Source organism: Thermobia domestica, chromosome 2, assembly GCF_964235325.1.
Source record: "Thermobia domestica chromosome 2, izTheDome1.hap1.1, whole genome shotgun sequence".
NCBI lineage: Eukaryota > Metazoa > Arthropoda > Insecta > Zygentoma > Lepismatidae > Thermobia > Thermobia domestica.
This window is the reverse complement of record NC_137455.1, coordinates 121,577,619-121,864,131: the sequence shown is the minus strand read 5'-3', so window position 1 is coordinate 121,864,131 and position 286,513 is coordinate 121,577,619. Positions and strand designations below refer to the sequence as shown.

The 286,513-nt window shown below is 36.1% G+C and overlaps 3 protein-coding genes across 8 annotated transcripts; 2 read left to right on the top strand and 1 right to left on the bottom strand.

Moving 5' to 3' along the window:
• The first annotated feature begins 35,555 nt into the window (after window positions 1-35,555).
• Window positions 35,556-36,619, top strand: LOC145679159 (52 kDa repressor of the inhibitor of the protein kinase-like). Its single transcript, XM_081749750.1, has 2 exons — window positions 35,556-36,099; window positions 36,456-36,619. The coding sequence occupies exons 1-2, from the start codon at window positions 35,556-35,558 to the stop codon at window positions 36,617-36,619; spliced, it is 708 nt and encodes a 235-aa protein (XP_081605876.1).
• Window positions 36,620-54,258: 17,639 nt separating this feature from the next.
• On the bottom strand, window positions 54,259-229,464 carry LOC145675198 (retinoic acid receptor RXR-alpha-B-like). 3 transcript variants are annotated; one of them, XM_081745577.1, is made up of 8 exons: window positions 229,307-229,464; window positions 165,196-165,331; window positions 137,312-137,482; window positions 89,212-89,377; window positions 76,051-76,206; window positions 70,378-70,498; window positions 63,366-63,590; window positions 54,259-55,763 (listed from the first exon to the last, which is right to left on the bottom strand). In XM_081745577.1, the coding sequence occupies exons 1-8, from the start codon at window positions 229,323-229,325 to the stop codon at window positions 55,492-55,494; spliced, it is 1,266 nt and encodes a 421-aa protein (XP_081601703.1). In that variant the 5' UTR covers window positions 229,326-229,464; the 3' UTR covers window positions 54,259-55,491. The 3 variants fall into 3 exon arrangements, with proteins under 3 accessions (XP_081601703.1, XP_081601699.1, XP_081601702.1); XM_081745573.1 differs by lacking the exon at window positions 229,307-229,464 and adding an exon at window positions 202,503-203,120; XM_081745576.1 differs by lacking the exon at window positions 229,307-229,464 and adding an exon at window positions 202,503-203,118 and having other exon boundaries at window positions 76,051-76,191.
• Window positions 229,465-262,259: 32,795 nt separating this feature from the next.
• brn (beta-1,3-galactosyltransferase brn) lies at window positions 262,260-278,046 on the top strand. 4 transcript variants are annotated; one of them, XM_081745562.1, is made up of 2 exons: window positions 262,260-262,385; window positions 275,263-278,046. In XM_081745562.1, exon 2 carries the CDS (start codon window positions 275,265-275,267, stop codon window positions 276,513-276,515), a length of 1,251 nt encoding a protein of 416 aa, XP_081601688.1. In that variant the 5' UTR covers window positions 262,260-262,385; window positions 275,263-275,264; the 3' UTR covers window positions 276,516-278,046. The 4 variants fall into 4 exon arrangements, with proteins under 4 accessions (XP_081601688.1, XP_081601686.1, XP_081601694.1 ...); XM_081745560.1 differs by lacking the exon at window positions 262,260-262,385 and adding an exon at window positions 262,471-262,593; XM_081745568.1 differs by lacking the exon at window positions 262,260-262,385 and adding an exon at window positions 263,189-263,336.
• Window positions 278,047-286,513: the final 8,467 nt, after the last annotated feature.

The window sequence follows — 286,513 nt, the reverse complement described above, 5'->3', positions numbered from 1 at the left end:
TAATAACTTATATACAACAGGTTGAATCTGTGAAATAATTGGGGTTGGAGTGATCGTAAATGTTTTCATAGTTAGGAGCCTGGATATGCAAACCCGCTTAACGTGGGGATTTACTTCTATGAAATTTGGTACGCCTAATATTTAAACAACTACATGCAGGGTAGTCAAAACAAAACTAACAATTTACTCACTATGATGTGCTCATTCCGTAAAAAATACGAAAACTTAATTGGGAGGTTGTACAAAAATTTTGTGGCCCATGATCCAAAAATTTCAATATATTTCATTAGATCAAACATTTTCTTCTACGCCTTATATGTGGAGAACTACATATAGTGTAGCCAAACCAACACTAGCAATTTACTTAGGATGATGTGCTTATTCCGTAAATAAGAATTTTGGGAATGATCTTAAACATGGATCAATAGATTATGATCTTGGCCAAAAATTTTACGTATGAACAAAAAAGTACATCAAGGGATTGCGATCTTGGCCAAGAATTAGTTTTTGGATCAGGGATCACAAAAATTTGGAAAGGATCACAATTCAAGTTTTCGTTTTTTTTTTTTACGGAATACACACATTATACTGAGTTCACTGCTTTTTGGGTTTGGCTACATTGTAGTTCTCCATATATAAGGCGTACAATAAAATGTTTGATTCAATGAAATATATTGATTTTTTGGATGAGGGGCCATAAAATTTTTGAAAGGCCTCTAAATCAAGTTTTAGTATTTTTATCGAATAAGCACATCATACTGAGTAAATTATTGGTTTTGGTTTGGCTAGATTATACGTAGATCTCCACATATAAGGCGTACAAGAAAATGATTTATTCAATGAAATATAGATTCTTTTGGATGAGGGGCCATAAAATTTTTGAGTGGCCTCTAACTTAGTTTTCGTATATTTCACGGAATAAATACAATATACTGAGTAAATTGTAGGTTTTGGTTTGGCTACACTATACGTAGTTCTCCACATATAAAGCGTACAAGAAAATGTTTGATTCAATGAAATATTTTCAATTTTTTGGATCATGGCCACAACAGTTATGAATGGCCTCTAAATTAAGTTTCCGCATTTTTTACTGAATAACCATATCATACTGACAATGAGTAAGTTGTTAGTTTTGGTTTGGCTACACTATATGCAGTTCTCTACATATAAGGCGTACAAGAAAACGTTTAATTCTATGAAATATATTAAATTTTTTGGATGAGGTGTCAAAATTTTTGAGCGACCTCTAAGTCAAGTTTTCGCATTTTTCACGGAATAAGCATTTCATACTGAGTAAATTGTAAGTTTTGGTTTGGCTACACTATATGTAGTTCTCCACATATATGGCGTACAAAAAAATGTTCGATTCAATGAAATATAATAAATTTTTTTGGATCAGGGATCACAAGATTTTTGAACATCCCCTTAATCGAGTTTCTTGTACGCCTCATATGTGTACCCAAACCAAAACTAAGAATTTACTCAGCATGATGTGCTTATTCCGTAAGAAATACGAAAACTTGATTTAGAGGACGTTCATAAATTTTGTGGCCCCTGATCCAAAAAATTCAATATATTTAATCGAATCAAACATTTTCTTGTACGCCTCATATGTGCAGAACTACATATAGTGTATCCAAACCAAAAACAAACAATTTACTCAGTATGATGTGCTTATTCCGTATAAAATATGAGAACTTGCTTTGGGGCCGTTTAAAAATTTTGTGGCCCCTGATCCGAAAGAATTCAATATATTTCATTGAATCAAACATTTTCTTGCACGCCTTATATGTGGAGAGTAGACTGGGGCCTTCTTTTCGATACTCATGAATATTCATTAGTGTCGATATTTTTGATATATTAAGAGTTCTTAATTTGATGATATGTTGTAGTTACATTCATGGGCTATCGACAGTTTAAATAATTGATACACCTTCCTCCACATATTAATTAATCACTTAGTAAATGTAAATGACACAGAAGAAATATGATAATATATGCAGCCATGAATTACGAAGAGTACTTACGTTTTATGGGGAAAGAGATTGTCACGTATAATGAATGTTTTCCGCTTTTTCTCTCTTGTGAAATTCTAATTTGAGAAACAGAATATAACTTGCCTTTAGAAATAAAATATTTTTGTACAAGAAATTAATATATTTTTATTTCATTTATATGCATTACATCTCCCATTGTTTTCCCAGCATGGCTGCGGTCCTTGAAAGGGGGAAAGAAGAGTTTGGAATTTTTTAGATTGCTCTCAAGGTTATTAGAGTTATATAAATACCAACTCATTTGCTGGTAGGCACTAACTTTGCAGTATTTCCATTTTTGTATTTATACTTGTTCATTTTTCTTTTTATATGGGAAATAACATTGTAAACGAAATACTTGTAATTGTCGGGAGTATAAGGGAAAGTAAGTGTTTGTTTTACCAAATATTGATTGCAGATCTTCCGACATTGAAAACCATGTTATCCGGTGTTCTTATATAGAATTATAAATTAACTAAGGTAGAGAGTAATGTAATATGTAGGCTACAGGCAATCTAGGTTGTTTATTGCACCGGAAATCGAACGAGGATTCTCCCACTTGGAAAGCCGTACGCTAAACTTTTTGCTTGCAGTAAGACTTGTTACTTATATGTAATTATAAATGGTATAAACGTTACTGTGTAAGAATAATCTTATATTGAACAGGAAGTCAGCCAGGAATCGAACGGGAGACTTGCGTGGAATTTTGTGCATTAAACATTTTGCTCAGCAAAGTTTGTAACTTATATGTAGCTATAAATTGTGTAACACGTATAAAAGGTATTTATAAAGTATGTGTTAAAAAGGAAGTTATATTGAACAGGAAGCCATGACACTACTCGGAATCGAAGCAAGGGTGTTTCCCGTTGAAAACTGTACGCTAATTCTTTTAATACTCGCAGTGTGGACTTTGCAGTTATATGTAATTATAAATGGTATAAACTTCACTGTGTAAGAACAAACTTATATTGGACAGGGAATCAGCAGACTCACCGGGAATCGAACCAGGGCTCTGCCACGTGGAGAATTGTACGCTAAACCTTTTGCTTACACTGCGGAATTTCACTTATAAATGTTATAAACTTTACTGTGTAGGAACAAACTTATATTAAACAGGAAGTTAACATGTTTACCGGGAATCGAAGCAGGGCTCTCCCATATGGAAAACAATACGATAAACCTTTATTGCTTTCAGTGCGCACTTTTTACTTATATGTAATGGTATAAACTTTATTGTGTACGAACAAGCTTATATTGGACAGCAAATTAGCAGACTCACCGGGAAACGAACCAATGGATTTTCACGTGGAGAACCATACGCTAATTCTTTTTTATGCTTCCACTGTGGACTTTTCAGTTATATGTAATTATAAATGGTATAAACTTTACTGTGGAAGAACAAACTTATATTAAACAGGGAGTTAGCAGAATCCATGTCTAAAAGCGAATTTGTGTCTTTCACATGCAAAGTTAATGCGTTACATATATGGTTGGGAACGTTAGTGTTACTTTGAGTATTATTGTAATTTGAAAAGTCGGAATACGGTAAGTAACTATTAGCGTGTACTGTGTACAGTAGATTTTTCAATATATATTTTTCGATCCATGTAGTATATTCATTTGCTTCTTATTCAAACCAAAATTAATGTAGAAGCTTTGAATAACCCAGTAGAGATTATATTTCGGGGAATAATATCTTTATTTATACATTATTTTATTGTAAATCCTGTATATGGTAATTTCAAATGGCTGGATATTGAAATTATACACTTTAATGCTATACGAAAATATAGGCCCGCAATTGGATATAACTTCTTGAAATTATTTACCAATCTGATATTTGGCAAAATAATCTAGCCCCCTTCGTCCCTCTGAGATACCCATTCCTCCCACAAATCCGGTTTCATCGAGTTTTTAGTATTTTCTATTCGCTTTATATTTTCCCCGCTAAAACTGTTCTCATTGGTACTATTTTCCGACGCTCTCATATTAAGGCGCGCTTCTTATCACTTTGCTACCTGAAAAGCGTTAAGCAACAACACGTCAGTCGTTCCGGAAATATTTAAGATTTTGGGATAGAAAAGCAGCAAAATCCAGGTAAAATTACTTTCAATTAAGGAATAAATAATGAGAAAGCTCGTGAGAGTCTCAATTCAGTGAAATTTAATCTCAAACAGTGAAAAAACAATGATATGGATTTCAACCCAAATGACGCCATGTTCGTGAATATTAATAGTGATGGACAAGATACATCGTAGTGTGATCTTTTCCAAATTAGTTTAAAGATTAGTGTTCCCTTGATAGCTCCCGTTATCCTCAAAATTTTCCTGTTAGGTTGCGATAGGCCTATGCTAACATATCTTTTGTTTGTGCTTGTAGTAAATGTGATTTTTTATGATTATTTACATGGCGATAGGTGTAGGTTTATTTATAGTTAAACTATATTTCACAATGTCAATGCAAGTTACACCTGAGACTCTCACTTATCCTGAGTTGATCACGGCTTCCAACACATTATGGTCTAAATAAAGTATCAAAAAAGGGGTTTTCCCTTCGGGAAAGGGATCCTTAAAACTAGTAATCTCAATATGTCCCTACTGGGGCATTGAAATAGTATTTGGAAAACATGATTGAATTAGTAGTAGGGCCATTGGGCTGTTTATTTCGTTTCTTTTCCCTACTGCATAGAACCGGTTTAGGATGGTAAAGTTCAGTAACTTGTTTGATTTATGTATAGCTGAACTGTGAGATAATATGATTTAATATGTGTAGTGATATGTATTGATAATTGTGTTCTTGGTTTATGTGGGATGTAATATGTATGTGTGTGTATATATATTTTAGTATTTTCACCGTACTGATCATGGGCGCCGAAAGGGGGACCCCTTCGACCCCCTTGGAAATCTAATTAATATTACCTTGATCTTGAAGTAGTCAAGTATATATATCGAACTATATAGTCAAGTATATACGGAAACAGGATCGTATGTTCCCTCGGTAGCACTTCACGATCATTCCTGTTTTCAAAATCTCAAACGTTGAAAGAATCAAGCAAGTTATTCTCAATCGTTCCATAGAAAATGAAGAGCCACATCTTTTAATACTTCTGCAGTGGTTTCCTTTGTAAAGCAGAATAAAAGTGTTTCTCTGACTCATTTGTCTGACCTTTGCAACAATCGGAAAAATATGAGCATTTAACACATATTGATGTTAAAAATAACCCAAGAATTCTATTTGTGAAGGCAATAATGTTACCGACTCCTCTGCACCTGTTTGCCCTTTGGCTGTAGCAAACTGATCCTGAATGACCCTGCCTCCTTTTAAACCAAGAATCTTGATGGATTACAGAGAGGGGAAGGAATCGAGAAGACAAAACTGCAAATGGAAAGCAGGGACAATGATTCTAATGCTGTCAAACATTGTCTTTCTTGTTCTTAGTAGCGTTCTGAGCAGAAAAAAATTGAGCTTTTTTCCTATGAGACCCCGGGGTTTAAAAGTACAATGTTATTTTTAGCGGGGAGGATGGAGATTGATCCTTTTTAAGAAGAGAAAGGTTTAGTTTTGCATAGTTGGTTGTGCGTAGGGGTGGACAGTTCCTGAAAACGTAAACCGCGGTTTCGGTTTGCCACTTAAACCGGTTTGGAACGGTTAACCGAAACAGAACCGAACCGTTTCCAAACCGAACCGAACCGTTTCCAAACCGAACAGAACCGTTTCCAAACCGAACCAAACCGATCCCAAACCGAATCCAACCGAACCGATCCCAAACCGAACCGAACCGAACCAATCCCGAACCGAACCGAACCGAACTGATCCCAAACGGAACCGAATCCAAACCGAACCGAACCGTTCTCAAACCGAAGCGAATCGTACCGTTCAGAACTGTCCGTAGAACTTTGACAAACTAAACTGTCCAAAGGGTTTAAAATGTGGTTTCGTTTACTATTGGCTAACCAAAACTTAAGCGAACTCCGTCAAAGCAAATTCAGCTGTGTCCACATGGAGCTGAATTTAATCTTTAACTCACTCGTAACATACGACCAGTTAGCAGATTTGTGCATAATAAAAGAATAAAATAGCAAAGAGCCTGAAAGTACTCATTGCAGTACATATATATATCACGGACGGATCCAGGACCGACTTCTGGGTGGGCGATGGGTTGTCAAATTGCTACTTTTAAGGGCTCCAAAACTTGGGATGGGTTTTATTTATATATATAAAATAACAGTTTCCTCTTCTGGGGGGACGATCTCCCCCCTTCGATCCGCCCTTGATATATATATATATATATCAATAAATATGTTTGTATATCTTTTGTATGTATGTAGATAGATAAAAATATCACACAACTAGATACCAGGTATGCACAAAAAAATCCTGGCAATACAAGTATTTGATGGAGAAATGATCCCAATAAATTCCTTCAAATTAGAAGCATTTCATGTCAACGGAATAAAAAAAATCACTGGTAGTGATCAGTCTTTGAAAAAGATGAAATTCGTTGAGTTAAGTTATGACCTGTTAAGCCCCCATTCTACAACTGCTTCAAATTCGAAAATGTTATTATTCTTGTTTACCTTCACTTTTAATATTCCTGCTCAAATAACAGCTTGCATCTGTGTCTTCATTTCTCTCATTTTTCATGCTTTTATTTTCACCGTCGTGATTAATATTATAAGAAAAGCGTGATTAACTAACCAGACTCATCATCATCAAAACGCCGAACACGTATTTCAGATTTTGACCGTTTCTGATTTTGAAAACTCTCCTTCGTACAATGTAAGTCAATACTCGTCACCTTGTATATCACATCGTTAATAAATCATTACATAATTACTGTCTGTAATTAAAAACTTCTTGTGAGTTTTATTTCCTTGCAAACCGACAACAATATTGATTTAATAGGGCGTCAATACTTTTACAGGGTACCACATCGTTTACTCATTTTCAACGCTTCTTTTTTCTTATTGCTTGTTCGGCACCCTCTTGCTACCAGCTCCCCCCCTTCCCGTAGCTACGGCTCTGGGTGTGGTATCTTCTCCATCGCGATGTAGCTTTTGTATCCTCGTCGCCAAAAGTGCCTTTACATCGCCGTGACGGGTATGTGACCGCGCAGTACTCCAAGGAAGGGATGGTTGCATAAGAAATTGTGAATAATTTTGAAGAGTTTTTATTTTGACTAGGAAAATAACGTATGTATAAGGAGTAAACGAACAGATTTAAAGCATCAGTACACTGTCATCTCTGAAAAGATTCGTATTTTCAGTTTTTCAGTTTATTATCTTCTATGTTCAGTTAATAACTGCTAACAATTGCTACTAGCGCATGTCATTCTTCAGGAATTTACTACGACATGTTCGCAGGACACTTTTCTAAGTCCTAAATGTATGCGTCAATAATTTCTTTCGTCTCACTGTCCTTATTTCAGAATGGAAACTGATTACGCTGAACGTGAATATGTTTCGCTGTCGTAAAGCAAGGTCCGTAAAAATGTAAATAAGGTTCTTCTTATTAAAAAAACACAGATGTATTTATTGTTTGTATAGCACAATATAATACAGTAACTAAGCAACATGATGATCCTTAACACCAGCAAGATTTTTCCAACAGGAGGGGGCAGCAAAAGGCCGATATAGAGTTTTTCGATTTATTGCGCTATATATATTAAGTAGGTTCTTAGTCCAAAGGGCTCGAAAAAACGGCCCTGTGTCAAAAGAGTACGGGTCAAAATGACCCCGCCTCAAAAGGGCCCAGGTCAAAACAGTCCGGCGTGAAAAAGGCCCGAGACAAAATTATCCCGCGTCAAGAGAGCCAGGAATAAAGCGACCCATCGTGAAAAAGGTCTGCGTCAAACGGGTCCAAGAAAAAGCAGCCCCACGTGAAGAGAGCCCAGGTCATAATGTCTCAGTGTCAAAAGGGCCAGGGTAAATGACCACTGCGACAAAAGGCCCCAAGTTAAAACGGCCCCGAGTCATGAGATCTCAGCGACAAAAGGGAACTGAGCCAAAAGGGCCCGAGTCATTACGGGCCCTGGTCAAAAGGGCCCGCAACAAATTGGCCCTGCGTCAGAAAAGGCCGGGTCATAGGAGCAGCCTCTAAAGGGCACAAGTCAAAAGGACCCCGCAACAAAAGGGCCCGAGTCAAAAGGACCGGTTTCTAAAGAGCAATGGTCAAAAGAGCGACGCAACGAAAAGGCCTGAGTCAAAACGGCCCAGCGTCAAAATTGTACGGGTCAAAATGGATAAAGTTAAAAGGTCCTGTGTCAAAAGAGCCTGGGTCGAAAGAAACCCTCCTCAAAAGGACCCGAATCAAAACGGCTCAGCGTGAAAAAGGTCTGGGTATAAGGGTATCCGCGACAAAAGGGAACGACTCAAAACGACCCCGCGTCAAAAGGGCTCGAGTTAAAAGGGGCCTGCGTAAAAAGAGCCCCGGTCAAAAGTATCCCGCCTCAAAAGGGCCCGGGTCAAATCGGAACAGCGTGAAAAAGTTCAGGTCAAAATCGCCCTGCGACAAAGAGACCGGAGTAAAAAAGAACCCTGTGTTAAGAGAGCTCGAGTCAAAAGGGCTCTATGCCAAACGGACTGTGCCAAAAGAGGCCCGCTACAAAAATGCCCGAGTCGAAAAGGCCCGCGTCTAAAGCTCTTTGCAACAAACGTTCCCGGATCAAAACGGCCCAGCGTCAAAAGAGCTCGTGTCAAAAGTGTTCTGCGACAAAAAGACCCGAGTCAAAATGGACCTCTGTCAAACAGGCCCAAGTAAAAAGGGCTCCGCGTGAAAAGAGCCCAGGTCAATAGGGCTCGGATAAAAGAACCCCCGACAAAAGGCCCGGGTTCAAAATATCTCTGCAACAAAAGGGCCCGAGTCAAAAGGACCTGTGTGAAAGGGTCTCCGCGACAGAAGGCCCGTGTCAAAATGGCCCCACGTCTAAAGGGCCCAGGTTAAATGGGCTTGAGTTAAAAGGGGCCTGCGTCAAAAGAGCCCGGCTCAAAAGGATCCCGCGAGAAAAAACCCGAGTCAAAATGGTACTACGTCAAACGGACCCGAGAAGAAACGGCCCCGCGTTAAAAGAGCGCAAGTCAAAAAGTCTGCAGGTCAAAAGGGCCTAGCGACAAAAGGCCCCGAGTAGAAACGGGCCGAGGAAAGGAGCCGAGTCAAAAGACCCCGCGACAAATGGTCTCTACTTCGAAAGAGGCCGGGTCAAAAGGATGCAACTCAAAAGGGCACGGTTCAAACCAGCCCCGCTAGAAAAGAGCCCGCGTCAAAAAGGCCTGCGTCAAAAGGACTCCGCGACAAAAGTGCCCTAGTCAAAACGATCCCGCGTCAAAAGGGCCCGGGTCAAAACAGCCAAGAGTGAAATGTCCAGGTCAAATGTCTCCGCGAAAAAAGAGTCCAAGTCAAAATGGCCCGGGTCGAAAAGACTTGAGTTAAAAGTTTCGGGGATAAAACGACCGAGCGTAAAAAAGACCTGGGTCAAAATGGTCCCACGACAAAAAGAACCGAGTCAAAAGGGCCCTACGTCAAACAGCCCCGCGTCAAGAGAGCCTAGAAAAAATAAAGAAACATTCGCAATAATGTTACCTCGCCGGTTTTGAATGCTTAAGGCATCGGCTGAGAGTTACGCGGCTGAGCGAATGTAAAAAAGAGCACAGGTCGAAAGGCCCCGCGAGAAAAGTCTCCGAGTCAAAAGATCTCCGCAACAAAAGGGCCAGAGTAACAACGGCCCCGCTACAAATGGATACGAATCAAAAGCCCGCGCCAAAAGAGCTTGGTGAAAGGGCCCCGCGACAAACTGGCCCTACATTAAAAGAGCCCGGGTCAAAAGGACCCGCCTCTAAAGGACACGGGTGAAAATAGCCCCGATACTAAAAGGCCAGATCCAAAACGGCCCCGCGTCAAAATTGCCCGGGTCAAAAGAAATCGAGTTAAAAGAGTCCTGCGTCAAAGTAGACTGGGTCGAAAGAACCCTGAGTCAAAACAGCCCGAGTCTTACGGCCCAGCATGAAAAAGGTCTGGGCGTAAGTGCTCCGCGACAAAAATGCACGAGTCAAAATGGCCCCGCGTCAAAATTGCCCGGGTCAAAAGGAGTCGAGATAAAAGAGTCCTGCGTCAAAGCAGACTGGGTCGAAAGAGCCCTGCCTCAAAATTTCCCGAGTCTTACGGCCCAGCATGGAAAAGGTCTGGGCGTAAGTGCTCCGCGACAAAAATGCACGAGTCAAAATGGCCCCGCGTCAAAGTTACCCGGTAAATACGGTTTCACGTGCAAAAAGCCTGAGATCAAAGCAAGAGTGAAAATCAGGTATGCACGAGGGGATAATATCCCCTTCGTAAATTGAAGTGATTGTGCAAAGGAAGGAGAAACATCTGTAGTTATTATTAACAAATAGTAAATTTGAATGGTGATATTAATTTTGTTTTTTTGTTAATTGTTCTGCAACAATCTCTATCGCTTCTCCATCAAAGTTTGCTTGCTCTTCCGACTTTCTGAATCAATCCTTATCTATTATTGACTTTCCCCTTAGGTCTAAAATTCCATTTCAACCCCTCGATCAAAGTATAGAATGAAAAATATTCTGTGGAAAAGATTAGTTTAATGTTGCTCTGAGAAGACATATATGGATCTCTATACAGGGCATTGGGACAGAACAATAATATAGAGCTTTTCGATTTATTGCCCTATATATATTAAAAGTCATAGTTTATCATTGATAGCGTATATCCTCTTACTTTTTAAAATTGCCACAGTAGCCTATTAGTCAGAACATACATCTCCAGATATAATGTAAAGAGAAGAGAAGGAAAGAGATATGCCCAGTGGCCTAACTAGTTTTACTGTGCCCTGGATCGATTCATTCCACGGAATTACATATTACGAGGAGGAAGCCCTTTAATGCAGTTCACTTTTGCCCAATATGCATTTACGCAATATTTGGGAATCCATGTGTCATGTGGAGAATACCTTGTACACTCGTTCATCACATATGATCTTTGCATTTTTGGATACTACGTATTATGTTTCTTTACATGCAGCCTGACTGTCCTATGCACAGTCTATATAAAAGTATTTCAATTCGCACATACTCTTAACTTTGACAGGAACTGTTCATTTATCACCTGTCACCATTAGCCTAGAAAATATATATATATATATATATATATATATATATATATATATATATATATATATATATATATATATATATATAAGGTTAGTTAGGAAAGTAATAGGAGGGCGTTTCAGGCGAGGAATCAAAAAGAAGTCCGGGGGCCACATCTGGGCTGTAGGGTGGCTGCGGAAGCGTTGGTTGCCGGCCTTGGTCAGGTAGCTATTCACAAGAAAGGCGGTGTGAGCCGGAGCGTTGTCGTGGTGCAGCTTCCAGTCAGCTCCGATGTCTGGTCGGACCCGATTGACCCTTTGTTTGAGTCTCTTGAGCACGTCCACGTAAAACTTGGCGTTGACGGTTTGTCCAGGAGGAACAAATTCATATGGTACGAAGCCTTTGATGTCAAAAAAGACAATGAGCATCGTTTTCACTTTGGATTTGCTCATTCTTCTCTTTTTGGGCTAGGAGACGCCGGCGTGTGCCACTCGGAAGATTGCCTCTTTGTCTCGGGATCATACTCAAAGATCCATGATTCGTCACCTGTGATTACTTTTTACAAAAATTGGGGGTCACTTTCACATATGTTCAAATTTTTTGGCAAAATTCCACTCGCCGCAATTTCTGGTCGTCAGTGAGCACTTTTGGGACAATCTTCGCGCACACCTTGCGCATGTTCAAATGCTCCGTCACAATTTCATGAACCACAGTTTTTAGTAAATTTAACGTCTGGGCAATTAAACGAATACTTAGTCGACGGTCTGAGTTCAAAACTTCGCGCACACGAGTCACATCGTCGGTGTTTGTCGAAGTCGATGGTTTTCCAGCACGGTCTTCATCGGCGACCTCTTCCCGGCCCTCCGAAAAGGCCTTGTGCCACCGAAACACACCACTTCTTGCTAAAGCATCATCTGGGTAAGCCTGCTTGATCATATCAAACGTCTCTGTCGCAGATTTACCGAGTTTAACACAGAATTTAATCGCGTACCTCTGCTCTAACGAACGCTGCATTTTCGGCTTGCACCACTCACAGAAACACGTCGCGCGAAAAAGCCTGTCCTGACTCTCCGTGTGCTCGGAGACAACTGAACAGCCGATCGTTCGTTAGCTAGGAACGCCCTCTACTGGATTCAGTCGGTGCGCGCACGCTCCGAAGTACAGTCATGGCGGAATAAAATCAGGCCTATTACTTCCCGGACAAACCCTATATATATATATATATATATATATATATATATATATATACAAGGGCGGATCTAAGGGGGGGGGCTACGGGGCTATAGCCCCCCCCTTTGACCTCAGATTTACACTGGATAAAATGGGCTTCAATTCAACTTTACACTGGATAAAACGGCAAATTATGGTTTAGCCCCTCCCTTGATCATATCCTGGATCCGCCACTGTATATATATATATATATATATATATATATATATATATATATATATATATATATATATATATATATATACTAACAGTATACAAAGTTATTTTTATTAAGAAATCTAAGTTTTTACATATCTTTTTCCTAAGTTATCACTACATACTTAACTCGTAACTACTATCTTGGGGGACCAAATTTCACCTCTGCACATTTCTAGCTGTGGACAATATATATATATATATATTTTGTTTCACTGAGGCTTCAGTCGTCTATTCTCAGTTGACCTTGCTAGGGTGCCGGGGTGGCTCAGTGATAGAGTATTCACCTCTGGTGCATGGGGTCCTGGGTTTGATCCCAGCCCGCGCAAAGTGAACCTTGTGCTGGATAAACACTGTGTGCGTGGGTTTTCTGGGGGTTCTCCAGTTTCGTCCCACTTTCTTCATTCCACCATTTCATTCATTTCTCATTACCGCCGCCTCCTTTACCCTAGCCGGCATAATCGTGGGTCGTAAAACTTAACGGTTGCATTTTTCAGTTGATCTTGAGATTTCGTAGCGACTTGTTGTTCGTGTCCATGCACTTTGTTGTTTCGATAGTTTCGGACCTCTGGGGTCGAAATTTTCCCCAGGATAGTACTTGCGCTATACGTTTCCTGCATTACATTTTTTCTGTGGTTTTCTTGGGGAGTGTTACGGAGATGTGTGCAGAACTCGGAACTGGCAGATTTTGCAGAAGGTGGTTTCTTGCAATTTTCTATAGAATACTGGACGTTGCATGCTTAAATAGCCTTGTTTTTTTTACCATCTTTCCAACGAACCAAGAAGACTTCAGAGACGAGACTTCATGAGGAGTATTACGATGACTCTCGCTCAAGATCACCTAAAATTAAGGGGCGAATGCGGGACACTTTCTCGTAGGCTTCGGCAGTCATTGTTACGACTAACTGATAGGAACATCAATGAAGACTGTCCGCAAACAGATTCTCCAGCTAAAAGGAGGAGATGTGCTATTTGTCCTCGAATTGATGACATAAAACGTTCTTGGATTTGTTATATGTGCAACCGAAATATGCATAAGGGTCAATCAAGAAAAATCACTATATGTACTGACTGTCAGTAGAAGAACTAAAGTGTCTATATTTGTTCTGTTTCTAATGGATATGTGATTAAGACACATTTAGGGGTCGTCCAGATATTACGTAACGCGGCAAGGAGGGAAGGGGGTTCGGTTATGAAGAGTGATAAGGGGGAGGAGGGGCTTTAGGTCTTCGCTACGTAACAGTTTTTTCTGCTGTATTTTTTATTTTTATTCTCAGATTTATATGCAATCTTTTAAACAAATAATTTTATTATTTTTTTTCTTTTTTATAAATTAGCTAGAATACCCGTTTTTCATACGGGGAGAATACGTTTCATTTTGGATATATAGGGCACCAAAACTGTCACCATCAACTTAGGGACTCCAAAAACTATGGATTCGACACAAATATCGGTCATATTCGATCACTTTTATATATGTCCCCTTCCCCAAGTTGCATGGCCAAATTTTAATTTAAACGGCATCGAAAGTGTTACTGTTCATCTCAGCTACCCCTAACACCATGGTCTCGACTCTAATTTCAGTCATTTTCGAACATTTTGTATATGTCATCCTCCACTTTACCCAAGTTGCAGGGTGAATTTGGATTTAAACTGCATCGAAAGAGTCACTGTTTATCTCAGCGACCCCGAAATCTATGCATTTGACACTAACATCGTTCATTTTCAATCATTTTTTATATATTCCCCCTCCCCCAAGTTGCACCTTCAAAGTAAAATGATAAAAAACATCCCAGGTCAGAACTTCATCTATGTTGAAAATTTGAACGAGATCGGTCGGATGGTTAAGAGTTATTAAGTTACAAACATAGTCACTTTCATTTATATATATATATATATATATATATATATATATATATATATATATATATATATATACGAGGGTTGGAACTTAAATAGTGGCAACACTGCTGTGGAGACACTATGCAATGAAATGCACTAGTGGCGCTGATAGCGCACGTTGTTAACATATTTACCTAACCTCCGAGCAAATAGACTCGCCCGTCCCACGTCACTGGCAGGCGCACAAGCGAGGGAAGCACAAATCACTTGTGAGCAAGCGGTCTAACGTAAAGGTGTCAAATTCGCTAGTGGACAGTGGACAGTGATCCACGCCTGACGATTAGTGAGCTCGCCCACGAAACCGGATTAGCGCGTAAGACTGTGCTTCGCATTCTGAAGGAAGCCTGAGCATGCGCAAAACTGCATTACAATGGGTTCCGCATGAGTTGATGGAAATGCAAAAATGGATTCGTTACGACGCTGCTCAGACGCACTTGGAGCGGTATGAGCGCGAAGGCGAGGCTTTCTTACGCCGTATCGTAGCACTGGATGAGACATGGGCCAGATCTTACGAGCCAACACTGAAACGCCAATCCAACGAATGGCGTCATTATGGGTCGCCGCGAAAGTCGAAAGTGCGTCAGAGCCCCAGTATGGTGAAAGTTATGGTGTGTTATCCTAACGCATTACTTTCCTCCAGGGTTGACCGTCAATGCCCTAATCCGGTTTCGTGGGCGAGTTCACGAATCGTCAGGCGTCGATCACTGTCCACTAACGCGGCAACAGCTTGCACTTCTTCTTCAGAGACGCTAGGACGATCTGCCCGATGCATGTCCGCCACAGTTTGCCGACCTTCGTTAAAGGTTTTTACCCACCGTGCCACTGTTCTGTACGGCAATGCCGATTCCCTACACGCCTCTTGAAGCCCTTGATGACACTGTCGTGCTGTACGACCTCTTGCACATTCAATCTTGATCCAACTCCGTTGTTCCTGTTTCGAAAACATAGTGACACCTTTACGTTAGACCGCTCGCTCACAAGTGATTTGTGCTTCTCTCGCTTGTGAGCCTGCCGGTGACGTGGGACGGGCGAGTCTACTTGCTCAGAGGTTAGGTAGGTATGTTAACAACGTGCGATATCAGCGCCACTAGTACATTTCATTGCATAGTGTCTCCACAGCAGTGTTGCCACTATTTAAGTTCCAACCCTCGTATATATATATATATATATATATATATATATATATATCGATATAGATAAATAATTATTCCTATTGTTTTGGAAAATTGCGAACTATAGCCTATATAAATTGAATCATACAGAAGAGATTCGAAGACGCACTAGACACCAGCGTAAATGGTGGCGAATCCTGCATGTATTACAATACAATAAAACTCCGTTTTGTGGCTATCGCAGAATTGGATTTAGGGAACACGCTTTTCCGGAGTTAGTTGTTAGTGATCGTAACCACCGCCTGAAAATACCCTCATGTTCCCACTAGTATTGCTATTTCTGAGAATGTTATATGAAACCTTTGATTTGAATCATTACTCACTCTATTCTTCTAAGGGGTTTTGCATGGGAAACAGAAGAAATTGTTTTTCGTGAAATTATATTTTCCGCGATGGAACGATCCAGGATTTGTAGATCAAAATAAGATATTAAAAAACCTAATTCGTCGGATATTATCTCGTACTAAATTTTTGATTTTTGAATTTGAACATTTCTGAAGAAATTGAGTTTATTCGCATTCTCGCACTGATTTAGGACAAGAAGAATATGAAAAGAGGTAAACTGAAGTCCGAAGTCCAAAAAAGATGCTCGAGAGCTTCTTCACAAACGAGATGTCCCTGCTTCTTCACATGCGCAGCCACTTTGAATCTGTGGTCGACGAGGAAGGCAACTTTGCATCGTCGAAACTGGCGAATTTCAAATGCATGAAGCATTCTGGATTCCTGAAAAAGAGATCGATGTTAGTTCTTCAGATCCTGTTCCACCTTCATCTTCCTTGTCAGTACGAGGGTCACTACGAAAGTTTTCAGATGTGAAATAACTTACTTAAAATCAATTTAACACTTACATTTTCTCAAAGTATTCACCATTACACTGTACACACTTTTGCATCCTCGAAAGCCACTTTTGGAAGCAGTGTTGCCAGCCTTTTTCTTCAAGTGTTGAAAGTTAGTTCTCGTAAGCCACTACAGCTTCTTCAGGGGTGCAAAATCTCTTCCCACGCATGCGATCTTTGATCCCGGGGAACAGAAAAAATCACACGGGGCCAGGTCAGGGCTATACGGCGAATGAGACATAAGTTTGACCTCCCTAGATTCTAAAAACTGAATTGTGATATTGACCATGTGTGCGGACGCGTTGTCATGATGAAGCAGGATCCCACGCAATACAGTTCTTGGACGCCGTTCCCGAAGCTTCTGGAACACTTTTGTTAGGCAAACAGTAGTGTACCGTTGAGCAGTAAGAGTCTTTTGTTCTTCAAGTGGAACAGTAGCAACATGGCCAGATTTGGAAAAGAAAGTTGCGACCATATTCTTCCTCACACTTCGCGGTCGCTTCACTTTCGTGGGTGGATTTTCGTCTGGAAAGATCCAAACTGTAGACTGGCGTTTATTTTCAGAGTCAAATTGATAGATCCAAGTCTCATCACCAGTAACAATGTCAGAGACGCGTCGAGAATTGCCTCCATCAAATCTTGCAAGCATTTCTTCACACCATTACACACGCATGCGCTTCTGCTGTTCAGTCAAAGTGTGAGGCACCCAATGAGATGAAACCTTCATGAACCGAAGATGATCATGAAGAATTTTTGTTACTGCTGGCGATCCAATGTTCACTGTAGATTCAATGTCCTTGAAAGTTGTTCGAGGATTTTCTCGAATCATTTGTTCCACAGCGGCAATGTTTTCATCTGACACAGCTTTTGCAGGACGTCCAGCTCTCTCTCCATCTTTAAGCGATGTCCGGCCTCTTCTGAATTTACCAAACCACCGAAAAATTGTAGCACGGGAATTAGCAAGGTCCCCAAATGCCCCCTGCAAACGGTCAAGGCTTTGTGTCTCGTTCAAACCACTTTTGAAATCGTAAAGGATCATTCCCCGAAAAGGTTCCCTTTCGAGCTCCATTCTAGACAGCCGAATACTGCTCACATCAACAAACAAGTGAAGGCGATACGCCGTTGAAACCTGCTTCGCTTCTTTGCTCTGGATACCACTACCGAACGCAATTGTTGGAATTCAAATACTGTGCCACAACAATGCGTGTCTCAAAACTTTCGTAGTGACCCTCGTTGTCATCATCTGACCGAAAAGGATAGGTGTGATCTCCTTGGGAAACGACAGTATGCAGTTTTGAAGAATTAGGACTGTTAATTAAGCAATCTTATGGGATTAAAATATTATCCTACCATTTTCTAATACGTACCACAGTGGCGTATTTACGATTTTGTTTCAGGAGGGGCTTTGCTAACTTTCGGGGGAGGCTTTGCCTGAAAATATGAAAATTCTGCAAGATATTTCATATACTTTACTACAGTAAGTAAGATTTCGAAGGGGGGGTCTTAAGCCCGGAAGCCCTCCCCCTAAATACGCCACTGACGTACCGGTACTTTGATTTATTAGTGAAAAATACTACAAATTTATTCAGAAAAAGAGCATTTTGTAATAAAATTTCTGCTATTAAAAATAGTTTTTATTATAATAACTCCCAAAATAAGGAAAATTGGTGAGAAAACAAAAATCCAAAAGTGTTACGTAACGAACGAGGAAGGGTTCAGCCTTGCATTACGAAGTGTGACAAGGGGGAGGGAGAGGATAAAAATTGGTCAAAAGTAGCGTTACGTAATATGTGGACGGCCCCTTAAGACTAATCATTGTGTGTATTGGTAGGTAGCCAAGCAGGTAGCTGTAGCCAGCCCAAAAATATGAGGGGGCGGTAGAAGTTAGGGGGCCGATCCAACCATATTATAGTTCATCATTATAGTATAGCAGTTCATTTGCAAGCCTACCGTGAATATTTTAGGGGGCATACGCAGGGTGGGTCCTGGGGGTCCGCCCCCCGAAATCCCGACTTTAAAAAAATGTAATCTACTTTTAGGGGCAATTTTAGAAATTTTCATATAATTTAGCCTCAAATTATATTTGGACCCCTCCAAAACGCTTTACGCACCTCCCGAAATAAATTTCTGGGTACGTACCTGTTAGGGGGAACAGTAAAACTTTAAGGGGGCCCGGCACCCTAGTTCCCCTGTGGATACGGGCCTGCAGCCAAGCAACTAATCAAACACAAAAGCATCAATTGTAAGCTTTTTGAATGACAAGTTACATTTTCTCAGCACTAATTGAATGCTTTTTTTTTTACATAAAAATAAGTTTATTTTCATACTTTATTTTCGGATAACAAAAAACTTTATTTCATTTAAGTATGTTCTTTCGCTTCGTAATAATCTATTACCAAAAGACCATTAGTCAAAAAATATTTTGAAAATATCTTTTGTCCCCAAAACTAGTTAAGTCCATTAAAGTATAGCACTAGTAAACAGTCCACAATCAACTGCCAATGGTAACACGTATTAACATATTTTAATTTCAAAACAAATAATGGTGTTAAATCTGACCCCACGATAGTACTTATGCAGTATAAAAATAAGGATATTAGTAAAGAGTTAATATGAATTATGTTAATAGGAAATTAAATTAAAAATAGTTTACTCTACATAATCTAATTTAAGAAAAATAATGATAATAATAAAATAAAATAATGCAATAATAAAAAGATGGTAATAAAAAGTTTTTTATTGTAATCCTGGATTCTCTCGTGTTGAACAACATGGCTTTCCTCAATGCAGCCTCCAGAAGGGCGATAAATACGTATTATGAAGCACTCTAGTTCACATTTTTGGTTAGCCAACCACATATCAAGAAATGTCTCAAATTTATTTTTCAGACCTGCCCCTTCCCCCCCTCAAAACTTCCTGGATCTGTCCGGTTGCTGCCAATTAACTGATAATAGTCATAGCGTACCTTTTGAAATGTTTTCAAACGCTCTTTGCATAAGGAACAGTTTTCCATATTCTTTATTTTTTCCTTTCTTTTTTCTCGCCCTTTTACTGTGCTGGAAAGGGACTCCATGAGCAGTGTTTGGCACACGACCCACTCGGGAGAGTAATGCTCCCAGAAGTACGTTTTTTTCGCGCGCTACTCTAGTCAGCTGTTCTAAACGCTATCCTAGCCAGTTGTTTTAAGTTGGTCACAAAATTTATATCATGGAGTACAAGGGGAACAAAACGAGCCCTGCGTGGCTTCTAACCCGTTCCTACTACTACTACTACTTATCTGCACAAAAGTAAGTAAATCACTTTTGTGAATATTATTTTCATATTATTTTAATTTAAAAAGTGTTATAAAAGTATTTTAAAAATGTAAAAAAAATCCTCTAGCCGGGTTTGAACTCACGCCAAAAGGGACTTTCATTAATAGCATATAGCGCTAGCCCACTCGGCCACGAAGACCGACAACAACAAATATTTGACTTCTGCTATTTAAATGCAACGTGGCAAGAAATTGATAACACCAACCAATCAGAACTGTGTTTCTCGTTCCTACTTCCGAGAGCATTACTCTCCTGAGCTAGTCCTTTTGGCACAAGCTATGTGCGAGCAGCTCTGAAGTTGAATGTTTTCAAGGCCAAGGCCACCAACACATTTTGATAAGTACACTGTCGCGTGATTCACCCTTAGGGAGTGAGTATGCCACAGCAGTTGCATTGTGTGTTTCCGTATGATACTGAGATATTTCTTTGGCAGGAAAATAGTTTTGTATGGAACCAAAGACGACTAAATATAAAAACATTTAAAAGGTATACTCGGCCTGCAAGACTTACATGGCGGGCTTTACTTTGATGAATAAGGACAACCACTACCACAGTGCATGTTGTGGCACGAAAGTTGTAGTCTACGTGTCTGCCATGAGTTGGTCAGCTGTGTTTGCACACATCAGGCTTGACTTTCGTTTGTTGAGTACAGCACCTGAAATCCATTTATAATTCGATATGAAGGTTTCAACAAGTGACAGTTCTTGTGGATTGTTAATATGTTTTAGCTACTAAATGAGTGTCTTCATTATTCGATTTAAAAAGAACAAATAAAGCTTTTTACTTTGGGTTTTCTGTTTTCCAAGCCTAGAGGCATTGTAGAACACGTTATGTATGGTTTCACGCCTTTCTGCGTCGAGACATAGGAGGTGATGACGTCAAAACTTTAAAAAATATTTTGTTATTACGCCGATATTTATTTTTTTTATTTTTTTGGCGGATTTACTTTTGCAACTAGAAGATTGAAATTTTGCACAAACATGCAGTCCACCGGACAAAATTTATCAGATTTTTCAGGTGATCTCTGCGTTAACACTGGGGGTCCATAGGGGCAAAAAGGTAAAAATATTTTTAACCAAAAAAATATCTTTTTTTCGCGATTTTCACGCCTTAGATACACGATGGAGACATGTGAATGGTATCGTTTGAAAGCCAGTTCTGAAGAGAATTATGTACGACCCACGATTCTAGGATAAATAGGGATGTCTCAAGGAAACTTCTACACAAGATCCTGTTTTATACGGGAATCTGGGGTAAACACGTTACCACTACACCACCGATTGCTTTAGCCAAACTTTGTTTAGCAAATGGTGTAGTGTTTCTTTCTGAGAACGACAACACGAAAAGTTCATACTGCAGATCAATGATGTCTTTGGAATGTCCTGGTAATTCCCCTGTCCTTTCCCAACCAACATTCGTAAATCGTCTCTATCATGATACAGGTGTTTGCTTTCATATTCTTACGTAATGCTTGTCCAGTATGATAAGTCGATTCTTCACAATCACATTGTAAAAATATTAACTTTGACGTGAATAAGATTTGAACCTATGTTAGATAGCTGTATTATGCATAAAGCCACTGCGTTACCCAAACACTTTCATGCCAGCTGAAATTAGAAGCCAAATATTACTTACTTTAGGTGTGATCTTTGGAACGAATCAAAGTGCACAACGAAATTAATTTATTCGACGGCCTAGAGAGAAATTAGTGCCCACTAATAAATGAAGGAAATGCATACAATCCAGGAAAAATTACAGAAATAAAACATATTTTCAGTAATTTCGTCGTGCAAGTTCAAAAGTACGGGAATAATAATAATAATAATAATAATAATAATAATAATAATAATAATAATAATAATAATAATAATAATAATAAATGTGTACATTCACACTATAGTAGTCTATTATTATTATTATTATTAGAGACCGGATGTTAGGCAAAATGCCTATTCTTTAATATTAAAGATATGATCAAAAACAACATTTTAAAGTTTATATGGGGGGTTATAGTTTCGATTTAAGCCAATTTTATTTTACCTATTTTGCCTATTTCGACCTTTACTGCCTAAATAATTGCTTTAGTGCCTAATGTTGCCTATTCTATGTATTTTCTTCAAATTAAGCCTTCATTGGAAAAATGTAATTTATATAACATAAATAATAAACACATATATGTGTATATTAGGTGTTTGTAAACACAAGCACGTGGTACGTTGCAATATATATACAGAGTGAACTTCAAAGATGTGCACATACTTCGGGAAGTGATTAGTGATATCAAAAGAAGACAAACAGTCCTCGTGTATTTTGTCTAATTCCGTGTCATGTACAAGTGACAGAGTGCCAACTTGGAATCGAAAATCGAATCCTGACAATTGGAACGAAACCGAAAGATATGCGCATACTTCGAGAGGTGATTCGTGACATGAAAAGAAGACAAAACGTCCTCTTGAATGTCACCAATCACCTCCCGAAGTATGTGCACACTTTTATGTCTCGTTCCAATTGTCAGGATTTGATTTTGGATTCCAAGTTCGCCCCCTTGTCACTCCTACACGACGTGGAATTCGACAACATGCAAAAGGACATTTTGTCTTCTTCTGATGTCATGAATCACCTCTTGACGTATGTGGACATCTTTCAGGTTCTCCCATAACAAGCTTCGTTTTTATATATACAATAAAAGAAGATATTAATAAAGCAGTATGTTTCTATATTCTTTGAACATTATCTATGATCTGAATCTATTTTTTAATTATATTGAGTATTTATCTTCATTATTTCGAGTTACATTTTAGTGCCTATTTTACTGCCTATTTTTTAAATTTTTAGTGCCTATTTGCCTGCCTATTTTCCAGGTTTTTAGTGCCTAAACACCCGGTCTCTAATTATTATTATTATTATTATTATTATTATTATTATTATTATTATTATTATTATTAGCATCAATTACCCGCTTCATTGGGTTAAATTGAGAAAAAATATTAATATTGTCCGTTACTCAGTCACTGTTTCGTGTTACTAAAGCCCGCTTTGATATCGGTCATTTTCGTTGTGTTTTTTATATCCTCTCCCATCCCTATGTTGTGGGGCACGGCATCTGCAGTGTCATTGTTGATCTCAGCGAGCCGTAAAACTGGAATTCGACACTGATATTGGTTATTTCGATCATTTTTATATGTCTCCCCTCCTCCCACTAGAGGGACTGAATTTGGATTTAAACAGCATCAGATGTGTCACTATTAATCTTAACGAATCCAAAAATTACAGATACACCACTTATACCAGTAATTTTTCGTTCTTTGTTAAATGTCGCTCCTCCTCTTTATCTCTTTAGTTCCAACGTCCAAGTGATATGACAGAAACCATCTCAGGTTCGAACTTCATCTACGTTGAAAATTTGATCGTGATGGATCATTTGTTTCGCAAGTTATCAACTTTTATTTACACTTTTAACTTCTCCCTCTCCTCAACCCTAAGCTATATCGTCAAAGTAAATAGATAAATGCTATCTAAGGCCCGAACCTGATCTGTGTTGAAAATTTAATTGAGATCGGTCGGGTGGTTCAAGAGTGATGAAGTCACAAAGACAGCCACTTTCATTTTCAGTTTTTTTTACATGTACCTCCCTCTCACCGGCCCCTACGTTGCACCGTCAAACTGAAATGACAAAAGTAGTCCCAGATCCGAACCTTATCTATGTTGAAAGCTTTATAGAGATCAGTTGGGTGGTTCAAGAGATTAGGAGCCACACACATAGTTACTTTCTATTTTATAATATAGGTTATTATTATTATTATTATTATTATTATTATTATTATTATTATTATTATTATTATTATTATTTGCTTACTTTTGAACTTGCACGGATAAATTACTGCAAAATATGTTTTAATTTCACATTCTTTCCTCGATTGTAAGTTTTTTTTTTTAATCGGTGGGCACTTATTTCTCTCTAGGCCGTCGAACAAATCAATTTTGTTGTGCACTTTGTTGCAAATAACGTTACAGGAAGAAGCCGATTCGTTCCAAAGACCAGGGCTAAAGAAAGTAATATTCGGCTTGAAATTTTAGATGACATAATAGTGTAGGGGTAACGCAATGGCCTTATGAATAATATTGCTATCTACGAGAGCCATCCAGAAAGTGATACCCGTTTGCGCCGCTTGAGGCGCTGACGACTCGGAAAGCCGCTGGGCAAGGTCATAACGCGTCAGTGGCTTGTCTGCCTGCTCTGTGCGAGGTTGCGTGATGCTAGCAGTGCCTGTGTTGTGTCTGTGCTCATTTATAATGATTAAACGAATTGAGAATCCCGCCAGTTGTGAAGTGAGGGCCGTGATTAAATTTCTTAATGAACGAAACGTTCGACCTTGTGAAATTCATCCCCAATTAAAGGAGGTGTATGGAGACAATGCGATGGACGAGTTGTCTGTTCGGCGCTGGTGTCGCAACTTCAACCTGGGGAGGGGGAGTACACACGACGAGGAGCGTTCAGGGAGACCATCTGTCATTACAGACGAACTACTGAGGTCAGTAGACGAATGAGTGAGGAACGATCGGCGCGTCACAATTGATGAACTCTGTGAACATTTTCCTAATGTGTCTCGACTTTCTGGCGGGAAAAAGATTTGACAGTGATGACGAACTTAAACGAGGCGTGACTACGTATCTCAATACACTGGTGGCGGAGGACTATGACCCTGGAATACAAAAACTCGTCACACGGTATGACAAATGACTAAATTTGCTTGGTGATTATGTGGAGAAGTAGTGTAAAGTATGCTCTTTCCAATGCAAATGTGTATATTTGTTAATATGTACTGCTGTGTCTTTATTGCACAAACGGGTACCAATTTCCGGATGACCCTCGTAGCATAGTGATTGTGAAGAATCGACTTATCATACTGGACAAGCAATACATAACAATGTGAAAGCAAACACCTGTATAATGATAGAGACGATTTACGAATGTTGGATGGGAAAGAGGACAGGAATTACCAGGACATTCCAAAGACATAATTGATCTGCAGTATGCAATTTTCGTGTTATCGTTCTCAGAAAGAAACACTACACCATTTGCTAAACAAAGTTTGGCTAAAGCAATCGGTGACGTGTCAGACTTCCAAATGAAAAATCTTGGTTCGATACTCCATCAGGTAGTATGATTTTTTCTCATAAAATAATGGCTGCAAAAAGAGACTCATCTTCTGATGGAGAACTTACAAGGCATCACTAGCGATAGTTCGAGTAAATAGTGTGTGCGTTCTATATCATACACTGCAATAGTAAGTATGCTTCATATTTATATTCGTCCCGTCCCTCTCTCTTTCTTTCTTGACGTTTCCCTATCTTTCTTTGCATCTTTCACTTCTCTAGCTCTCTCCCTCTCACACATACATGCAGTTCATATTCCAAAGTTAAAACGGAGCAGAAGCCTGGTCCGGGGAATCTAATTAGCTGTTATCTTCGGCGACGTGTTTTTCGTGCTCTGGGGATAACATCAACGGCCCTAGTCATCTCTGACAGAAATACTGTTTAAACGCAAGGAAATAAGTAAAATCTCTTTTTTATTCTCTGGGTTACCGAATCTCAGTCGAATTACCGGTTCACTACGGATTTAAATTCCTCGATCTAGTGGTGGTCTATAACCTAACCAACATTATGCGACTGACACGATGATGCGTATGAGCTCTTAGCGTGTTCTTTCTCTCTGTGCAAATTACGTTATATTCGGAAGAGATGAAATCAATGCTGGATGTTCGGAACAGATAACTCTTCGGAAAAGACTAGAAAATGGTACCTCTCTGGTTATTTGAAAATAAAATTTCATTTTACTAGTTCGACACAATATTTGTTCCCGTCCTATAATTCAATGTGTTTTATTCACGTTGAAATTTGAAAGATGCTACATCTATGAGAAACATGAACTTTTCTTTTCCAACATTTGTAGCTTTCCATTACGATACAGTTTGGACTTTTAATATAGGTTATATCTGATAGATATTTAGCAATAAAATAGCAATCTTCAATTTTCTCTTTTTTCTTTCTTTCTCTTTTCTTTTCGTTTCGTTTTCTTCGTTCAGTTCGCATTAGTAGTCTGAAATGGAAGATATGACCAACGCTGTCTACTGGGTATATTAGAATGTATTTTGGATCATTACGTCCATTATGAAAGTAACATAATAAATATTTAAAGGATCGTCTGTATATTCGAATAGTTCTGAAAAACTATGTAAAAACAAACATTATTTCTATATTACTGTTGGATTTCTGGAAACGGAACTTTATAATGTTAGGTTATTTTCTTACTACGTTTGAATTCCACAGTTTTATCTGTTCTCCCGTTACTTTTTCTTCTTCTCCTCTCCTTTCCTCTTCTCTCTCTCTCTCTCTCTGCTCATTTCTAAATCTCTGTGTAATAGACATTCATTGGTTTCAATTTTTCATTGTGGGTGTTTCAGTTTCTCCCTACATCAACCTATGAATCTTGTTTCGTCTCTTTTATTATTTCTTTTTATCTATAATAATTTGAAATAAAAATTGCGCTCATGTTGTTAGCTAATTTTAGTATGGAAGAGAAGAAAGGAGGTGAGAGAGGGGTCTCTTTACCTGACACGACTATGTGATAAGAAGATGTATATTTGGTGGCCTAACTGCACGGCGTTAGCTGTCGCAATTTTTTGATGCGGAGTTTACCATTTAAAAGGCTGCTGTATTGTGATAAAACGAGACCTGAAGTATGATGATACGATAAATAGGGATGATGCTGATGTCGCTTTAATGAATGTCTGTAATTTACTTTTAAACATCGGACACCCTGTAAAACAGAGCATACTCTGTCCCAAACAGATGATGTGTCACAAACGAGTTCACATTCTCATTTGTAGGAATATTAAGGTATAAGTTAGTCTAAAAACATAACCTTTTATATTTAATAATATTGTGTGATATGCAATATGGCGGAATTCAAGATCGGTTCGAAGGTGACCCCACTCAATGCAATAATGCCAATTGTAACATTTTTTGCATCCATCCACGCACGTCGTTATTATTGTTCTGTCCCAATACTTTTCACTAACCCTGTATACAGCTCCACATATGTCTTCTGACTGCAAAATTAAACTAATCGCTTTCACAGAATATTTTTCATACTATACTTTGATCCAGGGCTAGAAATAGAATTTTAGAACTAAGGGGAAAATGAATAATATATAAAGTAACGAGAATACGAACGCCGAAAGACGGGAGTGCAACCTTACTTTAATGGAGAATGACTTAAGTAATAGCATTTGTTGCAGAACAATCAACAACCAAACAAAACTTACATCACGATTCAAATTTCCTATTTGCTACTAATAACTACAGATATTTTTCCTTCTTTTGCACAAAGCCATCAACTTACCAAAGGGACAATATACACTTGTGCATGCTCGATTTCCTCTCGTGCTTTGATCTCAGTCTTTTTAGCCGTGGAACCGGGCCCTTTTGACGCGGGGCCTTTTTCAGTCGGGACTATTTTACGCGTGGCACTTTCGACTCGAACGGTATTGGTGCGGGGCCGTTTTGACTCCGGACCTTTTCACCAGGGCACTTTTGAAACAGCACCCTTTTGACGCGGGCTCATTTGTCGCCGACTCCTTACTCGGGCTCTTTCTACCCGGGGCCGTTTTGACTTGGACCCTTTTCACTGGGCTCCTTTGGTCGCCGAGCCCTTTAGACGCGGGACCGTTTTTAACTAGGGCAGTTTTGTCATGGGGCCCTTTCGCCCGGGGCTCTTTTGACTCGGGCATTTCGGTCCTCGCCCTTCTGGCATAGAATATATATTCACCAGCTGAAATACGTTGGGCAGGGGGAAGTTATGAGTAAATAGATGATCAACGATCCAGGGCTCAGTAAAAATACTTACGTACGTGGTCATATATCTTTCTTTCTCTTGATTTCCACTTTGATCTCAGGCTCTTTAGCCGTGGATTTGTATTTACCGGGCCTTTTATCAAGGGGCCTTTTTGACGCGGGGCCTCTTTTGACTCGGGGCATTTTGTAGCGTGGCCCTTTCGACTCGGGAACTTTTGACACGGGACAGCCTTCACCCGTGCCCTTTTGATGCGTTGTCCTTTTTCACCGGGCATTTTTAGATAGGACCCTTTTGTCGCGACGACCTTTTGACTTGGGCACTTTTGACAGCGGGGCCCTTTTGATTTGGACCCTTTTGTCGCCGGTCCCTTTTGACCGGGGTCCAGTTTACTTGGGCATTTCTGTCTTCGCCTTTTTGTCCGTGTCCTTCTGACAGAACTATATACAGATGGTGATCAGAAAAATGGAAACAGCTGTAGTTGGCAACACGTCAGATGTGTGGGTTGGCAGTTGTGTCGTGGCGCCCGCAGCGCCGGACCGCTGGTGGTAGTGTGTTAGGTCGGTCTCTATACTACGTCAGGCGCAGTGGAACAGCAGTGTTCAGTGGCTGCAGCAGAAGGAGGTAGTGTAAAATGGGAGACCTCTCAGATTTTCAAAGAGGGCAAATTGTTGGTGCGCGGTTATGTGGAGTGAGTGTGACGGCAGTGGCTACTGTGTTAGGTGTGTCGCATTGGACAGTGTCGAAGGTGATGACGGCCTACACAACACACGGGAAAACCACATCGGGGAAGCGGAACAGTGGGCGGAAGAAAATCATGAGTGACAGGTCACGCCGGGTATTAAAGCGCATTGTCATGCAGAACCGTCGTGCCACTTCGGAGCAAGTGACGGAGGAACTCAATCAGCACCTCTCCCACCCTGTTTCGACAATCACAGTGCACCGCGAATTACATGACATGAACTTACGGGGTGGTGTTGCACGGGCCAAACAGCTCATCAGGAACCATAACGCTTTCGCACGCCGCAAATGATGCCGCGACCATGCAACTTGGATCGTTAAGGTCTGGAAACGTATGTTATGGTCGGATGAGTCATCCTTCACCCTATTCCCAACCATGGGCCATGTTTATGTGTGGAGAACGCCCAAAGAAACTTATGATCTGCAGTGTCTCCGCAGAACTGTGAAACATGGCGGCGACTCGGTTAATGTGTAGGCCGCCATATCATCGTTTTCATTGGGTCCTGTGGTCATACTTAGTGGATAAATCACTGCCAACGATTATGTCGCAATTTTAGGAGACCACTTGCATCCTATGGTCCGGATGTTGTTCCCAGACAATGACGCCATCTTCCAGGATGATAATGCACCATTCACACAGCTGGCGTTGTTGCAGCGTGGTTTGAGGAACATCGGGATGAAGTTCAACACCTCCCCTGGCCCGTCCAATCCCCAGATCTCAACATAATTGAACATTTGTGGTCCGCCTTGGAAACACGACTCCGGCAACGATTTCCACCTCCTTCCTCTCTCACAGAACTGGCCGATGCCCTGCACGAGGAATGGTGTAAAATCCATTTGCTACCATTCACAACCTCTGTGCCTCCATCCCACGTCGCATCAAGGCTGTTCTGAAGTTGAAAGGTGGCCCGACACCATATTAATCTGGTAAGTTGCAATTTCGTTCAGGTGTTTGAATTTTTCTGATCACCATCTGGATATATATATATATATATATATATATATATATATATATATATATATATATATATATATATATATATATATATATATATATATATATATATATATACACATCAACTCTGTGTGGGGCAGGGCAGGGGCAGGTATGATTAAATACATGATCAATGACCAGGGCGCAGTAAAATTTGTTACACCACTGATCATATCTCTTTCTTTCTCCTGATTTCCAGTCGTGATCTCAGGCTTTTTCGCCGTGAAATTATATTTGCCGGGCCCTTTTGACGCGGAGCCTTTTGAGTCGGTCCTTTTTGACACAGGGGTCTTTTGACTCGTCCCGTTTTAACGGAGGCCTTTCTGACTCGGGCTTCCTTTCGCGATGCCCTTTCACCTGTAACGCTTTTGACCCGGGACCGTTTTGATCCGTGTCCTTTTTGAGGTGAGGTCCCTTTTGACTCGGACATTTTTGATAGGGGCTTTTTGTCGCGACGTCCTTTTGACAGCGGGGCTGTTTTGATTCGGATCCTTTTGTCGCAGGGCCCTTTCGACCCTTTTTATTCGGGCATTTCTATTCTTGTCCTTTGTCCGTGCCCTTCTGACATAGAAATATATATATATATATATATATATATATATATATATATATATATATATATTAGCTGAAATGCGGGCGGCAGGGGGAAGGTATGAGTTGGATGAACGATCAGGGCACAATAAAATTAGTTATGTCACTGGTCATATGTATCTTTCTCCTGATTTTCACTCCTGATATCAGGTTTTTTAGCCGTGGAATTGTATTTGCCGACCCCTTTGACGCGGGGCTCTTTTGACTTGGCTCCTTTTGACGCGGGGCCTTTTGCCGCGGGGTCATTTTGCCGCGGGACTGTCTAGACCTGTGCCCTTTTGAAACGGAGTCCTTTTTGACCCAGCTTTTTTGACATAAGGCCCTTTTGACTCTGCCTCTTTACTCGCAAGAATCTTTTGACCCGTGTCCTTTTGAGGCGGTGTCCACTTTGTCCGTTTTTTTCACATAGGGCTCTTTTGTCTCGGACTCTCTTCTCGCGATGATCTTTGACCCGGGCCCCTTTGACGAGGGGAACATTTTCACGCTGTGCATTTCCGACTCGGGCATTTTTGTCGCGGGGCCACTTTTGAACTTGCCCTTTTGACGCGGGGCCTTTTAAAACCGAGCCCCGTTTTGACTCGAGCCTTTCTATCCTAGCCCTTTTTCGGGCCCTTCTGACGTGGAACCATACAGTGAGACGAATGAAATAATTCACGCATACATTTAGGACTTAGAAAAGTGTTCTGCGAACATGTCGTGTTAAATTCCTGAAGAGTGAAAAGCGCTAGTGGCAGTTGTCAGCAGTTATTAACTTAACATATAAGAGAATAAAATGAAAAACTGAGAATACGAATCTTTTCAGAGATGATAGTGTACTGATGCTTCAAATCTTTTCCTTTGCTCCCTATATCTATGTTATTTCCCTAGTCAAAATAAAAACTGTTCAAAATTAATCACAATTTCTTATGCAACCACCCCTTCCTTGGAGTACTGCGCGGTCACATACCCGTCACGGCGATGTAAAGGCACTTTTGGCGACGAGGATACATTTGCTAATCGTACGCATAAATATCATTCTCTGACAGAAGAGTTGCACTAAGTTGCAATCTCGCTATCTTCGATTCTGGACAGTGAACACAATGGCGAGGAAACATCTACCATTTCCCACTTTAATCTCTCTTTATTTCACCACCATTCGGCCAACGAGTGTGATTACAGAGGTAATGTAGGAGTACACACGTGAGAAATTGTAAAAGATCTAGACTTAATAATAGACCAAGGGCTTAGCTGGAATAAACACATTTCTGAACAGTGTATTAAAGCTAAGCGCATTTTACGACAGCTTTATAAATTAAAAAGCTGTTTGTCGCAAGAAACAAGACTATAGCTGGTTAACACTCTCATTTTGCCTCTGTTCGATTACTGCGATTCAATATATGGTAGCTCTCTCTCCACTCAAAATACTAGAGCAATTCAGAAGATACAGAATCACTCCTTACGCTTCTCTCTCAATTACAAGAAGTCTTAGCATATTCTGCCGGTACTTAATGAAAACAACATCCTAACCATGTCCCGAAGACGATATCTCCGATACTGTTGTTTACTATACAAAATAAATTAACATAAAACACCACCTTACTTGCATCATAAATTAACATGTAGATCAGAAATTCACCGTTACAATACTCGAGGAAGTAATAAACTGAATATGCCCCGGCATTCTTGGAAAAATAACAGAGAAGGCATTTTCAATTTCGGCAGTAAGAATCTGGAACTCCCTACCAAAGTCAATCACTGACAAACCAGACAATTCATTTAAATCATCACTCCAAACATTTTTATTTAGAGATCAGAGACAAAGCATTGGCACACATGAAAGGTTTACTACAGTATGATATTGGACTGAAAGTGGTATGAAATTGGACTAACGGTATGAGTATAGTGTTTTTTCTTACATTTACTGAGTGTTTTGTTTATCCTCAGTATTATTGAATGTACCATGTTATGTTGTTATTTGTATCTTGTATCTTATTTGTGTCTTTGTTTTTTCTTTCTTTTCTTTGTAATGATGACAAGAGTTAGGTGCCAGAGCAGCCTTCGGCTGAATCTCGCCCGCTGAATTAAGAGAAATTCAATTCAATTCAATTCAGATTTTCAGACATTGATCTGGCATACGGGAAAGCGGACGGTAATGGCCGTGTGGCACAACGGTGTACAGACAACAGTTTCCTAATCTTAGAATTCCACACCACGCAACGTTTTTAGGTGTAGATCGAAGATTACAAGAAACAGGATTGCTGGAAGCACACAGGCCCAATGCTGGACGAAACAGAACCATATCGACTGTGGCTTTTGAGGAGGAAATTTTGCTTGAGATCAGAGAAAACCGTCCATCAGCACACGGGTAGTAACTGCTGAAATTAAGACCCATCATCGGCAGGTTTGGAACATGCTTCACGAAAGTCAGATGTACTCTTTCCATGTCCAAAGGGTGCATGCATTACACGCCATCCACATAGGCGGGAGTTTGTCCAGTGGCTACGCGAACCATGCTAATATATCCCGCTTCATGTCTCGTATTCTCTTCAAAGATAAAGCTGTTTTCCCATGGAGTGATGAACACTCACACTCAATATTTGTGGTCTGAGGCAAACCCATATGGAATGTCAATTCGTGCCCATCAGGAACGGTGTTCTGTGAATGTGTGGGCATGAATCGTTGATAATTCTCATCAGATCGTACCTACTACCACAATACCTAACCGGGTGGGAGTATTGGATATTTTTGAAAGAGATTCTGCCTGAACTACTAGAGACTGTGCCACTGGCTGTTCATCGAAACATATGGTTTATGTACAACGGTGCTCCAGCACATTAGCTGTGGAGGTGCAAAATTGTCGCAACGCATCCTTTCCGAACAAATGGACGGCAGAGAAGGACCGGTATCTTGGCCACCTCGCTCATCCGACCTTAACCACTTAGAATTCTTTTTTTCATTTCATTTAATTTCTGGACCATATGAAACAACTAATCTGCGCGACGTCTGTGCAATCAGAGGATTTGGTTGCTCGAATTGTTGCTGCAGCGTAGAGCATTCAGGAAACGGCAGGAGTGTTTCAACGCGTTCTCAGCGTCTTTCCCTTCGACGCCGCTGTAACCTTTGCATTGAAGTGGTGGGTTGAAACTTTGAACACCTTTTGCAGAGTCCGTTCTGACAACCATCCTCTTTCCATGTAAACAAAGACTCTCCTCTGTACCTTGCTCCCTACAACTACCTTCTGAATGCAGTCCCGTTATACGATTTGGATCCAGAAATATCGGCCCCTGTTACAGTACGTACAAATATCTGAATGGAAGGAATATTTTGTTTCACACCCGTCAGTTTAGAACATTGAAAAAAACGTACTGTAGTCGCATTTGTGTGATATACTGATCGAAATGAATGTGCTAAAACTGTTATGTGTATTATTATTATTATTATTATTATTATTATTATTACGCGTTCTTTATTTGTCTGTAATGCTTGTTCAATTACTGTAGTTGTAAAGGTAGATATGTTCTCAAAAGCGTTGCGATATCATTAATATGAGCAAATCAGCAATCAGAATTTCTTTATTTTCTGTTACTTATCGGCTTGTGCCGTACGTATTTTTACATTCTAGAAACGTAAAGTTTCCAGTGAGTTCTTGTACGACGACTTTACTAGTACTTTTTGATGAAGTATGCAACCACACACAGTAATTTTTACTTCATCTGCCATCTTTTATCTTCGTGTATGAGCACTGACCTGCCACGTAGTATTATTTCCAGGCAGTGAAATGTCCTTTATATGTTATTGTCCACTCAATTTATATCATAAAATATCAGGGAAATCCCTGTGCCACCATTGCACAAATCTGAAAACTGCAAATTTGGATAGAGCAGGTTAGGATATTTTCTCGACATCATGCCGCATCACGTCTACAATAAGTAGTTTGTGCAATATTTAACTCTAAAGTTTGTTTTCCCACGCTTTCGGCAGCCTATAACACGTAAACGACACGCTTTTCGTCCTATGTGTACTGGAAATTTTTGTTTGTTTGTTTTGCTCTCTGGAATCACCCCTCTGTTTTTGTACAACGAATTTAGCGCCATACTGTGTAGCGTCGTTAGAATCAATTTGACTACATTAACTTGACAAAAGTAACTGTTCTCAAAAACAGCATAAATTTTCTTGGTTACCTGATAATATTACACCACGATATATTCCACATACAAGTGTATATCATGCCCTCCCCCACTAGTCATTTCAAGACGAATTTAATGTTCCATTCTAAACGTAGCTTCTCCTGGAATAGCATCCACCCTTCAAGTAACTGCCATCCCTACGACGGTATCTCCTAAATCCGCCCATGCCGTAAAGTTGTCTTCAAACTGATATTAAGAGTTTTATTCCAAAATCCAAAGCATCAGTAAAAGTACCCACACAAGTACGACCCCTAAATTGTTTCAGTAATATCGAAACAATTTTAATCTGAATAAAGTTATACCGAAAAACGTAACACTCACCCTCATTATAATGTCTGGGTGGACGGTTGCTAATAACGCAAACTGCATTTCTGTCGATCTCAAATATTGAACGAAACTAAACAAAACAGTCCTCAAAAAGGGCCCAACAGTTCTTAAACCGAACCGAACCATTCTACATACCGCGCCGCTTCAAAACCGAAACGAACTGTTTCCAAACCGAACCGAACCGTTCCCAAACCGAACCGAACCGGACTGGTTTGAAGTCCAAACCGATTGATTCGGTTTAGACTACAAACCGAACCGAAACCGGTTGTTTGAATACCCCTAGTTGTGCGCAGTTATTGGAGGTGTGTCATATAGGCGGTTTTCGTTTTCAAAACTTTAAAGTTGCTCGGGAGTGTCGGAAAGTGATAAACGCGTGTAGTTTTATCTTCTCTTTCAGAGTTTAGTGGGTGTTTTCCCCTTACTTTATAATTTATTTAATATCTCATGTGTAGGTGAGTGAATTAGAAGAATTGTTTTTTTTTTTTAAATTAATCATGCATAAGCATAAGCAAATGAAACTTGATGTTTTTCTAAAACAGCAAGTGTCCTCAAAATTGGAAAACACCAAACATGATATTCTTTGTGTTGAAAATCCGAGCGAAGAAAAAGTTATCGGAGGGCAATATCGTTAGCGTACCTTCTCCCCACATGTGCCCTTGTGCAAGTTTATTAGGTGAGGAGACGTCGTGTGACCCAAAATACATTGGCAATTATGTAGACTTAAATTTGCAGTGAAGTTTGTCGGACACTGGTCGATATGAGATATTGATGAGGCTGTGGCACCCGACCGAAACATATGATTTTAAAGATGATGTTATGCCAGGAAAACGCTCCTTTTTGTATAAGTGGTTTGTTGAATTTCCGTGGCTAGCATATTCTAGAAAGTTGCGAGTGGGATTGTGCAAGCAGTGTGTTCTTTTTCGATCTCCGGTAAAAAGAGGATTGCAAGAGTCTTTTATACTAACGCCGTTTAGAAAATACAATGATTTTTTTGCATCCGCTCGACAACACGAACAATCTGAATGGCATCGGGCGTCCGGAGAACGTGCTGAGTTATTTTCGAATGTTATGCTACGAAAAGTTTGCCCGTTGATTTGAAAATTGATGAAGCGGCTCGGAAGCAAGTTGAGGAAAACCGAAAAAAACTGCCATCAGTCATTGAGACAATTGTCTTGTGCGACACATGATTTGTCTTTACGAGGAAAGAATGCTAAATCTGGCAATTTCTACGATCTTCTCCAATTTAAAGTAGATTCAGGAGGTATAACATTAAAGCAACGCTTTGAAACTGCTGCTCAAAATGCAAAATACTTATCTGTGCAGACTCAAAATGAATTGATATCAGTTGCAGGCAACACTTTATATGAACAGTATATAAAGCCTAAAATTGTTTATTCCCACTATTATAGTGTGCTTGCAGATGAGACAGCTGATATTGGGCGTGTAGAACAATTGTCTTTAGGTATTCGGTTTTACGACACTGTTGAAAATCAGATGCGAGAAGATTTCGTAGGTTGCATTCCATTAGGAGAGTTAAACGCCGCATATATTGCTAGAATAATTCTAAAAGCATTGAAAGAACGTGGATTATCTCAGTGTGAACTTGTAGGGCAGGGTTTCGATGGTTGTTTCACCATGGTTGGATGTAGTAACGGTGTACAAAGCATTATCAGACGACAATTCCCAAAAATGTTTTTTTTTTTACTATTGTGCATCACACAAGCTTAATCTTGTCGTTAATAAGCTATGTTCCGTTTCTTACATACGAAACACAGTGGATAACTTACTATCAAAGAAATCACAATTTTCTTTCGGAGAGCCCATTAAGACGAAAAAATATCATAAATATCCCACTACTTTCTGAAACCCGCTTAACTTCCAAATACAGCAGCATCAGAAAATTTTCTGAACATTTCATAGAAATAGTGTCTGCGTTAGAAGAACTGTCAATAAATTCTACAGTTTCTGAAACTAGAAGCAATTTTTATCGTCTTTTTTGTGCAGGAACAACAGGAGCCTTTATTGTTTCTTTGTCAGTTATCAGTCAATATTCCTTGTACCTTGAGCCAGTAGCACAAATTTTGCAAGGAGTTCAGTTGAACTTAATGGCGGCAAAATCACACATTTCGGAGTTGATTTGTATGTTCAAAGGACACAGATACAGCTGAAGTTACATTTCATTCGATCTTCGAAAAGTGTATTCGTGTTGCTGATGAACTGAATATTCAGCTGTCAGTTCCCAGACTTGTATCTCGACAAGTTCATCGTGCTAATCCTCCATACACAAATGCGGGAGAATATTATCGGCGAACCATATTTATACCGTACATAGATTCTTTGTTACAGTCGCAAAATAATAGATTTCGAAAGAACATAATCCAGGCTTTTCACTCTTCACACTGCATCCCCGTGAAATAAAAAAACACCTCTAAACTACAATTCATGAAGATGATGGATGAAATAAATGAAACTTATGAATTTGACAATTTCCTTCCTCAAGCTCAATGCTGGTATGATTTATGGAAACGCAGAAATCTAGATGCAGACAGTTTAGAGAAACTCTCTCTTTTTGATTTGATGGATCACGCCACATTTTATCCGGCAATAAAGCAAGGAATACAAGTAATGATCACCCTCCCCGTTACAACATGTAGTGTTGAGAGAAGTTTTAGCACCCTAAGGCGGGTGAAAACGTGGTTAAGGTCAACTATCTCTGAAGAAAGGTTGACAGGATTGTTTATGATGTCTCAATCGGGAACTTATAAATAAAAATAAAACACAAATCATATCAGACGTGTTGGATGCTTTTGGGAAAGAACCAAGGCGTATGTAATTCTTCTTCAAGAAGTAGACCTATATGACACGTAATAATGCTTTCTATATATAGAGATTTTTTATGTGCACTTTCCTTTATATTGTGTGTTCGCTTTTTTATAAATAAATTTGATTGTTCTGCGTTTTGTAAAGTGGTTACGGAAGAAAAAGATTTTGTGCATTTTGTGTGAACTTTGTGAAACAAGACAAGGAATCATTTTTACCTGGTGGCTTAGTTATTTACAAACACGAAGATGACGACGATTTTATCTTATAAAGTCTGCTCTTTTCTTGTTTGGTAAGTAAAACCGTAATATTTTCGTAAATACATTTTTGCATGTGTTACTTTTTAAAATTTCTATTTATGTGAAATGATTAGGTTCTGATTTTCATGCACAAAAATATTTTCTTGTATTTATCGAGATCCCGAGAGCAGTCTCGTTGTTGCATGACTTCGCAAAGGACTGATAAATAAACATCAAGAAATACAGTACTGTTATAAAGTTTTCTCTTTTTGGGTTGGTTTATTCTGAGTTTAGTGCCCCTTACAGTCCCGAGGGTGAGATGTGGACCTAAAGGTTTATATGGAATGCAAACTTCATGAGCTCAACTTCTACCAAGAATCTAACTCGAATCTCCCACACCAAAGACACGTACGGTAGCAACATAGTGAAGAACATGCATTCTTTCTCTCTCTCTCCTTGATTCTTTCAACCTTTGAGATGTTGGAAACAGGAATTATTATGAAGTATTAAAGAGGGAACATACGATTCTGTCTTCGGAAAGTTCTAAAGTCAACATAGTATATGTACTTGCAGGACTTCCTTATTTTATATATATATATATATATATATATATATATATATATATATATATATATATATATATATGTGTGTGTGTGTGTGTGTGTGTGTATTATTAGCCATTGTTCTTGACCCCCAGTGCGAAAGTTCTTGACGACACCCATGATACTGATGTGTGAGTGAAAATGTTATTTATTTCTTTATGCACAGTGCATTCCTTAATTAGTCATTTCTCGTAGTCAATCCAAATGGATAAACCAATTCGCATCTCAAATTTATTTTAACACTAGACCGTAATTACTCGCTAGATTACTCATAGTTATCGATGACAAAGTACAAATTTCATTTACTAATGCAAAGTTAGTTTGCGTACTATTAATGCCATCTCGTGCGGAGTTGTATATTATTCAACGCTAGGTTTTTGTTTCTCTGATACTTAGTAAACTGGTCAACACGAAAATGACCCTTCTTTTGCGATTAATGATGAGTAAATATTATTTCTTGCCCATATGAATAAGTATTTAGATAATTTACAATGTAAATTAACTTTCCTGAAAAGCATAGTCATTTATATAGTCCAGTAATAATATTATTAATAATAGTAAACTTTGCTTTTCCCCTTAACTTGAAGCTTGTCTATATGTCTTTATTTTATTGTCAGGCTGCAGTTTCAAATTCTCTCTTTCCGTTGCTTTCTGTGAACAATTGCATTGTTGATATTTTCTGAAATATAACTGCATATAGTTAAGGATATTGAGTTTTCGCTGCATACAAAATAATTCGAAACCGTAAATTGAAATATACTATGATTTGTTTTGAAAGAATCTGATATCAGTTCATACAAGCTCACGCGTGTTGGTTAACGTGCTAGAGTGATGTGTTGATTTTAATATATATAATAAAACTACTTTGAAGTCTTGGGGCGCAGTGCTTAAAGTGAGCCGGTATGAGCCGGTTATGCATCCGAAAGTTAGAAAATCAGCCGGTATGGCATACCGGTAAAAATAACTGATTTAACTTGTAATTTGCTTGTAGAAAAAAAAAACGGATTGTACACATAGAAATAAGTACGATGTAGCATTGTGTCATCAAATATGTTTGTACTATCAAAGATTTCGTTGCTAATGTTTCGAAAGTAAATAACAGTTCCTTATCACCCCATTGAATGGCAGAATTTGTGCTTTTGATTTTTTCAACATTTGTGCGAGCAATTTCCCCTCAAAAAATTCTGCCGTACCGCCCATCTAAAGTGTTTTGCCTGAATCTCCCCCTGTCATTGACAAGCCTCTTTTCTAAATTCAAAATTATTCTTTTCACATTGTCTGGACATCTGTGTTTTCAGTTATAAGAAAATTAGTGTTGACCATGAGAAGAGACAAGACCAGAAGCTTTTGAAAATGAAAATGAGATTGGAAACAATCAATAAATACTACATACTAGAAACTAGACGAGAGTGCCTACAGAGCCTTGAAAACGAGATGAAAAGAAAACAACACTCAGTAAATATATATATATATATTTAAATATTTATTTCTGTTAGGCTGATGATGATGAAGAATAAAATATTTACATATTTGTTTCACTCTCTCTCTCTCTCTCTCTCTCTGTGTGTGTGTGTGTGTGTGTGTGTGTGTGTGGGTGTGTCTATAGATTTTTAACATCAAAAATGATGCAAAAATGTCAGGAGTAGAGATGCTCTTTAGGGTTGTGTCAAAATTACTGCTCTAGGTCATATTTGTTCCATACCGTCACCTCATCTGATGTCACTTGAAGCACTGTTGGGGCGTAATGATAGAGTATAGGTTGTCTGAAAAATAAATCGACGTTATAGAAATGAAGAAATATATAGCTAAGTGAGTAATGATAAATACATTAGTACATTAATTATTACGCCAGGATATTTGTGTGAGGATATAGTGTTCTGTAAAAGTGATGGGTGGTATTCTCACTGTGGCTTGACATTTGATAGTAAACATACAGGCCAACAAATCAACAGGCCTAACAATACGAATAATGGTCTTATAGCAAACGATTCCAGACATTTTCCAGTTAATCACAGAACAGAATATCCGTTTCCAGAATAGATACATTTAAAAAATACGCGTTCAGTTTTCATTTGCTATGCTCCTCTGCCACTTTGAATTTTCCACGTCACCTGATTAAGCTAAGTTCACTACTATTCGCAGAGATGACGAGGTGGATAAGATCGATTAATATAGAAAATTTATTACAGTGGAATTTCGTTATACGTACCAGTGCGTCCAACATCTCCAATGTTCATGAATTTTCATTTCTTCTACTTCTAGTAGATATAGTGTCTTGAAATTAGTTGATTCCTCAAGGTTGGCACGCTTGCGGATTTGGAAGCTACTAGTAAGATTTGACAGACAACTTATTACTACAAAGTAACATATTTCGACCCTCTCCAATAGCGAGCGATGGTTCAGTACTTGACAAATTTTTTTTTTCCTGGTTCTTCGTTAGTAATTCTCCTTCGGATTATCAGTCATTTCTACTTTTGTTTCTATTGGTAACCATAAAAGTAAATGTTGTTATAGTAGTTTGAGCCAAAAAGTATTGTTAACCTTTTAGAACCATATATTTATACATATTCTGTTTACGTGCCTGCCATGCGAATTAAATGTCTACCAGTTTAAATAAAATGCTTGAAAATATTAATGTTATATCATGTGCGGTCAGTTAGGTAAATCTGCGATATATTCGGATTCTCTCTTAGGTGAAGTGTTGCAACCTAGAAAATTTAATTTGTCGGGGTTATTGAGTTGAAAGTTTAAATGATTATTGAGTCCATATATATATTGAGATATAAGTTGTGTGTGGAATAAGTATGATATTGAAATAAAATATATAATGGAGAATTGAATAAATACGTGTAAAGGGTCTTAGTACCTACCCCGAACGGTCCTTGGTTGCTATAGTTCCGAAATATCCAACAAATATAAAATGTGAATGTTAGAAGATACCACCGCATGTTATAGATATTCTCTTCAAACTTTGTAATATTATTAAATAACATATGTAATGACTAACATCATCTGTATTAAACTAACTGCATATAGCATGGGATTTAGGCAGGTAATCGTAACCCTGTTGTATCCTTAAATTTACCCTCAATTTAGTAAACTAAAATCCTTCTATAAAACTACATTTCGATTCCATCCCTCCCATACCAATCCTCAAACTTGACCAGTGTTTCCACCTCAGTAGTCGTGTTCTCAATACAAACAAAATTCCTTCTGAACTTGGAAAATTCTCGTTCCTACATATACATTGTGTGAATCTAACGTTAAATGTGTGCACCTGGTAGTATAAGGTGATATTAACTGAAAGATCGTCAATGAATGGGATAGTAAGTGAATAACAGAGTAAGTACCATTAGTTACCGTGATATCAGAGACAAAACTTTGATCTCTTAATCCCAGAAATGAGAGAAATGTCTTCGCTAGATACTTCGACGAACAGAATGTGTCAGTTACAATGAGTAAACATAATCCTATGTGTGTATAAGTAATGTAATAAAGTGAAATGCATGGATACCAGAAAGGGTGCTTCGATAATACGTATGATATTATAGTTCGTCTGAAAGTACAAGAGAGGATTCGTGTAATTACTTTCAAAATGTTCATAAATGAGATAAAGACTCATTTCTAACCCTTATTTTCAAGTTTTTTTCTTTCACTCATCGCACTGTATGCTGTACTTACTCACGGACATATATCATATTTACCAAAAGTTAAAGAAAATATTTTTTTGTCTTTCTTTTTATCTGACTGTTAATATATATATATATATATATATATATATATATATATATATATATATATAATCAGTACATTGCTATTGTTTAATCTCGTGTATGGATTGATATGTTTATATGTATGTTTATTGCATGTTTATACAATTCTGTGTTTAATTTCCTAATAGATGTAATGAATGTTCGCCAGTAGTTAGATGGTTTCTTTAAACTATTTTCACCCACGGAGGTCATGAAAGATAACTAATTCTAAAGTAGTCTAAATCGGCTCTGGGAGACAAGCCAAAAGAACAGGATGAGCCTGAATAACGACAGTCTTTTCAGAAATCCCAAAACTTCTATTTGTGGAAAATATGCACTTTGATTTTTTTTCTTTCTTGGCTAATTCGAATGTGTGTTCGATCTCCATTTTAAAAATTCAAATACTGAATACAGGTTATTTAACACTCCGAAATAATAGACAAACAATTAGATTAAAACTTCTCGTCATCTGGGCTGGGTTAGGGTAAATCTCACTTGTGCAGTTGCCTGGATCCAGGTCGGAATAGTATGAGGGAACATGTGTCTCTTCGGGATCACTTCAGAATTGATTCTCAAGTAATAACCGTCGAATATGAATCACCTTTTAATAACTATTCAAGTTCCTTTACCATATTTCCATCATTAGCCAGCATTCCTCTATCTCTAGTTCCTTCTTCCTTTCTCCTTTTCCTCTTCCCGTTTTTCTCCTATCTTCTTCTCTTCTTTCTCACTTTCTTTTCCTCTTTCCAATAAAACTGAAGAGGGGTCGCGACTGGGAGATGTCGCTATAGACATGGTCATTAAATTGGATTGATGTTTCTCTTCGGAAGTCCAATATGAATTAGTTAATCTTACAAAATATATATGAAGCAAAAATTCGAAAATTCATTTAGTTTTATTTCACATTTAGCTAAATAATCATAATTACATGATAATCAGTTTAAAAATAAGTCGGTGACTAACTTTCCCAATCACGACAACAGTCTTCAATATAGCGGAGGTTTTTAGCGTAAAGGAGTTATACATTGGTTTTAAAATATGGATTTACTGAAAGCTTTGAATCTTAGTTGTATGAAATATCGAAATATTGGATAATGTCCGGATATTGTTATTGAGTATTGAAATATCGATATAAAAGTTATTATAAGTTTTACGTCCAACGAACATACTGGCTAAGCTACGCGTAAAGGAGTCTGTTAAATAAGGTAGGCATTTATAAATTAATGAAATGAAGAAAGAACTCCGAAGAAATCCAAGTACACGGTGACTGTTTACCACAAAGCTCACTTGGCGCGAGCTGGGATCGAACCAAGAATCTCATGCAACAGAGCTGAATGGTGTATCGCGTACCCACCACAGCCCTTCTTTGTATTATATTTTTGGATAAAGAGAGGGATGAATAAAGTACGCATTTATAATTAGGTGGAACGAGATTGTAGGAGGAAACGGGAGAATTGCAGACACAATGTTTTAAACTAGAAATACACTCTGAATAAGCGAAAGCGTTTCGTTTCAGAAGTGACTTATTTTTATGATCGGCGCTGTTTAATGTTTGTGAACGAGGAAAGAAACTTACTGTAGCAGTCAATGGAGAATTATCCTCTTTGAAACTCTTCATACAAAACTAGAGTTTTATTTAACTTCATACATACTAGCAAAGGAGATATATGTAATAACAGGTAATGTACTTTAGGAACAATTTTGACATTATTTAAAGTGTAGATAGCGACACTAAGGCAATACAAGAGACGGACAATTATCCGACAGCGCAGATAGTTACATTAATGGTGTGCTTGATTTATTAGGATGTCTTATATGCAGATGGAAACAATTGTTTTAAGAGATACCACTTTGAACGTATAGTTCGGTTACATTACTTTACTCTAGACTTCTCTCAACATTAAGTACAAGGTAACCAACACCATTGGCGATAACTATCAGCATGAATGTGAACCATGGGAATTAGCATGTTGGAGAGACCGAGACATTTTGTGTATATAATAATTAGTATGAATATTTGAGTTAGGTACCTAGATTATGCAACCGATAATTTAAAAATGTTTTGAGAGTTGCATATGATATTCACGGACAGCCTGACACAATTTTGTATTTTACTTGAAGTATAATGAATATTTGTTTGAACTAAAAGGGCTATCATTTCGTCCCGTAAATTTTATAGAAGTCTCGTCTCATCTCAATTCTCGAAAACGTCTTTATCGTCTTGATTCTCGAGGACTCATTTCTTGTCTTGTTTTGTAAATTTACGTACAAAATGTATTCCCTTATCCACAAGTTCTCAGAATCCTTCTGCGTGACGAGAACATTTAAGCCATATTTATTATTGGAATATATTGTGGTTTGAGCATCTTCAAACATTCATAAATGCTCTTCATTGTGATCACTTTTATCAATTTATGGTTTTTATAAACGGATCATTTAGCGCTAAAATAGTGTTTGAGATAGACTTGGGTGAACTAGTGTTGCTCACAAGACTCGAAAAAATTCTCGTCTTGTCTCGTAGTGCAAATTATGAGTGATAACGGTGATGAGGATTAAAAATGTTGTTTTCAACTTATAGTTTCTTATAATTATTAACATATAAGGAGATATATAAGATTCACGTAAAAGACTAACTTAGTTATTTGCACGAAATTAGTTTGGTGAATTTTGTTTACAATTCCAGCAATAACACCCTTTGTAATATGTGGTATATATTCCTTATGCCCAAATGTCATTGACCCATTTCTTAATGTTACCTTCGTGTGTAGAAGTTAGTTTCTATTTTTACTAAGGTGATGAGGAAGACAACTCTACTAAATTCAAAGAAATATCTGCGTTAGCACAGGACGAGTGTCGTTTGCCTCTCCCCCTAGCGGCACCATATTGCGGCAGCTTCAGGTCATCGCAGAAATCTTTCACTGCCCACCAAGGAGCCCATCGTGAATCCATCCCTGGATTCCAGTCCTAGATTACCTGTAGGCGTTATAACTGCAGATAAAAACTTTTAGGTAATATTGTCTAATAATAATAATGTGTCCGACCGAACTTTATTACTATTGTGTAAGAACTAATTAAGAAATTATCATATTTAGAGGCTGTTCCTGAGGGAAGTCATATAGTTTAAAATTTAAAGCTTTCTTACTTCAAAGTAAGGGGAGGAAAGGTACTCTAATGGACTTAGGTGCAGGGCCCGATTGGGAACACTATTGCGGGACCCCAGATTCCAAAACAACTTGCATATATACTGCATGTACTACTATATTGCCCCAAGACGCACACACACATTACAGGGGGTAGACAAAAAAAAAAAAAAATCCAAAAACACTTCATACAGGACACACAAGTTTGGCCCTACACTGTACAACACGTGTTGCGGTTGGCGATCGTTTTTTTGTTTTCAGTGTGTCATGTGGATCTTCCTCTTCCGTCAGCAGTAACCAGTTCACCTGTGAGTGTCGTGATGTAAAAGTGGTGCGGTAAAATAGGCGACCTGATAGACTTCCAAAGACACATGATCTTTGGTGCCCGTCTGGTTGGAGCTTCAGTGGCAACAGTGGCGAATATTGTGAGGGTATCGAAAGGCACGAGGGCATACACAATTCATGGGCAAACGACGTCTGTAAAGCACAACAGTGGTCGAAAGACAATCCTGTCAGATAGGGTCCGGAGGGCATTAAAACGGATTGTAGCAGCTAAAAAGAAGACCACTGCAATGAAAATTACGTCTGAACTCAATTCCGGCCTACAACCCGGTTTCATCGAAAGCAGAGATACGGGAACTTCATAAAATGAAAATTCATGGCAGGGCCGAACCTCTGGTCACAGCAGTAAATGCGAAGAGGCGTATCCAGTGGTGCAAGGACTACAAGGCGTGGACTCATGAGCAGTGGAAACACGTAATGTGGTCCGATGAATCGACCTTCACCTTGTTTCCAACAACCGGTCGTGTTTACGTATGGAGAACACCGTTGCAGGCTTATGGTACAGACTGTCTGCTCCCAACTGTAAAGCATGGGGGTGGTTCTGTTACAGTATGGGCAGTGATATCGTGGTTTTCTGCAGGTCCCATTATAGCCCTGCATGGAATGATGAATGCTAAGGCGTATGAGGCCATTTTGGGGGACCAGGTTCTACCCATGGCCCAAATATTGTTCCCTGATGGTGATGGCATCTACAAGATGATTTGGCACTCTGTCACACTGCAAAAACGGCGAAATCATGGTTTGAGGAACATGAACAGGAGCTATCACACCTCCCCTAGGTCCCACAATCACCAGATCTGAACATCATTGAGCCATTGTGGTCTGAGTTAGAAAGGCGTGTTCGGTCTCATTACCTTTCGCCAGCATCCCTTAAGGAACTGGAGCATGTTTTGGAGGAACAATGGTACAAAATTCCACACACCACGATTCAGGAGCTGTACACGTCTATTCCACGTCGGATCCAAGCTGTTTTGGACGCAAAAGGAGGCCCCACACCATACTAGGTATGATTTTCACACTTTTGGAAACGTTTTAGGTATTTTGTCCACACACATATATATATACACACAGTAAAGGTTTTCGTTTAACACGAACTTTCAATCCTTTGTTGTTGTTGTTGTTGTTTTTAGATCATTTTTCTTATTTCAGATTTCACTCCAGATCAGTTTTTGTCATACAGTATTTATTCAGACGAAAATTACCTTGTAAATAAGAGAAAAACCAGAAACGGGTATCCCGTTAAGCGCTGAACATGCAGGTGGTTGGCAGACGAGCTGGCGACAGCTCGAGACAAAACATCTTCTCTACCCTGTAACTCCAAACTGGTGACAGCAGTCATAAATACCTTTCCGTTACTAGCGGTACCCAACCTGCTAGCGGAGTTATCAATTTTATAACTTGACCTGGATTTCCTGCGTGCAAACTTTTTTTTTTTTTTTCAATCTTCGAAGATAGGATAATAAACTTACTGTAGTGTTTTGACTTTTCAGAGGATGGTACCGAGACCGAAACTAGTCTCGATCTTAATCTTAACTCGAATTTGAGACCGAGCCGTGCTTTTCGAAATCGAGACGAGACCGAAACTCAATCTCGTCTCGATACAATTCTGTGGATGGTATCAAGACGGAGAATAATCTTGGTCTCGTCTCGATACCATCTCTAGTGTTTTCTATGACATACATAATATACTGTAGTATATGTATAGTCTGTATACTGTAGTGCGTAGAGAAAATGTATTCGAATAAAAAAATTTGGGTCCCCGGTTAACACGATCTTTTTTTTTTAACACGAACTCCTGATTTTTCAGTCCCTTGGAATTCGTGTTAACGAGGGTTTACTGTATAATGTGTGTGTGTAGTCTTTAAGCATATAAAACTTGGTTTTGGGTGGGAGAAGAGAAAAACACACAAAGAAATCGCACTGAGGCTATACCATTCGGGTGTTCATGGACGTATCAAAGCACTTAATATCTATTTTTACAACAGAAGTTGGAAACGTAAAGAAATAAACTACTGCTCAATCAACTTCAGAACATTGCTTGTTTCCAGAAACTTAATAAACTATTCATTTAATAATTAAGCGCGAGCCTCAAAGAAATAAATGAACCCGAGCGGAACTGAGCCCAGTTGAAAGAAATGAGCCCGAGCCCAAGTGATCGCGAGCCCAGTTGAGAGAAGTGAGCCTAAGCGAGCCCAGTGCAAAATGGCCATCTATGAACAAAAGCCATTCCGTCAAGTTATCGGTCAGTTTCTCCATCTGATCTGCATTCTGTTGGTTTTCTCACTGATTATCTTTGTTCAGATATCAGCGCTCTTAAGATTATGCCATTTAGTGCTGAATGACGTGAGTGACTGTCTGTCTACCAGTACTCTTTAAACATGACAGTGTAGATACTTTTTATCTACAAAGTCTCTAGCAGAGACAAGGCAACAATGAGGCACACTCGCTTCTAAACGTAGCGCTATTTTCTATACAGAAACTTTCATGAGAAACATGCAAATATTATATTCATTTGCATTATTATTTTTAATAATTATGTAGAAGTACACAAGAGAAATTGTCTACTGCAATTAAATGAAAGGAAGAATATGACCAATCTATAATCTTGCTATGACATCAAATTTTCATCTAGGGGACATGGCAGATGCTATTTTAAATATTATATTCCTCCAAAAATGGTCAAACAGCAAATTAAAAATAGTTGTTAAGAAAGCTTGTCCTTTTCCCTCGCGAAGGAAATTATTCCTCGCCCTCGTGCATCCTCACCATCGCAGTGGAAGTTGGGCCTCGCCCTCGCGAAGGGAGTTGTCCATCGCCCTCGTGCTGAAGCCTTGTCCTCGCCCTCGCGAAGGGAATTGTACATCGCCCTCGCCCTCGTGTTGGGAATTTCTCCTCGCCCTCGCGCACCCTCGCCATTGTTGTCGAAACTTGCCCTCACCCTCGACCTCGCGAAGGGAGTTCAACACCGCCCTTGCTCGCACTCGTGCTGGGAATTTTTCCTCGCCCTCGCGTCATTGCGGGCGAGGGAGCCCTCGAGAGGGCCACCCTCTCGAGGATGAACATCTCTGCTAGTATCGAAAACTACGTAAGTAACCTGTTCTATTTTCTCCTTTCGTACTTCTATATTTGACACCGACCCCTTCGTTCCGATAACCATGGCTTTTGTCTTTCTAACATCTTATTAATTTTCTCTTCAGTTTCTGCAAAAAGCGCCATATCATCTGCAACCCGTATACAACTAATCAGTCTACCTCCTACTGAAATGCCATGTTTATTTTGTAGGCCATTTTTCACTATCTCTTCTAGAAATATTAAATAATGTAGGCAAGAGGCAACATTACTGTCGAACTCTCTTCAATCATTTCCTCTCCTATTCTAATATATATTTACAGTAAAGCAGAAGATAAAAATACCTAGTCACTGAAAATGAAATTTCTGTCCTCGATTTAATATAAAAGGATGTTAATAATTAACTGCTAAGTAACTTCCACATACAAAGACACTGCATTAACCTACATTCTTGCCTGCTGCTTATGTCATAACTAATTATTACTCATTTAGTTCCTGTAAGTTTTTATTATACTTTTAGGAGGCCCGAAATATATTTTCGCAGAGGACCTACATACAAGATGGTATCAAAAAGTTTGTGCTACCACCTAGAAAGCGACGAACTACGAACCTCCTCGGACATCCATTTCATAAGTTTAGTCCTTGTATGTTAAACCATGCAAATTCTGGACTCGTTACGAGATGATTTTTTTTTCCTGCACGTAAATCACTGAAGGTGCGATGATTGACGAGCCTGGGGCACAAAGCGTCAATAAGTACTTCCATCTTCAGGGGAAATTAGCAAAGCAGATCCACGAAGAGTAGAAAGAAGTCTATTGGGGATGAAAGCCCATCCTATAAGATGGTATCCAAATGGAAACGGCAATTCCAAACTGAACACATGACCACCGAGGACGCCTCTAGGTGAAAGACAGGATAATCATTGAAAGTGTTATGTGTACAATAGGTATGAGTTATGAATCTGCCTGAAATATCATTCACAACCAGCTGTATCTGCAGTGTCACCAAATGGGTGCCACGACTGCTTACACCTTTCCAGAAGAGAAATTGCGGGGACACTGTAAGAGAAAAGTTGCATTGGGGACACTATGAGATGGATAAAAAGGACTTTTTCGGCAGGCTAGTGATAATGGATGAAAGTTGGGTTGATGACTCAGAAACAAAGGAAACGAGCAAATAATGGAAACCTCTCCTTCCCCCTCTTTAATACAGCACGAGTGCAGAAGTTTGCCGCCAGGGAGATGTTTTCCGTTTTCTGGGACTGTGAAGGAGTAATCAAGACAGATTACCTACCACAGGAGCCAACTATTACTATATTCCCATCTTCTGACTAACAAGGAGAAGGCAGACTTTGGTAAATGAACTTCGGGGCCATCTTTCGCGAGGTAGTAGTGCACATTAAGTGTTAATATTACGAACTGAGAGAGTACAATAGCCAGAAATAGCCTAGAAAAAGTGTCTTGATACGACGCGCAAAGTTATCAAGTGACGGCATGGCAAAGTGAGGAATATCTATGACTTACGTGCAAAGCGTCTCGGGTTTGATTCCCGCTCGATTTTTTTTTTTTGCTTTACCAATCAAGTAGCCATTTGTAACTACAAGTTAAAATAGTAATTCACCATATGTTTATAAAGCATAAAACAATAGAAATGTTCAAATCAACCTTTCATTGTTCCATGGAACTAGCAATAAAATGTGATCTATTCCGTAAATATCTTGATATCACGGATTATATTACGGTTACCACAGTCGTTATGTAAAAAATGTTCTTGACGCTTCGTGTCTATATCTGTTGACACTGTGCAAATTACAAGGGGGATGCGGGGGAAATCCTCTTTGGGAATACTGAATATATGCCATAACCAAAGGGGATTTCTCCCTCATCCCCCTTGCAATTTGCACACTGTTCACAGATAGACACGACGCGTCAAGAACATTTTTTACATAACGACTGTGGTAACCATAATATAACTCGTGATTTCTGTAATCTTCTTTAAGTGTAATAATAATAATAATAATAAATAAAGCTTTTATAACTGAAATAATACAAATTATCAGGTGTAGTATTACATACAGGGTGGCTCAAAAGTAGGTATACAGTACCGTCTGGTTGGCTCATTGCATTTTATATCATTTCTTATTGTTATCTATCAGATAGACTTAGTTTCTGTATTATTTGTTCTTAATGTGTTTCTACTTATATCGTAAGCTCGGAAGAGCTGAAGCAAATAAACCATAAACTAGAATGGTTATACTTGATCAATACAGAGGTGTATACCTACTTTTGGGCCATTCTGAATATCACTGCCTATATTAGTTATTACTTTACATTTGTTCAAGTTTAAGTAAAAATTCCATTTAATTCATTACTATGACACGAAGTATTCCGTAATGAATTTCGAAGTTCAGACTTACTGGCGGGTTGAAAAGTTTCGCGTTGTCACGTCAGTAGTAGGGAGATTCCAGCTCGCTGTCCTGCAACACCCAGTACCCTTTCCTACTCTCGCATGTGCATATTAACTTGATTACTCAGCACTTGACTAATTTGACGTATTTTCAGTGGTTCAGCCACTTTGAGTAAAAGCAATGTTAGCGATCTGATTCTTGCACCGAATTGTTCCCTTCTTCGAGATCTTCTCAATTATATTATCACTAGATTTACTTGCTTGATATAAGTGTTGGGATACCCATTCTACCATCTCTGCTGATAACCCTTTACGAAATTACAACTTAATAGAATTTCGGTATCTTATAAATTAGTCTCCCAAAAGAACCATCTCAGTGTTTTTGGATAGAAGTAAGACGGCAATCTGGGTACTGCAAAAAATATTTCGTCAAGCCTTCTTGATGTTTTAACTCGGCCTTCTTTAAATTTTGGTGCTACTCTCCTGGCTACTTCCTCAGACGCTTCTGAGAGAAGTTTAGATCCCTGATAAGATTATGTTACCACATACAGTTAACCTATCAAAATACTGGAATACGTGTCTCGGAGTTTTTTGGAATTTTCAATCATGTTGGTGACCTAGGGATATATCAAAACGTTTGGACACTATGTAGTGGTGTAAGTTAGCGGTTGCGGACATCGGTTGCTGCTAAAGAAGTTGTTAACTATAGGCTCCTGCAGTATCAGGGTGGAAAAAAATCATTATCAGGGTGGAAAAAAAAGCCGCGAACTGAAGAAAAAGCATTACGAATTAATATTAAATGCCAATATGCCATTTAAGTGAAAGTATTGGGGTTGAATTTTGAATTAATCAATCCCCAATCGTTAACCTATATCAACCCCAAACAATGTTACTTAACAATTTTAAATTATGGCTTTTTTTTTTTTTTTTTTTTTGTTAAATTATAGACTTTCAGCCAAGCATCATCCCTATTTATCCTAGGATCATGGTTCATACCTCATTCTCTTCAGAACAGAACACCCTTTAAAACGGTAACATTCACATTTTTCTTATCATGTCCCTAAAGCGGAAAATTTTGATCCCCTCTGGACTCCCCTGTGTTAACGCACAGATCTCAAAATCAACTGGGAAATACTAAGGGCGTACTAAATTTTAAGCTTTTATCTTGAATAGTAAGGGCGGGAAAAATTTAACAATGAGCTAAGAACATCCCCACAATACCCCAGATGACCAGGATGTAATATAAAAATTTCCTCAGACATCCCTATTTGTCTTAGAATCATGATTTGTACATTATTCTCTTCAGAATAAAACAGAATTTCAAACGGTACCATTCAAATGTCTCCATCGTATAGGCTATCTGGGGCTGGAAAATCACGAAAAAAGGTATTTTCTGTTAAGAAATATTCCCTTTTTTTTTTTTTTACTTTTTACCCCACTGTACCGCCTCTGTTTAAAGGCAAAGATCTGAAACAAATCTGAAAAATACTAAGGGGTGCAGTGAATGAGTGTCCAAAGTTTCAAACTTCTAGATGCAAAAGTAAGCCCGCGAAAAATAATATCCCCAAATACCGCAGATTCCCGTATAAAACAGGATCTCAGGTAACAGTTTTCTGAGACATTCCTATTTATCCTAAGATCATGGTTCGTACATCATTCTCTTCAGGATAGAACAGCCTTTCAGATAGATGGTATCATTTGTGTCTCCATCTTAGGCGGGAAAATCGAAGAAAGCTATTTTTTGTTAAAAATATCTATTTATATATATATTTATTAAAAAGTGTATATATATATATATATATATATATATTTACATTTTTGCCCCTCTGGACCCCCCTGTTTTCTCGCAGAGATCTGAAATCATCAGAAAAATACTAAGATACTAAGAGTGCACTGAATGAGTGCAGAATTTCAGTCTTCTGAATGCAAAATGTAGGCCAGCCAAAAAATAATAAAAATACGCACAACAACAAAAAAAATCTTTTACATTTATGACGTCATCACATCCTATGTCTTGACACAGAGAGGCGTGAAAGCATATGTAATGTGCTGTACAATGCCTTCAGTTCTGAAAAAAAAAACGAAGTAAAAAACTTTATTGGTACTGTTTTTAATCGAATAATGAAGATTTTATCCTATCACCTAAAATTGGTGATATAATTTAAAAGGTTAAGCGTTAAGGAAAAAGTACAGCAACGTTTATCAAAGTGACACCTTTTTCCACAAAAGTTACTGATACTTGGCAGGGGTATATTTTAAAGGAAATTGTAACTAGCTTGCGGCACAAAATACATAAATTTTGCCTAAAGTTATAAAATCTAAAAAATTTTGGAGGGGGGATAGGACACTTTCTAAATACGCCCTATTATCTGGGAACAAATATATAGACGCGCACACAAAAGAATCTTCGTCTTAATGTCGATGGTGATTTCCCCGTTGGAATAGTTAACGATTTACAATATAAACCCTATGTTACGAAGAGAAGAAAACAGGATTACCCTGTTACCCGTTCAAAACGGGATTTTCCTTAATCATCCTTTGCATGACACTTGTTTTCATACTATGCTGTACATACTGTACATTTGAGTCTCATTGTATTATGATTATCATCTTCCATAATCGAAATAACAGAACAGAAACGGGACTTTACTTATTTTCACTTTAAATTACTTCGGAATTTCATTTAAATCAACGATTTTTATTTAAAAAATCAAGTGATTTAAATCAGACTGATTTAAATCAATCCACCCTATGCAGTATGGATCAAACTTTTTCGGACACACTATTTTACACATCCCACAAAGCTTCTGAACAGACTGTTCACATGTAGCATTATAACTAGCAAAATGTAGCGCTACGAATGCAGTTCACAAACCAAACGAAAAGTAGCAAGTGGATAATTTGTATACCATTATTATATAGTAAGTTCTCAAATAATCACCAAACACAAGAATTTCGTTGAACTAAGTTCGTGCTTAAGAGGGGCTTCCAAACACTGCTACATGCAAATAGTTATATTAGGTATAAATAATTAGCAATCTGGGTGTTCAAATCAGGAAGAACATGGAAATTCATCAGGTTTTAACTATTTAGATATATCTGATCGGAGACTAAATTGAAACAACTGATGCTACAATTAATCGCACCATAGTTAGGATGCCTCAATGGACGATGAAAACAGAAGTTTCATTATCAGCAAGTTAATTACTATAGAAATGTCCTACAGGAACTTCAAACTCTATTATATTAAGTAAAATAGCATTTCACTGTAAGTAACGGCATTTTCGTATCTAGGCAGAAAACCTATCAAAAACCCTTCGTAAGTGATTATACATTCAATTTAGATAACTGTTTATTCCAATTTAATACCCCTTTCACATTGATACAGTTACTAAATGAACACAGCTGAAGATTAAGGAATTAAAGAAAAATGCAAATTACTTACGATAATGGTATTTTAATAATAATAATAATATATATATTTATGTACATATATATATATATACTTTAGCACCAGCTTGGAATGCACGTTCCCATAAAACACGACTGACAGGAGGTCAACCTTTATAAATTTTATCATCAGTCAAAATATATTCACAACAGCTGGTAGACCTCATAGAACAAGCTTCTACAGTATAAATGGACTTTAACTGCAAAATAGACAATCAAAAGGAAAATCTTGATAATTTATGTACAACTAGTCTTGTACAGGTTTTCTGTTGTCTCCGGAAACACACACACGCATATACACGTACACATGCTCACGCACTCAAACTGATACATACATGTATGTACGTAATTGCATCATCCACACAGCCACAAATAAACCGCAGTGCATCTCTGCAAAATTTCATTCCCGTTAAAATCATTAATCTAATGCTGACTGGAGAATTTCTACATCATTATAAGAAATTCTTCGGCCAACAGTTGCTATAAATAACCTGTTAACTTTTCACAGCAAGTATAACGTTCATCTTTTCAAGTACTTGAATAAAACACTGTTACAACAGAAATATATTTTCGTAAAATGCTGACACTAGAAGATTATTCGATGCTTCGTGCTGAAAGGACATTTCTCGTGGATCTCTGGCGCATTTTAAACTGTGATCTAACAAGAAGATACTTATTTTCAGCAGCCAGAGTTAATTATTGATTTAATCTAAAACTTTTCAGACCACGTGACTTGCAAATAAATGATAAGATGTTATTTGTACTTTAATACCAAGTTATTGAAACACATTCAGGAACACATACCCAAGTGGTCCTGCTCGAAAACGTAAAAGTACTAATTAAAAAAGTTCTACGAAGGACTAACAATAACCAGTATCAAGTTATCACACTATCATCAACAAACTCAAAATTATATGTATACGTCTCTTTAAAACACGCACCGTTTTCTTTTAAATCTCTACAACAATTACACGAAACATTCATAAAATTTTAAAGTTCCACAACAAGTAACCCTTTGGTTACAAATATAGAAATAAAAATGTAAATATAGGTCTCTATCGTGTTAACTGTGCCGTAATGCCCTTTCTTGTAATGGAAATTGAGCTGAAGACAAACCAGGCACTTCACTTCACTTCTGGGTTTCAGTGAAACCCAAGTTATATATGCCATAATTTACAATTGTATAGTGAACACGAAGTCTGAAATAACTAACTGGATATTCAGTTGCCATAGCTATTTTTCCATGGATCTGAAGGGTTTTCTAGCATCTCCATAAGAAATGTATCAATGGGAACATCTCCGATGAGTTTGAAGAAAAATAAATGTTCAAGACATTTCAGGCCAATAGAGCGTAACGCAGGAAGTCGAAGCAATAACTTAGCAAATCTTCCCGAGTCTTCTGGATGTGTAGTTCGTGTATAATCCTCTAAGGCTGCATAAACTTTCTCTCTCAAATGCTCCACTTGTTGGGCAGACTTCAAACCTTTTACATCTGAAAGAGATTAACATTTTATGAATATATAGATGAATTATCCAATATGGCAGTGAACACATTAACTGTACACTTTTAATATATTTATTTTTAAACAAGCTGTCAAATATGGAAGCTGGTAAAAAATCCGAAGCGGATTGCTTTACTAGTTAAGCGGATATTCACTTTACTAACATGAGTTTAAAAATACTGCATATATATATATATATATATATATATATATATATATATATATATATATATATCTTATCCTTCTGATGAACGTAGAAATAATAACTTCACAAACAAAAGAGTAACGCATTGATTCAGGACATTATTTGAACTTTGGATATACCGTAAGGTTCTGATGAATGTAGAAATACTAAATTCACACCCACGAGAATAACGCAGATTTACGTTTAAATAAACTACATTATTTAAACTCTGAATACACCGTAGGGTTATCTCAAGTAGAACTCTTTTAAGTCCATATGAGCGCAAAGATCACTGAAGGCGGGAAAAATGGAAGATTATTACGTAAGTCTCAAACAAGAGTACATGAACATGTAAAAATAATACACAAGGACGTTTCAGGTATATGTAGTAGCACGCGTAAATACGCCAGAGCGGGTAGTTCAAAACTGATGTCTGTTGACTTGCAGGGAGTACGACTGTTGAGTGTATGAGTGCTCATGTAACTCCGAAAATGATGGCCTTTCGGAAGTACTACACTAGTGTCCTGATATTGGTTATAGTTATAGTCAAATACGCAAACTGTGTATGATACAGATTTCCGTGTGTCAATGAAAGGGATCAACACTGTGTTGAACTGCAACAAACGGGCATCTCTGTTGTTACTGGGATCTCTAATATTGAGCATCGTAGATATCAGGAGCCCAGGCGTGCCTCCCGAAGTGGTAAAATGAAAAACGTTCCTTGGTGCGACGTGAGAACCTACCGTCTTAATGGACAATAGCGAGGGCAGTACAACATTTTGTAAATCGCATAATTTCGCAAGATTTACATCTGGTAAAGAAACACAAGAATTGAACTCAAATTTTCCGTTTCTTACATATCATGGAGAGAAAGATGAACATTGAAGTTGTACGAACGCCATCTTGCAGAGGACACGCAGAAGTTTGTAGCCACAGGGACAAGACATGGGTATTGATCGGAATGAGAGAAAAAGAGGATAATCTTCTCCTTCTGATAAACGTAGAAATAATAACTTCGCAAACAAAATTACAGGGGACGCTCTGACTGGATATATGAATGTGCAAGAAGTGTTCCACGCGCCTTTGTGATTATTGGTGATAATTGCTATAGTGGCAAGTTACGCTACTATACATGGTGCGGAAAAAAGTCATTGCTATATGACAGCGACACATCTCACGTTGTCATTCACCACGACAAGGTATCAAGTTCTACACCTAAATCAATAGCGATATACACACGTTAAACGGGATTTCATGCAATCCTTTTACAGACAGCTTCCAGATAAACACCACTTTTACATGTGTCAGGTAGGGAGAATCGCGTGCTACAGTGAAATTCAGAGCTACGTCGGCGGTAGTTCACTACCAAAAGGCCACTCCTACCGAGTTTGGCCTAAATGAAGTAGCCAAACGAAGCTTGTTCTAGGAGAAGGCAGCTGTTCTCCAGTAGTTAGGTTGGTGGAAATCATAGGGATTGGTAAGGCAACTTCGATATGAGTTTCGGGCGTAGTCAGAGTAATTTAACAGCTGGGATACTGCGGGATGGAAAGCAACGAAAAACCATCACTTTATTTTTCCTTAATTTGCTGATAGCAGAAAGGGAACATATGTAGAATGGTCTTTCGTAGGTCAAGATATAGTTTCAGAGGTAAAATATCCCCCCATTCAGATCTCCGAGAGGAGGATGTCTTGGGAAGGACTATTAGTCACTAAAGTAACAATGTGGAGAAGACTGATCGAGAAAAAGATAAACAGGAGCAAAAGGTTTACGATAAGGACATGGAACGTTTACAAAGAGAGAAGTTAGAAAATCTTAAAGCAAAAAGGAAACAAACTAATCTACATTTGATAGGAGTTTGTGAAATGAGATGGGAAGATAACTGGGTGTTGAACAGCGAAGGATATAGAATGTTTTACTCACGTAAAAGGGCGGTCTTGGTAAGAGCTTAAAAAAGTAGAATTTGTTGATAATAGAGTTATGATGTAAAATCTTAAAGAAAGAAAGAAAGAAAAAAAGGATCTAGTGGTGATACAGACATACGCACTGACGACTTCGTATACAACTGAGGAAAATTATGAGAAAATGGAAGAAATTATACACAGGGAGAAGAGGGGTGCATGCGTAATTGTAATGGCTGATCGCAATACAGCTGTGGGAGAGAAAAAAGTAAGTAGTGTCGTCGGCAAGGAACTGGTCAATCTCTGTAGACAGAATTTACTAGCGACTGGGAACACTTGGTTCAATCAGCGCAAGAGAATAAGGCATAAATGGAAATCCTCAATAGACGGCCGAAGACATCAGATAGACAATGTCATGATTCAGGACAGGTACAGGAATAGCTAAGCGAAGACCTTTCCCGGGGTTGACATTTTCTCTTATAACCTTCTGCTAGCCGAAGTGGATATTCAACTGATAAATGTAGGCAGAAGAAAAATTGGCAACATGATGTTAAATACTGAAAATCTGAAAAACGAGGAAGTGAGAAACCTTTTCGTTGAGAAATTCGAAGAAAAATACTTAAACGAGGGAAGCATAGGTGCAGGTAGTAACACATGGGAACATATAAACTTTGCATACAGCAGGCTGCAGAAGTAGTAGATTACCGCGAGCACAAAACTGCTAAGAAACCCTGGGTTACAGAACAGATGTTGCAGAAAATGAGGGAAAGGAACAGGTTGATACAAAAGAGCGCAGAAAAATATACAGGAAGTTAAACAACGAGTATCGAAGGGAAACAGACAGAACAAGATAAGAGTTTAGTAAAAAAAATAAAATAAAAAATAAAAAAAATGCGGGGACATAGGAAGAATTAGACAGAGTTGGAAAGATGAAATCTATGTAACTTCGGAGGAAATAAGGGAATATTACGATGTCAGTAGAAAATATGAATGGGAAGATTGTCAGCAAAAGAAGTAAAAGTTTTAGGAAGTTGGAAATATGTTGAGGACTTATAATAAGAGTAGGAACAGATCGAGTGACCTAGATATTGAAGTAGAAAAGGAAGTACGTAAGAATGATAAAGAATTTAGTGTTCCTTGGGATGAATATGAAAAAGTTATATCTGAGATTATGAACTGAAAAGCAACTGGGATAGATAATACGAGTATATCAATCGAATTCATTGAGAATATGGGAAACAAGGCAAGAAAGAATTGTTTCGACTCTTCAATGAAATATATGAAATAGGGGTGTGACCAAAAGACTTCCTGAAGACGATCATGATATCGATGACTAAGAAATCAAACCCAGAGTGATGTGAGGATTATAGAACTATTAGTCTCATATTTCATGTGACAGTCTCATATCGAATACTGAACAAAAAAGATTGTATGGAATAACAAATGAAAAAGTGAGAAACAACAGTTCGGGTTCAGGAGAGGTAAGGAAACGCAGAGATGCAACCGGATTATTAAGGGTGATCGAGAAAGGTTTATAGAAAAAGGGAAAGAGGTGTATGTGGTATTTATTGATCTAGAAAAGACTTTCAACTACGTGAATTGGGAATTGTTGGAAATTCTAAAGAAGGCTGGGTTGGAATGTAAAGACAGAAAACTCGTAAGACAGTTACATATGAACCAATAAGTAAGTGTTAGAATAGAGGAGGAAATAACAGAGGGGAGTACAACTGCAAGGAGAGTTCGACAGGGATGCTGTGTTTCGCCAACATTACTTTCTATCTATCTAGAAGAGACTGAAAAAGAGCGTACATAACGAAGACGGCACTTCGGTAGGAGGTAGAATGGTTAGGTGTACACGGTATGCAGATGATATGGCGCTTGTTATGGAATGCGGAAAAAATAAGTAAGACGTTGGAAAACTTGAGGACTGGCTGTGAAGAATACGGAATGAAGACATATGTTAGAAAAACAAAAGCAATGGTGATTGGAACGAAACGGTCGGTATCAAATATAGAAGTAGGAGGGGAGAAAAATAGAACAAGTGACTAGTTTTCGATAGCTAGGTAGTAGTATTAGTGATATGAAGTGCGAATATGAAATAAAAGCAAGGACAGGAATGGCGAAAGAAGCCTTTACGAGAAAAAAAGTCTATTTTGTGGGACCTTGAATAAAAAATAGAGAAAGCGACTCACAAAAAGCATTATGTGAAGTATTGTACTGTATGGGACAGAAACATGGATATTACGCAAAAATCAGAACTAGATTCATTAGGCGAATGGAGAGAATTAGCTGGGTCGAGCGGAAAACGAATGACAGTGTGTTAGAAATGGTACGGGAGAAGAGAAGAATTTTAGATATTATTGAGAAGAGGACGAGAAATTGGTTGAATAGTGGCTAAGAAGGAATTGTATCATGAGGGACGTGCTATGGAGTGGCAGGAAAGAGGGAAGAGGCGAAAGAGGTTACACTTGATGGATATCAAAACAGAAAAACTGTACGTGAACAGGAACAGATTAGCTGAAGATCGTGGAGCATGGAAGTTTCTCAGTTGCGGCAAGTGATCGCGCGCTCGACGGTCTTTGGAAAGTTGGTCAAAAGGAATGGAAAAGATATGCTACAACGCATTTAAGCTGGTAAGGGTGACAAATTCTTTACCATAAATCTAAAACGATTTTCTGTAAAAGATGATTTGAGGTACAGAACAAAATCTCTTTAATTTCTGCACAAAAATGTAAACGTTTACTTCTCACAATTCACAAGAATATTGCAGTAATTTTGAATGAGATCATACAGTTTGAATGTTCAGTATCCAGTATAACAACATATCTTTTTTTTTCTTTTAAATGATGTTAGAACGAACTTTGGTTTTATTTATTAACTTTTTGAGTTTTATATCCAACTGCTCTGCCCTCTGCGCTAAAGGAGACGATAAGAAATCCATGACGAGAAGACAATACACAACAATGTCTTGAGTGGGACTCGAAATCTTTCAGTTTATTGTCCACGATTATGCCCTTGACGCTAAGGGAGACGGATAATTAAGGCAAGCAAATTATTATGAAAGAATCGGTGGAATGATCATCTAGGAGGAAACGAGAAAACCTACGGACACTATTGCTCACTACAAACTTACTTGGCCGGGGATCGAACCTGAGATCCCACGTACCAGAGGTAAGTGCTCTGCCACTGAGCCAAAATGTCCCCGAGCGGGACTCGAACTTATGAAAGACAGGCCTGAAACCTTAGACCGCTGGACCAGCTAGCGGTTTATTTGGTGCAGAGGTATCGTAGTTCTCTGTAGTTATCGACAATTACTCAAATTGGTTCATGCATTCCGAAGCTGTTATTTTTTTCTTCACACATTCGCAAAGATTGATTGGAATTCTATATTGGATTTTTGTTCTACAAAACAAACACAGCAGATGGATCTTTGATTCGGCTGTTAAAAGTTTTATAATGGTTTTGTACTATCGATATACCACAAATACTAACACATTTGTATAAAATTAATTCAAGTGTACTTTAACTTAACATGCTTGGTAAACTGAAATATGGTGGGCCGTGGGGGAGTCCCTGGTTCGATTCCACGTCATATGAGTCTTTGGTGGACAACATCGTGTTCGTGGGTTTTTCCATTTTTTCCCCACATTCGCTTTCCACCAATTTCTTCCATAATCATTCAATTTCATAAATAATTTGTCTCATTTAGCCTAATGAAATACCTAGCGTTGCTCGAATACAAGATAAAAATAATTCTTCATTGTTAACCTCGTTTTAAAAACAAGCAGAAAATAAATAAATACAGATTATATTAAGAATGATTGGTAATACAGATTATCTTGAAAATTGTTCTGTCTCTGTCAGCTGCAGAAGAAAAATATTGGAACCGAAACCAGAGAGAAAAATTATTTTTCTAGCGTTAAGAGTTAACATGCTGTAAAGGATGAATTTCGTCAATAATTAATATTTTCACAGTACATATAAACAAGTTCCTGTTAGTTACAGTTTTATTTTTCAAAGATAATTTGCAGCTTTGAAAGACTAACTTACTTCAGAATCATATTTTGTATTTTCAAAACCAAACACACGAATAATTGCATATTTGCACTTACAACTGATAAAAGCACAAGTTATGGAAGAAACAGAGAAAAGTATATCACTTATAATTAGGGCTCGAACTTCTCTGACCTAGTAACTTTGAAAATAAGCATGCATTTATGCCTTAGAACTGGCAAAATGTGACAGAATGACTCACAAAAGTAAACAAATATTTAACAACAATTCCGAAGAATAGTAATTTATTCAGCTTAAGTTTATAAAGTTATTTTGTTCCGAATAAATATCTTTAGCTCTGAAACATTGATCATAACACATTGCTAACTCAATAAAGAGAAAATGGAATTTATTAAAAAAAAAAAAAAAATGTTATTTTTCTTCTCAATAAATGTTCTTAAGCCGTGAAGCATACATCACGCACAACAGTACCTTTATATGGGGAAAACATGAATGTAAGTAGTGTTTATTTTGACCTAAAAAATAGTGTGCTAATAAATGAAATGAAAAATTTAGATGTAACCTAAAACATTATACGGCACCGTACCATAATTAATATCGTACGGTACAATGTAAAATAAGAAACCGGACTTCAGGTATCACTGCAGGGGAGAAGAAGGGGGAGAGAGACGCTGAGGCTGTGATTTCTCTTTTCAATGTGGCTAATGCTACGCCAGATCAAGAACCATTACCACTCACATTGTACAGTATTCCTTCAAATCCCACCACACAAGACAAATATTTCTATGAAAGGAAGTTGCAAATCTGCTTTATACCATGGCCCATATATTACCGAAGCTAATATAAGGTTCAAATACACATTTATATGATCAATAAAACTGCGTGTTCGTCTTCAAAAGAGTCAGAAATGTGTTTATGTTTACGTTCGCAGTGCCCGGCCGTTGTTAGTGGTTTTAAGTAACCGTAAAATATCGCAGCATAAAAATACCACGTCACAGAATTCGAGCCTTACTTATAATTAATAAAATATAAAATACAGATCTTCAACTTACTTAAGCATTCGTGTTTTTAACGTGTCCGTATATGTTTCAACGATTGCTTGTTATCCTCAGTATGTATCTATTAAGATATTTTTAAGTTGCTTTGTGAATCCACATTACTAGTAACTTTCCTGTATCGTAGAAAAATTATTACTCTACTTCGCTGTCGCCAAACACAATAATGTATTTACCTTCGCAAAATAATAATAATAATAAGTTAATGTATTTTACTTTACTACAATGTTATGCCTTTCGTTCAAACTCGGGGACAAAGCACCAATAATGGGATAATTTCTTAAGGAACACATACTGAGGATAACAAGCAGTCACTGAAACGTATACGGACAAGTTAAAATCAAAGGTGCTTCAGTGAGTTTAAAATCAATTATTTTATATCTTCTTATTCTATATGGATCATATTATCATTAATTAATTTCTTACAACTATTTGCATACCTGGATTAAAGAGAATAACAGCTCGCAAGCAGCCCAATTCTGTTTTATCCATGTTCATTTCTCTCATTTTCGCAACTAATTCAGTAAGGACACGATCAAATATTGTGCCTACGCCTGCCTGATGAGCTGAGTTTCGGTGCACAATAAGTCCTGTGGCCAAAACAATTCCATCTTTCACTTCCACTGATCGATGGGAAAATGCAGCAATCAGCAACTCATTCCAACCTGCAATAATAATAAAATACGTTTGTGTCGTTATATTCTTATTATTTCGTACTAACGCTTAAATTTACTGGTTTATGTTTTTAGATGATTAAATGGTTAATGTTCACCTTTTGGGATAGAGACATGGGTTCCATCTTCGGTGGAGGTACACATGGTTTGAGTCCCAAGTTACTTATATATCTATATCTATATAAAACTTCAAAAATAGAAAACAACGAACATCTGTAAATGTAAGCTTAATATTTTTAATTAAGTGTGTATATGATTTGCACACATTCACGCAGTTAATAAAATTACACAGGTTTCGAGCCCTGTGCTGTTCATCGCTGAAAAGTAAAGAACAATGAAGAAACCGAATACTAGAAAGAACTACTGATTGTCTGGTTATGGGTTACTCGTGTGTCACAATAACTTCAATATATAGCCAAACTGCATGATCGAACGATATAAAGAGTAGGACTGGTGATTCCAAGACCTGTCTATCGCGATTTTGAATCACGTTCAAAGCATGAGCATTATGCACTGTCCTTTCATCATTCATTTCTCAGCGTTTCCTTCAGGAGAAAGAGTCTATCTGTGAGACGAAAACTCAAAACTACAATATATAGACTCACATCATAAAATCTGTTCCCTTCAATTTGCGGTATAGATTCCGGAGCGTCATTTACAAATTTATCATGCTGGGGTGCCATTATTTTCTGGTAACTATGCTTGTTTTAATGGCGTTGTAGCCCGTAATCAGTTGTTGGTTCTTGCTTGCAGAATTTCTGCTCATTTGTTCTTATTTTATCATTTATTCGTTGTTGCATAGCCATTTTTCATTCAAAATAAGGGAATGCTCAACTCCAGAAGTTGCCGGATTTTTGAATGTCAACCTGTACTGTATCAGGACTGTGAACTTTACTCAAAGCGAATATAAGAGTGTGTCTACATTCGACTCAACTGACATTTGTTTGTTTGTACATCTGTCTCATACGTTAACTGAATTGATATGGGAACAAACTTTCCATGTGTACTTTCATTATGTAAGCACTCGTCGTTAGAACAACATACAAAATGAAATGAAATCTGAGTTTTACGTCCCACGGTTATGCCAGCTAGGCTAAAGGAGATGGAACAATATACAATACTCTGTAAGTTGTTTCTTAATACCTATAAATCTGACACGCGAACCTACAAAAAACATCGTTGTCTGACACGGGCCACATTGTGTGTCACATTTTCAACTTAAGATTCTCCACTTATCAAAATGAAAATAAGGTCCTAATTAAATATCTTTCCATTAACTGACACTTTCGAAACAATGGATCAATATATTGTTAATATTACCGGTATATAGAAATGAACACATCTGTAGTTTCCAGCACGTAACAGAAATGAAAACATGTGTAGTTTCCAGCACGTAACAGAAATGAAAACATGTGTAGTTTCCAGCACGTAACATGTCCTGAGATGGCAAAACACTAAGGTTACGTTCGCAGTGCGCGGCCGTTGTTAATCGTTTTAGGTGAACCGTGAACTTATATAAGGACAGAGTGAACATGTGATCTCTACAGAGCGTCATAAGGGTGTGTATGCTGTACGAGTTCAAACTGAGGTCAAACGCCGCTGCAGCAGGGCGGAAGATATGACAGGCCTTTGGTGAGGGTGCCGTGACTACGGGGGACAGTGCAGTGGTGGTTTCACAAGTTTAAAGGACGGTGACGAAATACTTGAAGACGCACCACGTGCTGGAAGACCAACACATGTACAAAATGAAGACTTTCAGGTAGCAATTGAGGTGAACAGTGGCCAGACACGTGAGGAATTGGGACTACAATTCAGTGTGAGTGGAGAAACCATTCGGCAGCACCTACAACTTGGGAAGCACTACAAGTTGGGTCAATGGATCTCAGATGATTTGACTCCGGGCCAGAAGGCAACGCGAGTAGATACCTGAGTTTCTTTCCTTTCTCGTCTGAGGAAGGAGCCATTTATGAACAGGGTGTTGACATGTGATGAGAAATAGGTCCTGTACGAAGCTTCACGGCGTCATCATCATTGATATGCATCCCATGAATCGGTTCCAAAACAACCGAAACCAGCAGTGCACCAGAAGGTCCTCTTGTGGGTTTGGTGGACTGCTTGCGACATCGTGCATCGGAACTGATACCAGCTGGTCAGAGCATCAATATAACTGTGTACTGTCAGCAGTTGAGCCGTGTTCAAGAAAAACTCAAAACTCTGGAGCCAGCACTTCTGAATCGCAAAGGGAACCTCCTGTTACAGGACAACGTTAAGCCTCATGTGGCTAAGATAACCCGGGACGCCATTCTATACCTTGGGTAGGAAACACTATAGCATCCCCCACACTCCTCGGACATTGCACAAGTCAATTATCGCCTGTTCCATTCCCTGAACAATCACCTTAGAGGACGCCAGTTCAAATCACTAGTAGGGGTGCAAGATGTACTTGATACTTTCTTCGCGTCACGACCCACCAAGTTCTACCGTGATGGAATCCATGGCCTTCCAGAATGTTGGCCGACAGTCATCGATGCTGATGGGGACTATTTTTGATCTTCTAGATACGTCTTAGGTGACATATCGATATTCAAAGGTGGTGAATGAAAAAGCGACAGAACTTTCTTGGTTACCTTTATATGATCAAAATATTTTTGGCTAAATATGCAATTTTATAATATGACAAACAATGCGCCATTTTACATTGTGGGGCTGTTGAGGTGTCGCTTCATGAATACTGAAATGAACTAAAACACCTTTCTTGATCCACTCAATCCCAGACCTCAACATTTGTTGAATGTCTGTAGGCAGTTTTGTAGCTGACTTCGGAGTACATATTCTCCGCAGTTCTCACTAATGGAACTGAATGTTGCATTGCATGAGGAACGATAATGATTTATATGCCTCCATTCCATTACGACTCAACGTTGTTCTGCAGCTTTAACGTGATCTCATGCCATATTAACCAGCTAAGATGAATTTCTTTACAAATGAGTTGAGTTGATTTTGAGTTTAACGTCCCGTTCAACAGCGAGGCTATATGAAATATGGACCTACTGATTAACGTGGAATCCGAACTACATGAGCTCCCACCGGGAATCGAATCTGGGTCTCCTACGGCAAAGGCGCGTACGCCAATCGCTTAGCCACGAAGGAACTCGAATTTCTTTAAGAAGTTTCCGCGATTTTGATAACCATCTGTTTACATAATCAATTAGATAAACCAAATTTACGGCAGTACAATGAATTTTATTTACATTATCATATTACAAGCACACTTATTTTAGATTAAAAATGGCCAACAGTTAATACTGATTTTAAGATCAAAATAAAACTATAAACTCTTAACGAACTTGAACAATATTGACGCAAAGCAGTGTAAAACGATTTACACATCAATGTACGGAAGTAGCTTTGAACTTATTTTCTGTTTTAGTTAAAAATTTATTAACTGTAATCTCAAGAAATCGTTCTCTTTCCACTTTCTACAAGATAACCCACTATCAGAATTTAGTAGAGAGGCGAATAATTAAACTCGGAAATTCCAAAGATATATTTTGAATTTAAAATTAAAAATACCTATACGCCTTTTTATTTATTTATTTATTTTTGGCTTGGAAAGTCTACTTTGTACACTAGCTTTCTTAAGATGATAAAAATGACAATTATGAAAGAATATTACAATGGCTGAGTGCAGAGTAAAAATTCGAAATCTACATGAAGCGTTTATTTTTACCTTGGAATTACTCAAACGTAACTTTTGTGCAATGATAAATCAAGGTATCAGATGAAACTTTTCTTTCTTTTTCTGTTTCATTGTACCGGAGATAAGTTTTCTTTACAACTAATATTTCAAAATGGTGGCAGTTCTAATCTGCAAACAGTTTCGAAATTTGATAAAGAAAAGTATTTCGATACTCTTAGAGTATCCTTTTTTAAAAATAACTTGCAGGCATACTTTTTTTTTCTTTTTTTTCCTTGTTTCAACTCGTGAACTAGTGTTAGTTACGTTTCAAAGGTTTTTAAGTATTCAATATTTTAAATTCGAAGTAAGTCAGTTTTCTAAGTGACTTACTTCTTTATTTCCTATTTGTTCTTTCTAATATAAAAATACTGAAACTCATTGAGTAGTTTGCCATATATTAAACCTATGTCAATTACAGTTTAAAATACGCCTAATTACTTGATTCATATACATAAAATACAGTGTAAGAAAAGCTATTTCGATAATTTCATCAGGGGACCCGTTTACTGCCAGCACTCTTGGAACTCCGCTTAATGCAGAAAGTCAATGCTCGTTTGTGTATTTAATAAAGTTTAGCATTTGTTTTCAGCACCGAGGCTATGTGAGACGTGGACTTACACTCTAAGGTGGATGCGTTCGATGCTCTCCCACTGGGATTCAAACCCAGGACTTCGTGCACCAAAGGTACACGAGCTAACCTCTAGACCAGCAGGGAGGGAGGGCTATGAAATTCAACTATTGCGATTAAAGTTTCCCCCCTTTAAGTTATTTTGTGTTATCTTCCAATTCATCCAGAAAGATTTCTACATGGAAGTTTGAATGTATAATTAATACAGGAAGTTACATTTAGTAAAACAAGTTAATGCTCGTTATAATATAAGGAAACAACCAATATGTAATATCAATATGAAAATATTTAATTAGTTCTAATGAGCGTAGTATTTTCAGCTATCGAGCTAAAGATATCTTCAGTAGCATATTATTTAAGATATCTTTCGAGAAATCTAAATATTATCAACACTACTAGTCAATATAATATAAACAATCAACTAAACACACTAAATATAATTTTCAACATTAGTAACAAATAAAGTGAAATGCACTATTTACATATTAACTAATCAAACGTCACTTGTTAAGTATAAATACAATAATTTTTTTTTTTTTTAAATTCCAAATTTGGATGGACTTCTTCTGTATTCCGAATTGCTAATGGTCTACACAAAGTATGTAAGAAACGTGGCATTAAAGCAAATTTAATACTTCCAAAAGAAAGTGATGATTTCAAGAAATCTGGAAGTTCTTTGTTCTTTTCTTTCTCAATCCGTTAAATACGAAACCAAGCCACGTACACCTCACAGTTCGTCTACTAAGTTTCAAGATTAGCGGCATAAAAAGGAAATAAAAGAATAACTGTAACCACATGTTATTATTCCGCATATTCCTCCTCTCTTCTCTGGAAGTCTTGTCGTGTGATCCTGTTCAGTCCACTGGTAAGATCGTGCTTGATATAAAAAATAAAGAGATCGGTCACTGATGCAGACAATAACTAGCCAAAAACTGCTCAAAAAGCATAGTCTTGTGACAAGGCGCGTTGTCATGGAGGAGCAATTCGTCAGAATCAGAAACTTCGTGTCTTACAAGTCGAAGTCTCTTCAACAACCGATCCACAATGTATTGGTAAATCTGCTGTGATGGTGTGATCCTCGGGTATGAATTCTTTACAAAATCCCACCTCTCCAATCGAAGAAAGCCACCATCATTGTCTTCACACGTGACATTTAAAGGCGCGTTTTCTCCAGTTGAGGAGAACCTTTTCAGACCTAACTTGTTGACTGGCGCTTTGTGAAGGCATGTACGTGTGAAAGAGAATCCCGTTACCAGTTATATTCTTTTTGAATCGGAGTCCCTGTCTCTTATTTACACCAACTCACGACTCGCAGAAACTCGTCAAACCTTTTGGTCATCAGTCAGTGTGTATGTTTGGCACAAAATTTCCTTTCCTGAAGATCCTGTTTCACAAATTTCTTAATAGTTGTCGACCGCGTACTCCTAAGGTCATCCGTGAGACTTCTAGTGACTGCAGCGGAACAGAACATGTTCCTTGAAAACATTGGCTCGGGAAGTAGCTTCATCCCTGTACGCATTCTTTAATCATTTTCATAGTTTCTACCACATTTTACCAAATTTAACGCAAAATTTAATTAGTATCCTCTCTTCTGTTTCGTACACAACACATCGTGCAGCATCTCATTTGAAGCATTATCACACCTTCTGTAGCAAATAACGAACTCTTCACTGCACGTTTGTCAGATGTTACAGTAACTAATTTGCATTTATACCGCCAAATTCCACCATCGATGAAGTATCACTGTTGCCAGTCTCGAAACTTAGTAGACGGACTGTATATACTGGCATGGCAAAAAGGAAATAATAATAATTAAAGAACATGAAAATGCATATATAAAATTCTTGTTTCTGGACATATTTGATACCAAGAACCAGAACACACATATCTTGAACTTCATTAGAAGCCAGAAAAATCAGATTTAAATACAAGTTAGTACTCTGGATTAGAAGAATTGGACGCAAGTCATCGACGTACAATCGAAAAGTTTTGAATAAAAAATATTCACTAATTAAATGCTAATTCTTCTGAATAGCAAGAAAAGTATTTGAAACAAATGAAAGATGCTATAAAATTTGACGAAAATGTGGATAAAAACATTTCGAAGAAACGAAATCGTTTCGTTGGTTATTTGTTACTTATTAACTGAATTGTTGCAATATTTAACTTCTTCACAATTTATTTTTATATAACGTACTACTGAAGACGTCTGTAACTTCACAGACGAAAATATATGATGATTTAAGTAAGAGGTTTTCATGTGAGTGTTCATTATGTTATTTCCGCATATTATTATTTACTTTACATCCCACGACCGTCATGTAAACTCATGCAGGTCGAACTCTACAAGAATTAACTTGTTCAGATGAACTAACATCTTTCAAAATGTATTCTGAGGAAAATTAACTTACCTGCTCTAAGAAGAGCTACTTGATCCTCAATTGGTAATGCTGTAAAATGCGGAATGTGTTTTGCCCACTCCACCAACTGAAACAACTGCCTACTCGTTGCTTGACAGATGTTACTAACGCTCTAGATAACAGAATAAAATCAGTTAATATATATTCAGATAAAACATGTAAACACACAAAATTTACATTCATTACTTACCACTCTATTTGATATTTTCATTTAAAATTAATTTGCTATTCTATTACTGGTACTCCATCCGGGATGAATTAATGCATTTATGTTAACAAGAAACAGTGTTCGATTTCCAGCAATTTAAAATAACCTACTTTGAATTAATATGCTCAGAACAAGGAATTCCAATGCAGGCATGGAAAAATCATACCAGAATAAGATTAAACACTATCACACACAATTATACACTCGCCAGCCAAATCATTATGACCCCGCTACTTTTTGAACGAAGTCGCTGGGCTAACGTATGAGTCACGAGACAAAGCACAGCCACTCCCCAGACGGTGACAGGTATTTCACTCAATCAGTCAGTGTGGTGCTTCTGCGTAGGGTGGGGAAGGCTAACGATATATCAAAATTTGTTAGGGGCTAGAATGTGATGGCCAGACGCCTAAAAACGAACATCTCGAAAACAGCGCGACTTGTCAGGTGTTCCCGTGGTTAGTGTCTTTCAAAAGTGAGGGAAAAAGACGGCGAAACCAATGTCAGATTGTCGAGTTTGGTAAAATAGGCTAGGGGCAAACTGTGGCACGATTAACTGCCAACTTTAATCATGGACAAAGCACATATTTCACCGTATACTGTTAGATATGGGCTTCCGCAGCCGACGTCTTACACAGATACCAATGTTAACAGGACACACCATCGTCTGCGACTCGGAATAGTTATGTGCGCATCGACAATGGACAGCCGTACAACGTAATATGATCCGATGAATCACAATACTGCTTTCATCAAATCGATGACCGGGTCAGAATTTGTCTTCTTTCGGAAGAATAGGTACTCGAGACATTTACATTAGGACGACGACAGGCCGACGGTGGCTCCATTATGATTCAGGAACCTTCACATGGTCATTCATGGGGCCCACTATTCCGTGTGGAGGACACCAAGACAGCTCTTAGCTATCAGCCAGTCATTGCTTATCACGTACACTTACTCATGTCGGCCATGTTTCCAGCTGAAAATGACATTTTTCAGGTCAATGCTCCTTTTCACAAAGCCGTCATACTACAGTGTTTCCAGGACTGGTAAATTTCAATTCCTGCAATGACCCACAAACTCACTCAATTTTCACCCAATTGAGCAACTTTGGAATGTCACTGAACTCAACCTCCCATCTCCGCGAAATATACAGATATGAAAGACTTGTGTGTGGGGTAGTGTTGCGCCATGCCTCTGCCTCTACCAAGACCTTATTACTTCCATGCCAAACCCACTGCGACTGTCCTGCGAGCCAAAAGTGGAAATGCAAGATATTAGGTAGGTGATCATAATGTTTTGACAGCTGAGAGACTAACAAAAAACATAACAACACTCAAAAAGTTAATAACAAACACAAAATAAAATAGTAAAAACGTAATCACAATATAAAAATGAATACTCTTTCGCAAAACTTCACCGGCTAGTGGAATTAGCGTAAAGATACTTCACTTTCGGACACCAGCATGATATTTTGCACAGTGCTTATGTACACTCATGTCCAAAATTATTGTCGCATGTCTATAAATATGTTGTTCTAGGAATATAATTTGATAACGAATTAGCCCGGTATTTCTTATAATGTTAGTATGTGTATAATCGGCAAAGACATGTATGTTGCAAATTTCATGTCAAAAGACCAGTAAATAAGAACAATAAAACGAAAATAAAACTTTCTTTTCAATTTAGCAATTTTTTTTTACTGATTCAAATTTTCGTCCTATGAAATTTACCCCAAATATACATTTCCCGATTATACACATAGTATCAGTATTAGAAGTGCCCTGGAACATCATTATCAAATTATATTCTTACAAAAAGACAGTTATAGATATGACAATCATTTTGGACATGAGTGTACATATCAAAGAATAAAAACTGCTCCAAGACACTTGATCAGAGATCATGAACCTGTCTCTCGACACGGCGGCCATGTTAATGACGTCACCAAAGGTTTATGACCTCTGATCAAGTGTCCCCGGCAGTCTTTTATTAATTTATATATACACACAAGCACTGTGCAAACTGGCACTCTGGTGTCCGGAAGTAAAATATTTTGGTGTTATTTGGATTAACTCCACCGTCTAAGACTTAGAAGCAGAAAAAAAAATGTTCTAGAAAAAGTAGGCTAAGAGTACCGTACCAACCTCATCATAGCATCTCCAGTCACGTGAGTATGTGTGTCAAGTTAAGAAGGGATAAAAACGTCCATTTTAAGCACCGAAAGAACATTAGACGGGGCCTACTGCTTAACGTGGGATCCGAATTATTACTCGGGCTATTCTACTCGAGGCAGAAACTGGGGCCACGAGCATTAGTGACGCCACGAACGGAGGTAAGATTGATGAAGAGGACTTAATGAAAGAGTTAAGATTGATAGATATAATAATAATAATAGCAAAATGAGAACAGTAAGTATACACGAAATAGAAAATAAAGATAGATACAACACCCTACACAACGGTAACACACATTCCACCAAACCCCACAACATACTCACTGTTTCCCAGATACCAGTTTTTATTATTACTATCATTTTTATTAGCTACTTTGATTTCATAATTGCTATTTGTATTATTATTATAATTATAGGATTAATTAAAGTTTACCTCCCTTTTTAGCACCAAAGCTATACAAGGCGGAATCCGATGTTTACCACAGAAATTGAACAACTGTTCTGTTTCCTACGTGAAGTTTAGTAACTGACAGGACATTTATTCGATCAACAAGCAAACCAATTCTACAATTAGTGAATCTTCAGTAACATACTGAACATAGCAGGAAACAAAATACGTGATACAGGGAATAAGTTAAAAAAAAAAAAAAATGTTCTTCTATTGAAATACAGTGTAATGCACTATGTTAAGCTTTTTATCTAATCTAAGGTAGGAAATTATTTACAATAACGGAAGTAAAAATTTATATCTATTTGGCCGTTGCATTTATTTGGACTAATTCCAGAAAGTATCCAGCATAACTGTAACGGAATACAACCAATCTGACATCACTTCATAGTGTGGATCATTGATGTGTTCCTTATTAGACAGATCAGATACCTGGACACTTCTGCGACACGTTTCCTTAAAAGTATTTATTATTACTATTATTATTATTATTTTTAATGTAATCTATTCATGAAACTTGCCTGTCTCAACTCCTTACAAAACCTCTTATCTTCATGCAGTTGTATTCATTCTCTCAGTAAACAAATAAACAATCTGTAGAATTTATGTGAAGCTGTTGGTCCTTAACGTTAATATCTAATGATGAAATTTCCTGATACTAAAGTCAACAGTGAAATGAAATACAATTTTAAGTTTCAGGTTAGAGGTTAGAAACTCACATACTATTATTTATTTTGTTTCACTCAGTTTCTTTCTTTCTCCATTAACTATTGCTTTTTCTCCCTGCACCCTCATCAGTCAACCTATCTGGTGAGTTTTACCTTGCTCCACTGAACTTTTTACTTTTAACCTGACAATGCTATCCCATGATTCTGGGTGACATCATGGTGTAGCTTCGCGCGATTCCCACTTATTTATCTTCGCTGTACGATATCATCATCTTGTTCCTTCCTTTCCTATTGGTAAAGAATTTCAGCCAAAGCTTACAAAATTTTAAAATATACGTATACTTCATTTATGTATTTTGGTGATAAAATTTGATCTTATTTCTGGTACATAATGTTTACTTAGAATCAAGACACACACTTTCCTCATATCTTATATTGTCAAATTATCAAGTGAAATTACCTTGATCAAAGTAACAATCTAAGAAAGAATATATATATATCTGTGTTCTTAAATTATACTATAAATATATTACGAACAGGTATCATTTAATTAAATTAGCCCTTTTTAAATAATGTACACTGAAACCTCTGAATAACAGACACAGATTGGACATAACTATTTGTTCGTAAATGAGAGGTGTCCATTTCAAAGAGATTACAATAGTTTAGATTACTCAAATGTTTGTAGTATATTATACAGTTAATACGTCAGTCAGAAATGTAAATACATGTTAATATCGGAATATTCTATTCAGTGTTCGCATTACTGGGCGATGAATGAGAAATCATAACAGTTCATGAATTTCCTGGAAAAAGTTGTGCTATAGTTGCCGGTTTTCAAATACTAGTTTCTGTTCGAAAATTGCTTGCAACTTCTGGATCAGTGAAGGGATCAGCTAAGGATTTATTTTCTGGTTGCATGAAGAATTGTTTGTGTTAAATAGGTATGAACTGAAAATAATTCCTCTCCGTTATTAAGAGGATACTAAACTAGTGGGAGAAAAAAACTGTCCGTATCTGTAAACTAGAGTGTTCTATCCCATAATAATACATTTCTGATGGAAGGAAAAAATCTGTCTGCTATTATGAAAGTGTCTGCTATGGGACCTGTTACTGTATTACCTTTCCTACCAATAGTGTCATATAAATTCAGTTCGTTAGTACAGCAAAATCTTCCTCGTTATCTCTGCTACTCTGGTTTTTGTATGGAAAAAAAATTATCTTTCAAGCTACAAGCTCATATGTATCTTGTATTTACAGCAACTGCCCTAAAACTACACAGAGGGATTGGTTGTTATAGTAATTATCAAGTGAAGACGTTACAGTAGGATTCGGTGTCGTTAAAGCAGTTTGTTTGGCCGGTAAAATGACGTTACAAGAACAGCAAGTGTATGTCAAATTTTGTGCTTACATAGGTAAGACATTTACTGAGCCATGTACTCTTCTACGCCATAAGTACGGGAGGAAGCAATATTACGGATTCAATTTCACGGGTAACACACAAGTGATCCTATTTTCACTGATGAAGACAAGCCACATCCACTATCCAGATGGGCGAGAACTGAAATGCCAGAATTTATTAAACTACTCGAAACCTCCTTACTGGTTCTTTTCGAAAACAAAACATTTGCTCAAAGCAGAATTTCGCTTCAGCCGAAGACGTCACAACAATGTAACGAGTGCTCTGAAGGAGATTACCAAATACGAACTTCAAGATCTTTTAGAAAAGCAGTATGAATGAAGCCTGTTATTGCTCAAAATAATTATTTTGACGGTGGTGATGTATAAAAGTTGTATTTAATTTGTAATAAAAGTTTATCGGTTTGTAAATACTGGTATGCATGTGACGGATCTAAAAATTAAAAAGGGGTTATGCCCCCTTTGAACTCCAGTATATTTTTTTTTAAACTGAACTTTATAGAAGTTGATCATTGTTTAAAATGAAACACAGACGCGTCTCGCCTCCTTGAGCAAATCCAGGATCTGCGCTTGTGTATAATGAACACCAAACTTTAAGACAAAATTAAACATGTTTATATCCAAGTTCGATTATTTACTTCAGAAGTGTAGATAGGTTTTGTACATTTTAATTTTAAGCGCGCAGTTTACTGTCATTTCGGCAATACTTCAGAAAATGAAGACTGCACTAAATGATAATATTACGTACCTCAATTTCCACGTTGTGTTCCATTTTACATTCGACCCTCTTTTCTGCCTCAAGTATCCGCTCCACAGGCATGTCTCCATGCAAACTACTTGTTGACTCAACTTCATTTTCACCTTTCTCTTTAGTTCGCTGCCGTTCTTCCTGCAAAAATAAATACTGATCTGATTGGATTTCAATCATTAAATTGATTGTACTTAACAATAGGTAACCACTTTTCACAAATATTAGAAAGTATTAAAAATAGTATAATTTCTTTAAAACATTGTTATATGAAATCGTAAATTTAAAGTCTTCCTGTAATACAATGATGGAACTCGGTATGAAGGCAAAGAATGTAATAAACTATTTATAATATTTATCGATGAGAAGAAATTCGATCTGGATGTGCCAGACGAATTTCAGTATTATTGGCAAAATCTCAGGTCAGAGCAGTAGCTGAAAACAAAAAGAAAACTATGGGGAGAAATTATGATGACCTGGACAGCGTTTTGCATCAAAGGTAAGTCAAGCAATGTGAGGATGCACACTAGGATGAATTTTGTTATATAAACATATGAAGATGTAAAACCAGAGTGGTTTTCTGAGGAAGATTACGATATTCTGCTTCTACCAGCACGCAGTTTTAATTTAAACACAATTGAAATTCCTTTGGGAATACTTCCAAAGCATGTTAATCGTAACGGTCAACAATCTGAGACTGTAGCAAATCTGTAATGAGCAATACGGGATTTTACAAACACACATTTCAATGCTTTAGAGGCTTCTTGTGGTAATTACGAACAACACAGTGAGCGTATGAACACACTGCAATAGTAATCGTATACTGGTTTACCTGTAGTGTTCCTTTAATAGTATTTTTTAGCCTATATTTCAATTGAACTATCGGTTAATTTTCCTCAGGGCAAAAGGTTTTAATTATTTTCTTATGCAAATCTTCACATAGTTGCTACAAGTAACAGTGGTATTAGTAAATGTTTTTATATTATTATGTGTCCTTGTATGAGGTAGTCAACGAACAATTCTTACACATGTTACCATTTAAGAGCTCTTAACCCTTTAATATTTGAATAAACTCAACTACTTTTATATTCTTTAGAATCATTAATGTTTCAAATTCTAGAAGTTCAGAATGTCAGATCAAAATAATTAATGCCCTGAGAAAAAATGATCGCTAGTTTAATTGAAATATAAGCTAAAACATTTATTTTAGAAACATTACAGGTTAGTCAATAGTTTTTATACCAATCTACCCCATATATTGCAGCTATTGTATTTGTTATTATAATTTACTACTTTGGTGATCGAAACTAAGTAAATTGCAATCTTTTTTTTCCCCTCTTACCTATTACTTCCATAATCTACTACACACACACACACACACACACAGATACCACGATACAATTGTATTTTGTACACGGAAAACTTAAAGAGTCTTTATACCAATTTTTACCACAGTACCTATAGACTAAGTGAGACAATGACTAAATGACTATAAAGCAAGAGAAAATGTGAATGTCTCGAGAAACCACATGGTAAAACGTCAACTATCTACGCTACGTAAATTTCGTTAACTACATTTCTTTCACAATTATCTTAGCAATTATTCACCTAGAACGATTTTACATCAGTAACATCAATGCGTAATTAAACGTAAATTAAATTAAACGTAAAACAAGTTAATATGGTAATAACATTTGCAGTAGGAAGTGTACAATCAGTACCGGTGTTAGTATTGTGAAATAGCGCGTCAGGGGGAAACACGGTATTGAATTGAGTTTTACTAGTTATTTTCAATCCTGTTAACATCCCAAGGAAATAATGAATATAGCTCGTGCCCATCCGTCTGTATTTATACAAACTCAAAAATAGTTAAAGATATATATAATTTTCAGAATCACGCGGCTCTATGCCTAGAGGGATGAAGCGATTAGTTATTGTTTTAAGAGCGTGCTCCTTAGGATCAATACAAATTAACAAACTTTTGCATTTAAAAGTGAAGTTCAGGTCTTACACTCTGTTTCACCTCAAAATTTACTTTTGCTAGAATTGAACTTCTAGTACTTGATCGTACTTGATAACTGACAAAAGGACACGTAGACGAACTGAACTTCTTGCTCCACTGATCAAATCCCGAACCCGCCACTGTATACATATATGGTACACAGATCACGTTATCTTGTAGCTGTTACCCATGATTTAATCATCATCTATCGTACCACAAAATTTTTAGTGGGTTCCACAGTAAGTATTTTATTGACCGGAAAAAAAAAAAAACTATCCACATGCGTTTTTAACTACATACAATTAAACACACTACTATAACACGCTTAGCCCACGGTATAATTCTCAGTACTTCTGACAACTGGGTATTACTTTTGCAGGTAATCCCTATTTTTTCTTTCATTCTCTGTGACATCAACTTCAGAAGATCCCTGAATTTGAGCACATAAATAAATGGTCTCTCTGCTTTCCCAGCACCAAAATTAAAGGCTTTTCATTCTCGTGTGGAGCTTACAAGATACGTTCCATCTTTGAGCAAAATCTAGATCCTTTACTAGATTGGGATTCACAGTTAACAGAATACGTAACAGTAGTACAGTCAGAGAGAAAAATAGAATTTTTATGAAAGTAATTCAAGAAGGAATCTCTCATTAAACGGTACTCAGACTACTCTTTCAGAAGTTTACAGGAATATGAGTTACTGTATAATAATAATTATACAGTATTTTATTATTATTAATTAAAAAAGTTTTAGTCAATGTTCAACAATTTGAATTCCGTGACACTTTACAAGAATTTTCCAATAACTTGCAATTTCCTTTATATTAGTTAAATGCAGCACCACAGATTTGAATGAAATGCTGCTGAACAACAAGGAACTACTTATCAATGTTTGTACTACTTTCATTACTACTGTTCATTTCTTCAGTATTTAGACAAGTATGATTTTTTAAAGTTATAATAATTTTTTTTAACAGAACCCGCACACCTAACCACGATCGAATCACTGAAAGGACTTTAAAAAGCTAAAAATAACAAATTCCAGTGCGCTAAATGAATAAATATTTGAAAAATATATATGAAAAGGAAAGCACACGGTGACGTTGCGTCTGATGGGAAATCAAAAGAAACGAAAATATCGTTAAGCATGAGGAAAATTAGGAAGATGATCATAATTTTTACAAACAGCTTAAGTGTCAAATATCTTCATCATATTATACTGATATATTGCACACTGTTGTTTACTGGCTTTGACAATCAGTTACTAAGAGAGCGACGATGCTACATAATGTTATTTTGTCTGATTTTCATTTTATCGAAGTCACCTATTCCGTTCACTCAGTTGGCAATTTCCACCATTTTCAGATTAAACTCCCTGCAATGAAGCCAGCAATATTAAGTTAGGACATCACTGGTCAGCATATTGTGGATCCTACCGGCGCTGCTCGTGGTTTCCTGCATCGAAGTCAGATACTTCTTTAAGTAGTAGGCAGGGTTGGCAAAAACCATGGTTTTTATTGAAAAAGCCAAAAATCCGTTTTTTTGGGTTTAAACCACGTTTTTTTTTGGGGGGGGGGGTTAAATAATTTGCTCTATGTATTCATATCATATATGGACAGAAATAAGTTTGTTTCGCCTTGGTGTTGTTATGCAACAACCGGGTTATGCTGGAAGGGTCACATAAGTTTAAAGCGGAATTCAAACGGCTTCTCAACTTACATCCGAGAAAAATTGTCCTCCATTTGAACTCAGAACCAAGACTAATTGGCTACAAATGCGATACATCCATAGACTCACTCACGAAGGACTCTTGATAAAAATACGTTGTACTGATCTTTACATACTTGTTAATATAATTGTCAAGAGTAATTTCAGAAGGACAAAAAGATGAACAGTTGCACAAGTGAAACCATTATACAGAATTACATATGGACAACTTCAAAGTACTACAGAGTACAGAAGAAATAATTTAGTCCAAGTTAGTTAACAACGACTGTTATTAGTCCAAGTTAAAGAAATACAACGGCTTAATTTGCATATCAGTAAGAAAAGTGAATAAAGATACGAATTATTTGAGTTCACTTTGGCTCAGACTCATTTATACATAAATAGATACCAAAGATACTTCTCATTTCACTAAATGCCTCTCGTAGGGTTTTATGACCCCCCCCCCCCACATACACACAAAAAAGTACGGTATTTCGATGTATTTTATCAATAGTAAATATTATTGAAACGAAACAATATTTAGAATTTTTCTTTGATTGCAATTACATAACAATAATAACGAACTATAAAAAAAATCACAAAACAAACATTCATGAACTTTTATATATATATATATATATATATATATATATATATATATATATATATAAGTTGCTTTTGTAGTATAATCTTTTTGAGTAATGAATGAGAAATTTAGGTCTGAATATAATACGAATAATGTACGGGAGTGAAACGTGACAACCCACAAATGTGTGTTCATCAAGATTTTACAACACTTGCACTTTTACGAACATTTTTCGTTTTTTGGTTTAAAGCAGCCAACCCTGGTAGTAGGTTACAATAGGTCCAGGACATTAAGTAAACTTTTTTTTTTTTTTTCGGTTATTCATCAAAGTACACATTAGAACTGGCGTTACTCAACTTCACTGATCTCACGTGAATGGGTAGGCAAGAGTGATTAGGGCCATAGCTAACATTTCTGTAAGTCGCTCCATTATCGTATGATATCAGGAAAAAATGAAAATGAAATGAAATTTTTGGAGATATTAAGAGGGAGCAGAAGCAAAATAGGAGCTTCGATATAAACGAACACTTCTCATATCTATCTATATATCTATAACTTCATACGGAAAACTCTCATTAGTATAACAAATTACAACTTGAATACGCCCAAGAAGCTTCCACGGGTACTGCAACAACATTAACGAATTTATCATTTGAATGGAACTATTGTGCCATTTCTTTAAAAAAATAAATAAATAAAAAGTAAAATAAAATAATTAAATAAATGAAAAATTTTTATGGCTCTTGTTAAATCAAAGATGATCTTATTACTAACTGTGTCCACTGCTCCATCCTACGAACTGAATACCAGGTAGTGATTAGTGATAAGATAAGCTTGTCGTTACAATACTGAAAATAAAACATTAGAAGCGAGTAGTTCTACAGGGTGGCTCAAAATTAGGTATAAACCTCTGCAGTGATCAAGTATAACATTCTAATTTATTGGTTTATTTGCTTCGGCTCTTCCGAGCTTAGGATGTAAGTAAAAACACATTAAGAACAAATAATAAAGAAACTAAATCTACCTGATGAATAACAATAAGAAATGATATAAAGTGCAATGAGCTGATCAATACGGTTCTGTATACCTACTTTTAAGCCACCCTGTATATATCTATAAACAGCAAAAAGAGGAACAGAATACTGAACGTACAATATATATATATATATATATATATATATATATATATATATATATATATATATATATATATATATATATATATCCATGTACAATAAGTACCTCTTTACACTGCCAGTTAAAACTGCAATGAGTTTACTTTTCCATTTTTATGGCGAAAGGAGAAATCTTGCCAAACTCAAATACCAGTTAAGCGGTTTATGCCATCATCAAATGATTCCCATAAGGTAACATGTAAAATTTAATTCATAAGTATCTTACAACATAATGCAGCAACTTCCATACAAATACCGAAGAAGAATACAATTTACTAATCGTTTCAATTTCATGCGCATTGACGTAGATTAACTGTAAAGGTTACCTACTAGTGCTGTTAAAATTCGATTAAGGAATTCTTCGAATATTGAAAACGAATATTTGGATACGAATGACACAAAAGTTTTTCGAATAATTTTAGCAGCACAATAATCACTACTGCAGGTAAAGAGTCCAAAGCCACTTCCAGATCTCATACATAGCTAAAGGTGACATTCTTTGAAGAACATGCTGATAAAGGAGAAATGCCTCTTGACAGGTTGAGAAGTAAGACTCTCGCGTCTTTCACCTCTATTTTCTTCGTTATCATACGCCTTGAGCAATCTCTCCCCCACCTCCAATCTCATAGCAAGACTCTACTATCCCTCGCTACTAAATTTACAAATTTACAATGGCAGCTACTTAATTTAGAATTTTCGGAATTTGATGTGATTGACGTATCACAAAATACTTCACGGGGTAAACACAAAGAAAATGATCTCTAAACAGTTCGAACATACGCTTCGCACTTCTTTTCCATTTTTGCTTTTATGTCTCAAGAACCCCTGTAATGGAAAACTATGAACAGTTGATCATTTACATTTTGAGAGTACGGTGTGGATTTCTACAGCGGTCATAAATTTTCAATCTCCTATCACTTTGAGAAACGCTTTTTAATGAAAATGATATGACGGACACTCGACTCACGCAAGTGCTAACTGTATTCCGAACTTCATTTGAAACGCTTCAGCCGTTTCTTCGTGATGGTGAAACAACATCGATTTTTTTGAATGTGAAGAAACAACTTTTGGAAACTACTCCCTTCCCATTCCGCTTAGAATCGGAATTTTCGGATAACTTCCGAACATGAATCTACTTATTTTTAATATGGAGTGTGAATTTTCTTCTTCATAAATCTAGTTTCTCGTTTGCCAGATTTGACAGAAAGAACTTAGAACTTGGAAATGACAGTATGAGATTTGACTTTAAACTTTCAATAGACAGACTCAGTCCGTCCATTGGTCTATCGATAAGTATTAAGAGGACAATAGACAAGGGACAGAGAGAAATGTATTTTGATAGGGATTCAGTGACACAAGAGTAGACTCCATCTCCGTCCTTACATCACTGTAGCTTTTGGATCAGATTAATATGAAAGTTTATCGTAGTTTAAGAGTATGGAACTCCATTTATTTTAGTGTAATACTCTTTTGTAACTTGTGATGCTTGCACCTTAATGTGCTGAAACAATATACTCACTCAAAAATAATACTCAACGAATATCAAGAAACGTATATTTATCACTACAAAGAAATTCTTATTTTTCAAGAAGTGATTCTTCCACAAAGCTACTTAGATAACTTAAAAAAATTACTTAAATATGCCTAACGCAACACAACCCTGTGCTTTTGTATACTTGCTATGGGACTAATGACCACGCAAATGTTATTTAAAGGACAAATAGTTTCACACGTGAATTCTTTGTCGCTATATGGTTAGCATATTTGAGTTCGGTTCCTAGTGGGAAGTCATGTGGTTTGGATTTCACATTAAATTATAGGTTGATGTCTCACTTAGCTTCGGTATTGAAAATAGGTGTTGAACTTTAAATTAATTAATCAATCATGTTATACTCTTCAAAGAAAAGAAAAACGAATAAAAGCATTTCATTCTGTATGCAACACTAAATAAATATACTCAAATAACAAATTATTGTTCTTCTAAATATATAACTTGGTTTCCCATAGTTGGGTAGTTACAACAAGCAGGACGTACGCATTCGCATTCGTACTCCACTAACCACATGGGAAGAACAATTGACTTAGAAACATCAGTGGATGAGTGATTCGTTATATCACAACGTGCTCCATACACTAGACAAGCATTTATAATGTATACCGTCTAACATTGTTAGGGTTATTAAGGAGGCTTGCGTGGCGAGTCATGTAGCCAGAATGGAAGAAAGCAAGATCATTTTAAAAATTTTAATTGGCAACCCAATCGCAAAACGGTCATTAGGAAAATCTACGTGTAGTTGGGAGGGCAATATTAAGACGAATCTGGAGAAACAGCCAATTGGATCTAGTTTTTTATTTTGTACTCCTAGGGACAGAAGTCAATGGACAGCTTTTGTGAATGTGGCATTGAACCTTCGGGTTCTATGAATCATAATGTGAGTTGGTATCTGATGAATGCAATAATATAGCCGAAATTGAAACACAGACTAAAATCTGTTAACCGTAATAAATAAAGTAGTCAGGTGTAATTGAAAGTGATTCGCTGGTGGTCTACCGACGTTTGTGCTACTTTGCAAAATTGTTCAACACTTTTGCTTATTACTTTTACTATGAAACAACATACAAAACTACGGCATTATTATAAGTGACAAAAATGTTATAGATTATCTAACAATACTGTAATCGAGTAAGCTTAACGAAATAACACAAATATTACATTTAAGCATATTATCGCTGCGCCTCGAATAACCGCTATGTGTTAAAACCACAACTTTTCAGGAGAAGTAAAAAACATTCCAAACTCTTAAAGTTTGGCCAAATACAAGGAAGCACTTAAAAAATATAATAAAATTGGTTTTGCGTATATTATGCATTTCACATTGTTGTAGCTTGCTTCAACAATATTATATTACTATTTTTGTGTTTAAATAGCATATGTCGGTTTATCTTTTGCGCCTTTAAAAGCACAATAGGATCAATACGTACGTGATGAGAACGTATTTAATTTCAATCTATTATTTTTTCGTAGTTGTGGCGAAACAATTGAATATTTATTCACTTATCGCATTATAAGGGACGCTGCCTGACAGCTTTCAGGTGTATTTGCAGAGCGACGATATGCAGTGAATAAGGAGCCAATTCAACTGAATGTGTATTCTGCTTCATTGCATGAGTCCTAATTACCCAGGTGCTATGGTAAAACACCAATAAGTTAAGCCTTTTCGTAGTGGCGAAGCACAGTGTATTATTTGATCAATTCAGGGGGATTTAATTGGAAAAATTGAAGTCCGTGGAAAAATGTGATATTTAGTAGATTGAAAGATAAGGGTCCTATGAAGAAGAATATCAATAAGAAATGCAATTATCTGTGACAGGGAAGTAGCAAAAAGGCCCCAAAATCGACCAAAGTACTCATGATGTGTAGCGTTGAAAATGACAAACTAAATGTATTATCTCCAAACACACTGCAATGTTTGGAGATAATACATTTAGTTTGCAGTGTGTTTGGAGTGACATTGCTGTGTATTTTTGAATAGTTTCATATGTACGTCTAGCAGTGTCTTGCGTCTGTGAACCCTCAGTAACACCTGACCTGTAACAATGTCATCGTGTCTTATTTAACATTATCATTAAGGCAGTGTAGGTTGGAAGTCTCTTATACAGTCGTATACAGATATCAGACTGATTTTAGTGCATGCACTAGGATGTGTACTAAAATAATATAAAGAAAAATTCTGCGCATATTTGCGCTTCTAATAATTATATATTTTTTTTCAGGATGGCGTCCTCAATCTCCCGGCAAGTAATATTTGATATTTGGTCACGTCATTGGGAAACTAAGCGTTTTGAGAAGATGTATGAACTGGTTTCACAAATAGCGTGGAACACCTTTCTGCCGATGTTGAAAAGAGTTGAAAGATATTTGTAAGAAGCCTATGTCAGAAAGTGGAGTGCAGGTCGGACAAATCTCATCGTCAGCGTGAACGATTCCTTACATCAAATGCTGATCGGTTATGTGGAAACAAATTTACCAGACACTGTTCGAAAGCTACTACCTTCTCCATCCACTGCCAAACCACCTGTTACGTCTGGAAGGCCATCCAAGACATTCAGTGAGTGTTGCGAGAAAACCAAGAAAAGGAAGCTCAGAGACTTCGTCGCATCAAATAGCTTGGAGCAAATAGCTACTGCTGCGGAAATGAAGCTTCGCGAAGAGGGCAAAAAGAATTCTGCGACCATAGTGAAAGAACTATCAGATGCGTCACCTCGTGGAGGGACCAGTATATAAAAGATTCGCAGTTCAGTGTCTAATAAGGAAAATAAAAAGAACAGTATATCTGCAGATTAAGCTCTGGCACTCATTGTTCATGCAAGTCTTTCAACTGAACAATACATTATGTTACGAGGTTTATGGAATGCAGACTGCACATTGCATATAGATTAGATGTAAAAGTGTGGCGAGTAATAGGTCCCAAAATGAAAAATAAATTAGCCAGTAGGAAAAAGTGTATTTAAGAAAGATTTCGAAATGAGATGGGTCTTTTTGTTGATATGCCTACACAACAAGGAGGAAATACCAATGATGGTAATATAGCACGAAGGTTTTTCAGAAATGCTGGACTGTCTGCTGACATTACAGGTGTTAATGTTGAACTCATTGAACATTTTCATGTAATTTTGGAATGCATCAATTGTGGTTTTCCCATCAACGCAGATGCTTTTAAGCAGTATGCAGCAGCAACTAGACATTTGTACTTACGAGATGATGAATAGTATTACTTACCAAGTACGTGCCTAAGATTTTGGAGCATAGGAAAATTGTTATTGCCTCTTGTATGTTTCCGATTTGCCAACTTTCGGAAGAAGCACAAGGAACAAAGACACTAGAAAGTACCGAGAGAACTTCACACGAAAAAAGACTCACATGTAGATGGATAGCAACACAGATTTCATTCATAGACTCTTGATATTCTCTGATCCGTTAGTAGCCAGTTTAAGACGCAAGCCTCGAAAGAAGGCATATACCACGTTAAGTTCTTTCGTTACTTTTCATTGCCTGCTTTGAATACAGATAACGCTTCCTTAGATGATTATGAATGTGATTCTGAGGGCCTATAAGCATACTTTGTTTCTCATTATTTGCTAACAGTCATGTTAGTGCTTTTCTTTATATTTCTTGCTGTGAATACATTATATGTTGTTTTGTACATCGTAGAACAAAACTGCTACAATAATTGAGATGTCAATGTTACAGTTATCTTTATTTATGTTAATTCATTGTGTATAGAATTTTGTTTCATATTCTAATAAATGTCGAAAAGGAGTGTCAGTTTACATTTCGTCAGGGGGACGATAACTAAGGGACAGTGTAATGCAAACATTATTATATACTTAAATGTATATCATTCTTTCATTCTTAATTCCTTTGAATATATTTTACTAACGTGTGCTGCAGAACAGAGAGAGAGGGTGCAAAAGTCACACGACATAGGCTAAGGTAATCTTCTAATTCTGTGTCCTCTTAATTCCTTTGGTGATGATAACCCTTTATAACATCAGCTTCAATTCTTCCAAATATTTACATGTACTCTTACATGTGTTTGGTATTTTTTTAAAGTTTTACATTCTAATTGTGTATGCTAATATATTGGTATTCACAAATGTAGTTAATATATTTTTATTACCAAAACCCGTTCATTCAAATATGTTTCTGTTTCGGGTTGACAATTCCCCCCCCCCCCTTACTACCACGTCACATGACGCCCCTAATGTCAATGACTTACTGGTTTATACTTCGATCAAGAAATGGTCCACCAGTCACATTTCACGCCTATTGGTTCCGAAACTTGCTTCTCAACAATTTCGTCCCAATAGAATCGTCATTTGTCACACTGTGCGAAGGCAGCTTGTGCTAAAAGTATTCAGTAAGTTCAGCTAAACTACACTTGAATCAGCTGTGAAACATTCATACGACCTTACGTCAGAATTTACGGGATTATCTTGGTGGAGTGCTCGCAAAGAAAAACTTTGTGACACCGGAAAAGCAAAGGAAATGTGCTAGGACTGTGTTCCAGAAAGGTAATGATTCTGAACAGAAAAAAAAAAAAAGACCTACTTGTGCTAAAATACATTAGTTTTTCTTCGGTAATGAACCCCAACCATCACTGAAATTCTTGAAGTGATAAACGGTGACCCAGATCTGCTTAACTTGAAACGAACAAGTTTGTATCGAATTTAATAGGTATCGGGTTTGAATTTATGTGAAGGGAAGTAACAAAAAAACATTATCACTGAAAGAGACGATATTACATTGTGGTAAAGGAATTATCTTCACCAAGTGCGTCGCTACATGGAAGAGGGACACAAGTTTATTATTTAGACGAAAGTAGGTAACTTAAGGCTCGCTATTGTAAAAGTGTGCGAAGACTCAATGGTTAAGTCAGGAAAGGTTTTCTTATCAGAACCACGTGTAGGGCTTCGAAATCCCACAGGTAAGGACACACGATTGATACTCTTACAATCAAAAGTGATGGTGCTGTTTTGCTAGTCGAGTCTTAAAAGACAGGTTATCACGAAGAGATGCAAGGTAACGTCTTATTAAAAAGTGGGAATATTGCGTCACAAGCCAATCATACTTCTGAATAGCAGAAGGATACGAATATTTTTGTTTATCTCGTTTAGAGGTAAGCCAGAACAGATAACATTATGTATTTGATTTGGTCAAATTGTATTTTTATTTAAGTTATACTTGCTCCAAAACTAGGGTAAGTAGCATTCAGTAAGCTCTACTATTTAAAAAAAAAAATGTTTACTGTATGTAACTTGTGTAATGAAATAATACTGAATTTTCTTTATGAGTCCTTATTGGATTTTTTTATTTGTAAAACTAAATAACAAATAACTGTCAATAAATAAAGCATGGCTATGATATTCGTAATTTAATAAGCTTACATAAAATTACATTATACAAGGATGAGTCTCGCATTTTTTAACATTAAATAAATAATAATAAAAGAAAGTCTTGACAGCGAAGTCTTGGGTAAGAAACTAAGGAACAGCAAGACCTATGAAATGATATATAATCCATATAACGGGGTGAAAATAATGGTTGATAATCGGAAGCTATGGCTGCAGTAACAAAGAATGAATGAATGAAATAATACTACGAAATATTTGGATTTTCTTCCCTGGTTAAAGCAGAAATTTATCGGAACAGTATTCAAATTTAACGATACGGAACATAGAAACAGGAAATATTCATATGTATAAAACATCTAACGTATAATAAAGGTATATTTCTAGAAAATTAAGTATAGCGCACTTTGACAAGGGCTGTGAACTTGGAGTAATTTTATCACGTGATATTTCTATCACATTTATATTTACATTTCAAAATCTAAGGAAAAAACTCTCAATTATACTAAAGAAGTCTCGATATAATTAAATACACTAAACATTTGGTGTTTCATCCGTGTTACTAATTTTGGGAATTGCTGTACAAATATTATGATGTAATTATTACATTGTTACAATTTAGTTCAATAAATAATATCAATGTATTTTTTCGATTTTATAAGAATAATGAAAATTACACATCCGTATATACATGGATCTTTCATTTTCATTCATTTATCGATAAAATGTTCCCTAAACAAAGAATAAAAGGCCAGAATGAGCCAAACTTTATATTTATACCTGGACAGCTTCTCTTTTCATTCCCATTGCCAGGCACTTCTGGTAACGGCAGTATTGACATCGATTACGTTGTCTTTTGTCAATTATGCAGTTTCTATCTTCTCGGCAGGCATACGACAGATCCTTGCGCACTGTTCGTTTGAAGAAACCTTTGCATCCTTCACAACTGAAAAAAAGCAAAATTTTAAATACAAATTATTAATAGATCAGCACCATATTAATAATCTGTACTGAAAAAATGCAACTCCAACAAAAGGATACCTATATTTATAATTATCAAAGGGAATTGTTTTTTCTCAGTTAAATTCTCAGCACTCGCAAAGTATGTAGTGAAATTCACAATACTTCGAGACTTTTCTATGTGGATTTATGACTTACAAAGAAACTATTTTCTGAGGAAACAATATAATTCTCTTAACGAAATGAACTTTTATTGAATACATTCCTGCCTGTATTTTATTATACGCAGATGAAATCCAGAGAACAGCAATAATAATACGGACATTTTTCCATATGATACTACCAAATAAATCGGGTAACTTGTTCTTTTAATAATACTAAGTGCGAATACATTAGTAATAATGACAATTCAATACAAACAAAGAAGAATATATGAATTTAGTGTATATATATCTGCGGTGAATTCTCCATGAAACAGATGGAACAGCCTTTCTCTTTCTTTCTTTTTGTGCTTCTCATATTAATATTAATAATTTAAGTGAGATTTAAGTTATTATAAAACCTACATTTTTAAGGAAAAACGTCAATTAGCTGCCTTGCTGCAGGCAAGCTCCACGTTGTCTGCTTTGCTGCTGTCGGTGGTGAGAGAGATGTTTTCTTCCGAATGAAATTGAGCAGACACGAACACAGCGACGAAACAGAAGAAACTGTGCGTTTGTCCTGTTCCTATGAGTGTATTGGGCATAATGAAATTTAGGGCATCACACAGTTCAGTTTGTTTATGTAATTTTAATTTGCTAAGGAATAAAGGAATTTGTTTATTCTTTATTTTAACGTTATATGTGATATTGTACCATTCTTTTTTATAAAAATCGGAAAGGCTTCGGTTTCCATAATGCTAGTTAAACTTGTGCAATTAAGATGACAACGGAACGGGTGAGTGGTACCTGTTCTAGGTTAACGAATTCGGAAATTTCGTTTTGCATAGAAATGAACCAGCCATATATGACAGATTAAGTGAATATGAGTCTGTTAGGTTCACTGGATTTTATAATAATACACTGTTATTTTAAAGTCAGGCTTACAGAATTTAAAAGAAAAATAAAATCTTACACTAGACATTTTCCAAGTAGTCAGCCAAATTGTATGAAACGTTTAACTGAATGTTTATCAACTGATAAACTGTCATGTTAGTCACGTTTATTTTGTTATTGTAAAGGCGTTTGGAACGTCTCAGAATTCAGTAGTGGTCAGTCTCAGACAATCGATTGCACAAGAATTGACGGTAACCAGATTACCAACATCACTATGCGATAGTTAAAACAACCGAACATGTGAAAACAAATAGAAAAAGAGAATGTCTAATTAGTGATAGAGGTTTTCTTGTGCAAAGAAGGGATTGGAACAACTACACTGAACTGCTGAATTTGATTGTAAGATATGATCAGAAAGCTGAAAAACATTTGTTGAACGCGAATTGAAAATGAAATGAAATCTTGGAGTTTTACGTCCCATGGTTATGCCGGTTAGGCTAAAGGAGACAGTGATGATGAGTAATGAATGAATTGATGGAATGAAAGGAAACAGGAGAACCCCGGGGAAACCCACGCACACGGTGTTTGTCCACCACAAAGTTCACTTGGCGGGGGCTGGGATCGAAACCGGGACCCCAAGCACCAGAGGTGAACGCTCTACCACTGAGTCACCGCGGCCCTGAACGCGAATTGAATTCAAAATGACCTAAGCAGCTCTGCAGCAGAGAAAATGTTTAACGAATTAAGGCGAAATAGTTTTCAGCTTTTGTATCTCTTTGTGGCAATATTACTTCACAAAATAACAGGCGTGGCAACTTTGAACACTGTCACAGGTGGAAAAATGGTTTCTATGATTCACACATATTACTGGAAATCGATCAGCCACAATATTGCATAAGCATGTGTAAAAATGAAATGATCTTTAACGTCCCACAGGCTAAAGAAGACGGATGATTATGAAAGAATTCGTGGAACGATAATGTGAGAGGAAACCCATAAACATGTTTCCCATGTTAAACGCACGCTAGTATTACGTTGTTAAATGAAATGAAATCTAAGTTTTACGTCCCACGGTTATGACGGTTAGGCTAAAGGAAACGGTGATGATGAGAAATGAATGCAATGGTGGAATGAAGAAAGTGGGAGGAAACGGGAGAACCTCGAGAAAACCCACGCACACGGTGTTTGGCGCGAACTGAGATCGAACCACCAGATGTGAAAGCTCAACCACTGAGCCACTGCGGCCCTCTACTAATATTGTCAAAGAATGCATTATTTATTCATGACTTATTTCACGATTGGCAACCACCACACACCACAACGACGTCCGAAACTTTTTTCTCACCCCCTCTAAACAGTTTCATATACCAAAATAACCGGTGAGAAACATGGGCTCAATTGAATAATATTAAATAGTGCCTCAATCGACCTAAAGTTTTCAACGTATTTGTAATATACAATGTGAGGCAAAGGTACACTCATGTCCAAAAGTAATGCCGCATGTCTATAAAAATGTCGTTTTAGGAATATAATTTGATAACGAATTCGCCCGGTATTTCTTATAATGTTAGTATGTGCATAATCAGCAAAGACATGTATGTGGCAAATTTCATGTCAAAAGACCAGTAAATAAGACAAAGAAAACTAAAACAAAACTATCTTGTCTATTTAGCAACATTTTGTTTTACTCATTGTAATTTTCGTATTTATAGTTCCTTTCCTATGAAATCGCCACAAATATACATTTCCCGATTATACACACAGTATCAGTAGTAAAAGTACCCTCCAAAATCATTATCAAATTATATTCTTACAAGAAAACACTTATAGATATGCGACAATCATTTTGGACATGAGTGTACCTTATAATTTTAAAGAAGCTAGAGGAAGTGACACCATATTTTGAATAGGGCTAATTAAGGTAGAACCGCATCAACTACTAAATAGTAGGCTATCATCATAGCGGTCATTTTGAAGTCAGTCATCTTAAATTTAGTTCCAAAATTTGTAACAAGAAGGAATCATATGACTCGTTTTGAGATACTTTTCACCACAAACACGTCTGACGTTAATTGTAACTTTTCTTTGACTATTTAATAGTTATTACCTTTATGGTATCTGCTTATTAACTTATTAGTCGTTTTTCCGAACTTACACTAGACCTTTCCTCATATTGTACGTTGTAAACTATAGAAAACTCATGTGTGTGTGTGTGTGTGTGTTGTATGTGTATGTTGGTAATTGCTATTATGGAGAAATATAACAAGAAAAATATATTTGGAATTATGTTGTCAGTCGGTTTACTCTAATTCACGTGGATTTTTTCATATATACATTTCTATATCAAACTGCAATTCATTCTATTTGTTTCTTCTTTCTCTTAATTTTTTATAGGTCACATCGAAATTCATTTCTCTTTCTCTTGAATTTTCGGTAATTCGCATCTCAAATCTACTTTCTACAGTAAACTAATGCGTAGGGCGGAAGCAGGTGCACGATGTTGTTCCAAAAATTTTGCCCACCCGTCTCTCTTTAAAAAACCTTGCACTCGTACCTACAGTTGGAATTAGATCAAACAAATATGGATTTTCTTTGACCAAATGATGATTTCATTTTTTAAATTTAGAGCCAAAGTAAGATAATTTCTTATACGGTTCTACATGCGGTTGCCAGAATATAGTCTTCTAGGAATTACGAATGATATTTCTACGCATTCGGCATCAATAGCTATTAAAACCCGGCACGTATGACGGATAACGTCCCCCGGCGATCACACTATCCAAGGAAGTGGAGAAGGAAGAAAGTGGTCTGGGATCTTTTATGTTAGGTATCATTCTGGTATTTGCCTGATGTGAAAGAGCAACACCCAGGACGGCTAGTCTGAAAAGGCTTATACAGTTTTCTGACCGAGCATCCCCGCCAGGAATCGAATCAGTAGCGACTACATTACTGAGGTTATAGTCATCTAAAGCAAAGTGGGTGGCCTTTTTTCGACAAGACTACATACTGAGATGTATCCGTCCGTCTTCGTACTTACTATGGGATGAAAGAAAGCATTTAACCAGGATTCAACTGAATGAAATAATGCTGTACATTTACAACTGAAACTTCATCTTCCATTACATCTCTTAAATTAATATCTAATTAACATAAGTATACCACTTCATGCCTGAAATTAGATTTGATCTCATTTACAGTTAGATTGCAAACAAACTGTGCTATTTACTTAAGAATAACTGAGAAAGGAAATGTTATTTGAGAAAACTGATCTTCGAACATTATTATATCATACAACCTATTTCTGCTTATTTTCTGTTTTAAAAATATAATTAATTGGTGGTGTTCATAATTAGCACATTTGTTTACGAGGAGTTGTTTGCTAAATTAGTTGCAATAATTATCAGCAATTCACGTTAATTGTATATGACCTTCAGAACGGGTGTGGCAAATTAAATTGCATGAACAGTTCATCAAAACAAGTTATCGAATGGAATCAATATGGAGTTCGTATTAACTTTTTTTTTTTTTTTAATGGAGAAGATAAGTATATAAAAAATGAAAACTAATTTACTCTGCTTCTATTAACGCTTGCAACGATAAGCTTCTTTCTCAATTTATGATTTAATCTAAACCACTGCTATAAATATCGTGTTTCTGCTTTTGACGGGTTTTCATTTACATAAACTAAACTTGTAATATCAAAATAACACACCTCTATATTTGCTACCGACGTCCTTCACAGGAGTTGAGGTGAATCGTTGCTATGGATACATGATATCGCCTGCTAATCTTATTAAGGAAAAATCGTAAGCTCCTACCAAATCCACTTCTTTCACACAGCGCTTCGTCCACCATATTGGTTGTGTGTTCTTTCAACATCAACACACCTATCCATTCCACATTAGTTTTTCAGGCTAATATTCTTATAAATTCTGTAACTCATATATTAAAAATTTCTGTATTTTGCTTACACTTTTACGTACTGAATGTACAATTTTAACTGAATTTTACATAGACTTATTTTTGTTTATGTTGATTTAGATTATTATCAGGAATTTTAGGACCTAACAAATTAAGTTTTAGGTTCTTGTTATTCTTTCTTTTTAAATTTAACGTCTCTAGGTTACGCTATTTATGTTAGAGGACAAATCTGTATTATAAAAATGAAAGTCACTGTGTTTGACTTACTAACTCTTGAACCACCCGACCGATCTCGATCAAATTTTCAACATAAACGAGGTTCGGGCTTGGGATCGTTTCTATCATTTCACTTTGACGGTGCAACATAGTGGAGGGGAAGGGTGTATATATATATATATATATATATATATATATATATATATATATATATATATATATATATAAAATTACCGAAAATGACCAATATTAGTGTTGAATTCATAGTTTTCGGGGTTTCTGAGATGAACAGTGACACTTGTGATGCCGTTTAAATCCAAATTCAGTCCGAAATGTTGACACTAACATCCAAATAATACATATGTGTATGTGTGTACCTCCTTTTTCTACCAGGAATGCAGACATATGTACGCCCTTGAAAACTTTTAGAGGGGAGCAGGAGAGGAAGAAGAAAGTTATGAGGTTGGTACGAATGTCTTGGCAATTTATGACTCTCGTAAGAGAGCCGAATTTCATGATAATCCGATGTAGGAAATCTTTTGAGTTAATCCAACACTCAGAAAATTGCGCACCTCCAGGCGATTCTTGACATAAGCGTAACTTGGTCCATATGGTAAGGGGGGGGGGGGCAAAACACACACAAACATTATATATAAAATTCTCAACCTTTGTCGAACCACTGATGGATGAAGATCTCTCCATAAATGAAATGAAATCTTTGAATTTTACGTCCCACAGTTATGCCGGTTAGGCTAAAGAAGACGGTGATTATGAGAAATGAATGAAATGGTGGAATGAAGAAAGTGGGAGGAAACGGGAGAACCAAGAGAAAACCCACGAGCACGGTGTTTGTCCACACGACGCGAGCTGGGATCGAGAGAGAGTTGAATTGAGTTGATTTTGATTTTAACGTCCCTTTCAGCAGCGAAGCTATGAGACGGGACCTACTGATTAACGTGGAATCAGATCCACATGAGCTCCCGCCGGGAATCGAAGGTAGGTCTCCCATGCCAAAGGTGCGTATGCTAACGCTTAGCAACGAAGGAGCTCGCAGAGAGAGAGAGAGAAACACTATGTAAATTTTTACTTCCCAACTTGAAATATAAAAAAAAAATTCCGGTTCCCGAAAGCTAATTGGAAAATTATAATTTGTTGCTGACTAACTTTCCTCTACAGAAATTCAATTTTGTTCAATGTGCAGTTAAATATAGTGGAAAAATTTCCACCTAACATCACAATACATAATATCCAAAATTGTCCGGCTTTTGAAAAGCTTTTTCCACTTGTTTCTACAGAGGAATAAAACTTTTCAATTCACAAAAAGTTGTTTTACTTTTTCCTGCAAAATAATGAAAATTTTTCGACTCATAAAAAGTTTTTCAATTTTTCCAGGACAGACAATTTTTTAATTCATGAAAAATTGTTTAACTTGTTCCTACATAGTACTGAAAATTGTCTGAGCCATGATATCACATCAATAACATCAATCGCAACGATGGCAATCTATAGCTATATACAGTGCTGGAAATTAGTATAAAGGCAGAGGGACATTTGAAAATAGCAGGAGGCAAGAATGCCGAGGATGGATGTAAGTGATATATTTACAAAGTAATATTGTATACTGTACAAAATCAAAGGCATATCGTTTGCTAATACGTCACTGGCACACGTAATTTACACAAAAAGAAAAATGAGAATTGTCGGGTGGAAATTGGTATAAAGGCACCCATGGTTACTTGTCGATTGGCACCCTCTACACGTTCAGCACTACCCCTGATACGCCTTTGAGAATCAGCTGACACAGTGCGATAAGAGAAGCGCGGGTTTGAACGTCTGTGAGCTGTTGTGTGGGCCATGCCTCGTGGAAAATTGTTGTCGAGTAAGGAACAAGCATGTGGCTGTGCATACAAGGAAATGGGCCTGTCAAATCGGCAAATTGCAAAACGGTTAAATCGTTCAGGTTGTGTAGTTGATAATTACGTTCGGTTGGGTGCACAATATGGAAAAAACGGGAAGTATGGTAGAACGAGAAAACTCTTGGAGTCCACGAAACGATTAATTGTGCGCAAGGCAAGGGCCGGAAATATGTCATCTTCCCAAATTGTTGCTGCTTGCAAGTTATCTGTCACATCCAGAAGGGTGCGTCAAATTTTGAATCAAGATCCACATTTTACATTCAAGAAACGGAAGTGTAAACCACCCTTAAGTGCGACGCACAAGCAGGCGCGACTCCAGTTTGCGCAAACACATATGTCGTGGACATCCGAATGGAATCACGTTGTGTTTAGTGATGAGAAGAAGTTCAATTTAGATGGTCCGGATGGTTTTCAATACTATTGGCATGACCTTAGGGAAAAAGAGCAAGTGCAAATGAGCAGAAATTTTGGTGGAGGAAGTGTTATGATTTGGGCAGCGTTTTGTGTTAAAGGTACAACCAACATTGCATGGCTCAACACCAAGATGAATTCATCGACGTACACAGAGATGTTAGAAATAGAATTGCTGCGGATGTATGAGGAGTTGGACGATCAAAACCCGATTTTCCAGCAGGATAACGCTGCTATCCACAGGGAAGCAGCAACTCTACAGTGGTTTCAAAACAAAGGCATTAAGGTCATGGAGTGGCCAGCGAGAAGCCCTGATCTTAACCCGATAGAAAACCTATGGGGCATCCTTGCGCGCAATGTTTATCGCAATGGACGGCAATTTGGGTCCATTGCTGGGTTGAAAAACGCGATACGAGAAGAGTGGTCAGCGATTCCTCAACAGCAACTAACAAATCTCATAAAAACAATGCCGAAGCGCATTATTCCAATTCATTCAGAAGAAGGGAGGGGCAATCAAGTACTGAACACTCATTTTCCATTGTGCACTTTAAATTATACTTTCATTTTTGTCAAAGACACTGGGTGCCTTTATACTAATTTCCACCCGAAAATCGTCTAATTTATAATTTTGTGTATACTACACGTGCCAATGACGTATTAGCAAACGATATGCCTTTGATTTTGTACAGTATATAATGTTACTTTGTAAATAGATCACCTTTATCCATCCTCGGCATTCTTGCCTTCTTCTATTTTCAAATGTCTCTCTGCCTTTATACCAATTTCCAGCATTGTACATGTAAGGGATTTTTTTTTTTTTTTTTTTTTGGCAATATTAGCTAAATCCGATTATCTCGGCTGAATTCATTGATGAAGTCAACTCGTTAACATTTTAACTGGTAACGGCGACGACCTCTACACAGAAAAATCCGTTATGCAGATAGAGATATGTATATTGTACAAATATACGAAACCTATGTGTTTACTACGGAAATTTGTACAGAGCATATATTATCCATATGCTACATACGTACTGCCTTTTTCCCCACTTAGATGTTACATCATGCCGCTGCACGATGTCTGACATCTAACAGTCTTCCGTATATTACATACGTATACATATGTTACATCGTTAGCTGTAAGTTATATACGTCTATCTGTATGTGAGATCCCTACCACCTATATACAGTTCTTTCTTTCATAAGGAAAGTCGGAACATTAATACGAAAAGATTATTTGCTGTAGGATGTTACATATAGTCGTACTTTAAAAACCACAGGATTTACCATTTAACCTACGTTTTACGTGCGCCACATATGTTAGGAATTTTTTAATTATGTTTTGCAATATATAGTTAGAGTAATTAAATCGGCTGAGTTTGTAAATGGAGTCAGTTCGTCTACGTCTTAACGGATAATGGAGACTTTCAGGATGACTATATCTCATGTATGCTAACAAAATTTTGAGTTTCTTTTTCAATTCTAGCTAGAGTGATCGTTCTGACCGAGTTAGTTAATTGAGAGTCCGTCCGTTAAGGTCTAAACGGTGGGTATCTATACTACAGACAAATAAGTTTCGTGTGATCTCTTTTACTGCCTTTACCAGAGTACATTATTATTATTATTATTATTATTATTATTATTATTATTATTATTATTATTATGTGTGTGTGTGTGCATAATCAAGCTCTTAAATACAACATCTACAACTTTTCTTTTGCCTGTAACTCTGGACTGAAAGATCGATTTCTGTAAAATACTACCCGTAACATTCTTTGTACAATGCGCGGCAAAAAACCTGCAACATGAGGATGTAAGTTTATTGTGAAACTACGCCTAATAGCACAGGGAATGAACATAACGTCCAAGTGGAACGAATCACGCCAGGATAAACCTCGGCCTCCTCCCGTGCACACTTATTTTGGAGCAAAAGACTTCGTCATTTCACAATAAACTTATATGCTCATGTTGCAGGTTTTTTGCCGCGGATTGTACATTAAAAGAAGAAACGATTCGATTACGTCAATTAAGGAACGAAATTAAGGTAAAAGAAAACGCAAAATATGACAATGCACTTATGGTATACACTGTGCAATCAGCAAAGTTTCCTGAAGACACCTATACGAATTCAACGTTAGATCTTGAAGACCACTGAGTACACATTAAAATTGAAATTTTATGGGTCTCAGTCGCTCTACTCTCAAAACCTATTTTTCGTTACTCTGGGAAATGGTGTGAAAGCTGTTGGCTCAGAAAACATCTATTTATTCATTCAATAACAAAAGAATATGTAAACAGGCATAAGTAAGGTATACTACAATCCTTGAGTTTATTATGAGATTTCTTAACTCCTCCTTATTTTTAACTTGGCATTTATACAAGAGTGGAATTAGGCAGAAGATTCTTTTATTTATGAGGTGGGTCCTTCAATGTTTCGTGAAAGGGGAAATAAAATAAACTTGTACAACTTCAACCAATCTATTATTCGATTTATGCTACCAAATATACCGCAGAGACCTATTCGAATCCATTTATCTTCCCATCGACATTGAGCGACTACTACTCCTACTACTACAAAAAAACAGAGTATTTCACAATCACATGTCTTGATTCTTTGTGACAAACCACAAAACATGAAAGGCTATTTCATTATACTGTACACTGTATAACAAATGTCTGCTTATCGTGCCTTTAGGATCTACTCGAAATATAGCATGAAGTTACTACATTCCAATTTATATATTAGATTCACAGCAAGTTATGCACGAAATGACGCCCCTGCTGAAAAGGGAAGAAACATAAATCCATCTTTGGGACAGTTGTAATGTTTCCAGTTGTAATGTTTCTCCTCCCTATTTACCACTTACAATAATATAGCAATACATTTTAAAGAAACTTTGTTATGATGCTAAAGGATATTTATTTATTTCAATTATGCTGGTATAATGCGAATATCCAAGAAAACTTTTTTTTTTTTTTAATTTATAGTTTAAAAATTCTAGTATTTAAAGCAATAGCACTCCTATGGGGTTCGCGATTTGATCTTCGAGGGTATACAGAGATTGTTCAGAACTAACTTTAAATTGCTGGAGAGTCTGCACCTTGCAGTGTCTAATATCATTAAATTCAGTGCATTTACTTATTTTTTTCTTTCTTGGCACGGCTACCAAAGTATAGCTTCACTAATTGTTGGTTGTATTTTTAACTTGAATTTAAGTTTAGCGATCTATTTAGCACTGAGATTACATGTGAGGCGGATCTACGGCTTAATGTGGGGTCCGAGCTACATTAGCTCCCAGTTGGAATCGAATCCCGGTCTGCCACCCCAAAGACACGTACGCTAACCATATACCCACAAGGAGCACACTAATTGTTGTTTGTTGAAATTTAACGTTTTTTTTCGGCACCTAAGTTATATAAGACGCGGACCTACAGTTTAAGGTGGAACCCGAACCACCAGAAATCATTGGCACTACAAGCATCAAAACGCGCAGTAGCTGCTACTACTACTACTACTACTAATAATAATAATAATAATAAAAAAAGTAGACCAACAGAGAGGCCTTTGGTAACTATTGAAATCTTTCTTCTCAAGAACTGCTAATATTGACATGCCTCAAGATATGTCACAAGTATGTGACGAAATTTAGCAATCAAAACGTTTAAAATTACGTATGAAGAAATTATGAGATTTTACGTCTTCTTTTCTTTAGCTTAACTCTAGAAATATGACCTCCAATTAACTGTTAGGTAATGTTGTTCTGCTACTGTAAAGGACTATTCTTACCTGCATACACCGAGAAATATAAGATAGCTTAAAACTAATGTCCGACTAGTTCATTTTAAGGATCCCAATTAAATAACGTCATCTTATCATTTTATAAGTTTTGAGTCACACTGTCGGCAGCGAAGGAAAATATTAGGCTTATTATTTGTTGTTGTACAGTAATACAAATAATCTATTTTTTATATAACATAATTAAGTATAATACAAAAAACTAGAGAAAAAGTACTGACAATTTTACTCTTAAAAAATAATAATTCTGTCATTCTACAGATTGTCTAAGATGGTAGCTAAGTTTAAATGTGTCCATACGGAGCTGTAATGAATGGCTCAATCAGTAGTGACGTCATGAAACGGATAACTGGAATTTACGCAGCCTATGAAGAGAACCTTCATGTTTAAGACAAAAACAAAATAACCTAATTCCACATAAATATTAATTTTCTAATTCATATCGAAGTCAAATGGTACTCTGATCCAGTTCGATTTTTCAACAAAACGAACATATAGCGTGTTCCATTTAAATCTCCCTAATTTCAATTAATTCCTGTGAACGAAGTATGAAGAATTGTGAAATAACTGTAACACCAAACAAAAGGCCAGATCTTCATGACTTGAAGTTGTCCGTTTGCTCACTACGCAGCGCCAATGACACAAATAAAAATGGAAACTGCTCAAAAATGTGCGCAGGTATAAATATACCACATTGACTTGATCCCTAGTCTTTCGTTGCAAGCGCTGCTATCGGCTGAAAGAATTCCACTCGCTTTCTCTCCCTTAGCAACAGCTGAACCCTTATTGGCTCAACGCGTGGGTGTGTGAGGGTGTGAGCTTTAGTTCGCATTTTTGCCGCGACTCAAGACATTTTGGCAGCACAATAGTGATGTAGTAGCGTACGGAAGACTCTAGTGAATAACATCCCACAGTTACGAATCCGAATCCGTGCAACAATGACAAAGTAGGCTTACATGTTGGAGAAAACATGGTAAGAAGCTGAATACAGACTATATTATATTTTTCGTGCTATCAATGGAACACATGTCAAGATGTATTAATGTGTAGAAAATAAAATCAATAAGTTTTTCTTGAAATTCTTGAGATATCACTGCCTTATCATTCATGCTCTCTTTTCTACGATTAATTGAAATTACAGATATTTGAACGGAACACCCAGTATATTTCTGGGCCGACACTATGAAACAACTCTGAAAATATAAATAGTCAGAAGAGAGTATTGCACATGTCTCATATTTTTGTTAGTGATCTAGCTTTTGATAAGAAAGCTCACCAAGATGTTTTATTCACAGATGCAAGGAAATGTCGAAGTAGACCTACGTATGATTTCACAGTCGTTAACCGTCAGCCTCAAGGAATATGGTTTGTAGTCTGCAGTATATTGTGTTCATCAGAACCTAACAGACACCTAGAGGTTGGTTGAATTGAGTTTAACGTCCCTTTCAGCAGTGGGCTTACACAAGATGTGAACTTATAGCTTAACACGGGATCCGAACCACATGAGCTCTTACCTGGAATCAAACCCGTGTCTTCCGCGCCGAAGACGCATACCGGAACTTTAGATATATGTGAGATAGAAGGAGAATCGCTATGACATTAAGAAAATACAGTAATATACTATTCTCTGTTGCAAAAATAGGTCTTTTTCTTCTTGTTCTCCTCAACCATCGGTTGGTGGGCAACATGGAAATTTTAAAACTTTTCTCTCGCATGGGAGAGTTGTTTTATACTTTGATAAGGCCTCTTCTTCGTAACTGCGTCTAGATATAGGTAACTTCAATAATAAACTATGATCATACTGCGTCGGATGTTAGGAAAAAACTTTTCATCTGTATCGTATTTTATGTAACAAACAATGATGTGATATCGCTTAAATAAAAACGCATATATATATATATATATATATATATATATATATATATATATAATGTTCGTGTTTACACTGATGAAGAGCTACAAATACAAGGACGTACAACTAACATTTTGCAAATCAAACAATATTTCAAAGGTCTTTCAAAAAGAAAACATACAAAACGTTATAATGACTTGAATTCAAAACATCTTTTGTACATATATCAGGCAGGTAGACTGTAACAAAAGCAAACTACTGGAAGATATATTTGAACGGCTTCCTATTGAAATTCAATTGAAGAACCTTTAGTACAGCTATTTTCCAATTCTATTTTTCTGTGTTACAAACATCACAATAGAGAAGGTTGATTTAAAAAAAATGAAAAAAATACAAATAGAAGTCTTTGTATGTAATTGTGATAAGACATTTTCTTTTTAGTATGTTTCTCTCAACATCTGCGACATACTTTGAACAGAGTTGAAATGATTATAGCGATTTCATAAATTCACTGTAGCTCTAGTAATTTAGATATTGTAACAAAACAGTAACGTAGAAAAACTTAAAATGTTTTGTTTGTTGCAGATGTAATTCAGATTTCTCCCATGAGAGGGTGCGCGGTGGCTTAGTGGTAGAGCGTTCACCTCTGGTGCTTGGGGTCCCTGGTTCGATCCCAGCTCGCGCCGTGTGGACTTCCTGGTGGATAAAGACTGTATGCATGGGTTTCCTGCTATTATACAGGTGTGAAATCGCTCCAATCATTTATAATAACCCTGTAATTCTTACGTCTAAATGCAAGTTATCTTGTTTTGGTAACAGAAATGCTACAAATATAGAATTTTCTCATGTTTACACACACACACATCTTCTTGCCCCTACCGTTGAAATTTGGTCAATTTAAGCGAATAACTGCACTGCGAAGAACTAAGTGAGCTTTGGGAAGGTGATTAGGTATAGTTCAAGGTGCCCTTAAGGCTGAATCTAAAAAAAGAGAATATATGAGTTTTACACAGCCAAAACATGAAATATTGTATCGTGTAATGCGGGTTGCATACATTTTTCATAAAACCTCGATGCGGCACATGAAGGCGTTGACTAAAAATTCTGAAACATCTGGCACACTTTGCCCACTAAAAGACACCCTTTAATCGCTTTGCCGAATCGATTTTCGAAAAAAGTTGAAATTCGGCCCACCCTATTGAACACCAGTCTTTACTTAACAAAAGCAAGTACAGACTGTTACAATTAGATGATTATAGGCTACCGAAAAATTCAAATTTAGGTTCTAATCCTTGATTTCATTACTTTTCTGTTTACAATAATACATTTAATTATAAGCTTCGTTTCTTAGATATTGATATGATCCTTCTGGGATATATTAGTGGTGTACCAAAATTAAAGATGGTTTGAATCTGTCTAGTAGTAGTGTTTCCAGCGACAGAAAATTTTAATTCCCGATATTAGATGAAAAATTTGGAAAAAAATTCCATTTTCCCCTCTATAATTTCCCTCTTGTTGACTACATTGGAACAAACGTACCAGCAGCAGAAAGCATATTTTCTTTAAAAATGATGTATGAGTGATAAAAATGTGATACATAGTTTCTGAAATGATATTTTTAAATTAAAATTCAAGAAATGAACATGCCGAATAGGAAGTGCTTGTATAATGAGATATATATTTTTATTACACGCTTAGTTTGTTATATATCGACATGATACTTGTAGAATATATTAGTGGTGTACAAAAGTTTATTTTATGATTGTCTGCATCTGTCAAGTATTAGCAGTGTTTCCAGCCAAAAAGTAATTCACGATTTTTGGTGAAAAAAACAAACGGAAAAATCCTATTTTCTCTCTATAATTTCCCTCTTTTTGGCTACTTTGGAACAAATCTACCAGCATCTGAAAGTCTCATCTTTGGCCTACGCAACGCACCATAGGACGTTTCAATTGGATAATAGAAGAAGTACAGTTTGAAGTTTACAGTAGACCTTATTCTCTAAAAGGAAAGAAAGGAATCACTATTGTGATTTTTGTTTAGGTGGATTTTTTTAAAATAATGTTTGGTTTATCGACAATATCAACATGATACTTTTAAGATACATTAGTGGTGCAGCAAAGTTTATTTTAAGATGGTTTGGGTCTATTTAGTGGCAGTGTTTCCAGTCATGAAAATTCGGAAAAATCCCATTTATTCCTCTATCGTACCAACATCTCAAAGCCTCGTCTTTGACCGATACAATGTACCACTAGAAGTTTCAATGGGATAATTAGGAAAGTTGCCGCACCTACATAACTTTTGGTTTCTAAGCGAAAAAAAAAAAATCTAAATATTTCGCGTGTCCGATGTAAGAGAATTTCTCTTTCAATCTTTGTATGGCAACCACCGCCTTCACGCTTTCACTGTGCGTTGTGGACAAGACCAAAGATTTTTTGAGATTACTTGGACCCATGTAACACAGGGAATCTTCACCGAAGTTTTAAAATTATCACAGTTGTGCCTGTCTTTTAAAAGGGGCCCGAAAATTGTGCATCTAGTTATCGACCAATTTCTCTGGTACCAGTCTTCTCAAAAATTCTGAAAATCTCATACATATGCAATCTTGATAAGCATAACGTAATTAGTGATTCACAGTTTGGTTTTGTAAAGGGTAGATCTACTGTTGGAGCGATCGATTCGTTAGTAAAGAAGGTTATTAGAGGCTTTGAAAACAAGGATTTTGTTCAGGCAACATTTTGTGATTTAAACAAAGCCTTTGATTGTGCTGAACACACTATCTATTAAAATGCTACAATAGCAATTAAAAGCGCCTGAGCTCCAACTTATAACTTAAGCTTTCAAATCTTTCATTTACGGTTGTGTGTGATTTCACGTTTAACAGAGACAAACATTTTAAGTATTTGTACTTTAAATAGTCTAAATTAGTTAACTGTATCTTTTTCACAAAATTTATGATATAAAATTATTGTTCAAAGCCTTTGTATTTTTCTAAGCCTTCTCCAAAATCAATGCAAATTAACTGTGCTGCCATCTTTGGAGTTCTTTTAAACTATATGTTTCTGGAAATTTATATGTTTGTGGCAAATCCTATCGACAATGAGATCTCGGAAACTACAGGCTCTAGAAAGATGCAGTTTTCACTGATCGATTGCAAATTTTGCGTAGATTGTGCAGTTCTAACTGAATATTTAAAAAGCATGACCATTATTTCTTTATTACATTTTTAAGGGTACACTGGAAGCGTTGAAATTAAAAAAAAAACAAAAAAAAACTAAAGCATCATATCCTATGCGTCATACATTCCAACACCACATTGTTGTATATTGGGGTTGTATATGTATCAGGCGTTTGTTGCATGGCCAAATAATAGTAAAAAAAGGAAGGATAACCATTTCTCGAGTCTAAGATAAATCTTTATTTTTTGAGTGTTTTGCCCAATGAACACCATAACTGACATTATAATTAATTGTATATGTAATGTATTTGCTTACTACATACTGCATGCAAGAAGAAAGAAAACACTGGTTATACATGAATTAGAAACTCCAACCGGAAGTAGGCTCGAATCTTGCAAACGGTGCGAGATATTGAGAAAAAATAATCGAAAAAATCTCCCCTTTATGTTACCCCTTGCCGAATTTTTATCAAGTCTTCTTTCACTTGTGTCAGTAAAGGGACATGTACATATGTTGTGAGGAATGAGAAGGAGATTTATGTTCATATGCGAATGATGCGCTGTGTAGAGAGCGCAGGTTCAGCTAGTTCTCCTTAAATAATTAGCGGACTACGGTATCAAGGGTTTAAGTTTTAGGTTATTCAAATCTTACTTTGAAAACCGTAAACAAATTATTTTTGTAAATAACAATAAATCTGGTATTACATCAGTTACGTACAGAGTACCCCAAGGTTCAGTACTTAGGCCACTTTTATTTCTAATAATGATAAATAATCTACCTTACTTTTTATCTGCTTACTCTATATTATATGCTGACGATACGACCTTCCTAAATACTAGTCCTGATCTTAGTACACTTAATGCTATAACTGAAAATACATGGGATCAGATTGTGATTTGGTTTAAGGCTAATGGTTTTTTACTTAACGAGAATAAAACTCATCATATGACTTTTAGTCTAAAAGAAGTTTCCGTTGCGAATAATTCAACATGTGTGAAGTTTCTAGGTATTTATATTGATAACAAGTTATCGTGGGAACAGCATATTAATTACATTTCTGGGAGACTCTCAAGAGTAATATATCTGCTAAAACAACTAAAAAATCATGTTCCTGATAACTATGTCAGATCAGCTTACTTTGCTTTTTTTTTTTTTCAGAGTATAATTTTGTATGGTATATTATTTTGGGGTAACATTATTATGTAAATAGCATTTTTTTAATACAGAAAAAGGCCATCAGAATTATTTCAAACGCAGACAAATTAGCTCATTGCAGACCTTTCTTTATCAATCTTAAAATTATGACAATAATCAATCTATACATTTACACAGTACTCCTCTATATAAAAAGTAATCACCAAAATTTACAACTCAGGCAAGACATCAATTCGTATAATACTAGAAGCAGTAAATTCATAAATCTCCCATATCAACGACTGTCCAAATCGTTAAATAGTTATGAGAAACTTGGAATAAAACTGTATAACAAGTTGCCTGCAACACTAAAAGATGAACATATACAGATGGTGATCAGAAAAATGGAAACACCTGTAGTTGGCAACACGTCAGATGTATGGGTTGGCAGTGGTGTCGTGGCGCCCGCAGCGATGGACCGCTGGTAGTGGTGTGTTAGGTCGGTCTCCATACTACGTCAGGCGCAGTGGAACGGCAGTGTCCAGTGGCTGCAGCAGACGGAGGTAGTGTAAAATGGGAGACCTCTCAGATTTTCAAAGAGGGCAAATTGTTGGTGACCGGATATGTGGAGTGAGTGTGACGGCAGTGGCTACTGTGTTCGCTGTGTCGCGTGGGACAGTGTCGAAGGTGATGACGGCCTAACAAAACACGGGAAAACCACATCGGGGAAGCGGAACAGTAAGCGGAAGAAAATCATGAGTGACAGGTCACGCCGAGTATTAAAGCGCATTGTCACGGAGAACTGTCATGCGACTGCGGAGCAAGTGACGCAGGAACTCAATCAGCACTTCCCCCACCCTGTTTCGACAATCACAATCCGCGGCGAATTACATGACATGAACTTACGGGGTCGTGTTGGACGGGCCAAACCGCTCATCAGGGACCATAACGCTTTCGCACGCGGCAAATGGTGCCGCGACCATGCAACTTGGACCGTTGAGGACTGGAAACGTGTGATATGGTCAGACGAGCCATCCTTCACCCTATTCCCAACCATGGGTCGTGTTTATGTGTGGAGAACGCCCACAGAAGCTTGTGATCTGCAGTGTCTCCGCCCAACTGTGAAACATGGCGGCGGCTCGGTGATGCTGTGGGCCGCAATATCATGGTTTTCATTGGGTCCTGTGGTCACTTAGCGGACGAATCACTGCCAACGATTATGTCGCAATTTTGGGAGACTACTTGCATCCTATGGTCCGGATGTTGTTCCCGGACAATGACGCCATCTTCCAGGATGATAATGCACCCATTCACACATGGCGTTGTTGAAGCGTGGTTTGAGGAACATCGGGATGAAGTTCAACACCTCCCATGGCCCGCCCAATCCCCAGATCTCAACACAATTGAACATCTGTGGTCCGTCTTGGAAACACGACTCCGGCGACGACTTCCGCCTCCATCCTCTCTCACAGAACTGGCCGATGCCCTGCACGAGGAATAGTGTAAAATTCCACTTGCTACCATTCACAACCTCTATGCCTCCATCCCATGTCGCATCAAGGCTGTTCTGAAGGCGAAAGGTGGCCCGACACCATATTAATCTGGTAAGTAGCAATTTCGTTCAGGTGTTTCCATTTTTCTGATCACCATCTGTAGATAGATTTAAAACTAAGTTATACAATTGGTTAGTTGCAATGCCCTTTTATTCTTTACAGGAGCATTTTAATTCTTCATTAGAAGTGTAACGTATTTTCTAATCTCGTGTTGAGCTAGTATTTAAAATACTTATTGTTATTGTCATTTATTTTGTAATGTCATTTCATTATTAATTTAATTATAGATCATTATTTATTTATAGTTACGTATCGATATTGTATCATATTTTAACGTTGTCTATTGCTATGTATGGCTTAACAATAAAATTCTTTATTATTTCTATTATTATTATTATTATTATTATTATTATTATTAATAATAATAATATTATTATTATCATGTGGGCAACAGTAATGTCAGCTATAAAAGAATCTTAAAATTTTGTTAGGGATTTTTTTTTTTTTGTGAATTTTCACCGCTAAATTTCCCTCCCTTGGCAATCTTTGGCAACACTACACTCGAACTTATGCCATAGAATTCGCACGTTCTCCTTCTAAAAAACAAGGTCTTAACCTTACCAATCAGGCAAATAGTCTTTGAGCTACAATTAGGGTTAGGTACGAGCAAGTTCGAGCGAGTTTTCTTTGAAACTCGATCCGACTCGAAACAGACATCTTTGAGCCGACTCGAGAACTCGACTCAAAAAATTTCCTCCAATTCGACTCGAAACAACTTGAATTCGGGTCGAGCCAAGTCCTCTGTGTAGTTTCAAGTACTTTCTTCAAGTATCCTGTATAAAGTATAGACAATATAATTATTATCAATGGTACTATTACTACTACTACTACTAATTATTATTATTATTATTATTAACATCGTGTATAAACATGAAAGTAGGCGGTTTGTATCTGAATACTAAAAACTAATTGCCTGCCTACCTCGGTAGTCGTGGTCTAGGAAGCAAGGGCATCGTTCACGAGGTTCTGGAGGAGGAAGTACTCGGGCTCGAGCCAAAAATCGTTAAAAAATTATAGATCGCCGGTCAAACATGTTCAAATCTGTTCTTCCCGGGTTTAGGGTTGTTAACAGTTTGAGCAGCTCGGCTCAGAGCTCATTCACTAACGAGCCGAACCGAGCAGATGGCTCAGCCCAACCAAGCCGGCTCAGTTGAGCGAAGCCGAACTAAGCTCTTTATAAAAATCTCTTGTCTCGTTATTGAGAGGGGATGAGATGCGAACAGTATTTCAACTTGTGAGCAACACTAAAAGTATTAAACATTACTGCTTACCTTTCTTATGACTTTTGCATTCCAATGTAATCAGGCCATAATTTCAAAACGAGCTAAAACGAGCTGAACGAGCGAGCCATTCATCAAACTCGACTCGAGAAAATTACCTTTGATTTGACTAGTGTCCATCCCTAGCTATAATTCATTAGCTGAAAGTCGACGAAAACGAACAAAACGCGTCATTTTAAAATTGTTACGTGGCCAGTTTATAATGTTTGTTCTTAATAAAACAATACTTAGTTGACAGTATTTTCACGAAAAACTATCATTTTCTACAACTTATTTACCCAATCAGATTGACCCTGCTCTTTGGTCAGCTAATCGCCCGATGAATAAAGTTGCTGGATGATAAATTCAAGTGAATTATGGAAGATCTATTGTAGTTAGGTAATGGTGGGAAGCTGGAGAGCTCCCACAAAACAAACCTACACATCATTACGTCCTTGGGTTTACTCAAGAGCTTTGTTGTTTCTCCTAGCATCTCATTTTTCAGACTTGAAATTTTAATGGAATAAAAGCAATTCTATTTATATATATATATATATATATATATATATATATATATATATATATATATATATATATATATATATATATATATATATATATGTGTGTGTGTGTGTGTGTGTGTGTATATATGTATGTTTGTAGGTTCAGCTTGACATGATTTGTTTCAAATAAATCATTCTAGATTTTATTGGATTGTTCATTATATAACTCCTTACAAATCTTTGTTCCTTTATTTTTAACCGCTTTATATTTGTTACAATTACCGTTTCTCATCATTACACACGTGCCTATTTAACTAGTAATTATGGGGAATATGGGAAATTGTTCTCCAACGAACAAGAGCCAGCGTCATCAGTGGTATGTTTAATATGGTTTCGCATGTCTCTACTAATATCTTTGAAGACATCCACGATCTCAATATTTTTCATACTGAAGGTTCTCCGAGAAAATTAACACAATTTATCGAAATTGAGCAAACAAACAGGCACCTTAGTGGCAAAATTGTCAGTGAGAGTTAGATTTCCAGACAGTCTCAATTAGTTTAAGATTTTGTATTTGGTGTCTTGACGGACGACGGGACCTACCACTAACATGAGTTGATTTTGAGTGTAACGTCCCTTTGATTTTGAGTGCAAGGCTATCTATATGAGACGGGACCTACTGATTAACGTGGATTCCGAACCACATGAGCTCCTGGTGGGAATGGAACCCGGATCTTCCATACTAGTAACATGAATTATTTTTTTTTTTTGGCTGGAAACACTGCTACTAGACAGATGCAAACCATCATAAAAAAAATTTTTGTACACCATTAATATACAACCGGGGTTTGTATCCGGTGAAGTTGGTGAGTACATACTATAAGACAAGACCGTCATACTACAGGCTGTAAGCCACAATATTTCGCCTCCAGGAGAACTGGATTACACGAGCAAATATATATTAAATAACTGAAATTGATAGGATTAAAAAAAAAAAAGCACCTGGATATTTAAGACTTTTCCCCCAGCTAATTTATAGACTTCTGTAATACAAAACTGGAACTAGTAACACGTTTCTGCTTCTACAATAATGAACTTCTGGCGTCTTGAGGTGATAACTGCTAGCTAATAGTCCTCTTTCTCTCTCTCTCTCTCTCTCTCTCTCACACACACACACACACACACGCACCGAGCGAAGTAGCTCAAGTGGTAGAGCGTTGGCTTCGCATTCGGGAGGTCGTGGGTTCGAATCCCGCTGCCGACCATCCTGACTGTGGTTTTCCAGGGTTTCCCTGTCCTACCAGGCAAATGCCGGGGTGGTACCTACTAAAACAGGCCCTGGCCGATACCTTCCCAAATCTTTTCCTTTGTTGTTGTTGTTGTTGGATATCCAGTGTAAAATGGCCTCTGAGCTGTATCTGGTGATTGTTAAATAAATTATATATATATATATATATATATAATATATATATATATATATATATATATATATATATATATATATATATATATATATATATATATATATATATAAAAGCTTACAAAAAAATATACTTCTTGAGGCCTGAATGACACCTCTGTAAGTAGCCCCTAAGACTAGTACGTGCACCCTAATGTTTTTATTTCAATTAAGTAGCTGTGACAACTAGTCCATGTCCCCTTTTACTTACAGCATAAATCATATATGTATTTATGACTTTACTCTCATAAGACTGAGTAAAGACAGCCGGACAATCAAATAACTAATCAATAAAATGCTTTACTTCACTTATGAACTGCCTGACCTTGATCATATATAATTTCAACAAGCTCCTTGGCTCAAAGTGACATCTGCAGGCAGTCAACTTTGAATATGGAAATTGAGCGCGTACTGTATAAGTCCTCAAATTTACAAGTCAACTGAACAAGCCCGTTGACTTACTGACCTGATCATCTTTTGAGGGCAAATAAATGTCATGTAAAATTCCCAACGACGTCTTGCTTCCAAGCAAATCGATTCATAGTGAACTTGTTTCACAGTAAGTATGCTGAGTCTCGGGAACAAACAGGAAACTGCTTTAGCCTTGGAAACAACCTTGGAACTTGACAACATGTTTTATAAGAAATACGAACGCCAATGCTTATCCACTTTTACATTCCGACATTCTACCAATCACTGTCTTGTGTTCTACAAAACAAAGTTTTCTTTTTCTGTACGAACATCTGTAATATCTACGCGGCTTATTTATTCAAGTTTACTTTTCACGAAGAAATGCCACCAGAGCAACTGTGAAAAGAATATCTGGTACGGAAAGGAACAAAAGGCTTGCACATAGACAGCGTTTCTATATCAGTTTGCTAAAAATATAGAAGGAAAAGAAAAAAATGCCTTACGGACTGCAAACTTAATTATTCCACTTTCATTTTCCTTCTTCAAAGTATATTTCTTTAGATATTTAGGATTTCACCTGTTATTACACGCCAGTATCAACCCAGGTATTGACCTTTTCTGAATAAGAAATCACTGTCTCACATCTTTATCTGCAGATCAACCCCATGAGCCCGATGGCTGCAGAATATTTGTAAGCCCACAAGAAAGGGTTACATAAACTCAAGTGAATTTAGGAGAAAAAAAATGGAATGGCATAGCTGTTGTGTTTTCTCGAATTGAGGACTAACAATTCGAAAAGGCACTTAAGATACCAAATTGAGCCAAGCGACCAAACCCAAATATTATATATATATATAAACAAACGGGACGCAAATAACCCTTTCGCAAATACCCCTAAGAAAAGAATTTTCCCGAAGTTGAACTATGGTGTTTCGCTTTCTTACCTTCGAAATTTCCTTTCTACTTAACCATCTTCCCAAGCTTACTGCACATAATGAAATACATTTCAATTTGTGCTACTTCATGGTCGTAGTTATATGGTTAGCGTACGTCTTAGATGCAAGACACAGAATTCCCCGTAAGGAACCAGCTGGTTGGAATCCTACATTAACACTTTTCCGACTGAAATATATTTTTCTTACATAATTTGGTATGATAAGTCAATTACAGTAAATTGATAGTACATTAAACTATAAAAAAATAAATTTTGCTTCTATTGTTGCTCAACAATGTTGAGGGAAAAGGGGACTCAGGAGTCCCGTCCGGTGGATAGGCTACGACATTATAACGCACACAGAAGTAGTAATGCATGAGCAAAGAAAATGGGATTTAAAAGTACCGACAGTCCGAAAAGGGTAAAGTCAAACAGTCTCGGTGTTGAAAGAAACAAAAAAACTCAAAATGAACCAACATATTTTAATAAAATATTTCTGTACGTTCAATTTTGGATGCATACACAAATAAAATGCAATGAGATTTCAAAACATTCACCATGCAATAACGTAGATGATCTAACCTGAAATCATTAAGAAAGACCATGTGCTAATTGGCTACTACTACTCATGGATATAATCATTCAAAATCATCTACAGCACAAGATTATCATCGTACAAAGTTTACTCAATGTGCTTAAACCATCTTTCACTCGCTCTGCGCTAATGTTACTTATATGAGACAGCTTTTCGATCACTACTCTCAGACATGATCAATCTAAAGTCGCGATTGCTGCTAAACCATCTACAGGGTGTCTATTAAAATTCCAAAATGAAATTTCATGGCTTTTTCGTGACCTTTTATTTACTAAACCATACAATTTCGTAACATTCTCAAGAGTGAATTTGCGTGCGAATTAGACCACACTTTCATGCATGCGATAGAAGCATACTTTGCTTGCGATTTAGTAGCGTCTAAAGCCGACCATACATTTTTGGTGGTGAATTTTGACGTTTTATAGAACAGAATTTCCCAGTCTGTACTTATATTTGTAGATTTAAAAAGAAAAATAATAATCGTGAACCAAAAGCTAAATTTCGTGACTTTCGTGACCGACAGACACCCTGATCTATCTATACCAGAAACACCATCGCTGCGGAAATTTACTCATTTTACACTATTGTCATCTTCGAGAAAAGGAAAGCGCACAAAGTTCTTACGTACGACACTCGCTTCCGTCAAATTTAAAAAACAAAATAATCGATTATCAGACGTAAATTATAATGATGCAAAGTTGATATGTAAAGTTGTAGAAATGTAATCAAGTCTATGAATATATTACGTAATATAGTATTTTCATGAATATATTACGTAATATAGCATTTTCATAAGTATTTCTAAATATCGGTTTGGCAAAATAATTTTCATTATGGTATGGGCTATTAGATAAAGTTCCATAATTTTATATGGAAAAAGGTTTAAAAATTGGAGAAAAGGTGACACTTAAGTCATACGATCCACAGATCCCTCCTATTTTACAGAACATTTTATACAATTATATAGGTCAAAGACTAAAGTGTAAGATCAAATTTGGGTCAGGGTCTCATTACTTGTAGATGGAATTGAAGTCACTATGATAAACTTCCTTCTCTGTCGCAATTTGGCAATAAAAGCGAATACCTAGATAATAATTAACTTGCGGATACGAAAACGATTATCACTGCTTCTATAAAGCGAATCTATACTCATTTCAAGCACTAAAGAAACTTGACTTTTTATTATGTACGTACAAACATAATTGAACATTCATCTGTATTTATATTCATTAAATTGAATGTTTAATAAAATAATTTAATAAAAAGCAGAAGAAAAAAACCGCATAGCACAAGCTAATAAAATTACACAGCTTTCTTGTATGTTTAATAATTTCAGTACAATTTTCTGCAAACTGCAGATAACTAAGTTCTCTCTACGTTAATAGCTGTTAATCTTCGTCCACCCGTTTTCGAAACTATTGGCTTAAGAAAAAAAGTGCAAGAAGAATATGCACTCTCATGACAACCGTACCTCAAGGTGTTCTCTCTTTCAGAATATTGAAAGGCAAAGAGGGACAACCAACAGTGAGTCAAGTGTAAGTTTTCCTATTGCGGAAAAAATCGTCCTTCATGGATTTTTGAAGTTTGGTCAAGGTGGATGGGTTCGGCTGAACTCGTACGATATACATAGTGTTCTTGATTTATCAGGGAAAAATCAATGACGAAACAAAACTGAATAACATTTATCAATACCAAACACGATCGATCGCTAGTATACGACAGGGAAGAACAAGGGTGAGCCCATTTTGCCATCTCTCTTGGTACTTCTGATGAGCATCTAGGTTTCGATAAAATAAATATCACACAGCAGTAATAATAATTTCATCTACTTTTCTTTTCTTTCTTTTTTTTTTTTTTAATTTTCAATACAAGTTTAGGTATTGGTATTTATATAAAGCTACATTCAATATGCTGCAATAAAAGATTTCGCTACTGAGAATACCTACTAGCTCAGCGCATTCTGCTGGTTAGCAACTGTTTTACCTATTAGCAAACACAGCCGGCTGGTTCTACCATGTGTGCAACATTTGTATTTGCTTGGAGAGGTAAGTTTTGGGGGGTGGAGTGGAAAATGCTGGCGTAAAGTATACAATATATATATATATATATATATATATATATATATATATATATATATATATATATATATATATATATATATATATATATATATGAAAAACAAATAACTTAAATATTCTTTGTTGGAACGTGACATTATATTAATAGAAGAAGGTGGGGTAAAGATCAGCCTTTTCACGCCTATGATAGTCATAAAAAGCAGAAGTGTTTCTAAAAGCCAGTATATCGTGTGAATACGAAGTTTAAGCATTAAATGTAACCTCTATGTAAGATGCATATGAAAAATATTGTATCAAGTCACGTAAAGAACCCCGGAAACAAAACATAATTGTTGACATTCTGCCACATGACTTTTTTTTTTTTTTTTTTTTTTTCCGAATTTGCAACAACAACTTTATATGAGGCAATTCATGGACCATTATACTTCTTTTTGTGAAGGCTAGAGTTTCGTGAGCTTATCAACAAGCATTCGTGAAGTGTGTGGTTCATGAAGAGTTTCATGCTAAAAATTATTGTTGCAAGTTCGATAAAATGTATAAATGTGTATAATATCAATAACCATGTTTTGTTTCTGGGGTTCTTTGGGACTTGGTACAGTATATTTCATGTGCATCTTACAGAGACGTAACGTTTAATACTTGAACTTCATATTTACACAATGTACTTGCTTTTATGAACACTTACTTTTTATGACTATCAGAGGCGAAAAAAGGCCGATCTTTACCCATCTCCTTGATTAACCTGATCCGTCTATTTGTATATAATATTCATTATTCATGTTTACGTTGCATTAGTTTACGATTGCACCAACGCGACATAGTAGGTCAGTTGTAGATTTGGGAAGCGCATTTTCCAAATCCACTGCGACGTGATCTTCACCCTTCACTTACAATATAAAGGCCTATTATTATTATTATTATTATTATTATTATTATTATTATTATTTACTAAATTCTATTAACTCTACTAAAATTATGATGAAGTAGCGTTCTTAAAATAGTGGTGCTCTTTCTAGAGAAAGGGGTGGCAAATAATACTTTTGCACGCGGCGACACATTACTTGAGATCAGCCCTGCTAGTAGAGAGAGAGAGATTGATCCTGAGTCAAAATACCATCAAAATACGCTAGTGTGTCAATACTAAATATATACGCATATTTATTTCTTGATTTTTTTAAAAAAGGAAAATAATAATCTGGATTTTTTCTGAAAAAATCTATCTTGATTACTACAAAAAAGAAACAACTTAAAAAAAACTTTTATTGTCAAGTACCAGCTATCCAAGTAAGAACATATAAGGGAAAATAGGGTATTCCCAGACATCGGGTAGCATCGAGCAATGTTAGTTCCGAAATAACCGTATGAGCTGAAGCTAAAGGACTGTTCTTTAGTGCACGTGCAAGCAGAAGTAGTTTGTTAACAAGTATGGAAGTCATGGTGTCCTTGTACTTTTGCACACTTGTTGTTCGGCAGAGGTAGTTTTCTGAAGGACATTTCTCTCATCAATGTAGATAAATACAAATTGGCGTCAGCATATGATTGGAGTTTGGATAAATCTCGATTGAAAAGTCACTTACATATTTAACTGTGCTTGCGTGCGAGAAATGTTATTTTCGAATTCTACGTGTCGGGTAGCCACAGACGGGTTATTGGCGGGTAATAATGGACAAAAGGAAATGAAATGAAATCTTTGAGTTTTACGTCCCATGATTATGCCGGTTAGGCTAAAGGAGACGGTGATTATGAGAAATGAATGAAATGGTGGAATGAAGGAAGTGGGAGGAAACGGGAGAACCCCGAGAAAACCCACGCACACGGTGTTTGTCCACCACAAACTTCACTTGGCGGGAGCAGGGTTTGAACCCGGGACCCCATGCACCAGAGGTGAACGCTCTACCACTGAGCCACCGCGGCCCAATGCACAAAAGGCTGCAGTTCTTTAATGATACCATGAGATGGAGTGTAAGTAAACTTTCCTCCTTGGGTGCAGGTGACAGTGGCTACTTTGACATGTCCAAATTTGAAACAATGCAAGGAGTTCGCGGGGTTTGAACAGATAATGACAAGAAAGCATCCATTGAATGTGTTCTTATTCAAAAAGTTAGTGTCACAATAGGTGCGAATAGATTTGGTATCCCTAAAAGTTCTTTGCAAGACAGAATTTCAAAACGAAATCAACAGGTGAAATTTCGTGTTTCACCTACGTTAGGTAAACTCGAAAACACTTTTTCCGATAGGCATGAGGAAGAGTTGAAACTCCATGTGAAACTGCTAGGTGATCGATTATGTCACTGTCTCGGAAATAGTTTCTGAAACTAGCATTTGACTTAACTAAAGAACTAGAAATTAACCACAAATTCAACAAAGAAAAACAGAGCGATGGGAAAGCTTTTTACTACGACTTTCTGAAACAACATAACCATATGTTTCTTGGGGCACCTGAATCTACGAGCGTAATGAGAAGAGGAGAAAAACAGATAAGGAGCAAATACGATAGTTCTTCACTAATCTGTGGACACTGATGCAGAAATATTCCTTTTCTCTGCAGCAAATTCGGTATTTCTACATGCCACAGAGGAATCTGAATCATCTCCTCTACTATCAACTAGTGAAAAGGTCTGTAACTGAAAAATTATCACCATTTTAAAAAAAATTAATTAATTATTTTTTAAAAAAAAAATCTCGCAAGAGGTGTTTGGTGTCCAGATGAACCGAAATGAGAGAAACGCTAACATCTTGCCACATAAGGAAAGACTCGAAAGAAAAATTATTTTAACACAAGAACCATCATGGAAATTATGCACAAAGTTAACGACCCTTCAACAGCTTGGTTGTGACAAAGAAAAAGAGCTTGAAATATGCCCAGCCGAACACGAAAGCACCACTGAATACATAATTTGTACGAAAACGTTCTACTAAGGCTGGGTATAGTGTAAATCCTACAAATGCTGGACCCATGAAAATTGCACCAATATCTAACGAACAGATATCTATTACACACGTGATTTTTGTGCTTCGCATTATTAGTGCAGAACATGAGAATTTTCCATATATATTAAGTGTCCAGTAGTACCAGCAAATACTTTCAATAAGAAAAAAAATTAGCCCTGTACACTGTCATTTTCTTCTTTGTTTACTTTTACATTTATTTCAACATATATGCTTTGTCAACAAAGTTCACATTCCAAATAAATAAGAATCATTTTGGAACAATTTTGGGTTGTACTACCAAGTACCAGTTTAATATACGAAAATATCCGGAGCTACCCGATCTTCCCTGTACGTACAGAATGGAGGAAACAACCACTAACATTTTTGCCTATGTCAGATTTTGTTCATTTCCTGATGTATTTGTCAATGCACTGGCAACTACAAGTACTATGTAAACAATAAGTAAAATAATACACTCAAGTAAGTGAAACAGCCTGTAGTGTATTCTTTATCTAAAGAAAAGGTACAGAACGACCTAGAAAGCAGCTACCTTAATTACATTCCCATTTTTAATATGAAAACCTAGTTCCGGTATTCTATTTGCGATTGAAATTAACACTCTGTTCTGTTTAAAATAACTTATCAGGCAGGATATCTCGTTCCGATCACTAGGATTTCATCACACCGTACAAAGTCATTTCCTTAAATAATAATGATCAATTGCTTATAATGTAATATTTCAACTTGCGCTTCTATACAGACACGGACGAAATAAAAAAAAAAAAAAAGTACACTAATTGATTTCCTAAATTTAGTGTACGAACGATATACCTACACCATATATTTTACTAATAAAATAATAATCAACTAATAGCTGTGGTCGGCTAGATGAGCAAGATTAGTTGGGCGATCAGTGTTTCAGGAGCATTAACGCTCAACTATTTTTAAAATAATCCACTGTTTCTTTATTAAAGTAGCTCAATTCTCACAGAAAGATGAGTTCAGCCTAAAAAACTCCAGCATCCAGAAAAAAGTATGCGTGTGTTACAATTATGTTATTAGCACTTCGGTCTTCCAGTTCAATTCCTTCACACGCCACTGATGAATTGTCAGCCAAATAGCTAGTTGAACATATCATCATATTCATTCTGTGAAGATTTTTCGGTAGCATAGCATCTTTCTTTTTTCTTCTTTGTTTTGTATTAATTGGACCGAGCTGATGATGGCACGGCATCCCTGTAATCAGCACACAGCGCAAGCGTTCTGGATCTGGAAAGGGTTGTCCGGCGCACTTCGAGCAAGTTGCCTTCAGCATAACCATATCACGTTATAATGCTAAGTGCCTATGACGAAGTGGAAAGGCAGAGAACCAGCTTTTAGCCACGTGGTTATCTTTCAAGGGCACACTTTGATCAATATACACATCCCCGTTGAACTCATTACGTTAGTCCGCGCGTGTATAACCGTCTCTATTTACCTGTTATCGGAGCACGGTATTTAGAAACAACATTGAGTACGAATGATACAATAACAGAAGTTTCAAAACAACAACTTTTAACAAAACTTTTTGCTACTTCTATTCTACGCATGTTTTATTTAATTCGCACGAAGAATGTAATGAGTTATTCTGCCGTAATTATCTTGTCAACAAACCCGCGCCTCTGTACTTAGTTTTACATCCTCCGATCTGACCTATAGCTGATGATAACTAAGGACAATGATGATTACGTAAGTAGACGAATGAAAGTGAAAAGAATGGAAATTTCCAATAAATTCACATACTCCTACGGCATACAGTGCAACCTGGAATCAAACTAATGATTCCGCGCTCCTAGGGTGAGGAATTTCGTCGAACAAAATTAATGACCGGGGGGGAGCTCATGTAGATCGGATTCCACGCTAAGATGTGGGTTTTTATCTCGTATAGCCTCGTTGCTAAACGGAACGCTAAATTCTTAATCGACTAACCAACCAAAATTAATGACAAGAAGTTTGGTATCAGTCTTACTATTCTTCTTACTTTTTAAAAATGGATTTTAAGAAATAACTCATTTTATGTGCAAGTCTGCATAACTTTATATATATAAAAAAAAACTAAGCGTTTATAAATCTTCCAACAGAACAGTAATTACTTTATCGAATTTTACATCGTACTGCAAAAGTAACTAAAACTAATTAACTAAATAAATGAAACAAAATTTTACTAAACTTTCCAAAAATTTCTTACTGAGTAAGTTAGGTGACGTGTCACACTATTTAGAGATGTTCTGCATAACCTGAAAACACTGGTTATTTTAGATTATAGCACTATGTAAACATCAGAAAGTTACCAAAAAATTTTTACCTTTTATTTTATTTATTTATTTGGCGTACTTTTTTAAAAGCAAAAATAAAACTGAAAATTCCAGATCACTTTAACACAATGAAAAACTTAACTATATTTTCTTTAGTTCCACAGTTGCAGCCTAAATGAGACGAATGCAAGCGAATGATTATGAAATAAATAGTGGAATGAGAATGTGGGAGAGCCACGAGACAACCCACTAATATAATATTATTCACTTATGCGGTATATGAAATGAGGAATTCCTCGAGATGGGATGAGCGCTCTACCATTGAGCCATTGTATTCTCAAAACACAACCTTAACGAGAAAAAGATAACGGCAATACGGCATTACTAATTAGCATAACAGACTGACCATTTTAGAATCACCGAAAGAACAGATTTATGACTATGATATTTAAAATACGTCCTAGAACTCAAACGTTTCTCTGAAAAACAAGCGGTAAAGTTTCTGTAACTTTTTGCTACGCTTCAATCGACACTGGCCTTTAGCCAAGGCTAGGTCTTGAATTGGTATCGTAAGTGAAAAAATTATTTTTATCCGGAAATACAAAGGGTCGAATGTATTCATATAATGAAATTAAATGAACATTATATCATATACACCCTGCCAATCAAACTAGTGGCTAAGAACTTTCAGTACTTCTATTAATTTGCTCCAATAGGAACCACTAGGCATATAATGTTTTGCCACAGATTTTTTTTTTTTTTTTCTATTTTGAGCCGTATCCAATTATTGAAGTTCCTACTTGTATCTTGTCTACTGATCTCGTTAAAGATCTCCATTAACAACGGCTCAATTTCTCTGCTGAATATTAATAAGTCGAAATTAATTAGCTCCAGTCTTTAACTTCAGACATTCAATTTGAAACTTCTTTGAACTCAGTTATACTTTCATTCTTATAACAAGTTTGTGAAAAAAACATTCTGCAGTACAGAGTTTCCGAAAGAATAACCGATGTGATGACATCAATATTTTGATGCTCCAGTATGTTGGAAATGAACATGAGAATTTAAATCCTACTATTTTCATCATGGAAGCTTCTCAGTTGCGGCAAGTGACCTACCAATAATGGCAAAACATCTACGATGATGATGAGTGTTACAGAAACGCTCAGAATATTATTACTATAAAATTTTGACGCACAGCCATTTTCCGTAATGGTATGCACAGTGACATAAGAGCAAGTCATTTTAACTATATTATATATATAATCTCAACATATATTATATATATATATATATATATATATATATATGGTCTGAGATATTGTATAGGTTAGAACACTTTTACATTTTTTATGTTCTATGGCCGTAACAACAATATAAAGAGAGAAGTCATTCAGATGCCAGACAAACGGAAACACGAATAACCTCAGGTTTAGATGATTCAAAAAATGTGTAAAAAACAAAGCAAAATACACATTTTATTACAAAGAAAAACAAACTGAATGTAATGAAATGAAATCTTTGTTTTACGTCCCACGTTTATGCCGGTTAGGCTAAAGGAGACGGTAATGATGAAAGATGAGTGAAATGGTGAATGAAGAAAGTGGGAGGAAACGGGAGAACCCCGAGAAAACCCACGAGCACGGTGTTTGTCCACCACAAAGTCCACACGGCGTGAGCCACCGCGTCCCCCAACAAACTGAACGTGTCACAAATAGCTATACATCTCATGGTAGGTGTGAGGACACGCTTTGATTGACCGGAACAGCAGAAAACTACCATAATTTTGCCACTGAGTCGACAGAAAATCTGGATCATGTTTTGCCGAACAGCATGGAAGCAAGGGGCCGCCGGTGGCCTGGACGATCACCAGATCTAACACACTGTGATTACTATCTATACAAACGTGTTAAGGACAGATTTGTGCTCGAAAAATAACGAGAAAGAAACGTTAGTATTCTATGATAAATAGTTCATGAAGAATTCAATTTACTCTATAGTGAAATACAAATTTTCTATGCCGATTTTGCATATGTAAGGATGTAACAAAGAGCAGTTTGAAGCATAAAATAAAATGTACTAAATACTGTAATTTATCGTAGTTTCAGTATCAGTCAATTACTTCATCTCTCGATTTATTAAGCAGATTTTACGTACCATATAACTGAATGGAATGCCATGTTTGTATGATAGTATCTACACAGCAAATTCAAAGAAACAGTCAAGTTAAATAAAACGGGAATATCTCGAGGAAAACTTACGTACAAATTCTGTACACTAAAAAGACTACCATGAAATGATTGTGTGAACACGATCGCAGAGTCTAGAGAAAGCTCTTCACCATGAGTCACCGTAGTATTCATGAAAATTCATGTTTTACCGATGTCAGCTTGGTGAAGTAGGATAAAACGTAATTTTAAATATATTGTTGAATTATAATGCATTTAATCTGAAAAGTTGGTTTGTTACGCTGAACAACTCCTCTATGCAGAATTTTCCTCAAGGTTGAGTCAAAGTTTGCCAAGATAAACTACAACTGCTTACCCTTCAGTGGCATGTTTATCTGAATAATTCTAATATTGGCTTCTATTATAAACACGCAGCTTAGGAATGTTCAGTTTCCAACGTGCTACGTTTCTGTGCTTCAGGAAATAGCTAACAATATCAGGTCAATGTGACGATTTGCCAAGTATCTTTATCAAATGTGTAATAATATACTGCTGATACAATCAACAGACTTTTTATAACTCCAGAAACTATGTTATTTCTGCTCATTAAATTTATAGGCTCATATTGCTGATTTTAAAATTAATTTTGAAATATAGTGACACATTCAGTAACTAAATATACAGTATTCCAATATTAACGAAATGAACTCTTCCACAACGGTAACGACTTTGACACAGTGTAACAAATAACTAAATTTCTTCATTGCTTGGAAGATTAAACAAATCCCTAGAGTTTCTGGAATAGTTCTTAAACACAGTTTAACGACCTGTGATTTTACAAGAATTGATGTTGCACTTCCAGTGTAATAATCACAGGTGGCCTTTCAGTAATTGCTACAAACCCTTCAGCAGATGAATAAGGAAAAGTTTATCACGAATAATTCTGAAAAAAGTGAGGGTCGCCCTTTTCCGAATAGTTTCTTGCATCAGACAAATCGAAGTTTGTTTTCGAAACTTGGCATGTGCATATTGTTGATTGAATTAGAGACGGAATGTTGTACCGTCATCTATTTCAATCGTCGCAAGCGACGAGCTGCGTCCTGTCGGCCTATTTTGTACGGGCTAGTATCGTTTACAACCCAGCCCCTTGTTTTCTCAATCATCGGAGAATGTTAGTTCTCATGCAAGGTGCATCTTCAAGATCGTCACTCAAACTTGTGAGCTATGAAGCTTGTGGCCTCTTATCGCTAGAGGGAGTGGGATACGCCCAATGTGCGGCCAGACCGATGTTCCTACCACTCAACCTACTGGTCAAGGCAGCTTTGTTCATCCGTGTCCATTCACACCTCAGTCCATCCATTGACTGCCTTTGAGTCGATAGTTTCCTCACCAGACGTAAACTTAGAATAACCTAATATGTAGATGCTGCTTACCACTGTAACAATGCACCAGAGCTCTGATTCGTCATGTAGTAGAGGCATACAATCATGAATGTATCTAGAAGAATATTGTACCATTTCTCATGCACTGCAGAACCAGTTCCACTTGCGAGAATTACGAAGCATAATACGATTTTCATGAAACGTGGTTTGGATTTGAAGACGGCTCAAGTACCTTAGTTTGCCATGCGTACATACCGACTTTCTAGTTTTAATTTACTGATCACTATGCTTCATCTTTTCTCATTATTTAGCCAAAACTTGTAGATGAAAGTATACTCCTCTAATATAAATATGTTCACTATTTGTTAGCGTCAAAAAATGTTTTGAAAGAGCATCCACAGCCTGTTCAGTCAGCTATCACTTGAATCGTCCAATTCTGGATTGTACTTTTTTCGTGATTTTTGCTTTGTTAATACCTAATTTCAGCTGATTTATCCCATTTAATGGTTCAGGCATTTATTTTAGATTTTATAAAACTTATTTTACTCGTTCTCGGATGTAGTAATTAAGACGATAACAAAGAAAAAAAAATCCCGAAAGGTTTGTAAAATGGACAACAGACGTTTTGGAAACGGGCAACACATTTGATAAAGTGTTGTAAAGTAGGCAATGAACAGAAATCCTTCATTACGCACAGATACCGATCAGTTCATATACTGGCGGACAGTAGTGTTAATTTTTACACACAAAATCTTCTGGAAATGCAATTTTCAAGAAAGATAACACACATTTAGCTTTAGTATTATGGGAACGATATTACATGATGCGACCAAATTCTAAAGTACAACTGGCCAATTTACAAAGCAATAATTCGTTATATGTTACGTATCTTAGAGAAATGCGTTCTATAAATCTGAAGCCAAGTCAAAAGTTTTACGTTTAGCATATAAAAAATCATGAATCTCAAAGTTTTAAAATTTCTAGATGCTAGAACATACACTACAGGAGACCTAATGCATTATCGAAATGGACGGCAATACTTTATACTACAACACATTTGTTGTCTAGGAAATAGTGTATACACATCTATTTTAAATGTTAATTTATCTACTACGATACTTATATAACTGCACCATATTTTAATAACACGTTTATGAATCTTTACTGTTCTATTCAATAATCCTATCCGATTAATGAAACTTCATTTTATATATATAAACATAAAAAGGAGAATCAAATCGAAACGAAGAGTTACTTTTCTAAGAAATAAGAATCACTCTCTGGAGAATATAAGTTTTACAGTTTTAATCTGTTGTGGCATTTCTGCCTTCCACCTCGTTGCACACAGTAATAATGTTGCTCATATTTGTGACCGGATATGACGTATAATATAGCCACCTATGACCTTACAGCTGAAACATCTCAGTGTTCTCTAACAGTAGTGGACATTATCTTTATTCTGTTTTTCCTATTTAGATACACTACAATGCGTAGAAAGACACTACTACCATGTATATATTATATTGTTGTAGTGGTAGTTTTTGATGAAAGAAAAATTGCCGACAAAAAATTAATCTAACACTTTTCAGAAACCATTAATACATTGTGGGTAGCGACTAGCAAACTGCTGCACACTGAAAAGTAGTTTCTACTGTTACGAAGATAGCTTCCATACTTCAATTATAAATAAATTTAGAATCTGATTTCGGCTTCCTGTTATTTCTTGGTTCACTAGTTTCATTAATGTCTTCTGTTGCAGAGGTTTTTACCTTAGGACGAAAAACGGAGGGAAGAGATTTTAGAAGAATAAGAAGTGAGAGAAAAAGACTCCTTAAATGTCTAAATTTTATATTTTTAAGATCTATAATTTTAAAATTCGAAATTTTACAAATCTTGTCTCCAATCAGTATGACACGTCTATTATAAAACGTAATTGAAATAGATATACTGATTTGATGAATTATTTTAGAATGTTTAAACAATTCTATTGTGAATATGGTTTACATAAGGAAGATTTCTTAATATATCTGAGTAAAATAATCTTACAATGACTTTTATCTATTTCTTAATTGTAGCTTCTAATGTTATTTCATCCAGTTAACCATTATCAATCCACTGCTAGATGAAGGTCTATCCACCTCTTCTTCACAGCCATAAATATATCCAAGATAATTCTCTTGTACGTTACTCTGCAGTGCTTCGTGATTATGTCACACACCCCTGTATGAGGAGTTTTTTTAAGTTGCTTCATGTATCTTGGTATCCAATCAAGAATTACTTTTGTTCATCGTCATTAAGGTCCGGATTTATATGTAAAAACATATCTTTTTTTTCAAACACGTACAAACCCAAAACGAAGTTTATCCCAATTAAGAGTCTGCGAATGTAAATTAAAAATTTTATTTCACATAAAAATACAGGTTTTCTGAAAAAAAAGTTATATAAATAAATATTTTGGAGATTTTGGTAATAAGTACATATTTTTACTAATTTTCCGTAATTTTATTCTAAATTTCACAACGAATTGTTTTTCCTTTATCTCGAAAGAAATTAACATCGGGAAAAGAATAGGCTACATAAATCTATCCATCGTATTTATAAGCAATTTCCCATCTGTAGAAACAGCGTCGTCATAAATTCTGCTTATCAACGCTGGGGTAACTTGTGCCAAATAAAGAGCTTCTAAAGGAGCGCTTTTACTAAAGTGAACAAGTCTGTGTCAAATGGGAAAAAACTTTATTCGTAAAATCGCTAAGTAGAATTGAACTTTTCAAAGAAACAAATCCCAATCTTTCATTTCCTCCAACACCCGTAATCACGAGGTGGGGTGTCTGGTTTAATGCAGTACTATGTTATGTGGAGAAATTTGAAGCATTTGTATCTGTAGTAACTAAACTAAAACCAGACGATGCTTCATCCATTGAAAATGTTCAAAATTTAGTAAGTGGCACAGTGACAGTGGCTTGAAATGTGACTTGACTTTCATATCTGTCAATTTCGGTTTCTTGACTCACTCTATAAAGAAATTAGTAAGTACGGGAGATTTATTGAGTACTTTGGTTAAATAAGTACAGGAAGTACAAGTGCACTGAAAGAAACTGAATGTCCTTTCTGCTTCGAAAGCTGAAGTCGTAAGAAAAAAAAATAGGATTTGTTTGAGAAAAACATTGGCCATAAAACCCTATGTAAAATATTTGAAGTATTGGAAGGTCAAAATACAAGTGAATTTGATAGTGTGAATAATCGTGATATGCTCCTTTTCTCAATATAAGGCATTATTTCGTGACAATAGGCGAGACTTTACGATGGACAATTTGGAAAAGACGTTAGTTATTCACTGCAATGCCTATTCAATTTCGACATTTGATCAATAGGAGCTATTGGTGAGTACCAATATTTATTTTTCTTACGTTGGGTGTTTTCCCGTACTTTTCCTTGTTATTTTTTGTTAAATATTTTTTTTTAATTTTTAGCACATAAAAATAAATATTTTACAGTTTTTTAGCACATAAAAATCCGGGCCCTAATCATCATTATTTCTTCTTGCAACGTGTCCAGCCCACTGCCACTTCGATGTCTTTATTTTCATTACAATATCAGTAATTTCAGTCATCTTCCTGATCCATGTAATTTTCTTCCTATATCTACGGATGATTCATACATCTTTCCATGCTTCTTTGTTTAGTATGCAGATAATAAATGTTTGATTTTGTTAGTGTCCTAATTTCATCCATAGAGGCGGCTCTATAAATGTAATCACAAAGACACGTGCCTTCCTAATTCATACAACAAATAATTAAGTAAAAAAATATGGGCATTTATTCCTGTATACAAATGAGAAACGACCCAACAAAAAATTCTGTTATTTTAATATAGAGTTTGCAACTTTGACGTGTATGAGCGATCTGCCAACACAGTGTTAAGTCCTGATGCTTGATGTTAATTTGTATTCACGTATCCTGGCTTGCCTTCGATTTGCTTCAGAAACGATCGAAATTTAATGTATACTTACTTGTTTCAATGTATCACGAAAACATTATAATGTCCTTATTTTAGAACTTAATAATTAATATCACATTATAAATAAAGGAGGAAAGAGACTAGTTAACCTTTCACTATTGTTTTGTTTTTGTATCCGTCTTAAATTACGCTCTTAAGTATATCTGTTAATAGAGATATAACGTAATGATTTTGCAGAAACGATTGAGGAGGGGGCAAGGTGGCTCAGTGGTAAAGCGCCCATTTCTGGTGTGATGGTTCCCTGGTTTGATTCTGCCCACACGAGCCTGTGACATCATATTCGTGGGTATTTTAGAGTTCTCTTTCCCCTCCCACATACTCATTCCACCAATTCTTTCATAGTTCGCTTTCATTAATTCATCTGCCTCTTTTAGCCTAAATGCCAGTATCATGGAATGTAAAACTGGAAACCTCCATTTACAGAATTGGTTGGTAATTGAAGTTATCTGTTCAGTGGTATTGGCAACATCACAATTGTTTTTCACTTCTTGGATACCTTGAATTCTTTGTGCTGCGTAAAATATATAAAGTTCAATAATTCTGTACGATATACGGAAATATGATTATACAATGGCAAATTTATCCTGTTTTATTTTTACCCAATATCAGACTTTTAAAAATGCCTTCAAGATAAAATATCAAAGGGGATGATTTTACTACGGGGAGTAAAAAGCCAGTTTCATCGCCAATACCCATGTGACTTCCCTGTTAAAATACTCTAAAGCCGCCACTGCATCTATATACCGAAACAAGCAGAATACAATCATTGAAAATTTTATCTTTTAAACATAATGGCATTTCACTTTTTAATATGAAGCTGTTCCTTCCGAATGTACTTCATCCTAGGTTACTACGTCTGTAGTTTCTTCTTTAATGTTACCATTCATGAATAATGTATGTCCTAGCTAGTCGTACGAGTAGGTATTCATTTCATTTAATTTCTTATTTTTAACTTCAACCCAAGATTTCCTTACGAATTTGTTGAATATGACTTTAATCTTTTTCATGTTAATTTTCAGCCCGATTTCCTTGCTCTTCAAATTAAATTCTCTGCAAAAAGTAATATGTCTTAGTGTAATGAAGATGGTAGTCAGATGTTATTACTTTACATTAGTCCCACTTGTTCTCTCAGTTCTGAATAGAAACAGAATAAAGTTATTTGTAACAAACTTGGGAGAATAGCAATGCCACTATGTTGAACTCTCCCTCCTTTATTCTCACTATCTTTATACTTAAGTATACTAGTTGGATATTGCGCTTGATCGTTTCTGTAACTTTTTACGTAAGTTTCTTCGACACCGCTTAACTCAAAAGAGTTAATAAGCGCCGAGGTCTCTATCGAGTTGAAGCTTATTTGCAATCAATGAAAACACCACACAAGGGTAATTCGTTCTCGTTTGACCTCGATTACTTGAATATGATCTACTGTACTGTAACCACTTGTAAATCCAGCCTGTTTTCTTGGTTGGGCGAGGTCTACTTGTTTTTCTAATCGGAACGTCAATACTTTCATGAACACTTTGTGAGTCGCAGGGAGGAAGATTTATCAGTCTATAACTGCGTAGGTCTTCTTTGTTCTCTTTTATGCAGCAACGCTTTCGTGGCGCTTTTCCACTTCTCAGAAACTCGAACTCCACGTAAACATTTAATTCAAAGCTGTGCTGGGATTTTTCCCGCTCCTTCGCAAGGTTCCTTTACAAAAGCAGCATTTGCGTTACTGTTAGGACAGGTGTCACAGTTGGAAGAAAATAAGCAATACATACAAGCTGATGGTTTACAACAACATTCTCAATATTTATATAATTTTGTTCAGCTCAATGAGGTGTATTGATTGGTACATTATTCTATCTTTACACATTTTCCGCCGTCAACGTTAATAATATTGTAGAATATGTATTTCAGTTCAGAATCTAGTCCAAGCTGTCTAGACTCTTACATTCTCTAGTGTATGTTTGTATAATTCCAGTATAATCGATAAGTGCAAGACGTACCCGGATATTCAATCATATGCCGCCCGATGGTTGTCACTTTAATCTGTTGACACTAGTCCTGAAACATTTTCAGTATACGGCGGTCTCGAACAGCCTGCTAATGCCAGTGCAGCAGTTTTCGCGATCGAAACACCAGCACTTCAGGAGGCCATCCGAACTTTTTCAAACAAATATAAAGGACCCCGCACTTTTCTTATGGAAAGTGGCTTTCGGCTAATGTTGTTGAAACTTCGCTGGTTGATAGTTCTTAACATGTGGATCAAAAGTCTCAATGGGCAAAAAGACCGAAATCCACTCCTTCCCCCCCAAAAACCGCCTCCAATTAGCTGGGGGGATTGAACTGATTTCAGCATGTAAAACAATTTGTTGTTTTAATCAACTCAATAAGGACCCCAAACAATCACATGTTAGACTATCAAACTACCCCACTTGACACCGCCCTTTGCCCCCCACATATCCCCCCCGCGAATTACCTTACGGATGTTCCATATTACTGTAGTTTATAGTTGCGCGTATGTGTTGAAATACCTAAGGTTTTGGTCTCACCGACGATATAATGGGTTTCACGTATCGCTGATTACGAATCTGAGGTGAGAGTTCTAGAATTCAAGATGGAGGATCAATATGGCGGATCAAAAATACGAAACTCCTGAATGTAGCCACAAATAGCTTTTTACTAGGGTATTTTGGGTCGTTGGTTACGAATCTGAGGTCAAAATTCTTGAATTCAAGATTGCAGATCCAATATGGTGGATAAAAACGTCGAAGCCACTAACCGTAGTAGACTAGAGTGTTTTTAGATCGCTGTTTAAGTACGCAACATTCCTTGATACTTCAGCCACTATGTAGAATTATTCTGCACCCTTGCCCTTTACCAAAACCCACCACAGATATCTTAATGCTGAACGGTGTTAAAATAATTCATCAATTATCTGTTCATTATTTTCATCATTTCGGTTTGCAGCATCTAATGTGGTACTTAGCAATGAGTCATCGGGATATCTAATATTCTGTAAATGTCGTGCATGGCCTAAATACCACAAGACACTTGCAACATGCGCACATGTACCTAATGTACGAGCACCGCTTTGACATGTACAGTAGTAACCTTGAATAACATTTTGATCATAATCCTGGTCATCTTCATCATTGGCTACATATGCTATGAAAACTTGATGCTTAGTTGCATTGCGGAACCTTGAGTAGAGACGTATGCGCAAGAATCCCGGTTCAGTTACGTTTTCATCAAGCTGGAATTGCTCATCCTTATCTCGTATTAGTTTATCTTGGACGTAAGAGGATGAGAGATCTACTTGATATGTGCCTACAGTCAAATCTCGTAAGTAGTTTAAGTTAAGTACAGAGAAATCAATTAGGCCTTGATCATTCAGCGGTACCCATTGACCGTTCCTTCTAATAAGATTATCTACCTCCACTCTTGCTTTAACAACATTCGGCATGATTGACCTATTTCTCATTTCTCTAGCTAATTCAATGGTTGCATCTTGCATGAAAATAACGGGATGGTATCTGTTCAAAATAGCTCCAGCTATGCGATAGAAACTATTCAGTTTCTTTGCATGTTGCAGATTCCGACTATCCATCGACTTTTAGTAACTAGTCGAGAAGTATTCGCATCTTCTGTTGATAGTTGCCTTTCACGTGGTAGTAGGAGTGCGGGCATTCTATGATCAATTCCTAAATATACCAGTAAAGGAATTGCATCGCGGTATCCTCTGTCTACTAACAAAATGGCCAGGATTATGATCAAAATGTTATTCAAGGTTACTACTGTACATGTCAAAGCGGTGCTCGTACATTAGGTAAATGTGCGCACGTTGCATGTCTTGTGGTATTTAGGCCATGCACGACATTTACAGAATATTAGATATCCCGATGACTCATTGCTAAGTACCACATTAGATGCTGCAAATCGAAATGATGAAAATAATGAACAGATAATTGATGAATTATTTTAACACCGTTCAGCATTAAGATATCTGTGGTGGGTTTTGGTAAAGGGCAAGGGTGCAGAATAATTCTACATAGTGGCTGAAGTATCAAGGAATGTTGCGTACTTAAAAAGCGATCTACACCCTCCATTCCAAAAGAAACCGAACGTTTTAAAAAAACAAAAAAGCAATGTACATTTTGGATTCCCCTTCAAATCATTTTTATTAATCAATGTATTCCCCTTCTGCATCGATACACATATTTGCACGCTCCAATAAGTTGTCAAACGACTTCTCCATGTCCTTTATTGGAATGGTCTTTAGGACGGCGGTCGTCGCCTTCTCAATTTCATCAATCGATGCGTGCCACTTTCCTTTCATCGCCAAATGCAGTTTTGGGAACAGATAGAAATCGCACGGAGCGAGATCTGGTGAATAGGGCGGATGATGCAACCGAATAATGTGATTTTTTGACCAAAAATTCAGTTACAAGTCGCGAACGATGTGATGGTGCATTATCGTCCAAAAGAGTCCAACTGCCGATTTCGCGATATTCGGGCCAAATACGACGAATTCTTGCCAGCAAACGCTTCATGACGCCCAAGTAAAACTCTCCAGTGACTATCTGGCCGGGCTGAACAAATTCTTTGTGGATAATTCCTTTTGAATCGTAAAAACAAATCAGCATCACCTTAACTTTTGACTTCACCAAGCGACTTTTTTTTGGGTGTTCCTTCATCCGGCGCTCTCCATTCAGCACTTTGCCGCTTTGTTTCGGGCTCATATTCAAAACACCACGTCTCGTCACCAGTTACAATCGATTTCAAGAAGTTTCGATCCTGCCGAGCACTTTTAACGATGTCTTTGCAATGCGCAATTCGATCAACTTTTTGGTCTTCGGTGAGTTTGTGTGGTACAAACCGCGAATTAACCTTCTTAAGGCCCAAAACTTCGGTCAAAATGCGGTATGCGGTTGTTTGAGGAATGCCTAATTCCATTTCAATAACTTTCACCGACGATTTTTTGTTATGTTTGATGAATTCACGCACTTTTTCGATGTTTTCTTCCGATAATCCGGTTCTGGAACGGCCTGATCTTTCGTCATCATCCAGCGTCTCTCTACCCGATTTGAATCACCTGAACCACTCGTAAACTTGCGTACGGGATAGACACTCATCACCATATGCATTTTGTAGCATTTGGTGCGTTTCACTAAAAGTTTTACCCAGTTTAACACAAAACTCAATTGCAGCTCGTTGTTTGAAACTCATTTTCCGACCGATGTACACAACACACTGACAGTTGAAACGCAATAACTTTGTTGCCGTGCATCCAAATGTCATGACATTTATACCAGTTGTCAATGAGGGACTACGCTATCTACCGGTAAAATATTACAACAGATGGCACTAGTGGTACTATTTGTTTTCAAAAGTTCGGTTTCTTTTGGAATGGAGGGTGTAAAAACACTCTAGTCTACTACGGTTTGTGGCTTCGACGTTTTTATCCACCATATTGGATCTGCAATCTTGAATTCAAGAATTTTGACCTCAGATTCGTAACCAACGACCCAAAATACCCTAGTAAAAAGCTATTTGTGGCTACATTCAGGAGTTTCGTATTTTTGATCCGCCATATTGATCCTCCATCTTGAATTCTAGAACTCTCACCTCAGATTCGTAATCAGCGATACGTGAAACCCATTATATCGTCGGTGAGACCAAAACCTTAGGTATTTCAACACATACGCGCAACTATAAACTACAGTAATATGGAACATCCGTAAGGTAATTCGCGGGGGGGATATGTGGGGGGCAAAGGGCGGTGTCAAGTGGGGTAGTTTGATAGTCTAACATGTGGTTGTTTGGGGTCCTTGTTGAGTTGATTAAAACAACAAATTGTTTTACATGCTGAAATCAGTTCTTCCCCCCCAGCTACTTGGAGGCGGTTTTTTGGGGGGAAGGAGTGGATTTCGGTCTTTTTGCCCATTGAGACTTTTGATCCACATGTTAAGAACTATCAACCAGCGAAGTTTCAACAACATTAGCCGAAAGCCACTTTCCATAAGAAAAGTGCGGGGTCCTTTGGCGTTTGCCCATCATGTGCAAACTTTCATTACTAGACATACATGGGAACAAAGTTAAATCTATCATTTGGAGAGGTGACATAGTGTTCAGTCAGTATAAGAACGGCTCGAGCGAACATAATGGTATGTCATTTTCTAACTTTCGAGTAAACCGGATAAGAAGGTTGACCATTCCCATGCAATGACATATACCAAAACAGCTTCCCCTGACATCTACAGGTACATCATGGTGATACTATTTAAAAGTAATAGTTTTACGTATTAAAAAAAATCCTAAATGCACTGTAGCTAAATTTGGATTCATTTCATCTAATATTCTAATAAACGACAAACGTCTCAGTCTGTGCGTCACGTTAATTCTAATAATAAAGTGAAGCTAATAGATGTAACTTGCGCTATCACTTACCTGTATAACAATCCTTGAGTAACTCCCATAAATATTTGGAGAGTTTGTGGGAGGGTGGAGTTTTGGGGAGGGTTTGTGGGAGAACTAAAAGCAATTTTAAATACGGAACAATTATAGCTTTTAATTAGGTACGATTTTAACCTGTAGTGTACATCAAGCCGAAGGGTAAGGGAGGAACAATTTCTTAATATTTGTTGTACTTCACTGATTGACTATCGTGATCGCGGCACGTCGTGGGTCAACTACGAATTGGTCCCAAGGGGCTCCCGAGGACAGGTCTAGATATGCCTTTTTTTCTTTTTCTTTCTTTTTTTTTTGCTACTTTTGATCTCCCTGCACATACTGCATACATTATCTTATCTATTTTTCTTTGTTTTTTGTTACTAATTTACCAAATTAAAATTTCAGTTACAAGTAAGATTTGGTTATTCTTTAACTGTTTTTAAAGATCACAGAAAAAATAGAAAAATGATTGAGGTAATTCTACATTAAGAAAATAATTTAAGTACGTAAGTAAAGTCATGTTCAATAAAAACTGACTTCTCTCTTTTATAAATGTTGTATCTCACAACCATACGTTAAGATACAAGGTAACCAAAAAAGTTCTTGCCGTTCTTAAGTAGTTATAAGCAAAGAGCAATACAGCGGACGGTACTATCTATAGGTTACGAAGTAATCTCCTTCAGCATCCAACACTTTTCGCCAACGTTCCTGCTGTTGCACATACTGCTTTTGCATTTTCCCTACTCCTAATACTGCTTCTATCTATGGCCTCCCATGAGACAACGACCGACTGGTGACAAATTTATACAGCACCTACAAATTCACAAAAGCGTCGAATAAGTGCACATCATTTTTCAATCTGAACAGTTTCCACTGAAAGTTTTGAATGGCAGCAATGCTCTCAATTTATATTTTTCCAACAATCCACTCTATTCTTATGCAATTATTATTAGATTGGTGCGAATGAAATTTTCGTTTTAACATCTGTTTGGAAACTCACCTCAACAACATAACTCAGGAGATGGACTACGGTTACGCGTCTAATGTAACTAACTAGTACATATACAGCAAATACGCTGGGTACGCAGACAATGCGCTATTGAATAGGATCGTATGAAAATGCACCATACAGAGCACACACCGCGGGTAACTATTCTTTACGAATTCAAACCGGGGCATTCTGCACAGAATGCTGAAAAAAGGGCCAGTAATGACAAATGAATGCACCATTCGCATTTAGCTTGTCGAATTTCGTTCCGGTGACACAACATTGCAGTGAGTTCCGTGGGCACTGACTAACATAATGTTTGGATGAGCGAACCCCTAGGAAAGAGTTGATGCTACTGCAGACGGTAAGTCATATACCGTACCACTCTCGCTCAGTGGCTCCGCGCAATCAGTAAGGGTGAAAAGGCTGGAGTCATGAGTGTCACCAGACCAACAAAAATCGCTGTTTGGAAGTGTGCAGTTTTCTGAGTATGAGTAATAACCAGAAAGTTTCTTGCATCGGATCGTTACTGTAGATGAAAAACTCATCTGCTATGAAACTTGCAAATGGGCAGGACAATGCTTGGAAACGTCCAGACGGTTTCCTAAACTACTTCTCCACCCACAGATGATGTGTTGCTGATAGGATGGTTCGTTATATAAGAAATGAAATGATTTTTTTCAGTTTTACGTCCCATGATTATGCCGGCTAAGCTAAAGGAGACTGTGATGATGAGAAATGAATGAAATGGTGAAATGAGGAAAGTGGGAGGAGTGCCCCTAGGAAACTCTCACACGCGATGTTCGTCCACCACAAAGTTGACTTGGTGCAAGAGAACCAGGGACCCCTTAATGTATAAGAATACATCATGTCTTTCTCAGGCGAAGTGAAATCACCAATGCAGATTGTTACAGTGCTGAGCTCATGATAATGAACGCCTATATGTCATTCAAAAAACGGTGCAGACTCTCCATGAGTTGCAGTATGAAACCTTTGTCACGCATTGTATTCTCCAGTCATCTCTCCCACCGACAATCACAGCTTCCGGTATGTCTATCAATTCCTGACAGAGAACTACTATCCTGATTGGGTGATGCAACGTGCGACTGAGGACGTCTTCGCATCACTAACTCCAGACCTCTTTCGCCACGGAATCCAATCGCTGGCTAAGCAATGACAAAGGTATATGGCTGCAGGCGGCGATTATTCTGAATAACCAAGTATCGTAGATTTCAATTTTGTTTGTTTCTAGAAATTATGCAACTGGGGCAGACATTTCATTCGCACCAACCACACATATATGCCGTGCCATTTATCATGATTGCAGTTACAACATACAACTTTAGCTACTCCGCACCTACTTTAAAATAGAGTAACTAGTGAACATACCTGTAAACGCCATAATGTTTTCCACTGGCTCTATCACCACATATAGAACAAAGGTGTTTGGAACCACTTAATGGATGGTTAGGGGGATACGGAGATGATGAACTCCTGGACTGGTTTCCTGAATTACCCAACAAATTGCCATGGCCGATAGTAAACGAGGGCTGGGGTAGGCTGCAATTAAAAAGAATATCATTTTTATAAGTCTTTTATTGATACAGTACACTGTTATACCAATAAAATTATGCTCTCCAAATACTGGGAAATCTATTCGTATGTAAAGAAATGTATTCAACAAACGGATATTTGATTACTACATATTCTTTCATAACATGAGAGATTACTATTTTCAACAGGAGTATATTAAATCAGGTAATTTCATTATTATAAATAAGCGTTGTTTGAATATTTTTGATTTATTGCTGTTAACTGAACAGTATTATCCTCTGAAAGCTAGTTTAGTCTAAATGCATACTGCATAAACTACCGTGAATGCTTTCCCTTAACGTCCTACCCAACAACAACGGGAACAGTGGCGGATCGTACAGATGTTTAGGGTAGCCAAAAACAAATAAGACGATCAAAGAACATCTAAACAAGCCCAATTTACCCTTCATTTTATTTCTACACTTGTGCGTTTCATACGTGAGTGAATTTTCTTGCACTTTTGCCACTAATTTATTCAACTTTATATATATATATATATATATATATATATATATATATATATATATATATATAAAGGACCTTTTATTTATTTATTTATGTTTAACGTCCCAAATTATGCACCAAATGTAAGGGAGACCGTGGGGATGAGATAGGTGATAATCGTAGAATGACGAAGGTGAGAACCCCGAGAAAACCTATTCACATTGTATTTGTCTATATCAGAACTAATTGTTTCCTACTTCGTTACAACTATAATATGGATTCAATTGCAAGATCGTGCATTATATATTTTTAAATCTGTATTTTTGCTTTGCTCCAAACCACTCCCTCACTTTTATAACTATTATTCAACATACACGTATATTAAAGTGATACGGAAAGAGAAATCTGAGTAAAAATCTGTGCATCACTCACTAACAAACTATTTCCTATATGTCTCCGAATAATTGATTTTGATTACGTACTGAGTGCTCTAATATACTGGATGTTGTCCATACATACTGTATATTAATAATTTCCATAGTTAATATCTAAAAATATATATATATCTTAACTGTGTTCAGATCTTACGGATTAATGTTTCTAACTTTTTTTAAAAATAATAATAATAATAATAATGAAATAAATCTGCACAAGTAATAATGTAAAATAAATTACAGGAATGTTTTCGAAGTTTTGGGAATTTTGTTTTAATTTTTTTTTTTTTAATTTTTATCAGTATAGTTTTTCGATCACTTCATTTTAACTGTATGCACTCCTCACAGTGCGAAACAACTTTCCATATTATTTGAAGATCTTACTTCTACTCTGTGCCACCTTCAGTTTTCGGATTACAGCAGAAGTTCCCATCTGCGGGACACTACAGAACACTCAAGACACGGCGAGGAACTTATTACACTATAATACTCTAAAACTATATAAATGATAATGGCAATAATAATCAAAGTTTATAATGTTATCTAAGAACAGTAGCGTGAGCAAGGCGGGTTCGAGGTTTAACCCATTGAGGAAAATATATAAAATTAAAAATCTACCGAATTAAGATAGTATACAAACACCTGAAAATATATGAATTTTTGAGGTTGAGCCCTCTCTCCTTGACGAACTTCTGCGTACACTGACTTACAGAGTCTCCCTCAAAATCGGTTTAACTTATTAAAACCTTCATACTAAAAACGAAATAGGTCGTATAAAGTGTAGACTATCTGGATGATATAAACTTATTTTTAAATACTGCGACACATCGGTTAGGAAAGCCTAGATTAAAGTATGGGATTGACGTTTCGCCAGTTACCATTATTCATAACTAGAATGCGTACCCGTAATGAGGTAAAGGACATTAAATTTAACAGCAAGTATCGGATCTGCGGAAATCAAAACTAAATGAAATGTTTAAGCTAACGCCCCAAGAAATGGATGATTAATGAAAATAAATTATTATGGAAGAATTGATGGGATGAGAATCCGTATTTTTGGATTCTGCAGACATACCGAAACTCCTAACGTAAAGGAAATGGTGATCTTTGAGATTCACCGCGTTTTCCATATTTTAAAAATTAACATTTAAAATACAAATCTATACTTGCAAAGAGACTAAACAATATTGGCTCGGTGCTGAACAACGTTAAGATTTGTTGAAACACGAAAGTATTAGTTATGAGCTCTGTATTATTCAGCAACAAATCAATTCCCAAAACTTAGGAAACACCCTATGCACATAGTTGTGACAAATATTTTTTAACTTCCCTCATTGTAAATGTCTGAATATGTAGAACACACATAAAAAGAAGAGGAATTTATGTCATTTCATCTGATAATTGTGTGAGCTGCTAATTATTGAGTTATCGATTGCCAGAAATGCGTAGGTTAAGATTACTACAATAAACTATGAGTTTATTCGATCATATGAGGAAGTTTATTATGTTCACGACGTACTCAACATGCTCAGTACCCCGATGATCAAATTACTTCTCTGTCGCGACATTTAATTAGATTAGCTCCACCATTTCCTACTTTTTATCATTTGCACATATCGGATATGGAATCGCCACGAATATATGATTTTGCATTTTACAATATGTGCCTACCAATTTTAAGCGTAACAGAACAAATTTTAATCAGTCTTCCCTATGTTAGTATCTTTTCCAAGATAATTGTAATCTTTAAGTTTTTACGTCCCACGGTTATGCCGGTTAGGCTAAAGGAGACGGCGATTATGAGAGATGAGTGAAATGGTGGAATGAAGAAAGTGGGAGGAAACGGGAGAACCCCGAGAAAACCCACGAGCACGGTGTTTGTCAAGATAATTGTGTTACAAATAATAATGCATTTATATATATATATATATATATATATATATATATATATATATATATATATATATATATATATATATGTGTGTGTGTGTGTGTGTGTGTATACTATAAAGAGAAAACGTTCAAGGGTTTCTTCTAGAACGTATACGCTAACAATATATTTCCAAGGGAGCTTATCTTGGTCATTTTTTCACGTTGGTATTGTAAAGTGTACAATACGTAGACTACTACTTACAAATAAGTTGCAGTGTTACTTGTACACCAAATGAAGGATTTTGGCTTTTTATGGTGTACTATCTTCTCAAATATTCAACCTATGTGAATTCAATACTCAAACTTCAAGTAGTACATCTTAACTACTGATTGCAATATTGAAATAAGATCAAAGATGGATTCTGTTCCTCAGACGTTGTATCTATTAAAAAAACAATATGGCTTACCGTTTTTGCTCTATGGGGATAAACATTAAAACTGGAAGTGGTAACTTATGTCTATCACTTCTGACTGTAATTAAAAGAATAAAACCAGATATGAAACATATTCTTGGTACTGAATCTATATCAAAACTCCATTTATAGCTATATTTGTTTTAAGTTATATGTTATGCGATCAGTGTTGAATTCGAATAAACGTAGATTTTCATAACTTTTGGTTTCAAAACAGATAGATGAAAAGTTGAGACAAAACTCATTCTTAGGGCACTGAAACTGTTATAAACCATTTTTCATACCCCTTACAGTCTTTGCTCTATGGAAGTAAGTACTGAAACCGGAAATACTAATAAATTCCAACCATTTGAAGTTTTGCTAGAGCAGAGCGCATTTATATAGTATATAGTTCTAGCTAGGCGTATAGAAACATTACGTATCTTCTTGATTTATTAAAATTTAACATCTCTGCTGTAGGTCTAACAGTAAATTTATTAAGAATGGAAAAAACTGAATCATAAGCTATTACATCCAGTACATTCATAGTTTTTTTTTTTTTTTTTTGTAACAAACCAAGTATTGCCCCTTTGAGGACGTTTTTTTTTCTACATAATTAGTTTAATAATGTTCGTTAAGAAAAGAATACAAAAATAACCACAGCAAACATGTCAAGCTTGCTTTGACGATATGTAGTTGTAGAATTTTATTGAACACAGGGTTGATTTATGATATAAAAATGAGCCATATATTCGTATTCTGTCACATGTATGTACAGTATATACTACGTATTAAGCATAGTGTCATTTTCAATACGAATACGCTATATTACACGATATAATTCATAAATGGTCAAACAAACCTACCAGTGACAAGGTTACGAAGGCTATTACCTCATTAATCAAAACGAAATTGATTACCATGTGCGCACGAGCAACAATCCAAGGTGAGCATATAAATACGATTTTTCCACAATATGTCAACAGAAGTCTAAAACTAGTAATTTTCCCTCATTTTTCTCTATTATTTTAAAATTTGCAGAAGAATATATTTTAAATAGACAGAAGTTATTCTAATTGTTTTGAAAGTATATTTTCCTATAACATTAGATCAATCGAAACCTTGTCATTTGATCTAAATTCTGTATATGCGTACGCCAACATATTAAAGAAAATGTTACATCAATCGTGATGTAGAAGTATTTATTTTTAATATTATCTTAAAAGAATACATGTAATCTCCAGGGAATTTTCACGGTGTATACAACAACTATTCCTTCAACAGTGAAAGTTCCAAATAATATTCTAGTGATATACTCAGGGGTCTAGTGTAATTGAGACATTCATTTAACGTTATTTCTCCTAGTACAGTACACGGTTTGCCGAAGTGGGCCTAGCCCGAAAAAAAAAAACCGCCGGGTTTTTTCGGGTTGGACCCACCTGAAAAAAAACCCCTTAAAACCCATATGGGTTTTTGAGCTTTTCGTTAGCATATTATTGGTACAACTAAGTTGATTACATTGGAAGTGACTTTTTATCAGATTTTGGACTTTCCGTGAGTGAATTAGGTGCTTTCACGTTAAGATATACAACTTTCAATGTAACACCTTTATAAAGTTTGAATGCACTGAATGGATGATTAAAAAAAAAGTCGTACCTTAGATTGAGATAATTATAGAACAAATTAATGTATGGATTGTGCTTATAGCCTATTTGAAGTAAAATATGCAATTTTATATTTTAGAAAATACTTTCCGTGAATAGTGTGGTCTCCCACTCAGCGACGCCGAAGGACGTTATCCCTCATACGTCTGATGGGTTTAGGGCCATAAGTGCTGGCACTAGTAGTAAATATGTAGTGTATTAATAAAACTATTAGTATTATTTTTTATTATCTTTGATGGTAACAAGTATTCCTCAGTAAAGTTTGGTGTTCAGTTATTTGTTGCTACTCTTCAAATATGCATTCTGTAGAATCAACAGCAGCAATAGCGTAAAATTCTTGTCAAGTTTAAGAAGCTTAATGCTCGGAGATTCGAGAAGTTCGTAACGCTTACTATGTCAAGTGCTGAATTCAAACTTCCGTACTAGTGGAAGTTTCGATGTACAGTAAAGAAAGCTTGCATTTTTGGAAAATAATAATAATAATAATAATAATAATAATAATAATAATAATAATAATAATAATAATAATAATAATAATAATAATAATGCCGGTAATAATAATAAATCATTGTCGCGAAAGAAGTGCTCGGGAAATTCCCGCAATTGAACGCACAAAGCATCGGAACTGAATACTTCAACAATAAAACTATTTGAAAAAAAAAATGAAATGAAATTTTTTAGTTTCACGTACGACGGTTATGCAGGTTAGGCTAAAGGAGACGGTGTTTATGATAAATGTTTGAAATGGTGGAATGAAGAAATTGGGGGGAAACGGGAGAACCCCGAGAAAACCCACGAGCACAGTGTTTGTTCACCACAAATTCCACATGGTGCGAGCTGGGATCGAACCATGGACCCCAAGCACCGGAAGTGAACACTCTACCACTGGGTCACCGCGCCCGTAATAAAACTATTTATTTTACGCAGTAAGATATTTAGTTTCATTTAAGACATATTGAAACATTTACTTTATGAAATACGAATTATACAGGGTGTTTCAAAACAACACCGACAATGTTTGGGAGATGATTCCTGACACCAGGAGAAGACAAAAAGTATAGACCAACCTGGGTGCACAAATGCTTCCTTTCGGAGTTACAGGCTGCCGAAAATTTGAAAAGATGAGCTTTAAAGGTCTATAGCGCCAAAACTATGGGACCTACCGTAGTAGGGTCAAGACTTCACTTAGGAACTAAGATGTGTACTATCCAAAAATAAATGTTCCAGAATCCTACGGTACTCAAGCAACAATTTTTATACAGGGAGTTTTGCTACGGGCATATAATTTGAAGTACTCACCAACTACCTCCTTTCCTGAATCACTTCTTACAGTTTGCCGGTATAGTTCATTAACACCCTGCATATATGTATATATATTGAAATTCAAACGGTTTAATGTGGATGAAATACTAACGAGTCAAAACTAGTCAGCGCTTTCAAGGCATTATTACGGAGAAATCTCTTCACCATAAGGACTTACATCAAAAGAAGAGAAAAAGTTTGTATGGACTTGTGGGGAAAAGTGAATATTTTCTAAGCTAGGGCAGTCCAAAAGCTAAATTTAACACGTTCTACATTTCGAATTCGAAAAACCATGGAGTGGCGGCTCATATTAGCGTAAAGGAAGCCATACGTACGCAATCCAAAAATGCATATTTCATTAATGCGCAAGGGATTCTATACAGGATATAATTCTCAGAATGCTGATTTCAAGGTGGGTCCACAGTAGAAAAAAAAAGCCTGACAACAGTCGACACGGAAAGTCAGAAAGTGTTAGAGAACGGCAGCCCCACGGTCCCTCGTGTTCGGAATAACGCATGCTGCGATGTTTTGTTCCATACTTATATGTGAAATATAGCGTGACAAAATACATTGCAGTACGCGTTATTCCGAACACGAAAAACCATGCAGCTGGTGGTGCTCAACACTTCCGACTTTCTGCTGAAACATTCAACGTCCACTTTTACTCAAGGTTTGCCTTTTGCTACTTCAGACCCACCTTGTTCCGACCATATCTGAGAATTCTTTTGAGAGTATGTATGAGAATTTTACCCTCTAGATCCCTTATATACTCATTGCACATTGATGAAATATGCATCTTTTGATTGCGTATGTATGACTTCCTTTATGCCAATATGAACCGTCACTCCATGGGTTCTCGAATTCGAATTTGCGCGTGTTGAAATTTAGCTTTTCCACGATTTTGGACAGCCCTAGCTCTGAAATTATGCACTGTTTCCCCACAGGTCTATACAATTTTTTTTTTTTTTTTTTTTTTTTTTAAATCTTATATTGATGTAAGATATTCTCTTACAGTTTGTCGTATAATTCATTAACACTGTGCATATATACAGAATGGACCATTTATCTTTATACGCTCTTGTAACTTCTAACCTAATGGATAAAAACTGCTGAAATTTTGTACCATGCAAATATGACAGGGGGATACTGTCAAACATACTACTTATTACCACAAGGTTAGCAGCGTTGCCAACCCAACATAAAGTTGTATTTTTAAAATGGTACTACGTCAGATTATTACATATTCCAAATCTCCGTTGAAAGGAAAACATACAACACAACACTAGTCATAGTGTTGCAAACTGGGGACGCTACAGTATCAAAAACATCTAAAAACAACCAAATGTTGGAGTTATAACGCATGGACTGTGATATACATCCAAAGTATCTTAATGTTGACGATTATTATTCGACGTATTTGGAACGAACAGAAGCAAAATTACAAGGAATTGAAAATTTGATTTTTTCAAAGGAGTTTTATTAAGAAAAAGTGTTTAGGCAAGTATCGCATACAATTACATATATGGTTTCCAACAGACATCAAGATTGATTTCCAGCAATTCGATATCTCAAACTACTCCGGATATAATATGAAAAATGGGAAATTCTGATATAATGCTTAAAATGGCGTATTTATCGAAACTTTTTAAAACAATCTTTTACTTACTTTGCTTGTATAATATTACAATAATACTTTTTGGTAAGCATAAATACAACAAATTCTCGAAATTACACACATTTTAGCAGTGTTACAATCTAAGTTTTTACCATATCGCCAGAATGGTTTGAGATATAAAATTGCCGTTAACGACATTGTAATCTTTACACCTACTGAAAACCATCTGTGCAATTGAATGAGGTACTTATATAAGTAGTTTTTTTTTTTTTTTCTAAACAAAGGCTTTTTAAAAATAATCAAATTTTCAATCCCTTGTAACTTGTAAAGCACGATCTTAGTGCCTGACATTGAAGTACTCTGTTCATTGCCACGTTTGCCTTACTTGCGTTATTGCCGCCATAGCAGGCTTGCCAATGCTAATGATGAAAAAAAAAAAAAAAAAAATAGGATATAAGAAATCACGACGAAAATAATCATGGAAATTACACCAACTGTTGTATCAACATACATTCTACTCTAAATATAATTAAATGGGTAATTATCTCGTTGCAAAATTTTATACGAGTTTCTTAGTGTTTTCGTGCGTAGCTCACCAGTACTAAGCAACGACCATAAGGACAGTGTAAAAAGGATCTGCATCAGACAGTCTTTGTAAGTATACATCTCCAAGATGAGAATAATGTCATCACTTGTAACATATTTTACAATTATTTGCCTACAGTTAGTGCAAAAAGTATTGATACACCTAAATAAATTATTTACAAGGTCTTTAAAATCACTACTCCATAGAACTTTTTAATGAACACGACGAAACTAGTTTGTTTTTTTGTTCCATTTGGTAGGTATATGAATATTTTCTGCGCTAACTGTATATTGTTTGATGTAATCATCTTTAGACAATAAACAGGAAAGGACGAAACACATTCAACCACCCTACTGTGGAGACAAAAGGTCCTCCAACCACTCACACCTTATTTACTTGTGTTATTTTCACAAGTGGAAGTAACAATGCCACAGAAATATAGGTGGTTTCGTTAAAATATAGGAAAAATAGGAAGCTGAGAAAATTTATAGGAAAAGTAGAAACTATAGGAGCATTGGAAAGTTTGCTATAGTGGCCACCAATTTTGGAAGGTTTGTGATGATGTAACGTATTTGGTTTGCAACATTAATTAATAAAATTACGATAGGAAGTTTTCGTTTAATATGCAGATTTGAAATTTGTAGTAACTTGACATAGTATCAGTTGAGAAAATAAAAGGCGCAATTGGAAACCACGTGGTGTCACGGAATATCCGAAACAACGTTTCCCTGTCAATATTTGCACGGTACAAAATTTCAGTGTTTTTTATCCATTAAATGGCCAATATTATATATATATATATATATATATATATATATATATATATATATATATATATATATAGATAGATAGATAGATAGATAGATAGATAGATAGATGGATAGATATGTGTGTGTTTTATTAGAGTGGTACTTAATGTTCGACTTCCGAGATCTTTTTGAGTCTTATCTACTAAAATGGTTCCATTTCAGATCAAATTAGCCAATGAGAAAAACTAGTTCAATTAAATAATAAAAGGTACCCCAAGCAACCTCGAGCTTTGAATGCATTTATTGTATACAATCTCTCTACATACGGTGTAAAAGTAGTAGTCCTGATTGAGTGCTTGTTCAACGCTCTGGCCAAACCGCTTAAGCTAGAAACTTAGAAATTTGGAGAAGGTATAGGGCTTTCGATGTAAGGGTCCACTAAGGAAGGATTTTTGGGAATTCGACAGGGAAGGGGAGAAAAGGAATGGCAATTATTATCTTAAGATGTCCACAAATCGGAAACTGAAAGTTAGAGACATGAAATTTGGCATGAGGACTTCTCATTTAAAATAATTAGATATGTCTTTCACAGTTTTTTTTTTTTTTTTTTAATATTAGCCCTTGAAGGAAATAAAAAAAGGCCAGAAGAATAAAAGGGGTAAGATTACAACTCTTATAAGTGGATGGTGACATCTTGAAATTTGTTAAGGTTAGACACGTTCGATTTGGTATTTAGATTTTTTTTATTTAAATTAAGATATATCTAAGAGTTTTTTTTAATATTTTCCCTAGAATGGAAGCAAAAAGTGTATAGAAAAATGGGTGGGAGTAGCTATTATTACAATAAGATGGTCTTATCTCGAAATCCATTAAGGTTAGATACATGAAATTTGTGATTTAGACTTTACATTTAAAATAATCAAAGACGTGTTTCAACATCTTTTGATATTTCCCTACAAGGGAAGGAAAATGGCAGGGAAAAAAAAATCGGTGTTGTAACTGTTAAAATAATATGATCATATCTCGAAATCCTCTAAGGTTAGAACCATGAAAATCGGTGTTTAGACTTTTAATTTAAAATAATCAAAGATGTTTTTCAGCGCTTTTAGATGTATCCCGTAGAAGGGAAGAAAACGGGTGAGGTTTTAATTGTTAAAATAAGATTACCATATTTCGAAATCCTTTAAGTGTAGACACATGTTAATTAAAAGACGTCTTTCACTGTTTTTGTTGTTTTCCTTCGAGGGGAAGAAAAAAGGGCGGAGGTTGTAATTGTATCCGTATCTCGAAATTCCAGGATGTGAGAAGTGCGAGGCCGTAGGCCGAGCGAATTCAGAGGTCTGAGGGCGAAGTTTTCAATATTAGGCAGAAGTCTGTAATAGACCCTTGTAATTTGGAAACAGTTAGACCGAGTAAGACTATATCTTTAACAGAGACAATAGAGAGCAACTTTATAATACCATCATAGCATCCAACTTAGAAGTCCACCATACTGAATTCAGATCCTTTTTACGAGGAAGGAAGGGTCATATCATTATGGACAATTGTGACATATTGTTCTGGGATAGGTTTTTACTTATTTATTATAATTTACCACAAATGCACATCTGACGTTATTTACAACTTATCTCTAATCATTTAGTTGCAATTGCTTTCATATCTGTTCACTAAGTTACATTTTTTCGCAGTTTGCACACGTGTTTAAATAAGTGGTGGACAACAGCTAGCTAGAATATTATTATACAATTATTAAATGGTCAGAGGTCAGTTGCATACAACATCAGATGTGAATTTGGTAAACAGCTATCCCAAAACGATATCACATGATCTCCTTCCTTTAAATATATATGATGGACGTTATAACAGTGTTATACAGTGGTAAATCTCTATTGTCTCCATATAAGATATGGCTTCATTCCGTCTAGCCATTTCCAAATAAAAAAGAGTTTATTACAGACTTTCCCTTATATTGTTATTCATGCACATTTGTAGAATTAAGATGCAACTGGAGACATTAAATATGGACTGGCATCCACATTTGACAGACAGACATAAACCTTGAGATACATATCTGATACACTTGAAAACAAATTATCGGGCCCGTGAGGTATAAAACGTTTCTTCCTTGAAGAATATAAAGCACATAAAGTATGATTAATATTCACGCCAAAATTTGACATGTAAGGAAACATGTTTTTATCCCACACACTCACTGAAGTCTGCAGTCTGCACTTCATAAGAAGTTCTAACAGAAATTTACAAGTATTATAAAAGTCGAAGTTTTTGTAATAAACGTTACATTACATTTTACCACACTGTAAGCCAACTGGACCATTTTGTTTTGGCGGCAAAACCCTTTGACGTCGAAAGCAGTTATTACTTTTTATTATAAGAATTCGCAACGATTTGTAATGAATAAATAAATAAAATAAAGTTGCTTCTGCTTTGCTGTGTTCGAAATACACAGAATTAAAAATAGTACCCATCTCTCTAAAGCTCTATTCTTAAGAAAGATTACATCAACCAAATGGTCTGTCTCTTTGAAGCCCTTTTAGTCCTCCTGCTAGTCTAGTTGCTAGAACATGCGTCTTTGGTGGCCTCAGATTTGATTCCCGGTAGGAAAACACTGAATACCTTACGGTAGTTCGGATCTCACCTTGAAACCGTACCTCTACGTTTCATATAGCCTAGTGTTGAAAACAGATGGCGATCATTGAAGCATGTATGCGACTACACGCGAGAATACTTCAGAATTAAAAGTTAATGTATCATCGGAATATGTAGACCTATGTGAAGTCAATATTATCTTACTATAACTCACATTAAAATATGCTATTAGCAACAGAAAACATTACACTCTTAAATTATTAGTTTAATCAATATGGAGAGATGGATGAACAGCTCCTACAATGACTGCTTAGAGCATGTGTCCCTATTCAGTACCGGAGTTATATAAAACGGAAACCACTGTTTAAAGTGGGATTCGAACCAAAATGAAATGAAATGAAATTTTGAGTTTTACGTCCCACGGTTATGCCGGTTAGACTAAAGGAGACGGTGATAATGAGTAATGAATGAAATGGTGGAATGAAGAAAGTGGGAGGAAACGGGAGAACCCCGATAAAACCCACGCACACGGTGTTTGTTCACCACAGGATTCGAACCAAAGTTGCATGTATATTCCAGATGTGTAAGTCGGATGTCGGAGTCGCATGTATAGGGTTGCCATATTTTAAAATTAGAAAAGCGGGGGATTCTAAACCGTAAGTACTGATGTGAATTTATATATTACATATACTGACCTGGGATCCTTCGGATAATTTTTTTAAGTGATTTCTTTGTTAAGAGACACTTCAAATGGACTTTTCTAAAGAAACTATAGCAAAGCAAATTTAGTTTTTGCCTTTAATGCTTTATTAAGTTCAACAAATGTGAGTTTCGAATTGTAAAGTAAGTATTACAGTAAGATATCTGTAACTGCAATGATATGTGTAAGCCAAGTTTTCCAAAAATAAATAAATAAATAAATGAAAAGCAAGCGTTACATGGTTTCGTACGGTTTTCTCTCTAACTTGTAAGAAAAGCAAAATAATTTATATGAAGTCGTGAATAATTCGAGTATGTTTGTCATAACATCCACACACGAATATTCATTCATATAGAACTTCCAGTACATTACATTAAAAATACATGAACTACACAAAGAAAACCGCTGTGCATTAGAGCAACTATCTTATTAGCAAACGACATTGGGTGATATCAATAAAACGGAGAAGTTACTCATTACGCCCAATTTTGAAGTAGTTACTCGCATTGGTATCAATAAAAAGTAGGGATGGGCGAAACCGGTTTTTATAAAAACCGAAAACCAGTTTCTATAAAAACCGAAATCCGAAAAACCGACATTTCGGTTTTCTCCAAAACCGGTTCGGTTTTTCACCGAAACCGGTTTCGGTTTTCTCCAAAACCGGTTTCGGTTTTTCTCCAAAACCGGTTTCGGTTTTTCTCCAAAACCGGTTCGGTTTTCACCGAAACTGGTTTCGGTGAAAACTTTTCGAAAACACATAAGACTATTTCTGTGGAAATGGATTCGGTTTCCGGAGAACAACGAAACACCATTCTGGTCAGAAATAGAACAAATTTTGAAAAAAAAACGGAATCGGTTTTGAAGAAAATCGAAACCGGATCTGGTGAAAAACCGAACCGGTTTTGGAGAAAACCGAAACCGGTTTTTTGAAAATTTTCAAAAACCGGTTTCGGTTTTTCTAAAAACCGAAAACCGAAAAACCGGTTTTTGTGCCCACCACTAATAAAAAGAGAACTGAGCACTAGTCGTCTCGGCTGACCTCGGAGAAGCCCCGCCCTTTTGAAGTAACCACACCTCTGTTCTCGAGCCGAGTAACTACTACGCGTTTGATATCAATAAAAATCAAAGACTCCTCTGTGATGCTAGTAACTTCTCCAAATTTGTGGAGCAAGCTAAATAGGTGACTCCGTGCGAAATATGGCAGAGTATATGATTGTTTTACTACGTAGAAAAACTTATAAACTGCATAGAAATGTTGGAAATGGAGATTACAAAAAGCATTATAAGTTTATGAAAGAAAATGTAGTGATTAGCACAACATTTTTTAAGGAGAATCAACCGAAATTCGGGGTGGTGGACTACGTAATGATGAAAAGATGCGGGTTTTCTTCAAGGGCGCCGATCCTGTGGGGGCCAGGGGACCCGGGCCCCCAAAAGCTCATGTGGGCCCCCTATTGTATTTATGAATATACAATATTTGGCATAATTAGAGTGCAATTTGTCTTAAAATCCTGATATATATACCTTCTACATCTGAATGCCCTCCCCCCCCCAATTTACAGAGAAATCGGTGCTCTTGGTTTTCTTGCGTTACGTGAGTGATCCGGGATTCAAGGTCGGAATGTCAGGGGATTCTGGTGTGGCTCAAAGTACTGTCTATGACTACCTGAAAATGGATTGTTTCCGGAAGTGTGCGTAATATACAAACAGCAAAGGTAGAGTGGCAAGAACAATATACATTTCCGGGTGCTATCGGAGCACTTGACTATACACAAGTGGCATTAAAGAAACCTAGTATTTTGGAGAGTAATACGTTAATAGGAAGAGCTATTTCGTGGCTAAGCGGTTAGCATACATGCCTTTGGCATAGGAGACCCGCGTTCGATTCCCGGCAGGATCTCATGTGGTTTGGATTCCACGTTAATCAGTGGGTTCTGTCTCATATAGGCACGCTACTGAAAAGGACGTTAAACTAATAATCAACTCAACTCAACGTTGATAGAAAGGGTGTATACATGAGAATGGGACACGTATGGTGTGGAAAATGCAATCAGATGGGCGTGATTTATGACGTGGGTGGCTGGACTTTATTAAAAAGAAAACAAAGGAGCCAAGTGTCTGATTTCGTTCTTAAAGCCAAACAATCTACAAAGACCTTGGACAACACGTGATATGCGCTTGTCGTGTTAATCTTAATATTGCTGGATTCCAATCAACATCCGTCAGCTCAAATAGGTTCATTCCCATGGTTTCAATATTACTTTCTTCTTTCCCGTTTTTTTTTCTTCTTTTTTATTTTTGTTTTATTCTCGCTCGAATATTAAAGATTCCCTTTTGAATTTGTGTCTCAGTCGTAGATGTATTTGATATTTCGTTGCATTTCAGTGTAATTACCTTCAAACTTTCGGCTTTCCTTCGTTTACTTTCTGGTAGCTGTGACTTTGAAAGTACCACTGGAAACTCTTTTAGAATATCCACAAATGCACTTTGATTGAAGCTATCGTTGCTACTTGCCCGTTTCATGGCTTTTAAGATACATGCCATAGGTTAAAAACAACGAAATGACTGCGCGATGAATGGGAGAAATTAGTAATCACTTCTTTTATTGATACGACTCGGTGCTACGTGCAGAGGAAGCGCGAGTAAACGTTCATAAATCTGGAGCAGACTAGACCTGAGTAGTGGCTTGTTTTATTGATACGAAATTGAGGGAGGAGATTACTCCAGGTGTAATTACTCCGATTCTCGAGCAGGACTTCTCAGGAGTAGTTACTTATTTTTATTGATATCACCCACTGTCCACGCACATTGGGCAAATAGCTCACAGTCTGATCCAGAGCGCGAGTCCAATTTAACTCAATCGTGGTTGAGATTGACACCGAGATGTAGCGATTTACGTTGAATATAACAACACAAAAGTTGTCCTAGATTTTTTGCCAATCCAAATAAGCGGGTGGTTTTTCGTGATTAAGAGATGATTAAGCGGGGGATGAATATACGACCTGAAAATCAGGTGGTACCCGCTACGGGTAATATGGCAACCCTACGCTTGTCAGTCATTTAACATAATGGGGAACAGCTTCTAGCTTGAGGTAGTACGTTTTCTAAAGTAGGCCTATATACATGGATTTTGTTGTGTAATATGGCTCAATTTAATAACATTATTCTCTTTCGTTAAACATCGATCAAGATCGCCTGACAAAATTCACACAACGGGCAACAACCTTTCTCAAAAGCAGATGACGGTTTAACCTACGACGGAGTTGTTTATATTCTAAATTGTGCAATAGTGACCATAATCATGGCATGAAGTCCACGCTACCATAAACGCGAAGCAGTTGTGCCAGGGTTGCCTTCTGCACGTGGTTGATGTTAAACATGGACACTATCGATCTATAAATATTACTATGCTCATGCTGTATCTACACAGGAGTGAAGTGCACAGCACATAATCTCATTAAGTTTTCTACTGGGGAAAAAATGGAACTATGATATTTGTTCTGGATACTGTTCCACGACACAACACACGGACAACCAGCTAATGGGAGGAGCAGCAGAGTGCCAAGTACTCACGCAACACAACACAGCAAAATTTGCGTGTTCCGAATGACGTAGTGTCTTATCTCAAGGTCAAGCAGATTCTCTCGTTCAACGAGGTAGCAATGTGCAAATAAGACAACTCCATCTCAACTATACTTAATAATGACAACATTTCTGTTTTAATTAAATTTTGACAGTAAGATAATTAAGTATCATACGCATATATGCACATGAAATAAAATCATGGGCTCTATTTGCAAAACAAAAATAAGAAGTGTTCTTGATTTGACTTACGACTGTTCGTGTCCATCTACCTACGTTCAGTCATTCTGGGAAATACTTGTTAGTTGATGCTGTGTAAGGACAAAAGCAGAATGAGTGGCGCATGTAAGGGTGGAGAAAGAAAACTACGTAACACAAAGGTAAAAACATTAAACTAGATGGGCGCCGAATTTAGTGGATGACTTTCTCTAAACAATTATGTAATAGAAGGTAGGTACAAGACAAGAAGGGAAGGAAAAAAAAAAAAACACTACAATTAATGGGTCCAGATGATCCACCCTTGAGAAAACGAAATACACGGTTTGCAACGAAGTGCACTTATAATCGATCACAATTTACCTAACTTTTGTATATTGCAGTTGCTAACCCCCGATTTTTTTTTTTTTTTAATATTGCTAAAATAAAATAACATTATGGTTTACGTTACTAATTTCCTAGAAAGAACTAAATACTACTTAATACACTAACCAGTATTTTTGGGGTGGTCGTCATTCTTGTCAAATTCGTCTTTAAGCACATAAAAGTCATAGATTACCGGAAGATTTATCCACTTAGAATGAGGTATGTGTAGGGTTACCAGATTTTGTAAACGAAAAACCGGGACACCAATCTCAGACTATAGCTATATAAGTCAGGTTTCCTGCTCATTTGATCAGTGAACTAATTTAATTACCTGTCTTTTCCCAGACACTACTGACACTTTTCCAGTTCATTCTATACATAGTTGACGCAAATGAAGCCCCACAAGGGATGTATAAAGAATGTGAAAAGGTAACATAAGAATAGATGCCTGGCGTTCTTATTCCGAATTCCGCAAGCCTAAATCTTACGCCAATTACGACACACCCTCCCATTTATGATTGAAGAGAGAATTTTTTTCTCTGTTGGGACTGTTTTACTTGAGTCAGAAACACTACCTTAAAAGAAATACAAACTTAGTATTTAGCAAGAAAAAATACACTTACGCTAAATTCAGATCAATAAACAAAAAACTAAATCTCTTGGAAAGACTTACGCAGGCTCTTCAAAAGTTTGGCAGAAAACAAAATCCAGTATCAAAATTAAACACATATCTTTAATGCCACTTTTTGTGTTAGAGCAAGTTGTTACGGAATTTTAGCCTGAAAATTACTGAAAATTTTATCAGATAAAGGAAAAAATATACATCCAAAATTATTGAATGTATCTACAGCAACTTTAGAAATATTTATCCACACATGGTAAAATATATTAAAGACAACTCAGTTCACAGAAGAAATTGTGTCTAACAAGGCTGCAGATAGGACGAAACAGACAGTTTAAATGCGGTTAATATGCAGCGACTGAGAGCAGTATCGCCATTGTTGATTAAAGTTCCAACAATGAAGCAATCCTGCGCTGCCGATTAAAGTATACAGTAACTAGTAGTTAATGCCCATCACAGGAAAAAATATGTTCTTTTCTATTGAAGGTGATATTTAAAAAAAATATTTACATAACATAATTATGCCCCCCTCTTGAATATTTTTTTAAAATCCTTCTTTCTTGCTTTAGAAGCTAAACAACCCACAGGACGAAAGAATGTAGGTGATTTCAAACTCCCTGTTGTTTGCTTAGTAAAATTAATTGGCGATACAAATTTACCGAAAACGTTCCGTTTTTATGTGAGGCATACTAGTTCCTGCAGGTTGATTATTTTTTTTTTTTTTCAATCTGAAGAATGAAACCGGGATAAACAGGCATCCCGAAAGCCTTTTTCGGAACGGTTAATTCCTTTATTGAAAATCGGGACGTCTGGCAACCATAGGCATGTGTTAAATTTATTATACTCAGAGCGTAAATACAGGGTGGCTGGACTGGCAAAAACCCACAAAGCCCATTCGGTACATTTGTTTACTTGTTTTATCTTTATTTATCCGAGAAAGTGTTCTTAATATTAAAGGAAGTAAACACATAATATTTACATCTATATTTTAGTGTATGACATTCTTAAATCGTAAGTTATTACCGTAATGAAAGAGGAAGATGTCAGTCAGACAATGCCAGAAATATATACAGTGGCTCAATAAAGAAGTCGGACATATACATACTTGCACATTCCATGAGGAATAAACATTCCAAGAGTATTCTACATATAACAAAAAATATATTTTAATTGCTATACATTATCTACTTATGAAAAATAGAAACATCAATGACAAAACTCAATTTCATGACTATAAAAAATACAAAAAGTGAAAACATGGCGCAAATCCATGTCAAAAAAGAACTCGGACACTTAATTTGTAGCAAAATTTTAGAATGTTATTAGATATTTTTCATATTTTGTAGTCAATCCTTTATTTTTCACGATCGCTTTCAATCTTCCTGGCATGAATTTTACAATTTTTTTGCAGAAGGAAGGATCACGTTTTGCCCATTCAGTCTGAAGTTCTGATTCCAAGTCTTCCTTTGTTCTAATAGTATGATATTTTAACTGGTTTTCCAAATAAGCCCATAAGTGCTCAATAACATTAATATCAGGAGATTGCGGAGGTGTTTCCAGCACATACGGACAATTATACGGGAGCCAAAAACGCACATTGAGTGCTTTGTGCTTGGGATCGTTATCCTGGTAGTACCGGAAGTTTTCTATTATTCCCAGTATTTCAGCACTTTGTACCAAATTTTGCTTCAGAATGTTTAAATACTTTATTTGGTCCATAATACCATCGATTACACAAAGTTTACCTGGACCAGCAGAGGACATACAGCCCCAAACCATTACCGAGCCATCTCTATGTTTCACAGTGGATCGTAGATTATTCGCTCTGAGTTCTCCATTAAGTTTTCGCCAGATGTAACATTGATCATCTGAGCGGAACAAATTAAATTTACTTTCGTCCGCGAATAACACAGTGGTCCTAAACGAAAAATCTTTATTTTTATAAGCTTTTGCAAAACTAAGTCTCTTTGGGCTATTGCACTTGCTTACGAACGGTATTTTACGGGCTACTCTTCCATGTAACTTGCTTCTTTTAAAACAAATTTTATCGTTTCGGGATGTAAACTTTTATTAAGATGTTCTGATACTTCTTGGGCCAGTTTAGGACACTTGTTTTGGAGTTTTTATTAACCTATAGTACAATCCATCTCTCGTGTGACTTTGAAAACACTCTAGATCTACCACTGTTTGGTGTATTTTCCACTGATTTAGTTGATTTAAAACGTATAATAATATCATGAACTGTGGACAGTGACCTATCCATTATTTCCACAGTATCACGAACTGATTTTCACTCTTTATAATGTTTTTGAAAAAGTTCTCTTACTGCTAAAGATGTTTGCCCACATTGACTTCCCATTTTAACTTTTAAACACACAGTTTCATCCACGTAAAAATAGTACGACTTCAACTCGCTTCTTTTGGACATCTAAAACTGTCAAGTAGACAAACTCTTGGAAATTCCCCTATTAAGCCCAAAAAGAAAGAGAGTGGTGCTACCTGTCCGAGTTCTTTTTTGACATGGATTTTAGCTGTATTTTCATTTTTTGCAGTTTTTGTAGTCATGAAATTGAGTTTTGACATGCATGTTTCTATTTTCGATAAGTAAATAATATAGAGTACTTCGAATGTCTATTCCCTCTTGAATGTGTGAATATGTATATGTCCGACTTCTTTATTGAGCCACTGTATATAGACAATGCCATTTAGGGGGGGGGGGGACAATATCAAACGATGGAATATAGCCAGCAATCTCTTGTCCAGCACAGATGACCGAAATGTAACCAACTCTAAAGGAAGCTTGGGCGGAAGGTATGACGTAGTTTTTGCCTTAAAAATGAGATTTCAAGGCATTCAAAAAACTTTTTGTAAAGTAATTCTGTTGAGTTCCATGCCTGATGAAAAGATAAAGCTGAAGCACTGAAAAAGCATACTGAGAACCGTAACTTTTTATGGTTTTTCAAAGCAAAATATTGGAGACAACCAACGTTGTATCCAACGTATTTCAATCGAAAAACATGTATCTATTAAAAGAAGTACATCTCTTAAGAAGGTACCTTGAAGAGCTGAAAAATTATCGAAATAAATTTGAAAGAACTGAAGAAGAACACAAAAACACAACTGGCCCATTTAGCCTGAAAAACTAAGTAGCAAAAATATGTATCTGCAGCATTTTTGCAAGAAATTTTAACTATGCGGTTGGCTTTTAGTAATGAGATCTCTAAAGTGACAACAAGTTAATTAGCTTCTATTCTTATAGTGAAAAATCATTTAGTTTCATTCAATTTTCCGGAAGTATGTACAGCTTCCACTATATTCTTGACCATTCCAATCACAACTGCGAGTGCGGAAATAATAATAATCTTAGGAACATCATGAGTCATCGAGCAGTCCTTCGTTAGAAAGCTGGAAGTAATAGAGAAGTCCTTCAAAGAAGTAATAGACAACTTTGAGAAGTCAAAGCAAGAGGGTAGGAATTTTAAGGTATAAAAATGTTATAGAATACTACATACACTTTATTATATATAAGGGTATATATATCGTATGTATCATTTTGCATTTGCATTTAGAGTTGTGTATTTCTAATATGCGTATGTGAGGTGTAAAATATTTTAATTATTAAATGTGTAAGATATAAATTATGTTACAGAAACCATGAGTTATCGTCGAAGTTCATCAGGGGCTGTAAGTTTCTAGTTATGCCCTTTATTCCACTAAGTAGTATTTTCTAAGTACTACGTAATTACGCATGTAAAGTTTGATTTTATTAATTTTATTTTCTTTTTACTTTTGATCTATTCTGAAAAATGTAAAAATACAGGTGTGGAACTTAAGAAATATTTATTTTTTATAATGCATTATTAGCAATTCACACCTCCATATCAATATCTTTTCTGACAATTATATCTATACAAAATTAATTTTCTTTAGTGCTATATAATAATGCGCCACATTGTAGGAGGAGGATAGTTAAAATTATTTTGGTATGACTAAGTTTCGTTCAACTACATACAATTCCAGTTATAGATGGTCTTTTTTAATAGTTACTGTTTTGAATTTTGAGATATACTTTAGGTATTATATTTCTTCCCACTAAAGTATGTAAGATAAATGAAGAATATCTTCTGAAAAATGTTGCGAGTCCTCTTTTACGGAGGTCTTTGAAACTCATATTCTTCAGTTATAAACTACCAGAGAGGTGTAATTGGTTGCATAGTTTCAGATATATACTGTATTCTTTACGGGATCTTATTATTATAACCAAAATTTGCTAATAGAACGTCAATTCAGAGGAAGACTATATAATTTATTTTTTTGTAACTTCTAATGAACGAGAACTCTTGAGTATATATATTTCTACAATTTAAAGAAGACCGATTCCTTCAAATCATCGCGTCTCGTCTAAAGTTTTTAAGAATTTTTTTATAGATGGATAAGCACTTTGTGACAACTATAAAAAGGAGCACTCTTCCTGTAACAATCTACTTGTTTTGAGTTTACATAGTTAACACGAAGGCTAAATGAGACGTGGACCTACAATTTAACATAATATCTGACCCCCTTCACTTTCACCGGGGATTAATTCCCGGTTCCCCGCACCAACGGCGGGAACGCAAAGTCAGTTTAAAAAACATCCACTTACAGGAACTGCAGAACCAAACCGTGAACAATTGAAGGGCATGGAGTAAAACAACGAATACAGCTCATATCAGTGTTGTATGTTTTTCTGTACTCAGTTCACTCGCTTTTAAGTAGTTTAGTTTACTAAAACTCTTTTATATATTTACCATGTCCGTCCATCCGGGGGACAAAAATCTGGTTGATCATTTCGATCAAAACGTTAAAAATAACCAATTTCTGATTTTAACGTTGATCACTGTAGAGAAAAAACGGTAATATTTTATGCAATCGATTACGCGTCCCATGCATTATGTGTCTATCTTTAACCTTCTACAAAAACCGGAAGTGACTGAAATCCACTACAACTTCCAGTTTCAACATTTTGATCTACATAGAACAAGAACTATAACAAGACAAGAAGTGGATTTTTGGGATCGATTTAGAGTTCCAAGAACAGGTTTCTCTTAATCCCTTATTCAAACCGAAAGTGACAAATCAACCTCTTTCGGTTTTAACATTAATCGCTATAGATCAAAAATCGTAAGAGAGCAGGAAGCTGTTTTCTGTAAACAATTACAGAGATACTGCTGTAACCATATCTCGTTAGCGTTTCTTATTTCTACAGTATTTCAGGTGGTACTTTTAGATGTCTCACGCTGTATTCTACCTCTACTTTAATCTCTACTAAAACCACCAGTGAAGAAAATCCACCCCTTCCGATTATAACGTTGATCGTTATAGAGTAAAGACGACAATAAATAGTTGCTCCTGCAAACGATTAAGCATCCCAAGAATACATTTCATTTCCATCCTTGAGTACGGTTTTAACGTTGAATGTTATAGAGTGAAAACTATATCAGATAGCGAGAAGTGGTTTTCTGTCCGGTTAAGCGTTCTAAGGATGTATTCCATCTTGACTGTAATCCCTCTACTCGATTCTGCGTTCCAAGAATAATTCCATTTCCTCCGTTAATCCTCTATTCAAACTGGAAGTGATATAAATAAACTACCTCTTCCGGTTTCAATAATAACTGAGAAAAATACCACAGGAAACCAAACTCCTTCACGTGATTTACATGTGACATTGCTACTTGTAAAATGAAAGTTACCATTATTATCCCACATACCCCTCAATGAACAATAATACCTACAAACTGTCTTATCTTCTTACGAATACTTTCCATTTCTCGTAGAGAACAAGCAGCAATTTCCACAAACCCAGAATCAAGTTTTCTACTATGTTCCTTTCTGTTTCATGCATGTTTCAACATAAGAAAGCTAAAGACTTAACAACGTCTTAAGTAATAACTAAGCATTTAATAACATGCCATACAAGATGAACAAGAAAACACTGAATGGATTTGCTGTCATGGAAATTTTACTGGACATCTTATCAATACGAACTCACGGGTATGTTACATTGTTTCCCAAATCTAACTAATATTGTGATAAAATTGTTGTATCATTCGGTAAATAAATATTTTAATCTAAGAAAATAAACATGTCAATACAAGGAGCTGTTTTCTAGTTGCACACAACAGTACGACATATTCTTTCATTTTTTCAAGCTTTATATTAGACTTCCAAACTATGTTATGCATAAATATCGGAAGGCTTACAGAATGGCTATGTTCACCTATTTACTATCTGTTAATAGATGTCAGAGCCAAAATGGTAAGAGATATCGAAAAGTGGTTGTCTGTGAATCGATCCAGCGTCCCAAAACCCTCTAAACCAAAATTTGTATAAATTAAGTTTCCGGTTTGAACAATGATCACCGAAGAACAAAAACGATAAAAGGTGGCGACAAGCTGTTTTTTGGAATCGATTTAGCGTCTGAAGAAAAGGTATTTTCACCCGCATGTCTCTACTAAAACTGAAAGTGGTAGAAATTTACAACTACTTGCGGTTTTAATATTGATCTCCATAGAACAAAAACGGTAAGAAACAGTGACAAGCAATTAATTGAAAGTCCTAATAGTGAGTTCCATCTACTCCGTTAACCCGCTATTCAAACCGGAAGTGGTAGAAATTAACCATTTTCGGGTAAGATACAGCGAGAACAGTATTTTGGAATCGATTCTGCGTTCCAAGAATAATTCCATTTCCTCCGTTAACCCTTTGGGGATCCTGGCTTTTTGGGCTATTTTTTAGACTTTCAGTCAAGCAGCTACTGTATCGTCACTATTTATCCTAGTATCATGGTTCATACCTCATTCTCTTCAGAATAGAGCTGGCTTTCAAATGATACCACTTGCGTGCTCATACCATATACCAGAAGCGGGAAACAAAATGTCAAAAAGTGAAAATTTCGGAGGGAAATTTTTTTTCTCGAACTTTGGCCCCCCCTGGATCCCCCTGTGTGATCGTAGCCATCTAAAAAAAATCTGAGAAATAGTACTTAGTATACTGAATGTGTGGGCCAAATTTCAAGTTTCTATCTTGAATAATAAGGGCGGGAGAATTTTTATCAAAAATTCCCACAGTGCCCCAAAGTACCATAAAACACTATGATCTCAGGGAAAAAAATTCCTGAGACATCCCTAATTACCCTAGGACTATAATCCGCCAATCATTCTCTTCAGAATAGAACTGTCTTTCAGGCGGTACCATTCATATGTCTCCATCATGTATCTAAGGCGGGAAATTCCTGACAAAAGGGATTTTGGGGGGCAAAATTTCCCTTTTTTCAACTTTTGCCCCTCTGGACCCCCCCTGTTTATACGCAGAAATCGAAAAAAAAACTTCTGGTAAATACTACCCGGTGGACTGAATGTTTGTGCAAAGTTTCAATCTTCTACGTGAAAAAATAGGCCTGCCAGAGAAAATTTCCCTACTTTGCCCCACTTTTACCCTATACAGAAGTATATTTGGATAAAAATTCACTGAGACGGCCCTAATTACCCTAGAATAATAATTCGACCGTCGTTCTCTTCAGAATGGAACGGCCTTTCAGACGGTATGACTCACGTGGTCCTATCTTGTATGTGAGGCGGGAAAATGACGAAAAACGGGATTTTTGGGGTAAAAAATCCCTATTTTTACCCCTTTGCCCCTCTGGTTCCCCCCCCTGTTTTAGCACTGACATCGGAACAAAAAATCTGGTAAATAGTACTCGGCGGACTGAATGTTTGTGCAAAATTTCAATCTTCTACGTTCAAAAATAAGCCCGCCAAAAAATATATATACCGACAATGCCCCATATTTCCCTATATAGAAGTAAATTTTTCAAAAAATCCCTGAGACGTCCCTAATTACCCTAGAATAATAATTCGACCGTCATTCTCTTCAGAATAGAACGGCCTTTCAGACGGTATGACTCACGTGGTCCTATCTTGTATGTGAGGCGGGAAAATGACGAGAAACGGGATTTTGGGGGTAAAAAAATCCCTATTTTTATCCCTTTTCCCCTCTGGTTCCCCCCTGTTTTGGCACTGACATCGGAACAAAAAATCTGGTAAATACTACTCGGTGGACTGAATGTTTGTGCAAAATTTCCATTTTCTACGTAGAAAAATAAGCCCGCCAAAAAATATTGAACATAGGCTTAGAAAATGAGAAAATAAATTTTTGACTTATGACGTCATCACCTCCTATGTCTGGACCAGGACGGTCTGAAACTATACGTAATGTCTTCTACAAGGCCTCTGGACTTGGAAAACAAAACAAAACAAAACAAAAAAAAAAAAAAAAAAAAAAAAAAAACGGACGAAAAAGCTCAAATAGAAGAGAAATAACGCAATGTACCATGAAAAGTGCATATGGTACAAATTGTACCATAGGATCCCCAAAGGGTTAATCCTCTATTCAAACTGGAAGTGATATAAATAAACTACCTCTTCAGGTTTCAATAACTTAGAAAAATCACCACAGGAAACCAAACTTCTTCACGTGGTGTACATGTGACATTGCTACTTTAAAATGAAGGTTACCATTATTATCTCACATGCCCTTCAATGAACAATAATACCTACCGTACAAACTGTCTGATCTTACGAAACCATACAATTTGTGAAGGCATTTGTAAATGAAGGAATTAAAAAGTTACTGTTTCAACGGTATATAACTAATACGGTAACAGATAACGACATGCAGTTTACTTAAGTGACTCAGCGTCTCAAGAAAAGGCACTTATACTTTAACAAGATGTGGTAAAGCTTTACTACATCTGGTGTTAATATTGATCTCCACAGAGAAAACACAGTAAGAGATCGTTAAGAAACTGATTTTGATATGGATTCAGGCTCCGACGAACAGGTTCTACCTATGATCTTATCTCTCTATTGCAACTAGAAGTTAATGTACTATTCTACACCCTATTTCAAAAAGAATATACGTATTACGAAGAATTATTTTGTCCAAACTATCGATTGCTGCGCCTCGGCTCGGTTATTGGAGAAACGAATACATAGTCTAGTTTATATTAATAGCCGCTAGATGTCAGTCGTTTTGTTTTGCTTGGTAACCGTCATATGTTTAAAATGGCTACTTCGCAGCAGAAATTATTTTGTGTTCTGCAATTCCGTGATTAGAGTGCAAAGACGTTTCTGGTTGAGGTACCAAATTGATCCTCCGAATGAGTGGAACATTCGCAGATGGTATCGATAGTTTGTAGACACAGGATGTGTATGTAAAGGAAAGAGTCCTGGCCGCCCTCGTGTTCCTGAAGAAAATGTTGCAAGAATTCAAACTGCTTTCCAACGTAGTCTTTCAAAATCAACTCGTCGTACCAGTCGGGAGTTACAAGTGCCGACAACAACAATTTGGCGTGTTTTGAGCTGTCGGTTGGTTATGAAGTCGTACAAGTTACACTGTTACAAGCTTTGCGTCCTGATAAACGCAAACGCGTGGCATTTTGTAATGAGATTATGGATGCTATTGACAATGATAACACTTTTGCACAACGCATCGTGTTCAGTGATGAAGCGACTTTCCGTGTTAGTGGTCAGGTAAACAAACAAAATGTTCGAATTTGGGGCCTACAGAACCCACATGCAGTCATTGAACATGTACGAGATTCGCCCAAAGTCATTGTGTTTTGTGCGATATCCCGATTATCTGTTTACGGTCCATTCTTCTTTAATGGAAACACCGTTAACAGTCAGTAGTATCTCGCTGTTACAAAACTGGTTGTTGCTGAGGCTACACAAAAGAACTTCATTTTTCAACAAGACGGGGCACCCGCTCACTGGAGTCGCCAAGTGCGTGAATATCTGAATGAAACCCTACCGAACTGTTGGATTGGTCGTCAAGGAGCTGGCGACTTAGCATGTCTCAGCTGGCCTCCACGGTCACCGGATTTGTCACACTGTGACTTCTTCCTGTGGGGTTTCGTTAGAGACAACGTTTATGTACCACCACTCCCACAGAAACTGGAAGAGTTGAACTGGATCCGTACTGCCATAACATCAGTGACGCAGGACATGCTTGCCCGAGTATGGGAGGAATTTGAGTATCGATGTGATGTTGTTCGTGTTGCTGATGGAGGACATATTGAACATCTGTAATTTGAACTTGAGAGGTTCGTACACGTGTGTGTGAAATTTCATATTCGTATGTCTTAAAGTTTAATAAATATATGCATTCGAAATACGTATATTCTTTTTGAAACAGGGTGTAGTTTCAGTATAGAATTCGCACAGTTTGAAAGTCTTCTAGTTGTAAAACGAAAGTCGCTTGTTTACACTTTGAATTCGATCTTCTCTAAATCAGGAAAGAATCCGGATCCTGATTTAAAGACAATTAAGAAACATGCATCTATAATATACTATATTATAAAATTAGGGCAGTGGAAGACTCCTCTTAGTACCTTAAAAAAATCAGTTCGAGCTTGTATGTAAAACACTCACCTTGGACTATTTGGTCCTCCTCCTCCTCCGGGACTAAAACTGCCGGAACTAAGAAGACTCGCTGTATCAGGCTTCATGTCCAAAGGAGACTGAGGTCCTACGGAGCTCATGGATAAGTTGCTTTCCACACTCATCCCTGAAAAGAAAGAAATTATAACACATTAGGTACTTCAGAATGACACATTTTTAAAAAAATACATATTCAAACACCGTGTGCGTGGGTTTTCTCGGGGTTCTCCCGTTTCCTCCCACTTTCTTCATTCCACCATTTCATTCATTACTCATTATCACCGTCTCCTTTAGCCTAACCGGCATAACCGTGGGACGTAAAACTCAAAAAATTTCATTTTTTTCTAAAAATACATATAAACAATAATCAAAAAAGAAGTTATATATCTATACATTTTTTCGAATTTATTGATTTATGAATAAATGGTTTTGATCATTTACATACGTCGCAAAATTATGCAATTAAAATAATGCTCAAATAACTGATTACGAAATTTATGTAATTATACGAGAGCAAAATAACATTGGGTTTAAATAGCTATATTTAAAGTTTCCAGACTTCCCCTCCCCATTTTTTTTTTAATATAGTGAATGGCTTAAAAAAGAAACTGTAGAAAGTGAGCCACATACTGCCTGAAGAAAGTATTGAATAAACTTTTTTTTTTTTTTTTTTTTTTTTTGTACGTTAAAAATTTGAGTAAGCAGTTATGACATCAAAACTGTCGGGCACTCAAATTTCTACACTATACTAAAAGACTTGAACGCTAGTTCATAGTTCAATTAATAGAATTTTGCAGATATCTGGGTCACTTTCTAAACTTTTAAAGTTATTTATCGTCTCCCAAGTTATTAATTAGAACCCAAGAAAGTGAAGAAGCGTAACGAAGACACTTATAAACGGAATATAAACACGCACAAAGTGTGAATTCAGGACCTTATGAACAACGGCTTATCACTTGGAATTAATCTAAGTTTTTAAAGTCTTTGTCATTTTAAAATTATCTTTAGCAAAGTTAATATCATTTTCACATTCCTCCTCCTCCTTTTTATTAATTATTACACAGAGGCCATTTTCCCATTTTGCAGTAAATGAAGGAAAAAATCTCTCACGTTATTGCTAAAATAAACTTTTTACCATCAAAGTTATGTCACACATAACTGAGTAAGCAATAAATTACGAGAAATTAATCGGTTATACTGATTATCGTAAACCGAAAAGCAAATTTTGTGTTCCATTTATACAAACTCATGAGATGCCAAAGGAGACTGGAACGCTGCATACAGATAGTCTCTACATCTTTTTAACACATTTCTATGCGAATTATCATGCAACATGACGATACAAATGTCTCTTAATCAAAATTATCACGACTGACACTTTAATATATTGTATCCCTGCCTTTATATTTCTCGACCCTTTTATAAGACTTTAGGTATATCATACTTCGTTTGTTGTAACGGAATGAGAAGCCGAGACTGAATATACGAAATGTAAGGTTATTTGAATATTAGAATTCAAGTTTAAAGAGAATGAAAAAGAAGGGAACATATTTTGAGGTTGGATAGAACCTTGGACTAGGAATCTCATTCGTGCAGTTCTCAACTTAACAGTGTGTTCTCTTTGCCATGTCAACCTCTGTGCCCAACTTTTACCGTTTTCATGTCTAAGAGTTCTGTAGGATGGTGTGTACCACCTGTGCTATAAACATGTATTTCCATTCTACTCCTATACTCTTTAGGAGTTCATTTGAAACCGCACCAACTAACTCGTCATCTAGAGTTGTTTCACTGTTGTAGAATTTTTTGTACAACTACCAAGTGAATAATTTATTTGTTTACTTCAGCAAAGATGTGTTATTAGCCACAGCTGAATAACAATATTTAGGTTTAAATTACTCTAAATTGTGTTCCATCGTCCACTAAGAACCTTTCTCGAACTCAACTAGATCGTGATTCGACAATTATCTTCAACAATATTATTGAGAGTGACGCACTACACTTCATAAGTAGGAACAAATCGCACTGCCACCAGTTTGTTTTAATCCACATTACCTCGAGTATTTCAACTGCAACAATCCGTAAGTCATTGGTGTTAATCTTCCTTGTAATCATGTTGTAATATTATAAATTCATTACACAAATCGATTATCGATTATCTGTACACGAAGATCTTTGTAATAATAATAAATCGAACTACATATCAATTTATCAATACTCTTTTTACACGATGCAAGATGGTTCACATCTTATATGCATAACGAACTATTATTTTATATTTTGAATATTGTACAAGGTGGGCCGAAAGTCGAATAAGATATAGTTCCGAGTTATTGTAACTCTTCCAAAATCAATTTCTCCCTTCTGTTAATGGCAACACTGTTCAGCGGATGCTTCTAGACTTAAGAGTCAACGCAAACCATTCTTGTCAATATCTGATTTAAGGTATACAAAACATTAGTACCTCACTCCCTGTGTGCACCAACACATTTTACAAGTTACTTCTCGAAAAGTTTGCAACACTGATCTGCCTTTACAATCTCTTTGGTCTTTATTTTTATTGCTGCTTCCAATGATGATATTCAATTTTGGTAATTCCATTTACAAAAACAACTTTGTCTTGGGTTGGCAACACTGTTCATCCAGTGCTGTTTGTCAATACACGAACAGATGTCGCCCTTTCTCTAGTTGCTTCGCGCAAAGTTTCGTTTCTCTGTCTCTTTTAGTTTCTCCGTTATCACAGTTCGAAATTCTAAATTATATTAAAATGTGAAAACGCCATTTCATGACTTTGTCGTCAAGTCGGCACGGGTTAACATTCTCGTAGAGAGCTGCTATTTCACTAATGCGTGTTTATGGTCACACAGAATACATTTGGGGGGGGGGGTGCGTATCGCAACACGAAATTACCCAAAATAAGGGACACCCTAATATATATATATATATATATATATATATATATATATATATATATATATATATATATATATATATATATATATATATATACTCGTATATCTTTGACAAAGTCATCTTTGACAATAACCTATAACATTCTAAATTTGCTGCCAGTACTGTGTACTTGGTGATCGTCATTGGCACAAGGCCATTTCAAGCTAAAAATGGCCAAGACACGCGCGTGTTGTGCCCACTTCAGCCAACCGTTTTGGACTCAATTACCATTCAAGTAAAAACTTAAGCGGATGTAAACATCGCTATTGACTTATTATTATTATTAGTTAAATTATTTTGATTTTACCGAAAGCTGGCTGCCACCTCTTCATACTCCTCGTCCTCATTTTATATCTACCGAGTAGTCGAGCATACAATCGCTCAAGTATTCAACTGTTCTTTACACAACTGGCATTTACTTTCTGCTGATTATATACAATACAACTCATGTGCTACTGCGTTCACATCACAATAACAGTTTTCTATGCTGTAGTTTTAATTTTTGATCACCTACGCGGAACAAATTTTAGCTGGATTACATTCTATTTATGGTCATCTTCAACAGAATGGTGTTATGACAGGTTTAACAGAACCTTCAGAATGGAATTGCGCATACAGCTCCTCAGATAGAACGTCGTGTTTATGAATCACAAACTACTGAAGAAAAAAATGATGAAACTAAAAATGAACTGTTCGCAGGTTTCCTTAAGACAATTTCCCTCAACTGACACAAAATTTTCCCTTTATCAAATTTTCCCTAGTTTGTTGAGTATCCAATTCATATAACAGAAATTATATGATAAGATTTATTTAGGTATATTAGAGGAACTGCCAATCATATTTGTTTAATTCATTTGCTTTTTACTTGTTTTTTTAAATGTTTTCCTTCACTTTTTTCCACAGAAAAGTACACACAAATAGATCCTGCCAAGAATGTGTTCAAATTTTTTTAACTTTAACACACACAACACAAGGTATTGCTATTATATTGCTTTATTTTTGAAGAACACAGAAAATATGTAAGCATTTATATTGGTCAATTAGTCAGCGCGAGAATGGATTTTCGCATTTAGCGATAAATTTCCTTTTCCATTTCTGCTAAATTTACCTACGAAATTTCCCTAGATTAGGAATTTTCCCTCAAACTACGAACACTGATATCATGCGACCTTCGGGGCTCACCCAAAAGTTTTACATGGCATGAAGCAATTTAACATATTATTGAAAAACAAACAACTTTTGTAGGAAAGTGTTTCGTGTGTAGTTTTGTTTAACTATCCCCCACAAAGTGGCCATCATTTAATTATTTATCGAAAGCGAGATAGGAAGATGTATGTCAGCGGACGCATCGAATGGAGCGTTTTTCTTGTCCCGAATCACTCCCCCAAGAATGATGTCTAGAGGGATCTCAGACCAATTTAAATACCAAGGTATAAAAAAAGATTTTCCTGTAGATCACAGTTTGTAATTTTCAAGCACCAACACTTTATTTGAAACATCCGGCATATACGCGTAATAATATTGAGAGAAATGCATATGAGGCTCAAGTCGTTTACACTTTTAAACAAATATAATAATAATAATAATAATAATAATAATAATAATAATAATAATAATAATGTGGAAACGAAATTTCTGTCAAATGAGTACTTCTTGCTGTGAGTATGTTATGCCGGAGGGAAGTTTCTAAATCACTTATTCTAACATAGCTAGGTAGAACTGTAATACTTCCTTTCCTCCGTGATTCTACAGAATATATGAACTTAAAATAAGGAAGTCGGAGTGAAGGAATAAATTGAGAATTAAGTTTATGTACACCACATATGTAACAAAAATTAAATAACTATAGTCACATGCATACCAATTACGGTATTTTTACTTCTATCAGAAAAAAATATATAAAAAATAATCCTTGAGTATATCCAATGTTTAGAATACACTACAAACTCTCTCGCTTTATATAATGCTGCTAAATGCAGCTGTATCAATTTAATTTACTGAAAGTTTCAAACAGTTCAGTCTCGTAAAGTATCTTCTGAAAGTGCTATGGCTTCATACTTAGCATATCAGTATAAATTATCTGTGTATAGCCATTTTGTTAAGTTATGAAAACCTGAAATATGGAGCAGTACGATTATTTCCCGTTACAAAGGCGATTGGCTGATTCGTTGGCAGATATTCCTTTTACTGAAGACCACGTGAAGAGTAACTGCTATACAAAAATATTAATTCGCTATTTCTTTGTTCACTGACTATGAAATTATAAAAACAACAATAATTCTATATCTGATCTAAAAAGACTATTCTACACTAATTATCTAGTCGGGCCATAAATACTGTTACAAAGGAAATGTGTAAACCAGCAATACAGTAACAAGTTATTTTAATATGCATAAAAGACGTGAAGCATACATGGTCTGACAACTGGTTCGGAGTCTGGCGGGCCACTCGTCTATTGCAGCACGCACCATCTCCAGGAGAAATATCGCTACTGCAACCAAAAAACAGCGCTTCAAACTGTCGGCTGTGGAGTGACTTTCTTGCAGACACTATCCTCAAGCACTGCCTACAGTTTGTGATTCAGAAGACTCAGGTCAGGGTCGCTAGAGGTCCAGTCATCAGTGGATATGAAATCTGACATATTGTACTTCAGCTACTTCCGGATTGATTTAGCACTGTGGGCGAGAGCAGAATTTTGTTAGAAATTCCAATGGGGCGTTCTGAACAGGGTGGTGGTCAAATTCTTCACTATACGCTTCAGCAGTGTTTTTGTACACCCGATCACCGGTTTTCACGTCTTTCTCGCAAGACATGTAGTGTCAGTATAGCTCAGCTTACACCATGACGCCGGATAAAGGCCTCTCTGAAATTTTGGAACCTTTCTCCTGGCTTCCCGAGGATGAGACATACACCCTATCATTTTGGCGATTGAAACTCTTCGATGGTGAGCAATTTCTCATCGATAAGACAATCTGTCTGTGCCCACTGTTCGAGTACAACTGAAGCAAGCGTTCACATTTACGTTTCCTTTGCGCCTTTAGATACGACGTCAGAAAGTGTCCCGTTGACAGTCGGTAAGACCAAAGATCAAGATCATCCCTGAGTAGCCTGGACATTGTTCGGTACAAGATGTTCATATCACGGGTCATCACGGTCTGTTTCTATGCGGAATTTCTTCTCATACGTGCTGCTTCTAGAGTCTTTGCATTTCATGGATAGCCTTCCCTTGGACGATCCTAAACGGATCCAGTATTAAGGAAGCGCTGCATGCATGCGGCTGATTTTCAGTCTTTTTAAGCGTGTTAAAAATTTCCCAACTGTGTATTGCTGTCACTGCTACTCAGTTTCGTAAATCACTCCACTCCATTTTGCCTGTGCAGGTTATGTGTTTCCCTTCTACAGCAGAACTAATAATGAGTCACCGCACATTGTCAGGTTCGTTCATTCTCAATGGACAGTGCTGCACCATCCGAAACTTTCTAATAATATTTATGGCCAAACTAGGTATACTCCACAATGTCTGCTTCGCTGCATCTTTCATTTGTATAAAGGGTCCTTACATTAAACGAAACGTTTGTAAAACTTGAACTAACTAGTTTCTAATTTATTTTCCATTCATGGAAAAACTCGAAACATTTTCCGAAACTCGTCTCAATTTCTTCCCCAGGAAATAATAAAAAAAATCGTGTTTCCATTTTTGGTGTTATCCACATTTGAAACTACATGTATCTGCGTATGGTTGATGGCAATACATATATCAATAAATTGAGTGGTTTATTCTTTGCAACTGTATAATACTGCAGGAGCAACTTAAACTCTCATTATGGAGGGGGATGGGATACGTTTTGAAATACAAAACGGAAAATACTATAGTGGGTTAATCAGTAGTTCACACGTGGAAGAGAAGCCATTCGCTGAAGGTGAACCATACATGACTTCTAGCAGTGTAACACTATCTCTAAATAAGTAGTTAGCGTATGCACTTGTGGCGTGGGAGACCCGGATTCGGTTCCCGGCCGGGAGCTCATGTGGTTCGGATTCCATGTTAAGCTGTAGATCAACGTCTCATATAGCTCGCTGCTGAAAGGGGATCTCAACTCAGATCAAAAATCTGGAAGCTAAACTGAAATCAGATCAAAAAATCTATCTTCCAGTAAGTGTTTCTCAGGTTTTATTCAAATGGAGTCCAATTCTATTTGTTAAAATGTTCTAAGGACCAATCTACTTTTGTCCCCTTTTAAAATTATATTTAACGTTTTGAGCATATACCGCTAATTGTCTTAATTTTATATTGGGCTTAACATAAGAAAATACATCAGATCTTCAAAAAATACTGAAAGCTATCAAGAATATATGTTTTATAATAATACGACCACGTAAGTTATTAGAATTTGTATAATCTTTACATTAAATTGCAAAATATATTTTTTGCATAATCTATATGTGACGGTGAGATTCTGAACTTGTATGATAGACAATTTATTTGAATTTTATTTTTTTGCATCTTTTTCATTAATGTTTAATCTAAAGGACTAGAAGAGCAGACCTCCAGGACCTCTACTGATCTGTAGATCACCGTTTGAGAAGCACTGGTCCAGATTATCTGTAAATTGAAGAACTAGAGCTCGAAACTAGATCTGTATTCCGCAACAGGTTATTTTCAGTGCGCTCCTTCCGTAGAAAATAAATAGGCAGCGATCGCTCTTTTAATATTATGATCCTTTGGTATACGTATTTGTTTTACAAACACCTTGAACTGGTATGGCCTATTTCACTTCAAGCGTTTACTTGTCTTAAGTATCTCCATTTCTTTCTCGATCCTTCCAAAGCCCTGCTATTTAGGATATAATGATGCGAAACTGTAGTTGCGCCATCCCAAGAAAAGCAGTCTTTGCTACAAAAGAGGTAACACCTTGGTTATATGCAACCCACCTTACCTTGGTGATTTTCTGGTTGCTGCATATTTTAGGATAAAAATTATCGGGTGTTGCAGGAATTATTTAATATTTTAACTTTTTTAAAGAAATATTTTATAAGCGAGTTTCTTGGGAATAGCTTATTCAATTAGTGAAGCCTGATTATATCTTCCCAGAGAGGTTGATGACATAGGTCACAGATCTCGATCATTACTTAGCAATACGCACGTACAAGCAGCAGCAAGAACGACTAAAAATTACTCTCGGTATCCTTTCTTTATTGTTACTTAATAAAATTAGGTTTATTCGGGAATTATTATTACTTTAACAGATTTTGTTTCAGCGACACATTCTTTGAAGTCATAACTGTATTAAATATTAAAAAATAATTTTGTTTTCCAGTGTACTCTACACGGAAATGTAGATTTTAAAGGTTTTTGAACACACACACACATAACACACAAATTTATATATATATATATATATCAGGGATGCAAATAGCCACTCGCCCGGAGCGAGTAGTTTATCGGTGCGGGCGAGTATTTAATATCATACCGAAGGTTAAGTAAATGATTTCTATTGTGGGATATGGGCTAGTAGCTTTTTTTCTTGGGCGAGTAAAATTGTGTTGCTTATTTGCATCCCTGATATTATATATATATATATATATATATATATATATATATATATATATATGTGTGTGTGTGTGTGTGTGTGTGTGTGTGTGTGTGTTTACTTCTGTTCTCAGTATTTTAGTATATTATTGATTAGGTCTCACTTGATAACGGTTATTAAAACTAAAACAATCTTGACATTGCAACGAATAATTCCTCAAATGTCTAAAATTCGCAAATCAGTAAGTTCATCACTTACTCTCAACTTGCCTATTTCAGTGGTTCTCAACCTTTTTGACTGACGACAGACTTTACTGAATGTCCATGACATAGCGACACACTAGTTTGATATTTTTTATTATAAGGAATAATAATATCTATTATAATAGTAAAACCAGTTAGTTTATATGACACTATATAGCACTGAGCATTATTGCTACTGCTAGAGGTGTTGACTGGTACAGTCTGTCTCGATTTTAACTAATTATTATAACATTCTACATGATTTTTAAATTCTAAAATTTCGCGACACACCTTTGGGGACTGCCTGACACACCAGTGTGTCGCCATACATCGGTTGAGATCCACTGGCCTGTCTTGCCAACAGTATCAAATTTCACTGAATATAGGCTACCTTTTACCAGTAATCTACTTGTTCAAGTCAGAAAGTGGCGTAAAATATACAGGAATAGTTCGTATTCTTGAAAATGCTCCATTTGTTCTAAAAATTAAAAGTATTTATTCTATTTTTAGTTCTATGTTGAAAAAAATAAAAGAGTATAGGAGACTACTATTTAAGTAGGCGCTGTTTTCTCTTTCTCTAAATTGCGATACTTCTCAGGCGTTTTTTAAACTAGTACTCTAAGTAACCAATTCAAGGAACACCAATTCTAGGAATTATCTGTGTATGACTTTTCTTAAAAACTAAATATTTACTTTCCAATGTTTCAGTCGTTTGTCTCTATATTTGTAAGGTTGGCTAACACTTTAGCTCTTGTCGAATATATTCCTGAATAGCTAATATTATCTGTAGAAAGCAAATCACCAGTGACTTTATAGAGGAAGAAATCTCCTATCACCACGGTCTAGCCAAGAGTAATATTGCCGAACTTTCAGCTCAAAAACTTTCAGATGTAGTTGTTTTTAAGAATAATTACAAACTCATTAAGGTACAACTGGATATATTGTTTTGAAATATATTTTTCGTTAAAGAGTACTTTAGCTACACGTAAGGCTGAACTTTTGCATAATGTGCGCGTGATCCATGTTCTGCTTGTGATGGGGTTTCAGTACCCATCACCAGAACTAGGACTAAATTTGCTTCTAACTAGCAATAAACAATATAAAGAATGTAATGTTCATATAATGCGGGCAATCACCTGAATTTAAGTTCAGAGGAGAGATATTTTTTCTTTAAAATTATCGATACATTAGAGACAATACTAGTACTGTAATTTTATCCTGCAATGTGCCAGTAGACCTTATATATTAAGAGAATATTTAAAATTCTTAATAAAGGAAATGAATCTTACGTACATCACTGAAATTCCTTTTCAAAAACTGTCCTGTCTATTTTAATTAATTAATTAATTGTAGTAGTGACAAGGTTTTTTTAAAAAAAATTGAAATACTAAACGACGTCTATAAACTACAACTTATAAAATACAAATTGAAATGTATATTAACATATGGAAGTCAAAATATTTACACCATTTAGCTATCTATGAAATCAAATATATGAAACTGCCACGGAAATTAGAACTCGATGATCTGAGCAATTCTGTAACCTACAGAATCACTATAAGTAATGAAAAATAATTTTATTTTTATTTTGTACTGGTTGTAAGTATTTTAAAAAAATACTCTGTTACTAAGTTATGGAAAAAACTAAAAACGCATTGTAATGCCCTGAACGTCAACTAACGTTTTCGCTCTCCATGAAGTGTGAAGGTCATAGTCATTACTAGCAACGTCAGGCGAACACGCGAATGAAGCCAAGCGCGAAAACAACTTCTTCCAAGTTTTAATTCCATCTCGCAAACCAAAGTATGGTTGAATTACACAATGAAACAAAGAATACTGACTTTTTCCCCTAAGTATTTTTACGAAAAGTGTAACTTTTACGTCACAGTGCTTTTAAAAATCATTTAATAATGCTTATTTTGAAGACTGGTGACAGATGTCAGAAGTGTCAACTAAACTGGTATTACACAAAGTAATTATGAAACACGCCCATGCTGGGCTGGAACAGAATCATTACTGTCTAAAGGTGTATTGCACTTAGAAACATTAATTTTATTTTACTTTTCAAAAATATCCCGCACTATTTATATTCAAAATAGTTTAGACTACATACTGGATTTTATGCCTCACTACTACTAATTCACATCTTCCTCTATTATGATGTTTGCATATGTATTAATCTATACAGAAGAAGATACAGCACATATATCTTCAACCACTTTTCTTCAGGTTTCGTATTACATACTAGCTAATATGTGTGGACATGAAAAAGTTACTTCTTGGTTTACCAAAACTTAACCTCAGAGATTTATACTACTAAACATACTTATTTGAATGAAGATGGAAGTTGCGCAAGATGTTTTCTTAGACCAAATAGACCAAAAACTCTCAGACCACAAAAAGAAGTAATTAATCCATGTGGTAATTCAATTCTGCAGTCATATTAAAATAATTAGCAATACATGGACTGAGCACTTTCCTTCATTTTTTCTATCTGTGGAAATACAGTGTCAGAAGTGTCAATCATTTTCCCCCTTTCTTCCTCATAAGATGTATAATGACATGCAATTTTTATGCAGGATAGATGGCTAAGTTTCTTTCTTTTTTCTTTTTATTCATGCTCAATCCAACTTAAGCCCACTGAAAACTAACCACCTCCCAACATTTTCATGAGGTACACTACCCTTAAGCACACACGAAATTACGTATTTCAGGTTGCTCATAACACATTTCTGGGAAACTTTAGAAAGTGCAATGTAAATGCAGAAATATTCATTTCTGTATCTGTTGGTGTGATAATACTATCGAGAACTGCAGATATTAAACTGAACATCGGAAGAAAGAAAGAAGTATACAAATTTGAAGAAAAAAATACTAAGAAATATCTTTATTCTTGTTTTTTCCTATAAGTCTTTACTTAACCCTTTGGTGAGCCAATTTTTTCTGCAAGTGATGGGACGATACCTCCTCCATGATACCCAACACACACACAAAACAACCAAACAAACAAAAGAAATATTTTTTCTAGCGCAATTCCCATTTCGATAATGAAAAAAGACTCATAACTAATGGGAATATTGCTTCCCAGTGGAGCAAATAAGAGCATACTTAGTCTCCTTTGGCGGGAACTCTTCTTCCCATTGGCCACGAAAGTATGAACGATCAATTTTACACTACAGACTCCGGACGGTTCTGAATTTAATTAAGTTAGGTGATTCTCAAAACAGCAAAATGAACATTTGAAGATAGAATATGACTACAAGTGATCATAGGCAGGGTTTGAAAAGTCCACTCGCCTGCTCGCCAGTGGCGAGTACTTTCTCACATTTGGCGAGTCAAGTTCGATAGATCACAAACGTGAATTCAAGAATAAATAGCAAATGTCACTTTTTTTTTTTTTTTTTTTTTTTTTTTGTAAGAGACATGCTTAGAAACAAAATAAAATGTGGGGATTGATGGTGATAAAGTTAGCGTCAGAGATGGCTATCAGGCAATCGGGACTCACTTGAATTCAAACTCGCTATCCTCAATGAGACTACTCGCTCGGTAACTTCATTATGTTTTGGATTTGGTCTCTCTCTCGCTGAGCATTTAGGACTCGCGCTAAGTTATTCAGCTCGAGGCAGCATCACGCGTATTCGCGAGCTTCCGTATCAATGGACAACACCATGCTCCGTATTTTAGTTATTTTAAAAATGAATAAATAGAAAAAAATAAGAATAACAATCAGAATAACTAATTTGAACAATTTATGTTAATTCAACTGATCTATTTGAATGAGGACATGAAAATGTAATCTGTGAAATTAATTTTTGTTACTTAAAACTGCTTCATTCGTTATCTCCTGAACGTATTTCAGGCTGATAAACCTTCCTTTTCTGAATCAATGTTTCTATTTGATTTTCAAGTTTACGGCAACATGAAACAAAATTGCTATGGTTAAAAACGCTACGACTCGGTTGAATAAGATAGATATTTTCATTGTTTAAACACAAAGAAAGTCAAAGACTAATACGGAAACATTAATAACATCAATCGGCTTGCTAGCAAAATTACAAAACAGTGAATCAAGTTCCAAACTTTTTAGTTTAGTTTAATGTATTATGATTATGCACTGAAACTAATAAGTTGTGATGTGATGACGGTAATGGATGAATGCAATGGTGAATGAAGAAAGAGGGAGAATCCCAAGAAAAACCTATGCAGACGATGACTGTTCACAACAAAGTCCACTTGGCGCGAGCTAGGATCAAACCAGGATCCTACGCTCTACCACTCAGTTACAATGGTTCCACTTTTTTCAGTTTTAGTGTTTTACATAAAACTGTTTCAACAAGAAACAAAAATAATGATTTATAACAAACAGAACAAAATGGAGAAATTAACTTTATATTCAGATATATAAGCAACCATGCAGCAATACTACAGTACATTTTATTTTATTGCTATAACCTCCAATAGTGTACTGAAAAACTTATCCTTGCTCATCAACGCTTTACTTAGCTTTCATTTCCGCGTACAACGACCAAACCACATGGCGAAGGGGTAAAAGAAACTGCTTAGCGAAACGGAACGAAAATTTCAAGGTTTCTACAACACCTTTCTCCATGATCTTCCAGCCAAGGACGATGAAGCGAAGAAAAGAATGGAGTTCTGCATCCAGGCAACTGCAGGCATCGATGATTTCTAATAAAAGCAAATAGATGGAAATAGCACTCCAAGCTTCTACGAGGTGAACAATGCACAATTTTCAGCTGTGATTGCTAACGAAATTCGAAAGCGCTGGATGTTACTAGGGGGAAGTTTTAACTGAAACTATTAAAAACAAATTACAAGTCTATTTTTTAAATGCCATTGAAACTCTTTAACAAGCACATATATCCTGTTTGTAAACCGTAATTACATATTAACCTGAGCAGCTAAACAGTTACTATGAACTCATTATTTATGATTGGCGTATTTTTTGACAAAATATCGAAGAACAGATTATATTTAAATTTAGACACGTCTTTTTCACGTTTACACCATATGCTCAAGTACAGCAATAGATATAAGAAGAAGGGTTCATGTAATTTGTCACTATGCGCAATTAAAAAAAAAAAGGACGTTTACACTAAATGATGCTGACATTACCTATCATTAGCAGTAGAAAAGACAATATCATACGACATTCATATTGAGAAGTCCTAAATTTGATTCCCTGAGCTTAAGCAATATAGCTACTAAAAATGTCATAATGGCCACTTAAATGTCGAAAAAAAAATCTCGTAATCCAAGAAAAGCATTTCTCACTGTAAGAATTATGTAGTACACCGCGAGCCTATGAAATTTTGATATAAGACAGACATAATGCACACTATGACACATTATGTAGTACACCATGACTTCAAATCAAATAGAAACATTACACATTTTTCTCAATTACAAAATCACAGGAGAAAAAAATAGTCCACCCCTACAACTTCTGAGATTTAATTTTACCTGTTTGTCGCAATGTCCATAACATGCTACAAATACCCTAGCTATTGTTTGGTTTGGTAAGATGTCATGCAATTTCGTAAATACTGTTATCAGAAGGCAAGGACATCACTAAAAACAGTAAACTTTGATGTATAATGGCCTTATTACCTGAATAATTCACCTTTTTTCTTCCAGATGTACTTTCCACTTAGTCTCTCATAAAACGCAATCAGCACATCTAAACTGGACCTGTCCAGCTTCTACTAAATACATTTATTTCGAACCAATAGCTTTAGGTTTATTACTCTAACGTACAAACTATGTGTAATCGCACGTTCGACTCAAAGAGTAAAATAACAGCATTCCTGTTTGAAAGTATATCTTGTCTTTCATTATCTCCCTCTTACACAAAATCATAGTCACTCCCACTGAAAGACAGTCACTTCCTGTTGGATCTTCTGAAATCTTGATAAATGATATAAGTATGTTTATATACACACTGCAGACATTTGGACGTATCTTTATAGTACTTCGTGGTCAACGCGGATCTTACTTATGTGTATGTGGGGACGCTAAACCTCGAGCACAAACTCGAATATTGATTCAGGCCTAGAGATAAGCAATAGATTCCGTCTCATATAGCTTAGGTGCTGAAAAGCGACGTTCAACTTCCCTCAATCAATCATGAAAAGTTTACATCAAATCAATCGAAGTTTTATCTTTTGCAACGTGCAGAAGAAAGTATAAACTTGCTACCGACCAGTCGGCTCTTACAAATCGCGTGAATCAAACATTTAACCTTACGATTTCATAAAACTGTAGCCATCATCGCCTCCGACTTAAAAAATGGTTGTAGCTCAGTAGTCTAATCAGTTAGGCCTTAACTTTACATACTTCGACGTGCTATATAGAAAAGTATTAAGACAATTTTGAAACAAAATTATATTTCTAGTTTAACGTGCCACGAATATAGACCAAAGCTAAGGGATAACGGCGATGACAATAATGAATGAAATGGTGGCATGAAGAAAGGACAAAACGGGAGAACACCGAGAAAAAACATGCACGTGTCCACCACGAGCCCTGAAGAAAATTTTGAGATAGAATCTAGAAACATTTCAGTACTTACACCTACAGTTATCTACTTGTTTATTTTAGGAATACCACGTCTGTGATGATTCTCACCGTGAATACTTTTCCGAAAAAGTTTCACTATCAACTAATAAATAGTATTCAGTTAAGATTTCCTATACACATGTCAATTTTACATGCTCATCCCAGCTTTTTTATTTTTAAATTTTAGTGAATAGTTTAAGAGAATGAATAACAACAATGTAGAAAGTTAGACAGATAGTATCTGCAAAAACCTATTACATGAACTAATAATTTTCAGGACCTTTTTTATACTGTATAAATTTAGGTCCTCAACAACTATGACGTCATATACTGTGCACCCAAATTTCTGGTCCATTATAAGGGTTCAAAAGCAGTTATTAGTTTATTTAGCAGCGTGCTGTAGATACTACCTGGCTCACTTCTTTCCGTTTTTAATATTCTTTATTGTCTTTAAGTTATTCACTGGAAGTGGGGAAAGCTTCGCAAAGAGTCTTTATTAACTTAAACGCTTGAGCTTTTAGAACATGAACGCACCTACTTCAAAAAACTGCAATGTTGTGTTTTCTTATATGTGTGTTATTTTTAAAATAAAGAAGAGTTTAATGGAATACCGCGGTCTTGTAATAGATTTATCTTCACTTTTATTTATCTCTCTGAAGACAAACCTCTCTACAACCAACCTTAACTTCACCACACACAAAGTAAAACGAGTACCACTACATCTACGAATGATGTCATCACCCGCGAATCCAGTCTTGAGAGACCTGTAATTACCGAGAAACCCACTCCCATTGCCACTAAATGAAGGTAGCTTGGCGTACTTAACTGCCCCCGACAATTCTCGTATTAGCATAATAAGATTGTGCATATTCTGAACACAGATCATGCCATGCTAATTCGATGATCATGCCATCAACGGTCTTCACAGATAATTAATACAGTAATTTATTCCAACGAATTAGATATACTGTTTCCAATATTTTTACTGACTGTATCAATTACCACGATTGATATCACGTGCTTATTGACAGTTCTAACTCTTTACTGATACTTGCATATCAACTGTGTTACCAAAATTCCATCAATTGTAAGTAGCAGTTACACAATTATTGTTAGGTAATACATTTTTTTAGTTGAAATACCAAATACGGCAACTTAAACTATAAAGCCACAACGAAGGGGAAATCTTGATGTTATTAAAAATATTATTCACTAATTTGAAACCGGTTTGTTTCGCACCTAACAAATTTACTATTTTAATAAAATACCTGCGTACAATCCCGTGTTTTTAACAATGTTCTATAGTACTATGAATATGCTACAAGTCAATTTCCAATATACAATCGTTTTCATAAGTTACTGCTTCTAGATACCCTATGAATTATCTAACATGTAAATTTATTGTAGATCAACATTTGAGAGTCTGAGGAGTCTTATTTGAGAACCGAGTGATCCGACCAGTCGGAGCTCTGTATAGGAGGGACTGAGGAGGATACGAAACACACTAATGGTTCTTCCTGGGGTAAAATAGTCCCCTGTTCGGATCTCCGGATGGGAACTACTCCGGAAAGAATCCTTAAAGTAGTAAATAATAACTTTTATTTAGGGCGTGTGGGTAAACTTGAAAATTTAAAGTGGAAATCCGTGATAAGTGTAAAATGAATATAGTGGGTTTCAGTGACATGCTATGGCCAGAAAAACATGAAATAGTGTCGGATAACTACACAATATTGTACACGGATGGTGTTACAGCTGATAGTAGTGTCGCGACAGCAATGCGAAACGAAATAGCTAAAAGTGTAACCTAGGTAAAATGCTGCAGCGATCTTCTGATATTTGTAAAAGTAAGTGCAAAACCAGTGGATATTGCTCCATAATATCCCAATTTTTGCTAGATAACTGATAATCGATTCCCAACGAATTGCGTGGCTACCTCGGAATGGAGTTTTCCTTCTAAAATGTAACAATAATCCCCATCCTTTGCGCTATTGGTGACGAAAAAATCATTTTTTAAATTTAACGTCCCACGATTACACCCTTCAGGCTAAAAGAGACGTATAATTAATGAACGTTAATGATTGTGAAATTAAATTTTCGATGCTCTCCCGCTGGAAATCGAACCCGGGATTATGTGCACTGAAGACGCACACACTGGCTACTCGACCAGGGGGCAGAGCTATTGGTGAACAATTCGTAATCCCATCACTAAACGAAATAAGATAAAACACTACAAGAAATCAAACTTTCTTAAAATACGATACTTAGCATTTACTTTACACATAATAAATGTTATGTTTCTTTCCGAAAATGTCTTCACTTAGCTCGTTAAAGCGTTAATACATGTTAAAATTTGTAGTTTCAAACACAGTTCTCTTGAAAATGTCAGTTACATATGCGAGTTCTCATCGCTATTGCAGATCGTGCCCAAAAAAACAAATCCCTTCACCAGGAAGATAAAGTACAGAAAACGGTAAATATTATATAACTCTACAACGTTGAGTTGGATTACCTTGTATCCAGACATTAGAACAATTTACACAAGATATACAGCAATCAAAATATTGAAACACCTTTAGTGCTTCCTGCTAACTTAAGATTCTACGGGTTCAAAAATGTCAAATCTGCTTGATGTTGCGGAAGCGTAGAGTCATATTCAGTTGGAAGCGGAATTATCAAAATCTGACCAAAATAAATACGCCTGCCGGAATAAAAGAACGCATGATAGATGAAAAGTAAAGCTTCTATGCTTTCAGGTTCGTCCCAGCATTTAAAAGGAAGATAAACGCACAATCGATCTTGTATTTGAAACTTTCTATATAAACACTATCACATATGTTGAAGGAGTAATGTTTAGGGGGTAGGGGCTTGATTAGGAATTATGCCCGGGCTTTCGGCATCTATGGCCATGTTAGCCCATTACGTATGAGGTATGGTGTGTCTTGGCGATCACACTACCCGGGAATAAAAAAGAAAAAATGGGGGGAAAGAAAGCGACCTGGGACCATTATATCAGGTACCATTCCGGCATCTTCTTCGTATGAATGAGGAAAACCTCACTCAGGATAGCTGGCCTGAAAAAGCTTTTACACTTTTCGACCGAGTGTCCCCGCCAGAAATTGAACCGAGACTGCTCGCTCCAAAGGACTGTTCGCGACAATGATCCGCGGGGCCACTGGGCTGGGGCTTGAGTTCGATATACATATACGGTTGTATATTAATCAATACTATAGTGTTGTAACTGAGTACTAATGAAAAACGAGAAACTGCTTATACTGGTGAATTTACACATTTTCTCTCTCTCTCTCTCTCTTTTTTTTTTTTTTTTTTTTTTTTTATTTATTTCAAATAACGCTCCTCATTGAAGATTTAGACAATAATTAGGTCGTAGTTAATGGATTGCTATCTGTGATTCCAGTCAGTCAAAAGAATTAATTCTGAACAGGAGGAGTTCAATCACTTCAAGCAAACAATTCAAAATTACCATGCGTATTACTAAATATTTAAGTTCTTTTGTAAATGGCTCCTTCCATAAGGGTGCCGATTTCTTTGTAAATTTCGGGGGGGGGGGGGCATTCAGATGCGGAAGGTATATATACATGAGGATTTTAAGACAAATTGCATTCAAATTATGCCAAATATTGTATATTCATAAATACAATAGGGGGCCCACATGAGTTTTCTTTGGGGGGGCAGGATCGGTGCCCTTGCTCTTCCGTTATATTGCTGTATTTTTATTTTTCGTGTATACCTCTCGAAACAACCACTGTTCCAAATTAGCAATAGATTGGTTGTCTTAAAATTGGCGTGAAGAATATATATATATATATATATACGGTCTATGCCAACGTTTTCAGAAATTCCATTTTTAATGGCACAGGAAAGAGGAAATTTCTACAGCATTTTAATTTCCCTCCTTATAATAATTAATGTTTTCAAAATAGAAGAAAGCTCACTATGTACAGTATATATATATATATATATATATATATATATATATATATATATTTGTGTTTGATTCTCAGCGTAGCGTTCCTAATATGATGCAGCTCAGCCGTATCTTCTGATCTAAACAACGAAGGACTAGACTAATAGTGTGCATATATGTCTTTCTTTTGAGTGCCTATGGGGTCAAGCTGGTTTCAAGTTCGCGCTATACCAATCCCCTCTTCTTAACAAAAATAGTTACGTACCCATCATTTTCACATATTTTGAATATTGAATGCCAATAAATGGTCACCAATACGTAATTATTTCTCAGGCACGAAAAATGTCAATCTTTGTTGGACGAAATAATAATGGACATTGCTACGTATACAATTACTGCAGCTTAATATGAAGTAACTCAGAATTATCTTGTAACTACCAACACATGGAAGAGATATTTTAAGATAAGTAGTATTTTCAGCCTCACGCGATACTGCAACAAATAAACTTACTACGGGTCTAATAAAATTTATAAAATCTTAATAGTATTTTTTTTTTTTAAAAAAAAGAAAAAAACTTTAGCCAAGCACGAAGTTAAAACTTTCTTTAGAATGACAGCATTAGATGAGTTGCATGTCTTCACCACCATACTTCAAGCTTCAGATTTCATATTCACATTACACAAACTCATTTGCATATTGAATATTATTTCCCCACCCTTCTTTCTCCGCGCGGTCGCTAGCGTGCAAATAGACTCACATCGTGAGGAGCTTGACACGCTACGCTGAATTTGGTAGCTAAGAGGCTGACCTCTTACGTACATGTTATGGATGAGAAAGTGGGCAAGGTGACACTCGCGAAACATTACAGGTATCACGTATTTTAAGCTGGCAGGCGTTTCACTAAAAGCACAACTGCAATTCACTACATAATTTACGTCCAATGCTCAGAATGATTAATAATTGGAAGAGATGAAAAAAAAAAAAAAAAAAAAAAAAAAGTTGGGATGAAATAAAAGCTCGTAGATTCGACTTACATATGAACCAACAAGTAAAAGTTAACCATTAAGAGTGAACCAACAAGCACAAAAAGAAATGGCAGAATAACGTACCGGTATAAATTAGGAGAGGTTTGGACAGTGATACGAGTATTATTCGATATATATTTAGAAGGTGGAAGACTAGTTAGGTAGAGGTGTATACGATCTCTAAGGGCGGCTGAAAAAGATGAGAGCAATAGAGATTCGATAAATGAATGTATGAACGATAAATGGCATAAAACAAGAACAGAATTTGCAAAGGAAAATATTTTTAGGAAGGAGAACAGTGTACACAAATTTTGCACATTTTAAATCGAGTTCCCTTCTGGTTCTCTCAGACTGAAGATTAAATAAAATTAAAAAAAAAAAAAAAAAAAAGTGAACTGTGCATCACACAATATAGTTGAAAATTTCAAGCAGGCAGGCCTATATAAATTACTCATGTGACACATTATACAATTACAATCTAATGAGCTCTGGTAAAGATAGTACAGGGAATCACACGAAAATTGCATTTATGAATGAACTTCACCAAGCTTTATTACCATATAAAGCCGACTAGCGCTATCCTAATAAACATAATCATAGATAATACTCCTGATACTTTATACGAATGATTCCCAGGCGGTATGTTAATAATAGTTCAAATCAATTTTAAGCAAATTACATCAGATAACTTCTCCAGCGGTACCAACAATGATCAGAACTACAGTCACTACTTTATAGAAACCCACAGAATTACACTATTATAATTTGTATAATAATATAAATAATAAAACAAGTGTGTGGCGATATTGATGGTGTTCAGTATAGTGTCTTAAGTCAAAATATGTTGGAAACAACTACTTTATGTAACCCCTTCTTCATAACTGCATTACGTGTCGTATCACATCTTGGCCACAAATAATTTCCATGTATAGGATATAGATGGCCACTGTTACCTGCGAAGATGCTAATGGATTGACTCCATTAACAAACCTGGACGAAATAATCGTTCTAAGCTGTCTATTACAAAAGGCATAATTCAAAATTTTATTTTCGTTCACGAATTATCGTGTGGAGTAACGCACGGAGAACGATGTACTAAGAATTATGATCTTATAAAGTCCACTTTATCCTAATAAGGCAAAAATTACACAAATTCTAATAGCTTATTATTTCCCCTCAATTATTAAACACTACCGGTACTGTTATGTAAAATTAAATCCTAACTATATATAAAACTATATAAACTTACTAACATAAAATAACGGGTACTTTCGGTTGACGTGGAAAGTTGCAAAAGTTATTACTTTTAATTTTTAAGGGGTCTAAAGGGGGATGAAGAAAATCCCCATGTTATTTAAATGGGCTTTTTTAACCTAAAATCCCAATGTTTTATGTATTTAGAATAAAAATTTGAAATTCGATAGAATTTTGGGTTTAAAAAGTGCGACGCCTACGGCCTCGGGCTTAAGCTAAAATAGGAATAACGGAACGTGTTCGTTACAATTGTTTTGTGTCGTTACAATATTGTTAATCTGCACGGTTCTTGTTACCTTACGTTATCATTATGGCAGTTACTGTTACATATGAGATGCGAGACCGTAGGCCGAGCAAAACCGGGAGCCTGGAGACGAAGCCCTCAGATTGCAAAAGGCTAGTTCCAATATAAAATTAAAGGAATTTTAATTCATATTGTTTGAGAACTATACGTGAACATACCGATATATGCTCAAAAGGTAAAAGATGATAAATTTAATTTTGAAGGAGACACGAGTAGGGTGGTCCATAGGACACTCTAAATAAAAATAGTCGAACTTTAAAAAAGTTTCTAAAACGTTGTTACAAAGGGTTGATAAAAGACAAGAGGAAAGTATACAACTGATGATGATACTAAAAACAATATCCTTACGTTAAAACAAGTTGTGGAAAATCATAATGAACGGAAAGTCCTAATTTGCGGAAGGTTACTTGTTCGTCAGAATACATACGTATCTGTAATTCTATCCAATAATTACAGAAATGCCTGGATACATCTTCCAACTGACTTCACTAATTTATTTTCTTTATCATAAAAACTTAAGTATAAACTTTATCATAAAAATACACCCTACAATTTTTTAAAACTACATTAACATTACCAACTTATGAAATGAAATTAACTAGGAACAATTTATACACCATGTTGAGTATGGCCTTAAACAACTTCAAGAAAAAAACATTATTAGCGAAGATCTCTTAACAATGTATTACTTCGATCGTCTTTAGAAAAAGAAATCTAAATAACGAATGGCCAGCTTCAAACTCTTTTTAATGTAGACGATGTGTACTTCAAGGTCTTGCAACTTCCAACTAGCTATTGTTCCAACAATTTCACTTCACCGCTTGTAAAATTCCTTTTAAATTAGCATGGCCTTCAGGCTGCCTGGTACGCTGTGTTTCACCTTTTATATTGATTACGCAAGCTGAATAAAGAGACGAATACGAACAACAGTAAGTCAAATTTCAGATACTTGTCTTGGGCGCTATTCTATCTTGCCAGTGGTAATCAATAGCTTATAAAGAAATAAATGTTAACGAGTACGGCAGAGAAAACTAACAATATTACCTCTCCTGTTTTGGCAAAACTTCATTTTATACCTATCAATGACGAAAGCAAATTGCTAATGAACTTGAATAATACTTATTCCTTATAAGATTAATAGGGATGAAACCCACCAAATTGTCAGGTGGGATTTATTTATTTTAAATGTCTATCCCTTTATTCTTTCACACAACGAAATGTCCCCCTCTAAAGCAGTCAGCTGTCTCAAGAGATCGACAATACCATTAGATCCTCTATACAAGTTTGCTGAATACTGTTCATACAATTTTAGCGAAATGTGATCATGTAGACATGTTTATTGAAATTTGTGAGATAAAATTTATTTAATGGAATAATACAATGTCTAAAATCAGAGTTCCGTGAAAATCAGTATAAACGGTGGGTAACGACTCTCAAAGTGTAAGTCTGAGATAAAGAGATCAATGCTATTGTTAAAATTCGAAAAATCGGATAACATTAACAGCGATATTTCTGATTTTAAGACACTTAAACACGCACTAAAAAACTTCATCATCTATTGTAATATTTCTCGAAATTTACGTATGATAGTCGACCAACTAAAATCAAAATCATGGCCTAATTTCAAACTTTCGTTTATATCTGTGTGATATAAGTTCTGAGATCATCTTTTAGAACGACATTCTTTATACTTCAGTATTTTCAACAAACATAATTACGAAGACTTATTCATATAGGGCCTTATAACAGGTTTTATATATAGCTATTCTGAATGCTTATCCAATTTAACAGATTTACGACCATTTACATATATGAACTTCCCTTAATCGCAACTCATATGTTTGATATATCTGCGCAAACCTTCGTAGTCCGCGCCGTACGTGGCCCTGTAATCCGGTCTTCTCGGAGGCAAGACAGTAGGTGGGGAACGGCCTATACTCTGAGGATGCCATCGTCACTACACCGGACTGAAATCCCCGTTCTTCATAACCTCCATGTTACATAAGGACGCAAAATTTCGATTAATGCTTTCCGATGTCTTTCTTTCCTTCTTCTACATCCTGCTTAATCTTACGCAAAATGTCACAACTCTCTTCTTCATCAGGAGCTGCGGTGGCTCAGTGGTAGAGCGTTTACCTCCGGTGCGTGAGGGCCCTGGTTCGATCCCCGCTCATGCCAAGTAAACTTTGTGGTGGACAAACACCATGTGCGTGGATTTCCTCGTTCTCCCGTTTCCTTCCACTTTCTTCATTCCACCATTTCATTCATTTCTCATCATCACAGTCTCCTTTAGCCTAGTCGGCATAAACCTGGGACGTAAAACTGAACGATTTTGTTTTTTTAATCATCAATTTAAACTTATCTTCCTATTTATTAATTTCAGAACAAGTAATAAATTTGTCACTAAGTCAAAATAAATCCATACTGGCATCAAAACGATGGATAAAAAATTAGGCAAGATTATCGTACGTAATTCGATTGCCCTATTAGAAGCTTCCGCATCGCATATTGCTACGGCAGGGTGTCTACCAAGCAAGTATAATCAAATTCCCTGACAAAATTATAATTATCCCTGCCTCTGTCGTTCTTCTTTTCTTAGTATAACTCATGAAAAATAACATATTTAAAGTGAACTGTAAGTCTTCATCATTCTTTATATGCTTATACAATATTCTACAAACGTACAAACAAAAACCAATTTATTTACCTGTAATTTATGACTATTTTAGTGGCATTCCTTCATCCCTCACAGCCTGGGCAAGATTTTTCCCTGACACAATGAAATTCCCTGGTTTTCCCTGACCCTGCAAATTTACTGACTTTCCCTGACTGGTAGACACCCTGTACAGTGAATCTATGTTGCGTATTGCGATCGTCTCCCTTATGGATGATTTTATCAGAGGTACTATTTGCTTGCTCTCATTTACTTGCTCTCATACTAGCCTTCCCCGCTCATCTAATGACTAGCACGCGTACTTTTGATGCATGTAGTTCTGGGATTGATCTTCGGTTGGAGAGCACTAAACGCATTACTGTGGTTATATTCTTTCTTTAAAACTGTATGTCAACGTCTAATATACCCTTGGTGCTGAAAACAGACACTAAATATGACAAACAACCGAAACTTGTCATATTAAACCTTCCCACCATTACTTGATACTTCACGACAAAAGGTGTAAAAATAAAAACATTTTGAAAGTTTAGACAAAAGTTATTGTGTCCATCGGTTATTTATATTATTTTTCACAATCATCAAGAATTAAACAGCATAGCGTCCACCCACTGGTCTACATTAAAATATCCTTATTATTGGAAAATGAATATGTGTTATGTTAGAAACCAACAAAAACTAAATTATTTACAGACAGTGGCAAGATGTACAAACCCAAAAGCTTTCAACAGAAAGATCAATTGGAAAACTTCATTATGTGTCATTTTAATAGTACACAAAACAACATGATTGATCTATATCTATCCATAACACTATTTTCACCTCCACATCTCTATTGCTTCAGCTGAAAGGATCATGTAGTTCTGAATTAATTCGCTAATTTTCTACTGCTGTATTAAGTGAGCTGCTAGCTCGTTCTTTTAAATACGGTACTTGTATTAATATTTCCCAATAAAAGAGGGAGGAGTAATTTGTTAAAATGAAGAGCGCTTTGTCACTTAATTGTTAAATGCGCACCGGACATGTTGTCATTTTTACATACAGAATATAACACGAGAGCTTACTAAGTAAACAAACATCCATCCCACCATAAATCCTGCGTTCGGCGTTTATTGACGTGCTGCCATGTGTAGCAAAGCGACCCAAAAGAGCCCCTTCGTGTCCTCAACGCAAGGTCGCCTACTCCCCCATGCCTTGTCATTTACTACACTCCGCCCAGGGGTTAACAAGCAATGTGAGCGACCAACAAACTCTTGGGCGTACGTCATACGGCAGTTACGACTGCCACAATAAACAATACGTAGCAGAACTACGAACACGAAAAACAGCTAAATACTTCACACTTAGTACGGGATGTTAGTTAAACTCGCATTCAATCAATAACAGGAACATTCTTCGATAAAACAACGTAGCCTTCAAGTAACAGACACGTATAGAATCAACAAAATCGATAACATTTTTTCCGTAACCCTGGAAGCGATGAAGAGTTAAACACAATTAGACCTTGAACTCTGGAGTTCGATTTTTTTTTCTTTTTTTTGGTAAATACTGTCAATCATGAAGGTTATATTTCATCTCCTTCCTCTTCACTTCTTAAGATAATAATTCCTTAGTTCACCTTTTCTGGTGTATCAATAAAATAATATCACCCTTACTAAGAATATACTTACTTCAGTATAGGCCTATCTGGGGACTATTACAGGGTATCTATGTATTATTTATCGTCGTCTTGTGCAATGCCACTACATTTCTTACAAAAGCCTTACATTTCTATTATTAAAATAAAAAAATAAAAAAACGCGTGTCTACTTTTCGAATAAGGCATTACAACTAGAATCTTACATGCAATTGCACTTTACATGCATTTAATTTGTTATAATACACCGCTATAGTGACATGAGATTCCATGAACTGAAATAAATCTGGATTAGCATCCTGCGGGTATTGATGTAAACGGGAGACGCCCAAGAAAAACAACAGAAAAGAAGTCATCGTGATCTGAGATCAAGCCAGGAATTCCTAGCATCAGAGGTGAACCCTGTGCGGCGCTCAGGTTTGGGACCTGCATAAAATCCGAATTTAGGCCCAGTTGAAAAAATCTAAAGATTTCTGAAATGAGGGACAATCCATAAATTCCTCTTCTTTGTTATGGTGCCAAGTCTACGATATTACTTATCTGTCTCATAGGTTCTTCCAAGTTCAGAACCAGTATTCCGGTAGAACCAAAGATAGGGTGTATTAAAATTGAACAAGCTTAATTCCAGTTAAGATGTACTAATGAAAAAAATGTGCACAATACACGAGAAAGTAGCAGTTTTATTTTCAGCACAAACTGTTAAGACACACGAAGTATGAGCATAAGACAAACGAACAACTTCAAAACTCGAGATCAAGATTAAACTATGCTTCACTACATAGATACTAATTTGTAGAAGCAACTGATATTCTTCCAGTACAACACACTCTTGAATTCTATGAAGAAGTCAGATCTTTCGAAGAGGCGTAACGAATGCAGAAGAGGTTATAATACTTTGTATGTGGATATGATTCACTAGAAGAGGTTATAATACTTTGTATGTGGATATGATTCACTATGCCAGTATATGTGACGACAAAAAAAGAAAAGCCTACAATTTTATGTCATATACTTCTTGCGTTACTTTACAATCCTTCTATATTGACCACTCCCTAAGGTCATACAAGAGTCCTGAATAAAACATATGACGTTTTCCTGGGGGGGCCGCGGTGGTCCCTGGTTCGATCCCAGATCGCGCCCAGTTGGCTTTTCAATGAACAAACACTGTGTCTGGATTTTCTCGGAGTTCTCCCGTTCCTACACTATTTCATTATCATTACCGTAAGTCTACCTTAGTCTCGAAGGAAAAGCTGTCATGGGAGGTACCATAGAGCATCCCACGGGTGACAGATTTGGTGAAACGTCTGTGAAAATTATCCACTTCTCAGTTTGGTCCAAGGACCAATTCGATTAGAGGTTGGGCGTAGTGTTGACAACTCTATCTCGTAACTAGTATACGTTTCACAATTACCAATAAATATATATATATATATATATATATATATATATATATATATATATTCAGCAAAACCTTTGTTTTGCGAAAATTTCACAAAGTCTAAATACAAATTTAAATTTGATGGTCCATAACTCGGAAAGCAATACACCGTGATATTTCACAAGATTGTACAGCGGGGGACACTTCTAAATGGTACAGCCATATGGAGATTTACGGCTAAGGTGTACCATTTAGAAGTGTCTCCCGCTGTACAAGGTATTGGGGTAAATTTGATGAATGCACAAAAGCTAAATGCTATCTCTATTATCATTTCCAATTAATTGAATGATCTGATTTTTCGCTATTTAACGACCCTTTTCAACAGTAAAGCTATGAGAAATTGAGTCACAGCTTAATATGGGATTCAAAGTACATATTTCCACCGGGGATCAAACCTAGATCTGCCGTCACAAACTTGAAGCACAAAGGTAAAATCGATTTGTAATTAAATGGAGAAGAGAAAGAACGTGTCTAAAAACTTTTTCTGATTTTAGCAAAAGTGGGGATCGGATCTCTTGTTTAATCTCCCAATAAGAATCAATTCACTTTGGAGAAAAAACAGAAGTCATTCACTGCATATAACGTTCTTACAATACCGTTCACATGTGGTTTGTTACCATGCCAAGCTGCGGATCCACGTCCCATGTAGCCTCTTGTATCGTAATGGAACGTTCAAACCAACATACCAACCTGATAGGAAAAATCGCAAGGACGATACTGTTAATATACAGTAATTGGTATTTATTTTCCTGATGTAAATACTACAGAGAAAATACGCAAAGGGATTTAACTTATCTCTTATGATCAATAATAGTTTATAATAAAACAAATATTGAGCATTAAATAGGCTTTTGACCTCAGAAAGGAACTGAAGAAGGAGATAAGATAATGTACTTGCAAGTTGAAATAAATCGTCATATTTGAATACCTAGATAGCAAACAACAATGACAAACTAAAAAAAGTTATTTACAGAAACATGAAAGAATTATAATACGCAAAACATAATTTATTCTCCGAATATACCATCAACTAATACTAAATGTGTCTAGTTCTCCTTCCCCTATTATATACCACGGATCAAACTAGCCATTGGAAAATTACAACAGAAATTAGGCTATATTCTTCCTCTGCTCCAGTTAACACTCCAACTGTGCTTAGTTTGATTTTATATATGAATGTTTTGTTTGTGTGTGTTTGTGTTGTTAGATATTGTCAGTTACTGTAAAACATCCCTTTCTTTCATCTTATTTTTCCCTAGCGTTGAGTTACACAGAAATAATTTAAGGTATCATCTACTTACACAATATTTAAAATACCACATATATACATTCAGTACAGTACTTTTTGTACAGAAATCTAATAAAATACTGATTATACTTATGCCATACACTCCACTACATGTTCGAAATGGTTCTTCTTTTCAGTTCAACAAAATTATCCAAAATTATTGATTTAAATCAATAAGTATATTATATTCCCCAATTACTATTTACATTCCGAAATGCTCGTTCCAATTCAACCCCCATTTCGTGAAGCCTTCACGCAGCATCCAAGGCTATGGCTATACAATGATGCGTTTCCGATGCATTACTCCTCTCAGCGAACGCGACCTCGGCTACAAGTGGCTACTCGGTAATTTTACTTTCGCCAGAGTTACAAATCATATTGTGAGTTAGTCAGGGCTTCCAAGTCTTTTTTATTTCGTTTCCTGCGCCGGAAATGTAGAATCAGAATGCCTGTTTCACTATGCAGGTCTTGCTAAAATCCCCTTGCCGGGCAACACTTTTTCCTTTTTTTTTTTTCTTTTCTTTTTTTGGACATCTACTGATTCCGAAATAGCAGGTCGTCCATTGTTCTGAAACGCACCAAATACACTCGAGCCAACGTTTGCTGCTCGTTTTTATTGCTTTCGCGTTTGCAACGCATTGTGATTAGCCATCCACATTTAAATACATGGGCAGCGTATTCCAAGCGTACGCATGAGCCATGAAAACAAGTTGCGAACGCATCAAGTAGCCGTGCACTAAGCTAAGTGATCTCTTTCTACTATCATATAATTTATCTATATAGTCCTTCCTTAGTTGCTTATTACAACAACAAAAAAAACATATCTTCATGAATAAAGTTACCATAACATTATCGCACTGGCATCTCCTCAGTACATTACTGAGACAGAAGTTCAAGATTATATACGAGCACAAAAAAAAAAAAAAAATCAGATTAATTTTTTTCGCTAGTAATTTCAAAACGAGTGCATCAAACCTGAGTAGTTTCCGGTACATCTTATTCGTTCCAAAGACACTTCTCTGAAAGGGAATTATGGCTTGGGCACGCGCTTTTGCTGGTTGCTGGAGAGAGGACTTTCGGTAGTTGGTATTATGCTGTGTGAGTTTCCTGACTTACTGCCAGCTACTCTTAGTTTACTTCACGATACATTTCCAGTATTTATCATCGTACACAGGAAACTACAAGAGTGACTCAATTCCGCTTCATCATACAAAATTTGCAAACACAAATGATCACGCATGAGTATAAAAATTATTTCGTTAAGTAAGAAGGTATATTCTAGTCCAACCTCTAAGCACGTGCTCAGAGGTTAATGGGACACACTAATTTAATACAAGCAAAAGTAGCTAAAATGACCACTAAAAGAAAAAATGAAATTGAGTTTTACGTTCCACGGTTATACCGGTTAGGCTAAAGGAGACGGTGATGATGAGTAATGAATGAAATTGTGGAAAGAAGAAAGTGGGAGGAAACGGGAGAACCCTGAGAAAACCCACGCACACGGTGTTTGTCCACCACAAAGTTCACTTGGCGGGGGCTGAGATCGAACCCGGAACCCCAAGCACCAGAGGTGAACGCTCTACCACTGAGCCACCGCGGCCCCACCACTAAAAGAAAACTAAAAGAGCACATCAAATGCGTATCTGAAGAGAATGAAGAGCCTATCAACAATGAAGAAAATTCTAAATAAAAAATCGGCACGGATTGTTGCCTTCGACAGGTTACAAAGTTCCTTCTCAAAAAATTTGAAGTCTGTAGTTTGAAATTTGTAAGAGAAATCATGAATTTTCGTGAAAGGTAAAAAAACACATGAGAGAGAGAAGATTCTAGTGACATCTATCGGCAAAACTTGACCCTTTAAATCAACCTTAAGTGATCTCACGGGAACCGGTAAATCAGTGCGGCTAGGGTATGAACATGCGGCTAGGACTATGTAAGAGACAAAACTTGTCCCTTTAAACCAACATTAAGTGACGGTGCTGGGTTTAGCCTTTATTTTGATAGATGACCACTAGCGAAAGTCAGATGACGTCAGCAATGTGGCGTTCAGTGTCGTGAGGACAACTGAGGAGTCATCTGAAAGATAAGCGACCAAAAGTGCCCGAGCTCATTAGGTCTGTGTACTGATCACGAGTTTGAAACTCACGTTCACCCAAGCTCAACCACACGAAGTAAGCGTTATATGTCAGATTGTTAACGTGAGGTGGAGTTGAGTGACTGTGATGTCGGACTGATGGCGTGAGTGTGCAGTTGATAAAGTTAGATGAAAGTGGATACAGCTTTGTTACCGTTCCAGCCTTCCTGTAATACCGGTGATGGGATTAGTGACGACTGACCTCACACCCTCACCAGCGAGTGAAGTCTGCAGAGATTATTGGGAGTTTCTTTAGTATACTAACTGCAAGATTGCTCAAAATATTCAGATAAGCCTAAAAAATTTTATGGATAATACTGTTGATTAAATATTTTGTTGAGGCTAGTAATTTGTTTCTCATATTCGCCATAAATATAAAATCAAAGAACTGTTTTACCATTTTACAACGCTTTTACTGGTTTACTTTTTTGTTTGTTACAATTGTAAAATTAATCAAATTATTTAGAAATTATCGAGCGTCTAATGGTTATACAACGGAAACCTCATAGAAGTTTGATTGAAAATGAAATGAAATATTAGTTTTACATCCCATGGTTATGCCGGCTAGGCTAAAGGAGACGGTGGTGATGAGAAACGAATGAAATGGTGGAATGAAGAAAGTGGGAGAACTTTAAGAAAACCCACACATACGGTGTTCGTCCACCAAAAACTTCACTTAGCGCGAACTGGGATCCACCGAAGTTTGGTTGATTGCCGAGAAGAAGCTTTTTTTTAATAAGTAAGAATATCCTATCACAATACAATTCAGAATATTGAATAAAGACTAAATGTAATGATAATAATCTTCTAAAAGCAATGCTTTTATAATGCATTAAAAAAGAAAAAATGTGGTAGACTAATATTATTGCCTTGTAATAGTTACAAAGATGCACTAAAAAAGAACATTTTTTTAAAGGTAAAGTAAAATGCAAAATGGGACTAAGAGCAAAAGGACGCGCCAAAGAAATCACTTCATTAGTATCCAACTTTACGAGGAGTGCTCAATGCATTGTTTGTAATTTTCTATTTACTGTATGTGCCTAAATGACTTAATTAAAGACCAACGTGCAGGGTTACTCAAACAGAATGAATCCATTTCATGAAACTACGTACATTTTATTAGTACCTCAAACTTCCAACAATGTCGCAAGCTTACTGGTAATTAAGTTTTATTTCCTTTCCTACAAGTGTTCAATGTGGGGGCACCATGGACAGAATATCACGATCTACTAACTTGATGGGATCCACGATCGACTACGGTCTTGAAACTGTCAAAACTACCGTCGAATATCCTTGAGAAAGGGCGGAATTAAGTTGAATCACCATCTAAACCACTTTGCACCGTGATAAATGAGCCGGTCTTTTGCAAACTCGAGAACGCAGAAAACCTTCAGCTGGCTGATATGTTGCTGCGGATGAATCAAGTAATCTAATCACTTCTACTGTCACCCTAAGTGCAAGGATCTAAAGCTCACATTTTCGGCTCCAAACGATAAGTCTGCTAGGTACATAACGCATAAGCCAATGTATGTTTCATTTTATTTTCATTGAAGTAAGTCCATCTCCCTTACCTATCTTTGATTTCTTTGCTCTTTAAACTTCCCTCCTTCAGAAACTTAAACAAAAAATTGCAATTCTTTTATTCAATACAATATTTGTAAGTCAATTTAAAATATAACCACTGTAAGTTCCATATACAGTTCACAACTTTGGAACCCAGCGAAAAACAAATGAAAAACAAATAATGGCGGAAGTCAAACTTTGCACCATAAGTGAGCGCTCTACCACTGAGCTACCGTGCCATCTAAATGGAAAACGGAAACCAATTTCCTTCAAATCGTTTCTTTCAGAATAATAATAAAAAAAGTAATAAAGTTTAGACTTGATACCAGTCCAGTACTTCATAAATTATGGAAAAGAATTGGGGACTATCTTTCGATATATAGTTTCTGGGAGCTAATACGATAATTCGCTGAATTTCGAACTTCGGCAAAACGTTATGATAAACTACGCAGCAATAAACGACATACCAAAGGCAGATTCTTTTGACCACGTTACTACCTTTCTTTGTTATTATCTTTTCTTTGTCTAATTAAGGCACGGTAATTAATATTTTGTATTAAGGTCCCACGGTACTGTCCTGCTACGCCGAAAGAAGTGGCTGACAAATGCTGGTGAATGATGGATGAACTTGCGAAATGAACGAAGTGGAGGGAAACGGGACAAACACGAGAAAACAAAATTCAATTACGCTCACCACAAATGCACTTGACATATGACTGAATCAGGAACCGAACCCAACCGTGAGCGCTCTGCCACGTGGTCTTTCTCCTTGTAAGCAGATTAAACAGTGCGTTCAGAAAGTCTCTCCGTACTCGATTATAGCACATATGACATATACCGCATTTATCGCGCTTGAGTAGAACGTTAAAGTTCAACTTCATTCATGTGTGTTAGACCTTACCATAACATAATATACATTCACAAGGGGACACAATAACAAGATCTACATCCACTACGAACAGACTATTTAAACGTAATATATTATTTTATACGAATGGGTTTGGTGAAAACAGTTACACGATAGGAAATTATATATATGGAAAAGCAATATTGGTATTTTTGAACAATAATCCGAGAGATTAAATATAATAGTAAAGAAAAGGCACAATGATTTGACGTTCATCTGTGCATACTGGATAATCATTTATTATGGGAGACTATCAGGGGCCTACTTAATATTTTTGCCACTCTGGGCCATTAGAAAACGCCGGCCCATCAATATCAATGCTGGAGTGGGAAATTTGGAAGTCAAATGAATATTCAAGTGGAAAGAAGTAATATCTATATCTATCTATATCTATATCTATCTATATATATATATATATATATATATACAATAAATAAATTAATGTATAAATACAATAATATCTAAAAATCCCGTATGATATTCATATGTGTACATAAGTTTCTGAAATTTTTAGAATTGGAGTACGAAAAAAAAAACGTATGAGAACATCTGCCATAGCATATGTTGACTTATGTGTAAATACGGTCCTGGGTAATATGTAATTCAGTGGCAAAGGAAGCCTAATATTCACCATCATTGGAGCGAAAGGGATTCTCTGCAGCAAGTTAAAAAAAAAAAATCATTGTTACTGGGAAACAAGAAGTCTCTAAGTCCGCTAAAGCATTTACTATATGAGTAATATAGAAAAACTTTTTACTGTTGTTCATCGTCTTGTTTATTAGAATAGACTGATTTATATAGTTTAACATCCATTTTCAGCACCTAGGATATGAAACACGACCTACACAGCCAACAGTGGATTGAAAACCACTCGAGTTTAGATCCACTTTTTACGAACACGAAACTTTTACCAGCAATGACTGTATATACACATTATTTAGGGAAAAAAAAAAAAAAAAAAAACGAAAGAACTGGAAAGTAGGATCTCTGTAACTCTTACTTTTATGGAAAAATGTACAACACTCAAACCGCCCGAAATGTTAAGATTAGAATTTTAGCCTCATCCAAATCCACATATCAAGCAAAGGAGGACTCCACCCACACAAATATGCGATGTTAGTATTATGTATGTTCCAAACTCTGTATACTCTCAAATATGCAAAAACTGGACTAGTTTGGTTGAAAAACAAATATTTTTTTTTTTTTCTCTTTCTTGGAAAACTGGTTTCAACAGTTTCAACCTGTATACGGGCGGTATTGAAAATGAGCGCACAACGCAAAAGTTACGAAGATCCAAATAGTTCACAGTACGCTAAGAATGTTTTGAATGTCTCCAAATTGGTCTTGGAGATTCCCGTGTATTATGATCTTATCACAACTAGGAGAAATGTGTTGCATTTTTATCTGCACGTGCATGACCTGAGGGCTGATTGCTCACGTAACTTTAAAATTATTAAATCATTTTCATTTTCTAGCTAACTCTATGGCCTATGGAACTCGAAGGTTAAATGCTGCACTCACAAAAGTTCTCCATTGATTTTATCCTTAGCCCAGTGGTTACCAACACGTGGGTCGCGCAATCTCATTGGGAGTGTCGCAAGATTTTAACATTTACAAATCAGGAAGGATTTAATAATTACTTACAACCAACTTTGACAGAAAATGAAACCTGCAGCGGAAGCAACAATTCTCAGTTATATAGTCACTATTATATAGAAACTTACAGAACTACACTATTATAATTTATTAACAAACTAGTGTCTTGTGATGTCGTGAGCAATTCAGTAAAAATGTGCCGTCAAACAGATCGGGATCAACTGAATTCTGCGACATTCATCTTAATATTGTCCTCCATCGACGTATAGTCTTCCTAATGGTCTTTTACTATTGAGTTTCCTGTTAATATTTTGTGAGCGTTTCTACTTTTTTCCATTCTGGCTACATGGCCTGCTCAACTGAGCCTACTAGACCTGATGACCCTAACAATGTTTGGTAAACGGTATAAATTATGCAGTTTTTTGTTATGAAATTTCCACCATTCCCTATTACTGACCCTTCTGTGTTCGAATATTCGTCTCAGGATTTTATTCTCAAATACTTTCAGTTTGGGTTCTTCCCTCAAGGTAAATGACCATGTTTCGCAATCACAGCAGAATACACATAATTATAGTTATATATTTTAAGATTCAATTTCTCCGACAGAATTCACGAAGACAAAAGAGTTTGGACTGAATAATAAAACGATTCCTTGCTTTCCAGTCGATACTTAATTTCTTCGTGGATGTGATTTTGGTCTGTTAATGTTGATCCTAGATGTTTGAAAGTTTTCCTTTGTTAAAAGTATTATTCAATATTTTGATATAGCTATGATTTGTAGTATTATGATCACAGTAAATTTTCATGTGTTTTGATTTTCTTTGCATTTACTTACAAACCTAGGTCCCTGCAGGCGTTTATAAAACCTCTTCATTTTTTTTTTTTTTTTTTTTGAGTTATACTAATTCTAGCGAATATTAAGACCAACACGTATTCCGATTCACTTCATTTCATGATCATAGTACAGTATTTTCCAAATAAAATGTCAGGAAATATATTACCAACATAAAGAAAATATGGAGCAATATCTGCTGTAATGAATCGAAATTTTACGTGGGATCTTTAGTAGTAGTCAATAAACAACTTAAAACGCAATTTCCATTCGTTTTCTTTCGCAAAATCCTGCTCCCTATTGGCTATGTTACTTGGGAAACATTCGTTTATTTAACAAAATCTTTACCATTTACAATTTTTCGTATGTTTAACTTCCACTTTGATTAAAACTGTAGTTAAGAACACTCTTTATTTATTCCACTGTGTATGTTTCGGGAAATGATTTTCCTCTCATCCTTTTCCCTTCCCCCTACACACAAAATGATTTTAAAATTGTACAATTTTAACAAGTGAATCAAGTGAAGACTTCCAATATTGGTATTTTTCTTACAAAATACGAACAATGAACTGAATTATAGAAGAAATTCTCTGTATCTTTCAAGTGCGATCTGGGCTAAGGTAAATAGTAATAATGAAAAGTTGCCACCAGTAAGTTTTTGGTTAAAAAGATTTAAAGAACAAAATAATCTCAGGTCATTGTGAGTTGGAATAAATGTGATGACTGTGAATAATGTTGGTTTTACATTAATGCCACCTATTTGTGTATACAAAAATAGGAATTACAACATTAACATCCAACTGACTTAAAGCTTTCCTTCTACCCTTCCTCCCCCGTCTCAAATCAAACATAAGAAGTAGCAATGGCGCCAGGCATCTTTGTCAGTACATCTCCGTAAATGGGCACTAAACAACATGAACAGCCTCAGCTAGATTCTAACATTGCGATGGAATCTTGAAACATTTGCCTTTAAACTTTTCTAGCTCAGAAAATTGCAGGGTTTGTGAATCTTGAACATATAAAATGCATTTAAAAAGTCAAGTATTATCAATCATGGGTGGAACTGTATTTTAAGCTATCTTCTGAAAATTTACTAAATCCATATTAAGTTATCCAATTTAGCACTGACAACATGTCTTAAAAGAAAACATTTTAAGAAAAAACTACACATATTCCAATTGAATAAAGCTATTCCCATACGGTATTTTATATTTATTTTATTTTAATAGAGAGAGCGAGAGTATAAGCTGTACTAACATGACTATAAGCAGACATCAAACGACCGGCCGGCACTACATGGCAAACTAATAATATGAAATGAACTCTGCCCCCTTCTATTCGAATGGAAAACATGACCATCCCACTTCATGCCGGCCGGTCGTCAACAGTCTTGTAAACAAAGTAGACTATTTTGTCTGTTTCGTACCTCTAGCCCATGCTGGATTGTGTGCCTGGGCTCCCTGGATGATCGCCGTTACCGACATCATCGGTTTCTCCTTTTTCATCATCGTGACTTTTCTCACGCACGACAATTCTCCAAGCACGTCTTCAATACACTTGTTCTCCTTGACAACCAGATAGCCTTGCACTTGCTTGCCTAACAGACAGTGGGCCTCTGTACTACCTGCTTAGATTACAGGAAAACTTCCTCTTTTTATTTTTTTTATTATTTTCTTTTAAATACTGCCTTAATTTGGCCTGTCAAAGTACAACAAATGTTAAACACTGTTTAGATGGAGATATACTTAATAAAATACATAAAATAAAGTTTCGACTTCTGGTAGATTCATAGCATGAAATATCTGCTGTTGAGGTACTTCACAGCCATGACGAACATTACTTCTAATCACTTTCTCGCCCGACAACATGCACATACATCAACTCGCGACGTGACGTAATTATTTCTTTTTCGATTTCTAAGAGGGAGAAACACACCACTGAAGATTTACTATCATCATTGGAACTGGGGCACGGTGTCTCGGTCGCCACTGCAAAGGCCTCTTTGCGCCCAGCCCTTCCTCGCGTGACACACTTTCCTGGACTGAGCCCCGCAGTGTGCGGCTGCTTCGCCTCGCCTGCTTCCGATTTACACCGAGCGCGCGCAGCGTTGCAGGATCTAGATTCATCCATAACAGCAACCTTGAACTTGGACGTAGGTTCATCTGCTGCTGCTGTGTTGGCTGGGAAAAGTATTTTCTCACACGAAAACACTTCCAACTTTAATTTTTTCCTTTTCTATCCTCTCTGCCAACGCTGACAGTCAACGCCGTGATGAAGCAGAGACGTCCTTACCCAATAGAAAGGGCATACGTAACAAGGTAGTTGTTGTCTCTAACACTAGTTTATTGTTCCTTGCGTTCCTGTACCCAATATTCAAACTAGACGAAATTGTTTTATGAATCATGTTTACTATGAATTTCAAAATAATATTTCAATTGCTATTTCCAACTAACAGTAATATCTGCCAGTCTTACAAAAAGAAAAGAAAAAGACAAACTAGTTTAAGGTGATTAACCCACTCGTTAGATAATGAATTAGGCCTAGTAATATTATTTCTGTGAATTACGAAACTTGTTAAGTCTCTTCAGTTCGTTTTATTATTTATAGAAACTTTAAAGATACCCATACATAAGCAACCTTAGTATTATGATCAATGAACACCTGGCTCGGAATGGTCAGATGTAGAACAAAATAATAAACGTACAAAATATAAAAATAATGTTAACAGCAAAAACTACTTCCATCCTCGAATATCATATGACACAAATCCTGACATGCCCTCCTCGCTTGTGTGAGAGGTCCCAACGCACTACAGTAGTTCAGTTTCAACCTGAAACTGTGAGTCTTACTACATAGCCACGCTGTTGAAAAAGGACAAACACAAACCAATCAATAAACCGCCAATAATAGCTCTGAATTCTCCCGTAACCTCACACTATGCATACACACGGCATGAGGACTGGTCGAATATTTACTAAGATAAAGAACAAATCAGATTATGTGTGATCCGAAACTCAGTTCGTGTTGAAGAAGTACAGCGCTCACATCTGGTGCGAAGAGTCCTTGGTTCAATCCCACGCCAAGTGAGTTTGTGATACACACCATCCTGTCTGTGGGTCACTTTCATTATTCATCCATCTCTTTCACCTTAAAGAGCATAACCGTTGAAGTTAAAATAAATATTTAAATTGGAAACGCAGAGGAATAACTCCTCACATCTCATACCACCATAAAACATGGTAAACTATCCCTAACGCATAAATCACAAACTGTGAGTGATTCCATTTGCACTCTTCAATCATCAATAAGGTTTGATTTAAATAAAATGACTTATCCATGACCCATGTCAATTATATTCCTATTTCACACCATGCATGTTATTATTGACATCACATGTATGGGAGAAAGCATCTATGTCAAGCGGTGTACTCACGTCCATAGGCATATTCTAGTAGAGCCACGTGTCCCAACAAGCTTAAGATGCTTTGTTACCAAGGCTATTCTATATACTCTTCGTAAAGTAATCTTGTCTGTTACTATATTATCTTTTTCTATTTAATAAGTCGATTTCGAGAAAAACTTAAAGTCTCTTTATCTTTGTCCTAATCACATATTACTCACATCACTTAATCTGATTATTTTGGACGCCCTTCAAAGTCATATTTTGAGCCCATTAAAACTTATGCTGGCCATCCAATGAGCAAAATACTAGAAACCTCCAACGTGTATTAAGCTGACCACATTCCAATCTACATGAAAATGAATTCTTTCCGCCAGATCAGAAGACAATCTATTTCGCATTATTAGTCACATGACTTCCATTAAAATTATTATACTAATGACAGTTCTGACTTCTTTCAAGGTGTCTGCCAAATCAAACTATAACTTATTGTATAATGATCATCTACTCAATTATTCCCACCTATTATAATGAAACTGTATATTACACAATTTTTATTTTTATTTTATTTTATTTTATTATTATTATTATTATTATTTTTTTTTTACCAAATTAAGAAGATGTCTCATGCTCTTATTTCCAATTTCTGTGAGCTTCTTCATGGCTGTATGGTTGGATACTTGTGTTTTGCATGGAGGTTCCTGAATCGATACCTCGTCCGAGCTCATATCGGTCGAAACCCACTTTAGGCAATAAGTACATGTCTCATATAGCCTCAGCGCTGAAACAAACTCCGATCCAACTAACTCTCTAATTCTTGTGGTAGGTCTGCCGAGTTTTATCCACTGATTATAAATTAAAGACGTAGTTCCACTGGACCATCTAAGTATAAAATATTAAACTAAACCCAATTCCATTTCAGAATAACTCTGTAATCTTCTAAAATCATTCCTCTGATCACCGATCGAGTAATCTATAAAAGCAGGAAACTAAAGTTTTAATCTCAACAGAAATGTCATTATTTCTAATACTTTAATTTATTTTTTCTACTCGCTGAATCTGTGCTATTTACACAGTGCACAATTCTAATATAAGCGTGAATCTCCCTTCATTTCTTACTATATCTGTGCAAGTCCCTTTACGGACACAAGTACAGGATAGTAGTATTTTAATGTAAGAGGAGTTGGGGGGAGTTTGTGGCAAACTTGGATAAGTGATAGATGATACCAAATGCAAACATAATTCCATATCCGAACACGCCTCATTGTGGGTCTACAAGCCTTCGGAGTTTCCACTTGCAATAGGTTTTCTCATTCAGATTAAAGGAAAGCGCATAAAATGTCCATCAATCAGCTATACGTAGCTCCTCTACTGGTTGCCTTTCACAAGGGTATCAACGTAGTTGCAATATTAAATTAATAGGTCCAAAACGACGCCTAAAATGTGGAATAGAAAAATAAAGTTTTTAAAAAAAATTGAATGAGAACTTTCAAATCTACACAAAATTTGGAATCGACCAGCGAAAACGGCACATTTCTAGCACTTGTGATTTTCGAGATCTCAATGTCGAAAGGATTGGCCACGAACATACTGTATAAACTTTTCTAGCATTTTAATAGATTATTATTATTATTAGTTTATACGATTTGATTTGATTTTGGGTTTAACGTCCCTTTCAGCAGCGAGGCTAAATGAAACATGGACCTACAGCTTGACGTCTACATGAACTCCTTGTGGGAATCGAACCGGGGTCTCCCACGCTAAAGGTTCGTTCGCTGACCGCTTAGCCACGAAACAGCTCTATTATTAGTTTAATCCGAGCAAACTCTTAAGGGAAAATGTAAGTATTCATCTCCTGAGATGAGTTTTTCCCACTCTTTTCATTTTTCCAGTTCTTCCAGTACTACTCATTTGCATCCAGTGACGTAGACATAATTTTATCAAGGAGAGAGTTTAAGCTATCAGGTTCATATGTTTTCAAGATCTTTGTATATATTTCTTAATATGGTAAATATATATTTTCTTCATATAATCTTATTTAAGAGGGAAGTCAGAACTCCCCCTTGTTGAAAACTTGGAACTCTCCCTCTATGTACGCCATTGGTTACATCTGTTCTTTTCTCTTGAAGTCTCCTAAATCAATAGGAAGAAAGCTAGTTCATTTATTATTATTATTATTATTATTATTATTATTATTATTATTATTATTATTATTATTATTATTATTATTATTATTATTACTATAGCAAACTTTCTGTCTAGTACGGATAGAAAGAAATGTATTTAAATGTTAAGGTGAGTTTGAAGCAAACTTGGATAAGTGATAGATGATACCAAATGCATTATATATACATATAATTCCATATCCGAGTACGCCTCATTGTGGGTGTAGGTCCACAAGCCTTCGAAGTTGCCAGCTTGCAACATGCTTTGTCATTCAGATTAAACCAAAGCGCCTGAAATGTCTATCAACCCGCTATACGTAGCTCCTCTACTGGTTGTTTTTTACAAGGGTATCAATCTTAACGTCTTAATGGCAATATTGAACTAATAGGGTCAACACTACGCCTAAAATGTAGAATAGGGAAAACAGTTTTTAAAAAATTAAACGAGAACAGCACAAAATTAGATACACAAAAATCTACACAAAATTTGGAATCGACCAGCGAAAACAACATGTTTCTAGCACTTATGGTTCTCGAGATCTCATTGTCGAAATCGTCAAGGATATTATAAAAGGGAGATTTTTTTTCGATTATCTTCCATTATTATTTGGCCATGAAAAACGCCTGAGATATATACAACCCCAATATACAACTATGTGGTGTTGGAATGTATAATGCGTAGGATATGCTGCTTTAGTTTTTTTTATTAATTTTAATACTTCCAGTGTACCCGTAATAAAGAAATAATGGCCATGTTTTTTAAATATTCAATTAGAACTGGACAATCTACGCTAAATTTGCAATCGATCAGTGAAAACGTCATCTTTCTAGAGCCTGTAGTTTCCGAGATCTTATTGTCGAAAGGATTGGTCACAAACATATAAACGTCCACAAACATGTAGTCTAAAAGAACTCCAAAGATGGCAGCACAGTTCATTTGCATTGATTTTGGAAATGGCTTATTAAAATACAAAGACTTTAACCAACAATTTTAAAACATGAACTTTATGAAAAAGGTGTGTTTAAATAATTTATTTAAAGTACACACATTTAAAATGTTTGTCTCTGCTAAACGTGAAATCACATATAACCGTAAATGAAAGATTTGACTGACAGCCAAAGTTATAGGTTGGAGCTAAAAAGTTTTAATTGTTATTGTAGCATTTTGACAGATTATTATTATTATTATTATGCGTTTTTAGAGCTGGTTATTTTTAATTTTTTACTTTCGATGCCCAAGATGCTTCTCGCAATGGGCGATCAATCATGGAAAAAGTGGATGATATTCTGGCAAAAATCGAGCAAGATCATGTAAGTAATCATGACATTAACAATTACGTTATCAATCCCCAATGTTTGATCATTGGAGCAAACTGGCTGTACAAATGTTCTTTAACACCTTTGGTTATATGCAATCCATCTTACTTTGTTGATTGTCAGGTTGCCGCACACTTTAAGATAATTTTTATCAGGCGTTGCAGGAATTATTTGACTTCTTAAAAATAATTAGTTATTAAAATTTTTCAAATATTTTATATATTAGAACTTTCCTTGGAAATAGCTTTCACTCGATTAATAAAAACCCGCATAGAAATAATACTAAAGGTACTCCATATATTCGAGAACATACATATATACAGTCAAACTGAGGATATTTTTAAAAGATGGTTAAACATATTATTCTTAGTTTGCAATTATTAAAGGGAAAAACTAGTACACCTTTCCTTCTATTAATACCAATATAAAATTAAGGAAATTTTAGGTAATACTATTTTTAAAACATAAGAATACTGTTAATGAGTTCAAAAAATATATATTTACTTTTAAAGGGAGCAAGAGTAGGTTGATTTTCATTTGGAAAAGGTACGAAAAACGCTATATTAAGCCACTGTTAATGAGAAAGCACCTATTAATCATTTCATATAATTAGATTATTCAGCGGGTTCGACGATAAACAAAATATTCAACACCATAATAGAGAATTACTTTAGCGTTATGATTTAACTTTTTAAGTTTAATTTAGTTACCAAAAACCTGAAGCCCTTCTCACTGCTGTAGTGCTAGTGTACACGGTTCCCGATTCGATTTCCAGTGAGAGAGCACTGAAATTACGGTGGCTCGAGTTCCATCATAAACTGTAGATTTGTGTCTCACGCTGAAAAAATCCCGGTACAGAAGAGGGACGCTAAGTTAGAAACAATCAACCATGGAATAAGCTAAATGACAGATCTAATTTCAATACAGCGGCATTGCACTACTTCATGGCTATATGGTTTGCATTATCGACAGACCTGAGTTCGATTCCTTGGTGGGAGTTCCTGTGGTTTAAATCTCTCGTTAAGCTATAAGTAAATTCACGTCTCATATAGCCACGCTGCTGAAACGGACGCTACACTCCAAACTCCGGACAACCAGCTCCTCAATATTTTTTCATGGCGGTTGGAAACATTATTTAAAGATAAAAGGATTATGTAGGGAAATGCCACGTTCTCATCAAAAACTTCGTTTCGATACTCCTTCCTAAATGTATGATATTAAGTGTTTTGGTCCCCTTTTCTCTACTATACCTAAATGCGCTCCGCTTTATTAAAATATTTATGTCATATGTCCGAAGTAAGGTCTCGAACTTAAGTTATCCTGAATATTGGTCGGTTGATTTGGACTAGCGTCCGTTAAGAGGTATGAAACTACGGTTTAACGCTGAATTCGAACCTCACAAACTGCCGCCGGGAAATGAACCTTCTCCCACACCGAACGTGAGTATTCTAATCGTATAAACACGAGGAAGTTCCATTCTGTATATTGATTTAAAAATTAGATAAAATTACATATATATGTTGGAAATGTTTTCCACTGTTCCCTTTCTTTTACTTTCACTTACTATAACTTGGTTGTGGATTATTATTTTCGGATAACAACAGGGTTTCTACATAAACTGAAATAAAACACACCATCTTTTCTCATTTGTTTTCAAGTGGGGTCCACTTTAATTAGTCAGTATGTTATACAGACCACCCCACTCTTGTGACTTTCGAAAGCGATTTCTTTTAATGTTTTAAGCATGCAATGTACCAATACGCTCATATTTTTATAACAGTATTAATTAGAATGCCTTTCACATTATATTGGTATTAACCGATTGGCACAGTCTTACGGAAATTTTGTTTCACATCCTTCATTCCATTTTCCCCTACTAACTCAAATGCTAGTACGTAAGGTGAATGCTTCATTACTATGTAATTTGTTCGTTAATAGATAGTATTACTATGCGAAAATTCCCTATTGGTCTAAATGATTATAAAATACAGAGTATCTCGAAAGTCTGACATACGTTAACTCTGTTATTACCATCAGAGTTACAACAAAATGTAAAAGGGAAAACTTCCAAATATGATGTTTTCAATCTAAAGTGAAGGATTTTTTTTTAAAATCGGACGAGCCATTTGGGCTGTACACTCTTTATGCGTCCAATGTTAAATGAAAATGCAACGTTGCCATTTACCTGGACCCACACCATAAGTGTATAAAGTTACCGTCTTTTACACTGACGTGTCGATGGCCAACCCCCTATTTCAAACAGTAACTTGATTCACTTATTCAGGAAATTAAAGGATATTGTAAATTCTCATTTCTTAAAATAAAGATGTTTTGTTTTTACAAATAATAAATTTCCATATTTGCTAGCAAGAGGTATAAAGAGACAGCTGTATTTATTCCAGTTCGTTCAATAACAGTCCGTATGAATTATTAAACGAAATTTATTTGGAAATGGGAAAACCCCGAGCGACCACCAATGTTACAAAAAAGCTCGATGCTTAAATTTTAATAAATCAAAAGTTAGTTGGTTTCTTTTGTCGTAAATATCGCTTTCAAACTAAATTGCAATGTAAATTATATGAATCAACTGGCCTTGACGGCACGAGAATATCAGTGTGTCAGTCGATCAAATTTAATGTAAGTTTCTTTCTCAATAAGCGTATCTGTTATATGAAATTTTACGCATGGGCAAAGAGAATTGAAGTGTTTCCATAGAAAGGTAACACAGATCTAACAATACTCCCAACAATACAATAATGCCCCACCCCGTGACAGATTTTGACTCATCCACTCTCTTTCTATTCTAACTCAACATATACTGACTGTACAACAGGGTAGGGCTCTGAGTAACCACTTAACGTACTCATCAAATCATTAACAAGTACTTCCAATTTTCATTTTCTGAACAGTACTTCACAACATATGTTTTTGCATCAAAATAAAATTTTCAAAATTAAAAGGAAAAACTTGTCGCGACCCACCAAATAATAGCTCGCGACCGATCCTTTGAGAAACACTGCTGTAGCAAAATTGCTCTAACTGCTACTACAAGAAACAGAATTAAAAATTCGCATCTTTCAAGAGTTATCGTGCGAAATAACGGACAGACGGATGTACTAACACAGTCTTATAAGTCCCACTGTGTGATTCTAATAATGTTTTCTTTCACTGTAACTGGACTTATTCAATTTACTAGAACGCTTTTTGATTATTGTTCAAATTAAAAAGCTACGTACTTCTTTAAATCAAACCAAAATTAGAAATTCTAATTAAAGCGACAATACCACTAACGTCAATACTATGTTTCACTTACATCAAACAAAATTCACCCCATCTTCTTCGCACCGCGCACGTGGAGTAAACAGCGGGGACTCAATCACGGGAATGGTAAAAGTGAAATAGATCTTCTTTAATCCGAACTCATTACGTCTGAACAAAATCTACAACCAACCAATTTAAGCTTTATTTTCGTTTATCCATCATGGTAAAAAGAAGCCCTTGAATCAGTGTTACCAAAAAGTCGACAAGAAAAGTCACTAAATGAAAGGTGAAATGACTCCAATTTGGGGTGAAAAGTCGCTAAAACTTTTTCGTATCTCATTTTAGTACAGCATATATATATTTCACTTCAATGAAATAAAAAATGTTTAGAAGAAACTCATGAAAATTAAAAGTTCACAAAGAGAAAAACTTACTCTCACTTAACTGTTTACTTGATTTTTTAGAGATAATCAGTAATATTGAATTACTTGTGCCTGTCAACTTAAGCTCTGCAAATCAAATTGCATTAAAGGTTCAAACTGTTCTCCATTAGAGAGCAAGACGTAAGCTATCAGAAAACAAGCGGGATACTGGAGATTTCACACGCAAAATAGACTGTATACTTGGGAACTCATTGACACTTGGGCTGATTCAAGTAAGTACAAGGAAAATAAACATATACAAACTGCTTCCAACTAATAACCAACGTCTAGCACAAAAGTCGCTAGATTTCTAAAAAGTCGCCAAAATCGTCATTTAAAAATCACCAAAATAGTCGCAAATCGGAAACATTATTTTTTGTCGCTATACTGAAAGTCGAATCTCCTAGATTTAGCGACTTTTCCCCCAAATTGGCATTGCCTTGAATATACATTACAAATCAAAAATTTGTACATTTAAATGGATACTTCCATTTAAAATGATTTAAGAATTAAATTTCAGATGTGAATGCAAAGAATGTACAGTCATGTTTAAAAAAGACCACTCTTTGATACCCCTGTACCCTTACCTATAGTCGGTTTTCTTTGATTGAGATTTTTTTTTTTTAAACCAAAGTACTATAATTTTGTATCTACGGTTCCCACAATATCATCTTCTGAAGCAAGGTAGGTGGCGAAGATTTTTTGAATAAGACTACATTTCTAATTAGCACTAAATTTATGTTCTTATTAGCAGGGGAAAAATTTGACAGGCTGACAAAACCACATAAACCGAGCTCTAGAGGCGACTGGATATTACAATGCGGTGCATTTTCACTCCTGGTGCAGGCAATGGGTCAAGAGCTCCACCGTATTCTGCTCAGTGTTGTGGGCCATAAGCTTACGTAATCAAGCTGGAATGAACTTCTGACAAGGCTGAAAACATGAAGGTCGCGTTGGTTTCAGTTCTGTTACGCTGGCCATATGACAATTTCTTATTATTACATCTATTATACAAAGCGGTAATTTACCTATAAACAATTAGAAAACTCAACTTTTATTGATTGGGAGCATTTAAAAAGGGGTGCTAGATGCCAGTAAATGATAATAGCGACATAAAACTTGAAAATGTCAGAAAATGCAAAGAAACTGGAAAAATGTCCACCATACACTTATACAGACACTAGAACTGAACTGAACTAAGAACCCTTCGCACCCGAAGTGGGCGCTCTAAGAAATCGAATAGGGAAAGACATGGACATGCTATAATACCTGTAGCGAAAGAAATACTTGTACTATTAATAATAGGATTGTGCATGAGACGAGATATCACTTCGACACAACCTTTTCTAAAAAGACAGCTTCAAAATAAATCTTTGTCTTTTCTGCATCACTAGTAAGTATAGATCCAACAGATGGCCTGAAATAATTCTCGAAAAATTTTATAAAGAAAACATTTGTGCTAAACTTCACCTCCTCCTTTAAGTGTTTCATCTTCGTAAGTTATCAAGCATTCTTGTGACTCGGTATAGGGATGGGCACGAGTCGAGCTAAGTCAAAGGTAATTTTCTCCAGCTGATTTCCGAGCCAAGTCATTGTTTTTGAGGTCGAGTTTCGAGTTCAGTCGAGTTTGATAAATGGCTTGCTCATTCAGCTCGTTTTAACTCGTTTTGAAATAGTGATCTGATTAGGCTGGAAAGCGAAAGCCATGAAAAATGGAAGTCAGCCTCAAATGTCGTGACCACCAATATAAGTATTACTGTAGTTTACATCATCAAGGCTGAGATCTGCGCGGTCGAATTTTTGAGCCCAAGCAAAAGCTCAACCCGAGCAGTGACGTCAACCGGTTCGGGTCGGTTTAACTGAGCAAACAGCTCAAGCCGGCTCGGTTGGAATGAGCCATCGGCTCTAACCGGCTCCGTTGGGGTGAGCCATCAGCTCGGTTCGGTTGAGTTACCGCCTCGGCTGGGTGTGCTGTTAGCTAGGCTCACTTCTCAGTTCGGCTCGATACTGAATAAGTTGTGAGTCGAGCTGCTCGAACCATTAACAACCCTAAACACAGGCCGAGCATTTTTGAACATATTTGGCCAGCGCCCTATAATTTTTAATTTTTGGCTCAAGCCCGAATACTTGCTCCTCCTGAGCTCAAACCCGGAACCATAGTTATAACAATAATAATCATAATAATACGTAATAATACTAAGTTGTAGTAGTAGTAGTATCATTCATAATATTATCTATGTAGGATACTTGAAGAGACTACTTGAAACTACACACAGGATTTGGCTCGACTCAACTCGAAACTCGACCCGAATTCGAGTCGAGCTGAAAGAAATTTTTCAAGCCGAGCTTAAAGATACCTGTTTTGAGTCGAGTTGAGTTTCAAAGAAAACTCGCTCGCGCCCATCTCTAACTCGGTAGCTTCACCTTTCAAGAACTGGATTTTAGTATACTTCACAACATATACTATCTATTCATCCTAAAGAAAAGAAAACAAAAGTCGTACAATATTTTTAACGTTACTAAAAGAATAAAGAATGCTGATGCGGTAAATCCAGGTTTTACAAATATGCTATAGTATTTTCTGAAAAGTCCTCTCTATTTCTATTGCTATGCTCGTACAATCCAGTGTCCTATCATTGTCCAAGCACAGCAGTTAGGCTGTGGTATAAGTGGAGAGCATCGACTTCAAGAGTGAGACCATGGCTGTTCCCGTATGCGGACTGGGTGGCGTAGTGGTTAACGTACTTACACGATATGCTGGAGATTCCGAGTTCGAGTCTCGGTACAGTCATTCACTTTTTCACTTTTTGTGTTTAAAAATATAGTTCAGAATATTGCTTAAAATGTTATGCTTCGCTGTTTCCTAAACGAACCATTTCTTTAGGCGTAATGTGATAACCTGAGGCTTAAAACTTTGGGCGGTGTTGGGACAAATACAGTGACACCTCAATTATTTTTCTGAGAACGACTTGCATTAAATTAAGATCTCAAAGTCGAAAGTATAACTACCACTTAATTTAAATATCACTATATGGATTAGATTACATACACGGCTTTGACTTCCGTCCCGAATCTATGAATGCGGATGTTGATACTTATCCTATCCACTTGTTTCCATAGCTGGTTACAAGTTTTTTATTTCAGGTGATCTTGGCGATTTTGCATGTTTTCTTCGTCAAGTTTCACACTTACTGCAAATTTCCTTCGCATGTTACCGTAGTTTGTGAAATTCATCGTTAGTTCTGAGAACTAAAACCATCCCTCGGAACTTCCAACTAGCTTATTTATTTATTGACTATACACTAAGAACTACACGCACCTTCTTTCGCCCTCCAACTATATAATGCAAGAATTTGCATTCCGCTGTATTTAAATTACATGAAGTCATCACTCTACATCATGTAGATTCGAAGACATCTAAACTTTCTGATTATTAAGCATACTAAGACGGATGTGCCACTTTAGATTGCATAATTATAATATACAATCATTAGAAACTCGCAATCGAAAAGTGCTAATGTTAAAAATAACAAATGGGATATTTGTAGAACACAAATTACACAAACATCCTGCTTCTGTAGCTCATGAAAGGCTACAGTTGATCGAACGACACATATTCCACTGGCTAATGAGCAAAGGTAGAAGTGTTAGGTGTGTTCACTTTGCAGATGCGGGTTTTATTGCGAAACCTGAATCTCTTCAGCAAAATGTTCGAGAACTTCAGGAAAAGCTGTGAATAATACGAATGATCAATAATAGAAAGATTAATTTGATGGAAATTGAAAAGCGAAATGTGACACCGATAAGAATTGAAAATAGAAAAGTACAATAGGTGACGAATTTTTAATATCCATGTATACTGTTAGTGAAAATATCTAATATGAATGGAAAATAAAAGCATGCATTGCACTGACGAAGTAAGTCACTAGAAATTTTTAAAGCATTTTCTGAGTCGCTGAACAGAACTGTGAAGGCGGCTTACGTAAATGTGAGAAAAAAGGTCTTACAGTCTTTTCAAATGTGGGTGTAAAGAAGAATGAAAAATAAAATGAAATCTTTAAGTTTTACGTCCCACGATTATGTTGGTTAGGCTAAAGGAGACTGTGATGATGAGAGATGAGTGAAATGGTGGAATGAAGAAAGTGGGAGGAAACGGGAGAACCCCGAGAAAACCCACGAGCACGGTGTTTGTCCACCACAAATTTCACTTGGTGGGGGCTGTGATCGTAGAGAAGAATAGAAGGTTTAATGTGTGGAATGGAAAACCAACGATGAAATAATATGAATAATAGTGAAGAAAAGGACAACTTTGGAATAATAGGAAAACAACCTAAACTAGTTAGAGCATTGCTAAAAGATGTTTAAGGGAAATGACAAAGCAGAATGAAAAAAAAAAAAAAAAACAAGGAAAGGGAAAGATGCTGTGATGGGCAGTATTAGCTTCAACGTTTAGAGAAAATAATTCACGATCACAGTGATCAGAGCTTCCCAATTTGTGCAAATATGCTATTAACGAAGAAAAAAAAAAAGATGATGATTACGCTGATGCTGGACTGGAGTTCGCTGCCTCTTAATTGTTATACTGTTACTGCTTGTTTTGCTATACGACAGTAGTTACAATTCTTTAGGGTGGTTCATTTGGAGTTTAACGTCCCGTTTAGGACTAAGGCTATATGAGACGTGGACCTAAGGCCGAACGTGAGATTTGAATCACATGAAGTCCAGCGCATGAACAAACAGTAAAGGTGGAATACATGTACCTTTATGATTTACAGTAATGACACGTACTTTAGGCGAATGATCCATTCTATAATTTCAAGTCTCTAAACGGAATTCAAGCAACACAAGTAATAGATTATTTTCTCCTCAAAGCCCCTCCACTATGCACTTATTTAATAGCAAGTTACCCATTATTTAAAAAAAAAAAGAAAGAAAGAAAGAAAGAAAAAGAAAAAAGAGAATAGTTTCACATATCACAGCATAAATTCATTCTCTCCTACGACTAACTACGGTAGTCACATGAAGGAACAAGAGAGAAAATACAAAAATAAACGGATTCGAATCTTAAAACCACTGCAGCACCAAGGCTACATGAGACGTGACTAACAATTTAAAATGGAATTCAAACCACCGCAATGAGTTCAAATTTTAGTGCGCTCCTGCCCGAAAACGAACGTGGAACCACGTACACCAGATCAGCGTAATCAAATATCAACATTGCTTTGTCAGCAACACAGCTGAATACACGTATTGTTGTAATATTATCGTATTTCAATAGTGTCATAATTTTCAGTATAAGTCTACGTTTATTTTCATCGAGATCTGCCACAAAATGAGCCTTCTGAAAAATACTCAAAATAAGCCTGGTATAGCGAGAATATACTAAGAAAAGAAAGCAAGTGTGGAGCCTCTACCTTCTCGAAAAACTCACTTCATGATTTGCATAATATTATCTTTCCTATCAAGTGTAAGTATTATAGATTTAAAAACTGAGAACTCACTTTACAGCTTATTTCCATCGAGTGAGTTTTATCCCCATTTCTGACATATCATTTAATGAAAATAGTGTTGGTGCCCAGTGATAGTATAGGCGCAACAATGAAAAGAATTTAAATCTACCCTTTGGTTACAACCAGGGTTGGCTGGTTTAAACCAGCTGTTTTTTTTTTTCTTCAAAAAAATACCAACTGGTTTAAACCAAAAAGAAAAAAAGAACGAAAAATGCTTTAAATCGTGTCAACTTCATGGTGACGTTTCCACATATCAAACCATTTGCATTAGTTTTATCTCCTTTTCACCTTTTATTCAAGGTGTACCATGTTCAATTCTCGGTCTAACCACAACTCTTCTTTCATGTGTAAACCAAGCAGCGGTTTGGATGTCACTTTAAAGCGAGTCTTATTTATAACCTCGATATTACATAAAGGTGTTAAGCCTAAACATACGAAATGAAGCCAAATTGTATGTTTTTGCTTGTTTTATAAAGAAGCAAAGGTTGCCTAAATGTATTGATAGACATTGGCAAAATTTATCGACTGCCTACGTAGCTTCCAACATTAGAGTGGATTGGACTTCGTTTTAATTTTATTGAATGATACCTACATACTAAATTTGGAATTTAATACCTCAGTTTTAGCGTACTGATTATGATACGTTGACCTTAGATTTTACATGCAAAGCAATAACAGGATTTGCTTTCCATTTAAAGTAATAACAGGATTTTCCCAATGGCTAACAAGGGTGTTTCCCGATTTATATGTAATTCCGTATAATAGTTTCACTTGTGCAACTATTTATCTTTTTGTCCTGAAATGACTCTTAACAGTTATATTAACAAGTATGTAAAGATCAGTACAGCGTATTTTTATCAGAAGTCCTTCGTCAGTTGGCAGACTCATTGCATTTGTGGCCAATTAGTCCCAGTTTCGAGTCCAAATGGAGGACAATTTCTCTCGGAAGTAAGCCGGGAAGTTGTTTGGATCCCGCTTTACGCTTGTAAGACCCCTTCCAGCATAACCCTGTTGTTGCATAATAAGGCGAAACAAACTTATTTCTGTGCATATGTAATATAAATACATAGAACAAATTGTTTAAACCAGAAAAACCTGGTTTAAACCCCCCAAAAAACGTTTTTTCTTTTTAAATAAAAAACATGGTTTTTGCCAACCTTGGTTACAACAAAAATAAAATGCTTGTAAATAACAAATACAAAATACGTACATGACATACATAATTAATTATTGGTCATTTAATGTTTAAACACGCACATTTAGTTCGCTGGCCCGTAGAATGTATTTCAAACCTCGGCACTATGGGCATGGTCCGAAGATCTGGCAACTTAGTCATATTTATCATCTTCGGTGCCGAAATATTTTACACATTAGCATATGCAGGCACAGAGTGCCTAATGACATTGAAAGAAGCTACTTTGTAAGCTAAATCAACCCCCCCCCCCCAAAAAAAAAGGCCTTTATAGACTGAACAGTCTCTGATAATATACTTCACAAATTAACTCTTTGTCATTAAGAGGTCACACAACTTCTTCCTTTTTTTTATCTACCCCTATTAAGATTCTGGACAACACATTAAGTATTATATACAGCACCTTTTGTTGTGTGTTCCTTGAACTTTCTCTAATGTATAAAACCACACAATTCATTTCAAAAACACGCTTATATTTTAAGAAGGACTAAAATATAAAATTAAGACTGCGCCCTAATCCAAACAATCTAAGCAGAGGTGAGAAAAAAGAGACTTCGTAGACTTATGTTTTAATAAGAGACTGATAGAGACTTTCCCGTAAGAAGATACTTTTAGATGAAAGAGATTAGCCCTATGCCTGTACATGCTGGACTTGTCACAATCTTTTTCTGTTTTCCTTCAATAAATAATATCAGAATATGTTGTATTCTTTGCGTAGAAAGGACTCAATTTTCTATTAAGTTACTGAAAACTGCACTTCTTACCGTACATTATATTCGAATGTATGGTTAAGATAACATGCAACGAACTTTTGCTGATGACTGTATTTGCAAACACTGAACAGATAACTAAAAGTCGGTTAATACGATTAACGATATAGCACGTATCTTTCCGAACAAGTACTATATGTTATCGTTTACAGCGCTCCGGAAAGGATGAGTTAAAACTATGTCATATAACGTCAGAAAGCTCTACAGTTCATTTGTACTAGTTAAACATTAAAGGAAAAGAAAGTAACCTAAACCATACGCAAGGTTTATCGCCTTGAGCGCTCATTCCATATAAGCCTAAATGTTAAATTCGTCAACTCATCTCTCTTGTCGGTACTACACAAAATGGCTGCTGAGCAAATAATATGCAAAAGTTTGCACAAAGTAATTTCTATTTGCCTAAGTAATGTTTATAAGAAAAAGTTAAGCTGAAAGCACATGACATGTAATTTTTTCTTATTCAACATAAGTCTTATTAAAGTCACTTCTGTTTAATCCTAACGCGTATTCTAGAAACAACACTCCTTCCTATCTATCCTCTTTGAACAATGAACCAGTCCAAATGACCTTGCATGTAACTATAAAATGTGTTTTTCCTCAAGGGCACCGACATCATGCTCTTCGCTAACAGCACTGATTTTACTTACAAACTGATTATGAACGTTGTAAGAAACTACTTCCTGCCAAGCACAAATGATGAAAGAATGATATTTTAAAGGAGAATAATCCGTACAACTAATTACACAATGAAACCGCATGGGTTAAAAAAGGAAGTTTTCCGAATTATCTTACTATTGTAGGAATATTGAATCAAAAAAGATAATACAGGGTGCTTCAATAGTACAAATAGTTTATAGCGTAAGAATAGAATTGAATAATATTACAATGTCAGAGATAACCAATACGACCTCGCATAATCATAGGCAATACACAATTTAATAATCCACTGTTTTATCTTATGTAACTTCCACAGGTGGGTGTGGTATTGCAAAGATCTTAACCTTTAGCACGTCTGAACTACATTCTCAGCGGAAAGCTCATGTAGTTCGGATTCCACATTACGCTATAGATCCAGGTCTTACGTAGCCCCTCTGCTGAACGGGGCGCTAAACCCCAATAGAACTCTTGTATATAAAAATAACATATTCACACCTGCAGACAAAAACTCATGGCTAAGTATATTAAAATATAAATCACTGACAGTATTAACTGGAAGGGGGAAATTTTTTTTCTCGCCAGCTATAATCTAAAATCTCGTATCCAATGGTTTATTATTATTCGGTCTCGGTTTTATTATTTTCCATTACTTATCTTGGGTTCTTCATTTCCCCTTTTATTATTTTTTAGTTTCGTTGTGTTACTTCGCTCTGAAAGTAAATCTAGCTCATTCACCTAGTTAACAAAGATAAACGGCGCTATTATGACAAACAGAATAACAGGAGTAGGGCAGCCAACTCATGTCCCTTCAGGTTTAAATGTACATATGAGGCGTTCCGGGTAGTATGAGTGAATTCAGTAAAAGTTACATTGAATCTGAATGCTCGGAATTTACATTTGAGATGTTTGGGTAATAGTGCCAAACTGTTCTGTAGCAGGCAGTTCTACTGTCTATATGTATAGTTTAAGGAAACCCTCCTCCTTTCTCTTAGGAAACATAGTTTCAAAATAAATGGCCCAATATTTTGACCGATCAGAGAGTATTTTCTGTAAACATTCCTAAGTTGAGTTTGCTCTTACTACCCGGAACGCCAGGGGTGGCTTTAACATTTTAATTTTGGGTAAGCCCACTCCCTCGCTTATGGATACATATACACATTTGATTGATTAATGACAATAGGAAATCCTTTTACAGTAGTGGTTGATGCAATTTGTTAAATAATTATCTACCATTAATATAAATAGTAGAAAATATATTTACTCTTTATTGTATCTTTCAGCGTTTATATATATATATATATATATATATATATATATATATATATATATATATATATATATATATATATATATATATATATATTTATTTAAATTTTTGGGTAGACCCGTGCCTACCCGGCCTACCCACTAAAACCGCCACTGCAGAACGCCTTACATGAACAAATGGTGAATTAAAGATATAGATGAAAAATTTGTGTCAGGAATACCTGTAACAAAGTACTAAATAAATATGGCTTCATTACACATATATTCACTCGCACAATTCCTTCGACAGAAGCGAACTACGGCTGTTTCTGATCTTCAAATACAGTAAAACATGTACAGACGACCACTCTCTTACGAAATCTTAAAAAGTTAATATTACTCTATGTAGGGTGTTTCAAAACAACACCGACAACGTTTGGGAGGTGGTTTCTGACACCACGATAAGACGAAAAATATAGACCAATTTGGGTGCGCAAATGCTTCCTCGGAGTTATAGGCTGCCGAAAACATGAAACAATGAACTTTAAAGGTTCGTAGCTCTAAAACTATGGGACCTATTGTTGTCGCATCAATACTTTATTGAGGAACTAGTATATGCTCTATCCAAATATCCACGTTTCAGAATCCTGCGGTACTTCCGCAACAATTTTTATAGAGGTAGTTGGTGAGTATTTTAAATTATATGCCAGTAGCCAAACTGCCTCTATAAAAATTGTTGCGTGAGTACCTTAGGATTCTGAAACATTTATTTTTAGATAGCCCACATATTAGTTCCCAAGGGAAGTCTTGACCCTACTACGGTAGGTCCCATAGTTTTGGAGCTACGGACCTGTAAAGTTCATTTTTTTTTTTTTTTTTTTTTAATGTTTTCGGCAGCCTATAACTCCGAAAGGAAGCATATGTGCACCCAGGTTGGTCTATTATTTTCGTCTTATCTTGGTTTCTGTAATCACCTCCCAAACGTTGTCGGTGTTGTTCTGAAACACCCTGTATAAGGTGTCTACAAAGGAAAACTTCGTCGTATAATTCTCTTCACGCCTTTTAACTTTTTGACTTGTGTATGTGTATCTGTAAGATTTCTTTTTTTTTTTTGTTTGTTTGTTTGTTTTGTTTTTTACACATACTACAGATAAAGCTTTAAAAAGCATTTCTTTGTAGTCTAAAACATGACAGACCCCAACCATTACAGACCAAGAAGGAACGTGCCGCCCACACAACTTGTGATAGCATGTCACCTCTCAGCAATGTTACTAGGCCTTCTGCATTGGAGTTCCATACTTCTTTCACGGAAACTATTTTAACAATATACTGTTATAATTGTGCATGATACTGTTTCTTTCTATTGTTCATACAAGTTTGGTGAATTGTCACCAACCAAACTTAAATAAAAAGAGTTTAAAATATAGATTTTGTTTTACTGTACAGGTCACTGCATATAGTCCATTCTCATCTTGGAATTAACTACAATACATGGATGGAATTCTACCATTTATTATTTATTTGGAAGTAACATTAGTTTAACTGAGGAAAACGTAACTTTAGAACTAAAAGAAAATGAAATGAAAACTTGATGAATTACAGAAACGAAATAAATAAATAATAATAATAATAACGAAACGTGACAATAGGTCAGCAAACAAAGTCAAATGTGACAATTAAGAGTTTCCTCATAGCCAACAGGCTCTAGACTGAGGGAGACTCGAATTTCGATCTCTCGTTTTTGTGGGGTTGATTTGTACCTTGAAGTACTAGGAAAGTGAATTTGCAAAATATGAAAAATTCCCGTACAGCTCTTTTGGTAGCCTGATCCCTCTGAAGCTAGAGATCTAGTTTAGATTTCGTGTCCTCCTTTAAGAAACCAAACAAATGTGCTAAGAGCAATAGGTTAATAAATCCCATAGTTTCAAAACATGCGCTTGCGAATTTTCCAAAAAGGGGATCATATTAGTTTTTGTCGACTAGACTGAACCCTGAATATGACGTCCGAAGTTTGGTAATTCGCAGATGAAACTCGGTATACATCCTTACGGAAAATAAGTTGAGGCGCATCCCAAAGTTTTCGAAATTTCTGCTTCTAAAGGAAGGACACTTCTTAATATTTTAATTTTCTGTTTTGTATTCATAAAATGGCCGGAGTGAGGACACGGTTAAACCGTTTAAAATTATGATTTTAAACATAAGTTGGATTCACTTGAATATTTATCATTAGCTCTTCACTTGAATTGAAAGATGATTAAGGGCCACAACATTAGAAATAATTTTTTGGTGATTTAATTTCGATTCAGAGCAACAAATTGATGACCAGTTTAGAAATTTTGTTAAATAATTATGATCCTAAAAATGAGAAAGATTCTATGTGTGCAAGATAGTAAGGATACTGCATATCGTTCCAACAGTGATTGATTGAGTGGTAGGACAACATTAGTCTTCCGCGAATCAGGCGCATTCGGATTATCTATTCTATCTTTGGATATGTGGCGCTGGGATCAAACTTAGTCTCAAAATCACTCGAGCATATATTACAGGGAACTATACTAACTCCAAATTTCATTATTACTTTTCTTTTTAACAATAATTTTCAACTATGCTCGTGTTCCTTCCGGCAGGCACGTAGCCAAGATTTCGTAAAGTGGGGGGGCGGGGGTCTGTGACATTCTGGTCATCGCACTAGGGACTCGATCAATCTAAACTATTTTACTGGGAATATATATTAGATCGTTCAGCCAGGATTTCGTAATCGGAGGAGGATGGGGTGACATCAAACACTATGGTTATCATCACACCAGGAGCTCGATCAATCTAAACTATTTTACTGGCAACATATATTGGTTTGTTAGGAAAATAAAATGAGGATATATTAGTAAGTACAACTATGAAGAAATCTCGAGTAAAAGAATAAAAAAAAGTACTGAAAAAGATTTTACAATATTTACGTTCCTTCCTTTGTTCATTTAAATATAACAATTTTCCTTTCATTATGTTCTCACCTATTATAAAAAGTACATATCCATTATTATAAAAAGTACGTATACAATAATGTCTTGTAAAATATTTTACAATATCTGCATTCTTTTTTCTGCTGAATCAAAAGTTAAGAGAACTTAAATTTTGTTTTTATTATTTAGTCAACTTTTTTTAAATTATTATTTTGTCACTAATGTTTGCTCCAAATGACAGGTTAAAGGAACAGTGGAAAACTGTTTCTGAAATAACATGTTTGATACTGCAGAGAAGCGATGACGACAAATTATGATAAAAAATGTCCACACTGTTACAGAACAGCACTATAATTTCGAAAGCTTAAAATTTCCCTGCCTAGTAGCAGAAATTCTTAGAATTCCGTAACTTTTCTATAAATTTCATGTTCCCTGACGTTTCCAGGATATCCCGCTCATTCGCCACCGTGTATTGCAAGTAATACAAATCTCCTCATAAGAAAGAGTAACTAAAAGCTTGCTGTAGATTTTTATTTTTAACACTGATTCTTCTTTTTATCGTTTCTTTTTGTTTCATCCTTCCTTAATTTTTTCATTTCTGGTTTCGAAGGGGGAGGGGGGTCCGGCCTCTCCCTTGGCTACGTGCCTGCTTCCGGCCTTGTATAATGCACATCCGGCCGTGAATTGTACATTTCTTTTACAAGGAAATTTAGTTAGAATCACAATAAATTATCATTTATACCTGTCCATCAAACATGAATAATAAAGGATACGGACCCAATACACGTAACATTGACTGCGAGTGTTATCGGATTAATGACTAAATATAAATGACAAGATTTCAATATTATTAATATTAATAAACTATTATTTGCAAGATTAAGTAGTGATACTGTACAACGAATATCTTATCTACACTGATACACCAGTTTCCGTTGAACGGGTAACTGTTTGGGAAAACCAGGTGGTGTTGGTAATGCGAAGTTTAGACCAGCGTTATCTGTGAAGTTGCCTGAGAGAAAAGAGGTAACAGCGGACATTCACGGCTAGAAGGAGCCAGTGTTGACTATATACTACTCACAAGGCATGGTGCTAAAGCTGATTAATACGCCTAGGTTCTAACGGGCTGATGTAATTATTTGCTACGGAGTTGAACGACACAGCGAATACAAATAAAACTGTTGGAAGACATTTTCAAGAAAATAACTTTTTAAAAACCTAATTCAGTCAGTCGTAAACTATTCAAATTTGAAATGCTACGATAAAATAAAAGAAACAACTTCCTCCCCCCCTTTTTTTTCGGAAACGATAAAAGTATGATCGCCCCGCATGTATCTATAGAAGAAACGGGAAAAAAATCAAACAAGCAGTTTTCGATTAGATAGCAGGTTGCAATCTTCATCTGTAAATTACTCTTATTTAGCGTTTTCTTCAAAGGAGAAAAAAATAAATAAAAATAAAAGAATTACTTCGTAAATCGCCTACAGATACGGCATAATTTACGGTGATTAGTGGATGCTATGATAGTTATCCCTTGCAATTACAAACAAGCAATCAACCAAAGCTCCGTTTTTTCTATGTGTAGGGTTGAATGAAATTTACGAATTCGTCCACTCGAAGATAGATCTCACCATTTCTGTTATGAAATGTTCATGCTTATTGTCATTCATAAGTACAAAAGCTTTGTTTTATTATCATTTTTTTTTTTCAAAGTGTTTTTGCAACATCTCACTTTAGTATTGATTTATGTATATGCAACTACCGTAAACGATTATAAATGAAATTCTAACACTAATCCTAATTTTATAATTCTCTAAACAGACCAATAATCACACATTGTTGTAGTGGCGTCCTCAGAAGTTCCATCAGAAGACACAACTGCACATGCTTCCATTTATTAGTAGTAGTACTAGTACTAGTAAACGCAGTAACCTTTTTTTTAAAAAAAAAAATCGGAATATGTTTAGTACAAGGGTCCAGAAGCACGTAAAAAACACAAAATTTACAGGAGAAATGAATGATGCAAGTACTTAGACGTAACATAACGTAACCAAATCCAACCTAAGCTAACCTGAACTAACCTAATATTACAGAAATAAGCGAAATTCTATCACTTTTTGGAAAATAATGCGGGACCCCTACAATAATTTAACATAAACTAACCTAAGCTAGCCCAAACTAACATAACCTACCCTAAACTTACCGAATGTGAACAGAAATTACCAAATTGTAACGTTTTTTTAGAGAAAAGAGCTAAACATAGGCCAAAAATTCTAATCATTATTTCTGTGCTAATCAAAATATTTTAGTACATCCTTATGCAATTTGTTCCGACAAAAACCAGATGTCTAAGAAAATTATTCCAAATCAGTTATTGTTCTTGCACTTCAGATTAACATTTCTCAAATGTGCTTCCTGAGACTAACTAAAAATATCTTGTCACCGATAAAAGCTCGCATTAATCTTTAAAACACATAAGCCGCCGCCTTCTTTTTTGTAATAACGTGTCGCGTTCGACTTTCGCTTGTGGTGCAAGTTTCTTGTAGATATGCAAAGTCATGGTGGTATAATGCAAGGGAGAAAATATTATGGCAGCTACTAAATACTCAACCATACTTCGCTGTATCGCACCTTTTATCTTTGTAAAAGGAACCTCTTGTTAAAAAAAAAAAAAAAAATCGATCTTCAGATAAAATATTGAAGACAGACATTGAGAATATAATTCATAACTGTACTGAATGAAATAAAATATCAACGCTTCAATATGGTTGGTCGGTTAAAATTTAGCTTCTCTTTGAGCAAGCGAGCCTATATGAGATATGGACCTACAGACTGATGGACGAGGGGCAAGATTCTAGAACACAGGTCTCCTTCCCACTTAGCTGTGATAAAGACAGAAAACAACGAGCCCTACGGGCCTCTAACCCGCCTTCACTCGCTCACGCTCGCTTGGCAATACTATATGAATTAAATATTAAACTTTAGTACAAAAATGATCCAATCTAGCTACTAATCTATATAGGGGGATCTGTGTTCTAGAACCTTCCAAGGACGAGGTAATGCACAAACGTAAGTGTCGAATTTTATCATCGTGCTATGACGTAATTTGAATAAATGTGAAGGAACTTACAAAGGATTGGAAATTTGACTTTTTTCAAAAGGCTTTATTTCGAAAACTTCTTAGAGAAGCATCAAATCCAATCACGTATATGAGGCATAGCAAACTCTCGGTACCGGTACTTGACTCATTTTTCTGCGGTCCTCGGTTTAGCTTGAAAAAACAACAAAAAGTACATGTATCTTTAAATTGTGAACTACTTTTTTCAGTTACGAAAAGGAACAAGTCTTCAGCGGAATCCACGTTAACAGATATCTGTCTGATCCCTATCCTCAAAATCGCTACCATAATGCAAGCAGCACGTTTCCAGAGATGCAAAAGTTATTTCCAGGGAAAATTTTGTCAGGTGTCGGGAGAGAAACAATATGTATAAACCTATCTACAACCTGGATTCCTTATGTTCCTTCTGTTATTTAAAGATCTGGAGTATTATGTAAGATTTTATATACTTACTCCATTTAAAATACATAATTAAGCATTAAAATCCTTTTTTTGCGGCCCACACAATTATACAATGATACCAATTTGGCCCACCTGAGTTGCTAATCTTGACACGCCTAACGTAAGATGGTCTATAATAGTTGGTAACATCGTAATGCCGTTTGTAGCAATTTGATATCTAAAACCGTTCCGAAAATATGATAAAGTTTCCAACAATGCTTGAAAATTACGTAATTGCAAAAATTTGTAATTACAACTACCAAAAATTATTGCTATGATGTTAGAAGCCAAGAAGGGAACCATCAATTTAAAGATTTCCTACAAAAAATGTCATTTTAAGCAGTACAGGAATTTTTTATTCATGTTTTTCATGTAGTCTACCTGGGAGTGAATCGATTAGACGTAAAACTGTTGTAAACACCATTATTGGAAACCATATAAGTGACTGAAGTAACATTTATATTATGAGTTTTTCGAAATGAAAGCCTTCTGAAGACAAGTTACTTTTTTTTTTTTTTTTCAATCCTTTATACATTCATTATTTTCTTCGATATAGGCCTACTCATATTATGATTACAGTACTGATACTTTGAATGTGCTTGCCCAATTGATCGTACTTACTTTATTACTGTAGTCGAGGGCTTCAAAATCTGAAAGTTTGTGATATTGTTGCGTCCTTGATGTGCAACACTGAACAATAATTTCCGTTCAACATGAAAATTTCAAATATACATATAATAATCTGACGCTGTCATTTGAAAGAATACGTGTTGGGTTGGCAACGCTGTTAATCTGATGGTTCTGCAGAGTGCCTCGAATAATTTCCGCCTATTTATGACTGTATCACACAAAATTTCATAGTTTTCTATATATTAGTTAAAAGTTAGCAGCGTTTCACAATAAATGGTTTACCCTGCAAGTATATATATGCATGAAAAAATATTAATTTTTTAAACTAAAGATATTTTCTCTCGTTTCCAATATAAAAGGGCAAACAAAGCTAGTCTCTAGAATATGTATATTAACATCACTGAAGTAAGGCAAAATTACCAGCCAGGCATTTCACTAAAAGTTGAGGTGGGGAAGCTGCTAGAGCCTTGCACATTAAAAAAGAAAAAAAAATATTCTCAATAAATGCAGACTATGCCCAGCACGATGAAAACCTAAATTCTTGCCTTCAAGCGTTCCCTGGTAGAGAAAACTTTAACGAACCTTCGATTCTTAATGTTGCCTTCTCGAGGACATTTAGGCTTTTTGTTTGTCCATACAATTTTTTATTCTTACACAAAAATTTGATCAGACTAAAACATTTCTTATTATCGTAACTCGGCAAACTCACGCAAATATTAACCCTCATTAAGATATAAACAAAGAAATGTTCACGATTCTTTGAGTTAGAAAGGCAACCCATATGTTTAATCTGATAATGGTTATTTCTGCAAAAGAATGGCATGTCTTCATATACCATAACCTACATTCAGATTTATTAAATTGTAATAGCAGTAATCTAATCCAAAAGAAAAGTTTATATTCCATTCTCAAATATATAAAACTTAGTGCTATACTACTTGGAGCATCGTCGTATTCGCCATTTCAGTAGTATACTTTTCAAGGCCCAAAATGTTTTGGAATTACAACCTGTAGCGTGCATAAAGCTTCTAACAGCGGTCAGTGAACTAGAATGCTTTGTGACAAGCCTTTTGAATTCCTTAGTGTAAACCAATATATCACAATTCTTCACTTAAATTATAAATTAAAATCGTATATATACTCACCCCTCTCCCTTCCTTCCATAATGGGAACAATTTAAAGAAAAATAATTTCAAAGTTCTCAACCTTCTAACTATACACAATCGACCTAATTTTCGCCAAACATGGCCGGCCACAAGTTACATTAAAATCTAGTACTACAGGCGACACTCAGTGGTGAAAAGTTGAATTGTGCTGTAGTTATGATTGTGCTCAATAGATGGAACTATACGTAGTTTTTTTTATTCTACCCACTTGAGAAAAGAAAAATGTGGCTAACATTGCTTTGCTCCGCTAAGTAGTGTAAACTCAAGAATTACGGTACATCAAAGTGTACGGAGCAACATAGTTTCAAGCCAAGAGAAATCGACGCAGAACACCAGGGAAAACAAGAACAATAACAAAACAAATATATATAGAGAGAAAGTGATTAGAAAACAAGGGCGTCATTTGGGGAAGGCAGCAGGGGGCTATTCCCTCTTGAGTTTGAGAAATACATATCTTTTAATCATTTGTATATTAACATACTAATAAAAAACGTGAAATTCATATATGAATAGGGGACCTTGCCCCTATCAAGCAAAATCTGAAATGACGCTACTGTTAGAAAAATGTTTTCCATCTGTTCTTCAGTAGTCTTTCAAAATATTAAAGTTACGAGGATAGTCGGACGGTTAAAGTTCTTTGTATTCGAAGGTCCGAGGTTCGAATCCTGCAAAAATGGTCCTCAGCCTTCCTAAACTTTCCTTAACCCTACAGCGTGAAAATTCAGAGGGTAGTTTTAAATATATATGCCATTATCAACTCTCTTCAAAAATTTCTTCACACGTTTCAATGTAAATTATTCCCAATGTAAAATGTTTCTATCGTTGTATTTGGAAATTTATTAGTTAATAAATAAATAAACAATTTATTAAAAATATCGTTAACTAGAACTAGTTCATGATCCGATGCTGTAGTATTTCTTACAGTTGGACTAACTTGTGACCTGATCAAGGGCAGACCAAGGGCCGGGCAAGCCGGGCAACTGCCCTGGGCGCCACAGTCAAAGGAGCGCCAAAACGAGCCTCAGTAAGTAGATTTTATAAATGCGTTTTCTACTTACTGTTTCGGTTTATAGTTTTGTAAAGTAGCGTCAATTACATAATCTTTTTCCATTCCACAATGGAAGAAGAGAGTTTCATAGAACTAGGGCGGAGGGTGCTGTATCGACAAATGGAGACATGGCATGTAGAAGAAAGAGTGGAGAGAAAGTTGGTATTGTTTATTGCGGACTATGTTCTTTGTGAACTTTTCCAAGGCAATGAATTCTACTGGATTTTATATATGTTATTCTTTTAAATTGGTAGTAAAGGGGAAACAGTATATACAGCCCTTACTTTTGATTTCTTAGAAAGGACACCGCCGCGCCAAACTGTCAGCCTTTTTTGAAAGTAGTTGTCGCAGTACGTTTATACCCGTAGGTGAGGACAATATTCAGTCGGTATCAAGAGAATAAAAACTAACCGGGTAGAAAAGAAGAAGAAGAAGAAGAAGAGAGGAATGTTTTCGGCCGACTGATGTGCAAAAAGGATGATGAAACAATTTTCATCTATACAGACGCTTCAAAGTATAAAGATAATAATGTTGGAGCAGCAGTTTACATTCCTGAGAAGAAAGTTTCCCTTCAATACAAACTACCGAAAGAAGTATCTATTTTTGAAGGAGAAGCATTCGCTATTAGGCAAGCATTACTATATATTAAAAAACACGAAATAAAAAAAATCTGTTGTATGTTCTGATTCCTTGAGTGTGCTTATGAAGTTACAACATATCTATTGGGATAAATCAATGACATGGATACTGCTAAATATTAAACATCTATATCTAAATATGACTGAAAATAATTATCGGATTCATTTCTCTTTTATAAAGGCTCATGTAAATATAGAAGAAAACAGTAACATGATTGATAATTTGGCCAAACAATCATGTACAATAGGAACTCCAGCAAATATCAAAATTGCACCATGTAACCTTTTTATCAAAGTAAAAGAATTTCATGATAAAGAATTAAGTAAATGGTATGATGCTGAAAAAACCCGACCAGGAAAACTTTATTGGTCTATATCTTCATCATCACAAGACCAACTCAAGAAGCATATGAAATCATGGACCCGTCAAGATATCATCTTTTATTATCGACTTCTTTTAGGAACTGCTTTAACTCCTGTAAAATTATTTCAAATTCAAAAAAAACCAACATATCATTGCTGGTGTGATAGAGGCATTGGAACTATGAATCATATACTCTTTGAATGTGTTCTATTTGAATCATTTAGAACTCAATTTCTAAATATACTTTATAAACATTTAGGATGTGCTCCTTTCTCATACAAACATATTTTAGCAACAAATCAACGAATTCCTATTAAGGCTTTAATACAATTTCTGAAAAAAAAAACGGTATTTCTATATAAAGAAAAAAAATATGTAGATATATTCAAGAATAATGATTTGTACAATATTTACTGAACAAAATTATTACTGACAACAATATTTTTTTTTTGCAGCAGTTATGGCACAAATTGGTTTTTTCCTGGTGCCCTTCCTTTTTTTCCAATACTTATAAGAGTGAACAAGAAAAGACAAGACAAGATGTGCAAAAAGGCAAACTGAAAGTATTAAGTTCTCCGGGCTATAACGAAGACTGTGTTATTGTGAAAAGTAAATATAGACAACGTAGATCGTGTCAGATATATAGTCTGTCAAATATATAGTAGTGTAAAGATTGTGAGTAAAACTTTTGTGACAGTGGGAACAGTGTGCAAGTAGTTCATGGCACATGTACTTGTGTAAGCTAACTGCGTAATTCCAATAAATCAAATGTGTAGAGGAATGTACATAGTTTATTACAACAAACACAGTCATTAATTTATAACAAGGTAAGTGGTGTTCCTGCACTGAACTACCATAACAGATTATCACACGCTAATCACGCGCAAAAGGTGAGTATAACAGCGTGTACCTGCTGCAGTTTATTCATACGTTGATTTACTCATGTTGTAGCACGTGACCTTCACGGGCTGTAACTGTCATCTACCGACGGCGACATAGTGTCTGGGAGATGTTATTGTTTCGCTATGTAAGTTCTTGCCAAATTATTGATACAATTTGTGTAAATTATTCTATATTTTAAGGTACTATTTTTATGGAAGAAAAAGATATAGACGCTTTTGCATAAAATTCCCTAAATTGACTTTGATATAGTTTGTAACGGTGACGATAACGGTGGAGGGTATTAATGGTTAAAATGTGAAACAAATCTTTAATAACCTCCCGTTATCCGGAATCTCGGTAGCAGGAGCGCATGCTCCGAAAACAGTGCATCAAGAAATAATGAACTCAAATAAGAATACCAATATTAATACTACAACACTCTTGGGTCGTAATCGACTACTTACCATTCGAGCCTTCAATATAAATCTCCACAATTTTGTAATTCACGAAGTTGTCAGACGTAGCGTGGACGTAGAAAGATGATGCAATCTAGACTCAAAAGTTTAGAATACACTTGCGTAAACTTATTATTAAAAACCATACGTATTTATTTACTATATTTGTTTCTATAATACCACATTCTATCATAAAATAGTATTCATATACACAACAGATAATGCTCGCCACAAACTAACAGTATTTTGATATAAACAGTCGCTTCAGTAATGATTTGGTAACATCAATCACTTTAATTATTGATATCGTTCAACATAAAACTGAAATTGACAAGTAATTGAAAGAAACATGATATTTAGAACAAGGAAACATACAAAATACTATATGCAACAATAATAATAATATATGCAATAAGGTTTCTCTACTATATTTCTAAGTCTTTTCAGAATAAGTGAAAGTTCAGACGACAGTAGCAGATTATGTTATTTCATAAGTCCAAAAAGAATTGTTTTAGAGAAGCTTGATCTCTTATTTATTATTTATTTATTATTTTTAATTATTTCCTTTTTACGGATGCACTAAACTATTATATTATGCTTGCCGCTTGGTATAATTGTTTCTATCCTCAGTTCTGTCTTTGCCTGAACAGATGATTCACTAGTGAAATACAAATTTGAATGCAAAGTGACTAACTGATTGACACTTGATAGTCGCGACTGGCGAACTTTTATTTAAATTGAATTCAACTTGTTACTGATATTTCAAACATTCTTCACCGATAAATATGTTAGCTAGCACAGTTTTCAGAAATAATGCAGTTATGTAACGATGTTATATCACTACTGTGGTTGTTAGATATTTTTATGGCTATAATTTGAAGTAATATTCCGGTATTATATAGGCCTATATCAAATATAGATTGATTTTCTTTCAAGCGCTTTTAGTGGATATATGTTTCAAACTTGAGCTTAAGGTTGAAAGAATTCAATACAAAGTAATGCGTTCGTATTGTGCGCTCATTATATACATGACGTTCTATATTTACTGATCCTCTAGAGTATATTAACAATATATACAAATTATTAACTTCTACTAATATTGACTGGCGCAAGAAACTTTATATTTACTTTTTGTAGCACTGATATGCAGTATCCAGTAAAATAGGTTAGGCTATGAGTGAAGTATTTGAAATGAATATTATTATATCGGCTTACAAAAATAATGTATCAATATTGTAGATTTACCTTTTATATGCGCATATGTTATTACGGTAATATCAAAAGAATTCTATAAGGTTACGAGTGCAAAGCATGCTTTAATGTGTCGTATACCGTATACACATATCACTTGTTTTAATTCTTTTCGTTGACATTAGTACGTGACATGCGATGTTTACTTGCAGGGTCTTGTTTCTTCACGAATATGGCTTACTTGTTATTTTTCGAGCACATTCGTTTTTCTTACCTTCACCGGCAGGTTGAAGCACGTATTTACATTTCATCGTACCTCTTATGCTTCTCACTTTACTATTACATCACTTAAAATGATTTTTCAGCTGCATTTCTCTTCTATTCTTCTCCAGCTGCCTGCCACCTGCTCCTCTTCTGCTGTCGATTCAACCTGCTGCTCTCCGATCATATGTTGTCACTGTTGCCAGTCAAGTCTAGACAACATTGGTGGTGTTCAGAAGGTTACTGAGCGGAACGCTCAGTCACACCGCTCGAAGTGAGCGAAACGCAAAACTCGCGAAAACGAGTGCACAAATGCTGATGGGGCAGCGTGTCCTGTCACATTTGGCGTCCGAATAGGTTGATCCCTGCGCCGTTACTAAGCATTCACAGATTAACTTTCACTTAGTTCCACAGATACTTATAGGAGTAAGATTATACACAAACAAATGACATCTGACACATATACTTATATACATATATACACAATATTTCGAAATATGTACAGCCCGCAATCTATTCGCAGTATTCATCAGGCAAGTCCTTCAAAAGTTGACTGGCACAATTCTCATCTGCCTTCTTCCGCCATTTCCAATATTCTTCCTTAGTGGGCCTCCACAATTTACACTGATGTTCGGATCGGTGTCCTATCGATTTCCCATTGTTCGGATCAATCAGCTCCACAACCTTAATACTTGGCTTAGGAACACATAAGTACGGTCCTTAGTACAGATCGAACATCTTTTTTATCTGCTGTGCTGCTGCATCACTGATGGGATGTGCCATGAGGAATATAAGATCGCCTACATTAGCATGCCGATCCGATGTCATTTTTCTTTGGTACGTTGATTTTTCTTCGCCATCTGAGACTTCTTACGGTGTGCAATCATAAGTAGCCGGTTGTCCTACGAATTCCCGTCTTCATCAGTCTCTTCTTGAAACAGTCGTTTCATCACAGGCGTTACATGTTTCACGTTTAGATGTGCTTGGACAGGAGCAACGTTCAGATTCTCCACGATAGTATAATTCAGTAACATAACGATATTCCAGAAGTGCTTACTCCAATCCACATGTCCAGCACAATACAACCTCCAAAGCCTATTCATTTCTCTATGCATCCTTTCCACGGGATTTGCTTGAGAATGGTATGGTGTGGTGTGATACACTTTAACTCCCTCACTAGCCATTGACCCTAGGAACTTACTAGATACAAAAGATGGACCGTTGTCACATATAATGGCGTCTGGAATGCCTAAATGCATAAAATACAAATCCAGGCACCTCAGAATTGCAGCAGTTGTAGCTCGTCTCATTGGGTACGCTACTAAATGCCTGGTAAACACATCCATGCACGTGCATACATATGCCATGTTTGACTTGCTGGTTGGAAGTTTCCCTACTACATCAACTGATAGTAACTCTCGGGCTCTCGAAACTGTGACTGACTGTAACTTCCTTGAGAGAGGATGAGGATCAGCTTTGTGTCTCATACACAATACACAATTGCGGATGTATTGTCGCACGTCAGTATACATGTCTTCCCAAACGAAATTTTCCAGAAGCATCATGTGTGTCTTCGCATATCCAAAATGACCCCTTTCATCATGGTAACATCTCAGTACTCTCTTTTATTAAACTTTTGGGTACAACTATCCTCCATTTATCTTTCAAATGAAAATCACGTTTTAACAGCACACCTTGTTGGATCTTATAATACAGACGTACAGATTTACCCCAACTTATTTCTGGTACATTGGTCTGATCTTGCTCCAGAGCATCAATATGCTTCATTAATCTTGGATCTTCACGTTGGTATTGCTTCCAATCCTCACTGGTCATATTTGCTAAATCTCCTGGAAGGACATGAAAATTGAAAATTGTAACAATTCTAGGTGATTGGCATACGGTGATACGAGACAAAGTATCCGCTGCTACGTTGGTTACTCCAGGTATGTATTGGATTTCCAACTCCACATCTTGCATTTCAATACACCAGCGATACAGCCTGGTATTCCAATATTTTATGCTCTTAAAATGCACTAAAGCTTGATGGTCAGTTTGTACGATCACATGATGCCCTATTAATAGATTACGCCATTTTCTAATAGCTTTCACAACACCCAACATCTCTATCTCGGTAATGGTATAGCGAGATTCGCAAGGCTTAAGTAGTGTCCAGTGAAACCAATAACACGTTTTCCATCTTCATACTCTTGTGTCAAAATAGCAGCAGTCCCAATAGTTGAGCCGTCAACTATGATAATGAAGTCTTTTGACATATCTGGATGCACCAAAAGTATGTTTTTACAAATCTCATGTTTTATTTCCTCGAAACAATTTGTATGTTCAGGCAACCAGGTCCATATCTTGTTTAAGCAGCTGGTATAATGGTGCTGATTTACGAGCAAAATCATGTACAAACTTGGAGCACCACTGGAAAAATCCTAAGGTCCGTTGCAATGTTTTTATAGTTGTCGGCCTTGGCAATGATTTAACTATATCCACGCACTCTGGATTTTTCGCTATTCCTACCGGTGTTACCACAAAACCTAAGAAATTTGCCTCAGATACCATAAATGTGCATTTCTTTAAATTGACTGTCATATTTGCTTCCTCTAACTTATACAATACTTGGTCTAACAATTCAATATGAGCTACTGGATCAGTCTCTGGAATTAAAATGTCATCTATATACAGTAAGATCTTTTCAAGAATAGCAACTCCCAACACTCTTTGCAACGCTGCCATTAAACAAGCTCCACCATTCTTGTAACCAAAGGGTACTCTGCAATGCCGGTACATCTGGCCTTCAAAAGAGAATGCTACAAGATCCCTACAATCTTCAGTTAACTCGATCTGGCAGTAGGAATGCACCAGGTCAAGGGACGTTACACAGGTCATCGAGGCGTTCGACCTTCAGATTTGTCAAAGATACGAATTTATTAAGTTGAACCAAATCAAGACAGACTCGAACCTCATCAGAGTTCTTCTTTCTGACTATTACCAGGGGATGATGATGTTTTGACACTGCAGGCTCAATGATACCTTGACGCAACCATTTTTTGATCTGCTCCCTCGCCTTATCTCGATAACACAGTGGAATTGGGTAAGGTCGTTTCACAATTGGATCTTCAGTGGTAACCTGGACTGTATACTTAAACTTGTTACATTTTCCTGGGAAATGGGCGAAAACTTTTCTTCTCTTCATCAGCACATTGAACAACATTTCCTTGTGTTCCGGAGCAATAGGAGTTTTCTTCATCACTTCTGTCACTTCTTCTAGGGTAGCGTACAGACTCTTTTCAGTCGCTTCTTCCCTGACTTCCATGACTTCCACTCTCTTTGGACAGCAAGCCGAACATTGAATCTCCTGAACCAGCGGGTCATACAAAGATTCCACAAGAGCTTGATCCTTCATTTGTGCCAGCGTAATTCGTCTCAGGTTGCAATCATCTCTTTGCCTTGACCTAGCTTCTTCATACGAATCTTCTTGTTGCATCAATACGCTGTTCCACTGATTTAAAACTTCTTTCAGATCTTCACGATCGCATCCACATACCTGTGAGCCGCATACTTCCTCTGGATGGCATTCGCATTCACTCCATTCTTCTATGACGTTTACAGGGCGATGGTAATCCACACTCAACTCATTAATCATATTATTACACGTATTTTCTTCCTCCTTCGCTTGAACCATGGGTACTACGACTTCTTGTTCCCCAGTTTGGATGGTTACCATGCCATTTCCAAAATTCATTCTGACTTGAAACTTGCTCATGTAATCACGACCCAATAGAAGATCTTGGTTGAGCCCGTCGACCACAAAAACTCGAACATCTGTTTGTATTCCTTTAATTGTCACAGGAAGATATACTTCTCCTTTCACCATTTTCTTCCTGGTTCCACTATAATCGACAAGAACTACGTGGGGTGCTGGTTTCAATTTCGGATGTGATATAATCTTCGTAACTTTTCTCCATAACTCTAAACTACACAACGTCACCTCCGCACCGCTATCAATAAGGGCTTGCGCATCTTCATCTAACACACTCGTATGATACCAGACCATTCTTTTATTTGTTCAAAGTCAGTCTTCACGTCATCAATATTCTCACAATCTGTGTTATACTCCCACTCTTGTCCAGCTATATATTAGAATTTAACTCGAAAAATATTTACCTCATTCCTACACTCATACTCATGTACACATAAAGGACTATATACACCACTATACACTTCCTCAGGTATATCCTCACTTACACTTTTCTCATGGGTCTTCTCACAACACAAATCGTACCTACCTCCGACCCGCGAGGTGGATACTTCATTTAGTTTTTTGAATCTGGACTTCCCCGAGGATCCCAACGGTGCTGAATATCCTCTTGGGAGGATCTCGGGTCATCTCTTTCATATTCTTCGTGTGTGGACCACTTCCTTTCTGGCCGTCTTATTCCTCTCCAAGAACGTGCACGATCACCTCGTCTGCCGCGTCGATAGTTCCCGCGTCCTCTTGCACCATCTCGTCCTTCGTACGGTGATTCTTCTCTTCTGTTCGCAGGCTCTGTTTTGTTATCCTCCTGGTCCTTCGATATAGCTCCTACCGTAGCTTTACGAGTAATCACCTCTTCACCGTCCTCCCATCTTCTAGCGCCATCTCTTCCTGTCTTCCGTCTTGCTTCCCATGTGTCGTGACTCAGTTCAAGTCGTCGGACTGTTTCAAGAATTTCTGCTAACTCCTGGCCTCGTGTTGAAACCAACTGTCTCTGATACTGAACTGGTAGCAAGGTTATGATAATGTTGCAAATCTGGGCTTCACTGCTCTGTGAATCCAAGTCCCTAATCTGACAAAATCGATTCGTAACAAAACGTTCAACACTCCCGTCAACCTTAGGGTTGAATGGTACAGTCTTAAGGCGCGTTAGCCTAGCACATGTCACATCTTCTGAATGATAGTGCCTTAAGAACATTTGCTTGAAGTCGGCATACGTGAGGATTTTGTTCACATTTGAATAGTACCATGACAGCACTGCGTCTCTTAGTATGAACGGTAATACCTTAAGCGCCTGACTAGGTCGTACCCCCATTAGAGCACACTCTCGTTCAAACTGTATGATAAATGCTTGAGCTGACAAATCACCTCTCTCTGGTGGATAGTGCGTGAACGATTTTATATCCGTCAATCGCAATTTCAGTTCCTTTTCGTCTTCTTCCTTTTCCATTTCCTCCCTGTAGTCCTGAGCTGCTTCCGAATAGACTCCGCGACGATTCGTTAGTCTTCTGGCGTTTTCATTCTTGTTACCGTTAGAAGGAAGCTGTCTTCTTTGTCGGTTCCTTCTTCTTTCCGTCTTCGGGGACCATCCATCTTCTTCTGAATACCCGCTCTCATCAGACGAACTGATCTTGATCCGTCTCCTTCGTCTTCTCCGATAACTTGGGTGCACCTCAGGTTTCTTGCTCCGAGAAGCCGCCGTACTATTGAGGGCACTTCTTCCACAGCAGGTACCACTGGAATCACTTTTATTGCGCCTTCCATCTAAGCTTGGAGATTGAGCAGGATAGTATGGCCGCTTCACTTCTGTTTCCTCTTCTACGCCTGAACTATGTCTTCGCCATTCCTCCTCTATCCTTTGTTGAAGTGAAGCGATTGCTACCTCCTGACAAGCCAACTTTTCTTGTACTTTCCACAGTTCCGAAGTGTTTTGCCACATGACAGCCTTCGACTGACTCACTTCCGCGCGAGTCTTGCAGTTGATTATTTATCACCGCGTTGGCTCTAATTACTTTTGCAGAAACCTCTTCTATCACCTTTCTACATTCATCGGTCTTCTGCATGACTTTTAACTCTTCTTTGGCCAAACGATCTTCTATCTGTGCGGTAGTCATCTGTAACACCTCATGCTTCACATCTGCAATCTCATCCTGCATCCTGTCCTGACATTGTGCCATACCTGCTACACAGCTCTTCGATACCTGGTCGATTCTTCTATTTACTTCTTCAAATTGCTGACTCGCCTTTTTCTCTGTTAGAATTGCCACTTCTTCGAGTTTACAGATAGTATTCTTCAAATCTTGAATCTCCTGCTGGGTTCCGTCCATCTTTCGTGACAATTCATTTACCTGTTGAGTTAACGAGGCGCTCGCCCTGTCACACTTCTTGCTAACTTCTTCAATCTTGTTCTCCAATTGCTCTCTAGTATCCCGTAAATCCTCTTGAATAACCTTCATCTCTATCTGAAAATCTTCCTTGATTTTTGACCTCAACTCACATTGTCCCTTTTCATTATACTTCTGAAACATTCGGATGAGCATCTGCTTCATTGCATCCAAAGACAAACTCAGTTCTCCCATCTCCATCACCTTACGTGGTTTGCACTGTCCGCACTTCCATAATGCTTCAATAGGTGCACCATCTTCGAGTTCATTTTGAGCATTCCATTCTTCCTCCGTCATTTGACTACACACGCGGTGATACCAGCGATCACACAGACAACATTGTACATGATACTCATCTCTAGCTGAATCCTCACAACACACTACTTGATCTGAGTCTGACATGGCCGCACCACCAGATTTGCTTGCATTTGCACTGTCTCTTTGTCGATTACGCCGATTTCCACCCATGTTCACTTTTTTTACGACGAAGTATACTACACAACTAACGGTCCACGAAATTCACACTCTTGATTGCAACTATTTTTCACAAGCGTCTGAGTCTCATAATCTAAACTGTAACGGTGACGATAACGGTGGAGGGTATTAATGGTTAAAATGTGAAACAAATCTTTAATAACCTCCCGTTATCCGGAATCTCGGTAGCAGGAGCGCACGCTCCGAAAACAGTGCATCAAGAAATAATGAACTCAAATAAGAATACCAATATTAATACTACAACACTCTTGGGTCGTAATCGACTACTTACCATTCGAGCCTTCAATATAAATCTCCACAATTTTGTAATTCACGAAGTTGTCAGACGTAGCGTGGACGTAGAAAGATGATGCAATCTAGACTCAAAAGTTTAGAATACACTTGCGTAAACTTATTATTAAAAACCATACGTATTTATTTACTATATTTGTTTCTATAATACCACATTCTATCATAAAATAGTATTCATATACACAACAGATAATGCTCGCCACAAACTAACAGTATTTTGATATAAACAGTCGCTTCAGTAATGATTTGGTAACATCAATCACTTTAATTATTGATATCGTTCAACATAAAACTGAAATTGACAAGTAATTGAAAGAAACATGATATTTAGAACAAGGAAACATACAAAATACTATATGCAACAATAATAATAATATATGCAATAAGGTTTCTCTACTATATTTCTAAGTCTTTTCAGAATAAGTGAAAGTTCAGACGACAGTAGCAGATTATGTTATTTCATAAGTCCAAAAAGAATTGTTTTAGAGAAGCTTGATCTCTTATTTATTATTTATTTATTATTTTTAATTATTTCCTTTTTACGGATGCACTAAACTATTATATTATGCTTGCCGCTTGGTATAATTGTTTCTATCCTCAGTTCTGTCTTTGCCTGAACAGATGATTCACTAGTGAAATACAAATTTGAATGCAAAGTGACTAACTGATTGACACTTGATAGTCGCGACTGGCGAACTTTTATTTAAATTGAATTCAACTTGTTACTGATATTTCAAACATTCTTCACCGATAAATATGTTAGCTAGCACAGTTTTCAGAAATAATGCAGTTATGTAACGATGTTATATCACTACTGTGGTTGTTAGATATTTTTATGGCTATAATTTGAAGTAATATTCCGGTATTATATAGGCCTATATCAAATATAGATTGATTTTCTTTCAAGCGCTTTTAGTGGATATATGTTTCAAACTTGAGCTTAAGGTTGAAAGAATTCAATACAAAGTAATGCGTTCGTATTGTGCGCTCATTATATACATGACGTTCTATATTTACTGATCCTCTAGAGTATATTAACAATATATACAAATTATTAACTTCTACTAATATTGACTGGCGCAAGAAACTTTATATTTACTTTTTGTAGCACTGATATGCAGTATCCAGTAAAATAGGTTAGGCTATGAGTGAAGTATTTGAAATGAATATTATTATATCGGCTTACATAAATAATGTATCAATATTGTAGATTTACCTTTTATATGCGCATATGTTATTACGGTAATATCAAAAGAATTCTATAAGGTTACGAGTGCAAAGCATGCTTTAATGTGTCGTATACCGTATACACATATCACTTGTTTTAATTCTTTTCGTTGACATTAGTACGTGACATGCGATGTTTACTTGCAGGGTCTTGTTTCTTCACGAATATGGCTTACTTGTTATTTTTCGAGCACATTCGTTTTTCTTACCTTCACCGGCAGGTTGAAGCACGTATTTACATTTCATCGTACCTCTTATGCTTCTCACTTTACTATTACATCACTTAAAATGATTTTTCAGCTGCATTTCTCTTCTATTCTTCTCCAGCTGCCTGCCACCTGCTCCTCTTCTGCTGTCGATTCAACCTGCTGCTCTCCGATCATATGTTGTCACTGTTGCCAGTCAAGTCTAGACAACATTGGTGGTGTTCAGAAGGTTACTGAGCGGAACGCTCAGTCACACCGCTCGAAGTGAGCGAAACGCAAAACTCGCGAAAACGAGTGCACAAATGCTGATGGGGCAGCGTGTCCTGTCACAGGTTTACTTATTTATCAAAATTACGAATGTTACAGGATATCTAAGGCTAGTTTTAGACGGAAGCATTTATCGTAGCATTCCTCGTAGCAGATGTACTGCCAAAAATTTCATATAATATACTATGGCATCAAAAGTATATGGTGCTTTTAAACGGTAGCATTTTGATAAGCATCTATCGTGAGGAGCAAACAAATCACTAGAGAAGAGCGCAGTTATGGCTCCGAAATTAAGCTTGAGGTGGCTAAAGCTATAGTAATTGTAACAACAGTTCTCGTTGGTCATATTTAAAAACGAAACTCATAAAGAAGTATGTGGGCCAAGCATCCCTACTCCAACTCATTTTTCTTTACTACAATTCAATTTCCCACACAAAACAAAGAGCATGGATATTTGGCACAAAATCTTTCGCTTCTTTTTAACACACTACGGCGCTGCAATCGGACCAGAAATGCTGGGGAAAATGCTACGAAATGCTAAGAAATGCCAAGAAATGCCACAGGATATGCCATGGCATGGGAAATGCTATAGCATTTGCTACTTTACACGGTAGGATATCGATTATACGAATTTTGCTACGAGAAATCCTACGATAAATGCTTCCGTCTAAAACTAGCCTTATAGTTGACAAAATTTGTTATTATGCTTTAGCCTTGTAAGGGTGTTCAGCTTTTGTACAAATTCATTAGGTATGTTGTATGAATGCCATAGACTTCAACTACTAGGACCTACATAAGAAAGGGTTGTTTATATTGCTGTGCGTAAAACATTCAACATATGTGAATGAAATGTATTTAGTGGTATTTGATGTTATTATAATAGATTGTAACATAGTCGGATATATGGTAGAATGACTTCTGATGTTATTGATATACAAGGCATATTTCAAAAGTAAGGGCCGTCGACGTATAGTGAAATGGGGCTAAGCCAGAACACAATTTCACTCATAGAGCGCCAACTACGGACTATTGACGAAGTCACTGCAGTGGTTGTCTTGATTTAATAGGAGTTTCAATGGTGGTCTTGATTCAACACGAACCATTATCTACAGGATTGTCACAGAAACGCTTAGATATCACACATTCAGTGCCAAGTGAGTGCCGAAAATGCTGACGGACCAGCATAAACAGCAACGAATGTACAGTGTTCGACAGTTTTGGATCGTCATCGATAACAGGAAGATGATTTGTTTTCCCACATTGTGACGGGTGACGAGACGTCTATCTCGTACACCAACGCCTAACCCAAACAACAGTCCATGAACTGGCGCCATTCAAGTTCGCTCAAACCAAAAATCGTTTAAGCAATCGCCGCACTCGAGTCACAAACTGATGGCTACCGTCTTTTGGAACGACAAGGGCGTACTGTTAGCTGATATCTTGGAACATAGGACAACAGCTACAGCTGACGTGTACTGAGACATGTTCACCAAACTGCGACGTGCGATTCAAAATCGACGCCGCGGGAAACAGTCGTCCAGAATAATCCTCGTTCATGACAACGCGTGTCCTCATACCGCTGCCGTCGTGAAGAAGATTCAAGATTTTCGTTGGGACCTGTTTAACCACCCTCCATACAAACCTGACCGTACCTCCAGCGATTACTTCCTCTTCTTGCATTTCAAGCGGTGATTTGGTGGACAACGGTTAGGAAATGACAAGGATCTCAAGACTGCCGTTGTCAACGGATTCCATTCCAAGGCGGCAAACTTCTATGCAGAGGGTTTACGGAAAACGGTGCAGCGTTACGAAGTGTTTGGAACGGCATAGTGATTACGTGGAAAAATGAAGTAGCTTTGTAGGCCAATTTCTGGCAATAAATCCCGTTCCGCACGAATGTCTAATTTTTTTTAAATCATCTAACGACCCTTACTTCTGGAACACACCTCGCAGCAAAGCAATTTGCAATAAAGCAGAAATCATGTAGCCTAACCATTAGTAGTATTCAATAAATGCTGTTCGATATTGTTTATGTTATATCAGAAAGTACCAGACGTTTTGGCCTATCGTGGCAGTGGGCGGGGCTAGAATCGCCATCTTGGTGTCAGAACGTTGCCACAATCAGTAGTCTACGCATCCAGCTGTCGTAGCGTGAGGACTGTAACGGTCTTACTGTGCTTTCTGTGACGTGTTACAATCTGTGCTGCAATAGAAAATCCCGCTTCTTGTGAGGTGCGTTCTGTGGTTAGGTTTTTGTTGGCAATAAACCACAAGCCAATTAAAATCCATTGCCAATTGTGTGAAGTGTACGGACATGGAATAATGAGTGAAGGTCGAGTGAGGCAATGGCACACAGGTCCAAGCGTACCCGAGAGCTCTTGGGTGGTTTTGGATGGAAAGTGTTCGATGGACACCGACCATACGGCAAGAATTTGGCGCCGAGCGACTACAACCCCCTCCCTGCGAGAAGATATGGCTCACTACACAACGCTTTGATATTAGCGCCGAACAACATGCTGGTGTAAGCAAGTGGTTGGAAATTACAAGCGGCAGATTTCTACCGCGAGGGTATTGAAAAATATGTGCCACGGTATGATAAGTGTCTTAATCTGCAGGGCGATTATATATGTAGAAAAATAGCATAAGAACGTACCTTTCAAATGCATATAATATAAATTGGTTTGTTCTTTCTGTTACTTTTTTATTTCAAAATGTATGTTAATTTTTGGACATTCCTCGTACATATCAGAACATTAATAATAATAATAATAATAATAATAATAATAATAATAATAATAATTTAATTGATACCGTACGTATATTTTTAAGTGCTAAATATGCCTATACTATGTATTTGAGTATTTTTCTTTTTGAAAAATGAGTTTAAAATATTAAAATCACTATAATAAAATGTAAAATAGAGGCTAGAATTAGGAACGCTTCAAAAAGTCACTTTGCCCGGGTGAAAATTTTGCCTTGGTCTGCCCGTGGCTCTGACTGGCTGACGTTACGTGACATGATTACAACATGACCAATAGGAACTAATACCCTCTCGGTAGCTTAGTGGTAGAGCGTTTTCCTTTTGTTTGTGGGGTCCCTGGTTCGATTCCCAGTTAAATAAAATTGTGGTGTACAATATCGTGTCATTGGGTTTCCTAGGGTACTCCCGTTTCTTCCCACATTTTCATTCCACCAATTCTCTGATTATCACTCATCCGTCTCCCTTCGCCTAAAGTCCACAATCGTCGGACGTTAAACTGAAAGATTCCATTTCATAAGTAGCACTATATTTGGCCAGAATAGTAAATTTTGGCGGTGAAATTGAATTAGCGTGAGGCGGGAGTTTTGAATGTTGTGTTCAATGTCCCCTAAGATATGATCATACGGATGAATATAGGTCCCATTGTCTTTCATTGGACATGTGTACCTTGAGATACTCTTCTTCAATTTCGGGAGAAGTACATTTGGCTCACCCTGAAATTTTGGAATTGTCAGAAATAAAAAAAAATCGTAATTGATAACTAGGATTCGGATATATATACTTTTTGTAAGTTTGGATTGTTTAATTTCTGTCCTTTCATGGGTAAAAAAATTGTCAAAATTCAAATTAGAAAATTTTGACCTAATATATCTATATCATCTTAACATTTTGAAACTTGGGTACAACTCACAGTCGAAGATCATTGGTGTAATCTGATTCGTGTATGTTTACCTCTGATTTACAATGTAACACTTTAAACTTTAAAATAGTCGATATCCTGGGATGTGCAGTTGAAAATTTTGAAAGACCAAGCCTCTTGAAACAATATTGTCTGATGAGAAATAGCACATAGTCGTCTTAAGGTCACTTGTTTACCCTGTGCTTGTCGGGTATTCCATTGTAATATTGTAACAGAGTTGTTCCCGTCAACCTAAAATATGAGAGAGTGGTGAGCGCAAGCTCGAGATTACTGTCATTGAGAAGCTTTGTGCTGATTAGTTGCTGAAACAGTACGGTACGAATAGCTTTATACTGATTTTTAAGGACATTCGGAGCAGGATCCTTGAATTCACAGTCCTGAATTTTTGGAGCAGGTGTAGTATACTGAGCTGCGTCCACCACATCTCTTGGCGGTTTCCAGTTAGCACGATGAGTAGGAGCTAGTTGAGGAGAGGACGAGGCAGAAAAGTGGGGATTTCCTGAAAAGGATAAACCTTTTCGCCTCTTCGAAGTAGAAGTTACTTGTGAAGTCCCAGGTTGTGCATCACGATTTGCTGGTGTGATGGGTGTAGTTGTGAGTCGTACTGTCGTACATGGTGTCTCGGTGAGGTGAGTGATGACCGTTGCCCACTAGGAGATGGACCAGAGGAAGGAAGACCTGCACTAAATGAAGTGTTGTAGTGTGGTGTTACATGTACCGTTTGTTTGTACGTAATTTGATTGTATAGGATGTAATTAACGGGCATCATTGTATGAAATCTTGAGCTTCACCATAATTTCCTGTAATCGTTGCTGATGCTGGTGTTCAGGGCAAGCGGGATTATTGGCCACATGAGATGCACCACAATGTATGCAAGTTGTAGCATTGGAACAGTAATCGGAAGCATGTTCCTGAATATATTGCGACATCTGGCGGCAGCTTTACATACTTTGGCTATGCCCATACCAGTAACATTTCCGACATACTTTACTAAGAGTACATAGAACCACTATGGATAGACTTAAAAAACGGCAGTAATATGGTAGCACTCTATGGGGAGCAATTGGCTATCAAAAGTTAGTACCACTGTGGTTGTTGGCATATGAGATGAGAGTACCGGCTGAGCAACGGGCGTGTTGAGGGCATCTGACCTTTGGATAGCTTCAGCTGACGGGATTCGCATCAATTGTTTTATTCTGCGCGCATGAAAACAGGAATTCCAGAGAAACAGAAAACTGTATGTCAGTGAGAAGATCCTCAATGGAGACACCAATTGGCACACATTTATTAACACCCATAGTAGTAACGGCGTAGCGAGGGATGTGCCCCGTCCAACCTGATTGTTCGAGAATATCATTTGTAAGCAGGCCCGCTACTAGAGGGGTGCTAGGGGGCCTGGCTCCCCTAAACTTTCCGTGGCCCGCAGGCCTCAATACAAATTTTTATTGTTAATTCAAAAATCACAATTTAGATATTTGTAAGATAATTTTTGGCGACTTGGCCCCCCTAACATATTCATGGCCCCCCAAACCTCTGTGGCTGATTGCGGGCCTATTTGTAAGTAAGTGTTAGCATGAGAAGCACTGTCACATATTGCTTTGATTAAGTTGCGGTCTTCTGTCAAAATAGATGATCCCCAGCACTTTTGAGTTAAATAGGGCACGCCCAAGAGCTGTGGGATGGGTTTTCTCCATAGGTTTCGAATGATCTTTGGCTGTAATGTGTACCACATCAGGGGCAAAATAGGTTGATTTATAGTTGATAGGATGCGAAGTAACATCTGAAGAGGAAGGTTGATCGGTGATAACTGTTACTTCCATAGCCGAACTTGGGCGCTGATGAAGATATAACATGGGTAAATCCGGTATCAAGGTTTCTGGCTGATAGCCGGATGGTAGAATCGAACCCACTCTACCCGATTGGGCAGCCATGTTAATTAAGTGCCTCCAAAGAGGCTAACAAGTTGGTACTGAACACTTCACATAATGAAAATGATTCAGTCATTAAGTGTATATAATACACTATAAAACTGAATGTCGGTATAGTAATATGGATCTAGAGACCATACGATAGCTGGTACCGAACGCCATCAGGTTTGATACCTGACATTCTTAATACTATCTTTATTAAATTTTTGCAGCCAGGAATATAAATGGGGATTGTCCATTTCCCCAGGAATGAGTGTCGCCAACTCTAGCAAATAGTCCTAAATCTAACGGATTTGGAGAAGCAGTTACAGATAAAATTTTTACAAAAGCGACTAATGCGTTTTTAGATATTTTTTCCACATATATTGGAGACAAAACTCGCGAATTTTTTAGTGTCTTGCTTTTTTAAAAAAAAAATCGATATTACTGAGCAATTGTCAAGAAATTGATGAATAAAATCACTGCCTCTGGACAGCCCCGTATCGACGGGAAACCCGCCCCTTCCTACATTTTTACTGCTCCCCCTAAAATTTTCACGGAAGGCTTTTAACAAAAGAGACACTGACCAAAGCTTAAAACTTTACTTTATTTTAAATTATAATTTGTAACTGTTTCGGATATCTAGCATATCCTTCTTCAGACACGATCGAAATTAATGAAAATACAGACATATATATAAATGTTGTTATAAAACCAACGCCATAGATCAAGAAAAAAGATACCAATGCCATATACAAACATGTTAAGGAGACGAATCACACAATTAATTGGGATAAGACGGAAGTATTAGAGATGGAGAAAAGAATGATAATAAGGAAGTGGAAAGAAGCGGATTGGATAAAGAAGGTAGGAAGAGATAAACTGATGAACTGGACAGGGGGATTACCAATTAATGAATCATGGCAAGGAAGTTTGAATAACATAGAGAAAAAAAAATAAATAAATAAAAAAATAATAAAAATAAAAGGCCCTTATAAGAACCAAAAATAAAGGAAGTGATTAAATGTAAAGTGAACACGAAGACTTATAGGATGTGCTGAAGGCCTCGGTAAATAAGAAAAATAAATAAATAAATAAAAATAAAAAAGTACAACAATGACTCTATATATGACTGTTAAAAGAATTTAAAAATTTTTTATAACAATGAATATATATATGACGGTTAAAGAATTTAAACTCTGTTATAACAACATTTATATATATGTCTGTATTTTCATTAATTTCGATCGTGTCTGAAGAAGGATATGCTAGATATCCGAAACAGTTACAAATTATAATTTAAAATAAAGTTTTAAGCTTTGGTCAGTGTCTCTTTTGTTAAAACAATTAATCCAAAGCCATGAATAGTCTTACTACGGAAGGCTTGCAAAAAATCTCGATTAATTCTATGTGTAAACATAAGAATAAAATGCAATATAAAAGAGATTATTCCGATTTTTTCCATTTTAACTATTTGACGAACACTTCTAATATATTTTAAAAGAGTTAAAGTTTATCAATCTTCTCGAATCTCGATGTGAAATGACACAATACATATTGAAGCAAGTTTTCCGAAAAGAGGGAATGTGTTCATAATACTTCACGTCACAGTTGTAATAGCGATGTGAGAGGTAGGAGACGAAATGTGAAGTGCTTACTGCAAAATAAATCATAAAAACAGGAGCAGGAACAAAGCGTTTATCTTTTGTCGATTGCAGTAACGGCGGTAAGTTATTGTTATTCTATTATATAGTTGTAGTACATACATGCATTGCAAAATCCTCATCAACAGCAAACCTTAGATTAATTGTGGAACAATTAGTTGTGAAGTAAATTAAGAGCTCCGAGTTCTTTTAAAGGCGACTGATTCTAGTAAATTATTATGGTGTGATATGTAAAAGAAGAACTGCGGTGGAATATTCACCGAACAAGTAATGGTTGAAAAGACTTTCATATGTTTGTTCTTGTAGAAGAATAAAGTTAAGCTAAATTACCTTAATTTGATGAGTAACTGAACAAGTGAACATATTTAACGTTGAAGTTTAGGAATTAAATTCCGGGTTGTGGAGCAAGGACTGGTAAAAGTTTGCAAGATTTAGAGGAGAAATTAAGTAGCAGAATGTTTTGTATTGTACTTGGGGTGAAGGATTCCGTGGAAGTAGCTAGTTTTCATATAAAAACGTTGTAAATTGGAACTATTTCTTAGTCGCGTACGCGTAATAATGTTGAAATTCAACATAAAAGAAGCAGCAATGCTTTTACTCGATACTAAATGGCTGTAGTGTTTTACTTACATTGAGAAAAATCCGTTCACCGGACGGTGGTATATTGTACAAATATACGGAATCCTCTTGCTTACTAAAAGAATCAGAATGGAGCATACATTATCCGTATGCTACGTAGGCACTGCCCTTAGGTGTTACATCATGCCGTTGCAGGATGTCTGATGTCTATCAGTCTTCCTTATATTACATACATATATGTATGCTATCTTCGTCAGCTATATGTTATATACGTCCATTTGTATGTGAGATCCTGGCCGCCTATATTGTTTTTTTCGGAAACTATGTATAGATGGAACACTTATACAGAAAGTATTATAAAACATGCGTTTTCAGTTATACGCTTGCTGTACGTTAAGTATAAAACTACAGGATTTACAAATGTAACATACGATATTACGTACGCCACATGCATTTTTTTCTCAGTGTAGCTTTGAATAACAGTATAGTACTTTTTTTTAGGTGTCTTGGTATGTGTCTTCTTGTTATAGTCTGCAGGTGGTTCATTTATATAAAACGAGTTTAATTTAAGATTTTAAACAAGAACTTACTATAAATATTTTTAAAAAATACAACTGTAATTGTAAACAAGGGAATTACTCCAAAGTTACCCGTCCACCTAATTTTCAACAAAAACCATAATAAAATCTACAATCATCAATTTCTACTTAAACTTTACCCATTTTATGTTCTGTTACGTTACCTCGAGGGTGGGTGTATGGGGGAGGAAACACAATTACATATGGAAATCCATTATTAACCTACAGGTGAGGCTGTCGGGCCGCGCGGAGCACGGTTGTGGGTAGTAATGGAGAGTGCGTAGTTGAGAGGGAAGAACGAGTGAAACGAGAAGCCGAAGTAAGGTGAGATGACGCACTACTAGGTTACTTAGGTTAGGTTATGTCTACTTCCCATTTACCTTAGTACTTGGGTTTGTAGAGCTCTCCTATCTCAAGCAGAAAATTGTGAACGATTGTTGGTGGCCTTTCTTCTTTCATTCATTAACCCATGAAATATACACATATTCAAAGGTTAACCTCATTATCAACAACATGTTTTACAAATGTTAGTACTGTCAATTCACATCCAGCGCAAAGACCATGTGCACTTGCAGGTATGTTTACCCGAAAATTATCCACAATCTAACCGTCCTAAACTTAGAGCCAAGTAGTTCCCTATACTTGCGAATTAGTCCCGTCTTTATAACCGCTTATCACAAAATATATTACACAAATTACGCTTTACTTACAGGTTATCAAGCACACAAGCAATAAAATTATCAATTTCTTTTAGGTAAATTTTCAAACTTTTGATAAAAAGGATGAGCAACTTCAAAAGTTAACCCTTAACAAGAGCCTAAGCAAAGTTTTATTTCCTTATTTCACAGTAGATCATCTCTCGTTCTTGATCTTAATGTTAGTATTACATGTGGGACTATTAAAACATATATTTAATTCTAATTCGTGTAGTTAGTAATACCTATTTAATAAAATTTACGTCTTTTTCATGTAGATTACAGAATGTTAATTTAATGTTTGTGTGTAGAGGGGATAATAGAATTATGTAGAAGCAAAATACTTAAACATTCAAGAGCAGATATGATGAATTGCTGATGTTACTATTTGATGTACTATAATATGGTTGGCTCGGCTCCCCCTAACTTCTACCGGGCCCCCTCTACATTTTTGGGCTGGCTACGGGCCTCTGCACCAATGCTCAAAGTGAGCCGGTTATGCATCCGAAAGTTAGGAAATCGGCACTAACTGATTTAAATTGTAATTTGCGTGCAGAAAAACAGATTTTACACATAGAAATAAGTACGACGTTAGCATTGAGTCAACAAATATGTTTATACTATCAAAGATTTCGTTGCTGCTGCTTCGAAAGTAAATAACAGTTCCCTATCACTCTATTCAATGGCAGAATTTGTGCTCTTGATTTTTTCAGCATTTGCACAAGCAGTTCTATCCTCCCCCAAAATAATTCTAACTACCGTACCGACCGCCTAAAATGTTTAACCTGGATTCGCCCCTGGCGTTGAAAGGGCTTTTTTAAATTCAAAATTATTCTTTTTCACATTGTCTGGATGTCTGTGTTTACAATCATAAGAAAATTAGTGTTGACCACGAGGCGAGATCATACTAGCAGAAGCTTTTGAAAATGGAAATAAGATTGGAAAGAATCATTAAATACTACGGTACGTAATAGAGACGAGACGAGAGTGCCTACAAAGCCTTGAAGACGAGACGAAAAAGAATATGGGCATCAGAGCCATAGTTAGGGGGGGGCGAGCGGGGCAGTCACCCCGAGTGCTGACAGCAAGAGGGCGCTCAACGAGAAAGAGGAAAGGAAAAGTAAACGACGCATCGCCCCAAAGAAGTATTGGCACCCTATTAATAGACCTATTATTTTCGGTTTGCAATTAAATAGATTTGTTAAAGATTTTCTTGCTTGCAACCCAAACGTTTCAATAAGTCCCACACCAAGTTTTTACTCTTACTTTGAGAAAATTATTGTATATGACTGGTTAATGACGATGTGATATACAAGGTCCCGAGTAATGACTTACAGTATACACAGGAGCTTTTTCAAAATCAAAAAAGGGCAAAGTGTGAAATACGTGTTTGGCGTTTTGACGGTGATGAGTTAGCTTAGTTAATACCACTTTCCTACCCAATCAGATTAATCACAACGGTGAGAATAAAGATATGAAAATGAGAGGAGGTACACACGCAAACTGTTATTTGCGCAGGAATATTAAAAACGAAGGTAAACAGGGGGAATAATAACATTTTCGAACTTCAAGCAGTCGTAGAATAGGGTTTTAAGAGGTCAGAACTTAACCCAACGAATTTCATCTTTTTCAAAGACTGATCACTACCAGTTTTTTTTCTATTCCATTGACACATGAAATGCTTCAAATTTGAATGAATTTATTGGAATCGTTTTTCCATCAACTACTTGTATTGCCTGAGTATTTTTTGTTTGTTTTTTCGTACGTATCTAGTTATGTGTTATTTTTGCATACAAAACACACACACACACACACACACACACACACACATATATATATATATATATATATATATATATATATATATATATATATATATATATATATATATGGATGGATAGATAGATAGATATAGATATGTATGCATGTATTGCATGTATGCATTTTTAATATGTTAATTACAAAAGTTTACAATTATTACTGGAAGTAACTGCTGTCACCCATTTCGAATATTAAAAATGCATAGTTTTTAATGTATTGAAATTTCATTTCTCATCGATAGTACGAAATGTACGTAGTTGTAAATTTCCATAACTGTTCTCCAAGTAGATTTGTATGCAACCAAAGGTAGTTTTGTCAACTTTATCAAAAGTCAAAAATAAGCCTCTTGAAAACATCTTATTTGTAAAAGAATACATAAGGATCGCTTTTGGCTGTTGCAATGGTCTGTCCAAGCAGTTTCCATATACGTGTACTACTCTGATTGATTTAAGTAAAGCTTTTGACACAGTTGTACACGATATCTTACTTACAAAATTACGATTCTATGGAATAAATGACATTGAACTATCTCTTCTTAAGAGTTTCCTCACTAACAGACGGCAAATAGTAAAGTTTAACAATACGACATCTGATGAGTTAGAAGTTTTGACTGGTGTTTCTCAGGGCTCGGTACTAGGCCCATTTTTATTCTTCGTGTACATGAACGACCTACCAAGTTGTCTACCGTATAAAACAACAATCTATGCTGATGACACTACTTTAATTACAAATGACCATAGCATACTCAATGTAAACATTAAAAATAAAGAAATGTTAAAGGCTTCTTCTCTATGGTTCCAAACAAATAGCTTGGTATTAAACACGACAAAAACAGAAACTCATTTCTTTTACCTAAATAAACCACCGTGTATCTTGAATAACCAGAATTATGTGAAGTTGTTAGGCATATATTTAGATACAAAATTAAACTGGGCAGTTCACACACAGGAACTATGCAAAAAAACTCGCTCGTGTTCTTTATGTATTGCGGAAATTAAAAAGGTCTGTAAGTAAGGAAATGATTTCAGTATATTATGCTCTTTTTCACTCTCATTTATTGTATGGTAATTTACTATGGGGAAACTCTGCAGGTGCAAAGGACGTATTCAAATGGCAAAAGAAGGCATTACGTTGTATTAAGGGTGTACCTGATACTGAGTCCTGTAGGGATATTTTCAAAGAATACCGAATCATGACAGTTCCCTCAATAAATATTTATTATACTTTAATTTATATTAAGGAAAACCAAACTAGTTATAATTTGCGATCTAACGTGCACGATTATAATACAAGGTACAAAGATAATTTAGAAACGCCATCTGTCAGATTATGCAAGACGCAGCAAAATTTTAAATATAATGCAATAAAACTGTTCAACTTGTTACCTTTACATGTACGTAATTTGGAAAACAAGCAGTTTGTTAAACATATTAGTAATATGTTAAGGGGTATGTTTAGTACAAGGGGTCCAGAATCACGTAAAAAGCACAAAATTTACAGGAGAAATGAGTGATGCAAGTACTTAGACGTAACATAAGGTAACCAAACCAAACCTAACCTAACATAAACTAACGTAAGCTAATCTGAACTAACCTAAACTGACGTAATATTAGTAGAAATAAGCAAAATTCTATCATTTTTTGGAAAATTATGCGGAACTCCTACACTAATATAACATAAGCTAAACTAACCCAACGTAACCAAAAGTAGCCTAACCTAACTTAAGCTAACCTAACCTACTCTAAACTAACAGAAATTACCAAAATTGTAACATTTTTTAGAGAAAAGAGCTGGACCCCTTCTGCTAAACATAGGCCTATGTTAATAGAGTATTGTATATATAGTATTAAGGAATTTGAGGAATGCATGTAATCAATAAAATGTAAATAGCTGATAAAAATTTGAGGGTAAAGTTCCGTAGACGACATACCTCCTTAAAGGATTCAAACATGGTAGCAGTAATCAACTAAACCTGCCATTACCTAAGTTACTACTACTATCGCTACTGTTACCATTGCTATTGCTACTACGGATCTTTACCCAAATTTGAAAGATGTAATTCAATAGAAGGCTTAACCCTAATAATGGTAATAATGGGCTTTTTGTTTATTGTTATGTGGTAGTGCCAACAATGTAAATATGAAGTATAAATTGCAAATTGTGTTTTAACTGTTAGTAATAGTTTCAATTAGTTAATAACTGTCAGTAATAGTCATAGTTTCTTTTTTGTTACATTTCAATATTTTTTACAATTTAAATACTATTCTGGACGAAGTCTATTGCAACTATGTTGTCTAATGACTAATAAAGTATTCTATTCTATTCTATTCTATTCTTTGATTAAAAAAATCAGCGTAGTATAATAATAAAACTGCTTCTCTTAAGGCCATTTTACATCGTCATACTTTTCCATTAAATATTGTATCAAACTTTTCTTGGACGGTAAAAGGACGAAAATTAAAAAAATATTAGGAGTAAGTACCACAGGTGACTTCATAAAATTAGTGTAGATTGAGAATATTACTAAAATAAAAAAACTCTTTCACTTTGCTTCATTTAAATGATTAAGTGCTATCTTACTATATGTAATTATTTCTTCACGAAATTCATTCGTAATTTGTTAAAAAATATTTCTTAGGGTAGGAGATGCATTCATGAGTGCAGATTCACGTTACGAGGACTTTTTTAAGTTATAAATACGCGTCGAATGAATACTATTTAAAAAAAAAAATCTGCAGAGAAAGCAACTTACGTTAGGTGACCTTGAAATGGGGGATGATATTTAACCGATTCAAAGCAGGAGCACAGCAGGGGACCCACGACTTAGCATAGGGTTGTGTTCGCAAGAGGCAGGGGCATGAGTGACTGAGAGTAGGCGCGTAAATAAGGATAATGTGAGAAACACTTAATGTTGCATAAAATCACATAGGTCAGAGCATTAATATTTTCGCATTTCTAAATATAAATTAGTAGTCTCCTACACTGTGAAAAATTCCTCCGGATTTTAATGTCCTATACAATCCTCTTTAATATATACTCTTTCATTTTAACTGTAAAACCTAATATTTTTATGATTGGCTATTTATTCTTGATCAGTGTCCAAAAGCTACAAAAGTTACTCGGAAATTAACTGGATTAGATGAAATTTAAACATTAGACTAGCAAATACAATATAAATTCATACGCATTTAGTGAACCAGAAAGAAAGCATGAAGGAAAGATGTATTTGGGAATAGAAATAAAGGAGGGAAATGAGACAGAAGTAACTGTGAATAGTTTTCCATTCATTTCTACAATCTTATTCATTATAGTTACACCATCAGGTGCCATAATAAAATTCACATATACGTTTAAGTAACCGAACAACTGAATCAAGAAATATAAACAATTGAGCAATGGCATTCGCCTTTATATTTGATCGTTTATAATGGGTGCGAACGTTTTAGCCAACTTATTTTAAACAAAAAATTTTGAAACAAAAGTTGTCAAAAAAAATTTCAAACAAAATTCTCAAACATAAAATTCAAACAAAAAATTTGAAAGCAAGAATTTTCAAACAAAATGTTTCAAGCAAAAAAATTTCAAACTAAAAATTTTTTACGTTTCACGGTTAACCGTCAAACTTTATCCGGTTTTTAACTATTCGATTAACAAATAAACGGTTTTGATCATATTTATCATTGAGTGCAAAATGTTGAACGAAAACAAGATTTTTAAATGTTAAACAAAACTTAAAAACTGAATACAGCAAAGATTTAAAACTCATCAACCAATCAGATTGCACGAAAGATAGTGGGATCAACCAATCAGATTGCACGAAAGATAGTGATCAGCCAATCAAATTGCATCAACAATAACTTTGCCAGTGTTGTAGCATGTATTCCCTTAAGACTATGAGTCATAAGTTTCAATAAGGTTAGCTATGTATCCCTGTACACTACCTCATCAAGGTCAATCACGTGGTACAACGTCTTGCTTACGTTTATATTTGGCTGTAATAATCAATACCAATGACGCATTCTCAAATTATCCTACAAAGTTTCAATGTACCAATGTCCTGGACTCCTAATCCCATCATAGGTCAATAACTGATCACGTGATCACAATGATTTACCCAAAGAACAATTACCAATTATTGATATGACAATAAGAAATGTACCCCCTCCCAAAATTTAAGATTGGTACACAAATACACCTGTGTCTTATGAAAAAAGTAATAAATCCTGTACTTATTCAATAATAAAGCCGGTCAATAACATTTAAATTTTGAATATTTGGCCATAAGAGGAACACCAATGGGTCCTAGAAAACGTTTACCGAATTTTGTTATTTGATAATTCCCAAATTTAAAAGGGAACATAAACATATAGAGGTAATAAACCATATAACGTGCTAAATAGGTGTCAATAACCTCCGAAATTTGATTTTTGGTAGTTCTTTACCCATGAAAGGGAACGATGTGGACCATCCAAATTTATAGTGGTACATATTGAAGACCTGTACTATGATACCAAATGCTTATATTAAAACAATTTCTAAAACTGAGTGGATGAGTCAAGATACCCCTCCCAAATTTTTCAAGGGGTGCGTCAATGTACCCATGTCTTATGATAGGAAATGAACCCATATACATGACCATATAACCATATAAGGTAATAGAACCCCATCAAAGGGAAGAAATTGGGCCAAAAACCAAACGCATGGTACAACATATTGCTTATGTTTATATTTTAGTAATTTTTACCCATGAAAGGGAACAAAATGGACCACCCAAATTTATCATGATACATGTTGAGGTCATGTACTATAATACCGAATGCTTAAATTGGAAAATTTCCAAAATTTAAGGGGATATGGAATGGACCCCTATACATGATCATATAACCATATAAGGTAATAGGACCTCATCCAAGGGGATAAATTGAGCCAAAACCAAACACGTGGTTGTACTAAAATTTGGCAATTTCGTACCCATCAAAGGAAACGTGGTGAACCACCCAAATTTATAGTAATATATATTAGGGTTCTATACTATAATACCAAACATGTAAAAGGGGCAATTTCCAAAATTAAAGGGGTGGGCCAAAGTACCCCTCCCAAATTTTTAAAGGAGTGCACAAATGTACCTATGTCTTATGATAGGGAATAGACCCCTATACATAACCATATAACAATATAAGGTAATAGAACCTCATCCAAGGGGATAACTTAGGTCAAACCAAACACGTGGTACAACGTATTGCTTACGTTTATATTTTGGCAATTTGTACCCCTAAAAGGGAACGAGGTGGACCACCCAAATTTATCATAATACATGTTAGGGTCCAGTACTATAATACCAAATATATAAAATGAGCAATTTCTAAAATTTAAGGGGTGGGCCAAAGTACCCCTCCCAAATTTTTAAAGGAGTGCACAAATGTACCTATGTCTTATGATAGGGAATAGACCCCTATACATAACCATATAACCATATAAGGTAATAGAACCTCATCCAAGAGGATAAATTGGGCCAAAAGACCAAACACGTGGTACAACGTATTGCTTACGTTTATATTTTGACAATTTTGTACCCCTAAAAGGAAACGAGGTGGACCATCCAAATTTATCATAATACATGTTAGGATCCGGTACTATAATACCAAATGTTTAAATTGGGCAATTTCCAAAATTTAAGGGGTGGGCCAAAGTACCCCTCCCAAATTTTTAAAGGAGTGCACAAATATACCCATATCTTATGAAAGGTAATGGACCCCTATACATGACCATATAACCATATAAGGTAATAGGACATCATCCAAGAGGATAAAATCGACCAAAAACCAAACACGTGGTACAACGTATTGCTTACGTTTATATTTTGACAATTTTGTACCCCTAGAAGGGAACGAGGTGGACCACCCAAATTTATCATAATACATGTTAGGATCCGGTACTATAATACCAAATGTTGAAATTGGGCAATTTCCAAAATTTAAGGGGTGGGCCAAAGTACCCCTCCCAAATTTTTAAAGGAGTGCACAAATATACCCATATCTTATGAAAGGTAATGGACCCCTATACATGACCATATAACCATATAAGGTAATAGGACCTCATCCAAGAGGATAAAATCGACCAAAAACCAAACACGTGGTACAACGTATTGCTTACGTTTATATTTTGGCAATTTTGTACCCCTAAAAGGGAATGAGGTGAACCGCCCAAATTTAACCTAATACATATTAGGGTCCTATACTATAATACCCAATGTTGAAATTGGGCAATTTCCAAAATTTAAGGGGTGGGCCAAGGTACCCCTCCCAAATTTTTCAAGGGGTGCATTAATATACCCATGTCTTATGATAGGTAATGGACCCCTGTATACGCCCGTATAACTATATAATGTAATAACACCTCATCAAAGGGGATAAATTAGGTCAAAAAACCCCGAAATTTGAATTTTTGGCAATTTTTTACCCATGAAAGGGAACGACATAGACACCCAATACTAATAGAGGTACATACTGTGGTCCTAGGCTACCATACCAAATTTTTAGATTTGGCAATTTCCAAAATTTAAGGGGGGTGGTCCTACGTACCCCTGCCAAAATTTAGAGGGGTGGTCCTAAGTACCCCTAGGTCATTGACCCCGGGCCAGGTCATTGACCTTTCACCCCGGTCATAAAAGAGAGTGAGGATGAGTCATTCGCGCCAACGTCGGGGACTACTACTGGTATTGTCCTCTTTCGCACTAGGAAATGGTAGAATGAACGTTGGAATTTTCTTTCTGGAGGCTTTGTATGAATTTCCATACCGTTGGGTGGTTGTGTCCAACCAAATGGAAAAACTTAGGATTTCACCCCTCGCATAAGTTATTTGTGCGAGGATTGTCAGACAGAGTTGCCTCATGAACATTCCAAACTTCCGACGGAAATCTTGGTGACGCTTTCTTAATTCTTACGACATCAGAATTCTCAGAATTGAAATATGATTAGCAGTTCGAATTTTGGAACATAATGAATAAATCGAAAATTTATGTTGAAATCTTCATTTACCAAGGAAAAACAAAATAGTTTAAAGCCCGAGAATTCAAATTATACTTTCTGCCTTTATGTCCTCCTGCCATTATTTCCTGCCATTTTGTCCTCCTGCCATTCTGTCCCTTCCCCCCCCCCCACACACAGGGGAGCTTGCAGAATACAATTTTTTCCAGCCAAAAAGAATTGAGCTATTTAAAGAACCTTAGTTTGCTCTGTACATACCAGAAGATTAGTGGTGGGGTGGGGGAACGTTAAATTTTACCTAGGTATTTTAAGGTATTTGTTTTTAGACATTCCCATAGCTATAGGATTAATCATATGATCTCTCAGAAGAAGGTATAAGCGTTTATTCCTTAATTCCAAATGTTCATATATCAAGAATGAGAAATGGGGTTATATAAATGAAGTAGTGAGCGTTATTTATATTCGGAACACATACATTGCATGATCAACAATTTTCGATCAATTGCTGGATGGTCTTTGCAATACTTTTGATAACCATCTATCTTGGACAATTGGTTTCCAATATATTCGCAGTGCTACATAAACTCGTCGCACCATATTTGGTCACATCACCCCTTCTCACTTGTGGTCTCCAGTAAAAACTTTGGATTCTCCACTTTGTAGGGTTTGTTTACTAAAAAAATTGTATCTACCTACCTATCCATCTACTACCTCTTTCTTAATATCTATCTATCTATCTATCTATCTATCTATCTATCTATCTATCTATCTATCTATCTATCTATCTATCTATCTATCTATAGGGCCGTGCCGTGAAAAATCTGCGCCCGGGGGAAGAGTATTCGACAGCGCCCCCATACATATATTCCAAGCAATTTTTCCTATCTTTTTCATCTCCCGAATTTTACGCCCCCTTACTTCGGCACCCGGGGTCGTCGCCCCATTCGCCCCCTAGGCCTGACCATATATATATATATATATATATATATATATATATATATATATATATATAGAGAGAGAGAGAGAGAGAGAGACGATTGTTAAAAAAGTAGAAGAGCACCATTGGTTCTGTCAAAATTAGTGCTCTAAGTGGTCATATTTGTTCCCTACCGTCTCCTCATCTGTTGTCACTGCAAGCACTGCTCTGGACTCAACTCGGGAATAATTTGTGAGGTCCATTAAAAAAATGGTGAGGATGCTGACGTGGAATTGGAGTTCAAAAATAAATATTACCACTTAATATTATTATATATTATTGCTATTATTAGTGGTTACTACTTGTTTCTGGGATTATCACGTGCATAACGAATATGCGATAATATTCATTCAGTCGCTTTAATTGTCGTCTCACTAGCATAAAGTATATATATATTCGTGAGACGTTAAACTAATAGATGGATAGGTCGTCAAATTACGTATCATGTCGCAACCGAATAGAATCTTTCAGGGAGATGCATTTGGTCCGCGGGACGTAATTACCCATCAATGAAGTAGAGAATTTCGAATATTTTTTTTCATGAAGTGTATTGTGTAATACATTTTGCTGTGTAATTGTTAAATGTTACTAAAGTGGACAATTTGTGCGTCCCCCTTAAAAGTTCCGTATTTTTTTTAATTAAGCATAGATATAGAGTAGAACTACGAAGGAGCAGACAGTGTCTCTTTGCGAAAAAGTAAGTCAATTTACATAGGCTTGGTTTTACTGATTATGTATGCATTTTTACTTTACGTTGTTTCGAAAAAAAAGAAAAGAAACATCGGGTATAGGTTTTCGACATTACGTTCTTACGCGACTTTCTGAGCTGCATTAGCCATATTTTATGATTAGTAGTTGGCAACAGTGCCAAAAATAAAGTGAAGTGAATTGTTTTGTATCAAAAAGTAAGCGTATTTGTATTTTTGTGGATAAATACAGTCAATGAATGAGTAGTAGTTAGTAATCACTGTCAGCGTGCAGTTTATATTTAGACATCTCATTGAATATGATGAGTTGCTTCCTAGCTAAGCGGTTAGCGTATTTGTCTTTGTGTGGGAAACCCGGGTTCAATTCCCACGGGAACATGTGGTTTGGATCCAACGTGAAGTTGTGGGTCCGTGTCTTATAGCTTACCTGATGATTGGGACGCTAAACCCAAAATCAAATCAAATCACTCGAAATATTTGTTTAAAATTATCCTGCAGTTTCACTATACGGATCCATAGAAGTAGTAGTAGTAGCAGTAGAAACGGGTTAGAAGGCCCGCAGGAGTTCGTGAGTTCTGTTCGTAACATCAAATGGGCAAATTAAAGACTTCCCCAAAATTTTCCATACATTTTACAATTTGTGGGTCCGTAACTTGTCCTGCAAGAGATTTTTGTTGAGCGACATGAGAAGACCGCACTTATAAGTAAAGTTCAGTGAAGCTACTAGAAATAATTGTTTAAAAAAGTCAATTCTCACGATTTGCATACAAATACACAGCGGGAATATTGAGCAAAAATTAGACTAAAAAGAAAAAAAATGTCGCAAGTACTACAAAAAATCACATATGCTATGTAACCGATCGAGGGAAGGGCGAGAGAGGTGGGCTTTGGTAGACATGTATCCGAAGGGAGCTGGACCTTCAGCGAATGTCGGTGTATCCGTAAGTACAGGCTGTGAAACCATGTGTGTTTGCAGTCATACGAGAGTTCCTGAATACTCTTAACGGGTTCACTCGAGCAGACGGTTCTACCAAATAGAAAATTGATACGTAAGATACAATGTGAAACAATCTTTGTAAAGGAACGAGAGTGTGAATATAAATAATTACTGTCAGTGCCCAGGCTATTGAAATGAATTTTGAGAGGCAGTGTAAGTATTGTACGCGTAAGTGTGCTCTTCCACTATCCTTGTTTATATTCATACGCCTCGTTGTTTATATGTATGCGCCTGCCTCACTACCGCTCGAGCCTCCTGCTGCGATCCAGGGCTAACTCGGTTAGACAGAATTCATGCTATTAGTTGCCACCTAGCACAAGTTGGTTCATGTGTTTATGCACTAGTTTTTATGCCATACGTCCACGTTGCATTTAAGCTGAGCCCTCCTGAGGTCAATGTGCAAGTAGTTTATGGACATTTAATGCATGCTCTGCTAAAAAAAGAAAAAAAAAAAAGATATGCCCGAAAATGTAAGAAATATGCAAAATGTGGTAGAAACGTCTGCTCGAGTAACGCTCGGTTTACTCAGGATGGCCAAGTTTAAAAGCAGTGAGGATGGGATATATGGCATAAAAACTAGTGCATAAGCACACGAATCAACTTGTGCTAGGTGGCCACTAAAGCGCGAATTCTATCTAACCGAGTCAGGCCAGGGGGGCCCGAGCGATAGCGATGGATCGCATCCATAGGAAGCAGGCGCGTCAGCGACGGGGCGTATGCACATAAACGAGGGTTGTGGAAGAGCACGCTTACACATACAATACTTACACTTCCCATCAAAATTCATTTCAATAGTCTGAACACACAGTAATTACTTATATTCACACCCTCATACCTTTACAAAAAGTGTTTCATATCGTATTTTACTTATAAATTTTCTGCTTGCTAGAATCGTCTGCTCGAGTAATGCCTTCATAACTGTTTCTAACAAATTATGCTTCACTTGTAAATAAAGTACAACTTTTGTAATTTGTGCAGAAATACTTCGCTGGCGGTCCTCCTGATGCGCTCGTGCCCTGACTTGGTTAGATATTGTTTGTGCTTTTTAGTTGCCACCTAGCAGAAGTTGGTTCGTATTCTACGCACTAGTTTTTATGCCATATGTCCACACCATATTTCGAACAGTAATCACTACCAAGTGTGCTAGGGTCACAACCCAGTATTTTGAGGGAGAAACTAAAAACTATTCCTTTTATTTGTGTATTTTCGTCTGCTCCGGCGATACAGCAGTAATGCCATTATATCTAATGCAGTCACCTTACATATGCAAACACTTATTTTAACCGCAGTAAAGCACTTGTAACGATTTTATACTAGAAACTCTACACTTGTAAACATAAAATACAGTTGTATTACTTACTACTTAATCCTGCCGCCTGCAGAAATTACGTTATAAACTGTTGTTTCGATGTAAACTGTTGAATTTTATCAGCAACTTTTGCAAAATGTGATGTCGCTAAACTTTACCAGCAGCGTTGTCAACAGATGAGGGTATAATTAACATAGTTTTGTATGCGATGTTCGGCATAGCATACTCATAGTTTTACGTGTTCTCGGTAAGATGCCCATAGTATACTACCTTGTATTTAAAATTTTTCATGTACGACCGTCAAGAAAGCAGTTACATGAATCAGTACGTAATATGGCGAAGTACCCGTGCCGAATAAAGCATAGTGTTAAGAGTATCAAAGCAAGATTTTGTCTACTATCCTGAGATTATTATTATTATTATTATTATTTGGTGGACTATTAAATATAGATAGTAGATTAGTGGGTTCGCTAGTCGATTAGTTTAGCGTCTCTTTTTCAGCATTGAGACTGTTTAAGATGTGAACCTACAGTTGAAGGTGGGATCCGTAATGCGTTATAATTTTTCAAGCTCTAGTGCTGGCTTACCGAAGACACGCGCGCTAGGCAATGGACCAGCAGGGAAGATTCTATTAACTTGGGTCACATTGTTATTTTCTAAACTGAGTAACAGCAAGTTAAATACATAAAAGTACCAGGAAAAATAATGAGTCGAAATACTGAAAATAAATAAATTAAAATTATGGTAAATGATGTGTTCATCATGTTTACTATCCTTCTGTACTTGAATCAGAAAAATGCACTGAGCACTACCATAACACGAAACAAATAGGTTTATTCTGTTTTGCATGTAATAATGCATCATCTATTTTCTAGTTCCGTTCACTATTCAGAAAGTCGAACTCAGATATTGCCCAATAACCTTCTTGGAACAGGTTCCGGGTTTATTCCGTTAACCACCGCCAGCTTTTCAATATGGCAATAATAACTTATGAATGGGTTAGGTTAGGTTTTTTTTTCTACATGGCAGTGGTTTTGGTACAACGGGACTTACCGGAGCTTAACTCCATGTTGCGCATTACTATAAGCTTCAGCATTCATCCTGAAGCTTCTTATATGTAATTCACGGTTAAATGAATTACGCGAAACCACCGATATGAGATATTGATTCCTTAAGTAGAGTAGAAGCAATGAACCGCAAGAAGTGCAACTATAAAAGTTGGAACGTTTAGGCAAACGTTGTCCGAAGAAAATTAACTCCAAAAGTAAACTAGTACTACTCGAATTTTCGAGATATTGTTTATGCCGTTTATTATGGGTATTAATGAAATATTTGAATATAAATCAAAATTGGAGGATTCATATTTGAGGAAATTGTCATAAAAAATAAATAAAGAAAAGAAAGAAAGAAAAAAAAACGCATCCCTAACAGGAAGCTACCCATTGTGAATATTTTCGTGACAAGCGATTTAAGACTCTTTATAGGGTTATTAATGAAATATTTGTGAAATATGAACAAAATCGACTGATTTGTTTTGGAAAAATTATCCGGGAAGAACTCACTCCCAAGAGTAAATTAATCCTTGTATATTATTCAGAAAAAAAAAAAAGCTATGCCACATTGTCAGGTTATTAGTGAAACATTTACAAGTAGTACCGGTATGTCCGTAAGGAGTATGTGTACCATCGTTAGGAAGAGATTACAATCTGCTAGTTAACACTGTATTTTGTTACATATACAGTATACAAATAAGCCCATCTTAATTATTATTGGAAACGAATGACCCTTTTTGTCATCACAAAAGTTGCTTTTTGTCTTTTCTCAAAAACTACACATTAGAATTTTTTTCCTCAAGCACGTAATCTTGTTCACTCGATGTGATCTATTGTGTATGCCTTATGCTTAGATAATATTTTGGATCAACAGAAATTAAAATTTTATATTTTATAATAATTTTAGGCTATATCTCATGAACAAATTGTGATGTTGTTTTCTTAATATCATAATGATGAGCTTAATGAAAGTATAATTCAATATCAGTTTCACTTTAGTAAATTAAGTGATTCTCGTACGGCATCGATTTTTAAGTTTACAAATTAATTAGTTTTTCTCCTTTTCCTCGTAAACTACGCTTGAGGTTCCTACACGTGCATATATTTTTCTTTAATTCAATAAAATATATCGATTGATGTATGTCTCGTCTTTGGATATTTTGTTTTCGTTAAACTCTAATAACACTGTAGAATTTATGATATATCAACAACATTGCCTATTTTTGAAAAAAACCGTCTCGGAAAAATTCACTCTCGAAAATAAACCACGCCTAATGGATTTTTAAAGGAGAAACGAGTCACACCATATTGTTAGGTTGTTAATTGAATATTTATTTATGAAGGATAAAAAGACAGCGTGAATGGTTTTTGAGGAAATCCTTAAATCACCCCAAGATTCGACTACACATTATGAATTTTTTTTGAGGACAAATGAGTTGTCATATTGTCAGATTATTAACTTATATTTCTATTTGTTTATGAAATATGAACAAAATCTCTTTAGTCGTTTTTGAGAAAATTGTCCGAAAATAACACATCCTCAAGAGTAACTACCACTTCTGAATTTTTCTCAGAAAAGTGGCTTATACCACAGTAAGGAGTTATTCATGAAATGTAAACAATATCGTTATAATAGTTTTTTTTTTTTCTTTTGAGAAATTCACTTTTTTTCTTTGTTTACACCTTTCAGTAAACTACATTATTTTGGGAGTTCGAAGAAAATTCTAAAAACGTTTCTGGGGAAGTGTTACAGCAAAGGTTACGTTTCAAATTTGATGCGGATACGTTGAACAAGATAGCTTCGAGGCAAATGCACATACATTGGAACTAATGAATGGACAGACGGACAATCTAGAAGCAATTTTTCGTCTTGGCCATGAAACATGTAAATCCGTTAAAATATCGAATTAGTTTTTTCCACGATCGCCACACCTTTTTCCTCTCCTATCGCTCCTCAAAAGTAAAAGACGAAACCCTGACTAACGTATAAATTTTTTCTTTGTCTATATTCTGTTGACTTTTTAAAACTAAAGTAACCTACCAAAAATTTTCTTTAAAAAATTATAAATTTTGCCAACTAAACAATATTATTTGAAATTCCAGTTGCCTGGAGCTATTTCTAGCGCTAACCTCACTAACCTACATCATTTGTTTAACGACAAATCAATATTTAAAATCCCTTCTCAGAGATCGAACAGCAGCAAATGTACAAATGGACGATTACATTATCTTCTAAAAATAACAATATCCGATGTTGAGCGTGGATTTACGCTCAAACTCCCTTATATTTTGAGCTAAATGCAATTAATGCTCACATTTTTCAAAATGCATTAGCGCATGATAAAACTCACGCAGAACGAGCGCGCTTAAATGAGCTAGCTCATTTACAACCTTAAGTTAGTGCTGTTATTCATATTCTTTGAAAGCATTTAAAACAGAAAGTCATCCCTCACAGCACTTTGACTTTGAAATAATCTTGAAATGAGCACTCCTATTACCAACCTGAAGTTTTTTTTTTTTTTTTTCTAGTCGTACATATTCTTTTTGTGGATAACAAAAAATAATTGTCAGCATGTTTCACTCTCCTGTGTCCTCAGTCAAAAGACTTTGCAAACATTACAAATTCAGTCCTTTCCACAAAACACCCCACAACTCAATCAATCAGCAGGATCTTCACAAAAGCTTGCAGGCACTGTTGGTTCACAATTTAGTGAATTTGCTCTCTTTGCTTGCCTGTTGAAATCTCAACTGTGAATTCAAGTGTCCTCCCTTTTATATGTTAAGGCAAATGCAGAATTGTCTGGATGGTTGTACAAAGTTTTGTTGCACTCTGGAATAATCTGGATGGTTCCAGATTGTTCTAGAAGATTCTGTTACACACTGGAAATATCTAAAGGGTTTCAACTTTCCAGGAGATCTTTCATCATTTGAAAGGTTCTATCCAAAGAAAATTGAGAAGAAAAATATTTCACCAGTTCCGACTTTCTTACTTTTATTCCATCACATTGAGCGCATTGGTCCAAGACTGGATTTTTATAAAACCATTATGAAAAATTCCTGACCATTGGCGTGTTTCTCCTTTTCAGACTATATACAGGGTGTCTACTGATACTGGAAATGCTTGAATTATACTGGAAATTAATTTTGATATTGGAAATATGATCCACATACTGGAAAAATCATGAAACTGGTAATTTGTCAACAATACTGTTTTGTAATTGTTTTAATAGTCTTAGAAACAATTTTGTATTCATTGAGATTGTAAATTTTTCCAAAGCAAGAGTTATATTAATTTTGTAATTAGACACTTAAAACAATGGGTGGAGTAGAGGGCTGTGAGGGGAGTTGGAAAGCCCTTTTAAAAGTTTTAAAAATCATTCGTATTTCAAAAACTTCCAGGGTAACTAAATTTATTAAAAATATTCTTTTGATGGTAAAACAATTACAAACCTGAAATCATCAAGTGTATTATTATTCCTAAAGAACTTAAAAAAATATATATATATATATATCATTGTAATAGGTATTGGAATTTTACTGATAGTTATACTGAATATACTGTAATTTTGAAAATGAAACTCAGTATATAGTACCCTTAGAGATACTCCTGTACAATTTTCATAATTTCTGAGATTGGTGTTTCTGAGACAATAATAACAATAATAATCTTTACAATCATGACATTAGGCACAGGAGTTAAAACGTGAATATTTTTATAAAGCCAGTTTAACTCAAAAGTGGAAGTTTTCCTTTTCATGAAATGTAGTACTGTGTGGTACTAATCAACAGTAAAAGATTAAAATTTTTGAGTTTTCTGTTTCAAATAAATAAATAAATAAATAAATAAAAAATAAAAAATAGAAATAAAAAAATAAAAATAATAAAGCTATAGCGCGAGAATTTGAACAAGCATTTTCAAAGAACATAATTTGAATATTGCCTTTCATATTAAACAAAATATTTCGAACCTTTCCAGAGCATTTTAATATTATGTAAAACCTGGCGGCATGATTCATTTTTTTTTCTTTCTTTCTTTCTTGTCCTGAATTTTAGCATCTGTTAAGTTCAGTAACACCTGACAAGGAACCCCATAAGTGCGAGGTCGCAAGTGCAGTCTCTAGTAAGGCTCATTTGAAAGTGTAGCGTGAACAATGATGACAGGGAAAATAGCTGCTAATGACTCACCACGTGCATCAGGAGGGCGACAGAAAATACGTGTCCGGGAGGTGAAGAGTGCAGTACACACCTTCTATGGGATGTACGTATTACACTTCACAAAATGGAAATCGTTGACATTCACGAAATGTTCAAAACAAATCATTAACTTGCACAATGAACATATGCAACAGTGATCACAAACGTTCGCACCATCAAGATCGAGGGCGAACTCCTTGGGAGTTACAAAACGTTCAGGGCGTTCAGCTAGGTACCCACTGTTAAAGAATGCATATAGAATCATATTGGTGTAACAGGTGCCATCACATTCCATCAGGTCTCATCTCCCTGTTATACCAATGTGACCTACAAAACTTAGAAAAGTCAGAGAATTTGTGGGAACCCTGTCAGAATCGAGGGGGCCGCGGTGGATAATGGTAGAGCGTTCACCTCTGGTGCGCGGGGTCTTTGGTTCGATCCCAGCTCGCGCCAAATGGATGGTGTACAAACACCGTGTGCATGGGTTTTCTCGTTCTCCCGTTTTCCCCCACTCTTTATTCCACCGTTTCTTTCATTTCTCATCATCATCATCTCTCCTTTAGCCTGGCCAGCATAACCATGGAACGTAAAACGAAGATTTCAGTTCATTTCATTTCCTGCCTGAATCGATATAAATTATGTCAAATATAAAAACCAATTTTCAAAGTTTAACGCATGCATAGCTACAAATAAAATTTCTTTTCAAAATAAAATTTTGAATTCTAAGTTTCTACACTAAATTATGAAAATCTTAGAACATAATTATATTATAACAAAATATATACATGGCGCACCAAAAGCATGTTAGTTAACTGAAGTATCAGCTACTGTCCATTACGGTTTTATAATAATCTGATGTCGAGATTGATTATTAATGAGAGGCCTCTTTTCACTACTTTAGCTTTCTGAACGTAAAATTGGAAAAGTTTGTTCTCGCTGTATTTTTTGTAACATTGAAATAGATGGTAGGAATGTTTTCCTGAGAGTTATTTTTACAGGAAAACTGTTTGGAAAGTTTACGTGCGAAACCATGTAGTGTACCAAAGAATTACACTGGGAAAAACTTCAGGTGCAGATTCGAAAATGGTTCTGAAGATTTGTGGGTTAAATATGTGGAACTACCGTATATCTCTGTAGTTTGGGTGGAGATCTAGGTAAGTAGTTTAATTACTCTGGTATGGGAATTCACAAGTTCCTTCATGCTCTGCTCCACTTGATCGTGTTAGAAGAAACTCGAGCCCACGTGTTACAGAAGAGGGCCAGAAGGCAAAGAACCTAACTTAATCTACCCTAGCGTAGCTTAACACGCCTCTCTACTAGCTTGTATTTTTTTTCAAAGGTTGAAAACTTGACATTTGGCCCTCTTCTGCAACACATTACCTGAAACTCGTAGTTTTATATCAGTAAATTTCCTGTATGTAGTTTAACATATGTATATTATTAAAAACAAAAACTCGCCTTTGAAAGCAAGTTAAAAAGGTGCAGTAAAAGTTTTTACAAATTCAAGACTAAAAGCAAAATGACTAAGGAAACAAGTGATAATATGCAGTCATGACAGGCAGACAGGTGATAGCGTAAATAGCTACATCTATTAACGTGGCTGTTTATTATTAGGAATTAGTATGACGTACAGAATGTAGGCCTGATGACACATGCGCTGATTCAATATAATTGTTTGTTTAGGTGTTTATAACCTCCATTTAAATTATTATTGTTAATTCTTTCGGTGTTACAGACTCTAGGTGAAAGAAAGTTTTAAAATTCGTTTAAAATCCAAAAAATGCATTTTTACTAGATTTATTTAATCGATTTGCACCATTCCTCTAATCCATTAAGAATGTTTTGATTCCCAGTTAACGTATTCGTCATAATATTGTTTGTTTTGTTTTGGTTGACTGAGTTCATAGTTTTAGTACGATTATGTCGTAAATCGTGGTTTATATCTTAGGATTGTGGGTGATGTAGCATTTATGCATTAAATGTGCGTTTTCACTGTGTGAAGTGACTAGTATGAAGGACTTGCTTATGCATCATTTGTGATTGGTGATGCTGAGCTTGTTTTATTTATTTATTTATTATTACTGTCTTTCTTTGGTCTGACTTTCCAGACTTAAGTAGAATAGTATAAATATTTTGATCTTTTTTATTTATAATGTTCTATTTTTAACACGCATATGTAGAGTGAGTTAGTAGTATTTTAGTTATATTTTTGGAATGAGATCGCTGGAAATGAAAGTAGGAGGAATTATTCTACGTATTACAATCTTGTGTATTGATTGTATACTCAACGACTTGGAATTAGTTCCTTTTGTTTTAAAATCCTTTCTGCTTATACGTTTTAGTTTTTTTTTCTTTCTTTTCAGAAATATAATTATTACTGTCGCTGTTCTTATCACCAATTTTAAAGTTTTGTTTGATTTAGGGACTTGTTAAATGTAATTAATTGTCGATCATATTGAAACACATTATGATAAAGTATTTCTCACCTACTAGTGTTCCTTAATCAAATTTTTTATCGAATATTTCGAGTAATACGTTCAAGCTCTCCTTCTCAGGGACAAACACAGGGTTATGTTCTTTTTCACAATAACATGTTCACATTTTTGCGTCAACAATGAAAATTTTTTTTAAAGAACGATTATCCAAATTACTGTATACAGCAGTCAAGAATATATGTACAATGTCAGTACACTGACAACCCTACTAATACTTATATATTTCAGGCAAACTCAGGAATGCGTCTAAATATTCATTAATGCCCATCTTTTGAATGGAAGCCGGTTCGTCAGCGGCTTTTATATATATCCGTTAGATATAGATATATATCCGTTATCAGTTAGATCCTTTAGTAGTCATTTTGTCCAAATTTGTTACTCCACAAAGAAATATTGTTATGTAAGTAACTCATTAATGTGGGCGACGTACTTCGATCTAAAGTAATAGAGGGCAAATAATATATAATAATGTAAGTGTCATTACCATGTAATTCTTTGTAAGATAGCATTGCCCACATTTATACCTCGAATAGGTTACTTTCGAGATGTACTGTGTTGTAAATGACAGTAAGAGCAAAGAACCGCTTTTGGCGCTTTAATTATGTATCACTTGCCTGATTTTGCTTCTCATGCTTGTTTGTAGGTCACAAAGAAGTCCTCGTCTGCAAGCGTAATTGAAAATAAATAAAGAAAAAAAATTGCTAAGAAAATTAGGGATTTTTAAAAAATAATCCGAGTCAGTTTTATCGAAAAGACTATATTCACATTCGTTAAATATTAAAGTGATAGTTTTCGTTATTTGTTACACTCACTCGTATTATATATATATATATATATATATATATATATATATATACCTTTAGTGCAGTTATTTATTCCTTAACTAATATTTCAACTTAACAATGGTGTTGAAATCTTCTAAAACAATTAGCTCAGACGATGACTTCAACACTATTGGAAATGGAAATATTTGTTGAGGAATAAATAAAATGCATTAAAAGGTATTTTTTTTTAAATTGTATACTTACTGGGGAAGTACATGAAGTGGTACGCGGGGATCTGCAAGTATTATATATCATTGGAAACATGGACGAAATAGGAAGCTATGATGTAATTGTTTCGAGACGCGGTATATATAGGTTTGAAGCGGTATGTTAGCTAAATACGAATCTAACATCAAATGTTTACAAATTAAAATGGCGGATACAAATTACAAAAAAAAAAAAAAAAAAAAAAAAAAAAGGTATGAATCTAAAATTGGGTATATAGATACATTCAACGGCGCTATGAATAAATCGGATACCAAAAAATATATAAAATTCAAAATGGGGGACAAAATGCAAAACCCTGCTATGGAACTGAAAGCAAGTAGATAAAGATTTTCGTGATCGCGGGGTACGAATCCAATACTAAAAGTGTAAAATGCAATATGACGCATCCCATATGGCAGACAAAATGTGCAAAACTACAGAGTGGACGCATATGTATCGAGACGAAACTAGGCTTCGCCTCGATTTAGAAAAGCACATCACGGTCTCGAATTAGAGACAAGATCGAAACTACTCTCGATGTCAGTACCATCCCTACTACGGAGAGGGGACATTTGTCATACATATTTCTTACAAGTGTACACGGCATAATGTGAAACAGGAAAGACAGTTATGGAAGCATAACGATTTTTTAAACACCCACTTTTCACTGTCACTGTTCGGATCTTCAGATGGCATCTGCCAATAGTCGCAACGTACCCTACAGGCGCCATTCTTGTGCGATATTACAGATGTAAAGTATAGTCGATGTGAGCTTTTCAACGATATATAACACATGCCGATCCCCGCGTATCTCTTCGGGGGCGGGGGAGAGAGTTGGTAGTAAAATATTGTCTATGATTGCAATCTGTTCGTATCATAAAACTTTCATATGCGCTACAAAACCTGCCCTGCATTCTGTGCCTCATTTCAGCATGATTGTATAGCAAAACACGCTCCCTGTTTATTGTGAAACATCATCTACCCCTATTTGCTCCCCTTATGTACTATAGGTATTTTTCTACTATATGTCTAAGAATAACATATGTCCGTTCTGTACATTTTTTTTTTTTTCATTTTTCGTCTTCCACATTGGAACTGTCATATTCCATTTTGCACATTTTACATTCAATTCGTACTCAGCAACTACGAAAACATCTACTCAATTTCAGTTCCATAGCAGTGTTTTGCATTTTGTCCGCCATTTTGAATTTTACACTTTTCGGTATCCGATTCATACATAGCGACGTCAGGTGTCTCTATATACCCAATTTTAGATCCATACCTTTTTTTTGTAATTTGCGTCCGTCATATTGATTTATAACATTTGATGTTAGATTCATATTCAGGCACCTTTCAAACCTATATATACCGCGTCTCAAAACAATTAGCTTCCTATTTTGTCCATGTTTTCTGGTGTTTCGGAGCGTGCCTTTTTCTGATTTTCAAATGGTCGCCACGCCCCGTACAGGCCCCATTCAAGCGAGATATTTCACATGTGAGGTATACTCGGTATGACCTTCTCAACGATATATAACACATGCAGATCCCCGCGTACCACTTCATGTACTTCCCTAGGTAGATATTGGACTTCTTTCCACAAAACAAGATCACGTTAGTGATGAACATGTAGAATGGTACCACTAGGACATGGCAACATTTAAAAAGAAGTTGACTTTATGGATCGTATATCTGAAGTGTTGTACTGTAATTTGTTATTTCTTAGTATATTTTTGGTTGTAATTTAAATATTTCTATTTGTGACTAATTCTTTACGTTTGTTTATTTATAGATATGGTATTGAAATACTGTACAGAAACTGCAAGTACATACTTTCGAATATTCTCAAGAGTAAGATTGAAGACCATTATTTGGATTATCCTTGTGTTTATAATCTTGGACTACTTCGGAGTATTCACGCACCTGTTTGAGGCAGACTATAATTCAGACTTCAGTTATCCTTTAGAAGGTGATATCAAAGCGTATGTGGAACAGCTTAAAAATGGAGAAAAACCTAAAGTTTCGCCTATAAATGTTTATAATTATACTCTTCTTTCTAAGTGTAAAGAAAAGTGTGCGGAAGAGGATGGCTTTGCTAAGTTAAGACTGGTGTATATAATAAAATCCGCAATGTATAATTTTGATAAGAGGTTAGCAATTCGACATTCATGGGGATTTGAGAAAAGATTTTCCGATGTACCGATAAGAAGAGTATTTCTTTTGGGGATCAGTATGTTTGACATAGATCTTCAAAAAAGAGTTGAAGAAGAACAGATGAAATTTGGTGATATTGTTCAAGCTGAATTTATCGATAATTATTATAATAATACGATTAAAACTATGATCGGTTTCAGGTGGGCTATGGAATTTTGTCCTAATGCGAAGTTTTATATGTTTAGTGATGATGATATGTATGTGTCAACGAAAAATGTTCTCCGTTTTACAAGGAACCCTACAAATTATCCTGGCTATCTAGAAGATCCAGTGTTCAGCTTAAATGCAAATAAACGCTTAAGAAGGCGATCATTAGGGTCAAGTGAAGAATTGTTCTCAAAAAATATTACTAATATAAGGAAAGGTGACCAAAGCAAAGCAGCGCAGACATTTCTGAGTGTTAGTACTAGAAAACTAAGTCAAGTGATGGATTTTGAACTTCCTGATGATGTGAAGTTATTTGCGGGATATGTTTTTGTTTCTTCTCCCCACAGACATAAGTTAAGTAAGTGGTATATACCCCTCGAAGAATACAAATTCCATTTGTGGCCTCCTTATGTTACTGCTGGAGCATATATTTTGTCAAAAGAAGCATTAGTTGATATGTATTATGCAAGTATGTACACAAAACATTTCAGATTTGACGATATATTCTTAGGACTTGTTGCAAAGAAAATTGGTATAGAACCATATCATTGCGAAGAATTTTATTTTTACAAAAGAGAATATGATGTTTTTGGCTACCAATACGTAATTGCGTCTCATGGTTATGATGACCCTAAAGAGTTGCTTGAAGTGTGGAATGAGCAAAGAAGTGCAGGAAACGCTTGAAAGTTAAATGAGTAGTTATGTTTTAAAGCAATGTAATGATAAAAATATCTTTGTCACATTGTTATTAGCTTAATAATAAAACTGATTTATATTATGCCGTACATCGTGACCTAGAAGGGAACAGATGAGTTCTTAAAAAAATGTCACAGGATAAATATACAGGCATATTAAAAGCAGTTCTATTATTAAATTCTAAAATAATGTTCGGCTGCCGTACTACTGAAAAGTGTCCAACTTCAGGAAAGGAGAATGTAGACGTGTTTAGAAACAGAACTTCTAATACTACTTGATAGTAGAGATGCAAGTGCTCGGAAAATCCGGCCAAGATTTTTTGCCTGGCAAATTTTGGGCATTTTAAAACATTTCAAGTTTAGTGGCAAAATAACAGTACGTTCCATTATGATTTTCCCATTCGCCTGTTTATTTCAAGAGTGGCTCAACTCAAAAATCGCCCTTATTGACTTATGGGCAGAAAATGAAAGGTAATATTGATGTCTATCTCTCGTAAAAATGTCACAGATGTGCTTCCAAAACTGGGCACTAGAGAGCACTTTGTGTCGTTCTCGCGCCCATTCGTTTTCATTACGTTTCGAAACTGAAAAGTTTAAAATTTTGAGTTATGCCATGCAGATTCGATATATATATATATATATATATATGATGCCATTAAACCACGCCTCGGAATCTGGACCTCTAGTTCCCGACAGTCTCGTTGAGAAGAAATAGTTTTAACTCCACTGCGTATTGGACACAGTCATTTGACTCATGCATATCTTTTATGTGGTGTAGGAGCTCCAGAATGTGTCTTTTGTGGGGACCTTTTATCTATTCGTCATCTTCTTGTCGGTTGCCCCTCTCTGGCCCGGCATCGACAACAATACAAGCTTCCAGAAGACTTGTACTTGCTCCTAGGTGACGACACTTGTTTTCTCCAAGGACTGCTGCTATTTTTAGAAAAGCTTCAAATTTTACGTGCAATTTAATTTTAACTCGTGTGTTTTTTTCTTGAATTTTAATTAACTTATTCCTAATTTTGGTATTGTAGCTTGTGTCTTTGATTTGTTTTTATGATTAAGTCAGGTCTTTATATGGGTGCAAAAGACCTCGCCGTTTGCTCATCCGAAACAAATCTCTAACTAACAAGATGTTAGCAAGACAAGATTTTATACAAGAAAAAAGTTATGTATATTTGTTACTTGATTTTTAGTACTTTTTTCTTAGCTGCCAGATTGCATTTAGGTAACAAGTAAAACAAATATATATCAAGATATCTTCTAGGAACTTGATGAAATGGTTAGACAACTGAAACAACATTTAAGGTAGTAGCAGGATAACGTTCACTTGCTGGGAACCATTGCAATGCCAGTTTGAAAACTAATCAAGACAGCCAACCAGCCAGCCCTGGAATGATAAGTATTCGATGTTGTAAACGCGCTTTTTAAATTGTAGAATCAACCTGACGAAAACAAAAGTTCTAGCTACTTGAATAAGAAAGCCATAAAAAAAGTCAAAAAAAGGGAACTTTTTTTTCTTCAGAAAAGCCGTTTTTTTATGAAAAGAGAAAAAGAACTCTGCCTCTAAAACCCGGCTTTTTTGCATCTCTACTTGATAGTACAGTTTTAATGAGCAGAGGAACTATATTTACTTCTAAATGTATATAGAGTACCAACAATCAAAAAATACGCAGTTTGTAGAAATTGACATTGTAGCACACTGAATGGAAACACAAAACCATGAAAATGAAATAGAACCATGCATATGGATTATATAGTTGTTTTTCTAAAATGTTCTTTTTTATCGCAGAGTAATCCCTTGTTTTTGCTTGGTTCTTTCTCATTTTGATTAAATCCACTATGGTTTGATTCCGTTATACAGACGAAACAAGTCATTTGTAAACAGATTTGAAGGTCGATGTGTAATAAGTTGAGACGCATATTGCAAGTGTTCTTCGTGACTTACTAGCAGATCCTGTTTTTTACTTTCAGACAACATTTCAAGCTTCCTTTTCTTTACAATAGCTTCCAAGATATCTTTTTTTTAGTATAGTTAGTATTACTTCTTAAACAAATAAATCATCATCGATGCGTTTTATTTCATCCGCTGCCGCTAGATATGTTTACAGTTTAACGGGAAGCCGTCAGTGACTTAATTTAATCCCTCACCAATCTAAATATTAGTTTCTTTATTTTGCATTTCACTGTAAAATCTTGCGCAACCAAACACTTAATTATTGTTTCCCCTGAAATTTGTTTCCAGACACGGAGGTCTGTTATACACGATAGAATAAATTCTAGGAATTCTCTTACGAGTTTCCTTAAGGGTCTTCACTACAACGAAATTAAACTGCCGTTAATTTTAGAGTTTTTCTATAATATTTTCAAAAAAATCGAAAAGCAGAAACGTAGTAAACTAGAAAATACGATTTTGATACCTTTACTACAATTCACCTATCTGCTTTTGGTATGCCGCTATTTACAGAACCCGCAAAAACTGTTAAATCTATCTACAGTTGCAAATCCAAAGCAGATAGATGAGTTGTGATAACGGGTATCACATGCAAAATCGTATTGTCTAGTTCAGTACGTTTCTGCTTTTTGAACATTTTTATTTGTTTTGAGGGTATTACAGAAAAACTCTAAAATTAGCGGTAGTTTAATTTCGCTGTAGTGAAGACCCTTAAGGAAAATGTTATAAAAGATCTTATAGGAAATCTTGTCTTTTCGTGCCATACACTAAAGATTTTCCTTATTACAACGAGTAACATTACCAAGTTTTGATCCATAATCCATCGCGGTAAAAATGCCACTTGCTGCAGAACATACCCATTAAATTGGAAAGAATCTGCAATGCAGTTTCTCGAGATGTCGTAAAATAATAATAATGCATAACTTTACTTGCTTTAAGTGATTCTCTAACACATTCTACGGAGTTATTTTCTTAGCGCATGCTCAAGTAATTGTGTATAGAGTGATGTTTATGTACTTACTTCATGCAGTTCTATGAGATGTCGTCAAGTTAAAAAAAAAAAAAAAAAGAAAAGAAAAAAAAAAGAAGCTACATACATGGTAAACATTTACTCGTTCCGTATCCGGTAAGTATTGACATCACTGTGAATGCGCACTAAGCGATTACAGCACACCCTACATGAACTTACAGGAAACAAGAAGGTGCTTCTCTGATTTTAATGCGAATCTCGATACTTTATGTGATGGTAAAGAAAGAAAAAAAAAAGTACAATTATTGCCGATGTGAATTACTAATTCATAATGCACTATTAAAGTAGTTTAAATGACTGTAGTATTATTCCTGAAAAATGAAATGAAGTATCTAGTTTTATGTCCTGCCTTTGTGCAATGTATGCAGCGTTCTCTTCGGTAAAATTCGACGCTAACGCGCTAAGAAAAACTTCTAGGACATCCTCACAAGTACACATCCCACCAATTGCGTATAAATTTATAATATGCGTGGAATCAAATGCCAGAATAGTGACGAATACGAAAAACACGCATCAATCTATGCTATTATAGGAGGTTAGTACACACAAGATTTCTAATCATTTCGTTTCAAGGCACAACGAAGGGAATAATTGTACACGTTTTGTGTTTTGATACTAGACTTGAGAAGTTTATAAATCCACTCTAAGTAGGCTCTTGACGTAAATAGTATATAATTTACGTACAGATTAAGTATCTGGGCCTCAAATAATAATTATCACGTTTAACAATTAACAGTCCTCTTTAAAACGAATTTGGCGATTTTTTCGCATTTCATAGCACCATTCTGTGGCGTAAGTGGTTTCTCTCGAGGGTGCTTTTTTTTTTTTTTCGTACGATTTTGTCAAAAATGACTCGCACAATTTTGTTCTTATTTCATAAATAAATGTTTCATAATAACCTGATAATATGGCGTAACACATTTGTCCTGAAAATATTCACAAGGTGTAGTTTACTCTTATGGGGTGAGTTTTTCACCGACAATTTTGTTCATATTTCGTAAATAAATATTAGATTACTGAGCCAATATAATAGTGTCACTTATTTGTCCTGAAAAAACTCACGAGGGATGATAGTTTACCCTTGGAGTGAGTTCTGTCCAGACGATTCTCTCAAAAAACGATATAGTCGATAAATAAATATTTTATTAATAATCCTATAATACGGGTTAAGTAATTTGTCACAAATAAATTCACCGTTAGGAGTGAGTATTTTTGGACGATTTTCTCAAAAATGATTCACGCGATTTTGTTCATATTTCATTAATAAAGTTGCATAAATAACTTCTCAAGAAAATATTTACAAGGGGTAGTTTTTTCTTTCTTTGCAATTTCCTCAATTAAGAATCACGTAATTTCGTTGAGATCTCACACAAAAAATTAAAAACCTTGATGTATGGCATAAGTCATTCTCATGAAAAGTTCGCTGTGTGTGGTTTCCGTCGAACGAAGTTTCCAGAAAACATAGTGATGTTCGTATGTTATGTTTTGGTAATAACTACAGCATAATATGATATATGGAAGAAATTGCAATGATAAAGTTTAGTGTGGTGGCCGTACCTTTTATTATATATTGAGAGAATAATTACAGAAATTTCCCCCTTAGAAGCGGAATATCAGAAAACGAAAACGTTCACTTATCTTTATTAAGGAGTTTATTTAAGGGAATTTTCCTAACATGTCATGAAACACACTTATTTTCGGCACTTATACACACTTATAATGTATTTTAACTCCTTCCCTCCATCTTACCATACGCATTTTGATGACATGGTAAAATCGACTAGGGAACAGTACTATCTACATTTAAAAAATTAATTTCAAGCGTGATCAGATAGATAGCTTTGATCTGGATATAGCCTATATAAATTTCTCCGTCAGATCTTAAGACGAAATTTTCGAAAACACAGACAAGTTAACTTTACTTTGTGAGGAGGTTACATACCGAGTGTAATCTTAACTTGAGATACTCAACTTTTAGCTATAAATTTTGATATGCTTGTCCCCCTTATAATACCATTTTAGACAAAATGGCATCTTTTTTCCGTTGTAATGTCACAGACACGGTTTATTTCATTTTTGTCATGTAAATAAATTATACCAGATTATAATGTACAGTAGGCCTACTATAGCACTTGAAAAAATATAAGAGTTCCGTTTACCGAATTTGATGTGACCTATGATGCTTCGGTTAAAAATTCAGTTAAACCGGAATAAAAGTTTTATAATATAGAGTACTGTATATTTGCTGAACTGGTAGGTGTCTCTTTACCTTTACAGTACAGTACATCTTTCAAAATGGAACGATAATGGGTAGTACAGCCAGCGCATCGTAATAATGAACTTACTCTTTAATAAGTTATTGTCATGACATTTTCATGAAATTATAGGGAATATTACAGTAATTGTTTACATAATTTCTTGCTGTAGAGAGAATTAAGCAATAAAAATGTAGTGTAAGACACTGAAATATTAAAATATTGGGAGTGGTAGTGTGAAAATATCGTATTTCTATTTATTTATTTACTTGCATTAACCGAAAGGGAGTATCCTTGTTCACTGTCGAGGAGATAAACAGGAAAAAGGAAAGTGACCTCTTAAACCCCATGTGTAAGTCATTTCTCACAGCTAAAAGGCACCAAAAACATGCTTTGAAAGCACTTAGTTACAATGTCACCAGTAAAAGGAGACCACTGTTTAGTCAGTTCCGAGGATGAAACATTGTGGCCATCATGATGATACCGCCACTATATCCCCCCCCCCCATTTCTTTTTATTTAAAGCAGATACATGACGTGAATCTTGATTGCCCATTATTCAAAATTTTCATGAACAAATTTCTTATTTTTTGACATTTACCGTATAGAAAATAGAATAGTGTAGTGTAGTTGAATACTTACGTAAAATATACTCCTTTTTCCATTACCGTATTAAATATGTTGTAATAAGTTCTTATTAAATACCATATTAAATATGTTGTTTTTCGAGAAGGCAGAAGCACAAAACTTGTTCACAATGTTGTAATAAAAAGCAAGAAGAAAGGTGTCATTTTAAAAAACAAAACTTTATGTTGTGTTGGCAGTACTGTTAATTACAGAGTACGTCAAACAGTGTCTGCCTATCAATATTTGCTCGATACAAAATTTAATTTTTTTTTTTTTAATCAGTTAAAAGTTACAAGGGCTTTTCAAGATAAATGATCCAACTTATTCAAAACTGACTCCAAACATACGGTGAAGATGCTAGGGGGTTTACAGCTCTAAACCATAACCATTCGTACTAAATGTTGCTCATAAATTCTAAAGCAGTACTCAAGCTTACCCAGATCTTCGGACGATACCCAGAGTGCCCGGGATTGACATGCGTTCTACGGGTTTACAGGCTTACGAACTACATGTGCAGGTTTAAATATTAAATTACCTACAATTAACACTCTCTGCTATTTATGCCTTATATATTGTTTACTTGCCATTTGCAAGCATTATCAAGTTATTGTAACAAAAGGCTAGATTTATTTTCATTGTTGCGCCTATATTGTCGAGCGTTACCAACGTAATTTTCATTTAGTGATTTGACGGAAATGATCTGTAAAGTGAGTTCTCTTAAATCTATAATATCAACACTTGATATGAAGGATAATTGTGTAAGTTATGGAGTACGTTTTTCGAGAAAGCAGAAGCACCAAACTTGTTCACAATTGTACTCACTTTACAAGACAGTAATGCACATGTCGAATGAATGTTTAGTGGTGTAATGAAAGACTTATGATCAGATGATTGTGACAATTTCAATGTCAGACCAATGACAGAAGAATTTGTGTTAAGTAGTGATGTGAGGTGGAAAATTTTCTTCTATATTTTACCGGAAAATTTTCCGTTCTAAAAAATATCAGTAATCAAGTAACAATTCCTCAGCAATCATAAAATTGGTTAAATTCATGTATGGAAATGTAAAAAAGTGAAAGATCGTTTAAAGAATCTGAAAATTTTCATGGTTCAGACAATTTTCAGTATAATGTAGGAACAAGTTAAACAATTTTTCATGAATCGAAATGTTTTCTGCCTTATATGAAAAAATTGAAGAACTTTTTATGAGTTGGAAAATTTTCATCATTTTGAAGCAAAAAGTAAAACGACTTTTTGTGAATCGGAAAGTTTTATTGCTCTGTAGAAACAAGTGGAAAAAACTTTTCATAAGCCGGACAATTTTGGATATTATGTATAGTGATGTTAGGTGGAAAATTTTCCACTATGTTTAACTGCACATTCAGCTTCAAAATTGAATTTCTGTAGAGGACAGTCAGTCAGCAACAAATTATAATTTTCCAATTAGCTTTCGGGAACCGGAAATTTTTCTATTTCAAGTTGGGAAGTAAACTTTTACACAGTGTTTCTCTCTCTCTCTCTCTCTTCATCTGCGAGCTCCTTCGTTGCTAAGCAGTTAGCATACGCGCCTTTGGCATGGAAGACCTGGCTTCGATTCCCAGCGGGAGCTCATGTAGTTCGGATTTCACGTTAATTAGTTGGTCCCGTCTTATATAGTCTCGCTGCTGAAAGGGACGTTAAACTCAAAATCAACTCAATTCAACTCCTCTCTCTCTCTCTGTGTGTGTATTCAAAATGCCGAGAACGTGAGTTCGTAGAGTACAAATATCCCATTCTATTATTTAAAATTTCAATTTATTAAAAGTCATGAATGTTTTCCGATTCATAAAAACATATTTCACTTATTCCTGCATCGTTGTTTAGCCGTAAAATTTATTGGTAATAAACATTGTCTTAAAAAGTTTCATGAAGTGAAAATCTAACGATTCTTCATTTCAAGAATGTTTCAAAAACTTCAATGCGTTCTTCCCTCAGAATCCACCTTTGATCTTACAATATTAGATTTCGTCAGTTTAATATGTAAAAGACTGTTTTCTCATAGCTTTACTACTTTTATAGATTTACATTCTGCAACATTTATAAATAAGTAGATATAATAGAGAGAGAGAGAGAAGCATTATGTAAATTTTTACTTCCCAACTTGAAATATTAGAAAATTTTCTGGTTCCCGAAATCTAATTGGAAAATTATAATTTGTTGCTGTCTAATTTTCTTCTACAGGAATTGTATATCTTAATGTGCAGTTAAATATAGTGGAAAATTTTCCACCTAACATCCCTATACATAATATCCAAAACTGTCCGGATTATGAAAAGTGTTTTCACTTGTTTCTACATCGTGATGAAAATTTTCCGATTCATGAAAATTCCTTACATTTGTTTCTACAGAGCAATAACACTTTCCGATTCACAAAAAGTCGTTTTACTTTTTGCCTCAAAATGATGAAAATTTTCCGACTTATAAAAAGTTCTTCAATTTTACCATACAAGACACAAAATATTTCGATTTATGAAACACTGTTTCAATTGTTCCTACCTACTACTAAAAATTGTGAGAGCCATGAAAATTTTCAGATTCTTTACACGATCTTTCACTTTTTAACATTTTTATACATGATTTCAATCAATTTTATGAATACTGAGGAACTGTTACTTGATCACTGATATTTGTTAAGAACGGAAAATTTTCCACCTCACATCACGGCTATACAACGATGTAGGAATAAGTGGAGTATGTTTTTATGAATCGGAAAATTTTCATCACTGGCGTTAAGACTTGTAAATAACCTGTTATTTTTTCCAGAAAATGGTTCTGGAAAGTAGAACTTTTCTTCAGGAGCGAGAACTCTAAAAGATATGAATAAAGTGTGCCTATACAATTACTAATGTTTTATTATTTTCATTTAATTTGGTGCAGTATATGTTTCGTAAGTAGTTAATTCTAATGGCAGTAGTTAGAATTAGTGGTTATAAGTGTTACAAGTAACGGTGAAAATAACATGATAAAAAATAAATAACCCTTCAGTTTCAAATCTATGTACCCAGTTACAAAACTGCGGCTGGTTTTCGAGATTGCCCTCAGTTCAATCTGGCAACCTCAATGGTACCACAAATTTGTCCGTAGATATTCAATTAGGATTATGATGATTTGAAAGCTATTTGGCTTTTTTTTTTTTTCCAGAAATTAATTTAGTTGTTAACTTTGAAATGATTACATATATTAATATAAACACTCGAAAGATACTATCAAACTAAGCAATTTGTAGACACTACGAAAGCATACAATTTGTCTCTGTACAAGATAAATTTATAATATAAAAACCACCCGTGAAAGCCCATTAAAATTGTTTCTTGTGCTTTCTGAGCAGAAAAAAAATTGGGAAAAATTCCAGCGCCCTACTTAAGAGATACAATATTGACCAAGGATAGGTCCAGATAGTCGAATTCTCGATACTCAATAGAGTGATATAAGACACGTGTGTGAAGAGGAAATTGTTCGTTCATGATGTAAGGAGTGACTGAAAACGACGGGTGTTAAATCTAGCGATTTTTTTTTTTCATAACACTGATCTTACTTTCATGTTTAGAAACGACCAGCGTGTTTTGGAGACTTCAAATCGGAAGGATGTTTAACTGTAGCTGACTGAATAGATTTCTACAATAAGAACATTAGTCGTCGTAGATGCGCTGAGCTGAACACAGATACATAACTATTATTTAGATAGTGGCGCGCAAGGTTCAGTTATAAATTGTTGAACAGTTGGTACTAATAACTAATAGTGACATTCAACCATTTAGGAACTATTTATTGTTATAAATTTAATTGTTCCAATATTGTTGAGGAATGGGTTTTACATAATCTGGAGTTTATGTGAAATTTCTGTATAAACAAGTTTTGCTTCCGTTACTTGCCCGCTTTGTTCTGTAATGCGAGTATTTGCGTTTTTTTTCAACATTGCTATTTTGAGATAATTTACTGTATAGTCTAACATTTACTCTTATACTGTAAAGAAACATTATTTTCTTTTAATTTATATGTAATATTACAACATTTACTTTGATATTGAATTAATATAATGACTATAATTAATACTCTGCTAATACGATGTTTCGTAAAGAAGAT

Bases quoted from the DNA above. Each gene is read 5' to 3' on its own strand.
- LOC145679159 (XM_081749750.1), top strand. From the start codon at position 35,556: ATGAAGCGGCTCGGAAGCAAGTTGAGGAAAACCGAAAAAAACTGCCAT. The intron at 36,100-36,455 runs GTAACGGTGTAC...TTTTTTGTGCAG, and splicing joins TTTCACCATGGTTGGATGTA to GAACAACAGGAGCCTTTATT.
- LOC145675198 (XM_081745573.1), bottom strand. From the start codon at position 202,584: ATGATGAAAAAGGAGAAACCGATGATGTCGGTAACGGCGATCATCCAG. The intron at 70,499-76,050 runs GTACGTAATATT...TCTGTTATCTAG, and splicing joins AACACAACGTGGAAATTGAG to AGCGTTAGTAACATCTGTCA. The intron at 63,591-70,377 runs GTAAGTTAATTT...TTATTATTGCAG, and splicing joins AGTAGCTCTTCTTAGAGCAG to GTTGGAATGAGTTGCTGATT.
- brn (XM_081745562.1), top strand. From the start codon at position 275,265: ATGGTATTGAAATACTGTACAGAAACTGCAAGTACATACTTTCGAATA.